The following is a 224,303-nucleotide window of genomic DNA, read 5'->3' as shown; positions in this document are numbered from 1 at the left end:
CTGATCATGAATCAGTGGAATTTTGTTGAATTTTTTCTTCAGTTATGGAGATCATAATGATCTTTTTCTCTATTAATATGGTAAATTGTACTGATTTTTTGAATGTTGAACCAACCTTGCATTTTTGGAATAAATCCACTTGGTCCTGATGTATTGTCCAGGTTTTTGTTTGTTTTTGTAGTGCTGGATTTGATTTGGTCACATTTTGTTAATGACTTTTGCATCTACATTAATGAGAAATACAGATCTGTATATTTATTTTCTTATCTTTGTCAGGTTTTGGTATCATGGTTATATTGGCCTTTTAAAACATGATAGTTAAGTGTTTTCTCTTTATTTTCTGAAGGAATTTGTGTAAAATTGGTATTGGTATCTTTAAATATTTGATGAATTCACCATTGAAACCATTTGGTCCTAGAGGTTTCTTATTGGAAGGTTTTTTGATAACGAATTCATTTTACTTAATAGGTATAGAGCTATTCAGATTTTCTATTTGTTCTCGTATCTGTTTTGGTAAATTCTGTATTTCAAGGACATTGTCCATTCCAGCTAAAATATCAAATTTATTGTCTGAGTCCTCAAAATGTTCCCTTATTAATCTTTTAATGCCTGTATGATCTGTAGTGACATTCTTTCCTTCATTGTAGTGATACCTTCCCCTAGTCTCTTTTTTTTTTCTGGATGGTAACATTAGGATTTTTTTTACTGAGATATCGTTGATTTACAATATTACATTAGTGTCAGGTGTACAATATAGTGATTCAGTATTTTTATACATTATACTCCATTTAAAGTTATTACAGGATAATGGCTATATTTTCCTGGGATGTACAATATATTCTTGTTACTTATTTATTTTGTAACATAGTAATTTGTGTCTCTTAATCCCATACCCCATCTCGCCCCTCCCCCCATTCCCGCTCTCCACTGGTAACCACTAGTTTCTTCTCTGTATCTGTGAGTCTGTTTCTGTTTTGTTATATACATTCGTTTTATTTTTTAGATTTCACTTAAAAGTGATAATGTTGAGTATTTGTCTTTCTCTATTTCACTAAGCATGATATTCTCTAGGTCCATCCATGTTTTTGCAAATGGTAGAATGCAGTTCTTTTGTTTTGGCTGAGTAATACCCGTGTGTGTGTGTGTGTGTGTGTGTGTGTGTGTGTGTGTGTGTGTGTGTGTGTATCACACCTTATTTATCCATTCATCTGTTGATGGACATTTAGGTTTTTTCCATATCTTGGCTATTGTAAATAATGCTGCTGTGAATATTGGAGTGCATGTATATTTTTGAATTAGCGTTTTCATTTTCTCTGAGTATATACCCAGCAGTGGATTTGCTGGATCATGAGGTAGTGCTACTTTTTGATTTTTAAGGAACCTACATATCGTTTTCCATAGTGGCTATACCAATTTAAAATCTCACCAACAGTATACTAGAGTTCCCTTTTCTGCACATCCTAACCAATGTTTGTTAGTTGTAAACTTTTTGATGATAGCCATTTTAGACAGGTGTGAGGTAATACCTCATTCTGTTTTTGATTTGCATTTCTCTGATGATTAGTGATATTGAGCATTTTTTTCATATGCCTTTTGGCCATCTGAATATCTTCTTTGGAAAAATGTCCATTCAGGTTTTCTGCCCATTTTTTAATTGGGTTCTTGGTTTTTTGATATTGAGTTTTATGAGATGTTTATAAATTTTGGACATTAACCATTTATCTGTCATATCATATGCAAATATTTTCTTTGCTTGTAGGTTGTCTTTTCATTTTGTCAATGGTTTCCTTTGCTGTGCAAAAGCTCTTAAGTTTAACTAGTTCCCATTTGTCTATTTTTGCTTTTTTTTCTTTTGCCTTAGGAGACTGATCCAAAAAAATATTACTACAATTTATGTCAAAGAGTTTTCCATCAGTGTTCTCTTCTAGGAGTTTTATTGTTTCAGGTCTTACATTTAGGCCTTTCAGCCATTTTGAGTTTTTTTTTTTTTTTTTTTTGCGGTAGCGGGCCTCTCACTGCTGCGGCCTCTCCCGTTGTGGAGCACAGGCTCCAGAGGCACAGGCTCAGCAGCCATGGCTCATGGGCCCAGCCGCTCCGCGGCATGTGGGATCCTCCTGGACCGGGGCACGAACCTGTGTCCCCTGCATCGGCAGGCAGACGCTCAACCACTGCGCCACCAGGGAAGCCCTTGAGTTTATTTTTGTATATGGTGTGAGGTAATGTTCTAATTACATTGTTTTACGTGTAGCTGTCCAGTTTTCCCAGCCCAACTTGTTGAAGAGACTATCTTTTCTCCATTGTATATTCTTGCCTCCTTTGTCTTAGATTAATTGACCATAGATGTGTGGGTTTATTTCTGAGCTCTCTGTGATGTTCCATTGGTCTATGTGTCTGTTTTTATGCCAGTACCATGCTGTTTTGATTACTGTAGCTTTGTAGTATAGTCTGAAGTCTGGAAGAGTTATACCTCCAGCTTTGTTCTTTTTTCTCAGGATTACATTGGCAATTTGGGGTCTTTTGTGGTTCCATATACATTTTAGGATTATTATTACTTTATTTATTTATTTATTTTGTTTTTTTGGCTGTGTTGGGTCTTCGCTGCATGCAGGCTTTCTCTGGTTGCGGCGAGCATGGGCTACTCTTCGTTGTGGTGCATGGGCTTCTCATTGCGGTGGCTTCTCTTGTGGAGCATGGGCTCTAGGTGCGTGGGCTTCAGTATTTGTGGTACGCGGGCTCAGTAGTTGTGGTGCACGGGCTTTAGAGTGCAGGTTCAGTAGTTGTGGTGCACAGGCTTAGTTGCTTCATGGCATGTGGGATCTTCTTGGACCAGGACCTGAACCTGTGCCCCCTGCATTGGCAGGCGAATTCTTAACCACTGTGCCACCAGGGAAGCCCCAAATTTTAGGATTATTTGTTCCAGTTGTGTGAAAAATGTCATGAGTGTTTTGATAGTGGTTGTATTAAATCTGTAGATTGCTTGGGTAGTATGGTCTTTTAAACAATATTAATTCTCCTAATCCAAGAACACAGGCTATCTTTCCATTTCTTTATGTCATTTTCAAATTCTTTCATCAATATATTATAGTTTTCAGAATACAGGTGTTTCATCTCTTAGGTGAAGTTTATTGCTAGGTATTTTATTCTTTTTGGTGTGATTGTAAATGGAATCACATTTATAATCACACCAAAAAGAATAAAATACCTAGAAATAAACTTCCCTGATTGTTTCCTTAATTTTTCTTTCTGATAGAATTATTTGTGTATACAAAAGCAACAGATTTCTATATGTTAATCTTGTGTCTGGCAAATTTACTGAATTAATTTATTAGTTCTAATAGTTTTTGGTGGAAACTTCAGGGTTTTCTATATATAGTATCATGTCATGTGCAAATAGTGACAGTTTTACTTCTTCCCTTCCAATTTGGATGCCTTTTTTCCTTTTTCTTGTCTAATTGCTTTTGTTAGAACTTCCAATATTATGTTAAATATATGTGGCAAGAGTGGGCATCCTTGTCTTGTTCCTGATTTTAAAGGGAAAGTTTTCAGTTTTTCACTGTTGAATATGATGTTAGCTATGGGTTTGTCATAGATGGCCTTTATTATGTTGAGATTTTTTCCCTCTATACCCACTTTGATGAGAGTTTTTATCATGAATGGATGTTGAGTTTTGTCAAATGCTTTTCTCTGTCTATTGTGATAATCGTGTGATTTTTTTCCCTTCCACTTGTTAACGTGGTGTATTACATTGATTGATTTGTGAATATTGAACTGTTCTTGCATCCCTGGGATAAATCCCACTTGATTATGGTTTGTAATCCTTTTTATATACTTTTGGATTCAGTTTGCTAATATATTGTTCAGGATTTTTGCATCTATATTCATAAAGGATATTGGCCTGTAATTTTCTTCTTTGTGGTATCTTTGGTGTTGGTATCAGGGTAATGGTAGCCTCATAGAATCAATTTGGGAGTGTTCCATCTCTTCAATATTTTGGAATAGTTTGAGAGGTATAGCTATTAGCTCTTCTTTATATGTTTGGTAAAATTCCCCTGTGAAGCTGTCTGGTCTTAGACTTTTGTTTGCTGGGATATTTTTATTACAAATTCCATTTTACTATTAGTGATCAGTGTGTTCAGATTGTCTATTTCTTCCTGACTCAGTCTTGGAAGTTTGTAAGTTTCTAGAAATTTGTCCATTTCTTCTAGGTTGTCAAATATGTTGGTGTATAACTTCGTAGTATTCTCTTATTTTTTTTTTTTTTTGGTGCGGTACGCGGGCCTCTCACAGTTGTGGCCTCTCCTGTTGCGGAACAACAGGCTCCGGACACGCAGACTCAGCGGCCATGGCTCACGGGCACAGCCACTCCGCGGCATGTGGGATCTTCCCGGACCGGGGCACGAACCCGTGTCCCCTGCATCGGCAGGCGGACTCTCAACCACTGCACAACCAGGGAAGCCCAGTATTCTCTTATTTTTAAAAATAAATTTCTTTATTTTTTTGGCTGCATCAAGTCCTAGTTGTGGCATGCAGGATCTTCACTGAGGCATGTGGGATCTTCTTTGTGGTGCGCAGCTTCTTCGTTGTGGCATGCAGGCTTCTCTCTAGTTGAGGTGCATGGGCTTTTCTCTAGTTGTGGCGTGAGGGTTTTTTTTTCTCTCTGGTCATGGCGCACAGGCTCCAGAACATGTGGAATTTTTCAGTCATAATTTCATTGTATACATTTTCACCCTTTTTCTCTCTCTTCTCTTTCTGGACCCCTCTATTGCAAATATTGGTACACTTATCCAGAAATCCTTTAAACTGGTTTCATTTTTTAAAATTTGTTTATCTTTTTGCCATTCTGATTGGGTGATTTCCATTATTTTTTCCAGATCACTATGAGTTCTGTAATACCTAGTCTGCTACTCATTCCTTATAGTGTGTTTTTCATTTCAGTTATTGTATAATTCAGTTCTGACTGGATCTTTTTTATATTTTCTAATTCCTCATCAATATTCTCACTGTGCTCATCTATTCTTTTCCCTAATTCAGTTATCATTCTTATTACTAATGCCTTGAATTCTTTATCTAGATAAAAAATTTATCTAGTAAATTGTTTGTGTTTCATTAGTTGTTTATTTCAGGGGTTTTCTCTTGCTCTTTCAATTGAGATAAATTCCTCTGTCTTCTCATTTTTCTTATGTTTCTCTGTCTCTGAAATTTGTGTAAGTTATACAACATGTGGGCTCTGTAGTTTGTGGCATGCCTCTCTCTCATTAAGGCATGCTAGCTCAGTAGTTGCAGCACATGGACTTAGTTGCCCCATGTCATGTGGGACCTTAGTTCCCCAACCAAGGCTCAAACCTGCATCCCCTGCATTGGAAGGCAGATTCTTTACCACTGGACTACCAGGGAAGTCCCTTCTCTTACGATTTTTTGTATCTCTGTGATACTGGTTGTTATTTCTTATTTTGATAACTCTTTCATTTCCTGTTTTGTTGATTTGGTCCCTCTCTCTTTTCTTCTTGATGAGACTGGCTAAAGGTTTATCAATTTTGTTTATCTTTTCAAAGAACCAGCTCTTGATTTCATCGATCTTTACTATTTTTTCTTTTTTTGGTTTTGGTCTGTATTTTATATATTTCTTCTCTGATCTTTATTGTTTCCTTCCTTCTGCACAGATCCTGACCTGATCACTTGTCTTCCCTTCCTGATTCTGCACGTATCTTTCTTTCAGCCTTGGTTGTCCAAGAGTCCTTCTGCAATCTCCACTTAGCTTTCAGGGAGAATTTTTCCACATGTAGATGTATTTTTGATGTGTTTGTGGGGGAAGGTGAGTTCTGCGTCCTCTTACTCCATCTTCTTGATTCAAGTCCCTTCCTCCCATTCTTGGCATAGATAATTTGTATTATCTCTTTTTAGAATAAGTGTTGCTAGGAGTTTATTCATTTTATTAATAATCTTTTTACGGAATGAAAATTTGATTTTATTATTTTATTGTTTCTAGGTTTTCTGTTTCATTGATTTCTGTTCTTATCAAAATATCCCTCTTACAACTTACTTTGGATTTACTTTGCTTTTCTTTTTATGTCTTCCCTAGGTGGGAAATTAGATAATTGATTTTAAACTTCTTTTCTAATATGAGTAAATAAAGTTGTACATTTCTCTCTAAGCACTGCTTTAGCTGCAGCCCATAAAATTCAAAGTTGTATTTTCTCAGTCGTTAAGTATTTTCTCATTTCCAGTGTGAGTTTTGCTTTGAACCAAAGGTTATTCATAAATGTATTGTTTAACCTCCAAATGTTTGGGGGATTTTTAAATAATTTTTTTTTTTTTTTGCTCCTGATTTCTAATTTAATTATTTCTGTGGCCAGAGAACGTATTCCATAAGATTTCAGTCTTTGGACATTTATTGAGAATTGTTTTATGGCCCAGGATATGGCCCATATTGGTAAATGTCATGTGTACATTTGAAAGCATATGTCCTACAGTGGTTGGTGTAGTGTTCTAATTAGTATTAGATCAAGGTGGTGGATAGTGTTTTTCAGATCTTTTATAATTTTACTGATTCCTTGTCTAATTGTTCTGTCATCTATTGAGAAGAAGCTGTTAAATCCCCAACTATAATTTTAGATTTGTCTCTTTCTTTAGTTATGTCAGCTTTGCTTCATGAATTTTGAAGCTCAGTTATTAGGAGCATAAATAATTAAGATTGTTCAGTTTTCTTGATGAATTGATCCTTTTATCATTATAAAATGTCCTTTTTAATCTCTAGTAATACTCCTTGCCTTGAAGCTTTCTTTGCCAGATATAATGAAAGAGCCACTCTAGTTTCCTTGTGTTAAATATTTTCCTGGCGTACTTCTTCTGTCTGTTTACTCTGATTATTTCTCTTTTTATATTTAAAGGACTTTTGCAAGTATCGTATAGTTGGGTTTTGCATTTTTTTAAAAAAAATCCATTTTGACAATCTGTGCCTTTTATTTGGAGTGCTTATTTAATCCACTTATATTTAATGCATGCTATAGCTGAGTTTAGGTGTGCTATTTTCTTTCTTTTTTTTAAACTTAAAAAAGTTAATTAATTTATTTTTGGCTGCATTGGGTCTTCACTTCTGCGTGTGGGCTTTCTCTAGTTGCGGCGAGTGGGGGCTACCCTTCGTTGCGGTGCACAGGCTTCTCACTGTGGTGGCTTCTCTTGTTGCAGAGCATGGGCTCTAGGTGTGTGGGCTTTAGTAGTTGTGGCTCACGGGCTCTAGAGTGCAGGCTCAGTAGTTGTGGCACACTGGCTTAGTTGCTCTGTGGCATGTGGGATCTTCCCAGATCAGGACTTGAACCCATGTCCTCTGTATTGGCAGGCGGATTCTTAACCACTGTGCCACCAGGGAAGTCCCTGCTGTTTGTTTTCTATTTGTCCCATCTGTGTTGTAGTCTTCTGTTTTTCCATTCTTTCCCTCATCTGGGTTAATTTTTCGTATTCCCAGTCAAGTAGGGATGCATGGAGAACTTGTCTTAACCCTTCCAGGGTCTCTCCCATTAAATTTCTGGTTGGTCTGCTGCTCATCCCAACTGAGACTACATCTTTGGGCTAACAAAGCTGTGGGTTTTCCCTGTTCACTTCTAAGTTCACTAAGTTTGGCATGTAAAGTCACAAGATTTCTCCCCCACTGCCTACCCTAAATCCATTCTTCCCAGTCTGGCAGCAAAGCTGCTGTGTTAGAAGACTACCATTCTTGTTGACTGAGGTAGGTGAGGGGTTGGGGGTGGGTGGGTACTAGACTTCTGTTGTTCTTACTTGAATCTTCAGCAAGTTTTCAATTTGTTGTCCATCTCTGGTAGATTACTGCTGGCCTAAAAATGGGTGTTTTGACAATTTTGTCCAGTTATATACTTTTCTAGTAAGGTGGATTACTGACCTCTTCTTTATGTCATAATTGGAAGCTGACTATAATTATGTTTCAATATAATGTCTTTAGCCTTTATTTATTATTTTTAAAAATAAATTTATTTGTTTATATTTTTATTTTTGGCTGCGTTGGGTCTTTGTTGCTGCACACAGGCTTTCTCTAGTTGCGGTGAACAGGGGCTACTCTTTGTTGTGGTGTGTGGGCTTCTCATTGTGGTGGCTTCTCTTGTTGAGGAGCACGGGCTCTAGGTGTGAGGGCTTCAGTAGTTGTGACACGTGGGCTCAGTAGTTGTGGCTCACAGGCTCTAGAGCACAGGCTCCGTAGTTGTGGCGCATGGGCTTAGTTGCTCCGTGGCATGTGGGATCTTCCTGGACCAGGGCTCAAACCCATGTCCCCTGCACTGGCAGGTGGCTTCTTAACCACTGTGCCAGCAGGGAAGTCCTTTAACCTTTATTTAAAATAAAAAACAGTGAGGAGAACATTTCTGCATCTTTTCTAAGTCCTCCATTGGAGGTTTCTTAAGTTGTTGAATGTTGTTTGTGCAGCGATAAATGGGATAAGTCCCTTTCAAGATACAGAAGGCCCTTACTCCCTTTATGACTTACTTGGTTCCTTGATAACATTCACCAGTTGAATCATAAAAAGTTAAATATTATTTACTATAAATTAACATTATAAATGAGAATTATGTTCTTAACTCATTTTATAATATAAAATACCAAGACATCATAAATGTTTTCCAAAACCACACAAATATTTGCTCCTACAAACGTTAGGTATGTAGAACTTCATTGAATAAATACTTATTGAGAGATTACCATGTGCCAGAGACTGTGCCAGGCACCAGAATATAAACAAATGAACTCAGGAGATGCAGCTCCTGCCCTCCCTTCAGACCTAAGAGGCCAACTGGTGAAAGAGGTGACTCCATAAGCATTTAGGATCAAGTGTGTTATGTGCCATGGCAGAGGAAGTTCAGGTGTTATGATTGTGCCCAGTATCAGTGTTTGCTCCCACATTTTTTCCTTTGGAATCCTTGAGGGTTTAGAAGTAAAATATCATTGAAACCTGTATTGAAGACATGTCTTCCATGGTAAATCTCTCTGAAAGGTAAATGCTTGGGGAGGGACAGTTTCCTTGGGAAAGTCTTCAATTCTAAAACTTGAACGCACATTAGATCACTTGGAAAAAATACCCTTGCCTTGCTCCTCTTCTAAAGATCTGTCTTGATTGGTCTAGACAGAGGCTGAAGAGCCACTTTTTTAAAGTACTCAGATGATTTTAACATGCAGCCATGGTTGAGAACCACCGTGGTCCCCGCTTCCAGTTTTCTTAACATTTGACACCTACAATAAAGATACCTCCTTCTTCAATGGTTGTTTAAGTTTTCTGGGAAATTCTTCTTCATGATACTTATGGCTTCCTTCTAACTTCTGTGATGTCTGGTAGCGAGGGACCCCTTATTATCAACACTTAGATTCTGCAGAACATGGGGCACTCATTCCTCTCACTTCTTCACTTATGACAGCATATCCATATTCTCTCTCTTACTCTTCTCCAGGTAAGATGGAGAAACTCATCTGATTGGTTAGAGATTGAAACCCACTGGGCTACTTTCCATGTATGCTTGCTGCATAAAAGTATTCCAAGTCTTCCTAGTAGATGCAACTCTCCTCCCAAGTGTGTACCATAATCTAGAATTGAGGAGGGGGGATGAGAGTCAGTAGTGGGAGCTCCCCCTGAACTAACATATACTCAGACTTTAACTTGTCTGGGAGCTCTGTGCTTCGGGAGTTTGGACTCTCCAACAATTTTGTGCCAGCAGTTTCTCATCCCAAAGCGAACCTTTAGTCACACTACAAACTTCTTCCTTGGATTTTACCTTGTGTGTTCTTAAGCATTTTGAAGAGAGGCAGTGCCTTTGTCAAGAAGCACAAGGATCCACTGTGACTAATTATGCATGCATGCAAAAAACTTTTCCCGCCTCAGAAATCAGTTTTTTGTGACTGTGCATTGCTACCGACTGTACTACTGTAGCAACCCCAACCCACTACATGGCCCCAGTTGTCATGATCACGTGGCTTTAAACACAAGTTTTGCTCATCACTCAGGATGTTTTCTTTTCAAGAGCAAAGACTTATTAAAGTTGGGGTGTTTCAACGCAAGTCATTATAAGCAGAGGGCTGCCAGTATCAGGAAAAAGTTTTCCTTTCTTGGTAAACTTCAATTAGCTAATGAGAATTTTGTAATACGTTATAGTGTTCTTTTTGCCTAAACACAAAGCTTAATTTTAGAAGACGATACAAGGATAAAGATTTTTTAGAAAATATTCTATTGTAAGTTTCATTATATGTTCTTTATTAGAAGCTGCTTTAAATCCTTTATTAAAGTAGGTATTGATTTTAACTTTAGTTCACTGCTTTATAGCAGGGGTGGGCAAACTATGGCCCATGGACCAAATCTGGCCTGCTACCAGTTTTTGTACCTGAAGTTTTTTTGGAACACAGCCACATTCATTCATTTATGTGTTATCCATTGCTGCTTTCACCCTAAAATGGCAGAGTTGAGTAGTTGCAACAGAGACCATCTTCCCTGCAAAGTCTAAAATGATTACTATCTGGCTCTTTACAGAAAAAGTCTCCTGTTCCCTGCTGTTCCCCTCCTCCCACCTTCTACCCCATCATCCCTAACCCATGTCTTCTCATTTTGTGTTCCCAATTTTCCATTTCACAAGTGAATAATATAACCTCTACCTAGTTAAGGTTAGCAATTTTAAAGGAACAAAATAAAATTCAATTGCCTCTTACTTGTGCAGTACTTTTCTGTCGATCAGTGATCCTCAAGGCAAACAAAACAAAAAAACAAAAACGTTGCCCCAATCCTAGTTTTCCTAGGATAAGGTAAAACCTTTCAAGTTTGTATGATCAGGTATTTTTTCAGCTCAGGAAATTTTTTTGTTATAACTTTGATTATTGTTTCTATTTTATTTGTTTTTGTTTCGTCTAAGAATTCCAACTGCTTGTAGGATTGGTCATCCAGGGCTAACCTCTGTCTGTTCTTATGATTCCCTGCTTCAGTTTTCTAAGAGGCCATTTGTTTTTGCCTCTTATTAAAAACACCAAGCAGTTTCTAAAGGTTGTTTCCTATAGTAATGTTGTTACCACGTCCAAGCTCACTCTGCCCGCCACACGACAGGCCAGTAAATCAGGAGACGAGCTGTTGAGGCAAGGAATAGTTACTTTATTCGGAAAGCAAAGCTGGCAGATGGAGAAGATGGCAGACTAAAGTCTCAAAATAACCATCTTATGGGGGTCTGGATGCCAGTTTCTTTTATAGAACAGAGAGGGGGAGGAGGTGAGGAAGTAAAGTAAAAAGGCCATTAGTTTTGCCTGGCTTGGCCAGCATCGGGGAGGGGATGTATTAATTTCTTCTTTTCTGCAGTCATTCACAGGTGGGCAGGGTCAGATTGTCTCCCAGTGAGCTGAACAAAGGCACTTTAGTTTAACATTCAGGCAGAGGGACCATTATGTATGATTATAACAAAAGTTACAAAAAGCAGAGGTTAAAGTCAAAGAAACAGATCCAGCATGGAGTCAGAATTGGCTCTTTCCTGTTACAGTTCCCCACTGTCAGTGTCCATTCCACAGTATTGTGGGAAAAGGGGTGACGACCATCCTAACTGCTTCATCAGATGGATCTTTCTGGGAGTGTCCACCGGCGGTGCCAGTGTTCCAAATGTTGAGATTTGTCTTCTTTTGTTCCTCTTTGGAAAGTGTCTGCTTTACACCTAGAGACTTAAAAAATATTCACAACCTAAAAGTTGAGAGTTATGTTTTATTCAGCGGGAAGTTTTTTAGGAGTTCAAACCCGGGAGGCAACATCTCAAGTTAAGGAATTTGCGCTTTTCTGTGTATGGGAAGATGCAAGAGTCTGGGCTCACTGAAATCATTCCTTTGATAGGCGCCACAGCTATCTGGGGACTGTATCCTGCTTTTTCACATCCTGAGTTTCCTTAGGGCTCACCATAGGGAGTGGCTGCAGTCTGATGGCTGCTACATGGCAGGTATTCTTTTCCTTCCTGAGTTCCCTCAGGGTTCACCAGCTCACATTGGAGGGCTGCAATCCCCGATGACTGATGTGGCAGGAAATATTCCATTTCTCAAATTCTCCCCTCTTGGTCAGGAATTTGACCAACGTTTTGGAGACATTTCATGATCAAATTTGTCCCACGGCGCTAGGAGGCTCATCCTAGATCAGGCAGAAATTCTTGATATGCCACTCCAGGTGCTAATTTTTGGATTAGGCCCTACTGATAATTAGATTCTCTGGATCCTCTCTCTAATTATGATCCAGGAGACATTTTCCCTTGTTGCTTCTTCCCATACCTTGAATCACACTATTACAATTATTTTATGTTATAAATGTGATCTATTTCCTCAAGATGTTAACCATCATCTATTTTGTTGGAGGCCTAGTTACACACTAGGTATTGTAATAGACAACAATCTTATAAAATAGACAGGATAAAAGTAATGCAGCTAGTAACACGGACAAAGTTATAGGGCAGCAGGGAGACACAAAGCACAAACAGTTTGGAAACAAAGAACAAATTAAAGCAATGATTAGCATAACTAGTTGTAATCCAGCTGCAGTAAAATATCAAGTCCACAGGAGAGCCAGCTGGAGAGGCCAAACTCTGGCAGGATCAAGTAGAGAGAAAAAGATCAATGTTTCATCTTTGTTCACAAAGACATACTTTATCAACTTGTCTTAGGTCATAGCATAAGAGAAAAGGTTTTTCTGGAAAACAAAGATTAAAGCTAGTATATTTCCCAAAGTCATAAACCATATTCATCAGTTCATTCAGTCCCATGTAATTAATTCCTGTTTATCTGGATGAAGTAATCAGGTTTCCCATTAGTTTTGTCATTTGTTACCCAGTCCAGTGGTATTATCTAAAGGCTATCAGAAACTTATATTTGTTAAAAAGTTTCTTTTTTATTAATCTCCTTGAAGATACGGCAGTTTTGCAAAGTATTACCTTAGCTGCCTATGAATGATGAAGGTCTTAAAAAGGCAAGGTTAAAGATCTGATTACAATTCTTCTTGACAAAGAAGTTTATCCAAGTTGTTGTGACATACAATATTTTAAGATAACAATTAAAATTATAACATTATACCAGGACATATCAAATTTCAGAAACTTTATATAATCTCTAGAATGTCTATATTAGTAACATTTACCATACAGTATAACCTAAGAAGATGTATTACTCATTTGAAAATACTTCCCGTGTAATTTAACATACCAAATGAACCTATCTTGCTTTGGGATGCTTCAGGAGCCCTTTGAAGAATCCCAAAGTTAGCTAGAGTCCAAAAGGACTTCATTAGAATTTGATTTAGGAAGTTTTGTCAAAAAACTAGAGAGTCTAGAACACTCAGATAGGATCACAGGTCACTGTGAAACAGTTGTTATTCATTAACCAAAGTAACAATAAAAGATTCTAAAGGTAAATACAGAACTGATCACTTAAAAGGTAAAGAAACTTAAGAATCTGTTATCAAAGGCAGTTCGACATTTTAAGAAAACTTGTCCTGTTAACAGAAAAGCCAGATTCAAGATTTGCACCAGCTTTTAAAAATTCATTTACTCAGTTAAGTTTAATCTCAGCCTGACCATGCATAAAACTCCTTTTACTCAAAACATATTTTGCTCTTTCCTCCTGTATAATGAAATGTTTTATTATTTTCAGTAGCTTTAATTACATATTTAAATTAGAATCCCAACTCTCAAAAAGCTTAATTTCTGGTGAAAACCAAGAGGCAAGTAATAGTTACCAAAATCTGGAGAAGCTATTTTAGATAATTTTCAGAATGTAATTATTCCTATAGAGTTTACCTAGAAGCTCTTATTTACATTTACTTTAAAATTTCATCATGTCAAGTTATTTTTCATGCTGACAAGTTTGCAACAGATATAACAAGGTTTTATTTAACTTCTATTAAACCTAGGTGCAGTAAAAGTATTATACTTGGGGCTTCTCTGGTGGCACAGTGGTTGAGAGTCCGCCTGCCGATGCAGGGGACACGGGTTCGTGCCCCGGTCCGGGAAGATCCCACATGCCGTGGAGCAGCTGGGCCCGTGAGCCATGGCCGCTGAGCCTGCGCGTCCCGAGCCTGTGCTCTGCAACGGGAGAGGCCACAACAGTGAGAGGCCCGCGTACCGCAAAAAATAAAAAATAAAAAAATAAAAAGTATTATACTTAATGTTGATGACTCTAAAGACATGTCTATATTAATTAGATCAACAAACTTAAACATTAATACCAGGTATTAATTTTTTTTTAAAGAAGATGTTGGGGGTAGGAGTTTATTAATTAATTAATTTATTTATTTTTGCTGTGTTGGGTCTTCATTTCTGTGCGAGGGCTTTCTCTAGTTGCGGCGAGCGGGGGCCACTCTTCATCGCCGTGCGCGGGCCTCTCACTATCGCGGCCTCTCTTGTTGCGGAGCACAGGCTCCAGACGTGCAGGCTCAGTAGTTGTGGCTCACGGGCCTAGTTGCTCCATGGCATTTGGTATCCTCCCAGACCAGGGCTCGAACCCGTGTTCCCTGCATTAGCACTCAACCACTGCGCCACCAGGGAAGCCCCCGAGGTATTAATTTAATACTAAATATTTCCCAGTTCAAGAGAACCTGAAACTCATTTAGCTTAATTTCTCTTGTATTTAGAATTGTTTAGTTTGTAAGCGCTTACTTTTCTTTAAGCCAATTAAATAGAGCTCATTTACAGATTAACCTCAGCAATGTTATCCAAAGACAAAGACATAAACACAAACAAACAGAGAGACCTCATAGTTCTCCTTTCAGAATTTCAGCCCTGAGTCAGGTACAGCAATGTAAAACCCATCAGTTTACAAAAGAGGTTGGATTAAAATTGGGTTTCTGGCAGATGGAACAAATCAAGCTCACTTGTCTAAATGGCTCAACCCTTTTTACTTATAGTTAGGGAGAACAAGTCAAGTTCTAAATTACTTTACCCTCTTTTCAAAATTTGCATTTCAAAAAGATGGCAGAGATGAGAGTTCTTGAGAAAACCAGATAGGACATTTGAATCTCAAAGATACAGGCAAGTTTCTCCTAGGATGACTTTGTTTCCTTCTCTGGGGTTTCCATGAGTGCCATTTGTAGGCTTAAAGAGTGCTCTGGTGGGGCCCTGATGTCAAGCTGTTCTGGTGAAAAAGTTACTTGAGCATTTAATTTACAAAGAAGACTTGTCCCAAAAAAGGGGGGTTGGATACTCTGGCATATATAAGAAGCTATGTTTCTGGGTGAGGTTCCCTAGTTGGCATTCTAAGAGTTTGTAAGAATGAATGGTTTTGTACTTCTTCAGAAATTCCTGTGACCGGGATAGACTGTGATGTTTTCTGTGCCACCTTGGTGTTTACCACATAATATGTGGCACCGTATCTATTAGAAAGTCAATCAACTTGTTTCTTACTGTCAGAGTTACCCAGGGCTCCTGTGGGGAAATTAGAATCAGATGCCTCAAGTCTAAAGGAGTCTCCTGGCCTCTTACAGGATATCAGTGCAAGGGAAATTGCCCTGCTGTGGAAGTGGCTCCCAGTCCAAATTGGGTGCCCTGTCGGGTCTTAGATGGTAATACTGAAGTACGTCCCTATGCTCCAGGGGTTAATATAGAAACTTCTATTCGATCCCCATGGGTAGGAGAAACAGGAGGTGGTGAAAGGAGTGAATATGTTGGTGGCATGGGGGGCAGTTGAAACAACTGCCAGTGCAGCCTGCTCGGCCAATGGGGGAGCTGGATAGGCCGGAGGGGCTTTAGATTTTGAAGTAACATGTCCCCACTCTCATTTTCTCCCTCTTCTTGTAGAACAGGTTTCCCCTTGGGTTTCCTTTCAGACCACTGCACCATAAGGTGGCAGCCCTCTGACTCCTTTTCCTCCTGATGCAATAGCATAAATGCTCCTACATATGGAATCTCATCTCTTTTCTTTGCCCTTTTGCAAAACACTTCTAATTGTGAGATCGTGTAATAATTGAGTGAGTCATTCAGGGGCCATTGCTCTTCTGAACTTAAATACATTGGGTCCACACCCTATTACAATAGTATATCATGTCTCTCTTAGTCATAGGTTCACATCTATGTTTTGCCCATTTATTTAATATACACCCCCAAAGGGCTCTTCTCCAGGATAGTTGGAGTTACTTCCCATTTTCATAAGTTTGATGACACCAAAACACAAAAGATGCAAACAAATTCCAACACAAAAAGCACAAATTCCAACACTGACGCACACAAAACCAAAACCAATGAACCCGTTCCCAAATCAGGTAGAGTCCAACAATTCCCTTCTCCAACAGGGTACCCCAACCAAACAAATTAGCTTGTCTTATAAAGGAAAAGCCCAAATTGAGGGGGGAATATGGTCCCGGTGTGCACACCTGAGCAACTTACCCTCCAGAATTGAGTCTGTCGACTCATAGAAGTTTTTCAGTTCCTTGCACCAACTGCCAAGTGCTGGGGTAGCTGGTGCCACTTCAGGGAGTTCTGAAGGGAAGATCCACAGGACAAATGGTCCTGGCAGCTGCTAGGGCCTTGCTCCAATATTCCCTGATGGGGGCTGGCTGGCCACAAGCAGCAAGGCTCCTGGCTGGCTAAGCCAAATTTGTTACCAAGTCCAAGCTCACTCTGCTCACTGCGCGACAGGCCAGTAAATCAGGAGATGAGGTGTTGAGACAAGGAATAGTGACTTTATTCTGAAAGCCAGCAGGCCAAGAAGATAACAGACTAAAGACTCAACATAACCATCTTATCCACGTCTGGATGCCAGTTTCTTTTATAGAACAGAGAGGGGGAGGAGGTGAGGAAGTAAAGTAAAAAGGCCATTTATCTTGCAAAATATCTCCTTGCTTGGCCGCATTGAGGAGGGGATGTGTTAATTTCTTCTTTTCTGCAGCCATTCACAGGTGGACAGGGTCAGAATGTCTCTCTGTGAGCTGAACAAAGGCACTGTAGTTTAACAGGCAGAGGAGCAGGGTTCCCTGTGGCAGGCCATTAAGCTTACAGTTATAGACAGTGACTCTAGTAACAAAAGCAATGAAAAGCAAAGGTTAAAGTAAAAGAAACAGATCCAACATGGAGTCAGAACTAGCTCTTCCCTATTACAGTAAGATATTTTCTAAGATATGCTTTTATTGTTTTCCGATAACATACATTTTCTTTTCTAAGTTCTTTACATGGGTCCCATGTTGATTTGTTGTGGATGCTTTTGTTTATTTATTGTTTTTCCTATTTACTGATCTTTAAATGAGGAGAGATCCATTCAGCCCTGACACTTGTCAACATGTAGGATGGGCAAATTCTTCTCCAGCAGCACCCTCTCCATGGGTATTGCATGAATATACTTCTCAGAGCTGAAGCTCAGTGGTGACCTGATGTGCCATTGTATGGATATACCAAGGTTTACTTTTCTATTCCTATGTAGATAGACATTTGGGGCCAGCATGAATAGTACTGCTACAGCATTCTTGTCATGCCTGTTGGTGTACATACTCATGCATTTCTTCTGGAGAATGAAATGTTGTGAGAATGAAATGCTGGGTCATGGGGATTGCATATTTTCAGTCTTAACAGATAATGCCAATGCACTATGAATAGCTAACCAAAACCACTTAAATATCCAGTAACATTTTTTATTTGATTCAACGAGCTGGCATATCTTCATAGTTAACAAAATGTTGAAATGAGACATGAGAAAATTTTCTCTTGAAGTAGAGCCTCTGGGAAACACCAGAGAGAATAAGGCTCCTTCATTTGATTATTATTACTGAAAATCATTTTAAATTATTGGGAGTTTAAAGAAAATAAATCTGTTTTCTCATGCATCACATATTGACAAGCCCATAAGAGCTGCACATCTTAGGAGAAGCACAGAGGACTGGAATGCTCTATGATGATTTGTATAGCTTCTTTTTAAAAAGATCATAGTCTGTAAAAAACAACACAAATATTTATGATTATGTCATCTTTTTAGAAACAATCATTATCAGATCAATACATCCAAAAGATTACTGTGATACAATTACACAGAGTCCTGGTTTTGAAGTCACACAGCCCCAGACATATCCCAGCTCTGCCGCTTACAGGCCCCATGATCCAAACGTTTCCTAACTCACCTCAGTTAGTCTCAGTTTCCAAATTCTACAACTTGAAAAAAGACTTTACATTAACTGGTATAACTTAAAAATTAATATGTATATATAGTAAAAAAAAAATTCAAACTACAAAAGGACAGAAACATGTGGAAAGTAAGCTTCTTTCCCCCCAGTCTGACCTACAGTCCTCAGTTTCAATGCCAACAACAACTACTTACCAAGTTCACATTGATCTTTCTAGGATTATTCTGTGTATATTGCAAGCATAATGCATGTATGTACATGTTCATATATCTACATAGGTATTTCTAACTTTTAACTACAGAATATGACACACAAAGGAAAGTACAAAAAAAATCATTGTACAGCTTAATGAATTAATGTGTACTACTCATCTGTGTAAATACCACCCAGAACAAAAAATCCCATAAGCTCTCACTTTGTTCCAATCACAACCCTCTTCTTACCCTCTAAAAGAAATCACTATTGTGATTTTTATTTGATTTTTACAGTAATCACTTCCTTGCTTTTCTTTATATCATTACCTAAGTGTACATTCCTCAACACACAGTTTAGTGCTGATTTTGAATTTTATATAAATAGACTCATACTGTAGATTTTTTTTTTTGGATTTGGCTTCTTTCAGGTCTTATTATATTTGTGAGATTCATACATGTGTTTGTCTTTAGTTCTTTTTCACTCTTTTTATCTGCTGTAGAGTAGGAATTAACAAACTTTTTCTGCAAAGGGCCTGACAGTAAATATTTTAGACTTTGTGGGCCAAAAGACAAAATCAAGCATATTATATAGGTACTAAAATAACAAGAAAGAAAACAAAATTTCACAAATTTTTATTGATGAAATTCAGAAGATAGTAATAATAATTGCCTACAGTTTTTTGTAATACAGGTCTCCTGAAAAAAAGAATGAAACTCTTATTTAGGGGATAACATTTTGCTTAATTGGGGTTCAGGTAGTTTAAAGTGATTGCAAATGTTCATCTGTTAATGGTGATGTGTAATGAGACTTCCCCCCATTGCAGTTTCGAAAATGTCTTTAAGACAAATATTATACGATATCACTTATATGTGGAATCTAAAAAATAGTACAGAACAGAAACAGACTCACAGACAGAAAACAAACTTACGGCTACCAAAGGGGAAAGGGGCAGGGAGGGAAAAATTAGGAATATATGATTAATAGATACACACTACCATATATAAAATAGATAAACAATAAGGATTTGCTGTATAGCACGGGGAATTATATTCAATATCTTGTAATAATGTATAATGGAAAAGAATTTTAAAACTGAATCACTTTGCTGTACACCTGAAACCAACAAAATATGTAAATCAACTATACTTCAATTAAAAAAAATGTCTTTCACAGATAGGTGCTGGCAATACTGATCTGAATCCATAAGCATGTGCTTTTAATTGTGCATATTTATTGCTTGGAAGGCATTTATAGAATTCCATTAGATTCTTCTCGATATTTGCCTTTTAGCACATCATTATAATGCAGATTAATCACTTCCATGAAGGTTAGATGGACATGCCTCCACTGCACAGTTAAATAACTTTGAAATATAGAAATTTCCTTTGCACTTGTTTCAAGGTCCAAAAAATGCTCCTGGAAGTATAGTTTAAGCTCAGAAAATACATTCACTGCAAACATGCATGGGAATGGACACCTTGTTTTTTTAGCTTTGGCAGCACAGGAAGTATATAAAGCAGCTTACTATTACTAGTGATTCAGACAATGTTAGTTGCCATTGAAATGACTTTATCATAATATAAATTCTACATACAGGTTCTGTTTTGCCTTGTAATTTTAGATTGGATTCATTATAAAAATATTACCAAGTCTGCAGCAAGAGCTAATTTCCAGAGTCATTCAGTGTTCCATGATGGTGGTTAAGGGTAGTTTTCTTAGAAAAATCTCAATCTTGTTCTAAGCTCAAAAAATCACACAAAAATGTTACCACTGCTAAGCCATCAAACATCACAGTGGTAGGGAAAGTCAGGATATTCTGCTATTTCTGACAAAAAAAAAAATTCATGGAACAATGAATTAACAATGGATAAATCCATGAGGCTGAGTGAGGATCACATTGACACAGCTGGCTAAAGAACACATGATCGATTCAAACATCTTTCTACTAGTAAAGGGGTTGTCTACCAGAAACCTAAAGCTGACATTCTAGGGAAATTTGGCCTTACGTCTGGGGCTCCTCCAGATTCCAGTCCATCATGCTTGCTCACACAGTTTAAAAGTCTTGCTGGTTTCTGTTTCCCTTAGTAAAGTCTTATAACCAGATTTGGCCATTGCCTCAAGGGAAGAAAATGGCCAGTGATCTTAGATCACTTAGGAAGGACTCTTTCCTCTCTACCATTTTAGTTCATCAAGTTCCCCTTTATTGCCAGAGCTCTTCACTGTCTCTGAAAGGTTACATTTACAATATATCCATAATTTTCTCTATTTCTTGAAGCTACCTACTGTATCTACTTAGAATCAGAAGACATGTCTATTTTGTTTTATTAATTCCTGTTACTTTTGTTTCCTTCCTTTTACTTTTTTTGCATCTAATTTGCCATTCTTTTTCTAAATTCTGGAAAAGGATACTTAGTCTTACTTACACCTTTTCTCTTCTAATAAATGCCTTTAAGCCTTTCCATCTAAGCACCACATCAGTCCCATTTTACATGTTGGATATATATGTAGCATTTTGGTCATTTTTCAGTTCAAAATATTTTCAAGTTTCTATTCTGGTATTTTCTTTGATGAACAGATTATTTACACCTGAATTTCCTAATTTCCAAACAAATTAGAATTATCTTGTCATTGATTTCTAGTTTCATTACATTTTTATCAGAGAACACACTTTGCCATGATTTCAACTTTGAAATAGTTGACACTTGCTTTATGACACAGTATATAGTCAGTTTTTGCAAATGTTCTCTGTGTGCTTGAAAATAATTTGCATCCTGGAGTTGCTGGGTATAATATTCTATAAATGTCTATTAGGTGAAGTTCCTTAACTATATGTCTCAAATCTTCTATTTTTTAGTTTTTTTCCTCTGCTTGCCATATCAGTTCCTGATAGAGATTAAAATTCCCAGCATTATTATGGATTTTTCTATTTCTCCTTGCAGCTCTCTTAACCTTTGCTTCATATAGGTTGAGGCTATGTTATTAGATATATTCAAATTGTGACTCATTATACCTTCCCAATGAATTAAACCTTTATCTTTATGAAGTGTCCCTCTTTTGCTCTAGTAAGTGCTTTCTGGCTTAAAGTCCTCTTTGTTTGTCATTAATACAGTTAACATCAGCTTTCCTGTGGATGGTGTTTTCATGGTATCTTTTACTTTCCTTTAACTTGTAACCATTCTGCATATTTAGATCTTACATATAAAAGGCATACAATTGAGTTATTTTTTAAATTCAGTCTGACAAATTCTCACTTGACTTTGAGCAGTTAGTCTATCTACATTTAATGTAATTAAATGATGAATCAATGATAAACACCTACCATTTTATTCAGTGCTTTCTATTGGTTCTGTTTCCTTTTTCTCTCCTGTCCTCCTTTTGTATTGAGTGTTTTTTATTTATTTCATTTTCTTTTATTAGTTTAGATGTCATACATCCTTTCACTATCCTTTAGGATTTACCCTAAAGGATACAAAATGTTTCCTGAGTTATCAACTGTAATGTTAGGTGATACTTTTATCCTCTTCCTAGACAATGCAAGTGCCTTGGAACAATTTAACCCATCTATGCCCTTTCTGACTTACATACTATTGTTGTTGTATAACTGTACTGCTGCTATTGTTGCTGTTTCTTCTAATTGTGTTATATGCCATCAATAAATATTTATCCACATGTTGATCCTTCATTTATCTCCAACTGGGATAATTTTCCTTCTGCTTGAAGAACACCCTTTAGTGATTTATTGTAGGGCAAATCTCCTAGTGAAAAATTTTCTGTTTCATTTATCTGAAAATGTCTTTTATTGTCATTCTCAAGGATATTTTTGAAAGGTATAGAATCCTGTTTTATTATACTATGTAAGCATATTGAATATATCATTCCAGTATTTTCTGGCTTTGTTTCTGGTAAGAAGTCAACTCTCAGCTTAATTATTGCTCTTACAAAGGTAATTCATCTTTTCTCTCTCAACAGTTTTAAGATTTTTCTTTTCTTTTGTTTTCAGTAGTCATATTAAAATGCATCTAGGTATAGATTTCTTTTTATTTTGTCTACTTGGGGTTAAGAAGCCTTCTTAAACATTGACCCTTTCATTGGTTTTAGAAAATTCATATTTCATATGATTTCCCAACACATTTCTTCTCTTAGAAGTCAGATTTCTTGAATCAATTGTCCATGCCTACTATCCTTTTGTCGCTTCCTAAGGATTAAGTTATACTACATCTATCCTTTTCTTCTGTAGTTTCCAATTCTTTGTCTCTGTGATTCTTTCTAGATAAATTATTCTGATCTTTTAATTTATGAATTTTCTCTTCAGCTGTATATATCCTGTTCTTAAATCTATTCATTGAGTTTCTCATGTTGACTTCTGTATTTTTAAATTCTAGAATTTCTATTTTCTTCAAATCTGCTATATCATTTTTATCATTTCTAGTTCTCTTAAAAATTTCCATATTGACTTTCATTTCTTTGAACATAGTAAGTGTCTTAGCTCAGGATGCCATAACAAAATACCTTAGACTGGGTAGCTTAAGTAACAGAAACATATTTTCTTTTTCTTTTTAAATGAGAACTCAGGATTTACTCTTTTTTATTTTTAAAGAGAAACTTTAAAAAATATATATTTATTACTTATTTACTTATTTTTGGCTGCATTGGGTCTTTGTTGCTGCGTGTGGGCTTTCTCTAGTTGTGGCGAGCGGGGGCTACTCTTCGTTGTGGTGCGCGGGCTTCTCATCGCGGTGGCTTCTCTTGTTGTGGAGCATGGGATCTAGGTGCGTGGGCTTCAGGAGTTGTGGCACGTGGGCTTAGTTGCTCCACTGTATGTGGGATCTTCCTGGACCAGGGCTTGAACCCGTGTCCCCTGCATTGGCAGGCAGATTCTTAACCACTGCGCCACCAGGGAAGCCCAGGATTTACTCTCTTAACCACTTTCATATATAACATATAGCAGTGTTCATTATATTTATCATGTTTATTACATCCCCAGTACTAATTTATCTTGTAACTGTAAGTTTATACCTTTTGATTGCCTTCATCCAGTCTCTACTTCTCCCCCCACACCTCTGGTAACCACAAATCGATCTCTTTTTCTGAGTTTGAAGTATAATTGACTTAACAAAACTATGTTAGTTCTTGTTACACAACATGATGATTCGATTTTTCTATACATTTCAAAATGATCCCCACGATAAGTCTAGTTATGATCTGTCACCATGCAAAAATATTACATAATTTTTGACTATATTCCCCAAATTGTACACTTCCTACCCAAGACTCATTTATTTTGCAACTGGCTATTTCTCTCTTTCATCCACCCCCTCCCCTCTGGAAACCACCTCTTCATTCTCTGTAGCTATGACTCTATATGGTTATGATTTTATTTTTTCTTTTGTTTTTAGATTTCACATATAAGTGAAATCATACAGTATTTGTCTCTCTCGGTCTGATTTATTTCACTTAGAATGATATCCTGTAGATCCATCCATGTTATCACAAATGGCAAGGTTTCATTCTTTTTTATGGCTGAGTAATATTCCACTGTGTATACATGTACCACATCTTCTTTACCCATTCATCTACTGATGGGAACTTAGGTTGCTTCCATATCTTGGCAACTGTATATAATGCTGCTATGAACATAGGGGTGCACATATCTTTTTTAAATAGTGTTTTCATTTTCTTTGGATAAATACCCAGGAGTGGAATTGCTGGATCACATGGTAGTTCTATTTTTAATTTTTTGAGGAATTTCCGTACTGTTTTCCATAGTAGCTGCACCAATTGACTTTCCCACCAACAGTGCACAAGGGTTCCCTTTTCTCCACAGCCTTGCCAACACTTGTTTTTTGTGGTCTTTTTGATAATAGTCATTCTGACAGGTGTGAGGTGATATCTCATTGTGGTTTTTTTTGGGTTTTTTTTGCGGTACGCGGGCCTCTCACTGTTGTGGCCTCTCCCATTGCGGAGCACAGCCTCCAGATGCACAGGCTCAGTGGCCGTGGCTCACAGGCCCAGCCACTCCGCGGCATGTGGGATCTTCCAGGACCGGGGCACGAACCCATATTCCCTGCATTGGCAGGTGGACTCTCAACCACTGCGCCACCAGGGAAGCCCTCATTGTGGTTTTGATTTGCATTTCTCTGATGATTATTGATGTTGAGGATCTTTTCATGTGCCTGTTGGCCATCTGTATGTCTTCTTTGGAAAAAGTCTACTTGGATTCTCTGCTTATTTTTTAAAATTGTTATTATTTATTTGGCTGCATTAGGTCTTAGTTGTGGCATGCGGGATCTTCATTGCAGCATGTGGGATCTTTTGTTGCAGTGCGCGGGCTTCTCTTTGGTTGTGGCATGCAGGCTCCAGAGCGCATGAGCTCAGGTGTTGCGGTGCACAGTCTCAGTAGTTGTGGCGCACGTGCTCTAAAGCATGCGGGCTCAGTAGTTGCGGCACGTGGGCTTAGTTGCCCTGTGGCATGTGGGATTTTAGTTCCCTGATAAGGGATCAAACCCGTGTCCCCTGCATTAGAAGGCGGAGTCTGAACCACTGGACCACCAGGGAAGTCCCCCTCTGCCTATTTTTTAATTGAGTTTTTTTGATGTTGAGTTATAGGGGTTCTTTGTATATTTTGGATATTAACCCCTTACTGTATATATCGTTTGCAAATGTTTTCTCCCATTCAGTTTGTGGCCTTTTCATTTTGTTGATAGTTTCCTTAACTCTGCAAAAGTTTTTTAGTTTGATATAGTCCTATTTGTTTATTTCTGTTTTGTTTCCCTTGCCTAAGGAGACATAGCAAGAAAAAATATACTACTATGGCCAATGTCCAAGAGCATCCTACCTGTGTTTTATTCTAGAAGTTTTATGGTTTCAGGTCTTATATTTAAGTCTTTAATTTACTTTGAATTTACTTTTGTGTATGGTGTGAGAAAGTAGTCCAGTCTGATTCTTTTCCATGTAGCTGTCTAGTTTCCCCAACACCATTTATTATAAAGGCTGCATATCCCCATTGTATATTCTTCCCTCCTTTGTCATAGATAACTGCCCATATAAGTGTGGGTTTATTACTGGGCTCTGTTCTGTTCCATTGATCAAGTTATCTATTTTTGTGCCAGTATCATACTATTTTGATTACTGTAGCTTTGTAGTATAGTTTGATATCAGGGCGTATCGTACCTCCAGCGTTGTTCTTCTTTCTCAAGATTGTTTTGGCTATTAGAAATTTATTTTCTCACAGTTCTGGAGGCTAGAAGTCCAAGATCAAGGTGCCATCATGGTTAGCTTCTGGGGAGGACTCTCTTCCAGGCTTGTAGATGGCTGCCTTCTTGCTATGTCCTCACATGGCAGGAAAAGAGAGAGAGAGCAAGCTCTCTGGTGTCTCTTCTTATAAGAGCACTATTCCCATCATGAGGGACCCACCCTCATGATATCATCTAATCCTAATTGTATCCCACAGTCCTCATTTCCAAATGCCATCATATTGGAGGTTAGGGCTTCAACATACGAATTTGGGGGGGGACACAGTTCAGAGCATTGCATTCCATCCTAGCCTCCCAAAATTCATGTCCTTCTCACATGCAGAATACATTCATTCCATGCCAACAGCCCCAAAGTCTTAAGTCATTCAAGCATCAACTCTAATGTCTGAAGTCCAAATTCTCATCTAAATCAGATGTGGGTGAGACTCAAGGTACGATTCGTCCTGAGGCAATATTCCTCTCCAGCGGTGAACCAGACACATTATGTACTTCTAAAATACAATGGTGGGACAGGCATAGGACAGATATTCCCATTCCAGAAGGGAGAAATCAGAAGGAAGAAAAGAGTAATGGGTCCCAAGCAAGTCCAAAGCCTAGCTAGACAAATTCTATTGGATCTTAAAGCTCAAGATTAATCCTCTTTGGCTCAGTGTCCTGCCTTCCAGGTCCACTGGGATGGCAGCATTACTCCAATGGCTCTGGGGATGGCCCCACCCCTCCAGCTTTGTTGTCCCCCATCCCCACAGCCTCAGTGGGGATCCTGTCGCTGCACCTCTGCCAGGGTAGGGTGCCATAGGTGGTCCCATCCTTAAGGTTCTGGGCAGAGGCCATCTGACCTGTTGAAACTGAGGAAGTGGTTGATAAGCCTTCAGGATTATTTTTCCCTCTTCTTAAAGAACTGTGCACATTTGAAGCATAATGGCTCTATCATGTCATCCTGTCAAATCCAAGAAGTATGATGCCTTCCTTCATCTTGTGTCCATTCCTTCATTTCAAACTGGCAGAGTTCCTACTCTTATAATTCCATAGACTCTTTATCAAATAGCTGTTCAGCCACACCCTTAGTGTTCTTTTTCAGAATGAATTTTCTCATCTTTTGAAATATGGATAGGCTGAGAATTTTCCAAATGTACAAGTTCTTGTTTGTTTTGCTTAACAATTCCTTCTTCAGTTCATCTCTCTCCTTTCAAACCTATAAAAGCAGTCATGAGGAACCAGGCTGCTCCTTCAACACTTTGCTTAGAAGTCTTCTCAGCTAAATATCCAATTTCATTGCTCAGAAGTTCTACATTCCACAGAACACTAGAACAAAGTTCAGCCAAGTTCTTTGCCACTTTATAATATGGATTGCCATTCCTCCAGTTTCCAATAACACATTCCACATTTCCATCTGAGACCTTGTCAGAATTGCCCTTAACACCCATATTCCCAGCATGCATCTCAAAACTCTTCCCACCTCTACACATTATCTAGTTCCAAAGTTGCTTCCACACATTCAGGTATTTGTTACAGCAGTGCTTCACTCTTGGTACCAAAATCTTAGATTGGGCTGCCATAACAAAATACCATAGACCTGATGGCTTAAACAACAAAAATGTATTTTCTCACAATTCTGGAGGCTAGAAGTACATAGCAGTAAGCATAGTTACTCTAAAACCTGTGTCTAAATAATTCCAATAGCTTAGATCCCTTTAGGTCTGTTTCTATTATCTGTACTTTCTGCTGCTTGTTCAAATTGTCATGTCTCTTCATATACCGGATATCCTTGTTGTGTTCTGGAACTTGTTCATGAAAAATTGTGAAAATAAATTGAGGTCTAGGATGATGCCCACTTTCTCCAAAGGGAATTTAAGTGTTGTCCCTGACAATTTTCTTGAGGCAACAGGAATCAAGGATCTTTTTAAATTTGTTTTATGGGACTGAGGGTTTCTTGGATCATTCAGATGACTAGAAGCTAAACTGTAGCCTATTTGAGGGGTGATTTACTTCCAGTGAACACTTTCTACTAGGGCATAACCTTATGGAGTCCCAGCCCAAATGGAGGAGGTTTACTAGGGACTCAACCTTGACTCCACAATTTTTGTCCCTCTAGTTTTGCAAAGCTTGTGAAAGTATTGCTCAGCTTTTCAGCCACATTTACTAGAATTTGCATATTCCCTAAGGAAAAAAATGGCTCCAAATGCCAGACTCAGCTCAATGGATTTTTCTACTCGTAGATTTTCCTCCAGAAATACCTCACTATTTTATTACCTCTGTTGTCTTTAAGCTGATTTAAAAATTTTGTTTTTAATCAGTAGTCCATGCCTACTGACCCTCTCACTAAATATTATTAAATAACCTCACATCTGTCCTTCCCTCTGAGAGAAGGAAGAGGAAGTGATATATACTAGGGGGGCAACTAAGCATCATGTTCCAACCATTTAATAAATATTGAAAAGATACTGTATTAATTTACTGGTTAACCTTCCTTGCTGAGTGTCTGTAGCTAGCCTGGAAACTAGGTTTTTTTTGAAACTATATTTTATAACCACAACATGCTTTACATAGTGAAAGTAAAATACATTTCATTAAAACCTAAGTATAGGGCTTCCCTGGTGGCGTGGTGGTTAAGAATCTGCCTGCCAATGCAGGGGACACGGGTTCAAGCCCTGGTCCAGGAAGATCCCACATGCCATGGAGCAACCAAGCCTGTGTGCCACAACTACTGAGCCTGCGCTCTGGAGCCCATGAGCCACAACTACTGAGCCCACGTGCCACAACTACTGAAGCCCTATAGTGAGAAGCCTGTGCACTGTAATGAAGAGTAGCCCCCATTTGCCACAACTAGAGAAAGCCCACACACAGCAACAAAGACCCAATGCAGCCAAAAATAAATAAATTAAATAAATTTTTAAAAACAAAAAACCTAAGTATAAAAGAAAGAATCATTTTAAAACTCTTATGGCTTGATTTCAGAGATCACCGTAGATGTCATAGAACAGGTGTTATATACTCAGAAGTAAATGCAGATGTATTCAAACTATGTAAGTTATTAATCTTATTTAATTTGCATGTAAGAAAAATGACTACCCCAACATTAAAGATGATTTATTTTTAATTTATATTGGAGTATAGTTGATTAACAATGTTGTGTTAGTTTCAGGTGTACAGCAAAGTGATTGAGTTATACATATACATGTATCTATTCGTTTTCAAATTATTTTCCCATTAACATTATTACAGAGTACTGAGCAGAGTTCCCTGTACTATACAGTAGATCCTTGTTGGCTGTCTATTTTAAATATAGGAGTGTGTTACATGTCAATCCCAAACTCCCCCACACCGTTCCCCATTGGTAACCATAAGTTCATTCTCTAACTCTGTGAGTCTCTGTTTTGTAAATAAGTTCATTTGTATCATCTTTTTAAAATTCCACATATAAGCGATGTCATATGATATTTGTCTATCTCTGACTGACTGACTTCACTTAGTATGATAATCTCCAGGTCCATCCATGTTGCTGTAAATGGCATTATTCCGTTTTTTATGGCTGAGTAGTATTCCCTTGTATATATGAACCATATTTTCTTTATGCATTCATCTGTCAATGGACATTTAGCTTGCTTCCATGTCTTGGCTATTGTAAACAGTGCTGCAATGAACATTGGGATGCATGTATCCTTTTGGAGCATGGTTTTCTGCAGATATATGCCCAGAAGTGGGATTGCTGGATCATATGGTAATTCTATTTTTAGTTTTTTAAGGAACCTCCATACTGTTTTCTATGTGGCTGCACCAGTTTACATTCCCACCAACAGTGTAGGAGGGTCCCCTTTTCTCCACACCCTCTCCAGCATTTATTTTTTGCAGATTTTTTGATGATGGCCTTTGTGATTGGTTTGAGGTGATATATCATTGTAGTTTTGATTTGCATTTCTCTAATTATTAGCATTGTTGAACATCTTTTCATGTGCCTCTTGGCCATCTGTATGTTTTCTTTGGAGAAATGTCTCCTAAGGTCTTCTGCCCATTTTTTGATTGGGTTGTTTGTTTTTTTGATATTGAGCTGCATGAGCTGTTTGTAAATTTTGGCAACTAATCCCTTGTTGGTCGTATCATTTGCAAATATTTTCCCCCAGTCTGTGGGTTGTATTTTCATTTTGTTTATGGTTTCTTTTGCTGTGCAAAAGCCTTTGAGTTTAATTAGGTCCCATTTGTTTACTTTTGTTTTTATTTCCATTACTCTGGAGATGGGTTGAAAAAGGTATTGCTGCGATTTATGTCAGAGTGTTATATGTTTTCCTCTAAGAGTTTTATAGTATCTGGTCTTACATTTAGGTCTTTAATCCATTTTGAGTTTATTTTTGTGTATGGTGTTAGGGAGTGTTCTAATTTCATTCTTTTACATGCAGTCCAGTTTTCCCAGCACCACTTATTGAAGAGGCTGTCTTTTCTCCATTGTAAACTCTTGCCTCCTTTATTGTTAATTGACCATAGGTACATTTATTTCTGGGCTTTCTATCCTGTTCCATTGATTTATAGTTCTGTTTTTGTGCCAGTACCATACTATCTTGATGACTGTAGCTTTGTAGTATAGTCTGAAGTTTGGGAACCTGATTCCTCCAGCTTCGTTTTTCTTTCTTAGGATTGCTTTGGCTATTTGGGGTCTTTTCTGTTAACATGCAAATTTTAAAATGTTTTATTCTAGTTCTGTGAAAAATGCCATTGGTAATTTGATAGGGGTTGTATTGAATCTGTAGATTGCCTTGGGTAGTATAGTCATTTTGACGATTATTGATTCTTCCAATCCAAGAACATGGTATAACTTTGCATCTGTTTGTGTCATCTTTGATTTGTTTCATCAGTATCTTATAATTTTCGGAGTACAGGTCTTTTGCCTCCATAGGTAGGTTTATTCCTAGGTATTTTACTCTTTTTGATGTGATGGTAAGTGGGATTATTTCTTTAATTTCTCTTTCTGATCTTTTGTTATTAATGTATAGAAATGCAACAGATTTCTGCATATTTATTTTGTATCCTGAAACTTTATCAAATTAACTGATGAGCTCTGGTAGTTTTCTGGTAGCATCTTTTTTTTAATATGTAAATTTATTTATTTATTTTTGGCTGTGTTGGGTCTTCATTGCTGTGCACAGGCTTTCTCTAGTTGCAGCGAGTGGGGGCTACTCTTCATTGCGGTGTGTGGGTTTCTCATCACGGTGGCTTTTCTTGTTGTGGAGCATGGGCTCTAGGCACGCGGGCTTTAGTAGTTGTGGCACGCGGGCTTAGTAGTTGTGGCTCGCGGGCTTAGTAGTTGTGGCTTGCGGGCTTAGTAGTTGTGGCTCGCGGGCTCTAGAGTGCATGCTCAGTAGTTGTGGCACATGGGCTTAGTTGCTCCGTGGCATGTGGGATCTTCCTGGACCAAGGTTCAAACCCGTGTCCCCTGCAGTGGCAGGAAGATTTTTAACCACTGCACCACCAGAGAAGTCCCTTCTGGTAGCATCTTAAAAAGAGCTTCTATGTATAGTATCATGTCGTCTGCAAAGAGTGAGTTTTTCTTCTCCAATTTGGATTCCTGTTATTTCTTTTTCTTCTCTGAATGCCATGGCTAGGACTTCCAAAACTATGTTGAATAAAAGTGGTGAGAGTGGACATCCTTGTTCCTCATCTTAGAGAAAATGCTTTCAGCTTTTCAATTCGTGAGTATGATGTTACCTGTAAATTTGTCTTACATGGCCTTTATTCTGTTGAGGTAGGTTCCTCAACTTTCTGGGGAGTTTTTATCATAAATGGGTGTTGAAGTTTGTCAAAAGCTTTTTCTGCATCTATTGAGATGATCATATGGTTTTTATTCTTCAATTTCTTAATATGGTGTATCACATTGATTTGCAAATATTAAAGAATCCTTGATCCCTGGATAAATACCACTTGATCATGGTGTATGATCCTTTTAATGTGTTGTTGGATTCTGTCTGCTAGTATTTTGTTGAGGAGTTTTGCATCTGTGTTCATCTGTGATATTGGCCTGTAAATTTATTTTCTTTCTTTCTTTTCTTTTTTTGCTTTCTCTTTCTCTCTCTCTTTCCTTTCTTTTCTTGCTTTCTTTTTTTTTTTTGGTGTTATCTTTGTTTGGTTTTGGTATTAGGTTGATGTTGGCCTCACAGAATGAGTTTGAGAGTCTTCCTCCCTCCGCTACATTTTGGAAGAGTTTGAGAAGGATAGGTGTTAGCTCTTCTCTAAATGAGAAGGATAGGTGTTAGTTCTCTAAATTGCTGATAGAATTCACCTGTGACCTGCCATCTAGTCCTGGACTTTGGTTTGTTGTAAGTTTTTAAATCGCAGTTTCAATTTCAGTACTTGTGATTGGCCTGTTCATATTTTCTCTTTCTTCTTGGTTCAGTCTTGAGAGATTGTATCTTTCTAAGAATTCATCCATTTCTACTAGGTTGTCCATTTATTGGCATATAGTTGCCTGTAGTAGTCGCTTATGTTCTTGTGTATTTCTGTGGTGTCCATTGTAACTTCTCCTTTTTCATTTCTAATTTTATTGATTTGAGCCTTCTCCCTCTTTTTCTTGATGAGTCTGGCTAAAGGCTTATCAATTTTGTTTATCTTTTCAAAGAACCAGCTTTTAGTTTCATTGATCTTTTCTATTGTTTTCTTCATTTCTATTTCATTTATTTCTGCTCTGATCTTTATGATTTCGCTCTTTCTACTAACTTTGGGTTTTGTTTGTTCTTCTTTCTCTAGTTGCTTTAGGTGTATGTTAGGTTGTTTATTTGAGATTTTTCTTGTTTCTTGAGGTATGATTGTATTGCTGTAAAATTCCCTCTTAGAATGCTTTTGCTGCATCCCATAAGTTTTTTTTAATGTATGTGCATACATGTGTGGGTACAGAAGATTCTCTGAGTCAGAGACAAGAACCACTTACTACTCACAGAAAACCTTGTGAGAAATCAGTTCTCACAACGGTGATTTGGTGAGGGCTAGATGGCACATGCATATGTTTTGGGGTACAGTATGGATAAGGAACTCCACAGGGGGAAAGACAGACATTATATAGGGCTGCTGGATTCCTGTTCATATGAGAGAGAGAGTGACAGAGAGAGAGACAGAGAGAGACAGAGAGAGAGAGAGAAACTTTGCTGTGGAGTACAAGAGAGTAAATTCCATTCCAGAGAGGGGGACTGATATTTTACTTTCCTGGGAGACATCCTCTATCTGTGCTGTAAAAAAAGCTACCCTCTCTGGATTGAAGTGTTTCATAAGTTTTCGATTGTCATGCTTTTGTTTTGTCTCTGGGTATTTTTTATTTCCTCTTTGATTTTTTCAGTGATCCATTGGTTGTTTAATTGCATACTCTTTAGACTCCATGTGTTTTTTATAGTTTATTTTCTTGTAGTTGATTTTTAATCCCATAGCGTTGTGGTCAGAAAAGATGCTTGATAATGATTTCAGTTTTCTTAAATTTACTGAGGCTCACTTTGTGGCCCAGCATGTGATCAATCCTGGAGAAGAATGTGCACTTGAGAAGAATGTGTATTCTGCTGCTTTTGAATGGCATGCTCTATAAATATCAATTAAGCCCACTTGGTCTAATGTGTCATATAAGGCCTGTGGTTCCTTATTTTCTTTCTGGATGATCTGTGCATTGATGAAAGTGGGGTATTAAAGTCCACCGCTATTATTATGTGGGGGATTTCTCCTTTAAGGCTGTTAGTATTTGCCTTATATATTGAGGTGCTCCTATGTTGGGTCCATACATATTTACAATTGTATCTTCTTCTTGGATTAATCCCTTGATCATTATGTAGTGGCCTTTGTCTCTTGTAAATAGTCTTTATTTTAGAGTCTATTTTGTTTGATATGAATATTGCTACTCCAGCTTTCTTTTGATTTCCATTTACATGGAATCCCTTTTTCCATTCCCTCACTTTCAGTCTGTATGTGTCCCTATATCTGAAATGGGTCTTTTGTAGACAGCATATATATGGGTCTTGTTTTTGTATCCATTCAGCCAGTCTGTGTTTTTTGGTTGTGGCATATACTCCATTTATTTTCAAGGTAAATATTGATATGTATTTTCTTATTGCCATTTTGTTAATTGTTTTGGATTTGTTTTTGTAGGTCTTTTTTATTCCCTTCCTCTTTTGTTCCCTTCTCTTGTGATTTGATGACTGACTTCAGTGTTGTGTTTGGATTTCTTTTCTTTTTTGTGTGTTCATCTATTGTAGATTTTTGGTTTGCCATTCCCATGAGGTTTTGATATAGCTGTCTATATATAAACAAAATTGTTTCGAGTTGCTGGTCTTTTAATTTCAAATGCATTTCCAATAGCCTGCATTTGTGCGCTCCTTTTCTCATGATTGCTGGTTTTGATATACTATTTGTGTGTAGATGATTTCCTACCTTTACCATATGTTTGCCTTTACCGGTGAGTTTTTCCATTCATAATTTTCTTGTTTCTAATTGTGGCCTTTTCTTTCCCACCTAGAAAATTTCATTCAGCATTTGTTGCAAAGCTGGTCTGGTGGTACTGAATTCTCTTATTCGCTTTTGCTTGAGCTTTTGATTTCTCCGTCGGATCTGAGAGCCTTGCTGGGTAGCTTATTCTTGGTTATTGGTTCTTCCTTTTCATCACTTTAAATATATCATGTGACTCCCCTCCGGCCTGCAGAGTTTCTGCTGAGAAATCAGCTGATAACCTTGTGAGAATTGCCTTGTATGTTGCTTTTAAGGTTTTTTTCTTTGTCTTTAATTTTGGTCAATTTCATCACTGTGTGTCTTGGTGTATCCCTTCTGGGGTTTATTCTGCCTGGGACTCTCTGCACTTCCTGGACTTGGGTGACTGTTTCCTTTCCCATGTTAGGGAAGTTCTCAGCTATTATCTCTTCAAATATTTTCTCAGGTCCTTTCTCCTTCTGGGACCCTTAGAAAGCAAGTGTTGGTATGTTTAATGTTGTCCCAGAGGTCTCTTATACTGTCCTCATTTCTTCTCATTCTTTTTTCTTTGTTCTGTTCCACAGCAGTGATTTCCACCATTCTGTCTTCCAGCTCACTTATCTGTTCTTCTGCCTCAGTTATTCCTTCTCATATATCTTTCATTTCAGTTATTGTATTGTTCATCTCTGTTTGTTCTTTAAAGCTTCTAGCTCTTTGTTAAACAAAGATCTTCTCAATCTGTGCCTCCATTCTTTTTCTGAGATCTTGGATCATCTTTACTATCATTACTCTGAATTGTTTGCCAGGTAGACTGCCTGTCTCCCCTTCACTTAGTTGTTCTTCTGGAGTTTTATCTTGTTCCTTCATCTGGGACACATTCCTCTACTGTCTCATTTTGTCTAACTTTCTGTAATTGCAGTTTCTGTTCCGCAGGCTGCAGGGTTGTAGTTCTTCTTGCTTCTGCTGCCTGCCCCCTGGTGGATGAGGCTAAGAGGCTTGTGTAGGCTTCCTGGTGGGAGGGACTGGTTTCTGCCCAGTGGTGGGTGGAGCTGGCTCTTGTCCCTCTGAGGGGCAGGGCCATGTCAAGGGGTATGTTTATCAGGCAGCTGCATGCTCAGGAAGACTTTAAGCAGCCTGTCTGTTGATGGGTGGGGCTGTGTTCCCACCCTGTTGGTTGTTTGGCCTGAGGTGTCCCAGCAGTGGAGCCTACAGGCTGTTGGGTGGGGCCAGGTCTTGGTGAGAAAACGGTGGCCTCCAGGAGGGCTCACGCCAATGAGTACTCCCCAGAACTATTGCCACCAGTGTTCTTGTCCTTGCAGTGAGCCACAGGTGCACGCCTCCACAGGAGACCCTCCAATACTAGCAGGTAAGACTACCCAGTCTCTTATGAGGTTACTGCTTTTCTCCCTGGTTCATGGTGCACACCCTCCAAGAGTGGAGTTTCCCCCAGTCCCGTGGAATTCCTGTGATCAAAACCTGATGGCCTTCAAAGCCAGATTCTCTGGGGGCTCCTCCTCCCATTGCCAGACCCTCAGGCTGGGGAGCCTGACATGGGGCTCAGAACCTTCATTCCTGTGGGTGAACTTCTGTGGTAAAATTGTTTTCCAGGTTGTGGGTCACCCACCTGGCATGTATGGGATTTGATTTTATCATGCTCCTCCTACCATCTCGTTGTGGCTTTTTCTTTGTCTTTGGATGTAGGGTATCTTTTTTGGTAAGTTCCAGCGTTTTTTTGTCAATTCTTGTTCAGCAGTTAGTTGTGACTTCAGTGTTTCCATAAGAAGAGGTGAGCTCATGTCCTTCTACTCTGCCATCTTGTCTCAGCTGTGTGTCTAGGCTCATTGTTATAATTTTTATTATTGCCTTAAGTTAGCCCTCATCATCTCCTGTCTTCCACCAGAAAGCTGGGTCTGTTTGTTTATATGTCCAGAGAATGCTGTGATGATATGCTGTCCAGATCACTGTTTCAGGACCAAGGCACTCAATTCTTCATCTGCTTGGAGAATTGGCTAGCAATGCCTTGCACCTGAGCTCTTCCCAGTGCATGCTCTCAGCTTCCTTCCCTCACTCTCCAACATCAACCATATAGAGAGAGACCCAAGGGACCTGACAGAGGAAATGGATTTCTAAGGCTGATTTTTAACAGTAATAGATAGATAGGCAAAAGGCTTTGATCCTTGAATTTATATTATATAGAATAGTATATAACATTATATGTAAATACATGGCTTATATCTTCAGTGATTTCAGAGGTTATTTCATTATTAATGAAAAACAAAGGATTTTCTGCTGTAATTTATAGCCATAGTTTGTTATTTAAGAATTATCAGTTTTCCCTCTACTCTCTTTCTTAACTGCCCCCTCATCTGAAACTTCCTTCCATGCGCCTCTCTGATACTTAATGTCCCAGTAGATTTCCCTGCAGAAGAAGGTCTCTTGGTCACATGTTCATGGGTAAACCTCAAGTGAAGCGAAATTATTTGTGTAAGATTATATAGTTAGAAGTAGAGCTACCAACACCCAAACCTTCTCAATGCCAGGTGCAAATTTCCCCCTAAAGCCTTAGTGCCTTCCCTAACCTGAGAGCACACCTTCAAGGCCAAAATAGCAGATGACGTGCCTCTACCATGGGGGTGTTAAGGGACAAGGTAGAGGCAAAAGGTTCACTCCGTTTCCCCTTCTCATGAGATTTTACTTTGAACTGACCCTCTAGCTCTGTTTTCCAGTAATGTGATAAGGTGGTACGTGTCAACTGTGTTACTAAGCAACACTACTTAAGGTAAAAACGACCCCTGATTGGAACTAGCATCTGACTTGGAGGAATTATAAATAAGTTATTAATACCTAACAGGAAACTAACTTTCAGGTTTCCTAAGTGTGCTGACTTTTGTAACTGGGCAAATCCATTGGGCGGGGGGGCGGCCCTGGAAACTATGCTGATGGAATTATTACAAGAGATACTGGTCCAGGAGCATGTAAACCAGGGCAGCTCCTGCACCCACCCAATGCACCTGGTCTCTTTTCCTTGCACCTGAGCTTTGTAACCTGGGGGCTAAAGGAAACAGCTATGTGGTCTTCTGTGTGGATTCAGTGAGAGCTCCCACAGGAAGAGAAACACCTGATGCTGCCCTGCTGGAAGCTGTGGGTCCTGTATTATATCTGTCTTTCTGAGTAGATTGATACTCAAATCATACCAAATATGGCCTGTTAGTCTTGTGAGTATGAATGTTCAGTTGCACCTAAGACCAGGCCCCTGGTTGATACTGCAGAGGGCATCAGGGCTAGAATTGGGCAGGCTGTGCCTCCCATGTTTATAGCTAGAACAGTGTGATGTGGAGTTAGACAACGTACCCCCTAAGAACAAGCTTTTTTTTTTTTTTAGTAACACTGACACATTTTGTAGCTTTATCTGTGATGGCATACAGTCATATGCTAAAAGAACCTATAAAAGTAACTTTGAGTCCTGTTTTCTGGTCACAAGAGTCCAGTTTCTGTCATATCAACTCTGTTCTCTAACAACTTTCAATAGCAGATTCCATAACCCAGATGAAATGCACTTTTTTTCTCCTGTATTCCCCCATTCAATCTGGGCTGCCACAATCAGACAGAAAGAAAGCATGAGGACACTTTTTTCTTGACTCTGTAGTGGAAAGCTTAGCAAACAGTAACTGCTTCAGGCCTGTCAAATAGATGCATGAAATGCACCAGTTTAAGTGGGAATGCTTCATTTTCCACATTATGATTGTTAGAGTACAGCGCAGAGCTGAATGAGGCTGCTTGTCCTCCTCTCTACTTCCAGATGAAAAATCAAACTCACCTTAGCTGTTTCGCTCATTTTCAGTTTCTCCCTCAAGTAGCTCAGTGTCTGATGCTTGCTGTTGCTCAACACAGTGCTTCTGGAGCATGTCTTCCGTGTGCCTGTGGATGACCTTATGGGCTGCGAGGATGTGCTTCTGCTGTGCGTTCCTCACTGTGCCAAAGGGACAGAAGACTTATTACTCTGGAAGTCGGAACATATCATTCCCAAAGATTCTCAAGAGAGTAGTGACAGAAATGATAACTTTGCAAACCACATATTCTCTTACTTAAGGCTGACTGGATTAAAGAAAAATTACCTGCTGTCTGCTTTGGAAGGATACATTCCAAGGGTAACTCAACCCAAATCTTATTATTGCTGCTCCCCCTGTTCCACTCTCTGCTCAGTCCGGTCATGCTCCTCCCCACCAGGTTTGCCTCCATTCTACTGCTTAGCAGCTTCCCTCACCTGGAATGCCTGCATTCTAAATCCTGCCCTTCTGCAAAGCCTAGCGCAAGTCCCAGCTCCTCCAGGAAGTCTCCTTTGACTGAGTCAGCCCACATTTACCGTGACCACACTTGAGTTTGTACAGACCTGTTCAGCACTGAAGTACTTCATGTGAGTTACATTTTGTTTACCTAGATTGTAAATGGCATAAAGGTAAAGACCTTGTTTCATACTTCTCTTTGAGCCTTAGTCCCTAATATGAAGTGTACTTGTTGAATGATGAGTTTCTGAGCTCACGGATTTAAAAGGTGGTCCTAGTTCCACATTCTAAGAATATTTATTACCAAGACTTAGTACATTAAGCATCCCGTTTGCCTTGGAAAGAGGTAATTGTGATGATGATGATGACAGCAGTTAGCATTTGTCCTTACTTTGTGCCAGGCTGTTTCAAGCAGTTGGCGTATACTTATTCATTTAAGCCACCCACAACCCTAAGAGAGTAGTATTAATATCCCCATTTTCAGATGTGGCAACTGAGACACAGAGAGATGATTTGCCTAGTCATACAGCTAGTAAAGCATAATAAGCAGTACTGTGGATTCTATGCTATTGAGGTGTCAGCTAGTTTATATAGGGTAAATCACATAGCAACTTACAACACTTCAGAGCAGTATGGTTGAAAGAATGGGGACTTTGGAGCCACACAGACCATGGTACAATCTGCATACTGTATAATGTCTCTAAGCACCAACTTCCTTAACTGAACTATGAGAACACATCTATAGATGTTGTAAGAAATTCAAATAAGGTATTTCTAAAAATGCTTAGTACATTGTCTGGAACTTAGTATGCATTTACACCTTGGTAGTTACTATTATTTTCATCTGAATAAAGATCTTCAAGGTCATTCCCCTCCATGAACTTTTAGAAAAATGAGAGTTGGTGGATTAGGAAGACTCTGAGCTCACCTCCTCTCACACCAAAATTACTATTTACAGAGAAACTACTGATGAGAAAGACCAAAACCTACCTGAAAAGACCTCTACAACTAAAGGTACAAAGAAAGAACCACAATAAGATGGGTAGGATGAGTGGGGTTGTGGTATAGTCAAGAGCCGTACCCCTGGTGGGCAACCTACAAACAGGAAAATAACTAGAATTGAAGAGGTTCTCCCCAAGGAGTGAGGGGTCTGAACCCCACATTGGGCTCCACAGCCCAGGGGTCCTGCACTGGAAAGATGAGTACCCACAATATTTGGCTTTGAAGGCTAGTGGGGCTTTCTTTCAGGAAACCCTGTGGGCTGTGGTATATAGAGACTCCACTCTTTTTTTTTTTTTTTTTTTGCAGTACGCAGGCCTCTCACTGTTGTGGCCTCTCCCATTGCAGAGCACAGGCTTCGGACACTCAGGCTCGGCGGCCATGGCTCATTGGCCCAGCCGCTCCATGGCATGTGGGATCTTCCTGGACCAGAGCACGAACCCATGTCCCCTGCATCGGCAGGCAGACTCTCAACCACTGCGCCACCAGAGAAGCCCAAGACTCCACTCTTAAAAGGTACACACAAAATCTTACACACTGTGGCACCCAGGGCAGAAGCAGTAATTTGAAAGGACCCTGGGTCAGACCCACCCACTGATCTTGGCGAGTTTCCTGGGGTGGTAGGAGGCAACTGGACCTCACCCTGGGGACACAGACAATCATGGTAACCATTTTGGGGAGCTTTTTCTACCACATGGACACAGGTGCTGGTGAGCACCATTTTGTAAATGGTGCTCTAGCTCATCAGCCTCAGGACCCAGTACTGCCCACACCCACCAGCCTGTAGGCACCAGTACTGGAATGCCTCAGGCCAAGCGACTAGCTGGTCAGGGACACAGCCCCACCCACCAGTGGGCAGGTTACCTTAAAACACCTTGAGCCCACAGCCACTCATGGACATGGCCCTGTCCACCAGAGCACACAAGCACTAGAACTGGGACCCCCAGGGCCTGCAGCAAGAGACCTTGGGACCTGGCTCAACCTATCAGTAGGCTAGACCTGCTGGGCCCCAGCCCCACCCACCAGCAGGCCAATACCAGCTCTGAGACACTTTGGGCCCCTCAGCCAGCCTCCGCAGAATCTGGACCCACTCACCAGACATGGAATGGATAAACAAGGTCCTACTGTAAAGCATAGAGAACTTATATTCAATATCCTGTGATAAACCATAATGGAAAAGAATATAAAAAGAGAATGTATATATATGTATAACTGAATCACTTTGCTGTACAGCAGAAATTAACACAACACTGTAAATCAACTATTCTTCAATAAAAAAATAAGACAGAACAGCAACAAAAAAAGGAACTCTAGAGAACGGATGAACAGAGTGAGAGGTTAGAAGGTTTTAACAAAGAGTTAGAAAATATAAAGAACCAAACAGATGAAAATATAATAACTGAAATGAAAAATACACTAGAAGGAATCAACAGTAGATTAAGTAATACAGAGGAATGGATCAGCAAGCTGTAAGACAGATTAGTGGAAATCATTCAAGCTGAATCGAAAAAAAGGATAGAAATGAGGACATTTTTTTAAGAAACCTCTGGGAAAACATCACACATACTAACATTTACATTACAGGGGTCCCAGAAGGAGAAGACAGAGAAAGGGACGGAGAACATATTTGAAGCCAAAACAGCTGCAAACTTCCCTAACCTGTGAAATGAAACAAATATGTAAGTCTAGGAAGCATGGAGAGTCCCAAACATGATCAACCCAAAGAGGACCACACCAAAACACTCTGTAATTAAAATGGCAAAAATCAAAGATAAAGGGATATTATTAAAAGTAGCAAGGGAAAAGCAACAAGTTATGTACTAGGGAACTCCCATAAGGCTATCAGATGACTTTTCAGCAGAAACTCTGCAGGCCAGAAAAGAGTGGCAAGATATAGCAGAAGTGATGAAAGGGAAACCCCACAACCAAGAATACTCTACTTGGCAAGTCTTTCATTCAGATTTGATGAAGAGATCAAAAGTTTTACAGACAGGCAAAAGCTAAAAGAGTTCAGTACCACCAAATCAGCTTTACAAGAAATGTTAAAGGGACTTCTCTAAGTGACAAAGAAAAGGCCACACTAGAAACATGAAAATTATGAAAAGAAAAAGCTCATTGGTAAAGGTAAGTATAAGGTAGTAAAGTTAAGGTAGTAAATCAACCACATACAAAGCTAGTAGGAAGGTTAAAAGACAAAAGTAGTAAAATCACCTATATCCACAATAAGCCATTAAGGGATACATAAAACTAGATATAAAATACAATGACATAAACAGTAATTGCAAAAAGGGAGGGGAGTAAAAATGCAGAGTTGTTAAAATGTGTTTGAAATTAAGAGATAAGCACTTAAAATAATCATATACCAATACAGATAGACCTATCTACATCTATGTATAAATCTAATGGTAACCATAAACCAAAAATCTATAATAGATACACACAAAAAAAGAGACAGGAAGCCAAACAACACTGAAAACAATCATCAAATCACAAGGGAAGAGAAGGAAAGAAGAAAGGAACAAAAAAGAGTTACAGAAAACAACCCCAAAGCAATTAAAAAATGGAAATACCTACTTGTCCATAATTACTTTAAATGTAAATGGAATAAATTCTCTAATCAAAAGACATAGTGACTGAATGTATACAAAAATAAAAGCCATATATATACTGCCTACAAGAGACTCAGTTGAGATCTAAAGACACAGACTGAGAGTGAGAGGATGGAAAAAGGTATTACATGCAAAAAGAAATCAACAAGAAGCAGGGGTGCAATACTTAGATAAAATAGACATTAAAACAAAGACTGTTTGTTAGGAGAGCCAAAGAAGGAGACATTACATAATAATCAAGGGAGTAATCCAAGAAGAAAATGTAACAGTTGTAAATATATATGCACCCAACATAGGAACACTTAAACATATATTAACAGACATAAAGGGCGAAAATCAACAGTAGCACATAATACTAGGAACTTTGTGTGTGTGTGTGTGTTAAAGAATTTACTAATTTATTTAACAACAAGATCTATAATATGGGTCCCTCTGTCACAGGCAGTGAAAACAGGCAGTCCCTACTGAGGAATGAAATTATTCAGAAATTTATCTGCAACGAAATACAGATTTTCTGTAAGAATAGTTTTCATCTAGAAATTTACATGTTTATAGAAAACCCACAGACATTTTAATCTTTGCTCTCTCTTTTGAGTCCATCCAGGTTTCCAATACAGTGCCCTACGTGTGAACCTTCAAGTTGCAAACTTTCAAAGATGCGAAAATGCCCCCTGTGCCAATTGTTGTACTCCTCTACTGTACTTTTTTTTTTTTTTTGCGGTATGCAGGCCTCTCACTGTTGTGGCCTCTCCTGTTGCGGAGCACAGGCTCCGGATGCACAGGCTCAGCGGCCATGGCTCACAGGCCCAGCAACTCCGCAGCACATGGGATCCTCCTGGACTGGGGCACGAACCCACATCCCCTGCATCAGCAGGCGGACTCTCAACCACTGTGCTACCAGGGAAGCCCTTCTACTGTACTTTTTGAAGTACTGTACTGTAAGATTAAAAATGTTTTCTATATTTTTTGGGTTTTTAATGTATTATTTGTGTGAAAAGCATTATAAACCTATTACAATACAGTACTATATAGCTGATTGTGTTAGTTGGGTAACTAGGATAACTTTGTTGGACTTAAGGAACAAATGGGACTTATGAATGTGCTCTCGGAAGGGAACTCGTTTGTATGTAGGAGACTTATTGTATTAGGGACTTTAACACCCCACTTACATCAATGGACAGGTCATCCACACAGAAAATTAATAAGGAAACAATGGCCTAAACTACACATTAGACCAGATGGACTTAATAGATGTTTATATAGAACATGCATTCCAAAAGCAACAGAATACACATTCTTTGCAAGTGCACATGGAACATTCTCCAGGATAAATTACATGCTAGGCCACAAAACAAGTCTCAGTAAATTTAAGAAAATTGAAATCTTAAGCATCTTTTCTGATCACAGCTCTATGAGACTAGAAACCAAGTACAAGAAAAAGCAGCAAAAAAACATATGGAGGCCAAACAATATGCCACTAAACAACCAATGGATCACTGAAGGGATCACTGAAGAAATCAAAGAAGAAATTTAAAAAAAATACATGGAGACAAATGAAATAAAAAATGCAGTGATCTGAAATCTCTGGGATGCAGCAAAAGCAGCTCTAAGAGGGCAGTTTATAGTGTGATACAAGACTACTTCAGGAAAGAAAAGTCTCAAAGAATCTAACCTTAAACCTAAAGCAACTAGAAAAAGAAGAACAAACAAAAGTTAGTTGAAAGAAAGAAATTATAAACATCCATGCAGTAATAAATAAAATAGAGCCTATTTCTAAAAAAGTAGAAAAGATTAATGAAACTAAGAGCTGTTTCTTTGAAAAGATAAAATTGATAAATCCTTTATTCAACTCATCAAGAAAAAAAGAGAAAGGGCCCAAGTAAATAACATCAGAAATGAAAAAGGGAAGCAACTATATGCCAATAAAATGGACAACCTGGAAGAAATGGACAGTTTCTTGGAAAGGGATAACCTTCCGAGACCGAACCAGGAAGAAATAGAAAATATAAACAGACCAATCACAAGTAATGAAATTGAAAATTAAGAAACAAAAGTCCAGGACCAGATGGCTTCACAGGTGAAGTCTATCAAATATTTAGAGAAGAGATAACACCTATCCTTCTCAAACTCTTCCAAAAATTGCAGAGGGAGAAACACTCCCAAGATTATTCTACAAGGCCACCATCACCCTGATACCAAAACCAGACAAAGATGTCACACACACACAAAAATTACAGACCAATGTCACTGATGAACAAAGATGCAAAAATTCTCAACAAAATACTAGGAAACAGAATCCAACAACACATTAAAAGGATCATACACAATGATCAAGTGGTATTTATCACAGGCAACAACACATTAAAAGGATCATACACAATGATCAAGTGGTATTTATCACAGGGAAACAAGGATTCTTCAATATTATGAAAATCAGTGTGATATACCATATTAACAAAGAATAAAAACCGTATGATCATCTCAATAGATGTAGAAAAAGCTTTTGACAAAATTCAACACCATTTATGATAAAAACTCTCCAGAAAATGGGCATAGAGGGAACCTATCTCAACATAATAAAGGCCATATATGACAGACCCACAGCAAACATTCTCAATGGTGAAAAACTGAAAGCATTTCCTCTAAAATCAGGAACAAGGATGTCCACTCTCACCACTATTATTCAATATAGTTTTGGAAGTCCTAGCCATGGCCATCAGAGAAAAAAAATAAAAGCAATACATATTGGAAAAGAAAAAGTAAAACTGTCACTGTTTGCAGATGACATGATAATATACCTAAAAAATCCTAAAGATGCCACCAGAAAACTGTTAGAGCTAATCAATGAATTTGGTAAAGTTACAGGATACAAAATTAATACACAGAAATCTCTTGCATTCCTATACACTAACAACGAATGATCAGAAAGAGAAATTAAGGAAACAATCGCATTTACCATTGCAACAAAAAAGAATAAAATACCTAGGAATAAACCTACCTAAGGAGGCAAAAGACCTGTACACAGAAAACTATCAAACACTGATGAAAAAAAATCAAAAAGATGACACAAACAGATGGAGAGATATACCATGTTCTTGGATTGGAAGAATCAATACTGTGAAAATGACTGTACTATCAAAAGCAATCTACAGATTCAATGCAATCTTTATCAAATTACCAATGGCAAATTACAATTTGTATGGAAACACAGACCCTGAATAGCCAAAGCAATCCTGAGAACGAAAAACAAAGCTGGAGGAATCAGGCTCCCCAACTTCAGACTATACTACAAAGCTACAGTAATCAAGACAATATGGTACTGGCACAAAAACAGAAATACAGGTCAGTGGAACAGGATAAAGCCCAGAGATAAACCCAGGCACTCATGGTCAATTAATCAATGACACAGGAGGCAAGGATATACAATGGAGAAAAGGCAGTCTCTTCAGTAAGTGGTGTTGTGAAAACTGGACAACTACATGTAAAAGAATGAAATTAGAACATTCTCTAACACCATACACAAGAATAAACTCAAAATGGATTAAAGACCTAGAATGTAAGAGCGAATACTATAAAACTCCTAGAGAAAAACAAGCAGAACACTCTTTGACATAAATCACAGCAATATCTTTTTGGATCCACATCCTAGATTAATGAAAATAAAAACAAACATTAAAAAATGGGACAATTAAACTCAAAAGCTTTTGCTTTTTGAGCAAAGGAAACCATAAAAAAAAAAGACAACCCACAGACTGGGAGAAAGTATTTGCAAACGAAGCAAGTGACAAGGGATTAATCTCCAAAATATACAAACAGCTCATGCAGCTCAATATTAAAAAAAACAACCCAATCAAAAAATGGGCAGAAGATCTAAATAGACATTTCTCCAAAGAAGACATATGGATGGCCAAAAGGTAGATGAAAATATGCTCAACATCACTAATTATTAGAGAAATGCAAATCAAACCACAATGAGAGCTTGGGGAAGACGGCGGAAGAGTAAGATGTGGAGATCACCTTCCTCCCCACAGATACATCAGAAATACATCTACACGTGGAACACCTCCTACAGAACACCTACTGAACGCTGGCAGAAGACCTCAGACCTCCCAAAAGGCAAGAAACTCCCCACGTACCTGGGTAGGGCAAAAGAAAAAAGAAAAAACAGAGACAAAAGAATAGGGACGGGACCTGCACCAGTGGGAGGGAGCTGTGAAAGCAGAAAGGTTTCCACACACTAGGAAGCCCCTTCGGGGTCGGAGACTGTGGGTGGCAGAGGGGGGAAGCTTTGGAGCCATGGAGGAGAGCGCAGCAACAGGGATGCGGGGGGCAAAGCGGAGAGATTCCCGCACAGAGGATCGGTGCCAACCAGCATTCACCAGCCCGAGAGGCTTGTCTGCTCACCCGCTGGGGCGGACGGGGGCTGGGAGCTGAGGGTCCAGATTTGGAGCTTAGATCTGAGGGAGAGGACTGGGGTTGGCTGTGTGAACACAGCCTGAAGGGGTTAGTGCACCACAGCTATTCAGGAGGGAGGTCGGGGAAAGGTCTGGACCTGCTGAAGAGGTAAGAGATTTTTTCTTCCCTCTTTGTTTCCTGGTGCGCGAGGAGAGGGATTAAGGGCGCTGCTTAAAGGAGCTCCAGAAACGGGCACGAGCTGCGGCGATTAGCTTGGACCTGAGACGGGCATGAGACGCGAAGGCTGCTGCTGCCACCACCAAGAAGCCTGTGTGCAAGCACAGGTCACTATCCACACCACGCCTCCCGGGAGCTTGTGCAGCCTGCCACTGCCAGGGTCCCGGGATCCAGGGACAACTTCCCCGGGAGAACGCACGGCACGCCTGAGCCTGGTGCAACGTCACGCTGGCCTCTGCCGCTGCAGGCTCGCCCCACCTCCGTACCCCTCCCTCCCCTGGGCCTGAGTGAGCCAGAGCCCCCGAATCAGTGGCTCCTTTAACCCCATCCTGTCTGAGCGAAGAACAGACGCTCTCCGGCGACCTACACGCAGAGGCAGGGCCAAATACAAATCTGAAACCCGGGAGCTGTGAGAACAAACAAGAGAAAGGAAAATCTTTCCCAGCAGCCTCAGCAGTGGATTAAATCCCCACAATCAACTTGATGTACCCTGCATCTGTGGAATACCTGAATAGACAATGAATCATCCCAAACTGAGGAGGTGGACTTTGAGAGCAAGATTTATTATTTTTTCCCCTTTTCCTCTTTTTGTGAGTGTGTATGTGTATGCTTCTGTGTGAGACTTTGTCTGTGTAGCTTTGCTTTCACCATTTGTCCTAGGGTTCTGTCCGTCCGTTTTTTTTGTTTTACTTTTTTTAAAAAATTTTTTTAATAATTATTTTTAATTTAATAACTATTTTATTTTACCTTCATTTTATTTTATTTTACTCTCTTTCTTTCCTTCTTTCTTTCTACGTTTTCTCCCTCTTACTCTGAGCCGTGTGGATTAAAGGCTCTTGACGCTGCAGCCAGGAGTCAGTGCTGTGCCTCTGAGGTGGGAGAGCCAACTTCAGGACACTGGTCCACAAGAGACCTCCCAGCTCCATGTAACATCAAATGGCAAAAATCTTCCAGAGATCTCCATCTCAATACCAACACCCAGCTTCACTCAACGACCAGCAAGCTACAGTGCTGAACATCCTATGCCAAACAACTAGCAAGACAGGAACACAACCCCACCCATAGGCAGAGAGGCTGCCTAAAATCATAATAAGGCCACAGACACCCTAAAACACACCACCAGACGTGGACCTGCCCACCAGAAAGACAAGATTCAGCCACATCCAACAGAACACAGGAACTAGTCCCCTCCACCAGGAAGCCTACACAACCCACTGAACCAACCTTAGCCACTGGGGACAGACACCAAAAACAACGGGAACTACGAACCTGCAGCCTGCAAAAAGGAGACCCCAAACACAGTAAGATAAGCAAAATGAGAAGACAGAAAAACACACAGCAGATGAAGGAGCAAGATAAAACCACACCAGACCTAACAAATGAAGAGGAAATAGGCAGTCTACCTGAAAAAGAATTCAGAATAACGATAGTAAAGATGATCCAAAATCTTGGAAATAGAATAGACAAAATGCAAGAAACATTTAACAAGGACCTAGAAGAACTAAAGAGGAAACAAGCAATGATGAACAACAAAATAAATGAAATTAAAAATACTCTAGAACGGATCAATAGCAGAATAACTGAGGCAGAAGAACGGATAAGTGACCTGGAAGATAAAATAGTGGAAATAAATACTGCAGAGCAGAATAAAGAAAAAGAATGAAAAGAGCTGAGGACAGTCTCAGAGACCTCTGGGACAACATTAAACGCACCAACATTCGAATTATAGGGGTCCCAGAAGAAGAAGAGAAAAAGAAAGGGACTGAGAAAATATTTGAAGAGTTATAGTTAAAAACTTCCCTAATATGGGAAAGGAAACAGTCAAGTCCAGGAAGCACAGAGAGTCCCTTACAGGATAAAACCAAGGAGAAACATGCCAAGACACATTAGTCAAACTGTCAAAATTAAATACAAAGAAAACATATTAAAAGCAGCAAGGGAAAAACAACAAATAACACACAAGGGAATCCCCATAGGTTAACAGCTGATCTTTCAGCAGAAACTCTGCAAGCCAGAGGGACTGGCAGGACATATTTAAAGTGATGAAGGAGAAAAACCTACAACCAAGATTACTCTAGCCAGCAAGATTCTCATTCAGATTTGATGAAAAAATTAAAACCTTTACAGACAAGCAAAAGCTGAGAGAGTTCAGCACTACCAAACCAGCTTTACAACAAGTGCTAAAGGAACTTCTCTAGGCAAGAAACACAAGAGAAGGAAAAGACATACAATAACAAACTGAAAACAACTTAGAAAATGGGAATAGGAACATACATATCGATAATTACCTTAAATGGAAATGGACTAAATGCTCCCACCAAAAGACACAGACTGGCTGAATGGATACAAAAACAACACACATATATATGCTGTCTACAAGAGACCCACTTCAGACCTAGGGACACAAACAGACTGAAAGTGAGGAGAAGGAAAAAGATATTCCATAGAAATAGAAACCAAAAGAAAGATGGAGTAGCAATTCTCATATCAGACAAAATAGACTTAAAATAAAGAATATTACGAGACAAAGAAGGACACTACGTAATGATCAAGGGATTAATCCAAGAAGAAGATACAACAGTTGTAAATATTTATGCACCCAACATAGGAGCACCTCAATACATAAGGCAAATACTAACAGCCATAAAAGGGGAAATCGACAGTAACACAACCACAGTAGGGGATTTTATCACCCCACTTTCACCAATGGACAGATCATCCAAGATGAAAATAAGGAAACACAAGCTTTAAATGATACATTAAGCAAGATGGACTTAATTGATATTTATAGGACATTCCATCCAAAAACAACAGAATACACATTTTTCTCAAATGCTCATGGAACATTCTCCAGGATAGATCGTATCTTGGGTCACAAATCAAGCCTTGGTAAATTTAAGAAAATTGAAATTGTATCAAGTATCTTTTCTGACCACAACGTTATGAGACTAGATATCAATTACAGGAAAAGATCTGTAAAAAATACAAACACATGGAAGCTAAACAATACACTACTTAATAACGAAGTGATCACTGAAGGAATCAAAGAGGAAATCAAAAAATACCTCGAAACAGATGACAAAGAAGACACTACAACCAAAAACCTGTGGGTTGCAGCAAAAGCAGTTCTAAGAGGGAAGTTTATAGCAATACAATCCTACCTTAAGAAACAGGAAACATCTCGAATAAACAACCTAATCTTGCACCTAAAGCAATTAGAGAAAGAAGAACAAAAAACCCCCAAAGTTAGCAGAAGGAAAGAAATCATAAAGATCAGATCAGAAATAAATGAAAAAGAAATGAAGCAAACAATGGCAAAGATCAATAAAACTAAAAGCTGGTTCTTTGAGACGATAAACAAAGTAGATAACCCATTAGCCAGACTCATCAAGAAAAAAAGGGAGAAGACTCAAATCAATAGAATTAGAAATGAAAAAAGAGAAGTAACAACTGACACTGCAGAAATACAAAAGATCATGAGAGATTACTACAAGCAATTCTATGTCAATAAAATGGACAACCTGAAAGAAACGGACAAATTCTTAGAAATGCACAACCTGCCAAGACTGAATCAGGAAGAAATAGAAAATATGAACAGACCAATCACAAGCACTGAAATTGAAACTGTGATTAAAAATCTTCCAACAAACAAAAGCCCAGGTCAGATGGCTTCACAGGCAAATTCTATCAAACATTTAGAGAAGAGCTAACACCTATGCTCCTCAAACTCTTCCAAAATATAGCTGAGGGAGGAACACTCCCAAACTCACTCTACAAGGCCACCATCACCCTGATACCAAAACCAGACAAGGATGTCAAAAAGCAAGAAAGTACAGGCCAATATCACTGATGAACATAGATGCAAAAGTCCTCAACAAAATACTAGCAAACAGAATACAACATCACATTAAAAGGATCATACACCATGATCAAGTGGGGTTTATTCCAGGAATGCAAGGATTCTTCAATATACGCAAATCAATAAACATGATATACCATATTAACAAATTGAAGGAGAAAAACCATATGATCATCTCAATAGATGCAGAGAAAGGTTTCGACAAAATTCAACACCCATTTATGATGAAAACCCTGCAGAAAGTAGGCATAGAGGGAACTTTCCTCAACATAATAAAGGCCATATATGACAAACCACAGCCAAAATCCTATTCAATGGTGAAAACCTGAAAGAATTTCCACTAAGATCAGGAACAAGACAAGGTTGCCCACTCTCACCACTCTTATTCAACATAGTTTTTGGAAGTTTTAGCCACAGCAATCAGAGAAGAAAAGGAAATAAAAGTAATCCAAATCGGAAAAGAAGTAAAGCTGTCACTGTTTGCAGATGACATGATACTATACATAGAAAATCCTAAAAATGCTACCAGAAAACTATGAGAGCTAATCAATGAATTTGGTAAAGTTGCAGGATACAAAATTAATGCACAGAAATCTCTGGCATTCCTATACATTAATGATGAAAAATCTGAAAGAGAAATTAAGAAAACACTCCCATTTACCACTGCAACAAAAAGAATAAAATATCTAGGAATAAATCTACCTAAGGAGACAAAAGACCTGTATGCAGAAAATTATAAGAACTGATGAAAGAAATTAAAGATGATACAAATCGATGGAGAGATATACCATGTTCTTGGATTGGAAGAATCAACATTGTGAAAGTGACTCTACAACCCAAAGCAATCTACAGATTCAATGCAATCCCTATCAAAGTACCACTGGCATTTTTCACAGAATTAGAACAAAAAATTTCACAATTTGTATGGAAACACAAAAGACCCCAAATAGCCAAAACAATCTTGAGAATGAAAAATGGAGCTGGAGGAATCTGTCTCCCTGACTGCAGACTATACTACAAAGTTACAGTAATCAGGACAGTATGGTACCGGCACAAAAACAGAAATATAGATCAATGGAACAGGATAGAAAGCCCAGAGATAAACCCACACATATATGGTCACCTTATCTTTGATAAAGGAGGCAGGAATGTACAGTGGATGAAGGACAGCCTCCTCAATAAGTGGTGCTGGGAAGACTGGACAGGTACATATAAAAGTATGAGATTAGAACACTCCCTAACACCATACACAAAAATAAGCTCAAAATGGATTAAAGACCTAAATGTAAGGCCAGAAACTATCAAACTCTTAGAGGAAAACAGGCAGAACACTCTATGACATAAATCACAGCAAGATCTTTTTTGAACCACCTCCTAGAGAAATGGAAAGAAAAACAAACAATTGGGGCCTAATGAAACTTAAAAGGTTTTGCACAGGAAAGGAAACCATAAATAAGACCAAAAGACAACCCTCAGAATGGCAGAAAATATTTGAAAATGAAGTAACTGACAAAGGATTCATCTCCAAAATTTTTAGGCAGCTCATGCAGCTCAATAACAAAATAACAAACAACTCAATCCAAAAATGGGCAGAAGACCTAAATAGACATTTCTCCAAAGAAGGTATACAGACTGCCAACAAACACATGAAAGAATGCTCAACATCATTAATCACTAGGGAAATGCAAATCAAAACTACAATGAGATATCATCTCACACCAGTCAGAATGGCCATCATCAAAAATCTATAAACAATAAATGCTGGAGAGGGTGTGGAGAAAAGGGAACACTCTTGCACTGCTGGTGGGAATGTGAGTTGGTACAGGCACTATGGAGAACAGTATGGAGGTTCCTTAAAAAAGTACAAATAGAACTACCATATGACCCAGCAATCCCACTACTGGGCATATACCCTGAGAAAACCATAATTCAAAAAGAGTCATGTACCAAAATGCTCATTGCAGCTCTATTTACGATAGCCTGAAGATGGAAACAACCTAAGTGTTCATCATCGGATGAACGGATAAAGAAGATGTGGCACATATATACAATGGAATATTACTCAGCCATATAAAGAAACGAAACTGAGCTATTTGTAATGAGGTGGATGGACCTAGAGTCTGTCATACAGAGTGAAGTAAGTCAGAAAGAGAAAGACAAATACCGTAAGACAATACCGCTAACACATATATATGGAATTTAAGGGGAAAAAATGTCATGAAGAACCTAGGGGTAAGACAGGAATAAAGACACAGACCTACTAGAGAATGGACCTGAGGATATGGGGAGGGGGAAGAGTTAGCTGTGACAAAGTGAGAGTGGCATGGACATATGTACACTACCAAACGTAAAATAGATAGCTAGTGGGAAGCAGCCACATAGCACAGGTAGATCAGCTCGGTGCTTTGTGACAACCTAGAGGGGTGGGATAGGGAGGGTGGGAGGGAGGGAGACACAAGAGGGAAGAGATATGGGAACATATGTATATGTATAACTGATTCACTTTGTTATAAAGCAGAAACTAACACACCATTGTAAAGCAATTATACTCCAATAAAGATGTAAAAAAAAAAAAATCTACAATGAGGTACCTCCTCACATCAGAATGGCTAGAATGACTGTCATCAAAAAGTCTACAAACAATAAATGCTGGAGAGGGTGTGGAGAAAAGGGAACCCTCCTACACTGTTGGTGGGAATTTAAATTGGTACAACCACTACGGAGAACAGTATGGAGGTTCCTTAAAAAACTAAAAATAGCACTACCATATGACCCAGCAATCCCACTCCTGGGCATATATCTGGAGACAACCACAATTTAAGAAGATACATGCACCCCAAGTTCATTGCAACACTATTTACAACAGTGAAGACACCGAAGCAACCTAAATGTGCATCAACAGAGGAATGGATAAAGAACATGTGGTACATATATACAATGGAATACTACTCAGCCATTAAAAATAATGCCATATTCAGAAACATGGCATTATCATACTAACTGAAGATTATCATACTAACTGAAGCCAGACAAAAGACAAACATCATATGATATCCCCTATATGTGGAATATAAAAAAAATGATACAAATGAACTTCTTTACAAAACAGAAACAGGCTCAAACTTCAAAAACAAAGTTACGGTTACCAAAGGGTAAAGATGGTGTGGGGGAGATAAATCAGGAGTTTGGGATTAACACACTACTATATATAAAATAGCTAACCAACAAGGACCTACTGTATAGCACGGGGAAATCTACTCAATATTCTGTAATAACCTATGTGGGGAAAGAATCTCAAAAAGAATGGGTATATGTATATGTATAACTAAGTCACCTTGGTGTACACCTGAAACTAACACAACATTGTAAATCAACTATATTCTAATATAAAATAAAAATTAAATTTAAAAAACAAACTGAAGGATAAAAGCCATATGATCATCACAATAGATGCAGAAAAAGCTTTTGACAAAATTCAACATCCATTTATGATAAAACGTCTCCTCCACAAAGTGGGTGTAGAGGGAACATACATCAACGTAATAAAGGCCATATATGAATTAAATGAAAAATGAATTAAACACCTAAATGTAAGAGCAGAAAGCATAAAACTCCTAGAAGAAAACACAGGCAGAACACACTGACATAAATTGTAGCGATATTTTTTGGCTCTGTCTCCTAAGGCAAAGGAAAGAAAAGCAAAAATAAATAAATGGGACCTAACTAAACTTAAAAGCTTTTGCACAGCAAAGGAAATCATTGACAAAATGAAAAGACAACCTACTGAATGGGAGAAATATTTGCAAATAATAAAACCAATAAAGGATTATTATCCAAAATATATAAATAGCTCATACAACTCAATATCAGAAAAACAAACCCAATTTAAAATGGGCAGACGACTTGAATAAACATTTTTTTTTTGGCCGTGGCATGCGAGATCTTAGTTCACCTACCAGGGATCAAACCCATACCCCCTGCAGTGGGAGTGCAGAGTCTTAATCACTGGACTGCCAGGGAAGTCCCTTGAATAAACATTTTTTTAAAAAGAAGACATACAGATGGCCAACAGGCACACGTAAAGATGCTCAACATTGCTAATCATCAGAGAAATGCAAATCAAACCCACAGTGAGATATCATCTCACACCTGTCAGAAGGGCTATCATCAAAGACCACAAATAACAAATGTTCGAGAGGGTGTGGAGAAAAGGGAACCCTCATGCAATGTCAGTGGGAATTTAAATTGATGCAACCACTTTGGAGAACAGTATGGAGGTTCCTCAAAAAAGTAAAAATAGAACTACCATATGATCCAGCAGTCCCACTCCTGGGTATGTATCTGAAGAAATGAAAATACTAATTGGAAAAGATACATGTACCCCAATGTTCATAGCAGCATTATTTACAATAGCCAAGAAATGGAAGCAACCTAAGTGTCCATTAATAGAGGAATGGATAAAAAGACATGGTGTGTGTACACACACACACACACACACAATGGAATACTACCTAGCCATAAAAAGAATGAAATTTTGCCATTTACAACAACATGGATCAACCTGGAAGGTATTATGCTTCGTGAAGTAAGTCAGACAAAGACAAATACTGTATGTTTTCACTACACGTGGAATCTAAAAAAATCAAACAAATGAATTTAACAAAACAGAAACAGATCTTCAAATATAGAGAACAAACTAGTGGTTACCAGTGAGGAAAGGGGAAGTTGGGAGGGGCAAGATAGGGGTAGGAGATTAAGAAGTACAAACTACCACATATAAAATAAATAAGCTACAAGGATATATTGTAGAGCACAGGGAATATAGCCAATATTTTATGATAACTTTAAATGGAGTATAATCTATAAAATTTTAAATCGCTGTGTTGTACACCTGAAACTAATATAATGTTATAAATCAACTAGACTTCAATAAAAAAATTTTTTTTAATTCATCCAAATAAAAATTAATAATGAGATATCTCAAACGGTCTGTATGTAATATTACTTAATTTGGGGTAAAGAGTATAACACATGGATGTCTTATTTGGAACGAGAAACAAAAGACCCTAGTGTGTACTCCCTGTCCAGGTGGCTTTCTTCGTTTGGGCTACATCCACACAAAGGGAAGTTAGGACTTGCCCAGCTTGCCCACAGACAAGTCCCACTGATTCCTTTACATCTCGTGCCCCCTCCAGCGGCTTCCCCTCAGAGCCAGGAGAAGCTGGGGAGGGGGGTCACAAACTAGTAACTATTAAACAGAGGATTTCCCCCCTCCTTCAGTTCCCTCAGGTGGAATTGATCTGAAGCAGGTTGGCCTCACCTTGGACAGAGGAGAAGGAGCAAGGAGTTGCATGTTTTCTTAAGGATCTAGAAAACATAAGATCCCTTTTATAATATAAGGTGATAGAAAAATATTATTTGATTCAATTTAACAAAATTAAATTTTGTTGGTAGAGGCACTATCATACACTGTTGATGGGAGTATGAATTAGAACAATCTTTCTGTGGGGGCAGTTTGGTGGTATCTATCAAAATATAAAACACACATACCTTATTTCCAGCACTGTACTGCTAGGAGTTTACTCTCAGAAGCATGACCAGGGTGTTCACTGCTATTTATAGGAAAACACACCGGGAACAAACTAGATGCTTATTGCTGGGGTGGGTACTGGTTTAAAAAAGTACAATCATGTAATGGGAAAACAAGATATTTCTTTGTTCTCGTCCAATGCATTAGAACTACCATTCCTTTCTCACTGGTTATGTGATCTTAAATATTAACGCTTCTCTTAAACCTGTCTAGAATTCCCCTGCAAACTCTAAAGCCTCCCAAGCTCTTATTTCACTTAAATATATTTTTTTAACATCTTTATTGGGGTATAATTGCTTTACAATGGTGTGTTAGTTTCTGCTTTATAACAAAGTGAATCAGTTATACATATACATATGTTCCCATATCTCTTCCCTCTTGCGTCTCCCTCCCTCCCTCCCTCCCTATCACTAAAATATTAATCTTCTGGTTGCATCCTTCCCTATGGGATCAGGACTGTCACCAATAGTCTGAAAGCTCCGGAAGAACACTTTTTAAAAACACATATTTTTTCTCCTTCTCTATCGACTAAAAGCATCGATCTTTAAAAACATGCCACTTTTGGCAAACGATAAGTGAGGATATTTATACTGAGATCAGTCCTGGCAGGAACAGGAGATATTGTGACTCACGCAGAGCTGCAGAGTCAAGTTAGGTCTGTCAGGCTTCTCAGCTTTTCAATACCTGCCTTGCACATGCCCTGCCTGCAAAAGGCTACTACAGTTGGAAAACCCTGTATATTCTCAACATTTGCTTTACATTGAAAAAAAAATCAAATTACAAAATACAAACTTATGGTTACCAAAGGGGAAAGAGGTGGGGGAGGGATAAATTAGGAGTATGGGATTAACATATACACAAGTATATGTTAAAACAAGTATATATAAAACAGATAAAGCAAGTATATATAAAACAGATAAACAACAATCCACTGTATAGCCTGGGGAACAAAATTCAGTATCTTGTAATAACCTACAGTGGAAAAGAATTAGAAGATATATATATAAACTGAATCACTTTGCTGTACACCTGAAACTAACATAATATTGTAAATCAACTATATTTCAATAAAAACCAAACCAAAACAACAACAACAACCAAAATACACCTCTTCTGGGAATTTGGGAACTGCCTCTTTTTTTTTTAATTGGAGTATAGTTGCTTTACAATGGTGTGTTAGTTTCTGCTGTAGACAAAATGAATCAGCTGTACGTATACATACATCCCCTCCCTCTTGAGCCTCCCCCCCCAACCAACCCTCCATCCCACCCCTCGGGAATTGCCTCTTCAAGAAGGTTTGGATTTTGACGCTCCATCAAACTTATTAGAACTGCACCTATCCATACTAGAGGTGATTATATTCTGCAGTCAGACAGCATCGAGGGAACCTGACCTCTGAAATAAGAAAATGCAGTGATTCTCCTTCAGAATTTTCCCCATACCTCTGCTCAGCTTTAAATCTCTGGAATATTGAAAATAGTTTCTACCTTTAAAAAGATCATCACGGGCTTCCCTGGTGGCGCAGTGGTTGAGAGTCCGCCTGCCGATGCAGGGGACACGGGTTCGTGCCCTAGTCTGGGAAGATCACACATGCCACGGAGCGGCTGGGCCTGTGAGCCATGGCCGCTGAGCCTGCGTGTCCAGAGCCTGTGCTCTGCAACGGGAGAGGCCACAACAGTGAGAGGCCCGTGTACCGCAAAAAAAAAAAAAAAAAAAAAGAATGAATAAATAAATAAATAAAATTTTAAAAAAAACAGATCATCCCGTGGAACATTTGCATTGGCTTACCTTTTTCTTTGACAAAGTCCTTTTGCAACTCTGGGATCAGGAAACTATAAACCAACTCGGCAACGATCTCCTCTGACTGAAGCTGAGTTCGACTAAAAAGTAAAAAACAAATTAAACGAGTATTTCCTTTGTTGCCTTACTTGAGCTGCCGATTTATACTTGGATCCTCCTTGTTTGTGTAAGGAACTCCACCGCTCAAATCCCACCACTGCCTTTTCCTTAAGTGATCTGAAGTAGCACATTCCTGGTGAGTTTGGTTAACTCCATGGAAAATCCAAATTTGTCCTTCACTTAGCCTGCCTACCAGGACGGGAGTGTTAGAGATACAACTTACAAATGGAAGCCAGAAACTCTGCGGTGATGTCCAAGTAAAATTGGACATACTTAATCACATTGCTTTCATGCTTTGTGATATTCTAAAAGTAAGAAATATGAAAGTGCTCCAGACTGCAGAGGATAACTGAAAATTCTATTCCCAATGCTCTTACCATACAAAGGTACAGGCCTGCTGGCTGCTGCTAAAACAATGCATACTGAAGCATGAGTTATATATTTGTTTCTCCTTGGTGGTAAAATCTTAAGCTCTTGAAAAATACATATGAGTAACAGCAAAAGGCTGTCCATCCCACCATCTGTCCCCTTGGTACACACCGGCTTTCCATTTCATAAGCAATGTCATTGATTTCCTCAGCCATCTTCTCTATTTCTGCCCTGGCTTGTTCTTCTGCAGTATTCTCTTCAGTGTTCAGTATTATATCCTCCAGATAGGAAGTTACAGTACTTTGGTGAACTTTAATTACCTGCAAAACCCCAAAATACTCCAGTTACTCAGAATAGGAATGCTACTACTGTAGCACAAGAAAAATGCATGAATATTGGTTGACTTTTTTAGCACATCTACTTCATTCATCAGTAGTTCCCTCATTCATTATTCTTTTTTTTTAAAACTACAGATAGTCTGTTTCTAATCCACCTATCTACCCACTCTGGCTCATTTTAGAATTATGGGGTGGGCGATACAACACTGCAGAAGGATCATGGGCTTGAGTCAATAACCCTGTTTTGGATCCTGGCTTTATTCTTACCAGCAGTGTAATTTGGTCAAGCTACCTAACTGTGGCAGAGACTAAGATGTATTACACAATGTCCTTTCTTTATTCCTCTTAAAGGATTCTTACAGGGAAAGACATAGCTTTTTTTTTTTTCTCTCTTTTCATTTCTCATTTCATGGGGACAAAATGCAGGAGCACCAGTCATCTTAAACTGCCATGAGGGTCATACCCAAGGGACAGAAAAGCAGGAAGCTAGAAGGATCCTGAGTCTCTGGTGAATTTTTTTAACTATCTTCTCAGCCGTGGGCTGCTGCTTTTTAAAGCTTTCTTGAAAGAATATAGACTATACATTTAGAAAAGTGCAGAGCACATAAATGTACAGTGCAATGAATGAGGGTCAAGCCACTGCTAGGATCCCAGAGGTCACTGTGAGTTCTACCTGACCACAGACCCTTCCCACTCTCATGAGTTTATGGTAAAGACTTCCTATTCTTTAGGGCTGTGCTCCCTAAGTATGCAACCATAAATAATACAGTTTAGTTTTACCTGTTTTACAGATGGATACCAAGGAAGTATCACAAGCATCAAGGGTGTCATACTTAGTTTTGTATGCATTCTGTCTCAACAGATTTTGAGCTTTGGCGGAAGGGCACTTTTTATTTAATGTGTGTGTATTTCTTTGTGTCTGAGATAATGCTTGGGACTCAGTAACAACTCAATACCTGCTTCTTGACTGGCACTGCAGCAGGACTCTGAATATGAAATGTTTACTGAATAGCTACCTGTAAAACACCAAGTCCATAACCTTGAATCCCTATGCCTTCCTTATGGGAGAGACCCAATGACCAGTTTAATACAGTTCAACCGAACAACCAACCAACCAACCAAAATATATTTTCTTAAAGTGTGTTATGTACAGAGGGCTATGCTGGTGCTGTGGAAGGCATGTGCCTGCTCCCATGGAGACCACAGACTTATTCAGGAAACAAGTCACACCTAGATGGAACGATTAGACAGTTGAGTCTTGTAATAGTTCAGAGGTGGAAAGTTTAATTTGGTTCACCTCTAGTAATACACGCACTTGTGTGTTTACATATATCTTTATAAATGTGTATGTTTCTGGACACATTTGTGCTTGTAGGTGCGTAAGTGAATAAGGAAACGTATGGGTGGCTATATGTGTGTACCTCCCATCTCTGCTAATATTGTGCATGTGGGCTTATGTTTGTGAGTGTATCTTAACTTATAGATGTGCAAAAGTGTGTATATGTTTAAAATATGAGTCTATGACTTTCTGTATCTATGTTTCTCAATATCTACATGTTTTTTTCTGGAAATTTACTCGTGTACATTTCTTGGTTTTGGTATATTTATGTGCAAGCATATTTATCTTTAAGAGGGTCATATGATGGGAGATAGGGAATTTAAATGATGCTGGGGTCCAGAGATGGATACATTTTTTATATAAATGTTCCTTAAATCAGGCTGGAAGGGTCATCTTAACCCTTTCTTGTCCCTCCTAGACATGCTGACATTTCCTGGGATCATTCCCACTTAAGAGATACCTTCCTAGAAGCCTCTCACCAGCTTCTTCCTTTCCATGTTTCTGAGTATAGTGGTTCCTCTGTCTCTTTCCTTTTATTCTCAACTCCCAACTGGTTCTTCCCATCCCAGCTGGTTTTTCCTTAGTGATATTAGGTAGAGGATAGTAAATTCTGGTTTGCTAAAAATTTCTACATTTCAGCAACTTTTTTTTTTTTTTTGCAGTACGCAGGCCTCTCACTGTTGGGGCCTCTCCCGTTGCGAAGCACAGGCTCCGGACGCACAGGCTCAGCAGCCATGGCTCACGGGCCTAGCCGCTCCGCGGCATGTGGGATCTTTCCCGACCGGGGCACGAACCCGTGTCCCCTGCATCGGCAGGCGGACTCTCAACCACTGGACCACCAGGGAAGCCCTCAGTAACTCTTTTTAAGGAAAAATGTGTTAGGATGGTAGGAAGCTAGAATATGAATTATTATTATAGGCTGTATGACACTATAGTTAAAAAGCTTTAACCCAAACTTTTTAAAGCTGTATAGAGGATGGGAAGTCTGTTTAATTTTAATCAATTTCTTATCTGAAAAAACACATACCAAATACTATTCAGGGGTCAATCCTAATTCCATGGGAATTGGGTAAATCCTTTGAATCCCAGATCAAATAAGAAGACCCCAACTTGACATAACATTTTTTTTTTTTTTTTTTTTTTACTTGAGGAGCTCAAAACTATCCACATATATTAATACAATTCAGACAGCCTCTTAGATAGGAATTTTTTTAAGTTCCAGGTTGGCTCTTTCTGCCTTTCCCATGTGGCCCGCATCTGCACAAGGGAAACTCACACAGCCTTTGCCTTAGCATATTCTGGGTGTGCTGGCCGCCCATGCAGCCTCTTCTGTGCCCACCTCCCCTCAGCCTGCCCAGCTTCCTCCTCTCCATTCCGGGGGTGAGATGCCTTAACTGAAAGAATACACATCAAGCTCTCCAAGAAAGGGGAAGTACTCGTCGCCACCTCTGGGTGTGATTTTTGGGGGAATTAGTCACAGCACAGCTCCCTTTAAAGAAATCTTCCTCACAAATCCCCTCCCATTTTAACACTTGAGCTTTTGTATACTTGATGAGGGTGAGAGTGCTTTGAGGTATTACTGGTTCCTCAGATTTCCTCTGAGTTTGCATCTTGGTCACTTTGGAATTTCACATCTATTGGGTCTTGGTCAGAATTCGAATTTACCAGCCTGGCATTCCTAATTCCCAAGATTGTATCTTTAGTCAAAATCTCTCTTCGAAACTCTATCTTGTATATCCATCTGCTGAAATGCCACCTCCACTAAGATGTCTCAAACTTAATATAAATCATTCATTCCACTCCTGCCCCTAAACCTATTACACCCTCAGCTTTCCCGCCTCAGTAAATAGAACCGTCACCTCCCCACTCACTGACACCGGAAACTGGACATCATACTTGACTTTACCCCATTTCTCACTCTGGCCTGAGTTACTTCATCAGTCTCCTTCCAGGTCTCCTTGTTTCCACCCTGTCCTCCCCTACAACCTGTTCACACAGCAAAGCAGAGTGACTTCTTCAAAATATGTCACCGGGCCCCATTTGTTTCCTTCATGAAACTTAACACATTTTCTGATCCTACACTTATTCGCATGTTATATAGGATTTAAGCACCAGGAGAGAAGGGGCCACACCTGGTTTTTCCCTCCAAAGTAGCCCCAGTGCCTTTGCACAGTGCTGGGCATACCATAGGAACTCAATACATTATTTGTTGAAGACAATGAAAAACAAAAAACGAAAGTCATTTCATATCATGAGTTTCCTGGCAACGTCCCCACTTGCCTCCTTAAATATCTGGTCCTCCTCCTGCCGGCGCCTCTCTTCCACCTGGCGCCGGCCACTCTCTTCGGCTTCACGCATCCTGCGCTGCCTCTCGGCCAACATGACCAGGGCGTGGACCCTCCTCTCCTCCTGCAGTCTCACCAGCTCTTTGGACAGGAAGTCAAACATGTCTGCCAGCACCCATCCTTCCAGTCCAGCCAAATGGTTTTCAATCAGTGACACCTTAAAAATAATAATGTAACTATGAGGATACAAATTCCACTAAGAATGGTGATTTATGAGGAGGGATGCTGGATTATCCTTGACAGTCACTTCACTTTCAGAATGCACTTAGTTTTTATTAGGAATATTATCTCCAGACTGGCCGCATCCCAAGGGTTTTACTAGGAAAACTTACGATACAAACTTAGACTTGAGAAAGTAGATTGCTCAGTCAGTCACTGACGGATGATCGTCTTCAAATTATAAAGGGGATTTAGCAAAACATTTGTTAGTGTCCACACAGAATTTTTTTTTCCTTTCAATTTTATCCAGAAGGTAAAGTGCTTGGGTCTCCCCAGACGTGAAGGGAAATGTCAAGGTTTTTATTAAAAGATAATGTTGGAGTTCAAAAAAATAGAATCACTTAAAAATTCACTCATGATACCTTATAATTTTTCAATGCTTTGTCCTTTAACACAAGTTTGGGGGATTTTAAGATCTTCGGTAACATGAAAGTAGAAAACCTTAGTACTGTTTATTCATTTAAATAATTTCAAAGTCAGTAAGAACTATCTTTGAAACAGAGCAGGAAACAAGCCTACATGTCTGTGTAATCACTGAGGTAAAATAAGGGCTAGGGGCCTAGAGTTCTTGGCCAGGAGTAAGCCACAGTATCTATTTATGGATCTCTCTGTGCTGGCTTTGGCACCGGGGGAACAAAAGTGTTTGAGAAGATTGTACTGTGCTCCTGCTCCTATCCTCAGGGATAAGGGGAAAAGGCTCTTCTCCCAGGCACTTGCTGCTCTCACACTGACGGTTCTCCCTCAATATGAGAGAAGGAGAAAATGAGAGGATCGGCATTGCTGTAGGTACCCGTGGGGTGCCCACTCCCCCAGATGCCTGCATCTTACTGGTGTATCCAGGAACAGCTGAAGGCAAGCAGGGTGAGTTTGTGGCTATGTGACAGTTCTTCCCATTAATTCCTCCCTTAGCTCTTAGCTGTCATGATGTCTATCAAGTATTTATCCACTAAATGAGGTAGACGGGTTGAAAATCCTGGATTGTCTTAGCTGTAGCTGCTAAAGTCTATAATCAGAAACCAGAAGGGGCCAAGGAGGGCATTTTTCCGTCCAGGTCCTGGGTATTCTGCTGCCAGGGCATTCTGCTCCCTATCTGAACAGCAGTGCAGCCCGTCTCCATCATTCCCAGGGCTCCAGGATGCCCAGATTTAGAGACTCCAGTGTCTGCATTCTCCTCTTCTTTCTCTGGTTCCTCTGCTGGGTCTCACAGTCTGTGGCTTTCTTCCTCCCTCCCTGCAAACCAGCTCCCATCACTCAGAGACCATCCCCAGTCCTGCTGTCATGTAAAAGGAATAAAGTGGTGCTCGTTTCCAGGCTGCTTAACGTTTGTGCCTAATTCACAGCACAAGAGTTACGTTTGTTACTAAAGGTAACAAACTTTACTGTTTGTTAACTTAACTGTTACTAAAGGTAACAGCTTCGCTGTAAGTTTACTTTCTTTTTGTTTGGCCGTACTGCGCGGCATGTGGGATCTTAGTTCCCCAACCAGGGATCGAACCCACGCCCCCCTGCATTGGAAGTGCGGAGTCTTAACCACTGCACCGCCAGGGAAGTCCCAAGTTTACTTTCTTGTAACAATAAACTCTGTGCAAATTGGTTCTTTTTCATTTTGACTCACAGATAAGTGGGACAGATAGTAAAAGTGTATCTACACTGTAGTCAACAATATTAAATACTATGTGTCTATAGACAAATGCCAGAAGAAAGTAGGAAACACATTTACAGTTGTCAGGTTAGAGCTGCAATTAGCAGCTATTGTCAGTCACACAGAGCTCAGATGACCCGGTGAAAGTCACAGAATACCATATTAACATATTTAATATGCAGTTTAAGGAGTATGAGCTATGTACAGCTCCAAAACTCATAAATGAGTGTGGATAGTTTTTAAAATCTCATTTCTCACTTTTTTCTTATTGCTTTAATTACTTATTCATTCTGCTAAGCTCCCGCTGAAATATATTAGAGTCACCAAATATTTAAGAAAGATAGGAAGAGAAAACCTTTCAAAATTGTGGGGGTTTTTTCTTTTCGTTTTGCAAATAAAAAACTAAGAGCAGACTCAATTCAGGGAGGGCACAGCCCACTCAAATTCTGGACTGCAGCACCATTGATGAAAAATGCTGGGCTTGTGGGGGGGTGTTTCTTTTTCATCACATCATTTATTGTTACTATAATGTTGCTTGTATAATAATAAAAACCAAGGGCGAAAATGGGACAAGAAAAGGAAAGGAAAGGAAAGAACCTTGTGCTCGTGCAGGTTCCTCTGTCGCTGCAAGGCCAGGGTCACCTGCTTCTCGGCTTTCTTCACCAGCCTGTCCTCTTCTTGCAGTGCGTGGCTGGTGCGCAGCTCCTGGATCAACTCCAGTCGCTTCTCTTTTCCTTCAAACATCTGTGTCAAGTCAGATCAGAGAGAGCCTTTCAAATCAGCATCCGTTGTGCCAGGCACGAGGCCTCGCAGACAGTGACTTGTGAGGCACTTGTCAACAGAGGGTTCTGTTCTGCCTTTCGGGGCCACACAGCAGGTGTGTGCCACAGAGCTAGCAGTCAGCCCTCTGCACCTTCAGCTGCTCAGGCAGAGAAGGAGCTTAGCTACAGGTTAGTTATCGACTCAGTTTCTTAAAATGCCTCTCAAAGACAAGGTGACAACTATAGGGTCATGTTAAGAAACTAGAGCCTTCTCCTCATTTCCTCTGCTCCTTCCCTAAGAAGCCTGGGGGTGGTATTTTTCATGGTCATATTTTCTTTTCCGAGAGATTTGCCCCTCATCTGGAATACAGGATCTGCTGTCTGAACTTAACTGCTGTGTTTCTCCCGGGGAAGTACTGGCAGGAGAATAGAGAATAATGCTGAACACAGGTTGCTCATCCAGCCTCCCTGAACTTACTCACCATAACTGAGTCTCTTAAGAGTTACAGCTGTCTGGGGAGAAAAACTGTTTCAGCTGAGGCTTTATATCAGTCCATTTTTAAACTGAAGCGTGAGCTTGCTCTAGTGCCACAAATAATCTGGCTAAAGCTTTTAGTCAGGAAGACCGGAGTTGAATTTGGCAGTTAACATAATCCCCCTCAGACTCATATTACTCGCCTGTAAAATGGGTAATTGATACAAAAAAAGAAAAAGAGCTGATATATGTAGAGCAAAGAATATATAATGTGAGTATATGGTAAGAGTTCAAAACTGTAGTTATTACTTAGCTATTTCATTTATTATTCAGGTATTGATAGCTATATACAAACGCAGATAATTGTATTACAACTTTGTGGAAAATTAGAGAATCTGCTTGTGATGTTTAGGGTCAAAATTCAGGTATGAAAATTGCTGGATTTATCAATTCCAAGGAAGACATTAGCTTCACACTGCCTTGGGTACACTACAGCAAACAGCAGGCGGTCCTTTCTTGCCTTGTTACTGTGCCACTCGGGCAAACTATGGCAACTCAAGAGCACAGTACCATAGGACAGCAGGGTGCAAGAGGCAATTCACCCCAAGGAACCAAGCACATATGCGTTCTGTAAATCTATTCTCAAAGGAGAAGAACAGGGCCAGTGGTTGTACCCTACACACCATGTTCTGAACGACTCTGCCCCGGAGTAACTTTTGAAGGTAGATCACAGCCATTTCTATATCTTCTTCTTCCTAAAAGAACAAAGGGAGAACCAAGCAGCTTGAGGACAGTAGCAGTCAGCATCAAATACTTTTTTGAAGACTTATATCAAGCAAAAGATTTATATCGAGCAAAAAGCTAGATGCCAGAAGGATTTAAAGAGAATAAAACATCATCCCTCTTTGAATATATAGAACTTTAAATGTTACTTACTGTATTGTTAAAATGCATTGTTATTTTTCATTATAAATAAGTTATCATTAATAAATTACATCAGAAGCAAAAAATTCACCCACTGTCATGGTATCCTTACAAATTAAGCCATTTTCATTTTTTCTATATTCCTTTCCAGCAAAATCTTTCTTGAAGAAGTATTGCTAATAAATCCCTTTTGCAATAGTATTTTCATGTTTGATCATGCGTAGACAAAGAATACAGCTGGTCTATATCAGAGTTGAAAATGAGGTGCTTTTCACAAGAATTTAGCTAAATTGGTAAAATAAGAATATAATGGATAAGATCAGCTATCTATAAAAATCACCTTAAATAAGTGTATGTCAAAAGCAGAAAGATCAGAGTCTGCAAATTTACTTAAAGCCCCTCTGAATGCAAAAGTAATCAACAGTGGAATCGATGGCATTAACACTCGTGAATGACAACGTGTTAACCACAGGCAGTGGTCGGCACAAAGTCTAGAAAAGGGGACACTGCCCAGAAGCACATCGTGTTCAGTCAGCGGGAGCATTCCAGTCCCTCCAGAGACATCAGAGCCATCGGAGGTGCTAGTGAGATCTCCCATCAACTCCCCTCCCTCTGACAAAGCACAACAACCTTCTGTACAATTTGGCTTCTTGTGAGAACTGCCCTGTATTGGGAGATAACAAGCTGACCTCCCAAGAGCAATATCCTGATATACCAGGCAGTTATATTTCTCTCCGTAAAGTAACAAATTTGCGTTGTGGCATCTCCAGCAGTTTCTTGCAGGTTTAGTCTGAGTCAGTCCTTTAAATCCAAACCAACTATGGAATGTTGACCAAACTGAGTCTGGGGCCCTACAAAGGTGAGGTACGGCCCTGGTCAGGGTGAACTCTCTGAGCCAGTCTTGATGTCACCTCTGGTATTGCATTCCTCTCTAATTCCAGCTGTCGTCAGCCACTTCCTCATGTGGGAAGACAGTTACAGTAAATGATCATAATTCGATCTTCTTTTTTTTTTATTTGATGTACATCAGAATTACCTTCTGATGCCAGTTTTTCTTGGGAAGATTTTCTTCTTTGTGTTTTTATTCTTGAAAAGGATTGACTTTAGATTTCATTTCATTTTGCTTGTTTTTGTGTGTGCATTTGAAACATAAGGATAAAGGCAACGTAAGTCAGATCTTGGGAAATGAACACTTACGTTAGGTTTGTTTTTAACCCAAACTATCTGAAGAATAAACAGCAATACTGAATTTAGCTTTTCACATAAAAGAACCTTCAAACTTACATTGGAATTCATCTCCAAAGTTGGAGTTGGAAGTCGAGGTTGAGGTATTGGCTTTCTTTGAAGAAAACGCAATGGTTTCTTTGCTTCGGGGCCCTTATTCTTCTTTTCCAACAGTGCCTGAAATAACACACCAGTGAGTGTCATTTCTTACCTTTGTATTTTTTTCCCACTACCAAATCTAGGCCACAGATCTGAATATCAGTCAGAAAGAATTTTCTCTATGGCCATGCTAGGACGGTTTGAGAAAGTCCAAACCAGGGTGCACCTATGATATTCCCATGCATAAGTTAACCACTGAACAAACATGAAACATATTCTAGGTGTATCCATTTTAATCAAAAGTTTTGGAGACTTTAAACATTTTTTTTTTTGAGTTTTTGAAAGGTTCTGTCATGTGTGTATGCAAGCAAAACCCCCAACTCCTACTGTTCCACATGAGCTAATTTGCTGTTTTAAATGACTGCCTGGGCAATAGAAAATTGTCCTGTGTAGTAAATGACTGAAATATTTAGTATGTTTTGTTGTTATGGGGGAACTAAGGGGCATTAAATGGCAATTATCTCAAAGTGAAGAGAGCTTTACTTTGGGCTTGAAATCCTACACATCAAGATTTTTGAATATGGTTCCTTGTGGAAGAGTGTATGTGTTTCTGTTTAAACATGCACTGTATTTTCTTACTTTTGATTATCAAAAATTCTGCCAAAATTATACATAAGATTTTGTTCATCAGTTCCATTTTCAGATATAGCGGGATACTTTTTAACTTAAAAGTATCAAAAATTCTGATCTCTGTGATTTTAAAATCACACTTTCATTACTTTCTCATCACATAATTTTTATATTATTTTTTCCATAAAAACACAAATAAATGATAAAACACTTAAATAAGTGATAAAGCACTAAGCCAAGACTTGAAATTAATAAAAATATGAAAATTATGAGTAAAATTTGGAACCACATCCAATTATTGTGGTTGTAACAGAGCATCCGAGTTTCCTGAAAATAAATCTGATGGCAAATATATATAATAGCTCTATGAAAATCCAAACTAATGAATCAACAGGAAGCAGCAGCAGTTTAAAAGTACAGTTTGCCCTTGAACAACATAGGTTTGAACTGCATGGATCCACTTATACATAGATTTTTTTTCAATAAATATATTAGAAAAATTTGGGGAGATTTTTGACAATTTTTAAAAACTTGCAGACAAACCACATAGCCCAGAAATATTGAAAAAGTTAGGTATGTCATGAATGCATAAAATATATGTAGATATTAGTCTATTTTATCATTTACTACCATAAAATACACAAAATCTATAAAAAGTTAAAATTTATCAAAACTTATGCACATAAACACTTACAGACCAAACATGGTGTTATTCAAAGTCAAAAGAAATGTAAACAAACGTAAAGATGCAGTGTTAAACCATAACTGCATAAAAGTAACTGTAGTAGATACTGTAATAATTTCATGACTACCTTTTATTGCTTCTGCTGTGCGCTCAAGTGTTGCTAGTATCCACTTAAAATGTAGGGTGACACTAATCATCTATGAGTTCATCTCTCCAGTAAATTGCATGTCATGGTAACAAGTGATCTCTAGCAGTTCTTGTATATTCTTCGTTGTGTTTAGTGCAATACTGTAAACACTGAGTAACACTATGGGAGCCATATGAAGTGCCACTAGTGACGGTGGGAGTGCTCCCAAGAAGCAGAGAAAAGTCGTGACATTACAAGAAAAAGTTGAATTGCTTGATATGCACCGTAAATTGAGGTTTGCAGCTGCAGTTGCCCACCATTTCAAGATAAATGAATCCAGCATAAGGACCATTGTGAAAAAAGACAAAGAAATTCATGAAGCCATCACTGTAGCTACACCAGCAGATGTGAAAACCTTGCAATCTTTGCAAAATACCTTTTTATCGCATGTTGAAAATGCAGCTTTCATGTGGGTGCAGGATGAAAGGCATACCTATAGACAGTAATATGATTCAAGAAAAAGTGAAGTCATTATAGGAGAACTTAAAGTAAAAGGATGGTGAAGGATCTAAAGCTGGAGAATTTAATGCCAGCAAAGGATGGTTTGATAGTTTTAGAAGGAGGTTTGGCTTAAAGCAAGATAACAGGAGAAGCAGCTTCTGCTGACCAAGAGGCAGAAGATACGTTCCCAGACACCACTAAGAAAATCATTGAGGAGAAAGGTTATCTGCCTGAACAGGTTTTTTTTTTTCTTTTTTGCAGTACGCGGGCCTCTCACTGTTGTGGCCTCTCCCGTTGCAGAGCACAGGCTCCGGACGCGCATGCTCAGCGGCCATGACTGACGGGCCCAGCCGCTCCGCGGCATGTGGGATCTTCCCGGACCGGGGCACGAACCCGTATCCCCTGCATCAGCAGGTGGACTCTCAACCACTGCGCCACCAGGGAAGCCCCTGAACAGGTTTTTAATGCAGATAAAAGTACTGTGTTCTGAAGACATGTGGAAGTGTTTCCAATGATCACCTGGGTGACTACAGTGGTTTTGGCTCCACTAGATACACCAGAAATACATCTACACGTGGAACAGCTCCTACAGAACACCTACTGAACGCTGGCAGAAGACCTCAGACCTCCCAAAAGGCAAGAAACTCCCCACGTACCTGGGTAGGGCAAAAGAAAAAAAGAAAAAACAGAGACAAAAGAATAGGGATGGGACCTGCACCAGTGGGAGGGAGCTGTGAAGGAAGAAAGGTTTCCACACACTAGGAAGCCCCTTCGGGGGCGGAGACTGCAGGTGGCAGAGTGGGGGAGCTTTGGAGCCAGGGAGGAGAGCACAGCAACAGGGGTATGGAGGGCAAAGCGGGGAGACTGCCGCACAGGGGATCAGTGCCGACCAGCACTCACCAGCCCAAGAGGCTTGTCTGCTCACCCGCCGGGGCGGGCGGGGCTGCGAGCTGAGGCTTGGGCTTTGATCTGAGCGCAGGGAGAGGACTGGGGTTGGCAGCGTGAACACAGCCTGAAGGGGTCAGTGCACCACGGCTACCCGGGAGGGAGTCCAGGGGAAAGTCTGGACCTGCCAAAGAGGCAAGAGACTTTTTCTTCCCTCTTTGTTTCCTGGTGCGCGAGGAGAGGGGATTAAGAGCCCTGCTTAAAGGAGCTCCAGAGACGGGCGCAAGCCGCGGCTAAAAGTGCGGACCCCAGAGACGGGCAAGAGACGCTGGGGCTGCTGCTGCCGCCACCAGGAAGCCTGTGTGCAAGCACAGGTCATTATCCACACCTCCCTTCCGGGGAGCCTGTGCAGCCCGCCACTGCCAGGTTCCCGGGATCCAGGGACAACTTCCCCGGGAGAGCGCATGGCGAGCCTCAGGCTGGTGCAATGTCACGCTGGCCTCTGCCGCTGCAGGCCCGCCCCACACTCCGTGGCCCTCCCTCCCCCCGGCCTGAGTGAGCCAGAACCCCCGAATCAGCGGCTCCTTTAACCCCATCCTGTCTGAGTGCAAAAACAGACGCCCTCGGCAACCTACACGCAGAGGTAGGGCCAAAGCCAAAGCTGAGCCCCTGGGAGCTGTGAGGACAAAGAAGAGAAAGGGAAATCTCTCCCAGCAGCCTCAGAAGCAGCAGATTAAAGCTCCACAATCAACTTGATGTACGCTGCATCTGTGGAATACCTGAATAGACAACAAATCATCCCAAATTGAGGAGGTGGACTTTGAGAGCAAGATTTGGGATTTTTTCCCCTTTTCCTCTTTTTCTGAGTGTGTATGTGTATGCTTCTGGGTGAGATTTTGTCTGTATAGCTTTGCTTCCACCATTTGTCATAGGGTTCTATCCGTCCGTCTTTTTTTTTTTCTTAATAGCTAATTTTAATAACTTTATTTTATTTTACTTTATCTTCTTTCTTTCTTTCTTTCCCTCCTTTAGACAACGAATCATCCCAAATTGAGGAGGTGGACTTTGAGAGCAAGATTTATGATTTTTTTCCCCTTTTACTCTTTTTGTGAGTGTGTATGTGTATGCTTCTGTATAAGATTTTGTCTGTATAGCTTTGCTTCCACCATTTGTCCTAAGGTTCTGTCCGTCCGTTTTTTTTTTTTTTTTAGTTTTTTTAAATTATTTTTTAATTTAATAACTTTATTTTACTTTATCTTCTTTCTTTTTTCCTTCCTTCTTCCCTCCTTCCTTCCTTCCTTCCTCCCACCGTCCCTCCCTCCCTCCCTCCCTCCTCTCTTTCCTTCTTTCCTTTTTCTTCCTTCCTTCCTTCCTTCCTTTCTTTCTTTCTTTCTTCCTACTTCTACTAATTCTTTCTCTCTACTTTTTCTCCCTTTTATTCCGAGCTGTGTGGATGAAAGGCTCTTGGTGCTGCAGCCAGGAGTCAGTGCTGTGCCTCTGAGGTGGGAGAGCCAACTTCAGGACACTGGTCAACAAGACACCTCCCAGCTCCAAATAATATCAAATGGCGAAAATCTCCCAGAGATCTCCATCTCAACGCCAGCACCCAGCTTCACTCAACGACCAGCAAGCTACAGTGCTGGACACCCTGTACCAAACAACTAGCAAAACAGGAACACAACCCCACCCATTAGCAGAGAGGCTGCCTAAAATCATAATAAGTCCACAGACACCCCAAAACACACCAACAGACGTGGACATGCCCACCAGAGAGACAAGATCCAGCCTCATCCACCAGAACACAGGCATTAGTCCCCTCCACCAGGAAGCCTACACAACCTACTGAACCAACCTTAGCCACTGGGGACAGACACCAAAAACAACGAGAACTACGAACCTGCAGCCTGCAAAAAGGAGACCCCAAACACAGTAAGATAAGCAAAATGAGAAGACAGAAGAACACACCGCAGATGAAGGAGCAAGATAAAAACCCACCAGACCTAACAAATGAAGAGGAAATAGGCAGTCTACCTGAAAAAGAATTCAGAATAACGATAGTAAAGATGATCCAAAATCTTGGAAACAGAATGGACAAAATGCAAGAAACATTTAACAAGGACCTAGAAGAACTAAAGATGAAACAAACAATGATGAACAACACAATAAATGAAATGAAAAATACTCTAGATGGGATCAATAGCAGAATAACTGAGGCAGAAAAACGGATAAGTGACCTGGAAGATAAAATAGTGGAAATAACTACTGCAGAGCAGAATAAAGAAAAAAGAATGAAAAGAACTGAGGACAGTCTCAGAGACCTCGGGAACAACATTAAACCCACCAACATTCGAATTATAGGAGTCCCAGAAGAAGAAGAGAAAAAAAAAAGGGACTGAGAAAATATTTGAAGAGATTATGGTTGAAAACTTCCCTAATATGGGAAAGGAAATAGTTAATCAAGTCCAGGAAGCACAGAGAGTCCCATACAGGATAAATCCAAGGAGAAATACGCCAAGACACATATTAATCAAACTATCAAAAATTAAATACAAAGAAAGCATATTAGAAGCAGCAAGGGAAAAACAACAAATAACACACAAGGGAATCCCATAAGGTTAACAGCTGATCTTTCAGCAGAAACTCTGCAAGCCAGAAGGGAGTGGCAGGACATATTTAAAGTGACAAAGGAGAAAAACTTGCAACCAAGATTACTCTACCCAGCAAGGATCTCATTCAGATTTGATGGAGAAATTAAAACCTTTACAGACAAGCAAAAGGTGAGAGAGTTCAGCACCACCAAATCAGCTTTACAACAAATGCTAAAGGAACTTCTCTAGGCAAGAAACACAAGAGAAGGAAAAGACCTACAATAAAGACCCCAAAACAACTTAGAAAATGGGAATAGGAACATACATATCGATAATTACCTTAAATGGAAATGGACTAAATGCTCCCACCAAAAGACACAGATTGGCTGAATGGATACAAAAATAAGACCCATATATATGCTGTCTACAAAAGACCCACTTCAGACCTAGAGACACATACAGACTAAAAGTATGGGGATGGAAAAAGATATTCCATGCAAATGGAAACCAAAAGAAAGCTGGAGTAGCAAATCTCATATCAGACAAAATAGACTTTAAAATAAAAACTATTAGAAGAGACAAAGAAGGACACTACGTAATGATCAAGGGATCGATCCAAGAAGAAGATATAACAACTGTAAATATTTATGCATCCAACACAGGAGCACTTCAATACATAAGGCAAATACTAACAGCCACAGAAGGGGAAGTCGACAGTAAGACATTCATAGTAGGGGACTTTAACACCCCACTTTCACTAATGGACAGATTATCCAAAATGAAAATAAATAAGGAAACACAAGCTTTAAATGATATATTAAACAAGATGGACTTAATTGATATTTATAGGACACTTCATCCAAAAACAACAGAATACACATTTTTCTCAAGTGCTCATGGAACATTCTCCAGCATAGATCATATCTTGGGTCACAAATCAAGCCTTGGTAAATTTAAGAAAATTGAAATTGTATCAAGTATCTTTTCCAACCACAACGCTAGGAGACTAGATATCAATTACAGGAAAAGATTTGTAAAAAATACAAACACATGGAGGCTAAACAATACACTACTTAATAATGAAGTGTTAATAACGAAGTGATCACTGAAGAAATCAAAGAGGAAATCAAAAAATACCTGGAAACAAATGACAATGGAGACACAATGACCCAAAACCTATGGGATGCAGCAAAAGCAGTTCTAAGAGGGAAGTTTATAGCAATACAAGCCAATCTTAAGAAACAGGAAACATGTCGAATAAGCAACCTAACCTTGCACCTAAAGCAATTAAAGAAAGAAGAATAAAAAAATCCCAAAGTTAGCAGAAGGAAAGAAATCATAAAAATCAGATCAGAAATAAATGAAAAAGAAATGAAGGAAACGATAGCAAAGATCAATAAAACTAAAAGCTGGTTCTTTGAGAAGATAAACAAAATATATAACCCATTAGCCAGACTCATCAAGAAAAAAAGGGAGAAGACTCAAATCAATAGAATTAGAAATGAAAAAGGAGAAGTAACAACTGACACTGCAGAAATACAAAAGATCATGAGAGATTACTACAAGCAACTCTATGCCAATAAAATGGACAACCTGGAAGAAATGGACAAATTCTTAGAAATGCACAACCTGCCAAGACTGAATCAGGAAGAAATAGAAAATATGAACAGACTAATCACAAGCACTGAAATTGAAACTGTGATTAAAAACCTTCCAACAAACAAAAGCCCAGGACCAGATGGCTTCACAGGCAAATTCTATCAAACATTTATAGAAGAGCTAACACCTACCCTTCTCAAACTCTTCCAAAATATAGCAGAGGGAGGAACACTCCCAAATTCATTCTACGAGGCCACCATCACCTTGATACCAAAACCAGACAAGGATGTCACAAAGAAAGAAAACTACAGGCCAATATCACTGATGAACATAGATGCAAAAATCCTCAACAAAATACTAGCAAACAGAATCCAACAGCACATTAAAAGGATCATACACCTTGATCAAGTGGAGTTTATTCCAGGAATGCAAGGATTCTTCAATATACGGATATCAATCAATGTGATACACCATATTAACAAATTGAAGGAGAAAAACCATATTGTCATCTCAATAGATGCAGAGAAAGCTTTTGACAAAATTCAACACCCAGTTATGATAAAAACCCTGCAGAAAGTAGGCATAGAAGGAAATTTCCTCAACTCATAAAGGCCACATATGACAAACCCACAGTCAACATCGTCCTCAATGGTGAAAAACTGAAAGCATTTACACTAAGATCAGGAACAAGACAAGTTTGCCCACTCTTACCACTCTTATTCAACATAATTTTGGAAGTTTTAGCCACAGCAGTCAGAGAAGAAAAGGAAATAAAAGGAATTCAAATTGGAAAAGAAGAAGTAAAGCTGTCACTGTTTGCAGACGACATGATACTATACATAGAGAATCCTAAAGATGCTACCAGAAAACTACTAGAGCTAATCAATGAATTTCGTAAAGTAGCAGGGTACAAAATTAATGCACAGAAATCTCTTGCATTCCTATACACTAATGATGAAAAATCTGAACGTGAAATCAAGAAAACACTCCCATTTACCATTTCAACAACAAGAATAAAATATCTAGGAATAAACCTACCTAAGGAGACAAAAGACCTGTATGCAGAAAATTATAAGACACTGATGAAAGAAATTAAAGATGATACAAATAGATGGAGAGATATACCATGTTCTTGGATTGGAAGAATCAACATTGTGAAAATGACTCTACTACCCAAAGCAATCTACAGATTCAATGCAATCCCTATCAAACTACCACTGGCATTTTTCACAGAACTAAAACAAAAAATTTCACAATTTGTATGGATACAGAAAAGACCCCGAATAGCCAAAGCAATCTTGAGAACGAAAAACGGAGCTGGAAGGATCAGGCTCCCTGACTTCAGACTATACTACAAAGCTACAGTAATCCAGACAGTATGGTACTGGCATAAAAACAGAAAGATAGATCAATGGAACAGGATAGAAAGCCCAGAGATAAACCCATGCACATATGGTCACCTTATCTTTGATAAAGGAGGCAGGAATGTACAGTGGAGAAAGGACAGCCTCTTCAATAAGTGGTGCTGGGAAAACTGGACAGGTACATGTAGAAATATGAGATTAGATCACTCCCTAACACCATACACAAAAATAAGCTCAAAATGGATTAAAGACCTAAATTTAAGGCCAGAAACTATGAAACTCTTAGAGGAAACCATAGGCAGAACACTCTATGACATAAATCACAGCAAGATCCTTTATGACCCACCTCCTAGAGAAATGGAAATAAAAACAAAAATAAACAAATGGGACCTAATGAAACTTCAAAGCCTTTGCACAGCAAGGGAAACCATAAACAAGACCAAAAGACAACCCTGAGAATGGGAGAAAATACTTGCCAATGAAGCAACTGACAAAGGATTCATCTCCAACATTTATAAGCAGCTCATGCAGCTCAATAACAGAAAAACAAACAACCCAATCCAAAAATGGGCAGAAGACCTAAATAGACATTTCTCCAAAGAAGATATACAGACTGCCAACAAACACATGAAAGAATGCTCAACACCATTAATCATTAGAGAAATGCAAATCAAAACTACAATGAGATATCATCTCACACCAGTCAGAATGGCCATCATCAAAAAATCTAGAAACAATAAATGCTCGAGAGGATGTGCAGAAAAGGGAACACTCTTGCACTGCTGGTGGGAATGTGAATTGGTACAGCCACTATGGAGAACAGTATAGGTTCCTTAAAAAACTACAAATAGAACTACCATATGACCCAGCAATCCCACTACTGGGCATATACCCTGAGAAAACCATAATTCAAAAAGAGTCATGTACCAAAATGTTCATTGCAGCTCTATTTACAATAGCCCGGAGATGGAAACAACCTAAGTGCCCATCATCGGATGAATGGATAAAGAAGATGTGGCACATATGTACAATGGAATATTACTCAGCCATAAAAAGAAACGAAATTGAGCTATTTGTAATGAAGTGGATAGACCTAGAGTCTGTCATACAGAGTGAAGTAAGTCAGAAAGAGAAAGACAAATACCGTATGCTAACACATATATATGGTATTTAAGAAAAAAAAAAGTGTCATGAAGAACCTAGGGGTAAGACAGGAATAAAGACACAGAGCTACTAGAGAATGGACTTGAGGATATGGGGAGGGGGAAGGGTGAGCTGTGACAAAGCGAGAGAGAGGCATGGACATATATACACTACCAAACGTAAGGTCGATAGCTAGTGGGATGCAGCTGCATAGCACAGGGAGATCAGCTCGGTGCTTTGTGACCGCCTGGAGGGGTGGGATAGGGAGGGTGGGAGGGAGGTAGACGCAAGGGGGAAGAGATATGGGAACGTGTATGTATGTATAGCTGATTCACTTTGTTGTGGGGCAGAAACTAACACACCATTGTAAAGCAATTATACCCCAATAAAGATGTTAAAAAAAAAAGCACTCTGTTCTGGAAAACAATGCCACAAAAGACATTTATTAGTAAGGAGGAGAAGAGAGCACCAGGATTCAAGGCAGGAAGGGACAGGCTTACTCCACTGTTCTGTGCAAATGCAGTTGGGTTCTTATCAGGACTGCCCTTATCCACAAAGCTGCTAACCCTCCAGCCTTGAAGGGAAAAGATAATCACCAGCTGCCAATGTTTTAGTTGTAAAAGAAGGCCTGGATGTAAAAGAGGCCCTTTTTCTGGATTGGTTCCATTAATGCGTTGTCTCTGAAGTCAGGAAGTTCCTTGCCGGAAAGGGAATGCCTTTTAAAGTTCTTTTGCTATTGGACAACATCCCTGGCCACCCAGAACCCCGTGAGTTCAACACCAAAGGTGTCAAAGTGATCTACTTGCCCCCAAACACAATGGCTGTAATTTAGCCTGTAGATCAGGGGGTGATAAGGACCTTTATGGCTCATTACACATGGTACTCTGTGGAAAGGATTGTCAATGCTATGGAAGAGAACCCTGATAGAACACCACAAAAGTCCGGAAGGATTACACCATTGAAGATGCCATCATTGTTACAGAAAAAATCTGTGACAGCCATTAAGCCCCAAACAATAAATTCCTGCTGGAGAACACTGTGTCTAGATGTTATGCATGACTTTACAGGATTTATGACAATGTCAATCAAGAAATCATGAAATAGATTCTGGGCATGACAGAAAAGGTGGTGGTGGGGGGTGAAGGGTTTCAAGACATGGATCTTGGAGAAATTCAAGAGCTAAAAGACAGCACACCAGAGGGATGAACAGAGGATGACTTGATGGAGGTGCATGCTCCCTAACCAGTGACACACAATGCGGATGAGGATGTCGAAGAAGCAGTGCCAGAATACAAGTGACATTAGAGGATCTGGGAGAACAATTTCAATTATTCAAGGCTGCTTTTGACTTCCTTTTATGAAACGGACCCTTCTATGATATGGGCACTGAAACTAAAGCAAATGATGGAAGAAGGATTGGTACCATACAGAAACATTTTTAGAGAAATGAAAAAGCAAAAAAAGTCAGACAGAAATTACAATGTATTTCTGTAAAGTGTGCCTGCCTCTCCTGCCTCCCCTTCCACCTCCTCTACCTCTTCCACCTCTGCCACCCCTGAGACAGCAAGACCAACCCCTCATCTTCCTCCTTCTCTTCAGTCTACTCAACGTGGAGACCACAAAGATGAAGACCATTATGGTGATCCACTTCCACCTAATGAATGGTAAATAATCATCATGCCATACAGTTAATAAACTACTTATCTGTTGTGTATGTGTGTGTCTTTGTGTAAAAATCTGATAACTATACAAGATGTTTTCATGTCATGATGATCATTATCGCCTAAGTATTCACTGTGTAGAACATTGTGTCCAAGACTTGTATTGAGTCAGTGAAGTAAGATCAAACAAGAGAGCTGTGTTACAGATTTCAACTGAAGAAACTGTTTCAAGAAGGAGAGAGTAACCAGTCAAGTACTGCAGAGAGAAGAGAATTAACCACTGTGTGGTAGTTAGCAATGTGGAGGGCACTGTTGACAATAGCAGATTCATTGGAGAGTCTTTGTTTTAAAGTCTGTTTTGTCTGGAGAAGATCAAGATGGTGGAGTAGGACACAGAACTCACCCCCCCACACACAAAGAGTACATCAAAAATACATCTACATGTAGAACAATTCTCATTAAAAACTAACTGGAGACTCACAGAAAGACTCTTGCACAACCAAGGCTGTAAGAAAGATCCACATGAAACTGGGTAAGTAGAGAAGAGAAATGATCAAGTCACAACCTCCCAGGGGATTCAGAAGAGGAGGGGGTTAAACACAGGCAGAGATCCTCCCTAGGGAGTGAGCAGTTTGAGTCACATATTGGGCACCACAGTCCTGGGGTCTGACACAGGGACGACAAATCCCCTTGGCTGGTTAGAGGGATAGCGGGAGTAACAGGAGGACTGTGGGAGCCTGTACTCTGCTTGTAAGGAGCATGTGCATGCTTGCTTGCTCACAAAGCAGGGCAAAGAGGGCAGACTGAAAATTGCATGGGTGGCTGGCTGATTTCCCATGAATGCCTCAGCGTGTGCACCAGCCTGAGCTAAGAGAATGCTCCAGCCCCGCTTAAAAGCTTGGCTGTGCGACACAGAAGTGGTTCAGACATAAAGCAGCATCTGAGCAGGGTGGGGACAGCCATTGCTGGTGCTTATACAGGCAGGGCATCAGGGACAGTCCAGATCTCTGGCCTCAGCTAGACTACCATGATGTGTGCCAAGGCCCGTGCTCCAATCCATGCCAAGGACTCTATACCAGCCCCTCTTGCTGCAGCATTGCTCTCATCTGGGGTGAGGGTGCCAGTGCTAGGAATGGGGAGAGTGCACACTTGGAAGGAATGGAGCCAGCCCAGACCTGACCCTCAGGGCTTCTGCTACATCAACGTGGTATAGGAAACCACCCTCAATAGGGCGGTGATGGTCACTGAGCAGAGGGGAAGCCCTGCGTTACAACAGGCTTTGGCCCTAGCGCCTCCATCTCCAGCCCCACCTTCTACCAAGGTGAGAGTTGCCAACATGCCCTGAGAAAACGTGACTTGTGTTCATGTCAAATCCATCTGTCCCACCAAAGCCACTGGGTACAGACAGACTGTATAGGGATGCTCCCCCATAAGATCAAGATCACTATAGGTAACTGTTTCATCTAATTTCATAGAGACAAACAAAAGCAAAATAAGAAGGCAGAGGAATTTGTCTCAATTGAAAGAGCAAGACAAAACTCCTGAAAAAAACAACCAATTAAACAGAAATAAACAATTTACCAGGTAAAGAATTCAAAGCATTAGTAATAAGTATGATTTCTGAATTAGGAAAAAAGGATAGATGAATACAGAGAGAATTTTAACAAGGAACTAGAAAATATCAAAAAGGACAGGCCAGAACACTGAAGAAGACAATAGCTGAAATGAAAACACATTAGAAAGAATGAATAGGAGATTGGTGATAAGGAAGAACGCATAAGTGATCTGGAAGATAGAATAATGGAAATCACCCAATCAGAACAAGAAAAGAAAAACAAAAAATGAGAACAGTTTAATGGATCTATGGAACAACATCAAGGATATCAACATTTACATTATAAGGGTCCCAGAAGGAGAAAAGAGAGAGAAGGGGCTCAAAATGTATTTGATGAAATTATGGCTGAAACTTTCCGAACTTGAAGAAAGAAACATATCCAGGTACTATACAGGAAGCACAGAGTGTCCCAAACAAGGTGAACCCAAACAGACCCACACCAAGACATATCATAATTAAAATAGCACAAGTTAAAGCATGGGGCTTCCCTGGTGGTGCAGTGGTTGAGTCCACCTGCAGATGCAGGGGATACAGGTTCATGCCCCGGTCTGGGAGGATCCTGCATGCCGCGGGACAACTGGGCCCGTGGGCCATGGCTGCTGGGCCTGCGCGCCCGGAGCCTGTGCTCCTCAACAGGAGAAGCCACAGCAGTGAGAGGCCCGCGTGCCGCAAAAAAAAAAAAAAAAAAAAAAAAAAAAAAAGATAAAGCATGAATTCTAAAAGCATCAAGAGAAAAATAAAGAGTCATATACAAGGGAACCACCATAAAGCTATCAGCTGATTTTTCTGCAGAAACTTTGCAGGCCAAAGGGAGGGCCATGATATATCCGAAGTGTTCAAAGGGAAAAATCTGTAACCTAGCAAGATTATCATTTAGAATTGAAGGAGAGACAAAGAACTCAGACAAGCAAAAACTAAATAAGAGTTCATCAGTACTAAACCTACACTAAAAGAAATGTTAAAGGGTCTTCTCTGAGTTTAAAAAAAAGCCTATGACAAGGAGTAAGAAACTATGGTAAAGGAAAAATCCCACTAGGAAAGGAAAATATATAGTAAAGGCTGAGGATCAACCACTTAAATAAACGAGTACAAAGGTAAAAGACAAGAACTGTAAAGGCAAATATAACTACACATGTAGTGAAGGTATAAACATGAAGACATAAAATAGGACATCAAAACACAAAATGTGGAGGAAGGAGCAAAAAAGGTAGATCTTTTACAATGTGTTTGAATTTAAATTACTACCAGTTTAAAAGAAGTAGATTTAGTTATAGATCAACATATATGAATCCCGTGGTAACCACAAATCAAAAACCTACAGTAGTTACACAAAAATGGAGAAGAAAGGAACATAAGCATACTACTAAAGAAAATCATCAAACTAAAAGAGAAGAAGCAAAAAGAAGAAATGAACAGAGAAAAACTACAAAAACAACCAGAAAACAAGTAATAATAATAAGTACAAACCTATCAATAATTACTTTAAATATCAGTGGACTAAATTGTCCAATCAAAAGACATGGGGTGGGTGACTGGATAAGAAAGACAAGACAAGAAAGCAGGGGTAAAGTGTTTTGTTTGGCTAATTGAAACTTTGGCTCTCATACACCAATGCCCAAGCTCTTGAGCCTAATATTCCTTCCTCAACCAGTAGCCTTGATAAAACTTACAAAACTCTATTTGAAGAGTTTATACTTTATTGCTCCTTTTCTCAAACCAGGGAGAGGGTCCTAAGGTAAAAGGAAATGTCTTATATCTGGATTGTGTGGAGCTGACTTAGGGATATGTATTTTTGAACTCATCCAACTCTATATGCAACTATGTGTATTTTCTTGTATGTAAATTATACCTCAGTCAGGCTGATTGAAAATATTCAGATAAATGTGTACACACACACACACACACACACACACACACACAGCATGGTATTAAAATATTACCCCTTAAAAAAAAAAAAGCAGGGGTAGCAATACTCATATCAGATAAAATAGACTTTAAAAAAGTCTATAACAAAAGATAAAGAAGAGCTTTATGTAATGATAAAGGGATCAATAAAGATGAGGATATTACACTCGTTAACATATATGCACCCATTACAGGAACACCTAAATATATAAATCAAATATTAACAGACATAAAGGGAGAAATTGATAATAATACAATAATAGTAGGGGACTTTAAATCTGACTTATATCAGTGGACAGATCATCCAGACAGAATATCAATTAGGCAACACTGGTCTTAAATGATACAATAAACTAGCTGGGCTTAATAGATATCTACAGGACAAAAACAGCAGAATATACTTTGTTTTCAAGTGCACATGGAACATTATCCAGGATGGATCACATGCTAGGCCACAAGTCTCAACAAATTTAAGAAAATAGAAATTGTGTCAAGCATTTTTTTTCTACCACAATTGTATGAAACTAAAAATCAGTTACAGAAAAAAAAGGGAAAAGCACAAACACGTGGAGACTAAACAACATGTTACTAAAAAAACCCAATAGGTCAGTGAAGATATCAAAGAGGAAATACCTCAAGACAAATGAAAATGGAAACACAACTTTCCAAAATTGGTGGAATGCAGCAAAAGCAGTCCTAAGAGGAAAGTTTATAGTGATACAGGCCTACCTCAAGAAACAAACAAAAAATCTCAAACAACCTAATGTTGCATTGAAAGTAATTAGAAAAAGAAGACTAAACAAAGCCCAAAGTCAGTAGAAAACACGAAATAATAAAGATGAGAGAGGACATAAATAAAAAAGACCAAATAAATAATAAAAAAGATCAATGAAACTAAGGGCTGGTTTTTGAAAAGATAAACACAGTTGACAAACCTTTAGCCAGGCTCCTCAAGAGGAAAAGAGAGAGGACCTAAATCAACAAAATGAGAAATGAAAGAGGAGAAATAACAACCGATATCACAGAGATACAAAAAATAAGGAAATACTATGAATAGTTATATGACAACAAATTGGACAATCTAGAAGAAATGGACAAACTTCTAGAAACATATAACCTTCTAAGACTGAATCAGGAAGAAATAGACAATCTGAACAGACAGATCACTATTAGTGACTTATATCTGTAAAAAAACAAAACAAAAAAAACCCTAAACAAAACACAACAAAAACAAACAAAAAACCCTCACAGCAAATGGAAATCCAGAACAAGACAGCTTCACGAGGGAATTCTACCAACCTAGCCTTAACTTTTCCAAAAAATGGAAGAGGATGGAGCACTCCCAAAATAATTCTATGAGGCCACAATTACCCTGATACCAAAACTAGATAAAGACACTGCAAAAAAAGAAAATAACAGGCCAATATCTTTCATGAATATATATACAAAAATCCTCAACAAAATATCTGCAAACCTAATCCAACAATATATAAAAAGGATCATACACCATGATCAAGTGGGATTTATTTGAGGGATGTGAAGATGGTTCGCATCAATCAATATGATACACCACATTAACAAAAGGAAAGGCAAAAATCATATAATCATCTCAACATAGGCAGAAAAAGCATTTGACAAAATTCAACATCCATTCATGATAAAAATTCTCATCCAAGTGGATATAGAGGGAACGTATCTCAACATAATAAAAACCACTTATGACAGAGCCACAGCTAACATCATACTCAATGCTGAAAAGCTGAAAGCTTTTCCTCCAAAATGAGGAATAAGACAAGAATGCCCACTCTTGCCACGTCTATTTAACATAGAGTTCGAAGTCCTCATCACAGTAATCAGACAACAAAAAACAAAAAGCCACATCCAAATTGGAAGGGAAGAAGTAGAGCTGTCACTATTTGCAAATGACATGATACTATATATAGAAAACCCTAAAATTTCCACAAAAGAAACTATTAGAACCAATAAATTAATTCAGAAAGTTACAGGATATGTGCTTTTCTATATACTAATAATGAACTATTATAAAGAGAAAGCAAGGAAACAATCCCATTTAAAGTCACATCAAAAATAATAAAATACCTAAGGAATAAACTTACCAAGGAGGTCAAAGACCTCTACTCTGAAACTATAAAACATTGATGAAGGAATTTGAAAATGATACAAAGAAATGGAAATATATCCTGTGTTCTTGATTTGGAAGAATTAATATTGTTAACATGTCCATACTACCCAAAGCAATCTACACATTTAATGCAATCCCTGTCAAAATATCCATGACATTTTCAACAGAACCAAAACAAATATCCCTAAAATTTATATGTACCACAAAAGACCCTGAATTACTAAAGCAATCTTAAGAAAAAAGTAAAAAGCTTGAGGTAACATGCTCCCTGGATTTGGACTATACTACAAAGCTACAGTAATCAAAACAGCATGGTACTGCCATAAAAACAGACACATAGATCAATTGAACAGAATAAAGAGCTCAGAAATAAACCCATGCACTTATTTTCAATTATTCTTTGTCAAAGGATGCAAGAATATACAGTGGAGATAAGACAGTCTCTTCAATAAGTGGTGCTGGGAATACTGGACAGCTACATGTAAAAGAATAATATTAGAAACTTTCCTCACACCGTATACAAAAATAAACTCAAATGGATTAAAGACCTCTATGTAAGAATGGAGACCATAAAACTCCTAGTAAAGAACATAGGCAGAAAACTCTTGGACATAAATTGTAGCAATATTTTTTATGGATCTGTCTCCTAAGGCAAAAGAAACAAAAGTAAAAATGAACAAATAGGACCTAATTAAACTTGAGCTTTTGCACAGCAAAGGAAACCATCAACAAAATGAAAACACAACCTACTGAATGGAATAAAATATATGCATATAATATGACTGATAAAGGGTTATTATCCACAGTGTACAAACAACTCATACAACTCAGTATCAGAAAAACAAACCCGATTAAAAAATTAAAAACCCGATTAAAATGACCCGATTAAAAAATGGGCAGAAGACTTGAATAGACATTTTTCCAAAGAATACATACAGATGGCCAATAGGCACATGAAAAGATGTTTAAGATAGATAATCATCAGAGAATGCAAATCAAAACCACAATGAGAGAGTGGCTGTCACACTCACACCTGTCAGAGTGGCTATCATCAAAAAGACCACAAATTATAAATGTTGGTGAGTATGTGGAGAAAGGGGAACCCTTGTATACTGTTGGTAGGAATGTAACTTGGTGCTGCTACTTTGGAAATCAGTATGGAAGTTCCTCAAAAAAAAAAAAAAAAAGAAAAAATGAAACTACCATGTGATCCAGAAATTCTACTCGTGGATATATATCCAAAGAAAACAAAAATACTAATTTGAAAAGATACGTGTATCTCCATGTTCAAAGGATCATTATTTACATTTGCTAAGACATGGAAGCAACCAAAGTGTCCATCAACAGAAAAATTCATAAAGGAGATGTGGTGTATATATACAATGGAATATTACTCAGCCATAAAAATGAATAAAGTTCTGCCATTTGCAACAACATGGATGGATCTAGAGAGTACTATGCTCAGTGAAGTAAGTCAGACTGAGAAAGACAAAGACTGATGTTATCACTTATATGTAGAATCTAAAAAATTAAACAAACAAGTGTATAAAACAAAACAGAAACAGATCCACAGATACTGACAACAAACTAGTGGTAACCAGTGGGGAGAGGGGAGCGGAGAGGGGCAAGATAGGGATAGGGGTGAGATTAAGAGATATAAACTACTGTGTATAAAATAGATAAGCAACAAGGATATATTGTATAGCACAGGGAAATATAGCCATTGTTTTGTAACAACTTTACAGTACAATCTATAAAAATCTTGAATCACTGTGTTGTACACTCGAAACTAATAAAATAATGTAAATCAACTGTACTTTAATAAGAAAAAAGATTGTATTGGAGTGAATAGTCTATCTTAACGTAGGCACAAGGTGAGTGATACTTAATATAAAATTAATAATGTGTTAGTTTTATTATTGGTTTATAACTTTGCTTTCAAAGAATTACATTACCATACCGAATGCCTCTCTCTCTCATAATTTGATATGCGTATCACCCTATTACCACAAGTAAGTGACTTTTTACAAAAGTGTAACAGTGTTTCCAAGTCTGTGTTATGAACATGACTGTAATACTATATGCTATTAAAATTTTATAATTCATTCATTAGTGTATGGGCTAGGCTATGTGAAGAAATTGTATTGATTACAGTAGGCTACCATTAAGCAATCATATTGCCACTTCTTTGTTATCAATGCATGAATCATTATTCCTGTAAGTAAAAATAAATTTTTTTACCTAAGTTTTTCATTTTTAATGTTGGTGTTAGTAGTACATATAACTTCTACTGTATTTTGTATCATATAATGCAATATTGACAATATTGATATAGGTAGGTACTGACTGACAGAGGATTCATCTTGTCAACAGATGACAAACTTACGGTATCAATAAATACAGTACATTACTGTAAATGTATTTCCTCTTCCTTATGATTTTCTTAATCTTTTCTCTTCTTCTTATTGTAAGAATATAGTATATACTACATGTACAAAATGCGTGTTGATTGACTGTTTCTGTTACCAGTAAGGGTTCTTGTCAACAACAGTCTATTGGTAGTTGGATTTAGGGGGAGTCAAAAGTTTTAAGCAGGAGTCAAGATGGCGCAGTAGGTGGACGCAAGGTTCGTGTCTCCTCACAAGTAGGGCATCTACTAGGCACTGGTGGGGGACCTTGGACACCTAAGGGGATGGGAGGAATCCCCGTGCGACCAGGTAGGATGTGGGAGGGGGAAGAAAAGTGGAGGTGGGATGGGACCGACCCCCTGAGGGGGAGCTGGGGGAGGGGAGAGATTTCCACATTTGGAGTGGCCCACTCATGGCATGGGGATTGGTGGGGATGGAGAGGGACCTTTGGAGGGTCAGGGGATCAGAAGGGAACATGGCCAGTGTCTCCCCCACCCCCTCAGACCCCAGAAAGCCTGCTGGGGTCCTGGGCCTGAGTCCCCCACCCCCAGGGCCCCTGCAGCTGACTGGGACCTGGGTTTGAGCCCTGCCCCCCCAAACCAAGGTATTTTCTGGCAGTGTGGGTCCTGGGTCTAAGGGCCCCACACACACACACTAAGGCCTCTCTGGCTCTTTTTTTTTTTTTTTTAACTTTTATCTTTTAATTTTTTTAATTTTATTTTTCATTTAATCTTTATTTTTTTGCTGTGCTGGTTCTGTTTTGCTTTGTTGTTGTGGTTTAATTTTAATTTTTCTAATTTTATTTTCTTTTTTATTCTTTGTTATTTTTCTATTCTTTTTTATTCGTTGCCCTTTTATTTTTTTGCCATGCCACATGGCTTGTGGGGTCTTGGTTCCCAGGCTGGGGTTGAGCCTGAGCTCCTGTGGAGGGAGTGCTAAGTCCAAACCACTGGACTAACAGAGAACCTCAGGCCCCAGAGACTATTAATAGGTGTGAGTTCTCCCAGAGGTCCTCATCTTGGCACTTAGACCTTAATAGGTGTGAGTTCTCCCAGAGGTCCTCATCTTGGCACTTAGACCTGTCTCCAACCAACTGCCTGCAAACCCCAGTGCTGGACGCCTCAGGCCAAACAGCCAGTAAGACAGGAACACAGCCCCACCCATTAAAAAAAATGAGATGACAAAAAAAATACATTAGAGATGAAGGAGGAAGGTAAAAACCTACAAGACCAAATAAATGAAGAGGAAATAGGCAACATACCTGAAAAAGAATTAAGAGTAATGACAGTAAAGATGATCCAGAATCTCAGAAGTAGAATGGAGGCATGGATCAAGAAAATACAAAAATGTTTAACAAGGATACAGAAGAACTAAAAAAAAAAACAGTGATGAACAACACAATAAATGAAATGAAAAATACACTAGAAGGAATCAATAACTGAGGCAGAAGACCAAATAAGTGAGCTGGAAGATAGAATGGTAGAAATAACTGCCAAGGAGCAGAAAAAAGAAAAAAGAATGAAAAGAAGGGAGGACACTCTCAGAGACCTCTGGGACAATATTAAATGCACAAACATTCAAATTATAGGTGTCCTAGAGGAAGAAGAGAAAGAGAAAGGGTCTGAGAAAATATTTGAAGAGATTATAGTCAAAAACTTCCCTAAAATGGGAAAGGAAATAGCCACACAAGTCCAAGAAGCACAGAGAGTTCCTTGCAGGATAAACCCAAGGAGAAACACGCCGAGACACATACTAATCAAACTAACAAAAATTGAATTCAAAGAAAAAATATTAAAAACAGCAAGAGAAAAGCAACAAATAACATACAAGGGAATCCCCAAAAGGTTAAGAGATGATCTTTCAGCAGAAACTCTGCAGGCCAGAAGGGAGTGGCAAGGATATATTTAAAGTGATGAAACAGTAAAACCTACAACCAAGATTACTGTACCCAGCAAGGATCTCATTTAGATTCGACGGAGAAATCAAAAGCTTTAAAGACAAGCAAAAGCTATGAGAATTCAGCACCACCAAACAGGCTTTACAACAAATGCTAAAGGAATTTCTCTAGGCAGGAAACACAAGAGAAGAAAAAGATCCACAAAAATAAACCCAAAACAATTAAGAAAATGGTAATAGGAACATAACATATCGATAATTACCTTGAATGTAAATGAATTAAATGTTCCAACCAAAAGACACAAACAGGCTCAATGGATACAAAAACAAAACCTGTTTGGGACTTCCTTGGTGGTCCAGTGGTTAAGACTCTGTGCTACCAATGCAGGGGGTGTGGGTTTGATCCCTGGTCAGGGAACTAGATCCTCCATGCTGTAGCTAAAGATCTTGCGTGCCACAGCTAAGACCCAGCACAGACAAATAAATAATAAAAGAAACAAACAAAAAACCAAGACCTGTTTATATGCTTTCTCCAAGAGACCCACTTCAGACCTAGGAACACATAAAGACCGAAACTAAGGGAATGGAAAAGATATTCTGTGCAAATGGAAATCAAAAGAAAGCTTGAGTAGCAATACTCATGTCAGATAAAATAGACTTTAAAATAAAGACTGTTACAAGAGACAAGAAGGGCACTACATAATGATCAAGGGATCAATCAAAGAACAAGATATAACTATTATATTTAGGCACCCAACATAGGAGCACCTCCTCAGTACATAAGGCAAATGCTAAAAACCATAAAAGGGGAAATCGACAGTAACATAATAATAGTGGGGGACGTTAACACCCCACTTACATCAATGGACAGATCATCCAGACACAAAATAAATAAGGAAACACAAGCTTTAAATGACACAAAAGACCAGACAGACTTAATTGATATTGATAGGACATTCCACCCGAAAGACACTTTCTTCTCAAGTGCACATGGAACATTCTCCAGGACAGATCACATCTTTGGTCACAAATCGAGCCTTGGTAAGGTTAACAAAACTGACATTGTATCAACCATCTTTTCTGACCACAACACTATGAGATTAGACATCAGTTCATGAAAAAAACTGTAAAAAACACAAACACCTGAAGGCTAAACAATACACTACTAACTACCCAAGAGATCACTGAAGAAATCAAAGAGGAAATCAAAAAATATCTAGAGACAAAAAAAAAAAAAAAAATAGAGACAAATAACAATGAAAACACTATGATCCAAAACCTATGCGATGCAGCAAAAGCAGTTCTAACAGGGAAGTTTATACCAATTCAATCTCACCTCAAGAAACAAGAAAAATCTCAAATAAACACTCTAACTGTACACCTAAAGCAACTAGACAAAGAACAAAAAAAAAACCCACCGAAGTTAGTATAAGGAAACAAATCATAAAGATCAGAGCAGAAATAAATGAAATCAAAACGAAGAAAACAATAGCAAAGATCAATAAAGCTAAAAGTTGGTTCTTTGAGAAGATAAACAAAATTGATAATCCCTTAGCCAGACTCACCAAGAAAAAAACGGAGAGGGTTAGGACCCACGCAGAAGGGGAGAGGCACCACATGGAAAAGAGGGTCTCTGGAGTGTGGAGTTCCTGAGTTTGGAGCTTCAAGATGGCAGAGGAGTAAGACATGGAGATCACCTTCCTCCTCAGAAATACATTAAAAATACATATACATGTGGAAAAGCTCATACAGAGCACCTACTGAATACTGGCAGAGGACCTCAGACTTCCCAAAAGCCAGGTGGCTGACAGAGTCTTGCTGCTCCAGCCGGTTGTCAGGCCTGAACCTCTGAGGTGGGAGAGCCAAGTTCAGGACATTGGTCCACCAGAGACCTACCGGCCCCCCGTAATAGCAAATGGCAAAAGCTCTCTCAGAGATCTCCATCTCAATGTTAAGACCCAGCTCCACTCAATGACCAGCAAGCTACAGTGCTGGACACCCTATGCCAAACAAATAGCAAGACAGGAACACAACCCCACCCAATAGCAGAGAGGCTGCCTAAAATCATAACAAGTTCACAGACACCCCAAAACAGACACCGGATGTGGCCCTGCCCACCAGAAAGACAAGACCCAGCCTCATCCACCAGAACACACACACCAGTTCCCTCCACCAGGAAGCCTCCACAACCCACTGAACCAACCTTACCCACTGGGGGCACACACCAAAAACAACAGGAACTACGAACCTGCAGCTTGCAGAAAGGAGACCCCAAACACAATAAGTTAAATAAGCAAAATGGGAAGACAGAGAAATACACAGCAGAAGGAGCAACGTAAAAACCCACCAGACAAATGAGGAAATAGGCAGTCTACCTGAAAAAGAATTCAGAGTAATGATAGTAAAGATGATCCAAAATCTTGGAAATAGAATGGAGAAAATACAAGAAACATTTAACAAGTACCTAGAAGAACTAAAGAGCAAACAAACAATGATAGACAACACAATAAATAAATTTAAAATTCTCTAGAAGGAATGAATAGCAGAATAACTGAGGCAGAAGAATGGATAAGTGACTTGGAAGATAAAATAGTGGAAGTAACTACTGCAGAGCAGCAGAAGAAATAATGCAAAGAATTGCGGACAGTCTCAGAGACCTCTGGGACAACATTAAACGCACCAACATTTTAATTATAGGGGTCCCAGAAGAAGAAGAGAAAAAGAAAGTGACTGACAAAATATTTGAAGAGATTATAGTTGAAAACTTCCCTAATATGGGAAAGGAAATAGTCAATCAAGTCCAGGAAGCACAGAGAGTCCCATACAGGATAAATCCAAGGAGAAACACGCCAAGACACATATTAATCACACTATCAAAAATTAAACACAAAGAAAAAATATTAAAAGCAGCAAGGGAAAAGCAACAAATAACATACAAGGGAATACCCATACAGTTAAGAGGTGATCTTTCAGCAGAAACTCTGCAAGTTAGAAGGGAGTGGCAGGACATATTTAAAGTGATGAAAGAGGAAAACTTACAACCAAGATTACTCTACCCAGCAAGGATCTCATTTAGATTCGACGGAGAAATTAAAACCTTTACAGACAAGTAAAAGCTAAGAGAATTCAGCACCACCAAACCAGCTTTACACCAAATCCTAAAGGAACTTCTCTAGGCAGTAAACACAAGACAAGGAAAAGACCCACAATAACCAACCCAAAACAATTAAGAAAATGGTAATAGGAACACACACATTGATAACTACATTAAATACAAATTGTTCTAATCTGCAACCAAAAGACACACACTGACTGAATGGAAACAAAAACAAGACCTGTATATATTCTGTCTACGAAAGACCCACTTCAGACCTAGGGACACATACAGACTGAAAGTGAGGGGATGGAAAAAGATATTCCATGCAAATGGAAATCAAACGAAAGCTGGAGTAGCAATTCTCATATCAGACAAAATAGACTTTAAAATAAAGACTATTAGAAGAGACAAAGAAGGACACTACATAATGATCAATCCAAGAAGAAGGTATAACAATTCTAAGTATTTATGCACTCAACATAGGAGCACCTCAATACTTAAGGCAAATGCTAACAGCCATAAAAGGGGAAATCAACAGTAACACAATCATAGTAGGGGACTTTAACACCCCACTTTCACCAATGGACAGATCATCCCAAATGAAAATAAACAAGGAAAAACAAGCTTTAAATGATATATTAAACAAGATGAACTTAATTGATATTTATAGGACATTCCATCCAAAAACACCAGAATACACTATCTTCTCCAGTGCTCATGAAACATTCTCCAGGATAGATAATATCTTTGATCACAAATCAAGGCTTGGTAAATGTAAGGAAATTGAAATAATATCAAGTATCTTTTCTGACCACAACGCTATGAGACTAGATATCAATTACAGGAAATAAATCTGTAAAAAATACAAACACATGGAGGCTAAACAATACACTACTGAATAACCAAGAGATCACTGAAGAAATCAGAGGAAATCAAAACCTACCTAGAAACAAATGACAGTGAAAACACGATGACCCAAAATCTATGGGGTGTAGCAAAAGCAGTTCTAAGAGGCAGGTTTATAGCAATACAATCCTACCTCAAGAAACAAGAAACATCTCAAATAAACAACCTAACCTTACACCTAAAGCAATTAGAGAAAGGAAAACAAAAAAACCCCAAAGTTAGCAGAAGGAAAGAAATCATAAAAATCAGATCAGAAATAAATGAAAAAGAAATGAATATGATAGCAAAGATCAATAAAACTAAAAGCTGGTTCTTTGAGAAGGTAAACAAAATTGATAAACCACTAGCCAGACTCATCAAGAAAAAAAGGGAGAACATTCAAATCAATAGAAATAGAAATGGAAAAGGAGAAGTAACAACTGACACTGCAGAAATACAAAGCATCATGAGAGATTACTACAAGCAACTGTATGGCAATAAAACGGACAACCTGGAAGAAATAGACAAATTCTTAGAAAAGCACAACTTTCCGAGACTGAACCAGGAAGAAATAGAAAATATAAACAGACCAATCACAAGCACTGAAATTGAAACTGTGATTTAAAATCTTCCAACAAACAAAACCCCAGGACCAGATGGCTTCACAGGCAAATTCTATCAAACATTTAGAGAAGAGCTAACACCTATCCTTCTCAATCTCTTCCAAAATATAGCAGAGGGAGGAACACTCCCAAACTCCTTCTATGAGGCCACCATCACCCTGATACCAAATCCAAACAAAGATGTCACAAAAAAAGAAAACTACAGACCAATATCACTGATGAACATAGATGCAAAAATACTAGCAAATGGAATCCAGCAGCACATTAAAAGGGATCATACACCATGATCAAGTGGGGTTTACCCCAGAATGCAAAGATTCTTCAATATATGCAAATTAATCAATGTGATAAACCATGTTAACATGTTGAAGAAGAAAAATCATATGATCACCTCAATAGATGCAGAAAAAGCTTTCGACAAAATTCAACACCCATTTATGATAAAAACTCTCCTGAAAGTAGGCAGAGAGGGAACTTACCTCAACATAATAAATGCCATATATGAAAAACCCACAGCCAAACTTATCACATAGGTGATTCATTTCGTTGTGCAGCAAAAACTAACACAACATTATAAACCAACTATACTCCAATTTTTAAAAAAAGTTTTAAACGGGTGTGGTCAGCAGGGTGGTCAGCATCCCCAAGCCCATACGTTTTTCAAGGGCCAACTATAATTGACAATTCTTAACTCTGACAGTTCTTAACTTGGGCATCTCTCGAGTGAAATGCCCTGAATAATACCACATGAAACCATTTTAAAACCAATCATTCATAATAGATTATGTTGGTAAGGATTTGGGAAAACAGGCACTTTCACACATTGCAGAAATTAGTACATCATTTATCTAAGAAAATTTGGCAATATCCGTTAAAATTATAAATGCACATATATTGTGGGTTAGCAATTCCATGTCTAGGAACTTTCTTCTAGGTATTATTATATGTACTAAATTATATGCAAACAAGGTTACCCACTGCAGCGTTGTTCCCTAAAAATTTGGGAACAATATATCCATCAAATGTGGACTGGTTAAATATATTATGGTACATTTATACAATGACATATCATGCAAAAATAGTATGAAATCTTTTTTGGTAATACTGATATGGAATGATCTGTAACATATATTAAGTTAAAAAAGCACAGGTAGAACAGTATGTATTATATACCAACATTTGTGTGAAAAAAGTTTTAAAAGAGACTTATATGCCTTTACACATATTTGTTTACATATATTTGTAAATATATACACATATCCATATATACATTTACACATACACATAATAAAAAGATTTAATTTACATCAACAGAGTAAAAAGACATCCCACAGAATGGGAGAAAATTTTTATAAATCATATATCTGATAAGGGTCTAGTTTCCAAAATATATAAAAAATTCTTACAACTCAACAATGAAAACATTAGGAGATGGAACCAAGAGGCGGAGTAGAAGGACGTGTTCTCACTCCCTCTTGCGAGAACACCAGAATCACAACTGCTGAACAATCATCGAGAGGAAGACACTGGAACTCACCAAAAAGATACCGCACATCCAAAGACAGAGAAGAAGCCACAATGAGATGGTAGGAGGGGCGCAATCACAATAAAATCAACTCCCATAACTGCTGGGTGGGTGACTCACAAACTGGAGAACACTTATACCACAGAAGTCCACCCACTGGAGTGAAGGTTCTGAGCCCCACGTCAGGCTTCCGAACCTAGGGGTCCAGCAACGGGAGGAGGAATTCCTAGAGAATCAGACTTTGAAGGCTAGCGGGATTTGATTGCAGGACTCTGACAGGACTGGGGGAAACAGAGACTCCACTCTTGGAGGGCACACACAAAGTAGTGTGCGCATCAGGACCAGGGGAAGGAGCAGTGACCCCAGGGGAAACTGAACCAGACCTACCTGCTACTGTTGGAGGGTCTCCTGCAGAGGTGGAGGGGTGGCTGTGGCTCACCGTGGGGACAAGGACACTGGCAGCAGAAGTTCTGGGAAGCCACCCAAGTCCAGGAAGTACTCCTTGGCGTGAGTCCTCCCAGAGTCAGCCATTAGCCCCACCAGAGAGCCCAGGTAGGCTCCAGTGTTGGGCTGCCTCAGGTCAAACAACCAACAGGGAGGGAACCCAGCCCCACCCATCAGCAGTCAAGCAGATTAAAGTTTTACTGAGCTCTGCCCACCAGAGCAACAGCCAGCTCTACCCACCACCAGTCCCTCCCATCAGGAAACTTGCACAAGCCTCTTAGATAGCCTCATCCACCAGAGGGCAGACAGCAGAAGCAAGAAGCACTACAATCCTGCAGCCTGTGGAACAAAAACCACCTTCACAGAAAGACAGACAAGATGAAAAGGCAGAGGGCTATGTACCAGATGAAGGAACAAGATAAAACCCCAGAAAAACAACTAAATGAAGTGGAGATAGGCAACCTTCCAGAAAAAGAATTCAGAATAATGACAGTGAAGATGATCCAGGACCACAGAAAGAGAATGGAGGCAAAGATTGAGAAGATGCAAGAAATGTTTAACAAAGACCTAGATGAATTAAACAACAAACGGACAGAGATGAACAATACAATAACTGAAATAAAAAACTATACTAGAAGGAATCAATAGCAGAAAAACTGAGGCAGAAGAACGGATAGTGACCTAGAAGACAGAATGGTGGAATTCACTGTTGTGGAACAGAATGAAGACAAAAGAATGAAAAGAAATGAAGACAGCCTAAGAGACCTCTGGGACAACACTAAAGGCAACAACATTCGCGTTGTAGGGGTCCCAGAAGGAGAAGAGAGAGAGAAAGGACCAGAGAAAATATTTGAAGAGATTATAGTCGAAAAGTTCCCTAACATGGGAAAGGAAACAGTCACCCAAGTCCAGGAAGTGCAGAGAGTTCCATACAGGAGAAACCCAAGGAGAAACATGCCGAGACACATAGTAATCAAATTGGCAAAAATTAAAGACAAAGAAAAATTATTGAAAGCAGCAAGGGAAAAATGACAAATAACATACAAGGGAACTCCCATAAGGTTAACAGCTGCTTTCTCAGCAGAAACCCTACAAGCCAGAAGGGAGTGGCATGATATACTTAAAGTGATGAAAGGGAAGAACTGATCTCCATCAGGAAGATGACGGAAGAGTAAGATGCGGAGATCACCTTCCTCCCCACAGATACATCAGAAATACATCTACACGTGGAACAACTCCTACAGAACACCTACTGAACGCTGGCAGAAGACCTCAGACCTCCCAAAAGGCAAGAAACTCCCCACGTACCTGGGTAGGGCAAAAGAAAAAAGAGACAAAAGAATAGGGACGGGACCTGGACCAGTGGGAGGGAGCTGTGGAGGAAAGGTTTCCACACACTAGGAAGCCCCTTCGGGGGCGAGACTGCAGGTGGCAGAGGGCGGAAGCTTCAGAGCCGCGGAGGAGAGCACAGCAACAGGGGTGTGGAGGGCAAAGCGGAGAGATTCCTGCACAGAGGATCGGTGCCGACTGGGACTCACTAGCTTGAGAGGCTTGTCTGCTCACCCACAGGGGTGGGCGGGGCTGGGAGCTGAGGCTCCGTCTTCAGTGCAGGGAGAGGACTGGCTGCGTGAAAACAGCCTGAAGGGGTTAGTGCACCACGGCTAGCCGGGAGGGAGTCCAGGGAAAAGTCTGGACCTGCTGAAGAGGCAAGGAACTTTTTCTTCCCTCTTTGTTTCCTGGTGCGTGAGGAGAGGGGATTAAGAGCGCTGCTTAAAGGAGCTCCAGAGACAGGCGCGAGCCGCGGCTAACACTGCGGACCTGAGATGGGCATGAGACGCTAAGGCTGCTGCTGCCACCACCACGAAGCCTGTGTGCGAGCACAGGTCATTATCCACACCTCCCTTCCGGGGAGCCTGTGCAGCCCGCCACTGCCAGGGTCCCGGGATCCAGGGACAACTTCACCAGGAGAATGCACAGTGTGCCTCAGGCTGGTGCAACGTCACGCCAGCCTCTGCCGCCGCAGGCTCGCCCGGCATTGGGCCCCTTGCTCCCCACAGCCTTAGTGAGCCAGAGCCTCCGAATCAGCGGCTCCTTTAACCCCGACCAGTCTGAGCGAAGAACAGACGCCCTCCGGCGACCTACATGCAGAGGCAGGGCCAAATCCAAAGCTGAGCCCCTGGGAGCTGTGCGAACAAAGAAGAGAAAGGGAAATCTCTCCCAGCAGCCTCAGGAGAAGCGGATTAAATCTCCACAATCAACTTGATGTACCCAGCATCTGTGGAATACCTGAATGGACAACGAATCATCCCAAATTGAGGAGGTGGACTTTGAGAGCAAGATTTATGATTTTTTCCCCTTTTCCTCTTTTTGTGAGTGTGTATGTGTATGCTTCTGTGTGAGACTGTCTGTATAGATTTGCTTTCACCATTTGTCCTAGGGTTCTATCTGTCCTTTTTTTAAAAATTTTTTGTTAATAGCTATTTTTTATTTTAATTATTTTATTTTATCTTACTTTATTTTCTTTTCCTTCATCCTCTTTCTTTCTTTCCTTCTACTTTTTCTCCCTTTCATTCTCAGCTATGTGGATGAAAGGCGCTTGGTGTTACAGCCAGGAGTCAGTGCAGTGCCTCTGAGGTGGGAGAGCCAACTTCAGGACACTGGTCCACAAGACACCTCCCAGCTCCACGTAATATCAAATGGCAAAAATCTCCCAGAGATCTCCATCTCACCACCAATACCCAGCTTCACTCAATGACCAGCAAGCTACAGTCCTGGACACCCGATGCCAAACAAATAGCAAGACAGGAACACAACCCCACACATTAGCAGAGAGGCTGCCTAAAATCATAATAAGTCCACAGACACCCCAAAACACACCACCAGATGTGGACCTGCCCACCAGAAAGACAAGATCCAGCCTCATCCACCAGAACACACACACCAGTTCCCTCCACCAGGAAGCCTCCACAGCCCACTGAACCAACCTTACCCACTGGGGGCACACACCAAAAACAACAGGAACAACGAACCTGCAGCTTGCAGAAAGGAGACCCCAAGCACAATAAGTTAAGCAAAATGGGAAGACAGAGAAATACACAGCAGAAGGAGCAACGTAAAAACCCACCAGACCTAACAAATGAGGAAATAGGCAGTCTACCTGAAAAAGAATTCAGAGTAATGATAGTAAAGATGATCCAAAATCTTGGAAATAGAATAGAGAAAATGCAAGAAACATTTAACAAGGACCTAGACAAACTAAACATGAAACAAGCAATCATGAACAACACAATAAATGAAATTAAAAATACTCTAGAAGGGATCAATAGCAGAATAACTGAGGGAGAAGAATGGAAAAGTGACCTGGAAGATAAAATAGTGGAAATAACTACTGCAGAGCAGAATAAAGAAAAAGGAACGAAAAGAACTGAGGACAGTCAGAGACCTCTGGGACAACATTAAACCCACCAACATTCAAATTATAGGGGTCCCAGAAGAAGAAGAGAAAAAGAAAGGAACTGAGAAAATACTTGAAGAGATGATAGTTGAAAACTTCCCTAATATGGGAAAGGAAATAGTTAATCAAGTCCAGGAAGCACAGAGAGTTCCATACAGGATAAATCCAAGGAGAAACATGCAAAGGCACATGTTAATCAAACTGTCAAAAATTAAATACAAAGAAAACATATGAAAAGTAGCAAGGGAAAAACAACAAATAACACACAAGGGAATCCCCATAAGGTTAAGAGGTGATCTTTCAGCAGAAACTCTGCAAACCAGAAGGGACTGGTAGGACATATTTAAAGTGATAAAGGAGAAAAACCGACAACCAAGATTACTCTACCCAGCAAGGATCTCACTCAGTTTTGATGGAGAAATTAAAACCTTTACAGAGAAGTAAAAGCTGAGAGTTCAGAACCACCAAACGATCTTTACAACAAATGCTAAAGGATCTTCTCTAGTCAAGAAACACAAGAGAAGGAAAAGACCTACAATAACAAACCCAAAACAAATAAGAATATGGGAATAGGAACATACGCATCGATAATTACCTTAAATGTAAATGGATTAAATGCTCCCACCAAAAGACACAGACTGGCTGAATGGATACAAAAACAAGACCCATATATATGCTGTCTACAAGAGACCCACTTCAGACCTAGAGAAACATACAGACTGATAGTGAGGGGATGGAAAAAGATATTCCATGCAACTGGAAATCAAAAGAAAGCTGGAGTAGCCACTCTCATATCAGACAAAATAAACTCTAAAATAAAGACTATTAGAAGAGACAAAGAAGGACACTACATAATGATCAAGGGATCAATCCAAGAAGAAGACATAACCATTGTAAATATTTATGAACCCAACATAGGAGCACCTCAATACATAAGGCAAATACTAACAGCCATAATAGGGGAAATCGACAGTAACACATTCATAGTAGAGGACTTTAACACTCCACTTTCACAAAGGACAAATCATCCAAAATGAAAATAAATAAGGAAACACAAGCTTTAAATGACACATTAAACAAGACGGACTTAATTGATATTTATAGGACATTCCATCCAAAAACAACAGAATACACATTTTTCTCAAGTGCTCATGGAGCATTCTACAGCATAGATCATATCTTGGGTCACAAATCAAGCCTTGATAAATTTAAGAAAATGGAAATTGTATCAAATATCTTTTCTGACCACAACGCTAGTAGACTAGATATCAATTACAGGAAAAGATCTGTAAAAATTACAAACACATGGAGGCTAAACAATACCCTACTTAATAACCAAGACATCACTGAAGAAATCAAAGAGGAAATCAAAAAATACCTGGAAACAAATGACAATGGAGACACAACGTCCCAAAACCTATGGGTTGCAGCAAAAGCAGTTCTAAGAGGGAAGTTTATAGCATTACAATCCTACCTTAAGAAACAGGAAAAATCTCAAATAAACAACCTAATCTTGCACCTAAAGCAATTAGAGAAAGAAGAACAAAAACACCCCAAAGTTAGCAGAAGGAAAGAAATCATAAAGATCAGATCAGAAATAAATGAAAAAGAAATGAAGGAAATGATAGCAAAGATCAATAAAACTAAACGTTGGTTCTTTGAGAAGATAAACGAAATTGATAAACCATTAGCCAGACTCATCAAGAAAAAAGGGGAGAAGACTCAAATCAATAGAATTAGAAATGAAAAAAGAGAAGTAACAACTGACACTGTAGAAATACAAAAGATCATGAGAGATTACTACAAGCAATTCTATGCCAATGAAATGGACAACCTGGAAGAAATGGACAAATTCTTAGGAAAGCACAACCTGCCAAGACTGAATCAGGAAGAAATAGAAAATATGAACAGACCAATCACAAGCACTGAAATTGAAACTCTGATTAAAAACCTTCCAACAAACAAAAGCCCAGGACCAGATGGCTTCACAGGCACATTCTATCAAACATTTAGAGAAGAGCTAACACCTACTCTTCTCAAACGCTTCCAAAATATAGCAGAGGGACGAACACTCCCAAACACATTCTACGACGCCACCATCACCCTGATACCAAAACCAGACAAGGATGTCACAAAGGAAGAAAACTACATGCCAATATCACTGATGAATACAGATGCAAAAATCCTCAACAAAATACTAGCAAACAGAATCCAACAGCACATTAAAAGGATCATACACCATGATCAAGTGGGGTTTATTCCAGGAATGCAAGGATTCTTCAATATACACAAATCAATCAATGTGATATGCCATATTAACAAATTGAAGGAGAAAAACCATATGGTCATCTCAATAGATGCAGAGAAAGCTTCTGACAAAATTCAACACACATTTATGATAAAAACCCTGCAGAAAGTAGGCATAGAGGGAACTTTCCTCAATATAATAAAGGCCATATATGACAAACCCACAGCCAACATCGTCCTCAATGGTGAAAAACTGCAAGCATTTCCCCTAAGATCAGGAACAAGACAAGGTTGCCCACTCTCACCACTCTTATTCAACATATAGTTTTGGAACTGTTAGTCAAAGCAATCAGAGAAGAGAAGGAAATAAAAGGAATCCAAGTTGGAAAAGAAAAAGTAAAGCTGTCAGTGTTTGCAGATTACATGATACTATACATAGAGAATCCTAAAAATGCTGCCAGAGAACTACTCGAGCTAATCAATGAATTTGGTAAAGTTGCAGGATACAAAATTAATGCACAGAAATCTCTGGCATTCCTATACACTAATGATGAAAAATCTGAAAATGAAATCAAGAAAACACTCCCATTTACCATTTCAACAACAAGAATAAAATATCTAGGAATAAACCTACCTAAGGAGACAAAAGACCTGTATGCAGAAAATTATAAGACACTGATGAAAGAAATTAAAGATGATACAAATAGATGGAGAGATATACCATGTTCTTGGATTGGAAGAATCAACATTGTGAAAATGACTCTACTACCCAAAGCAATCTACAGATTCAATGCAATCCCTATCAAACTACCACTGGCGTTTTTCACAGAAATAGAACCTAAAATTTCACAATTTGTATGGAAACAGAAAAGACCCCGAATAGCCAAAGTAACCTTGAGAACGAAAAACGGAGCTGGAGGGATCAGGCTCCCTGACTTCAGACTATACTACAAAGCTACAGTAATCAAGACAGTATGGTACTGGCACAAAAACAGAAATATAGATCAATGGAACAGGATAGCAAGCCCAGAGAAAACCCACGCACTTATGGTCACCTTATCTTTGATAAAGGAGGCAGGAATGTACAGTGGAGAAAGGACAGCCGCTTCAATAAGTGGTGCTGGGAAAACTGGGTGGCTACATGTAGAAGTATGAGATTAGAACATTCCCTAACACCATATACAAAAATAAGCTCAAAATGGATTAAAGACCTAAATGTAAGGCCAGAAACTGTCAAACTCTTAGAGGAAAACATAGGCAGAACACTCTATGACATAAATCACAGGAGATCCTTTCTGACCCACCTCCCAGAGAAATGGGGGAGGGGGAAGGGTAAGCTGTGACAAAGTGAGAGAGTGGCATGGACATATATGCACTACCAAACGTAAAATAGATAGCTAGTGGGAAGCAGCCGCATAGCAGAGGGAGATCAGCTCCGTGCTTTGTGACGACCTAGAGGGGTGTGATAAGGAGGGTGGGAGGGAGGGAGAGGCAGGAGGGAAGAGATATGGGAACATATGTATATGTATAACTGATTAACTTTGTTATAAAGCAGAAACTAACACACCATTATAAAGCAACTGTACTCCAATAAAGATGAAAAAGAAAAAAAGAAAGAAATGGAAGAACCTACAACCAAGATTACTCTACCCAGCAAGGATCTCATTCAGATTCAATGGAGAAATCAAAAGCTTTACAGACAAGCAAAAGCTTAAGAGAATTCAGCACCACCAAACCTGCTCTAGAACAAATGCTAAAGGAACTTCTCTAAGTGGGAAACACAAGAGGAGAAAAGGACCTACAAAAACAAACCCAAAACAATTAAGAAAATGATCATAGGAACATACATATCGATAATTACCTTAAACATGAATGGATTAAATGCTCCAACCAAAAGACACAGGCTTGCTGAATGGATACAAAAACAAGACCCTTATATATGTTGTCTACAAGAGACCCACTTCAGATCTAGGGACACATACAGACTGAAAGTGAGGGGATGGAAAAAGATATTCCATGCAAATGGAAATCAAAAGAAAGCTGGAGTAGCAATACTCGTATAAGATAAAATAGACTTTAAAATAAAGAATGTTACAAGAGATAAGGAGTGACACTATGTAATGATCAAGGGATCAATCCAAGAAGATGATATAACAATTATAAATATATATGCACCCAACATCAGAGCACCTCAATACATAAGGCAACTGTTAACAGCTATAAAAGAGGAACTCAACAGTAACACAATAATAGTGGGGGACTTTAACACCTCACTTACACCAATGGACAGATCATCTAAAGTGAAAATAAGGAAACAGAAGCTTTAAATGACACAACAGACCAGATCGATTTAATTGATATTTATAGGACATTCCATCCAAAAACAGCAGATTACTGTTTCTTCTCAAGTGTGCACGGAACATTCTCCAGGATAGATCACATCTTGGGTCACAGATCAAGCCTCAGTAAATTTCAGAAAATTGAAATCATATCAAGCATCTTTTCTGACGACAACGCTATGAGATTAGAAATGAATTACGGAAAAAAACGGAAAAAACACAAACACATGCAGGCTAAACAATACACTACTAAATAGTCAAGAGATCACTGAAGAAATCAAAGAGGAAATGAAAAATTACCTGGAGACAAATGACGATGAAAACATGACGATCCAAATCCTATGGGATGAAGCAAAAGCAGTTCTAAGAAGGAACTTTATAGCTATACATGCCTAACTCAAGAAACAAGAAAAATCTCAAATAAACAATCTAACCTTACAGCTAAAGGAACTAGAGAAAGAAGAACAAACAAAACCCAAAGTTAGCAGAAGGAAAGAAATCATAAAGATCAGAGCAGAAATGAATGAAATAGAAATAAAGAAAACAATAGCAAAGGTCAATAAAACTAAAAGCTGGTTCTTTGAGAAGATAAACAAAACTGATAAACCGTTGGCCAGACTCATGAAGAAAAAGAGGGAGAGGACTCAAATCAATAAAAATAGAAATGAAAAAGGAAAAGTTAAAACAGAGACTGCAGAAATACAAAGCATTCTAAGAGACTACTACAAGCAACTCTATGCCAATAAACTGGACAACCTGGAAGAAATGGAGAAATTCTTAGAAAGGTATAAACTTCCAAGACTGAACCAGGAAGAAATAGAAAATATGAACAGACCAATCACAAGTAATGAAATTGAAACTGTGATTAAGAGTCTTCCAACAAACAAAAGTCCAGGACCAGATGACTTCACAGGTGAATTCTATCAAACATTTAGAGAAGAGCTAACACCCATCCTTCTCAAACTCTTCCAAAAAATTGCAGAGGAAGGAACACTCCCAAACTCATTCTATGAGGCCACCATTAGCCTGATACCAAAAGCAGACAAAGATACTACAAAAGAAGAAAATTACAGACCAATATCACTGATGAATATAGATGCAAAACTCAATAAAATACTAGCAAACAGAATCCAGCAACACATTAAAAGGACCATACACCATGATCAAGTGGGATTTATCCCAGGGATGCAAGGATTCTTCAATATACGCACATCAATCAATGTGATAAACCATGTTAATGAATTGAAGAAGAAAAACCATATGATCATCTCAATAGATGCAGAAAAAGCTTTTGACAAAATTCAACACCTATTTATGATAAAAATTCTCCGGAAAACAGGCATAGAGGGAACGTACCTCAACATAATAAAGGCCATATATGACAAACCCACCCCCAACATTGTTCTCAATGGTGAAATGCTGAAACCATTTCCACTAGGATCAGGAACAAAACAAGGTTGTCCGTTCTCACCACTATTATTCAACATAGTTTTGGAAGTTTCAGCCACAGCAATCAGAGAAGAAAAAGAAATAAAAGGAATCCAAGTTGGAAAAGAAGAAGTAAAACTGTCACTGTTTGCAGATGACATGATACTATACATAGAGAATCCTAAAGATGCCACCAGAAAACTACTAGAGCTAATCAATGAATTTGGTAAAGTTGCAGGATACAAAATTAACACACAGAAATCTCCTGCATTCCTATATACTAATGATGAAAAATCTGAAAGAGAAATTAAGGAAACACTGCCATTGACCACTGCGACAAAAAGAACAAAATACCTAGGAATAAACCTACCTAGGGAGACAAAAGACCTGTATGCAGAAAAGTATAAGACACTGATGAAAGAAATTAAAGATGATACCAACAGATGGAGAGATATATCATGTTTTTGGACTGGAAGAATCAATATTGTCAAAATGACTATACTACCCCCAATAATCTATAGATTCAATGCAATCCTTACCAAATTACCTATGGCATTTTTTACAGAACTAGAACAAAAAATCTTAAAATTTGTATGTAGACACAAAAGACCCCGAATAGCCAAAGCAGTCTTGAGGGAAAAAAGCAGAGCTGGACGAATCAGACTCCCTGACTTCAGACTATACTACAATGCTACAGTAATCAAGACAGTATGGTACTGGCACAAAAACAGAAATATAGATCAATGGACCAAGATAGAAAGCCCAGAGATAAACCCACACACCTATGGTCAACTAATCTATGACAAAGGAGGCAAGGATATACAATGGAGAAAAGACAGTGTCTTCAATAAGTGGTGCTGGTAAAACTGGACGGCTACATGTAAAAGAATGAAATTAGAACACTCCCTAACACCATACTCAAAAATAAACTCAAAATGGATTAGAGACCTAAATGTAAGACTGGACACTATAAAACTCTTAGAGGAAAACATAGGAAGAACACACTTTGACATAAATCACAGCAAAATCTTTTTTGATCCACCTCCTAGAGTAATGGAAATAAAAACAAAAATAAAGAAATGGGACCTAATGAAACTTCAAAACTTTTGCACAGCAAAGGTAACCATAAACAAGATGAAAAGAAAACCCTCAGAATGGGAGAAAATATTTGCAAACGAATCAACGGACAAAGGATTAATCTCCAAAATATATAAACAGCTCATGCAGCTCAATATTAAAGAAACAAACAACCCAATACAAAAATGGGCAGAAGACCTAAATAGACATTTCTCCAAAGAAGACATACAGATGGCCAAGAACATTAAAAGCTGCTCAACATCACTAACTATTAGAGAAATGCAAATCAAAACTACAATGAAGTATCACCTCACACCAGTTAGAATGGGCATCATCAGAAAATCTACAAATAACAAAAGCTGGAGAGGGTGTGGAGAAAAGGGATCCCTCTTGCACTGTTTGTGGGAATGTAAATTGATACAGCCACTATGGAGAACAGTATGGACGTTCCTTAAAAAACTAAAAATAGAATTACCATATGACCCAGCCATCCCACTACTGTGCATACACCCAGAGAAAACCATAATTCAAAAAGACACATGCACCCCAATGTTCATTGCAGCACTGTTTACAATAGCCAGGTCATGGAGGCAACCTAAATACCCATCAACAGATGAATGGATAAAGAAGATGTGGTACATATATACAATGGAATATTACTCAGCCATAAAAAGGCATGAAATTGGGTCATTTGTAGAGACGTGGATGAATCTAGAGACTGTCATAATGAAGTAAGTCAGAAAGAGAAAAACAAATATCACATATTAACACATATATGTGGAACCTAGAAAAATGGTACAGATGAACTGGTTTGCAGGACAGAAATTGAGACACAGATGTAGAGAACAAAATATGGATACCAAGAGGGGAAAGTGGCCGGGGGGTTGGGGTGGTGGTGGGATGAATTGGGAGATTGGGTCTGACATGTACACTGATGTGTATAAAATTGATGACTAATAAGAACCTGCTGTATAAAAAAATATATAAAATTAAAAATTTTTAAAAACCAATACAAACATTAAAAATAATGTTTATGATAAACAATAAAAAGAAACTCAATTAAAAAATAAGCAGAGTATCTGAATAGACATTTCTCCAAAAAAGATATACAAATAACATGAAAAGGTGACAAAATTCATTAATTATTAGACAAATACAAATCAAATCCACAGTGATATATCCCCTCACACACTCTAGGATGGCTACAATAAGAAAGATGGAAAATAACAAGAGATGGAAAAGATGTGCAAAAATTGGAACACGCATACATTGCTGGTGGGAATGTAAAATAGTGCAGCCACTTTTAACAGTCTGGCAGTTCCTCAAAAAGTATAATATAGAGTTACCATGTGACGCAGAAATTACTCCTAGGTATAGACCCAAGAAAACTAAAAAACATGTACGTGAATGTGCATATCAGCATTATTTATACAAAAATAGACAAAAAGTAGAAACAACTCAAATTTCCATCAACTGATACGTAGATTAACAAAATGTGGTATATCCACACAATGGAATATTATGCAAGCATAAAAAGTAAGTAAATACTGAGACATGCTCCAACATGGATGAACTTTGAAGACATTATGCTACATGAAGGAAGCCAAACACAAAAGGCCATATGTTGTATCGTTGTATTTATATGAAATGTACAGAATAGGCAAATCCATAAAAAGAAAGGAAATTAGTGGTTGCCAGGTGGTACGGGGAAGAGGGTAATTGGTTGTGACTGCTAATGGGTATGGGGTTTCTTTTGAGGATGATGAGAATGTTCTGGAATTAGACAGTGTTGATGGTAGAACAATCTTATAAGTATGCTACACATAACTGAATTGTATACAAGGGTTAACTTTATGGTATGTGAATTATATGTCAAAGAAAGTAAATGATTCATACAGACTTTCTGAGACAAATAAAAACTGAAGGAGTTCATTTCCAGCAGACCTGCCCTGTAATAAATGGTAAAACAAGTTCTTCAGGCAGGAGCAAAATGATATACGTCAGAAACTTGGATCTATATAAGAAAGGAAGAGTGGAACAGATGGAATAAATAAAGGTAAAATGAAATATTTTTTCTTATTTTTAATTGATCTAAAGTATAACTGTTAAATCATAGTGATAGTAAAAATGTATTGATAGTAAATGATATGATAGTAAAAATGTATTGGGTGATTATAGCATATGGATCAATGAAATGAATGAGCAATGTCACAGGGACAGTAGGGAGGAATTGGGAATAATCTACTATAAGGTATCTGCATGACACGTGTAGTTATAGTATTATTTGAAGGTGGATTTAGATTATTTTATATGTAAAATCACATATACTATACTAGTTCACAAAGCAAGCCTCACTAAATTTCAAAGAATAGGTATCATACAGGCTAAGATCTCTGACGATAGAGCAATTGAGAAATTCATTAGAAAATTAGTTACAATTCCTGCATATTTGGAAATTTTAAACACATTGTTAAATACTCACAGGTCCAAAAATCACAATGGATGTTTTAAAAAATTAGATATTAATGATAATGCCAAACTATATGTCAAAACTAATGGGATGTACCAAAATCAGTGTTTTGAAGGAAATGGTTAGCTTTAAATATTATATAAAACTGATGAGTGCCTGAAAATTAATGAGCTACATGTCTATTTTAAGTTAGGAAAAGAACCACAAAACTAACCCAAAGAAAGGAGAAAGAAAGACAAAATAAATATGGGTGGGAATTAATGTAATTGAAAAAAATTTACATAATCAACAAAATCAAAAGTTCAAATGTTTGGAAAAAATACCAAGAAAATAAACAAGCCTCCAGTAAAATTGATTAAGGAAAAAGAGTTAAAGCACAAATAAATAATATTATGAATGAAAAGAGTGGGCATGATTATAGATAAACACTAAAAAGATTTTAAAGTATTGATAATACTATCAACAACCATATGCAAAAAAATCTGAAAAGTTAGGTGAAACGGAATTTGTAAAGAAAATATAATTTACCAAAATGCTGCAGAAAGTTCTGTAAGTTGTAAGGAAATTGAAGGAGTGCTTACAATTTTTCCCATGAAGAAAACATCCGTCTCAGATAATTTTATATGAATATCCTACCAAACTGAAGAAAAAGATCATCTCAAACTTATTTAAACTCTTTTCAAAGTAGAAAAGAAGGAATACCCCCCAATTCATTTCAGAAGACCTGTGTAACTCTGACACCGATGCCACATATAGTCAAACTGAGAAAGAAAAATAAGGCCATTTCACTCATGAATACAGAAAAAAAATTCTGAACAAAATATCAGTAAATCAAATCCAATAACGTATAAAAATAATACATCCTGACCAAGTTATGTTCCTAATAAGTATGTGAGGACAGTTTAATATCTGTAAAAAACTATAAATATTCCCTATTACAATAATAATTTTTTAAAGAAAAAATATATAATTATCTCAATAGATACAGACAAAACATTTGATAAAAATCAACATAAACACATGATTAAAAAGCTTCAGTGAATTAGGAATAAAAGGGAACTTCCATACTCTAATAAAGAATATCTACCAAAAATCTTACAGAAAGTGAGAAAATGATAAACATAGAATTCAGAATCGGTAAATGGAGATGGGGATAATGTGGGAAAGAACCACACAGATATAAGTAAATGATTATCAAGGTCCTAATTTTTATCTTGAGTGTGGGCTCCCATGGATCTTTATGCTATTACTAACTGAACAAACAAACATACATGGACCAGTGATGAGGGTATGTCTTAAATCAGTGAGTCTCAAAGTGTGGTTCCTGCAGCATCAGCATCCCCTAGAAACTTGCAAAAAAATGCAAGTAATCCAGCCCCACCCCTACTGAATCAGAAACTTTGGGGGTGAGGCCCAGCAACATGTGTTTTAACAAGCCCTCCAGGTGATTCTGATGCAGGCTAAAGATAGAGCACCACTGTCATATACTAAGGATTCAAATGTATCCAAGTGTGAACACCTATAGTCCAATTAACAAAAGAGAAAGCGAAGCTGACGGATGAAGCTATACAGCTGGCTCATGGGAGATGACCGTCAAACTTTCTCATTTAGTTGAGTTTAAACTAGATGAGTGGGATGCTGAACATGACTCCCTTTCTTCATGAAGCCCTGGTAACAAATCTAAAAGGGAGAAAATGAGGCCTATTACACTATTAAAATCAACAGTAATCCTGAACCCTAGAAACTTGTTACACCTCAGTGTTGTGTCACATTTTATTGTGTAGCTCCAAAGTCAGAACAACTTTTAGAAAGTAGCGTGACTTCTGCAAATGGGGAGAATAACCTCTAAGAGGTTTCCCTACAGTTTGAAATGAGGGGGAAAAGCACTGATCGGCACAGCACAGGTAACTGGTAGAAAAGTCTAGAGAGGAGAAAGAATGTAGGCTTGTGTGTTGAGAACTACTGGACATTGCTGCCCAAGACAAAGTACAATTTTTGGAGTGTAGTATATCTCTGTAAAAGTCACACTAGAAGCATCTTGTCTTCCAGATAAGAATTATACCTTATGAAACTCTGCCAACTCATGGTCCATCCTTGCAGCCCTCTTTAGAAAACCATCTTTGGTGGTAGTGACTTTTGGTTTTGGAGATCTGATTCGGGGTTGTGTCACAAAATCTGGGAGACATGACTCAAGTTCGACTAATCCTGTAGGAAAGAAGTACATGTTTAGTATCCGGTACTTAAATACATCATTTGAAAGCATGCTGTTAATTTTAGTAGCTGTTTGCCAAGTGGTTTCATTTAGAATTATTGATAAGGTGTACCTCATATAATTGAATTGTCCCTGAAATATAAAGGAAATTTCTATATAATTAACTTATATTCTTGATGACTTAGATTATAAAATAAGAAATGCATTCTAAAATGAAAACATTGCCCTACAAAAATGTAACATTCCACAATAATAGACAGAAAATTATTGATCATATGAAACATGGCACCACCATTCTAAAGTGGATGTACACCAGGTTATCATATTCAGCTCTGGAGATGGTCAGCCAGAGGTGCAAGTTCAATTGTGTGAGCATCAACTCATGATCTTGGCCATGTGATACTCCAACCTCTCAACTGAAATTTAAATAATTTTAAAAAGCCTCTCTTGGACTTTATAACAGGTATAACCCTCTCCACTAATTTATCCCCTACTTATCCATCCCCTTGCCCACTAGTTTTCTGGCATTTCTTCATAAAGAGCCGATTTTATTATATATTTCTTGTTTGCTTCACAAACCTGGTATAAAATTTTTTCTATTTCATTTTTGCAAAACTTTGATTTTACTGACATTAAACATGTTTAAATGTTTAGTAGTTTACTGACTTTACTCCTTAACAAATTGTTGCATAGTGTATCCATTTATTTATTTGGGTCTTAGAAGTTTTTATTGGTTTCTATGAACTCATATTATTAATAATACTAAACATGTAATTGCTATTTCTTGCAAATATTTTAATTTTTGATTAGCTTTTAATCTAAACTGCTATATTTTATATATTTATATTTCTAAGATAATCCTCTTATACTAGACTTGTAATTATGTGAATTGCTTACCTTCATAGGTGTTGAGATAGTGGTTTTTTACTACAAAGTCCTCTGAGTTGTTGTCTGTGAAACGACCAAGGCGAGATAGAGGTCCATAGACCTGTGATGCATAATCAGAATAATCCTTGATGATATTTCTTCTCTCCAACTTCCCTTCTATATTCTTTCCCTTTCCCAAAAGTTTTCTGATTGCTAAAATAAAACATACCTCCATGACTATCTCCAAAATATTGTTCTGAATGGTCCAAATGCAGACTAGTAAACCATAGTTTTATTCACAGGAAGGCTACTGAACTGAATGAATTTCATTATGATCACTCACTGCAGCCAGAACACTTAAAACATATATCTGACATCTGTGTGATCCAGATTGTCATGAGACAGGTGGCCGTGACAGAAGGTGAATCAGCTAGTGTTCTCAATTGCTACTCATCAAAAATCTTTTATAACTGCATTCTAAGCTCTGGGCCAGAAAGAGGTATTCAATGAAAGTTTGTCAAATGAATGAAAGAAACTCAAAGTAACTGAAAACTACATGTTTTCAGTAGAGACTGAGGGAATTATTCTCTCCTAAGAGAATAATTAAAAGGGAAGGAAGACTACAGGTTCTTCAAAAATTTCTGTCCATCTTGGCTAACACCAGAATAAATCAGAATATATCCAAGCTTATAGATTTCAGAATTTTTTGGCAGTCTCAGCTGTACACTGTAGGAGTTTACTCATCTAAGGAGTCAGGCTTACTACTTCCACCTGTTCCTTTTCTTTCAATCCCATCACAGACCCATCCCCTTTTGAAGGCTCTACATCATGCACTCTCAATGGGTGTAAAACAATATGAGATTTTGAAGTCACAATTGAAAGAGGTGGTTGCACTTGCCACTGCTGCCTTTTGGATGTTATTTATATTTGATCCTCAGTGCTTCTGTGTGTGACTTGGGATTTCATAATTACATTAAAATAGTTTACATTTTAATAGTTATTTATAAAAATTAGTCAACCCATCATTGGTTATATCTAGTACTGAAAAGAAAAAACTGTTGACCATATCTAAATGCATACCTAGCACCTAGTTAAGTAAAAAGTCATTTTCTCACACACACACAAAAATTCAGGGGCATATAACAGTGAGAACAGATAACAGGGACCTGACTTATCTGGGGGTGGGGGTCCTTGAAGGTCTCCCCTGAGGAAGTGACATTTGAGTTGTGCCTTAGCCTGGGTTCCCCCACAGGCAGAACCTGAGACAAAGGCATGCGTACAGGTAGTTTATTTGGGAAGGTGATCCCAGAGGGCAAGAGAGAGGGACAGGAGGAGTAAAAAAAAAAGAAAGTCAACCCATCACTAGTTATGTCAACTACTGAAAAGAAAAAATGTTGACAGTATCTAAATGCATAGGTGCAGCTAGTTAAGTTAAAAGTTATTTTCTCACATCAAGAAAAAGTTTAAAAGTTCACTAAAAATAATTTTTAAGGGATTAACTTAATTTTTTGTAATTGTTTCGCTAGGAAAAATATTTTGAATAATTTTTAATGTGATTACATTGCTATTATGTGTATAAACTGCTAATTTGCATATATAAGCGATGCATTACAATTTTTATAAGTAAATTAATTATATTAAAAGTCACTCAGCAAATATAGCAAATAAAGCTAAATGCTAATAAGTTAAATTTTCTTAATTTAAATTTTTTATTTAGTTATTCTTAATCCTCCACTGACTCCTCTTTTTATGTATAAAGTACAGATATATTTATAGTACATAAACAGATATACAGTATACCTGTGGTATTAAAATTTCATGGCAGGGGGATGAATTGGAAAAAAGATGTCTGAATGTCTTTTTTAGTGGAAACAATGAAAAAAAGTTGAGAAACAGGGCTCTCTATCCAGGGCCTCAGCCCATGAATATGGGGAGCCCAACACCTACACACACAAACACACACACACCCCATAATGTCAATAACTTGACTACCTGTTAGAACATAATTACTTGATTTTCTTAGTAAGGAATTTTCCTCCACCCTTCTACTTTTGAGAAATAACTCATCTCCTGTTCCTTATCTATTAACTAACAATAGGACCAAAAAAGAATTATATCACAGTTAAATCAGGTTTGGTCAAAGACCCAAAGCAGAGCCAACTTTTCCATTCTTTTCACGGTTCATACTGCACCATCACCTGATACGTGTGTGTGGTGAATCTGTGCCAACTTTGCCTCCTTCACCTCCTGCAGTTTAGACCACTGGGCATTCAAGCACGCCATGTTTACTTCATTTTGATTCTCATCACGCTTCTTCAGCAGCTCTTTTAGAACTTCCAGGCGAATCTCCTGCAGTCTTCAAGTAAATCACAAAACATAAAGAAGTCTACAATCTCTCAGATAGGGTGCTCTACTACAGAGAAAGGGAACACTTGCCATAAACAGAAGCTTCTCTTTGGGCTGGTATCATATTCATGTATCTTAAAAAGACCACTCTGGCAAAAGTGTGACAAATGAATTGGGGGTTTGGGGTGGCAACTCAATGGTGAGTCTCTGTATAAGAGGAATATGTATGGGTATAGTTCTGAAGGACAAAAAAGAGTTTGCTAGGTAGATGGGGTAAAAAAGGGTTCTCCAGGCAGATGGGCCTAAGTGAACAGCGAATGTTTGTGCATAGTTCCAGGTCGACTGGTATTGCTGGAGGGTTAAGTAATAGGAGGAGTGAGAGAAAATGAGGTTGTGGCATGCAGCCTTAAGTGGTGAATGTGAAAATGCCAGCAGCTGACACATATAGATAATTATTCTTCGCTTCCCTTCCCTTCACCTTCACCTTGTTCTCCCAGGACTACTTGCTTATGTGTACATATGACTTCAAAATTTGTACTTCAGACCAGGTATTTCTGAACTAGAACTTCTATCTACTTGAATCTCCAGCTATATCCCCTGACAACCTCAAAAAAACCTCACTCATTCTATTCCCCCAGAAATCTACCCCTTCTCTTAACCTTCTTCCCTCCTCTAATGATTCCTTCTCTAAAACACTTCTTACATCTGTTCCCTAGCACATGTCTTTGTCATCTCTCTCCTGACTTGGACTCTGGTTGTTAGTCTAGTCTTTCCCCCTTCCAATCTTTGTTCCACATAGTGGTCAAGATTTTCCTTTCTAAAATGGAGATTTGAATATTTTACTCTTACTTAAAAATTTACACAGTAATTTATTCAGTCATTCATTTGTCAAATATTTATGCCAGGCAGGGAATAAACAATGGTGAACAAGATAAAATACGTTGTCTCAAGAAGCACTGTTCTAGTGGAGTAGACATATAAACCAACATTTACAACACAGGGAGATACATACCAGGCCAAAAGAATGAAAAGACTCCGGTGGGAGAAGAAATGGCAGAGCGCCTCTTCTAGCACTATTCCCAGTTGATCAAAGGGAAGGAGGGGGATGGTGGGGAAGCCTTCCTTCAGGAGCCATTAACTCAGCACTTGAGGATAAACAAGGGTTGAGATTTGCCACATTGACAAGGGAGAAGTGCGGCCTCAGCAGAGAGAGCTGAATATTCTACTCAAAAGGACTAGAGACAGGGCTTCCCTGGTGGCGCAGTGGTTGAGAGTCCGCCTGCCAATGCAGGGGACACGGGTTCGTGCCCCGGTCTGGGAGGATCCCACATGCCGCGGAGCAGCTGGGCCTGTGGACCATGGCCACTGAGCCTGCGTGTCTGGAGCCTGTGCTCCGCGACGGGAGAGGCCACAGCAGTGAGAGGCCTGGGAACCGCAAAAAAAAAAAAAAAAAGGACTATAGACAGAGCAAACATGTTATACTGGTGGAGGTTCTCAAAGTGAATATACATGGGAGGGTAGGGAAACAGTGACAAGTAAATACAGGGAGGTAGGCGTTTTTAAAAATAAGCACACACCAACAGTCCCCTTTCTTTCTAGAGTTGGAAATCCTAGGTTCAATTCTCAACTTCATCACTTACCTCAGCCTCTTCAATCATAAAATGAACATAATAATAGTATCCATCCCCTAAGGTTGTTGTGAACGTTAAATGAGTGAATGTACACAGCATGCTAGAACAGTAGTTCTCAAACTTGAGCATACATCAGATAACCTGGAGGACTTGCTATGACACAAATTGCTGTGCCCCGTCCCCTGATTCAGTAGGTCTGGGATGGAACCTGAGAATTTGCATTTCTAACAAGTTCCCAGGTAAGTGCTGATGCTACTCATCTGTGGACCACACTCTGAGCACTACTGGCTTAGAACTTAGCTCAAGCATGAAATAAGCCCTCTGTAAGTGTTGAATGCTTTATGAATATCATCATTATCATCTCCATCACCATCATCATCAATATTATCATCTACCTGATAGCTCTTTACTCATCCTTCTACATACAGCTCAGAAGCTACCTCATCTCAGTAATTTTCCCAAATATCTACTAAATATCTGTTAGTTCTCAAACAGAACTAACTGTTCTCCTGCCTGGGTTCCCCTAGCTCTTTGTGTATAGAGCAGCACATCACCTGAAGATACTGCCTGTGAGTTATTGGTTTTAAGGTCTTTCACTCCATCCCCACCCACCTGCCCCCCTTCCACCCCGCACCCCCTGTTCCAATGGTCCATAAGGAGCTCTGTCAGGGTAAAGCAGTTTCCTGTTTCCAGTCCTGAGGAGGGACTCAAAATATATTTATTAAAATTAACCTCAGTTTAACCAAAGTACTCATGTTCTCAGGTGATATCTTCATTCTGGCCAGATACATTTTTAATATTCTTAATGTCCTTCTGACAAGAATATTCCTCTTCAAATTGCAGCAATAAATTTAAATTTCTGCAGACAGGATTGAGTATGTGACACCTACTCTGCCCCAAACACTATTTTCTATTAAATTGTAAGCTTTTAACCAAACATCACAGTCTGCATTCAGGGTTAATCAGAAGGTGTTGCAAAAAGATAAACATATTTTGAATTCAGAACCACACTGAATCCCTAAGTCTATTGGTCCCTAGCTTGCTTGCATGTAAGCACACTGTCAGGGGCTTGGTAGTACTTCTATGAGCAATGAAGTACCTCAGCACAGCCTGGAACAAATGGCACCCTCAAACTTCCTTTCCTTTCCTTCTTGCTAGGGAGCTGTAATTTTTTGGTCCTCATCATTTCTACATATTCCAGAGACAACCTCATTACTGAAAATACATCAGTTAAAATGACTGAAAATTCAATGAGAAATACCTTAGCATATTATTACTTATGTACTATGAGCTCATCTCTTAATTGAAAAGTTCCACTGTTTGTCTTTTAAACAGAAAAATGCCTCATTGGCTATAGCTAGAACCCAAGGTGTACTGACGGTGAATCCAGTACCAGGGGGAAAGAGATGGGGTCAGCCAAGAGGCTGTTTGATGGATAGGAAGAGGGCCAAAGTCTAGGGACCGTGGCACTGGGAATGAACAGAAAAGGACAGTTTGAAAGACATTTTGCAGAAATCAGTGGGATTCTAGGTAAGACTCTAAAGAGAAAAGGGAAGAGAAGAATCAGAGATGCCTTGAGGAATTGTTTAAATTTGGGTTCCACACTGAACTACACACACAAAGAAGGCATTATACATTTTTATATTATTGGAGAGAAAATTATAGAGCTATTGTTCCTGAAGCCCAATTTCCTAACTATACAGATTAAGGATTGCTTTTAAACCCATACATTTGGGTAAACTCTCTATATGTTAAAAGTATTAACATTAATCCCATCTGTGCAGAAGCAATTATCTGGGTGATTAAGAACCTACTTTTCGATCTCCTGCTCTCTGAAGGCCCACTCCTTCCTCTCCATGGCATTCATCATCCTCCTCCTCTTCTCAAACTGGGAGGTGTCACTCAGAGTGGGGAGAGTGGCTTCCCAAGCACGCTTCTCCCGGGCACGTTCTATCATCTCTACCTCAGCTTGTCCTGCCGGGAGACCTCGACCTGGAAGATGAAGCAGAACACTTTAGAAACACACAGACAAACTCATGTACCTACCAGTATTTAATTTACTCCCTTTCAGTTTCTGTCCTCTTTAAATTCAAGGGTTATGACAGGATGAAATGATATCAGGATACATCTCCAGATGTGCCTCAGGGTTTATTATCTGCCCTGTACTGTCTCTTGTTAACAATTCAGCCAGAAGACATTTTAGTTACATGTAAGATGCTAGAAAGTATTTGAAGATATTAGGTGATTATGAAATAATCACACCTTGGAATGTCCTCTATTGGAAAAATCCATATTTTAAAATACAAAGAAATATCAAAAGAACTGCAGAAAAGTCATAGTTAGTATGTGGTGAAACTCAGAATTTGCAAATGGCAATCTGAACCTTATGGTCTTATGTATTACACTATACTCCCTCTCTAATAAAAACAAACATGAACTATACAGACAAGCCCACAGCTAATATCACACTCAACAGTGAAAGGCTAAAAGCTTTTCCTCTAAGATCAGGAAAAAGAAAATGGTGCACTCTCTCACCACTCCTATTTACATAATACTGGAAGCCCTAGCCAGAGAAATCAAGCAAAAAAAAAAAAAAAAAAAAGAAAGAAAAAGGCATGCAAATCGGAAAGGAAGAAGTAAAATCATCTCCATTTGCAGATGACATGATCTTATGTAGAGAAAACTCTAAAGACTCTATCAAAAAACTGTTAGAACTAATAAATAAATAAAGTTGCAGGATACAAAATCAATACATGAAAATCAGTTGTATTTATACACACTAACAATATCTATAAAAGAAATAAAACTATTCCATTTACAATAGTATCAAAAACAATAAAATTCTTAGGAGTAAATTTAACCAAGGAGGTGAAAAATCTATACGGTGAAAACTATTAAAACATTGATGAAAAAAATTGAAGAAGACACAAGTAAAAAATATATATATATCCCATGTTCATGGATTGGAAGAACTAATATTTTTAAAATGCTCCTACTACGCAAAGCCATCCATAGATACATCCCTATCAAGATTCTAGTGGTGTTTTTCACAGAAATAGAAAAAACAATCCTAAAATTTATACGTAACCATAAAAGACCCATATAGCCAAAGCAATTTTAAGAAAGAACAAAATTGTAAGAAACACACTTCCTGATTTCAAACTATATTACAAAGCTACAGTAATCAGAACAGTATAGTACTGGCATAAAAACAGACACACAGAGCAATGGAACAGAATAAAGAGCCAGAAGTAAACCCATGCATGCGTAGTCAACTAATATTTGACAAGGGAGTCAAAAATAGTCAATAGGGAAAAGACAGTCTCTTCAATAAGTGGTGCTAGGAAAACTGGGTATTCACATGCAGAAGAATGAAACTGGATCCTTATCTTACATTTTTCACAAAAATAACTTGAAATGGATTAAAGACTTAAATGTAAAACGCTTAGAAGATAAGGGAAAAGCTCCTTGATATTAGTCTTGGCAATGATATTTTGGATATGACACCAAAAGCACAAGAAACAAAAACAAAAATAAACAAATTGGACTACATCAAACCAAAAATCTTCTACACAGCAAAAGAAACAATCAACAAAATGAAAAAGCAACCTATGAATTGGGCAAAAACATTTGCAAACCATATATCTGATAAGGGGTTATATTCTAAATATATTAGGAACAGATATTACTCAAAACAAAAAACAATGTGATTTTAAAATGGGCAAAAGACCGAATAGACATTTTCCCAAAAAAGATACAGAGATGGCTAACAGGTACATGAAAAGGTGTTCAACATCACTAATCATCAGGGAACTGCAAATCAAAACTACAGTGAGATATCACCTCATGCCTGTTAGAATGGCTATTATCAAATAGAAGAGAGAGGATGCTCTCCTCTTCCAAGATGGACTGCATTCTACCTATGGAATGTGTATCTATGCTTTCATTTTACTATGGTTTAATTCTTTCTTGTGAGAAGCCACGGACCCTCACTTGGTGGCCTGTCCCAGGAACTCACCCGAGACCTGGGACATGACCACCCTCTTCAAGCCCCATTTTCTTGTAACCTCTTTACAAAGGATATTAATAAATCTACTTCTTACCCAAAAAAAAAAAAAAAAAAATAACAAGTGCTGGCAAGGATGTGGAGAAAAGGAAACCCTTGTGCACTGTTGGGGGGAATTAAATTGGTACAGTCATTATGGCAAATAGTTCCATAAGAATTCCATAGAGGTTCCTCAAAAAATTAAAAATAGAACTATCATATGATCTAGCAATTTCCCTTCTGGGTATATAGCTGAAGGAAATGAAATCACTACATCAAAGAGGTATCTGCACCCCATGGTCATTGCAGCATTATTTACAATAGTCAAGACATGGAAACAGCTGAAGTGTCTATCGGCAGATTAATGGATAAATAAAGTGATATATATAAGGCGATATATATATATATATATATAGTGGTATATATATATTCATTCACAAAAAAAGAAGAGAATCCTGCCATTTGTGATAACATGGATGAAACTTGAGGGCATTATGCTAAGCAAAATAAGTCAGTCAGAAACAGATAAATACTGTATAATCTCATTATATCTGGAATCTAAAAAACTGAATTCATAGAAACAGAGAGTACACTGGTGGTTGCCAGGGGCAAAGTGGTGGGAGAAATGGGTGAAAGTGGTCAAAGGGTACAAACTTTCAGTTATAAGATGAATAAATTCTGGAGAGCTAATGTACAGCATGCTGACTACACTTAACAAAACTGTATTGTATACTTGAACGTTGCTAAGACTGAATCTTAAATGCTCTCACCACACACACCCACACACCCACACACCCACACACAGTAAATATGTGGGGTGATAGATGTGTTAACTACCCTTATTGTGGTAATCATTTTGCAATATATATGTGTACCAAATCATCATGTAGTACATCTTAAACTTACACAATGTTACATGTCAATTATGTCTAAATGAAGCTAGGAAAAAGAACTATACATAAAGAAAATATAGTATTATTTTTAATTTAATATTTACATATGTGGTATTTTACTATAAATATTCTGTTACTTGCTTTTTTTATTCAGCTTTGTTTTGGGAATCTGGCCACGCTGATATATAGAGATGTGATTTCATTCTTCCATTGTAGGACTCTACCACAATTTAAGCTATCTGCTCAAATTGACATTTAGATTGGTTCTAATTTTTTTGTGTGTGTGGTACGCGGGCCTCTTACTGTTGCGGCCTCTCCCGCTGCGGAGCACAGGCTCTGGACGCGCAGGCTCAGCGGCCATGGCTCACGGGCCCAGCTGCTCCGTGGCATGTGGGATCTTCCCGGACCAGGACATGAACCCATGTCCCCTGCATCAGCAGGCGGACTCTCAACCACTGCGCCACCAGGGAAGCCCTGGTTCTAATTTTTTGATTACACATAATAATGCTGCAACAAACATCTAATACTGGTCTCATTATGCCCATGTATGAATTTCTCTAGGAACCTTAGAAGGATCTAGAGCCTAGCAACTAATCACAAAATACAATCATTTAAAATATTTCTGAATATTGCCAAATTTGCCTCCACAAAGCATATTTTTTCTCAAGCTTTCTGAGATTCTCCTGACCCTCTTCCACAGTCCATGCTACCTAGTCTCAGCTGCTTTTCACAGTCCTTACAAGTATTTAGTGGTTCAAAGACTCATATATATGTGAGTTTCACTGAGAATGGAATTTGTTCTTGGGAGTTGTTCTGTTAGAGTTGTGCTTGTTGCTTTTATATAATTTCTGGGAAGAGAAAAGATGCTGATTTACATACATGGTTACACTGCGAGTAGAGATTTGGATTAGAATTGCTTGAAGATATAAAATACTTGTGAGAGAAATAATACCTATTCAAGCATGAGTCTTCCCATTTATAAACACGATGTTCCTTTTTTTTTTGTCAAATCTTTGTGTATGTGCTTAAGGAACAATTTATATTTTTCTCCATAAATGCCTTATGCATGTTTTATTAGGTGCTTTCCTGGGACTTTGTTATTTGTTGCTATTAAAAATATGATTTCCCAATAATATTTCTTTCTTTCTTTCTTTCTTTTTGCGGTACACGGGCCTCTCACTGTTGTGGCCTCTCCCGTTGCGGAGCACAGGCTTTGGATGCGCAGGCTCAGCGGCCATGGCTCATGGGCCCAGCCGCTCCATGGCAGGTGGGATCCTCCTGGACCGGGGCACGAACCCGTGTCCCCTGCATCGGCAGGCAGACTCTCAACCACTGCACCACCAGGGAAGCCCTCAATAATATTTCTAATTACATATTGCTCATACATACAAAAATTACTGATATTTGTATGTTGGTTTCATAATAGGATACCTTATTAAACTGAGGTTCTTAGTTCTGATAACTTATTTCATTTGATTTTTCTATATGAGTACATTGTCTGCAAATACAGTTTTGCTTTTTCTTTCTAATCCTCATACCTAATTCTTCTTCTCTTATCTTACTACACTGACTCAATTATTTCTCTATCAGGATGCTATTACTGTCATATTGGGCAAACAATTAATTGTTGGATGAAACTGCCCCATGCAGGGCAGGATGTTTAGTATCCATGCCAGCCTACCTCCCCCAAACCCAACCCATTTGTCTCATCATTAATACATATAAAAATGCCACCCAGGTTTCCAAATGTCCCTAGGGGTGGTGGGTCATAGCCCAGTTTAATAAGCTGTGGGCTAGGATCTTCTCTGCATTGCTAAATAATAGTGGTGATAAAGGAATCACTTTTTTTTTCTTTATTTTAAGGGTAAAGCTTCTCAAGTCTCACCTTTAGTATATGTTTATCGAAGATAACCTTTATTAAGTTACCAAAATTCCCTTCTGATCTCAGCTTACTTAGAGTTTATAACATGAATGCATGTTGAATGTTATCAAACAGTACTTTTCCTGCACCTATAAAAGCATTTTTCTGACATTTTCTGTTAAAATGGTAAAATGCATTGGTTAGTTTTCTGATATTGTACTAAACTTGAATTTGTACAATTAACCCATTTGGTTATGATAAGTCATCTTTTTAAAGTACTACAAGAGGGCTTCCCTGGTGGCAAAGTGGTTAAGAATCCGCCTGCCAATGCAGGGGACACAGGTTCGAGCCCTGGTCCAGGAATATCCCACATGCCGTGGAGCAACTAAGCCTGTGTGCCACAACTACTGAGCCTGCACTCTAGAGCCCACAAGCCACAACTACTGAGCCCACGTGCCACAACTACTGAAGCCTGTGCACCTAGAGCCCGTGCTCCACCACAAGAGAAGCCACAACAATGAGAAGCCCGCACACGGCAACAAACTGTAGTCCCCGCTCACTGCAACTAGAGAAAGCCCGCGCACAGCAACGAAGACCCAACACAGCCATAAATAAATAAATAAATAAATAAATAAATAAATAATAAAGCGTACAATTCAATGGTGTTTATAAATAAATAAATAAATAAATACTACAAGATTTGATTGCTGAACCTAGGGTTTCTGCTCCAGCAACTTGGGAGATGACCCTGCCCCAATAGGGCAGTGATGGCCACTGAGCAGAGAGGAAGGCCTGCCTCACACCTGGCTATGGCCCTACCCCCTCAATCTCCAACCCTACCTCCTACCAAGTTGATAGCTGGCAGCACACCCTGAGTAAACAAATGACTTCTGTTCACGTCAAATCTAGCTCTCCCACCAAAAGCACTGGGCACATGCAGACTATATAGGGACACTTGTACATAAGCCCACCCATTAAAGATTGCTGTAGGTAACTGTTTCACCTAAATTCACAGAGACAGAGAAAGTTAAGCAAAAGGAAAAGAGACAGGAATGCATCTCAGTTGAAAGAGCAAGAAAAAAACCCTGGTAAAAATAATGAAACAGAAATAATTTATAAGATAAAAAATTCAAAGCATTAGTAATAAGAATGCGAGCTGAATTAGGGAAAGAATAGATAAGCAGAGTGAGAATTTTAACAAGGAACTAGAAAATATAAAAAAGAACCAGTCAGAACTGAAGAATACAATAACTGACATCAAAAACACCCTAGAAGGGGTACTTCCCTGGTGGCTCAGTGCTTAAGAATCTGCCTGCCAATGCAGGGGACATGGGTTTGAGCCCTGGTCTGGGAAGATCCCACATGCCATGGAGCAACTAAGCCTGTGCGCCACAACTACTGAGCCTGCGCTCTAGAGCCCACAAGCCACAACTACTGAGCCCACGTCCCACAACTACTGAAGCCTGTGTGCCTAGAGCCTGTGCTCCACAACGAGAAGCCACTGCAATGAGAAGACTGTGCACCACAACTAAGAGTAGCCCCCACTCACCACAACTAGAGAAAGCCCGCATGCAGCAACAAAGACCTAACACAGCCAAAAATAAATAAATAAAAATTAATTAATTAATTAATTAATTTAAAAGATGATGAATAAAAGCTTGTCTTAAAAAAAAACATACACTAGAAGGAATGAATAGCAACTAAATGATAAAGAAGAATGCATACGTGATCTGGAAGATGGAATAATGGAAATCACCCAATCAATGCAGTAAAAAGAAAAACAAACTTTAAAAAATGAGAATAGTTTAAGAGATCTCTGGGATAACATCAAGTGTACCAACATTCCCATTATAGGGGTTTCAGAAGGAGAAGAGAGAGAAAGGTTGTGAAATGTATTTGAAGAAATTATGACTGAAAACTTCTGGAACCTGAAGAAGGAAGCAAATATCCAAGTACAGGAAGCAAAGAAAGTTCCAAACAAGATGAACCAAAACAGACCCACATCAAGATAAATCATAATGAAATTGGTAAAAATTAAAGAGAGAATTCTGAAGGCAGCAAGAAAAAAACAAAGAGTCATTTACAAAGGAATACCCATAAGGCTATCAGCCGATGTCTCTGCAGAGACTCTGCAGGCCAGAGAGAGTGACATGATATATTCAAAGTGCTAAAAGAGAAAAATCTGCAACCTAGGATACTCTATCCAGCAGGATTATCATTTAGAATTGAAGGGGAGATAAAGAACTTCTCAGACAAGCAAAAAACTAATAGAGCTCATCAATACTAAACCTACCCTAAAAGAAATGTTAAAGGGTCTTCTGTAAGTGGAAAGAAAAGGCTATAATAAAAGGTAAGAATCTATGTGGAGGAGGGGAGTAAAAAGGTAGATATTTTGAATGGGTGTGAACTTAAATTACTACCATTTAAAACAAGTAGATGTAGTTATAGGTCATAATATAGGAATTCCACGGTAACCACAAATCAAAAACCTACAACAGATACACAAAAATGGAGAGGAAAGGAACATAAGCATACTAGTAAAGAAAATCATCAAACCACAAAGGAAGAAAAAGAAACTAAAAGAAGAAGAAAAGAACAGGAAAGACCTACAAAAACAACCAGAAAACAAGTAACAAAATGGCAATAAGTACATAACTATCAACAATTAATTTAAGAAAAAAAAATGTCATGAAGAACCTAGGGGTAAGACAGGAATAAAGACACAGACCTACTAGAGAATGGACTTGAGGATATGAGGAGGCGGAAGGGTAAGCTGTGACAAAGCGAGAGAGAGGCATGGACATATATACACTACCAAACTTCCTGCTATGCGGGAAGCAGCCGCATAGCACAGGGAGATCAGCTCGGTGCTTTGTGACCACCTGGAGGGGTGGGATAGGGAGGGTGGGAGGGAGGGAGATGCAAGAGGGAAGAGATATGGGAACATATGTATATGTATAACTGATTCACTTTGTTATAAAGCAGAAACTAACACACCATTGTAAAGCAATTATACTCCAATAAAGATGTAAAAAAAAAAATGTCAATGAACTAAATGCTCCAATCAAAAGACATAGGGTGGCTGAATGGATAAAAACGCAAGACCCATCTCTAGGCTGCTTACAAAAGATGCACTTCAGAACTAAAGACACACAGAGACAAAGTGAGAGGATGGAAAAAGATATTTCATGAAACAGAAATGACAAGAAAACAAGGGTAGCAATACTCATATCAGACAAAATATACTTTAAAACAAAGGCTATAAAGAAAGACAAAGAAGGGCATTATATAATGAAAAAGAGATCAATAGAAGAGAGGATATTATACTCGTTAACATATATGCACCCAGTACTGGAGCACCTAAATATATAAATCAAATATTAACAGACAAAAGGGAGAAATTGACAGTAATATAACAATAGTAGAGGACTTTAACACCCTACTTATATCTGTGGACAGATCATCCAGATAGAAAATCAATAAGGCATTAGTGGTCTTAAATGATACAATAGACCATACGTTGGTCTTAATAGATATCTACAGGACATCTATCCAAAAACAGCAGAATACACATTCTTTTCAAGTGCATATGGAATATTCTCCAGGATCACATACTAGGCCATAAAACAAGTCTCAACAAATCTAAGACAACAGAAATCATATCAAGCATTTTTTCTGACCACAACAGTATGAAACTAAAAATCAATTATGGCAAGAAAAATGGGAAAAGCACACACATGTAGAGATTAAACAACATGCTACTAAAAACCAGAGAATCGATGAAGAAATCAAAGAGAAAATCAGAAAATATCTTGACAAATGAAAATGGAAACACAACCTTCCAAAAATTTATGGGATGCAGCAAAAGCAGTTCTAGAAGGGAATTTTGTAGCAATACAGGCCTTCCTCAAGAAACAAGAAAAATCTCAAATAAACAACCTAACCTACCACCTAAAGGAATTAGAAAAAGAAGAGTGAAGCCCAAAGTCAGCAGAAGGAAGGAAATAATAAAAATCAGAGAGGAAATAAATAGAGCAAAAAAAATTAGAAAAGATCAATGAAACCAAGAACTGGTTCTTTGAAAAGATAAACAAAATTGATAAAACTTTAGCCAGGCTAACAAGAAAAGAGAGAGGACCCAGGTAAACAAAATAAGAATCAAAAGAGGAGAAGTAACAACCAATAACACAGAGATTTACAAACTCATAACAAAGTATTACTAACAGTTATAAGCCAACTAATTGGACAACCTAGAAGAAATGGAGAAATTTCTAGAAACATACAAATTTCCAAGACTGAATGAGGAAGAAAAAGATCATCTCAACAGACAGATCACTAGTAGTGAAATTGAATTTGTAATTTAAAAAACTCCTAACAAACAAAAATCCGTGACCAGTCATCTTCACAGGGGAATTTTACCAAACATATAAAGAAGAGCTAATAATATCCTTCTCTAATCCAAACACTTGAAGAGAATGAAACACTCATTCTATGTGGCTACCACTGCCCTGATATCAAAACCAGACAAAGACACTGCAAAAAAAGATTATAGGCTGGGCTTCCATGGTGGCTCAGTAGTTGAGAGTCCGCCTGCCGAAGCAGGGGACACGGGTTCGTGCTCCGGTCTGGGAAGACCCCACATGCCGCGGAGCGGCTAGGCCCGTGAGCCATGGCCACTGAGCCTGCATGTCTGGAGGCTGTGCTCCGCAACGGGAGAGGCCGCAACAGTGAGAGGCCCGCGTACCACAAAAAAAAAAAAAAAAAAGATTACAGGCCAATATCTTTGATGAATATAGATACAAAAATCCTCAACAAAATATTAGCAAACTGAATCCAACAATATATAAAAAGGATCATACACCATGATCAAGTGACATTTATTTGAGGGATGCAAGGATGGCTCAATATTTGCAAATCAATCAATGCGATACACCACAGTAACAAAAGGAAGGAGAAGAATCACACAATCATTTCAATAGATACAGAAAAAGCATTTGACAAAATTCAAAATCCAGTCATGATAAAAACTATCATCAACATTGGTATAGAGAGAACATATCTCAGTGTAATAAAGGCCATTTATGACAAACTCACAGCTAACATCATACTAAAAGGTGAAAAGCTTTCAGTCTTTACTCTAAAATAAGAAAAAGACAAGGATGCCCACTCTCACCACTTCTATTTAATGTAGTATTGGAAGTTCTAGTCACAGCAATCAGACAAGAAAAAAAAGGTATCCAAATTAGAAGGGAAGAAGTAAAACTATCACTCTTTGTGTATGACATGATACTATATATAGAAAACCCAAAGTTGTGACATGATACTATATATAGAAAACCCAAAGTCTAATACCCAAAAAGGTATTAGAACTAAAAATGAATTCAGCAAAGTTGCAGGATACAAGATTAATATACAGAAATATTTTACTTTTCTATATACTAACAATGAACTACTAGAAAGAGGAAGCAAAACAGAAAAAAATCCCATTTAAAATCCCATCAAAAACAGTAAAATACTAAGAATAAACTTAACCAAGGAGGTGAGAGACCTATACTCTAAAAACTATAAAACACTGATGAAGGAATTTAGAAATGATACCAAGAAATGGAAAAATATCCTGTGTTTTGGATTGGAAGAATTAATATTGTTAAAATGTCCATACCACCCAAAGCAATCTACAGATTTAATTCAATCCCTAAGAAAATATCCATGACATTTCAACAGAACTAGAGTAATCCTAAAATCCATATGAAACCACAAAAGACTCCAAATTGCTAAAGTAATTTGAGAAAAAAGAACAAAGCTGGATGTATCATGCTCCCTGACTTCAGACTATACTACAAAGCTACAGTAATGAAAACAGCATGGTACTGGCACAAAAACAGATATAGAGATCAATGGAACAGAATAGAGAACTCAGAAACTCATACTCCTATGATCAATTAATCTATGACAAAGGAGGCAAGAATATACAATGGAGAAAATACAGTCTCTTCAATAAATGGTACTGGGAAAATGGGACAGATACATGTAAAAGAATGAAATTAGAACATTCACTCACAACATATACAAAATAAACTCAAATGGACTAAAGACCTAAGTATAAGACCTGAAACCATAAAATTCCTAGAAGAAAACATAGGCAGAACACTCTGACATAAATCATAGCCATATTCTTCTGGATCTGTCTCCTAAGGCAAAGGAAACAAAAGCAAAAATAAACAAATGAGACCTAATTAAACTCAAAAGCTTTTGCACAGCAAATCATTGACAAAATGAAAAGACAACCTACTGAAAGGGAGAAAATATTTGCAAGTGATGTAACTGACAAGTGGTTAATATCAAAATATATAAACAGCTCATACAACTCAACTAAAAAACCAAACAACCCAATTAAAAAATGGACAAAAGAGCTGAAGAGACATTTTTCCAAATAAGACATACAGATGGCCAACAGGCACATGAAAAGATGCTCAACATCACTAATCATCAGAGAAATGTAAACCACAATCAGATGTCACCTCACACCTGTCAGAATGGCTATCACCGAAAAGTCTACAAGTAACAAACATTGGGAAGGATGTAGAGAAATGGGAACCCTTGTACACTGCTGGTAGAAATTAAAATTGATGCAGCCACTATGGAAAACAGGAGGTCCCTCAAAAAACTAAAAATAGAACTACCATATGATGCAGCAATTCCACTCCTGGGTATATATCCCCCCCCCACAAAAAAAAAGACCCCAAAACACTAACTTGAAAAGATACATGCACCCCAATGTTCATAGCAGCATTACTTACAGTAGCCAAGAAATGGAAGCAACCCAAGAATCCATCAACAGGTGAATGGATTAAGAAGATGTGGTGTATATATACAATGGAATTTACTCAGCCATAAAAAAGAAATAAATTTCTGCCATTTGCAACAACGTAGATGGACCTAGAGCATATTATCCTCAGTGAAATAAGCCAGACAGAGAAAGACATAGTGTATGTTATCACTTACATGTGGAATCTAAAAAATAAAACAAAGGAGCGTATATAACAAAACAGAAACAACCTCACAGATATAGAAAACAAACTAGTGGATACCAATGAGGAGAGGGAAGGGGTGGGAGGGTGAGACAGGAGTACGGGATTAAGAGATACAAACTACTATGTATAAAATAGATAAGCAATGATGATATATTATACAGCACATGGACATACAGCCATTATTTTGTAATAACTTTAAATGGAGTATAATCTATTAAAAAATCACTATGCTGTATACCTGAAACTAATATAATCTTAGTTTTTAAATGTAGGGCAATAGTGATGCATAGTGTTCTCTTATAGTCCCTAAATCGTTTAGTCTATAGTATGTCCCTCTTCCAATTCTAATACTCTTTATTTGCAACTTCTGTCTTTGGTCTTGATGTTTCCCACAAGAAGTTTCAGTATATTATTAATCTTTATCCAAAAAATTTATGATCGTAATGACCAATTCTTTTGCCTTTTTAAGGTTTCTTATTGGTTTCTGATTTAAAATTTATTATTTACTTAACTTGTGAAGATTAAATAAGTTAAAAACATAAAGCACTTTGAACAGTTCTTGGCACATAGCACTCGATTTTTTTCTTAGTGCTTTCAGTGTCAACCTTTTACTGTGTCATTATTTGTCACTTATTTTTATGCAAACATTCTACTAATGTATAATATATACACAGAAAGGTACACAAAGGAACATCTCAAATAACCAGCACTCAGATCAAGGAACAGAATTTACCAGAACCCTAGATTGCCCATCATACTCCCTCCCAGTCTCTACTTGCCTCAAGGATAGCCACCAGCCTGATTCCTAATATATTAATTTAGTTCTGATAGGTTTTGAGCTTTATATAAATGAAATCAAAATGTAGGTATTCTTTAGTGTCTTCCTTCTTTTGCTCAGCAATATCTATGTGAGATTCACCCATGTGGTTATGTGTAGCTGTACTTTCATTCTCGTTACTATATAGTATTTCACTGTATGAACATAACTACAGGTTATTCATCCATTCTATGGTTGATGGACATCTGGGTTGTTTTCAGTTCAGTGTTACTATGAATAGTGCTGCTATGAACATTCTTGCACTTGTCTCTTGGTGAAAGTCATATATGCATTTCTTACAGTAGAGCTAAGTACTCACTTTTCTTGGGTATAGAGTGAGGGATGACGTTCCTGGGTTGTAGGTATTGTGTCAGCTTTAGAAGATACTATCAGTTTCCAAAGAATGGTTGCAATATATACATGCAGTATATGAAATTCTCTTTGCTTCAAATCCTTATCATCACTTAGTAATATCAATCTTTTTAACATTAGCTATTCTGGTATATCTGTAGTATCAAACTGAGATTTTAATTTGCATTTCCCTGATGACTAATCAGGTTGAACACTGTTTCATATGTCGATTGGCCATTTGAAAACCCGTTTTATCAAGTGACGGCTCACATCATTTGCTAACTTTTCTATTGGGTCGTCTTTTTCTTGTTGATTTGTAGGATTTCTTTATGTGTTCTAGATATGAGTCTTCTGTCATATGTAGGTATTGCAAATATCTTCTCCCAATATGTGGCTTGCCTTTTCACTATCTTAATGTATTTTGGTGAACAGAGGTTCTTAATTTTGATGTGATCTAATTTCTTAATTTTCCCTTTATGGTTAGCAATTTTGTTCTATTTAATAAAATGTGTGCCTACCCAAGATCTTGAAAATATTCTCTTATGTTTCCTTCTAAATTTTTGTTTCACCTTTCACATTTAGACATCTGGGATTGGTTCAGTTTATGGTGTGAACTAGGAATCGAGTCACTGTTTTCAAGATGACTATCTAATTGATTCAGCACTATTTATTGAAAATATCTTTTTTTTCTAGTGTACTGTAGTATCATCTTTGTCTTAAGTCAGATGATATCTACTTGTGGGTTAATTTCTGGACTCCCTATTCTGTAACAATGATCTACTTGTGTACCTTTGAGAATATACCACACTGTGTAATTACTGCAGCTTTAAAGTAAGTCTTTGTATCTCATAGTGTATACTGTTCTGTTTCTTCACATTTTTCTTGGCTACTTTTGACCCTTCCACATTTCCATATTAATTTTAGAATCAGGTTATCAATTTACACACACACACACACACACACACACACACACACACACACACACAAACACACACGTTGGTTCTTTTGTTTGTTTGTTTGTTTTTCCCAGTACTGCCTGGAGGTAGAAATCAGAATCAAAGTTCACTTTTGCACATGGATATCTAATTGTTTCATCAACATTTATTGAAAAGACCTCCTTTTTCCCACTGAATATAGTGGCATCTTTCTCATAAATCAAATGACTATAAATGTGGAGTGAGAAATCTGCCAGTTCAAAGGAGCCCAGAACCATAATTATTTCCTTGAAATGCTACAGCCAAGTTATTTCCACATTTTCTTAATGCATAATCAGATCTATAGCAGGTGTCGCCATGGCTTACCACATGCAAAGTCTTTTATGTGAAATACATTAATCACCTTGTTCAAATCACCTAAATCCTAACTTTTGATAGCTTAATCTGAAAGAAGAGCATTAAAAAATCTTCCACTGTGAATAGGAATTTGTCCATTTCTCCTTGTGATTCAATCAGTTTTGCTTTATATTTTGAGTCTATGCAGAGTAAATTCAAATTCATAACAGATATAACTTCTGGTGGGTTTTTCCTTTTATAACTATTTCATGTTCTTCATTATCCCTTTTACTGTTTTCTGATTAACTTTGGTCTAATATTAACATTGTTACACCAGCTTTCTTTGGGTCAGCTTTCAGTATATTTTCCACTCCTTTATTTTCAAAGTTATAATGCTATTTTATAAATAGCAAGCTGTTTTTGCTGGGTTTTAATGAATTCAATCCCAGAATTTTTTAATAGGCAAGTTTAAGTCACTTTTATTATATATTTTGATTATTAAAATATTTGAACATTTTCCCTACACTTTACTATGCATTTTCTATTTATCGTGTTTTTTCTTTGCGTTTTCCCCCATTTCTACTGTTATTTCCTCCTTTTCCCCTTTACCAATTGTGAAATGATATATTTCTTCTCTTTTTTCCAGAGGTTACACATAAATTTTTTAACCTAGAAATTTCCACTCATAGTTTTCTAATAAAGTCTAAAGCTAATTAATATTGCTCTCTCTCCAAAAGAAAATAGAATTTTTGCATGCTTTATTCTTATTTCTTCTTAACTCCAGTACTCAGTGTGGTTCTTAAACCAGCAGTAGCAGCAGCATCTGAGAGCTTGGTAGAAATGCAAATTCTCCACCCTTTCTCAGACCTAGTAAATCAGAGTCTCTGGGATGGGGCCAGGAATCAGTGTTTTAACAAGCTCACCAGATGATTCTTATTCATGCAAAAGTCTGAAAAGGACTGATCTAGAGCAGAGGTCATCAAACTTTCTCTGTGAAAGGCCAGTGAGTAAATATATGAGGCTTTGTGGACCGCACAGTCTCTTTCAGTTACTCAATTCTGCATGGCAGTGCAAAAGCAGGCAAGGACACTACGTAACAAATAAGTTTGGCTGCATTCCAATAAAACCTTTTTAGGGTCACTGGAATTTTAATTTCATATTATTTTCACAAGTCACAAAATAGTACAAATAATTTTCACATGTCGCATAATAGGTTTTTTTCATCCATTTTTAAATGTAAAAATCCTTAACTTGCAGGCCATATAAAAAAAGGCAATAGGCCAAACTGGCCTATGGACCATAGTTTGCTAACCCTGATCTAGAGTTTTAGTACTTGCTTCATTCTTTTTTTTTTTTAAGTATCATTTTTAAAAACTCAACACTTTAAATTTTTAATTACATATTTTTCTCTTTTTTTGCTCATCATATTCTTAAACACTGCTTCTTCCTTTTGGGCTTATTTTTCCTCTTGTTGAAGTATGTCCTTTTGTTCTTCCTTTTCAGATTAATAGCTAACATGTATAGAAAGCTTATTTACATACTAAGCGCTGGTCTAAGCACATTACATAAATGAATTTAAATTAATCTTTACAATATCCTATGAGATAGGCCTATGAAATGTCCTATCCTGTGAAAGTGTCCTTATTTCACCTTCACTGAATAACAGGTTGGCTGGTATAAGAATTCTAGATTTGAAATTATTTTCCCACAGCACTTTAAAGATAATACTACAAAATGCCCACCTGGACTACTCCTGCTCTTAGAGGGCCTCGAATTCCATGCATAAATTGTCCCAAGCCCACTTCCAAAACCTACATGGGCCTCTTCCCAGGATTCAGACTCCTGAGGGCAGACTATATGCTGCTGTTTGTTCACCCTTAAGCCCAAGGCATAGCCAAGTGGCAGCTGTTTGCAAGGATGTGTAAACAGAAAATAGAGAAGCAAGGTGGGGCAATCATATACATGCATGACAGGCCCCTTGGGATGTTGAACAGAGCCAGAGAAAAGGGCAGGCCACTAGGCAGCCTCTCCCATTGCTGCCACATTCCAGCATGCAATCCCAAAGAGTCTAAGAATTTTAAATGTACATTTGTCCTTTCAACTTTTTAGAAAGATTTATTTGTGAAAAATATAGAACATATTTTATCTAACAGATAGTGGCTTGATTTATAATTTTTAAACATCTATGCATATATCAATAGTATATGGGCCTCTATTTGAACCTCTGCCCAGGGCCTCACCAATGAGGAGGTTGGCCTAACTCATAGAGGGTTTTATTGATACTTCAACCCCAGAGCTGCCAGTGGCAGGGCTCCAGATTAGGCCTTTTACCAAGTGAAGCATTCTGAGCCCCTGCCCAGATTTCTTGTTTTAGATGTCCTGGTTCTGGGCCTCCTGCAGCTCAACGCTAAGCCCTTGTCACACCAAGAGGTAAAGCCCAAGGCCCCAGATAGGAGCACTTGGCTTAGACTGGCAGGCACTGGGCTTCAATCCTATCTGTGGGCAGGAGAAAAGTTTCTGTCTCCTTTAGTTTAAGCAGGTAACTCAGATCTGCTCCCCACCATTCAGAGTCCCTGCTTACCATTACAGGTTCCCAGCTATTTCTTTCTTTTAGGAAGAAGTCTCCACTTCTAGACTATGGAAATTTTCTTCCTTGCTTTTAAGTGTGGTTATTAATCTTTATAATATGTCTTTTATGTGCTCAGGGCAGAGGGAAAGATTTCAGCATACTTTTAACCTGTCATCTAGGCCTGAAATTAGAGCCTCTGGTTTAAAGTGTGGGTGTCAAGAATGCTTAATCTGGATTCATAAAGTGGGCCAGGAAACAAGAATCAAAACTAGAACTCAGATATGAACATCTTCTTTGCCTGTGACGCAGAATTGATCACAGCAATTAATTACATTGGGGAAACAAAAGTAATCGCATTTTAATAAAAATCATTACAGTGTACCAACTATCTCCATGACCTTAGAGGAGTCAGCCTCTCTTGTTCTCAGTTTCCCAGCTACAATCAAGTGAGTTCAATGAGCTAATGCCTAATAGTTTCTAAAGGTTCCTTCTCTTATTAATTTTTATAGTTTCACATAATAAGGGCCTAGACTGGAGTGAATTTCTATACTCTGAGAGTGAATTTCTGAGCCTGGAAGATATTAGCATGTCAGAGATCAAAAGAAATCATCCAAATCATCAAATAAAGTATATAAGAGAGCCTTGATAAATTGCAAGATATTTTAGCAAAGAAAGATAATATTATTACATATGTTGGAATAGGCATTCAGTATTATACACTCAAGAAAGGTTTATGTGTAAAGAAGGAGTAATGAATGCCTCAGTGAAAAAGAACTGATTCACTGGGAGAAACAGTGAGAAGAGGGAGGGGAGTCGTCAGTAAAGTAACCACAAAATTAAGCCGAAATATAACTTCAGCTTCAGGGGAAAAGAACAATAAGCCTCCTTACAGTGAAAAGGGCATAAATACCTTTGAACAAATTTATCAGAAAATGTATGAGTCTATGAAGTAGCTCTACTGAGCAAGACGCTTTAAATAGCAATACTTTAAACCACAGTTGCCTCTATGTGTGTCATTTCCAAGAACTCAATAGCATGTGTGGTTATCAGGACCGTCATCTGCAAATATTCAAAAGAATTACCAACTCACCCCAAGTGAGAGTAGCCAGGGTCAGCAGTTCAGGGATGGAATTCTGACATACTATGTATTCTGGAGAATACGGGTCTGTTTGAACTTCGGCATCGCGATAATCAGTCTGAGTGCCCACAGTATACTTTGAAGGAATGGGGAGGCACTTAGTGGAAGGAGGAGGAAAAGTATATGGCTCTGCCCTAAAAGAGGAAATCATTTTAAAAATTAAAACCTGATACAATCACTTTATACTTATCAATAGGTTTTGAAACATGTGATAAAGAGTTAAACAGTCTTTCTATATAAAATGCCCTTGTGAATCAATAAGACAGTTAAACAGCCACAGAGAAATGGGTAAAGGACAGTCCAGAAAACAAAAAGTAAAACTTCTAACAATCATATGAAAAGATAATGAACATAACTAGTAATCTCAGAAAAGTAAATTAAAACAGCAAGATGCTATTTTATTATATAACACAAGCAATGATTTAAAAGTGTGAAAGTACCTAGCATCGATGAAGTTGTGAAGAAACAGACATTCTCATAAACTGTTGATGGAAATACAAATAGGTGCAACCTAACTAACAGGTAACTTATCAATATATATCAAACCCTTAAAATACCCTTTTGCCCCAGCAATTGTACTCCTAGGAATTTATTGTAGGAAATAATTCAATGAGTGTGCAAAGATATATGCAGACATGTTTATAAAGTCTCATAAGAGTAAAAAACTTTTTTTAATGGCCAATTTTATTTTTAAAACATGGTTATACCTGGAGTCATTAGGCATCAACGTTGGACCCATTATTTTCACCCTTGTTTTTTTCATTCTGTCTATTTTTAAATACAAAAAAAACTTTTTTAATTCACTTAAACATATGCTCACCCTTACACATAATTTCTTAAACAATAAGTATGACAGCACATATGGTTTAATGTTTTAGTGCAGTGTTTTCTTGTGCTTTTGAGTTTGCATCCCTCAATCCCTTTTTCTTCCTTATCCACTTGTAGCAGTACCTTCTCTATATACCCAATATCTAGGGTATGTATCTCAGTTGTATCCTTGAATTATATCTTCCATATTTTTTGGCACACTTATTTTCTACACTGACACAAGTATACACAAATATAGTGTTATTTTATCATTTGACTAACATGAAATCATACTATAAATATGTTTTTGCGTCTTGCTTTTTTGACTAAACAACACTCCATGGAAACCCTTCCCAATCTACTCATGTGACACTTTAAAAAAAAAAATTACAAACTTAATCACCATCAGTAGAAAAATTGTTTTTTAAACAATGGCACATCCATAATGGAATTTATCCAGCTATTAAAAGTTACAATGTAATCTACATTTATGAATGAACAAAAATGTCTATGATCCAAAGTAAAGTGGAAAAAAGAACACTATAAAGCAGTATGTACATTAGGAATACATTTTTATGTTTTTAAATACTGTGTTATTAGGCACATAAAAATGCCTAGATGGATACACAATAATAAAAGCAAATTATTTCTGGATAGTAAGGTTATAGAGAGAATTTTTTTCATGTTTATAGTCTTCCGAATTTTCTAACTTTTTTTTTAACCTGTATATATACTACTTATAAAATAAGAAAAAAATATATAACCATTTCCATTTAAAATATATCATTTTGAAGAACTGGTTAAATTACACAAACAATAAATAATGGAAAAAAAGAGAGAGATTTCCATTATGAAAAAGTCAAAGGCAAGGGGAGGTGCTTATACATGAGCACAGCATGTAAAGCTTAACTCAAAGAAAAATGCATTTCAAGCCAATTAGAAATAAGTGTCTATTTGGCACTTCGACCTGTGATGGAACAGTACTTTAAATTGTTTTTAATGTTGAATTCTAACAGGCATTGAAATCATTTTTCAGCAGTTGCTATTAATTTCTAACACATGTAGACAATATAAGTACGTACATATAGTTTCTTAAGTTTTCAGCAGAAAGTATGCTACTGTAAAAATTCTACTTGAGGAAATAACTTCAAATTAGCTTTATCATCACAGATCATGTGAATATTATAACACCGTAAGCTTGAATCAAGAGAATAAATTATTGTTTTCTAAATTAAATAATTTCACATTTGACCCATCTGATCAAATGTTCTAGGATTATGGTAAAGCCTGAGGAATCCCTCTGACTAAGCTTTCTGCTGACTTGGGACCCTTCTAGGTGGGTCTGAGGATAGGATGCAAAGGAGGAATGCTACTTTGACAAAAGTCCTATGCAACTTAATAGTACAGTTTCTTTCCCAACCAACTTGTTATTTTTCTCCAACCTATTCTTTTTCTCTCCATTTCAGTTGGTTTTAGAGGACAGCAAAATGTGAATAAGAAAGAGTAAAAATCTCTTTCCCACCTCTGCCCAACCTCGATCGGGACCCAATGCCAGAAAGACTCCATATCTGCTTCCTACTTGGCTTGAGCCCTGCCTTGTCCTGGATCCCATCCTCAGCCTTACTTAGTCTGGCTTTGGTATCTTTACAGCAGCCACTGCTGCTCTATTCCCTCCATCCAGGCCCCTCCTCCTCTACTACAGGCCACTACCAGGAACATGTACTGTCTGCCAAACCTACAGTCTTCTAGATTTTCCCTTCCAGCCCCAACTGAACTGCACACAAAGAGGAGCTTCACAAAGCTAGCAAATCTTGTTTTGTTATTATGAACTCTATTGAATGTCTGCATTTTTTAAAGGCAATTTTTTAGAGCAATCTTAGGTTCATAGCAAAATTGAGAAGGAGGTACAGAAACTTCCCATATACCCCCTGCCCCACACATGCACAGCCCAACACATTATCAACATGACTCACCAGAGTGGTAGCTTTGTTACAATTGATGAACCTCCATTGACACTTCACAGTCTCCCAAAGTCCACAGTTTACATTAAGGTTCACTCTTGGTGTTGTACATTATATGGATATAGACAAATCCTTATATGTCTATGTATACATGTATAATAACGTGTATCCATCATTATAGTAACATACAGAGTATTTCCCCTACCCTTAAAATCCTCTGTGCTCCTATTCATCCTCTCCCCATTCCCCCCAACCCCCTGGCAACCAATGATCTTTTTATAATCCCCATAGTTTTGCCTTTTCCAGAATGTCATATAGCTGGAATCATACAGTATGTAACCTTTTCAGATTGGCTTCCTTCTCTTAACTATATGCATTTAAGATTCTTCCATGTCTTTTCATGACTTGATAAGCTCATTTCTTTTTAGTGCTGAATAATATTATATTGTCTCAATGTACCATAGTTTATTTATCCATTCACCTACTGAAGGACATCTTGGTTACTTCCAAGTTTTGGCAATTATGAATAAAACTGCTATAAACATCTGTGAGCAGGTTCTTCTGTAGAGATAAGTTTTCAACCTCTTTGGGTAAATACCAAGGAAGAGGATTGCCAAATCATACGGTAAGAGTATGTTTAGTCTTGTAAGAAACTGCTAGACTGTCTTCTGAAGTGGCTATAGCATTCTGAATTCCCACCAAAAATGAAAGGTCCTGCTGCTCCACATTTGGTGGTGTTAGTTTTCCAGATTTTGTCCATTCTAACAGGTGTATAGCGGAATTTCATTTTAATTTGCATTTCCCTGATGACATCATGTGGAGCATCTTTTCATATCCTTATTTGCCATCTGTATATCTTCTTTGGTGAGGTATTTGTTAAGGTCTTTGACCTTTTTTAAAATCAGGTTTTTTGTTTTCTTACTGTTGAGTTTCAGACTTCTTTGATTATTTTGGATAACAGTCCTTTATCAGATATGTCTTTTGCAAATATTTCCTCCTAGTCTGTGACTTGTCTTCTCATTCTACTGACATTGTCTTCTGTAGAGCAGAAGTTTTAAATTTCAATGAAGTCCAGATTTTCCATTATTTCTTTAATGGATCATGACTTTCTAAAAAGTCATCACCATACCCAAGGTCATCTAGGTTTTTTTCCTATGTAATCTTTTAAGAGTTTTATGTTTTTGCATTCTACATTTAAGTCTGTGATCATTTTGAGTTAATTTTGTGAAGGGTGTAAGGCTTATGCCTAAATTCATTTTTTTGCATGTAGATGTCCAGTTGTTCCAGCATCATTTGTTTAAAAAGACTCCATTGTATTGTCTGTTCTTTTTGTCAAAGATTAGTTGATTATATTTATGTGGGTCTATTTCTGGGCTCTCTATTCTATTTCATTCATCTATTTGTCTATTCTTTACATAATACCACACTTTCATGATTATAAAAGTTTTACAGTAGGTCTTGAAGTCAGGCCGTGTCAGTCCTCCAACTTTGTTCTTCTCCTTCAATATTGTGCTGCTTATTCTGAGTTTTTTGCCTCTTCATATAAGCTTTAGAATCACTTTGTCAATATCCACAAAATAACTTGCAGGGATTTTGATTGAGATTACATGGACTCTGTAAATCAAATTGGGAAGAACTGACATATTGACACTATTGAGTCTTCCTATCCATGAACATGGAATATTTCTTCATTTATTTAGTTGTTCTTTGATTTCTTTCATCAAAGTTTTACAGTTTTCCTCAAATAGATCTTGTGTATATTTTATTAAATTTATATTTAAGTATTTCATTTGTTGATGCTAATGTAAATGGCACTGTGTTTTATATTTCAAATTCCCCTTGCTCTATATAGGTATACAGGAAAGCAGCTGACTTTTGTATACTAACCTTATATCCTACAACCTTGCTATATATAATCACTTATTAGTTCCAGGAGAGGTTTTCTTTTTTTTTCAGTAATTTCTTTTAGATTTTCTACATAGATGAATATGTCTCCTGCTAAAAGACAGTTTTATTTCTTCCTTTCCAAATTGTATACCTTTTTTTTTTTTTTTTTTTTTTTTTTGCGGTATGCAGGCCTCTCACCGTTGTGGCCACTCCCGTTGCGGAGCACAGGCTCCAGACGTGCAGGCTCAGCAGCTATGGCTCATGGGCCCAGCCGCTCAACGGCATGTGGGATCTTCCCGGACCAGGGCACGAACCTGCGTCCCCTGCAACTGCAGGCGGACTCTCAACCACTGCGCCACCAGGGAAGCCAAACTGTATACCTTTTATTTCTTCTTCTTGTCTTACTGAATTAGCTAGGACTTCCAGTATGATATTGAAAGGGAGTGATGAGAGGCGACATCCTTGCCTTTTTCCTGATCTTAGTGGAAAAGCTTTGAGTTTCTCACCATTAAGTGTGATGTAAGGACATTCATCAGATATGAAAAAGGATCCCCTTTTCAGAAATGAAAAAGGATCACTGCAGATCCCATGACATTTGGGACATTCCTTTCTAATCCAAGTTAACTGAGAGTTTTAATCATGAATGAGTATTGGATATTGTCAAATACTTTTTCTGGCCTCTAGTAATATGATCATGTGATTTTTCTTTTCAGCCTGTTGATGTGATGCATATTAACTGATTTTCAAATGCAGAATCAGCCTTGCATACCTGGGATAAATCCCACTTCGTTGTGGTGTATAACTCTTTTCATACATTGTTGGATTTGATTTGCTAATATTTTGTTGAGGATTTTCATGCCTACATTCATGATAGATGTTGGTTTGTAGCTTTCTTTTAATGTCTTTGCCTGGTTTTGGTATTAGAGTAATGCTGGCCTCAAAGAATGAGTTAGCTTCTATTATCTGAAAGAGACTGCAGAGAATGGTATAACTTCTTCCTTAAATGTTTGGTAGAATTCACCAGCAGACCCATCTGGGCCTGGTGCTTTATGTTTTAGAAAGTTATTAATTACTGATTCAAAAATTTGTTAATAATAATATAGGCCTTTTCAGATTTTCTGTTTCTTCTTGTGTGAGTTCTGACATATTGCCTTTCAAGTAACTAGTCCTTTTCATCTAGAATATCCAATTTGTAGGCATAGAGTTATTCACAATATTCCTTAATTATCTTTTTAATGCCATGGGATCTGCAGTGATCCTTTTTCATTTCTGAAAAGGGGATCCTTTTTCATATCTGATATTAATAATTTGTGTCCTCTCTTTTTTTCTTAGTTAGCCTCACTTGAGGCTTATCAGTTTTAGTGATCTTTTCAAGGAACTTTGTGGTTTCACTTATTTTCTCTATCAATTTCCTTGATCAATTCTGTTGATTTATGGGACTTCCCTGGTGGCACAGTAGTTGAGAATCCACCTCCCAATGCAGGGGATGTAGGTCCGATCCCTGGTCAGGGAACTAGATTCCACATGCATGCCACAACTAAGAGTTCGCATGCCATAACTAAGGACCCTGCAAGAAGCAACTAAGGAGCACACATGCCGCAACTAAAGGAGCCATGAGCCGCAACTAAGGAGCCCACAAGCTGCAACTAAGACCCGGTACAACCAAAATAAATAAATAAAAATTTTTAAGAAAGTACATGGCGCATACTCTCCATACACTTGAAAAAAAATTCCATTGATTTATGCTCTAATTCTTATTACTGCTTTTCTTCTGCTTGCTTTGGATATATAATTTGCTCTTCTTTTTCTAGTTTCTCAAGGTAGAAGCTTAGATGATTGATTTAGATCTTTCTTCTTTTGTAATACATGCATTCAATGCTATAAATTTCCCACTAAGCACTGCTTCCATTGCATTGCACAAATTTTTATAATTTATATTGTCATTTTCATTTAGTTTAAAATATTTTAAAATTTCCCATGATATATCTTTTTTGATCCATATGTTATTTAGAAATATATTGTTTGATATCCATATATTTGGGGATTTTCAGTTCTCTCTCTGTTCTTAATTTCCAGTTTAATATCACTATGGTCTGAGAGCAGACATTGTATTATTTCTATGCTTTTACATTTATTAAAGTGTGTTTTATGGCCCAGAATGTGGCTATCTTGGTGAATGTTTCATGTGAACTTGAGAAGAATGTGTATTCTGCTGTTGTTGAATAAGTAGTCTATAGATACCAATTATATACAACTGATTAATGGTATTGTTAAGTTCAACTTGGGCCTTACTGAATTTCTATCTGCTAAATGTATCCATTTCCAACAGGAGGTGATAGTGGATTCATCTACTTCTCCTTGTAATTCTATTACTTTTTGCCACATGTAGTTTCACACTGTCATCAGGCACATATACATTAAGGATTATTATGTCTTCTTGGAGAACTGACCTCTGTATCATTATGTAATGCCTCTCTTTATCCCTGATAATTTTCCTTGCTTTGAAGTCTGCTCTGTCTGAAATTATTATAGCTACTGTTGCTTTCTTTCAGTGTTAGCATGCTATAGTTTTCTCTATCCATTTACTTTTGTTCTTTTTTTTTACATTTTTTAATTGAAGCGTAGTTGATGTGTAATATTATATGTTACAGGTGTACTATACAGTATTTCACAAATTTTAAAGGTTATACTCCATTTATAGTTATTATAAAATATTGGCTATATTCCGTGTTATACAATATATACTTGTAGCTTATTTTATACATAATGGTTTATACCTCTTAATCTCTTATTCCTATATTGCCCCTCCCCCTTTCCTTCTCCCCACTGGTAACCACTAGCTTGGTCTCTATATCTGTGAGTCTGTTTCTTTTTTCTTATATTGACTAGTTTGTTGTATTTTTTAGATTCCACACATAAGTGATATAATACAGTATTTCTCTTTCTCTGTCTGACTAACTTCACTTAGGATAATACCCTCCAAGTCCATGCATGTTGTTGCAAGTGGTAATTTTCATTCTTTTTTATGGCTGAGTAGTATTCCATTGTGTGTGTGTGTGTGTGTGTGTGTGTGTGTGTGTGTGTGTGTGTGTGTGTATATACACCACATTTTCTTTATCCATTCATCTGTTGATGGATGCTTGAATTGCTTCCATATTTTGGCAATTGTAAGCAATGCTGCTATGAACATTGGGGTGCATGTATCTTTTCAAAATAGTGATTTTGTTTTTTTCGGATATATATCCAGGAATGGAATTGCTGGGTCATAAGGTGGTTCTATTTTTAGTTTTCTGAGAAACCTCCCTACTGTTTTCCACAGTGGCTGCACCAATTTACATTCCCACTAACAGCGTAGGAGGGTTCCCTTTTCTCCACCTTGCTAACGTTTGTTATTTGTGTTCTTTTTGATGATAGCCATTCTGACAGGTATGAGATAATATCTCATCGTGGTTTTGATGTGCATTTTCCTGATGATTAGCAATGTTGAACATCTTTTCACGTTCATGTTGACCATCTGCATGTCCTCTTTGGAGAAATAGACATTCAGGTCTTTTGCACATTTTTAATTGGGTTGCTTGGGGTTTTTTGATGTTGAGTTGTATGGGCTGTTTATATATTTTGGATATTAACCCCTTATCGGTCATATCATTTGCAAATATTTTCTCCCATTCAGTAGGCTATCTTTTCATTTTGTTGATGGTTTTCCTTGCTGTGCAAAAGCTTTTAAGTTTAATTAGGTCCCATTTGTTTATTTTTGCTTTTATTTCCTTTGCTTTAAGAGACTGCTCCAAAAAAATATTGCTACAATTTATGTCAAAGAGTGTTCTTCCTATGTTTTCTTCTAGGAGTTTTATGGCTTCAGGTCTTATATTTAGGTCTATGAGTTTATTTTCGTATATGGTGTTGGAGAATGTTCTGATTTCATTCTTTTACATGTAGCTGTCCAGTATTCCCAGCACCACTTATTGAAGAGGCTGTCTTTTCTACATTGTATATTCTTGCCTCCTTTGTCATAGATTAACTGACCATAAACACATGAGTTTTTTTCTGGGCTCTCTATTCTGTTCTAATCTATCCATTTACTTTTAATCTATATGTGTCTTTATACTTAAAGTAGGTTTTTTATTGACAACATATAATTGGTTCTTGTTTTTTGATCCACTTTAACAATATCTGTCTTTTAATTGGTTCATTTAGATCCCTGATGGCCAAAGTGATTATTGATAGTTGGATTAATATCTACCATATCTATCTGTTGCACTTGTTCTTTGTTCCTATTTTATCTTCCACCCTTTTTCTGTTTTTGTAGTTTTAACCACGTTTTATATGATTCCATTTTCACTTCTTTATTAGCATATCAGTTATACTTCCCTTTCTTTTTACTTTTTTAGTGATTGTCCCAGAGTTTACAATATACATTTACAACTAATCCAAGTCCACTTTTAAATAACACTATATCACTTCTCAAGCAGTGTAACTACCTTATAATAACAAAATAATCCTCATTCCTCCCTTTCATCTTTTATTATTGCTGTCATTCATTTCACTTATATATAAGCAAATACATGATATATTCATGAGCATACATAATCAAATACATTGTTGCTCTTATTATTAATTTTTTTTCCAAATAGGCTCCTTTAATAATTAGTCAAAGAGGAAAAACAAACTGCCCACCATTTGTCTTCCATTGTCTTCCTTTTTTTTTTTTAATTGGAGTATAATTGCTTTACAATGTTGTGTTAGTTTCTGCTGTACAACAAAGTGAATCAGCTATGTGTATACATATATCCCCTCCCTCTTGGACCTCCCTCCTGGACCTCCCTCCCACCTCCCCCCATGCCGCCCATCTAGGTCATCACAGAGCACTGAGCTGAGCTCCCTGTACTATACTGCAGGTTCCCACTAGCTATCTGTTTTACATATGGCAGTGTATTTATGTCAAACCTAATCTCCCAATTCATCCTACCCTCCCCTTCCCCCCTGTGTCCACACATCCATTTTCTACATCTGTGTCTCTATTTCTGCCCTGGTGGTCTTATTATTTTGAATAAACTGTTAAAAAATAAAAGTTTTTATTTCACCTTCATTTATTCTGTCTTTGATGCCCTTGTTTTCTTTATGTAGATCCAAGTTTCTGACCTATATTATTTCCCTTCTCTCTAAAGAACTTCTAACATTTCTTGCAACAAATGGCAAGATTCCCTCAATTTTTGTTTGTCTGAGAAGGTCTTTATTTTGCTTTCATTTCTGAAGGATAATTTTGCAGGATACAGAATTCTAGGTTGATTTTTTTTCTCTCAACACTTTAAATTTTTACTTCTCTCTCTTCTTGCTTGCATGGTTTCTGAGAAGTCAGATGTAATTCTTATTTTTGCTCCTCTATAGGTGAGGTAATTTTGTACTCTGGCTTCTGTCAGAATTTATTCCTTATCTCTGATTTTCTTTAGTTTGAATATAATATGCCTTGGTGTAGCTTTTTTGACATTTATCCTGCTTGATGTTCTGAGCTTCCTGACTCTGTAGTTTGATATCTGACATTAATTTGGAGAAATTTTCAGTCATTATTGTTTCAAATATTTCTTCTGTTCCTTTCTTTCTTCTCCTTTTGGTACTCCCATTATACGTATGCTATACCTTTGTATTTGTCCACAGGTTTTGGATATTCTGTTTTTTTCAGTATTTGTTCTCTCTGCTTTTCAATTTTAGAAGTTTGTATGGATATCCTCTAGATCACAAATTCTTTCCTCAGCTATGTCCAGTCTATTAACAAGCCTATCAAAGGAATTCTTCATTTCTGTTTCAGTGTTTTTGATCTCTAGCATTTTATTTTTTTAGTTCTTTCTTAGAATTTCCATCTCTTTGCCTATTTGATCTTGCTTGAAGTCTACTTCACTCATCAGAGCCCTTAGCATGTTCATCACAGTTGTTTTAAATTCCTTTTCTGATAATTCCAACATCCCTGCCATGTCTGGTTCTGATGCTTATGCTGTCTATTCAAATTGTGGTTTTGCCTTTCAGTGTGCCTTGTAATTTTTTTCTTACAGCTACACATGATGTACTGAGTAAGAAAAACTGTAAATAGGTCTTTAGTAATTTGGTGGTAAGGTGTGGGGGGAGAGGAAAGCATTCTATTTTCATATATTAGGTCTTTCTTTCAGTGAGCCTATGCATCTGGACTATAAGCTTCATAAGTGTTTTTCAGTTTTTCTTCCCCCTTAGGTGGGGCAGGATGGCAAAAGGGGACTGAAGTTGGGTATTTCCTTCCCCTCTCAGTTAGGCTCTGATAATACCCCAGCAGGTTAGGCTCTGGTTCACTAGTTTCTCCTGACAGCTGGCCTTGTTAAGAACAGAGTGCTCTAGCATATTTCAAAGTGGTTCCTTTTTCCCTCCTCCTGCCAGAAGCATGGGGGGATTTTTCTCCAATATTTACTGTGAGAACCTGGTTGAGTTCCTGGAGGTAAATCACAAAATTGTGGGAGCCCCCATGACTGGGTCCTCCTGGAGTTTTTCATTCTCAGAGTTTTCCACACTGAATCTCCAGCAACTTGTCAATTATAGTTCAGGTTTTCCTACCTAGGAATGGTTCTCAGGGCAGTTTCTACTCATGAATCTCTGTTCTGGGTAGCTATTATTCCCTGTATTTGCCTGTTTTTAAAATCTTCAGTTAATAGCAACTTCCAAGCACCTTATATGTGGAACTGGAAACCACTATTGAACATTTTAAAAATATTACTTTTTATCCTCTTCACCAAGATGCTCACATAGAGTCCAAAGTAAAGGCTCCAACAGCTAGCCATGGAAAGGGTGTGGCTGGAGAAGGCCAGCTGTCCCCAGACAAGTCCATACTTGCTAACATAAGTCAGAATTATCCTCACCACTCAGAAACTCAACGCTGTCAGAATTCCAGAGTTGACTTCACAGACGGTTACTGATTCATTCTTTAAAACTTCTGAGAGAGAAAGAAACTTTCTAGAATGTCAACTGTCATGCTTTAGCTCTCAAAGGAAATCTTTATCCCTTACGTCACAATTAGGAAGGAGTGGAGGGGCCCAGTGTTCATCACTGTAGACCTGAGAACTCCCCACAATCAACTGAACAATTTTTAGACCTAATGTGATTATGACCTCCAAAGCAGGAGATCCAGTGAGCCTGCTTTTAAAGAATTACCAAAGGTATCTATAGGGAGATACCTGTCTTATAGCTTCTCTTTTGCTCATACAAAGCATTTCATAGAAAACAAGTCTGCAGTTGTCCCCAGGTAAAGTGACAATACACAAAGTTGCTCTGTCTAGAAGGACAGCAGAGGATCTTTCCTCCATCCATGTAAGAGCCAAAGGTATCCATATACAGTCTTAAAAAATTAGAGGGGAACTGGGATCATAATTGGCATTTATGTCATAGAGTGTTCTGCCTATGTTCTCCTCTAAGAGTTTGATAGTTTCTTAGAGGAAAACATAGGCAGAACACTCTATGACATAAATCATAGTAAGATCCTTTTTGACCCGCCTCCTAGAGAAATAGAAATAAAAACAAAAATAAACAAATGGGACCTAATGAAACTTCAAAGCTTTTGCACAGCAAAGGAAACCATAAACAAGACCAAAAGACAACCCTCAGAATGGGAGAAAATATTTGCAAATGAAGCAACCGACAAAGGATTAATCTCCAAAATTTACAAGCAGCTCATGCAGCTCAATAACAAAAAAACAAACAACCCAATCCAAAAATAGGCAGAAGACCTAAATAGACATTTCTCCAAAGAAGATATACAGACTGCCAACAAACACATGAAAGAATGCTCAACATCATTAATCATTAGAGAAATGCAAATCAAAACTACAATGAGATATCATCTCACACCAGTCAGAATGGCCATCATCAAAAAATCTAGAAACAATAAATGCTGGAGAGGGTGTGGAGAAAAGGGAACACTCTTACACTGCTGGTGGGAATGTGAATTGGTTCAGCCACTATGGAGAACAGTATGGAGGTTCCTTAAAAAACTACAAATAGAACTACCATATGACCCAGCAATCCCACTACTGGGCATATACCCTGAGAAAACCAAAATTCAAAGAGTCATGTACCAAAATGTTCATTGCAGCTCTATTTACAATAGCCCGGAGATGGACACAACCTAAGTGCCCATCATTGGATGAATGGATAAAGAAGATGTGACACATATATACAATGGAATATTACTCAGCCATAAAAAGAAACGAAATTGAGCTATTTGTAATGAGGTGGACAGACCTAGAGTCTGTCATACAGAGTGAAGTAAGTCAGAAAGAGAAAGACAAATACCGTATGCTAACACATATATATGGAATTTAAGAAAAAAAAATGTCATGAAGAACCTAGGGGTAAGACAGGAATAAAGACACAGACCTACTGGAGAACGGACTTGAGGATATGGGGAGGGGGAAGGGTGAGCTGTGACAGGGCAAGAGAGAGGCATGGACATATATACACTAACAAATGTAAGGTAGATAGCTAGTGGGAAGCAGCCGCATGGCACAGGGATATCGGCTCGGTGCTTTGTGACCGCCTGGAGGGGTGGGATAGGGAGGGTGGGAGGGAGGGAGATGCAAGAGGGAAGAGATATGGGAACATATGTATATGTATAACTGATTCACTTTGTTATAAAGCAGAAACTAACACACCACTGTAAAGCAATTATACCCCAATAAAGATGTTAAAAAAATAATAATTGGCACTTATATTGAGGATTACAGACCTTTGATAACATATATCCTATTCATAAGATGCTATATCATTAAGAGTAACCATATCCTTTAAATGCATGTTTGAAAGTCAAGCCTTATCTAACTTTCTATTCAGAAATCTGAGACCTTAAAAAAGGTTTCTTTTCCGTTTCATTTCAAGAATACCTTGGATTTTTTCTCCTATAGAAATTTTAAGTTATATTGACATGGGAAAGTGTATAGCAAAAATTAGATGAGCATATGTATGTATCTATTCAAAACAAAAGTTATAAGCAGGGCTTCCCTGGTGGCGCAGTGGTTGAGAGTCTGCCTGCCGATGCAGGGGACACGGGTTCGTGCCCCGGTCCGGGAAGATCCCACATGCCGCGGAGCGGCTGGGCCCGTGAGCCATGGCCGCTGAGCCTGCGCGTCTGAAGCCTGTGCTCCACAACGGGAGAGGCCACAACAGTGAGAGGCCCGCATACCGCAAAAAAAAAAAAAAAAAAAAAAAAAAAAGTTATAAGCAAAAAACAACTACCCTCAGGCTTTCCTGGTGGCACAGTGGTTGAGAGTCCGCCTGCCGATGCAGGGGACACGGGTTCGTGCCCCGGTCCGGGCAGATCCCACATGCCGCGGAGCGGCTGGGCCCGTGAGCCATGGCCACTGGGCCTGCGCGTCCGGAGCCTGTGCTCCGTAACGGGAGAGGCCACAACAGCGAGAGGCCTGCGTACCGAAAAAAAAAAAAAAAAAAACCTACCCTCAATATGTCTGATGCTCTTGGTTATTTTCTATTCTATTTTGTTTTTTAAAATGCTGCTCATGACCCACTAGAAGACCTTCTAATGGTTAGTGATCCGTAGTTTAAAAAATTGATTTAGTCAACTATCCTCTGGAAACAAATATGGAAGCAAATAATAAATAAAATAAACTGGAAAAAAAGTTTTAAAATAATGGTTACTTACCTGGTTGATGCAAAAACAACATTGAATGGCAACTGTTGATAAAATGGAAGGAAAGGCCTGGGGGAGAAAGGAAAACACAAATGTGTGGTACTTTTGCATTGTGTGCTCTCTGAGCTTTCTTCCATTGTTAATATTTGTCCCTTGAAATCAGTGAGTTTGAATACTTCATATATCAGTAATTCTCAAACTTTGGCATACACAAAAATCACTGGCGAGTGGGAAGATTCTTGTTTAAAATTCAAATTCTCAGGTCTAGCCCAGGAGATTCAGTAGATACAAGGTAGAGCCAGTGAATCTGCATTTTTAATAAACATCCCAGTGTGTTCTCTGAAGATGGGAAACAAGCCATACTCTGAGAAACTGCCCTATACTTGGGCTTCAGCTGGTCATTAGTCCCCAGCAACTTCTCAAGTTCCCTGAGATATTCTGAAATTCCCAATGATTTACTTTAAAAAGTTTCCCCCCAAAAGTCTAGGAATTGAGTATAGTATGTTAAGAATTTAACATTTCTCTGAAAAAATCAGCATAATGTGGACTACAAGTTTACTTTTCTCAAATGAGCTTATGTAGATATAACATCAAGACTATTTTGCTAACTCAGATAGGACCTATAGGGAAATCCTCATCTTATTTTAATCTGATCTGAGTGTATGATTATCACATGAGTATTACTCACAAATGAAACAAAGTGAATCTTTTGACCATGTTGGTTTTGGCAACATTCACACAAAGAGAGCAAATTTCACCTATCTGCCCTCTTTTAACACTTTCCCCTGCACTATGGCTGTCATGGTGTCTTTGCTCTATCTCACTTCATTTGATAACTTCATTTTGTTCTCAAATATACATTCTCATTTGCAATTAGGACCTCTAATGCCAGGCAGACTTAGTTGGAACCCCAACTCTACCACTTGCTAATTTATGTGACCTTGAGCAATTTACTTCTCCTCTCTTGGTCTCAGCTTCCTTACTGGTAAAATGGGGATAATATATCTTATCCTATATTTCTGTTCTGAAAATTGATATTATATGTAAAGCACTTATAAAGTGATGCCTGGCACACTGCATGCACTTAAAAATAAGAGCTGCTATCATTATTACGAAGTGGTCTCTAACAATACTAGGGCTCATATTCACAGTAACTATTTTCTACCTTTCAAAATATTTATAGCGATTCTTTCCAGTAACATCAGGATCTTCATAAACTTCTTTAGGCATCGGAAAAGAAGTGTCAGTTCTAAAGCGAAGCAGGAAAACATTATTCAAGTCTAACATATAATTTCCAATTCATATTTATATGTCTATAAAGTAGAGGATACACAGGGTAGCTCAGACTGAGAGCAAAGTCTTCTATAACATGCATCTTACTGTTCTACATCTCAGACTAGAATAGTTACTTTCCCTGAGCCAGGAAACCAGGAGCCAACAAGTGGAACTGAAAGCTAATAAATGAGTAGACTTATGAAATCTCACATACGAAACTACTCACTTTTAGTTAATAGCACATGAGAATTACAAAATTTTAAAAAATGAAGTTTTATGTCTAGGCTGTAAGGGAGCATTTTAAAAGAAATTTACTAGGTATGAATTTGTAAATATTCCTTAAAAGAATAAGCAATTCAAGAGATCTGTCTCTGAAGGTGTCTTGGCTGCAAGTGTCCAAAAAGCATATTTGGATACTAGCAGAAAAATACACTTGCAATTTCTAAGATGAATCAAAGAAACAACAAACGCGTTCACTTCTATTTTTGGTGGTAAGTTATCACTTAATATACATATGCACTCCAACCTTTGGAGAACATCTACTAACCAATAAACCTATAACCATTGCTCCTGAATCAGGCTTATTTTGGTCAAAGGGCTTAAGAATGTGAATTTCAGCTCAACTGGTCTAGGTATAACATCACAACTGTACATTTTTTTTTAAGATTTTTTTTTTTGATGTGGACCATTTTTAAAGTCTTTATTGAATTTGTTACAATATTGCTTCTGTTTTATGTTTTGGTTTTTTTAGCCACGAAGCATGTGGGATCTTAGTTCCCAGACCAGGGATTGAACCTGCACCCCCTGCATTGGAAGGCGAAGTCTTAACCACTGGACCACCAGGGAAGTCCCTGTATATTTTAAAATAATACAGAATGAATAAATAAAATTTTTAAGAAGAAAAATGCATTCATTAAAAACATGAGTAGCAGCTGAAGCTACCTGACACTTACACAGCAAGTTTCCGGAGGGCTTCTTTGTGTCTCTCCTCATGTCCCTTCCAGTCCCGACTGATGAATGATGGAACAGGATCTGCCTTGCTCCAATATACAGAATATCTTGGATAATGAAACAGGCTACTGAACATGGTTCTATACCTGGGAACCCTTCTCTAATGTTAGGACAGGAAGGCAGGGGGAAAAAGGACAAAATTATATCATCAGATTTTCTGAAGTATTTTACTACTGCAAACTTTTTAAAGGCACAAAACAGTGTATATGACATTTGCTATTGGTATATGCATAGACTATCTCTAGAAGGGTACTCAAGAAACTGATGCTAATGGATGATTATGTGAAGAGGGCTAAGGGTAGCATTTATTTTATACCATATAAGCTTTTGTACTATTTGAACTCTTTCAACACAGGCATATATTACTTTTCTCATTGAAATAACTTAGGTTATAGTGGGTTCTTTATTCACCATTAGTTAGTTAATCCTCACACTGGGCCACAAGTATTAAGATACTTTGTCCCCTGGTAATCGTGGCAAAGTAATTTCTGCAGAATACAAAATCCAGTGGAGATTTGGTGATTAGTCAATCTGATCAGCGCAGTTAGCCAAACTAGATGGTTCAGGTCCATTAGGCTACCTTAGTGGATGAGTAAGACCTACCAGTCTGCTTTGAATCAGGGTGGCCTGAATATTTGCCTGGTTGTGTTCTTTCTCACTTGACATGATAAACAATGGATCTGTGAAATAAACAATAAGGTAGTGTAAGGAATAGAACATATCTACTCCTAGGCAGAGAATAATAGTAAAGAAATATAATTTCTTAATTGGAAAACAAATTAGAAAACTTAGATATTGCCTAGCTCTGCAGCAGCTCATAGCCTTATTACTCTACCACCAGTGAGGGTCTATGAGATGCATTTATTTTCTGTGTATTCCAAAGTCAGTTAATAGAATCAGAATGCAAAAAGAAGGCTGAACATGTTTTCAAGCACCATAGCCTAAATAGGCTCTCTTCTCTCCTATGAACAAACCACCTTCTGGGTCTGGATAGTCCTGGAAATACTGCAAGAAGAAAGACCATGTATATACACACAACACCCATTTCCGAGGGAAAGAAACAATAACTTTGGGCACTATCTCCTATATTCAGTTCACAGGAGAGATACAAACTCTTAACAGTGTATCACCCATAACTGGTAGACAGGCTAAGAAAATGTCATTCTCTAATCAGAGATAAAGACGATCAGCTATTTTTAGAATTCACCTCTTAAGATGGGACTAAGTTATTTCTCCCAGTTCAAAAAAGATTGCCCTGCTGCTATAAGTATGGGTTTGTTAGATATATCTCTAAAGTGACAAAGAATATTCATGACTGATTATACTACCCCTTAAAATCAAACAATTTGACATTAAGTTCACAAGCAATCTTCAGATACAGACTTGATTTATCAAGTAGACATCTCTTGAGAAACAAATACCCTGACCAACTAGTCTAGACATCTTGGTAACATATATTTCTCCACAGAAATTATTAAATTGGTATTGTGATTTAGAAATAAATCTCTTTTGAATTTAGATGATGTAAGTCAATTTCCAGAACCTAATGACTCCTCAGTTACCCAGTTGCAGACGAACAGCACAACTGCAACCACTGACCCAGTGATTTCTTTTAAATCATTTAAAATAAGAGTATGTAGAAATTTCACTTTGTCCTATACTATTTCCAGTATATCAGAGATGTTGAAGCTATAGTCGTTCTTCTGTTTAAACAGGTGCATTCATTCTGTCTTCAAATTCAGTAGCCTATAATTTGAGGCCATAAAATGCGGTCTCTTCATTCCTAATCAGCCCAGTTTCCATCACTTCTCAACTCGATATCACTGGGTCAGTGGTTGCAATTGTGCTGGTCAACTGAAATTAATTTAACCCATATTTCTCCTAAGTCTGAATAATAAATAATAAACCATTCTCCTCTTATTTCCATAAGGAATGTGAAGACATGATATCTACAGGAACATTTTTACATCTATAAAAGATAATGACACAATACTCTATGATTTGTGACTACACATTCTACAACATAGCCTAAAACAGTGCTCAAATGGCAGTGGAGAGGCCTCTGAGATGCCCAAGTAACAGCAGTCACCAGGTCATTACTTGCTTACTCCTAGACAGTTATTAAGTGCTTTATGTGCAAATATTCCGTTTAATCCTCAAAAAACCCAATGAGGTCGGCACTAGGCCTCCATTTTATAGAAAAGGAAACCAAGGCTTCAAGAAGTCAGCAACTGAGGGGATCAAAATGGTGGAGTAGGAGGACACGGAGCTCATCTCCCCCCATAAACACATCAATAATATATCTACATGTGGGACAGTTCTCAATGAAAACTAACTGGAAACTGGCAGAAGAACTGCTATACAACCAAAGCTGCAATAAAGATCTCCATGTAACTGGGTATGATGGGAAAAAAAGGTACCAGATCAGGACCTGCATCCCTGGGAGGGATCTGAAAGGAGGAAAAGGTCCACATGGGTGGACCTTCACTCTGGGGAGTGAGCAGATCAAGCCGCAGTTTGGGCATCCAATTCCTGGGATTCCTGCACAGAGGAGTAAAGCCCCCTTGCCTGCTGGGAAATTCACTGAGACCGACAGAAAGACTGAAGAAGTCTAGACTCTACTCGATAGGACTGCACGTGTGCTGGCTTGCTAACAATCAGGGATGAGACAGCCTTGCACTGGTGGCTGCAACCTCACTGCACTTCCCAATCCAAATGGGCGGATGCCCTAGCCCCACTCAGTCCACATCACAGCTTGGCATGAGATCTGGGCAGAGACCTGGCCTAGCTATGCAGCGACAGACCAGAGGGCCTGGGAGGTTATCGGGGTTGGGGGGCCCTGCAGAGCCCATTATAAGTGCACGCACAGGGGCAGTGGGTCTAGCTGGGCAGAAATTGTCAGCGTGTGTACCTGGTGGCACCACAAGAGTGTGAAGGGGCTAAGTACTGAATCTCGGGCAGACAGGCCCTGGGCAGGGGTATGCAGCAGTTCATTTCCCAGCAAGAGAGCCCAGGCTCTGCCCACTCCACACCACAGCTTAGCACTACGTCTGGGGAATAACGGTCCTGGGAAAAGACTGCCACAGAGGCAGCCCAGATCACAGGCAGCAAAGCAGCCAGCTCAACTCCTGCAACCACAACCTGACCGCCAGCCCCAGCCTAGCCAATGCCCCAGCCCCACCCACTCCACACCACAGCCCTGCACTAGATCTGGGATGAACACCACAGAGAAAGGGACGTGAACTTAGACTGCTTCTGAGTGGAACCACGGAGGCCCACACAGGTGGCGTACAGATCTTCTGTGACCACACGGGCCTCATTTGCTTCAGGATTTACCTCCCTTGGCGCAGGGTGCACACTCAAGGGCTATGGAGCTTGATCGAACCCAATCCTCAGGCCATCTATTCCAACAACTGGGGAGCAGGCCCCACCCCCAAAAGTATGGTGACAGCCACGGAGCAGAGAGGAAGCCCTGCCTCACATCCAGCACAGGCTCTAGATATGACAACACCAAGCACACCCCCTACCAAGGGGGTAGCGACCAGCACACCCTGAGGAAAAGTGTGGCTGGCATCCATACCAAAACCAGCCCTTGCACCAAAAATACTGGAGACATACCGTCTTTGCAGGGTCAATCCCACATAAAAACACCCCTTCAAGACCACAGTAGATAGCTGTTTCTCCTAAATTCATAGACAGAGAAAGTTAAGTAAAATTAAAAAGCATAGGAACTATTTCCAATCAACAGAACAAGAGAAATCCCCTGAAAGAACAAATAATGAAACAGACCTCACCAGTCTACTAGACCTTGAGTTCAAAAAGAAGGTAATAAAAATGCTAAAGGAATTAAGAAAGATTATCAATAGAAATGCAGATTGCTGTAACAAGGAACTAGAAACTATAAAGATGAACCAATCAAAATTAGACAATTCAATTGCTGAGATAAAAACCAATCTAGAAGCAATGAATAGCAGACTAAATGACACAGAAGAATGAGTAGGTGATCTGGAAGATAGAATAATGGAAATTACTCAATCAGAACAGCAGACAGAAAGACAAATGAAAAAAATAAAGGCAACATACGAGATCTATGGGATAATATGAAGTATGCCAACCTACACATAATAGGGGTTCTAGAAGGAGAAGAGAGAGAGAGAGAAGGGGATCAAGAATGTATTTGAAGAAATTATGGCTGAAAAGTTCCCAAACATAAATAAGGAAATAGATATCCAGGTACAGGAAGCAAAGAGGGTCCCAAACAAGATGAACACAAACAGACCCACACCAAGACATACCATAATTAAAACAGCAAAAGTTAAAGATAAACAGAGAATTCTAAAGGCAGCAAAAAAACAAAGAGTTAGTTACAAAGAAAACCTCATAAGGCTATCAGCTGATTTCTCTACAGAAACTTTGCAGGCCAGAAGGGAGGGCCATGGTATATTCAAAGTCCTGAAAGGGAAAAAACTGCAACCCAGGATACTCTACCCAGCAAGATTATCATTTAGAATAGAAGGAGAGGTTTAAAAATATCTCAGGGGCTTCCCTGGTGGCGCAGTGGTTGAGAGTCCACCTGCCAATGCAGGGGACATGGGTTTGAGCCCTGGTCCAGGAAGATCCCACATGCCATGGGGCAACTAAGCCCATGCGCCACAACTACTGAGCCTGCGCTCTACAGCCCGCAAGCCACAACTACCGAGCCCACGTGCCACAACTACTGAAGCCCGTGAGCCTAGAGCCCGTGCTCCACAACAAGAGAAGTCACCACAGTGAGAAACCCAAGCACTGCAATGAAGAGTAGCCCCCACTCGCCTCAACTAGAGAAAGCCTGCACGCAGCAATGAAAATAAAAATAAATAAATAAATAAAAAGAATAAAATAAATAAATTAAAAAACAAAAGATGCTAGCAAACTGATTCCAACAATACATTAAAAGGATCATACACCATGATCAAGTAGGATTTATCCCAGAGATGGCAGGATTTTTCAATATCCGCAAATCAATCAGTGTGATACACCCTTAACAAACTGAAGAATAAAAACCATATGAACATCTCAGTAGGTACAGAAAAAGCTTTTGATAAAATTCAACATCCATTTATGATAAAAACTCTTCAGGAAGTGGACACAGAGGGAACCAACCTCAACATAATAAAGGCCATATATGACAAACCCACAGCTAATATCATACTCAGTGATGAAAAGCAGAAAGTATTTCCTCTAAGATCAGGAAGAAGACAAGGATGCCCACTGTCACCACTTTTATTGAACAGAGTTTTGGAAGTCCTAGACACAGTAATCAGAGAAGAAAAATAAATAAAAGGAATCCAAATTAAAAAGAATAAGTAAAACTGTCATTGTTTGCACATGACATGATGCTATACATAGAAAATCCTAAAGACGCTATCAGAAAACTACTAGAGCTCATCAGTGAATTTGGTAAAGTTGCTAGATACAAAATTAATGTACAGAAAACTGTTGCATTTCTATACACTAACAAAGCAATATCAGAAAGAGAAATTAAGGAAACAATCCTGTTTACATTATATCAAAAAGAATAAAACACCTAGAAATAAACCTACCTAAGGAGGCAAAAGACCTCTACTCTGAAAACTATAAGACACTGATGAAAGAAACTGAAGATGACACAAACAGATGGAAAGAATGAAACAGATGGAAACAGATGGAAAAACCATGTTCTTGAATTGGAAGACTCCATATTGTTAAAATGACCATACTACCCAAGGCAATCTACAGATTCAATGCAATCCCTATGAAATTACCAATGGCATTTTCACAGAACTAGAAAAAAAAAAAATTTTAATTTGGATGGAAACACAAAAGGCCCCGAATAGCCAAAACAATCTTGAGAAAGAAGAACAGAGCTGGAGGAATCACACTCTCTGACTTCACACTATACTACAAAGCTACAATAATCAAAACAGTACGGTACTGGCACAAAAACAGACATACAGATCAATGGAACAGAATAGAGAGCCCAGAAATAAACCCATACACCTACAGGCAATTAATCTATGACAAAGGAGGCAAGAATATACAATGGAGAAGAGACAATCTCTTCAATAAGTAGTGCTGGGAAAACTGGACAGCTACATGTAAAAGAATGAAATTAGAACATTCTCTAACACCATATACAAAAATAAACTCAAGATGGATTAAAGACCTAAGTGTAAGACCAGATACTATAAAACTCCTAGAGGAAAACATAGGCAGAAGACTCTGACATAAATCATAGCAATAATTTTTTTGGATCCATCTCCTAGAGTAATGGAAACAAAACCAAAAATAAACAAATGGGACCTAATTAAACTTAAAAGCTTTTGCATAGCAAAGGAAACCATAAACAAAACAAAAAGACAACCTACAAAGTGGGAAGAAATATTTGCAAATGATGCTACCACCAAGGGATTAATTTCCAAAATACACCAACAGCTCATATACTTTAATACCAAAAAAACAAACAGCCCAATAAAAAGTGACCAGAATACCTAAAAAGATATTTCTCCAAGAAGGCATATAGATGCCCAACAGGCACATGAAAAGATGTTCAATATCGCTAATTATTAGAGAAATGCAAATCAAAACTACAATGAGGTATCACCTCACATCAGAATGGCCATCATTAACAAGTCTACAAATAATAAATACTGGAGAGAGTGTGGAGAAAAAGGAACCCTCCTACACTGTTGGTGGGAATGTAAATTGGTGCAGCCACTATGGAGAACAGCATGGAGGTTCTTTAAAAACCTAAAAATAGAGTTGCCATATGATCCTTAAATCCCACTCCTGGGCATTTATCTGGAGAAAACTCTAATTTGAAGATACATGCACCCCAAAGTTCATAGCAGCACTATTTACAATAGCCAAGACCTGGAAGCAACCTAAATGAACATCAACAGATGAATGGATAAAGAAGATGTTGTGTGTGTATGTATGTATGTGTATATATATATATACCCCACGTACATATATGTATATACAATAGACTATTACTCAGCCATAAAAAAGAATGAAATAATGACATTTGCAGCAACATCGACAGGGCTTCCCTGGTGGCGCAGTGGTTGAGAGTCCTCCTGCCGATGCAGGGGACATGGGTTTGTGCCCTGGTCTGGGAAGATCCCACATGCTGCGGAGTGGCTGGGCCCGTGAGCCATGGCCGCTGAGCCTGCGCGTCCGGAGCCTGTGCTCCGCAACGGGAGAGGCCACAACAGTGAGAGGCCCGTGTACCGCAAAAAAAAAAGATACAAATGAACTTATTTACAAAACAGAAACAAACTCACAGACGTAGAAAACAAACTTATTGGTTACCAAAGGGGATAATGAGGGGGGAGAGATAAATTAGGAGTTTGGGATTAACATATACGCACTACTATATGTAACACAGATAAACAAAAAAGACCTACTGTATTGCACAGGAAACTATATCCAATATCTTATAATAACCTATAAAAGAAAAGAATCTGAAAAAGTATGTATGTATGTGTATATATATATATGTATCTGAATCACTTTGTTGTACATCTGAAACTAACACAACATTGTAAATTAATTCTACTTAAATTTTTTAAATGGTTAAAAATTTTAATTAAAAAAATTTTTTTAAGAAAAGATGAAAAGAATATTTTACTAAATACGAGAAGAAAGAGCAAAAAAGAATTGAAAGTTTTCCCTCTGGGAGGTAATAATCAAAAGGGCAGGAGAGTGTGGGGAAGAGAAGTGCTGTTTTGTTTGGTTCTGGTTTTGGTATGTTTGGATCAGCCACTTCATTTACATGATTTCATAAACTTATAATTTGCAGATGTCTGGAGCTCTTGCCAGCTTGTTTCCTACCAACTAACCAGAGCAACAATTTCTGTTTTGGCTCAACCAAGTTGCAGTCCAAGCAGCAGGCACAGCCCAGTGTCTCTTTACCTCATGTCTGCACCAAGTGTCCCTCACCTTCCCCTTAGTTTTTCTCTGTGACCTGGAGACGTGAAAATCCATGGGAAATGCATATCACCTTCACATGTCTCTTACTGAGGATACATAAAGCAAAGTTTTAACCAAAGAGAAACAGAAGCCAGCAGGTAAATTCTCCTTCCACTCCAGGGCTGGATTATCGATAGGCAAAGTAACACATACTGCTTCTCAGAAAAATGGTTTTACTTTTACTTGATACAAACTTTGTGGTAATCACCTTGGTAACACATGGTTTTATTTTTCTCTGACATTCCCTGTCTCAGTCACATTTCCCTATCTCTGGTTTCTTTTGGATTGTACTTCTTAATAAAGCAGTATCCTATGAACGTTTACCTCAAGGTCTGCTTTTGGAAAAGCCCACAGGAAAACAGCTGACATCGGGGGAAAAAAAAATAGAAAAAGAAGAACAAACAAAACCCAAAGTCATAAGAAGGAAGGAAATAATAAAGATCAGCGAGGAAATAAGATAGAGATAAAATAATCATAGAAAAGATCAATAAAACCAAGTGCTGTTTTTTTGTTTTTGTTTTTTAAAGAGGAACAAAATTGACAAACCTCTAGCCAGGCTCACCAAGAAGAAAAGAGAGAGGACCCAAATAAATAAAATAAGAAATGAAAGAGGCGAAATAACAACTGACACCACATAAATACAAAAACTCATAAGACAATACTGTGAACAGTTATATGCCAACAAATTGGACAACCTAGAAGAAATGAACAAGTTTCTAGCAACATACAGCCTGCCAAAACTGAGCCAAGAAGAAACAGATAATTCGAACAGACCAATCATTGAGGTGAAATAGAATCTGTAATTAGAAAAAAAAAAAAAACTCCCTCCACATTGTAAATTAACTCTACTTAAAAAACAAAACGAAACAAAACTCCCTCCAAAGAAAAGTCCAGGTCAGGATGACTTCACTCGGGAATTTACCAAACTTACAAAGAAGAATTTATACCTATCCTACTCAAACTATTCCAAAAAATTAAGAGGAGGGAACACTCCCAAAGTCATTCTGTGAAGCTACCATCACCCTGATAGCAAAACCAGACAAAGCCACTACCAAAAAAGAAAATTACAGGCCAATATCTTTGATGAATATAGATACAAAAATCCTCAACAAAATATTAGCAAACCAAATCCAACAATACATAAAAAGGATCATACACCACGATCAAGTTGGATTCATTCCAGGGTAGCAAGGATGGTTCAACGTACACAAATCAACCAATGTGATACACCACATTAACAGAAGGAAAGACAAAAACCATATGACCATCTCAATACACACAGAAAAAGCATTTGACCAAATTCAACATCCATTCATGATAAAAACTCTCACCAAAGTGGGTATAGAGGGAACATAACTGAACATAATAAACCACAAACCCACAGCCAACATAAAAGTCAATGGTGAAAAGCTGAAAGCCTTCTAGCTAAATTCAGGAACAAGAAAAGGATGTCCACTCTCACCACCTCTATTCAACATAGTATTGGAAGCCCTAGCCATAGCAATGAGACAAGAAAAAGAAATAAAAAAGTATCCAAATTGGAAGGGAAGAAGTAAAACTGTCACTATTTGCAGATGGCATGCGACTCTATATAGAAGAAACTAAAGTATCCATACAAAAACTATTAGAATAAATGAATTCAGCAAGGTAGCAGGATACAAGATTAATATACAGAAATTTGTTGCATTTTTTATACTAACAATTAAATATCAGAAAGTTTAAAAAAAATCCCATTTAAAATTGCATCAATATAAAAATATCTAGGAATAAACCTAACCAAGAAGTAAAAGACCTGTATGCTGGAAACTATAAAACATTGATAAAGGAAACTGAAGATGATTCAAAGAAATGGAAAGATATCCCATGCTCTTGGAGTCGAACAATCAGTATTGTTAAAATGGCCATACTACCCAAAGCAATCTACAGATTTAATACAATCCCTATCAAAATACCCATAACATTTTCCACACAACTAGAACAAATAATCCTAAAATTTATATGGAAGCACAAAAGACCCAGAATTGTCAAAGCAATCCTGAGGAAAAAGAACAAAACTGGAGACATAACCCTTCCAGACCTCAAACTATTCTACAAAGCTATAGTAATCAAAACAGCATGGTATTGGCACAAAAACAGACATATAGATCAACAGAACAGAGAGCCCAGCAATAAACCCATGTACCTATGGTCAATTAATCTATAACAAAGGAGGCAAGAATATACAATGGAGGAAAGACAGTCTCTTCAACAAGTGGTACTGGGAAAGGTGGACAGCTAGCTACATGTAAATTAATGCAATTAGAACACTCCCTCAAACCATTTACAAAAATAAACTCAAAATGATTTAAAGACCTAAATATAGGACATGAAACCATAAAACTCCTAGAACAGAACATAGGAAAAACATCCTCTGACATAAATTGTAGCAATATTTTCTTAGATCAGTCTCCCAAGGCAAAAGAAATAAAAGCAAAAATAAACAAATGGCACTAATCCAACTTAAAAAGATTTTGCACAGTAAAGCAAACCATCAACAAACTGAAAAAACCTACGGAATGGGAGAAAATATTTGCAAACAATGTGACCAACAAAGGGTTAATAACCAAAATATACAAACAGCTCACACAACTCAATATCAAAAACACACAGGGACTTCCCTGGTGGTGCAGTGGTTAAGAATCCACCTGCCAATGCAGGGGACACGGGTTTGATCCCTGGTCCAGGGAAGATCCCACATGCCGCGGAGCAACTAAGCCCGTGTGCCACAACTACTGAGCCTGCACTCTAGAGCCCACGAGCCACAACTACAAAGCCCATGTGCCACAGCCACTGAAGCCCACATGCCCTAAAGCCTGCGTGCCACAACTACTGAGCCCACGTGCTGCAACTACTGAAGCCCGCACACTCTAGGGCCCATGTGCCACAACTACTGAGCCCACATTCTGCAACTACTGAAGCCCGCATGCAAAGAGCCCATGTTCCGCAACAAGAGAAGCCAACGCAACGAGAAGCCTGCGCACCGCAACAAAGAGTAGCCCCTGCTCGCTGCAAAGAGAGAAAGCCCGCACGCAGCAACAAAGACCCAACGTGGCAATAAATAAATAGATAGATAGATAAATACCCAATCAAAAAATGGGCAGAAGACCTAAATAGACATTTTCCAAAGAAGACATACAGATGGCCAAGAAGCATATGAGAAATTGCTCAACATGACTAATTATTAAAGAAATGCAAATCAAAACCACCATGAGGTATCACCACACAGTGGTCAAAATGGCTATCATGAAAAAGTCTATAAATAATAAATTCCTAAGAGGGTGTGGAAAAGAGGGAACCCTCCTACACTGTTGGTGGGAATGTATAAATTGGTGCAGCCACTATGGAAAACAGTATGGAGGTTCCTTAAAAAAAACTAGAGCTAACATATGATCCACTAATCCCACTCCTGGGTATATATCTGTAAAAAATGAAAACTCTAATTTGAAAAGATACCTGTACCCCAATGTTCATAGCAGCAGTATTTACAATAGCCAAAATATGGAAGCAACCCAGTGCCCATTAGCAGATGACTGGCTTAAGAAGATGTGGTATATATATATATATATATATACACACACACATACGTATATATATACACACATACATATATATATATACACACACACACACACACAATGGACTATTACTCATCCATAGAAAAAGAATGAAAGATTGCCATTTGCAGCAACATGTATGAACCTAGAGAATATTATACTTGGCAAAGTAAGTCAGACAAAGACAAATATTACACAATATCACTTATATGGGGAATCTGAAAAATAATACAAATGAATCTACATACAAAACAGACTCACAGACATAGAGAATAGACTTATGGTTACCTAAGGGGAAAGGGAGGTGGGAGGGATAAATTAGGAGTATAGGATTAACAGATACAAACTACTACACATAAAATAGAAAAGCAACAAGGATTTACTGTAAATTAAATATAATAACCCACAATGGAAAATAAGCTGAACTATATATATAAATAACTGAATTACTTTGCTGTATACCTGAAACTAACACAGTATTGTAAATCAACCATACTTCAAAAAAATTTATTAAAAAATAAAGAAGTTGGCAACTTATTGATTGGCAGTTGATTCGAACACCAATCCTTTCAGCTCCCAGGCCTAATGTTATCAAAAGCCCATGAATTTAATGGGGGAAATTTTTCCATGGAAATCATGAAAGAGCCCCTCAGCCAATTTACCCATATTGTAAAAATAATTCTAAGAAGCACAGGAAGTTGTCACAACCAAGTAATGGTGACGATGAGGAAGTGTTTCAAACCCCAAAATATGATGATTACTTTTTGGGAAAACTATAATAAATTGCAGATTCTGGGGGGAAAGAAAGGAGGAAAGAGCTCTTGATAAACCCAGGAAGTATTATAAAATATTTTTGGAAGCTGGGAAAAATATATCATATTTAAAAGACTTTAATTAGCAGGGCATTAGTGTAGCTACTAATCCATCAACAAATGTAGATTCAGGGAAGTGACAAAGTATTGTGGGCACTTCGAGTGAGGCACCTGAGAGATACAAAGGATTAAAGTCAAGTTAAATGCAAAATGGTATATAAATGAGGTAAGATTTATAAAAGAATGGTGTTAACTGTAAAGTACCATACAAATGTAAGCAATCATTACACATTCCCAACACCAGGAAATGGCTACCCTAAAGATTCTCATCCAAAGGAGACCCTGGGATTCCCAGAGGAGATACCACGTGGTTAAAAGTAGGGTGACAGGGCAAAACTGGAAAAAATCATGCTTTACTGATTATAATTATTGTAGTAGTAAATTCAATTCAATAATTCAAATAATTCACAATAAATTACATAGCACCTAACATATGTACCAGCACTGGAATAAGTGCTTAGAAGGCTACAAAAATGTATAGAACAAGAACTTAAAGAACTCAGGGAACTTATGGTCCAGTAGAAGAGACAGAACGTAAATGAACAATCAGGTCATTAAAATAAACTGGGGCTTTTACTGGCCCAAAGGCCCTAGTGGACCTAGTTTATAAGCAACACTTTGATGGATAAGAATAAGCTTAAATAAAAAGAGAAACCTGGGGCTTCTCTGGTGGCGCAGTGGTTGGGGGTCCGCCTGCCGATGCAGGGGACACAGGTTCGTGCCCCGGTCCGGGGGTATCCCGCATGCCGCGGAGCGGCTGGGCCCGTGAGCCGTGGCCGCTGAGCCTGCGCGTCCAGAGCCTGTGCTCCTCAACGGGAGAGGCCACAACAGTGGGAGGCCCGCGTACCGCAAAAACAAAAGAGAAACCTGAAAACAAAGATGAGATAAACTGGCCCTTCTTTACCTAGAATGCCAAATTTGGAGTTGCCCAGGGAATGGGAGCAGGAAGGTCATTCTCTTTGGGCATTTTACGCAGTTTGCATGCGGGAGTGTTGAGTGAATCTCCAAGTCAGAACGCCAGGAACAGGATTCAGGACGATTGCTTAAGGCTGTGCAAATTATCAGAACAAGAGGGTGGAGAAGAGTCAGGTGTTCCCGCTCAGTGCTCTGAGATGCAGAGCGCACCTGTGGTCTCCGAGACACCTCCCCCAGCCCCGCGAAAGCGCCACCACCTCGGGGGCTTGGAGCTGCCCCCACCCAACAGAAGAGGACCGCGGGCAAAGGATCCGTCCTGAGGCTCGTCTTTTGTCCGCCGCGCCCCCGGCCAGGTCCCACCGTCTCAAAGCCCACCTGGCCCAGGAGTCGGCAACTCAGGAGGGAGGTCTGGAGCCGCTCTTACCGTATAGGAAATCATATGTTCGATTGGCAGAGACTTTGCCCCAGGGCCCCGACCTCCCTCTGCACCGGGTTTGAGACACCGGCGGCTTGCCCTGGGGCTCTTCGATGGTCACTACGTGACTCATGGTGCCGGCTCTTCCCTGCGGCCAGCCAGGACCGACTAGGGAGACCGAGATGCGGTGTACAAGGTAGCTATGGTAACCCCCGCGAGGAGCGAGGGCTGAGCGAGCACACACAGCTAATCCAGAAGAGAGGGGCGGGACTCGCGTGTGAGAGGAGGAGCCGAGTGACGACAAGGAAGGGGCGGGGCGAGGAGCGGGAGAGGCGGGGCTGAGCGAAGATACGGGGCGGGGCTCGTGAAGGGAGGGGCGGGGCTGGCTGGGGGAGGAGGAGCCGAGTGATGACAAGGGAGGGGTGGGGCGAGGCGCAGGAGCGGAAGGTCCGGAAAGTGCGCAGAGGAGAGGAGCGTGAGGGGTGGAGGAAGAAGGGGGAAGAAAGGAGGAAAGATGGGCAGGCCTGGGGAGGGGAGGAGGGAAGGGAGAGGGACGGCCTCGCTTTCCACTTCACTCCGGTGACCAAGCCACGAGCATTTAGCCGCCCACCAGGGTCAAGGCCAGGGGGCCGCAGGCGGGGGAAAAGGCTGCTGCTTAAATCCTGCAGCCATCGGCCAGTTACACTCCGTTAACCTCTTTCGGAAATGCCTGTGAAATCTCAGCATCTTCTAGAATAGTTGGGGGCTTTCATTTCGGACATTCCCTCTCCGCGGGGCTTGTTCGAGCTGAGGAATCCAAGCTCCTGAACGTCAGCCTTTGGCACACTGAGCTCTGGCCGTGGGTTATCAGCGTTTGGGGTGGGCTGGGTAACTCTTGATTCGCATTCTGCTACCCTTTTCTGAGCCCTGCGCATTAAATCAGCTGAAGGTGATGTGGTGTAGTAGGCACTGGCTCTGCTTTTTAAAAACTATTATGGAAAATTTTTTAACATAGGCAAAAGTGAATCCACTTTTAGTAATGAACCCTCACTAGCCATCACCAAGATTCAACAATTATCAACATTTTGCCAATCTAGTTTCATCTATCGCCTACCTCGCCTTTTCGCTTTTACCCTTAAATTAATCTGCAGCTCCAACTGATAAGGATTTTTAATTTAATCGCCATTGTCAACATCTAACAAAATTAATAATTCCTATGTATCTAATATTCAGTATGTATTCACATGTCGTTGGTTGAGTCCAAGATGTCATTCAATAGTTGTTTTTTTCTGATCAAAAGATCCAAAAAAAAAGTCTTCACATTGCATTTTGGTATCTCTTAAGTCTTTTATGCTAGAACAGTGAATTTCTGATACCTTCAATAGTTTTCTTTATTACCTGGAATTCCTCTGTAAAAAGAACTTTCCCTCACCAACTCATTGGTTATCCTGAAATACAGGGATCGTAGAGAAAAGTCTGCATGAATGCTGGATTCTTTCACTTTAGTTATCAAATTTCACAGAAATGAGTTGGTGCCCTAGCAACCTCAAATGTTAACCAATAAGATTTTCTTTGATTAGTACCATTATGAATGCATGCATTTTAACATATCAGATTCTTTTAATCCATTATGATCATTATACTTTATGATGCTCAAATTATCCCATTTGGCTAGTGTTGCACGTTAGAGTTAGCGTCTTTGTCTTTTTGATATAATCCACAGACACTTCAATGAGCCTCCTGGCCTGCTATCCCTCTTTCCACACATACTCCTGGTTTTATTTTCTCTACTCCTGAACTTCTTGGGTTTTTTGCAAACCAGCCAGATATTTTGCCACTCAAACTGATTCCTTTGCCTAAAATGCCTTTTTCCTGTTTATGCCCCTCAACTAATTTCGGTATTCTTAAAGACTCAGTGCTACTTTTGCCACCTTTATGTAGTCTCCCAAATCACCCAAATAGACCAAGGCTTCTTTCTTTCTTCCAGTGCTGTAGGAGCACCAATGGCATTGACCACCTTGTATTGGTAATTGTTAGCAACATTGCTCTCCACACCTGTGAGTTCATTGAGGGCACAGGCCTTTACATGTCACTTTGTATCTCTGAAGTACCTGGTATCTGAAAGCTTAACAAAATGATTCTTAAGTGAATAAATCCATCCATTTATAATATAAATTTACTGTCTACTATGAAATAGGTATTGAAGATCTAAGATAATTTGTACAGCTCACTGTATGATGGAGAAAACACTCAAAAACATGTAAAATACAATGTTATAATGGCATGATAATATTTTTCTGTCTTCGGGTATAGCTACATCTCCCACTTTCTGTTCCTTCTTCCCAGAATGCTCTTCACCCCTACCTGCATCTTATCCCTGCTGACTCCTCATCGTCTGAAGTCTCAGCTAGAATGTCGCCTCCTTAGAAAGACTTTTCCTCACTCTATCAGATAAATTATCTGAAGTAGCCAACAGCCAGCCCCCTTGATAAGCATAATGGAAGACACTAACCAATAGAATATGTCAAATGTAGTGGTTTATATATGACGTTGATTGTTTTACATAGACTGTAGTTAACTCCATTTTGCTGGAGTTGCTCACTCTCTCCCTTGCTGGCTTTAAGGAAGCAAGTGGCCATGTTTGGAAACCCCAAGCGGCAAGGAACTACAGGTAGCCTCTCGGAGATGAGGGTGGCCTCTGACCACAGCAAGTGAAAAACCAAATCCTTCAGTCCTACAACTTCAAGAAACTGAATTCTGCCAACAACCTAAATGAGATTGAAAGCATGTTTTTCCCCAGTAGAACCTCAGATGAGACCACAGTCTCAGCCAAAATCCTGATTGCGTCTTGAGACCCTAATCAGAGGAGCCACTTAAGCCATTCCCAGATGCCTAAGTACAGAAGTGCGATAATAACAAATAAATGTGTATTACCACTAGGTTTGTGGAAATGCTGTTGCGCAGCAAGAAATGACTAATATGCAATCTTTATGAAATGAAGTTGGAGAGGGGTGCTAGTCAATAATACAGGTTCGTTAAAATCAAAGTTACCCTTTGCAGGTTTGGGAGACAGTTCTCCATGGGTCTCTCATGTGTCTGCTTGTCTTGTAAGGGGGTAGCTGTCTGCCCTTTCCTTTGTGTAGGAAACAACCTTGGACAATAGAAATAATGTCTATCTCTGGAGCAAGGGGAACGTTTGCTTACAGCCTTAGAAGTCGGAGATCCTGTCTCCTTTTGAGCAAAGGGCAATATTTCTTACTGCCCATTATTAAAGGTTTGGGTTTCCTAAGCTTTCTTTTCTGTGTTGAAATATCTGTGATGTCACCTGGCCTTCTTCACATCACCCTGTGGGAACTGGGGCTCAGGGAAGTGCTGCAAAACTTCTGATACTTGGTTGCTTCTGCTATAAGTAATAAACGATCCTTCATCTCTGACTCAGCAGTTTGCTGGCTTCTACCAGCATTCATGGAACTGTGGCAGGCAAACAGGGTAAATCTCAGACACTTCAGGGTTCTTGAAAAGCTATAGAGAATTTATGTACAGCACATATTTATCTGCGGCAATTGGAAAGCATATATTTTGCAGCGGCAGAAATGTAAATACTACACAGAGTTTCTGCTGAACCTACTAACTAGACAAGTGAGAATTCAAGCCTTGTAATTCTTCTCTCTCAGCATATGGTGGCACTCCTTCTCTACCAACTTCAACTATCCACCCTTACTTGATAAAGTCTCCATACCTGGGGTTAGCTAGGCGTGATAAATGGCTAAGAATACCTTTATCGTGGAAAGATTTTAGAAAGTATTTCCTTAGTTGTTTCTTGTTACATCACCAGGCCTGTCATCCCATCCACAGAATGCCTGCTTGGTACCACCTGTAGCTATGGTACTATGGTATGTGTCCCCATAGTACCATACAATAACAGATTCACTATACTATGAAAAAGTCCATTACAGTCACCACTGCAACTCTTGCTGCCTACAAATTTAGCAATTATAGCAACAGCAAAGAGTGCCAGAGGCTTAAAAGTAAAGTATTGCTGGTTAAAATTGGAATTGGAAGTGAGAACTTGATACAAACTAACCTCCGAGTTGCCTCCGTAAACAGCAGGTTGAATCCAATCTTTCATTATTGAGTCTCCACATGCTACCTACTCTAAATTTAATCTCTAATTACAGGTCTCTCAAACTGCTGTGTTTTTCTTGGGGGAAATGAGTTATTGAGATTTTTTCCTGGGGTAGAATGGAAAACATTAAATTACAATATTTTATACTCCTCCTTTTTCTTTAACTAAGGCCATCCCATAAGTCTAAAGGCATTTAGGCTGGGTAAGAAAAGTAAAGCGTGATGTTAATGTAAAGATCAATAATTGATCTGAACACTTACTTATTCATAAATTAAAAGGCAGAAGAAAAAATAACCCGTGTGTGTGGGCTAGCTGTACCATTCTGAAACAAGAGGAGAGTTAAGTAGCTGGATATAAATGACTATTTCACTTTGGAAAGGAGTATCCTTTGGTCTTTTATTCAAGGGCAGGAGAATATTACGTCCCAAAGAAGTGCTTGTTGAAAAGAGTTTAAGACCCACAGTGCTCAGGGAGGAAAACAAGGGCTTGTTTATATCTTGAACACAGCAAGTTAAAGGAAGTGTGGGTGGGACAAGGCCTGCCAATACTAGCTTACCCTGAGAAAGTCACAGAGTGTGCTCACTGCAAGTATCCTGTCTTCACTGAAGCAGGGAAGGACAACGGGCAAGAAAAATCTTTTCTCAGTTGCAGAAAGGCTGTTTCAGTTTTTGGGTCTATAATCTGTGTCTACAGTTTATCAATACTCTTAACTCCATAAACTCTCTTGGATATTTCTCATTTCTTCCTTGTTCATTTCGTAGACACAGAAGTTCAGTTGCCCAATTAAATACAGAACAATGATTAATTTTAAAATAATATTCACCTTTCATTTAGACAAATTAAGTGAGATAGTAGATAGACCATAGACCTTAGAGGGAGAAGATGTGGAGACTCAGGACTGTCACTTACAAGTTATGTGACCTTGAACAAATCATGTCCATCTATGAACCTCAATATTCTCAGCTATAAATGTAGATAACACATTCAACTGTTATTGAACCCAAGTTCACGTGTCAGATGCACAGTGAGGCCAAACAAACTGAAACATTGGAGTTTGGAGCAGAGAAATGTTTATTACAAGGGCCAAGCAAAGAGAATGAGCAGCTCATGCTCAAAAGACCTGAACTCCCCCATGGGTTTCAGGGAAGAGTTTTTAAAGGCAAATTTGCGGGGAGAGCCACAGGGTGTGTGACTGACTCTCTTCAGATTGGTTGGTGGTGAGGTAACAGGGTGGTGTTCCAAGAATCTTAATCATCAGCCTTCTGGTTCCAACCAGTCTGGGGTCCCCTGTGCTTGTGCTCAGGCTGAAGTTACCATCCTCCACCTGGGTGGGGGCCTTAGTTCCTGTAATGGGACTCAGATCTGTATCAGGTTGTTATGTATATCCTTTTAGGAGGAACTAGGAGTCTTGTGCCCCTATTGTTCTAATCACTAACTATCTGAATCTGTACTTTGGGACTCAGGGAAAGTCTAGGAAGCTGAAGCCTTTTTCCTATAAACAAGAAACAAGGGATCTAGAAAGGCTTTTGTACCTGGGCGGGCCCCAAAGGGTCCCTGCTTGTTTTCACAACTACTGTGAAGATTAAATAATGGTTCACAAACTCAACAGTCCTACATATATGGAAGGTATTGTAGTTGAAGATTATGTTGTCATTTCAACTGATTATTCATTCTAAGTGAGCACATTCTAAAAAATCTGGGTTCTCTGTGAAGAATTATCAGTGCCAGGGACTTCCCTGGTGGTCCAGTGGGTAAGACTCCACGCTCCCAACATTGGGGGCCCAGGGTTCGATCCCTGGTTGGGGAACTAGATCCCGCATGCATGCCGCAACGAAGATCCCACACGCTGCAGCTAAGACGCAGCACAGCCAAAATAAATAAATAAATAAATATTTTTTAAAGTGATGAAAAAAAGAATTATTAGTGCCAGTATGAGTTACTGGATAGTACTAAAAGGGAAAATCAGTCCAAAACATTTTAATTTTGTATTTGTTTGTTGTTAATTTGTTTGTTGTTAATTTTGTATTTGTTTGAAAAAAGTGCTTCTAGATTCTTGGCAGCAACAGGGCAAAATAAAGCTTTGGGGGAATAATTTGAGTAAAAAGCAGTTATGCTGTGTCTCATGTGCTAACTACTGTTGGGGGCCCAAAATGAGTATGACAAGATGACCACACATCTTCTAGAAAGTCACAATACCTCTTTATGACAAAATGATTGTTTTTACTTAGAAGCAAGGAAGTGGCTTAACCCTTAGAATAAAATTTTCCACACCACCTCAACGTGTAGTCTCTTTGTTCCACACCACCTAAAAGTGTAGTGAAAGAGGACATTAAAATAATTAATTTCCATTTCTACGCCATAAAGCAGTGTTTTCAAAACTGCATAGAGCAGGATGCAACCAGCATAGTTGTCCTTGGTCTTCAGGTGCAGGACTTAATTGTCCTCTGTGCATGACACATGATCATCATTGGTCCCTGCAAGGGTACTTTAGTTGCATTTATCTTTATTCTCTGCCCCCACTTGCCTCTCCTTATAGGCAACCATTCTGTTTAAATAAGCAAATCATTTCACACATGTGTTCATACACGTATTTTTGTTTTTGCACACCTTCTTTAAATATATGCAAATAGTACTGGACTATGTATCTATTCTCTTTCTGACTTTTTTCCACTACCCATGCTATTTTTAAAATGTGTGCCTTTTACTATGTGGGTACGTTGTCAATTTCTTCTAGTTCGGACCCTGTACTCCACATTTCCCTATCTACCTCCCCAGTGATGAATGCCCAGATTGCCTCCAGTTCCCTGCTACATAAATATGCTGTGACAATGATCCCCATAACATGTTCCCTTAAGGACTTGCTGGGAAGTTCTTTGGAATATAGATCCAGGAATAGAACTGCTGAGTCATAGGATATGCACCTATTCTTAAATTAACTGGATACTGCCTAACTGCCTTCCAAAATGGCAGGACCAGTCTCCATTCCCAAGGATTCCTGCATACTCATCAGTACTTGGCATTATCCAAGTACTAATCTAATTTCAGTCTAATGGGTGTAAAGTGATACCTCATTGTTGTTTTATTTTCCATTTTTATGATTAGTACTCTTGGAACAGCCCTTTTTGTGAGTGCTGACCTTGGATTTTCTCTTCTACATATTCTACATATTCTCCTGTGTTAAATAGGCAGAGAAACAAACAAAAAAATTTGCTTGAGTATTTTTGCTTCTATATATTGTCTGTTCATATCTCTTCTCCATTTTTCTATTGAGGTTGCTGTTCTCTTATTGTTACTAAGTTCCATAAGTATTCTAGACATTAATCCCATGTTGGATTTAGATATTTCAAATATCTTTTACCGGTTCGTCATCTATTTGTTAACTTTGTCTACAGTGTCTGTTAAAAGACACTGAGGCATATTAAAATTTTTAAGAGTTTAATTGAGGAAAAATTGATTCCAATCAGGAAGCGCCAAACCAGAAGTGGTTAGGAAAGCTTCACCAACAGGAGCTCTGGGAGAGGCTTTTATAGAAAAAAGGTGGAAGAAAAGTAAGGAAATTGTTGACTGGCTACAGCTTAAAGCCTAGTTAGCTGCTTGTGATTGGTTGCCTTTAGCATTTTGATTTTTTAACCTTGAGGCATTTATAGGCTTAAATTTTGGTTTGCTTATGTAGGTCGCCATGGCATTAGCGCCACATCAGTCTAATGGCCTCCTTATTTTGTTACAGATCCCCAACAGGTCGGTGACCCCTCAGTCCTTTGCCTGGAGTTGCAAACGCCAATCAAATGAATCGGGTTTGGCATAGCAGAGCAGAAACTTTATTCATTGATCAAGGAATGGTGGAGAGCTTGTGCTCTAAATATACCTTCTCCCCCGGGGGAGAGGAGTAAAGGAATTTTAAGTGGTTAGGAGGCAGGGACATAATCAAGCCTCTAGGAAATGGGAGGAGATTTTCAGGGGCAACTGGGGCACGTGCAGTCTTCCACACTTCTTTGCACACTGCATGGATTGTGCCTAGCAAAGTGCAAGTTTCCCCCCTGGGTGGAGATTTTAGCATAGTAATGAAGCAAAGGTAACTTTTGGACACTGCCAGGTTTCACCTGCACAGAAACATTTCTGTGGTGAAGTCAGAGCCGGTTCAGGTTGGTTGACCACTGCACGTTCCTGGAAGCACAGCTGTAAAACATCTTTGACAAATACCAGGTGCTTTGAAATAAGCAAAGAGATAAATCAAGGTAAGGATCCTTTAGCTCTTACGGGCAGGTATGGGTAACAGTTTAAATAATTTAGCATGTCCTTTGTAAATCCTCAAACCTTTATTTTCATGTAATTAACTTCATCAGTTTTTTTACTTACAATTTGTTCTTTTGAAATGTCGTCTAACCGGTTGTTCCGCACCCTTTGGTATAAAGATAATCTCCTCTAGTATCTTCTATTAATTTCTTAGTTTGTCCTTTCACATCTAGATGTGGAATTTAATTTTTTCCAGTTTATTTTCTTTTCCCCATTGATTTGTTGAACTGTGTTTATAGTATACTACATTTCCAAGCGATATCGATGTTGCCAGTTCAAGAAGCACTCTGAGTAGCAAGATAAGTGAACAGCTGGTTGAAAGAATAGTGGTTAAGGGTGACTTCAGGAGAATGTAAGGGCAGGATGTTGTATTATTAAACATATCAATGCAGAATGAAGTAAAATTCATGCTAATTAGTAGTTTTTAGATGACGAAATGGGGATGGTCTTAGTATCTTCGAAAATACACACATAGAAGTTACTCCTACGTGGCACCAGTTCACAGACACACCTCAGGATTCCCTGAGCTAAATCTCTGAAATACAGAAACAAACCTCGGTTAGGTGATACTGAAAGTTTTATTACCCAAAATATCTATCCCTAGGCAGCTGTTTTACGAACGCCCAGAAGTCCTGCTTTAAAAAATAAGTTCATTCTTTCTCCAACAATTCTCTGCAGAAAAAAAACGCAATGGTTATGGGCATTATATTGCAAATAACGTAGGCACCAGTTTACTTATCTACTTAGGTAGATAGGTGTTAACTGAATTTGAGAAATGACGAGGAAAAAGCATTTTTCTAACTGGTATATTTGCCTTGTGACTGGACAATTCATACTGAAATCAAATCAGTTGGAGAGGGAGCTATGAATACCAACTAGCTGAGGATTTAAAGCGTGTGGGGTGAGGTATGAGTAGCAGAGGAATTTTTTTTTTTCTTCAAAACTTGTGAATTGGATTGTTCAAACTGAAGGGGGGTGGAGAGGACAATAAAAAGGCAGAGAATGTTGAGCGTAAAATACTGGGAACTAATCTGATATTCAAGAGGAACTGGCTTTCGCTAGTGGTTTCTCTTGTTTGGCTTGGACAAGTCATTTCACCTTCTCAGGCTTCGGTTTTCGACATTCGTGGTGGGTGTAGGGTTGAGATATCTCTGAGTAGCCTTACTACTTTCATCCTTTGTGGGTCCTCCCCAAGTCGATTTACAAACTCAGCACTTTCATCTCGCCTCTCTGCGCCTGCGCCGAAGAGGCGCTCTCGCGTTAATGGCTTTATTTTGCCTCTTCTGCGCACGCGCCTTTTTTTCCCTTTTAATCCCTTCTCCTTCCCCTCACCCCCAATTGTCAGAGGGAGGTAGGACTTCCTGTTCTTTTCACAGCGACTGCCGGAAGTGATTGCGGGCTAATCGGCGGCGTTTGCGGAGGCTGAAGAGTTTAGGGCGTCTGTACTAGTTGCTGCTTTTGGCGCGAAAAATGCCGGGTCTGGCGGCCGCAAGCCCTGCCCCATCTGAGTCGCAGGAGAAGAAGCCTCTGAAGCCCTGTTGCGCCTGCCCGGAGACCAAGAAGGCGCGCGATGCGTGGTCAGTGCGCAGTCAGGGAGGGGGCGGCCGGCAGGCTTCGCGCGCTGCGTTCGGGCGCCTCTGCGCCGCGTGGAGCTGGTCGTGGCCCTCGCTTTGTCGTGCGGCGCTCTTGAGGGTTGTAGAGCCCTGTAGGGTTCGCAGTCAGCTGTCTGCAGACTGATCCTATAGCTCAGGCTGGGGAAACATGAGGGGATTGGAGAGAGATCGGATTGACCTGGGCTCGCTTCGTCCGTTCATTCTTTACTGCAAAGGGTTTCTCAGCATCTGTTATAGGTCAAGCACTGCCTTAGGTCCGAAGACGTAGAAACGGGTAAAGATGCTGCTTGATTTAAAGGAGCTTAAAGTTAATGGAGCATTAAAGTTAATGATTGCTGTACCAGGTTTGGCAGTATCAAAGAGTAAGTTTTCTGGTAATTTCTCCCAAAATTTAGACATAGTAGGACACAGGACAGGGTACGTTTCTTAACAGTAGGGAAGATCCCCTTAACCCCACCCCTTTTAGATGATTTAAAAATCAACCAGGCTATGACATAGATGACATTATAGTGTTGAGAATAGTACATCTACAGTACCATTAACCCGCAAAAGGTTTTGTTTGTTCTTATTGTATACAGCTATTGTATACAGCAAGGGCCCCCAACCGGGCTGCACAACGAGGCATGAGCTACGGGCCATGAGCTACAGGCCATGAGCTGCGAGTGAAGCTTCATCTGCCGCTCCCCAGCTCCCCATTGCTCTCATTACAGCCTGAATCATTCCCCTATCACTCACATTACAGCTTGAACTAACACCTATCTCCCCCCGCCCCAACCCTGTGGAAAAACTGTCTTCCACAAAACTGGTCCCTGGTGCCAAAAATGTTGGGGACCGCTGGTATACAGCCTCTATTGTGGAACAAATCTCAGAAGAAATCTTCAGATAACGTGAATGTACACCTCTCCCTCCAGCCCCTTTTTGTCCTCACATAGAAAGTAAAGAGATCATAAGTGGCATAGAGGGGGAATAAAGTTGTAGTAGCTCAGTGCTTTTTATTAATACTCAGTACTTTGCAAATAATACTGTGAAGGGAGAATTGAAAGACTACTATGATCGGTAACAATACTTACACACTTTAAGTACTTATTGAACTTTCAGATATTATTTTATCATGATTAAGAGTCTGGGATCCAGTGTCAGGGTTTGAATTCTGGTCCACCAAACCAGCTTTGTGACCTTGAGCAAATTTTTTAACATATCTGCCTCATATCTGTAAAATGGGCCTAATAAAAGTATCTGCCTCCAGGATTACTGTGCTATAAGCCACATCAAGTGCCTAGCACAGTATTTACAGCATTCAGTAAACGATCAGGGAGGGCTAGCTATTAGTTTCACAAGGAGCTTGCTATCCCAAGCAGACAGCCCTTAAAGTTATTGAAGGATATGTAGGATTTAGAAGGAAGGAGAACCTACCTTTCTTTAAATTACTTCTGCATCAGTTATCTCTGACCACTATGGCTTCTCCCAAAATATCTAGAGTCAGGAGTCAATTTTTTTTTGTAGTTGAATTTGGCTTAACTTGATTCTGTGCTAAAATTACATTTTCAGGCCCTTAGAAATAAAGCTGTGTGGTCCTAGTCTTTCCTTTGTGAATTTTATAAGTAAAAAGTTCCTTGATCATCATGAGTGGGGCTCATCAGGCTGCTCTTGGCAGCCAAATGTTTTTTGCTCTTTGTGTTGGGTGTCTTGTGGTTAGAAGTAGATTTACTTAGGTGTATTTGAATGTAGAGCAGAATCAAAATTTAATTCCTCTGCGATAGGCAAAAAATTAAGCTCTTCTTTCTGTCCATTTAACATTAACTTTTTATTCAGTTTATTTCATTATAGAGCGGTATTATTCCTTGGATATTGTCTAGAGGCAATATTTAATATGCATAATTATTTCTTCTAATCAGATTCCTCCGTGCCCCCCCCCCAAAACTAGTTATCTGTGGGACATTTTCATGGGCAAGGAGGTATCACAGGAGCCAATAAAACAAAGCCATTTGGTATAATAGCATTTTTTAAAACTCCAGTTGTATTCAGTGAGATCCGTGTTTGGCCTCACTCCCCATCACTGTCTTGCATGCTTTTTTACCACTAATGTGCTTAGTGCCTACTTTGTTAGATAACAAGTACATTTTGTTTTATAGCATCATTGAGAAAGGAGAAGAGAACTGTGGACCCCTAATTGAGGCCCACAAGGAATGCATGAGAGCCCTGGGATTTAAGATATGAAATGGTGAGCATGCTACTCTCTTATTGGGAAGGTAATACATAGGCTGACTGCTTCAAATTTGTGTATTGCTTTACAGATTTAGTGATCATTGGGCAGCATTCTGTCTGAAAGGTAGTTCACCTGGTTAACCTAACATGCCTAAGTATCACTGGAAAGATAACGTCTCAGTTTCTAGTGTACGGAATAAATGATGCTAATAAATTAAGAGGGGTGGGACTTCCCTGGCTGTCTGGTGGTTAAGATTCCACGCTTCCACTGCAGGGGACCTGGATTTGATCTCTGGTTGGTAGGGATCCTGCATGATGCATGGTGCAGACGAAAAAAAAAAAAAATTAGAGGTGTTTGGTGGATTTGGGAAGGGGAGAATTAAGCTTTCAAGAAAGGGCTTGGCAAAGCCTTTAGAGTTATGTTAGAGACAGAGGAATCACGACTTAGGAAGTTCAAAATATTCAGTTGTCTGACTTAAAAGGGAAATGTTCTCTACTTTTTGTTTCTAATCTTGTGAGTTTTTAGGAAGTGTTTTTAAATACGGAGTAGGCAGCACATGGAAGCATTGCTTTCTGCAAAACAGAAATGGAATTGTTGCAGTTTCTTTTGTACCATGCTTTATTCTAATAAAACTAAAACCTCAGACCATTGTTTGAAGAACTTTGAATTCAAATTTTAATGCTGAAAGGGACCTTAAGTGATGTGTATACAATACCACAAATAAATTATCTCCTTTTGTTTGGAACCTCTTCATTCAGATAGCAACTTGACTTATTCCCTCATTTCAGATCTCTTTTCAGATGTTTTCTCCCTCACTTCAGATCTCTTTTCAGATCTGTTTTCAAGCCTCCTAATTGGAGAGGCTTTCCCTCAACATTCCATCTAAAATAGCATCCGTTCCCCATCTATCCCCACTCTATCCTGGCACTGTCCAGTAGAACTTTCTGTGATAATGAAACGTTCTGTGCCTGCACTCTACAATATGGTAGCCACTAGCCATATGTGGCTGTGGAGCCCTTGAAATGTGGCTAGTAAAGCTGAGGAACTAAATTTTTTGTATGTTTGTTTTTTTATTTTAATAGCCACATATGGCTAGTGGCTAGGCTACACCATTGCCTGCATATTTTGTATTTATTTATCATCCGAATTGCTTTACTTCAATTAGAATGTAAGTTCTGAGACAGAAGGTTTCTGTTTACTCACTGGCATACCTCCAGGACCAGTAACAGTGCCTGGCACATAGTAGGTGCTCAATAGAGGAGTGTTAAATCAATAAATGAGGAAACTAAGGCCTATAGATATGAAGTGACTTCTTTTTTTTTTTTTTTTTTGCGGTACGTGGGCCTCTCACTGTTGTGGCCTCTCCCGTTGCGGAGCACAGGCTCTGGACGCGCAGGCTCAGTGGCCATGGCTCACGGGCCCAGCCGCTCCGCGGCATGTGGGACCTTCCCGGACCGGGGCACGAACCCGTGTCCCCTGCATCGTCAGGCAGACTCTCAACCACTGCGCCACCAGGGAAGCTCTGAAGTGACTTCTTATAGGCAGGGTCAGAACTGGAACCTCTGTCTCCAGAGGCTCCCTCTGCTTGGTGCTATTACTCCCCTGTAAGATCCACACCACACCACCACTTATAATAATAGCTGAGAGATAATGCGAAAGCTACATACCAATGTAGGAGTAATAGAGAGCCTGGCTTCTTTCCCTTTCACCTCTTTCCTGCCTCTTTGGAATTTTACATGTGGCCAGTCTTCCTCACTGAGCTGTGAAAAAGGAGGGATAAGGAACCTGTCCCCAGCTGATAAGAAGTATCACTGTGTAGTGGAAAACAGTCTAGGCTGGAAGTCCTGAGGCTTAAACTTTGCTTCTCCTGTTCTCTAGCTTAGCATGTGTTTCACTTTAGCTACATCTATATTCATCAAGACATTAATCCTGTCTGGATTTCACTTTTTTTCATTTATAAAAAGAGAACCATAATATATTTTGTGATTTTACACATGGTATGATATCTGTGTATACAAGATATACTTAAGTGCTTTTAAGATTAGATGGTTATTTAAAGAAATCCCATGGTGAATCATTTTGTAAAATAAGTAAATATGGTTGTGGGGAGCAGTTCTTAAAAAGTTTAACTATTGAGGGGCTTCCTTGGTGGCGCAGTGGTTGAGAATCTGCCTGCCAATGCAGGGGACACGGGTTCGAGCCCTGGTCTTGGAGGATCCCACATGCCGCAGAGCAACTGGGCCTGTGAGCCACAATTACTGAGCCTGCGCGTCTGGAGGCTGTGCTCTGCAACAAGAGAGGCCGCAACAGTGAGAGGCCCGCGCACCGCGATGAAGAGTGACCCCCACTTGCCACAACTAGAGAAAGCCTGGGCACAGAAACAAAGGCCAACACAGCCATAAATAAATAAATAAATTAAAAAAAAAAAGTTTAACTATTGATTATTTCAAAGACATGAAATCTCAACATTTGTACATGACTTCCTTGTTCCTAATCTAACTTTCTTCCTAGTCAGTTTTGTTAGCTGTTGCTTAGGGTTAAGCCTGCCTTGACAAAAAGGGTGATTTTTAAAAATGCTAATATTTAGGAGCATCAGAAGTCTCTTGGATTTCATGTGGACCTCACAGGTGATACAATTATCGCTATAACTAGCATATATTCACGAGGACCAGAAGATACCATGGTTTTCTATGTTATTGGGACAGAGAGTAAGAGTGATTCCTGTGTACTTCATTTGTGTATAAAAGAAAATGCAAGAGCTTTGGACTTAGAAGACCTGATGTTTAACTGATTGTACGATCTTGGGCAAGTCCTTAACTTTCTGAACCTTAGTTTTCTCATGTGTAAAGGAGAGAGAACAGTACATGACCAAACTACTTCATTAGAGTCATTATGATGATTAAATGATATATGTGTGAATAGGCTTTGTAAACTGTCAAAGAGAAACCAGAACAGAAGCCATATCTTGGGAGTCATGGATAGCAGACATTCTACTGAGGTCTGTTTAATATATGTCCTTATTATTTTTGAATCCTGGTTACAAAAAGAAGAATCTGAATCCACATGGGGCCTTTCCAAGAATTGAAAATAATCATTTTTAAATTTTCAGCATAATACTACTTTTGGAGGAAGAACATGTGTTTGGATCTACATTGGTCCCAGGTGTCCTATTTCCCTGGCCCCCATGGGGAAATGGAAGGACAGTGAAGTCAAAAAAAGACTTTCTCAAGTTAAGAGTGGATAGGTGGTGGCATTCAAACTAGAATCTAGGTCTTTTTTACTCTCCAAATCTCAAGCACTTTATACTTCACTCCTTGCACTTAATGAGATTTTATTCCAACATATTCATTTTTAGGATTACACATAGTCTTGAACTTCAATCCTAAAACTTTATTTTGAATGCTAATTACAAAGACCTGTTGTTGAAATGCATAGGTGTATATAACTCAGAAACCAGGTCAGTGACTGTAGGGTAAAATCCAGTGCTACTGTCTGCACTGTTATAAGATAAACTTAACTAAATTGGTATCTCTTAGACTATTAGACCACATTTTTTCCGAGGATAGCTTCAAAGGAAAAATATTTTGCAATCTTAGATCTTCCCAGTAATGATCATGAAACTTCCTTAATTCAAAAACCTTTGTAGATTTTAATGTTATTTTCTAAATAAGATAGATCTTAATTGTACCTTGAATCCAGTAAATTGGACTTAGTATGAAAGCAAGTGTACCTTTATAATCACCCGAGGAATGTTGTCCAAAATTCACAAGCCTGAGCCCTGAACTGTACCTGTTGACTCAGAAGCTCCTAGAGAATTTTCAAGTGTCCCCCTCTTTAAGAACCACTGGCTTAAGCTGAAGATGTAGTAGGGATGGTATAAATAAATATAAATTGTCTAAAGATTTAATAGCAGCAAAGGCAGAGACTTGAAAATTACTCGTAAGGAATAACAGGGTGTGATGGTGGTGATTCTAGTCACTTCTATCTTTTGACTGCTTCTTTTACTGAAAGAGAAACTAGAGGAACCTAAAACCTGCTTAGAAATGTAAAGAGGAAATGGCAGCTGGTATCTTTCTGCCTTTAGGAGCCAGGAGGAACCTAGAGAATCCAGCTCGGGGGCTAAAATCATTGAAAGAAATTAAAGGACCGGCACTGAGTGGTGGTGATACTCAGTATTTATTAAGCTTAACAGAACTTAATAGTTCACACACACAAAACGCACACAGAGACAACTGATGATGTATGAAAATACGATCCTGAGAGTCAAGAAAAAGGGTCATTTCTGCTATTTGAACATTTATTCATTCAATAGATATCTATTGTTTAAAACTCTAGAAAATGCCAAGATGAGAAGACACAGGGTCTTTTCTGTCAAGGACTTTGTACCCAGAGGCTTTCAGTGGGTAGCCCCTCCTGATGTATAGTAGCCGGTAACAAAAGCGGTAGCAATGCTATATAGACTGCTATCTCTTGAAATGTTGAGTGGCTTCATTTTTGCTTATCTTTAAGTGTATTCTTCCTTTGAGCCTTAGAAAAGAGAGAGTTTATATATTTATATTGTTGTTAAGGCTTATCTTCTTTTCTAAACCAAATGCAGGGAATAGCTAGGTGAGGGAAGCGCTTGAATTAGACTTGAAGAGTTGGCTAGCCCAAATTACTCAGTTACCTTTATAGCATTGTTCCTGTCTTCTGGGATGGGGGATGGGGGTGGGGGTGGCGTGGCTGCCAGCTGTCTGGAGAGAAGCCTGGTACACCAGCAACCCCATCCTCTGCTGCTCTCCCTTTTTGATCTTTCCAAATTCATTTCAGAAGTGTTACCCTTACTTTGCCCTTGGGATTGAGTAACTTTCCACAGGAGATGCTTGTGTACAGAGCTGACCTTCTGCCTTCCACTTCATGGATCTTTGCCAAACACTTGAGTTAGAACGGAGGAGGCTACAGGTCTCTTCTCTTTAGTATCTGCAAAAGTAAACTCCCTTAGTCTTTTGTGGAAGATGTTTTTGAGAAAATAAATAAATGTATAGTTTTTACTTCAACAAAGCCTTTAAAGGTTAAACCTTGTAATGGATTGAACAGTTTCCATGATGTTTTTATTTAAACAGAACTAGAAGTTTAAAATGTGGATCTTTTATTTCATGACTGGTTTAGAATAATTGTGGCAGTTAGTTAATAGTCCTCAGCTGAGGCATTCATTTCTAGCATCTTAATTCCCTGACTCCATAGGTCTGACATGATGTTTGAAACCTGACTTTCTAAAATACATCTTTTTCTGCAGGTGGTCTGCTCTGGGAATTAATAATTCCTGAAAAATGAAGAAGATTTAATAACTTTGGGAGCTCTTTGATGAACATTGATAAATTTAAAAGTATTTATAACTTATTAAAAAAAAAAGAGAATATCCCCGGTCAAAAGTCTTCAGGTGTGTTTCTTTTTGTGTTCCTCACATGGCGTTTATGTATTTATTTTTCTTAAAGAATACCTGTGGCCATAATTCAAAAAGAGTTATGTACCACAATGTTCATTGCAGTTCTATTTACAATAGCCAGGACATGGAAGCAGCCTAAGTATTTATTTTTCTTAAAGAATACCTGTGGCCATAATTCAAAAAGAGTTATGTACCACAATGTTCATTGCAGTTCTATTTACAATAGCCAGGACATGGAAGCAGCCTAAGTGTCCACTGACAGATGAATGGATAAAGAAGATGTGGCACATATATACAATGGAATATTACTCAGCCATAAAAAGAAACTAAATTGAGTTATTTGTAGTGAGGTGGATGGACCTAGAGACTGTCATACAGAATGAAGTAAGTCAGAAAGAGAAAAATAAATACCGTATGCTAACATATATGGAATCTTAAAAAAAAAAAAAGTTTATGAAGAACCTAGGGACAGGACGGGAATAAAGATGCAGATGTAGAGAATGGACTTGGGGACACGGAGAGGGGAAAGGGTAAGCTGGGACAAAGTGAGAGAGTGGCGTGGACTTATATATACTACCAAAATAGATAGCTAGTGGGAAGCAGCCGCATAGCACAGGGAGATCAGCTTGGTGCTTTGTGACCACCTAGAGGGGTGGGATAGGGTGGGAGGGAGACGCAAGAGCGAGGAGATATGGGGATATATGTATATGTATAGCTGATTCACTTTGTTATAAAGCAGAAACTAACACACCATGGTAAAGCAGTTATACTCCAATAAAGACATTAAAAAAAAGAATACCTGTGGGTTCCTCATCTGTGGATTCAACCAACCTTAGATCAAAAATATTGGGGGGTGGGGGTGGGTGAATTCCAGTAAAACTTGAGTTTGCTGCTTTTTCAACTATTTACATAGTGTTTACAGCTGTTTACACTGTATTTACAAGTATTTGCATAACATTTACATTTTATGTATTGTAAGTGATCAGATGATTTAAAGTATATAGGAGGATATGCTTAAGTTATATAGAAAAACAACACCATTTTATCAATATATAAGGGACTTGAGCAAATGCAGATTTCAGTATCCACAGGGGTCCTGGAACCAATCGCCCAGGATCCTGAGGGATGACTGTGGTATAAACAAATCTTGTAATACAAGCCCTGTGGTCCTATTAGCTGCTTGTGAGCTAATGAGACAATTGGTCATATTCTGTCCAAGTAAATGGAGTTTTAGATCTCAACAATAAAAGACACTGAGAAGCATAAATAAGTGAATATGTAGGGTTCATGTATCACGATTGGAAAATTGCCTCTTACAAAAGAGCTGAACTAAAATGTTCCCTAAGATTCCTTCCTAGTTAATTAAGAGCATGGCTTCAAAGTGACAGACTTACGTTCAACAGCTGGCTATGTGACCTCAAGCAAGTCAACTGTTTGTGTCTGTTTTTCTCATCTGAAAGAAAACAGAGCAGCAATACCTAAGTTACAAGATTGTGCTTACACATTGAAATGGTGTACATAAAGCATTTGGCACGGTAACATTCAGTGTTACTAACATTCTCTAATTCTTTGTATTCATATTTTTCACTTTAATATTCGTTTGGATGTAGAGTTTTTATTTTATTGATAGTAAGCACTTTATAGTTTTCAGAGCATTCTTTTAGGGTGAAGAATAGAATCTTGGACTCCTAAGGCAGATGATGTGAACCAACTTCCCACCCAATACAGATCCTTGGCAGATGGCTATCCAGATTCTGCTTGAATATGTCCTGGGACTACAAAAGGAAAAAAAAAATCCCTAACCGTATCATCTCCCAATGTTAATTTTTGCTGTTCCAAACTTTTCTTATACATTTTTCTAAAACAAAAAATTAGATCATTTTTCTATACTACATATTTTTAATGCAATCACAATATTAATTACCTTCTCCCCTTAATATATTTTACCACCTGTGAGTTCAGTTCTACAATATGAGTTGTAGTAGCTATGTATAAATCTACTGTATGGCTTACCAATTCCCTATCTACATACATTCAACAATCAAATGTTTTATAGAATGCCTGCTGTGTGTCAGATACCCTTCTAGGAATTGGGTCTCAGAATTGAACAGGATACATAACAGATACCTAAATTATTTCTGATTTTAAAATACATTGTTTTGCTGGCTGGTTTTATGGAAACATGTAAGGAAGAAAGAAAGAAGTCACCTGAAATCCCACCAGTCTACAATAGGGCCACTTTTTGGTGACCTTCTTGCCATTTATCTCTTTCTGCATGTATGTTCACTTTTTATTTTTATTTTTTTGCTACTCCATTATAATACTGCGATGGAAGTTTTCATAGGAAAGTCTTTACAAGTATCTTTACTAATCATTTAACTAAGGATGGGCCAGAGTTTTCAAAGCTTTGAATGAGTACTGCCTGACTGATCTCTAGAAAGGGGGTGCCCATACCTTAGTACCTGTGGGTGCCTGTTTCCCTAAGCTCTTAGCAAGGTTAATTTTTTTCAGCCTTTGCCAGTTTGATACGCTCACCTGATTTGTAAAGAATTAACACACCCTTCTTGACATCTGCCATAGTTAAAAGTACATCTCACAAGACCCTCTGCCTACCCTTCCCTAGTGCTTAAGCCTTCCCAGAAATCATGTGCAGCATTTTGATACTATCAGTAATAGATGTCACCACAATAATTTGAAAAATGAAGAACTTATCTTCCAAATAGGTGATCACCACATTCTGACCACCACATACCTCTTTGCTAAGCCCCTGCTATTCACAATACATTCACACTATCCTCTATAATTAGTTCCCTTCGTCTAACGTGAAACATTTGCCTTGAAGGTTGATAAGAACAGGACCATGTCCCTAAGCAAGGTCTCCATTAGGTTAACTATACCTTCTGCAGGTCTGATGTGAGGGTGATGGAGAAACTATAATCCCCATTTTACAGGTGAGTACAGGCACTCAGGTTAAGGAAGTTGCTCTGGTTAAATATCTGGTGACCTGGGATGTGAGTCTTGGTCATTAGAGTTCAAGCCCAAAAGCCCAATGTTCTTTCCTGTACCAGGTGTCTAATATAAACATCATATGTTCATAGTTGTAAATTCATTTATTCACTCAGTACATATTTAGTGAAGGCTTATTGTGTGCAAAGAACTGCCCTAAGTGTTGAGTATTTATGTGTGAATCAGACATAGCCCCTGTCCTCAAGAATAGAGGCTGCTTGACTCAACATTTACTGAGGACATACTAAATGCCAACTGTGTGCTAAGTAGTGAACAAAGATTAGTAAGACATGGCCTGCTCTCAAAGAGCTTATATTCTGGTGGATATATGTATATAAGCTAAAAAATATAAAGTTGAATATTCAGTGCTATGATAAATATTTGCCTTAAAAGAGTGCATGTGTGACTATACCCAGTGTTTCTTTCTTTAGCTATTATAAACTGCTAGATGGTAGTTCTGTGTTAATTATGGTGCTTTTGACAGCTAAGTAATACAAAATCCTCATCAAGGGAAACATAACTGGCAGTCCAGGGTTAGGGCAAGCTCTAGATGCAGTGATATCAAGGCTCAGTGGTGCCATCCAAGACTCAAGTTATTTTCATCTCAGAGCTCTCTCCTAGGACTAATGAAGCTAATAATGTACTTTCTTGTTCAAGTGCAGCAGAGGAAAGAGAAATCATTCCTAAGGCATGAAGTGCCCACACCCATCCCCCCTTTTTTTGGTCTGATTGAACCAAATTAGGTTATGTGTATTTTTATGGACCAATAATAATTGTCAACAGAATGCCCTTTGCTGACTGGCTTAAACAGGATTTCCTCCTTGGATCCATGTGTAGGTGAGATATCAGAACAAAACTGGAATTCTGTTACAAGGAGGAAGTGGTAAATGGTAAATGGGTATTGAGTAGACAACCAACTTTGCACTAAATCATCGTGTTCACTTAACAACCAAGTCATCCTGAATGGTCAAATTGAGTTTAGAGGAGCAATTCCTATCAGTTTACTCAGACTTTTGAGAGAAAATTATTGGTAGCACATAACAAGTCATATGACGTTCAGTTTTCATAGAATAAAACAATCAGCAGATGTTCGGAGAACTGTTGGTTGAAGAGTAGTCCTTACGGAGATCCTTAGGGAGATGGGAATCTGAATGCCTTCAGCTGTGAGTACCAGAATACCCAACTACAGAGACTTAAGCAATAAATGTAATTTATCTCCTGTCATAAAGTCTGAAGGTTGAAAGTTTCAGATTTGAGACAATGGCTCAGTGATACTTTGAAGAACCAAGGCTTGTTCTATTTTTCTCCTCTTTAACCTTCTCATCCTTAGGCCTATCCTATCTCATGGGTACAGTGGCTTCAAATATTACATCATCATACAGCTGTATTCAAGCCAGGATGAAAGGTAGTAGGCTTCCTTACTGTCTCTATCAGGGAGTATACTTTTCCCCAGATACTCCCACACACGTGTCCTCTTATGTCTCATTGGTCACATGTCCACTCTTAAACTAGTTGCCATTGTGGGGAATGGGATATCGTGCTTAGATTTGACCAGTCTTTTTTTTTTTTCACTTGGAAGTCTTTTTGATACCAGTTCTTATTGTTTTTTTAAAAAATATTTATTTATTTATTTGGTTGTACCGGGTCTTAGTTGCAGCAGGTGGGCTTCTTAGTTGTGGCATGGGAACTCTTAGTTGCAGCATGCACGTGGGATCTATTTCGCTGACCAGGAATCAAATGCGGGCCCCCCGCATTGGGAGCTCAGCGTCTTATCCATTGCGCCACCAGGGAAGTCCCTTGACCGGTCTTATTTCAGGCCCTGGCAACTGGGAGAGAAGCCCACCCTCCTTTACAGATGGCCCAAGCAAAATCAGAGTTCCATAAACTGGGGGAAAAAGGGGAAATGGATAAGGAACCAGTAGTGTCTGCCCAATATCAACTCAGCAGTATGTGTCCAATGCCTAGAATCATGCCTGTGTTCGATTTTAATAACTATATTAGGAAAGCATTAAAAGCATCAAGCCCAATGTTTCTCAAACTACCTGTGGTGAAACTACATGTAGTTTCTCAAACTACAAGTAGTAAACTACTACTACTTTAATTTTTTCCAATTCACAGATTAATACGTTTCCTGTCAAACTGTATAAAGATGTCTTAAGTTCTCTCAAGTTTCTGTCCATATCTCATCATGGACCAGTAACAGCTCTCGGACCAGCCATGGTCTGTGACCACTCTTGGAGAGATGGTGTACCCGGCTGACTTCATAATCTGGCCCTGGCCTGCCTCTCCTGCCTCGTGTCCTGCTGCTCCCTTTGATTCACTGATAACAAACTGTTCTCTGTTACCAGAATATGCCATGTATTTTCGTTTTACTTCTGGACTTGACTTCACATTCTGTTCTCCCTTCCTGGAATGCCCTCCCCTAGCTGGGGAACACCTACTTGGCTTTTTAAACCAGCTTAAATGTCATCCTCCCTTGTGATGTTTTTCCTGTATTCTTTGCTCCCCTATCAGTGCTTCCTTTGAACCCCTTCCTATCTCATGGTTGTGATAGCTTCAAGCATTATATCATCACACAACTGTATTCAAGCCAGGATGAAAGGTAGCAGGCCTCCTTACTGTCTCCACCAGGGAGTATACTTCTTCCAGAAGCTCCCTGACACGTCCTCTTATGTCTCATTGGTCACATGCCCAATAAATGTATTTTTTGGGTTGTAGTCCTTTCTGGGTCAGTCTCCCTCACTCATTGTCTTCCTCATCTTCTATCCCCAGTTCCTGGCACACATACTTTGTCCTAAGTAAATGTTTATTCAATAGAATTGACTCAACAAATGATGTGACTTCTGTGTCTTTCCTTTTATTCTCCCCAAATATTTTCTACCGTGCTTCTGCCTGCATATTTGTGGCTTTCCTTATAAGAACATACCATTTTGACACACAATTTTTCTTCCTTCTTCTATCAAACCTGGTTTTAAAAACAAAGATACAGCTTTTCACTGTATTCCTGTCATAGGTCCCACCCCACAGGCATCACTGTCACTGTCACTACAGGCAGCATGTGGTGTTTATGCCACCCCAGCGGCATACACAAATCCCTAGTAGCAATGAATGAGCCTGCATGTGGACACGTATTGACTCCCCAAAGTACCTGGCAAGGTGGTACAGCACAGAGAACCTACAATTTAGAGTCACAATGACCTAGGCTTTAGCCCCTATTCACATACTATCTCTGTCACCTTGGGGATGTTCCTTAACCTCTCTGAGCTTGTTTCTTCCATTAAAAACAAAGTATCATAGGGAGACATGAGGAAACAATAACTGCTTGACAAATGTTAGTACCTTCTGCTCAGATGAGCACATTTGTGGATTGACAAAAAAGGCAGGCTGAGAGCCAGCAGTCAGCTGGTCCGCCTGGCTCTTTAAGGGATCAGAACCAGCCCATTGGTCAGGCTTGCTGAGAAAGATGACCTGTTTTGAAATTCTATCTTGGGCAGAGCCTTGGTTGTTTCTCTGTTCCTGTGCTTCTCATTTCCTTGCTCACAGCTGGCAGAGACAGCCACTCTGACAGCTCAGGGGGTGCATGACTAAGGTGGAGGGATGAGCAGCTGCTGCTTGCTAAAGGGGGTGGCTTGGCCAGGAGGCAGGCAGGTGACCGAAAAGCAGCATATGGAAATTCTCAAACTCCACTGCTGAAATGACATCAAGGACCCAAATTGTTGCTGTGGGAAAGGCTGGGGGCGAGGGCAGCGGGGTGGGGCATGGGGCCTTCTCCAGGAGCTCTCTAGCTCTTTTCCTTTGCCACTGATTTTCCCCCTCAACGTTAGAAAAAAGGGAATAAGATGCACATTTGTTGGTTAGGTGATTGTAATTAAAGAAGAAAAAACCCAGCTTCTTTCAACACGCCGTACATTTTCACACCTCCATGCCTATGCTTCTTCTGCTGTTCTCACCACTAGAAATCCTCTTCTCCCTCTACCTGGCTAATTCAACCTCTGCACCCCAAATTCCTTGTTAGCACCTGTGTCTTCCTTCTTCAATGCCACCTTCCTTCCAGGCTGCCACGTCTCCTAAACTCAACTCAGTTACTATGCTTCCCACACTGAACTGAGGTGGTTTTTTGAGGTATCTCTCCCTTGATAGAGTGAAAGCTCTTGGGAATCTTTGATTCTCTAAGTGCTTGGCTCATAGCAGGCACTCAATGTGTGTTGAGTTGAAAAGTTCTACTCCTCTGCATATTTGACAATTCCTAATCTCTCGCTAATTTTACTTAGGTTACTAGCAGTATAATAAAGGTCCCTATGGATCGAGCACTTGAATAGCTCTGGAAGGTTACTGGGTGCCTCCACCCCCTGTCCCCGCCCCCATACCTCAGGGGCTGTAGGAGTAATGGTAGTAAGGAAACAAAATCAAGGAGTCATGTGGAAGCCAGAGGGACATTTCTTAGTTTAGTGTTTGCATATTCCCAGATTTGAAATTGATGACCCAAGGTAGACCCCAGGTTCATCCAGAAGTTCCTGAATGTCCTCAGACTTTCTGGGGAGAGTGGAGTTAGGAGTCATGGATCTCGTCCTATATTTCCACTAACTGTGCAAACTACTTGGGACACAGCAATAAGATAGATGAGATCAAATCTTGCCTCTGGGACTTCCCTGGTGGCGCAGTGGTTAAGAATCCGCCTGCCAATACAGACGACACGGGTTCGAGCCCTGGTCTGGGAAGATCCCACATGCCGCGGAGCAACTAAGCCCGTGCACCACAACCACTGAAGCCCGCGCGCCTAGAGCCCGTGAGCCACAACTACTGAGCCTGCGCTCTAGAGCCCACGTGCCACAATTACTGAAGCCCGCGTGCCTAGAAGCCCGTGCTCCGCAACCAGAGAAGCCACTGCAATGAGAGCCCACGCACTGCAACAAAGAGTAGTCCCAGCTCACCGCAACTAGAGAAAGCCCGCACGCAGCAACAAAGACCCAATGCAGCCAAAATTAAATAAATAAGTAAATTTATAAAAAAAAAATCCTGCCTCTGTCACTTACTACCTGTGGGAACTTGTTATCTCTCTAAACCTCAGTTTCTTTCAGATGTAGAAGGAGGATAATATTTATTTGGAGTGGTTGTGTGATGATTAAATCATGTGTATGTAAAATACCTAATCTACGTCTGCCATTATGTAGGTGTTCAATAGGTGATGGTTATTATAATTTGCCAGTATTGGGGTGGGTGGGGTGATGGTCTGAGCAATGTATTACCATTGTATTAACTATTACTAGATCCAGATACACACAGGAGAAAGTCAGAATTCAAAAAGCTGCTTTGCATAGCTAATTTTGTTTAATGGTCGTCAAATAAATGCCTATTTCAAATAAAGTCATATTTCCAACGTGACTTCATAAAGGCTTTCAAGGGGTTTTCCACTTCTCACTGTTAGGATTTTTTCTGATAATAGTCCCATACTTTCCGACCTTGAAGTGTCCTCCTACCTCAGGAGAGCCCCCAGCCCTCCCAGAGCGGGCTCTGGACAGTGTCCTGCCTGAGGTGTGACAGTAAATTCTGTGCACACTTTCCCTTTGTCCACCCCCTCACTCACACTCACACACACACACACTTGCCTCTTTTGCCCCAGGTCTTATCTTGTCCTCTGGGGAGGTATGTTAAGTGCTCTTTCAGCCTGCCTGTGTGCCTGGCCTGTTTTTTCTCACTGCCAGTACCACTTGGATTCCAATTCCAAACATGGTATCCGTCTGGGGTCACCCTTTCTTCCGGTGCCAAGAGAGATGCATTCCAAATGGTGCACAAATGTGCCTCCCGTGCTGGACTCTCCTCATTCTGTTTGGGGACAACACAAAGCAGGATGTGGCTTCTTTTTTATCCCTCACTGCTGAAGTTTTCAGCCCCATAGTCCTATCTTTTCCTCAGGACAATTTAGGTTTCCTGCCAAGAGCCAAATGTGAAGACTGTCCTAAGAAACTTGGAGCCGTGGACGCTCGTCAGAGCTCTGCGGGGAGGGCCAGAGCCTTGCTGAGGGAAAGAGAAAGAAAGGTTTTCAGTTCTCCATGAAGTGTATTATGTTCTGCCATTCATTCCCCAAGCTAATGCAAGCATTCCTCCCAGGAAAGGTGGAGCTGGTGGGGAGAAGCCAATGGTGAGATGACATCTGAGAGGACAGGCTAACCCATTTCCTGAATTTCCCACGTGGGGACAGTCTTAGAGCCCGACAGGCTTTGAGGCCCGAAGATGAGCAGCAACGGTAGCGCAGTGGGCCAGCTCCTCTGGAGCAGGCCGCTGTGCGTCGGCTGGAGGCGGGACCAGGAAGGGGCTGTCTACCACCTGGCCACCTGCCTCCTGCTCCTGGGCTTCATGGGGGGCAGCGGGGTGTATGGGTGCTTCTACCTCTTTGGCTTCCTGGGCACGGGCTACCTGTGCTGTGTGCTGTGGGGCTGGTTCGACGCCTGCGGCCTAGACATCGTCCTCTGGAGCGTGCTGCTGGCGACTGCCTGCGTGCTCCAGCTGGCACACCTGGTGTACCGCCTGCGCGAGGACACCCTCCCCGAGGAGTTCGAGCTCCTCTACAAGACGCTGTGCCTGCCCCTGCAGGTACCCCTGCCAGCGTACAAGGAGATCGTTCGCTGCTGCGAGGAGCAAGTCTTGACTCTGGCCACGGAGCAGACCTACGCCGTGGAGGGTGAGACGCCCATCGACCGCTTGTCCCTGCTGCTTTCTGGCCGGTAAGCCGCTGGGTCAATGCCCAGCATTTCTTCCCCACACCCACGCTTCTCATTTCCCAGTGCCTCCCTTTCCATTTCATGTCCCTTCCACTGAGGAAGGATGTGGCAAGTCAAACCAACCAAAATAGATTTTTCTAAGCATGCGCTTTGCTTCCCCTTTCTTAGCATTTTCCATGAGGAAACTAGCTCATGAGGCACCTTGGTTGGCAGGAAGGATTGTATGTGCACTTGTGCTGGGAGGTGTGGGGTGAGTGTTTCTTGAGCCTGGGTGTGAAATGACCACACCACACACACACGCCAGCATGTCATGTCTAAACTGCAGCAATATCTCTGTAAGCTTTGGAAAACTGGACATTTCAGTAAGATTAATTCATTCCTTCCATATGCATTCAACATTTGCTAAGTGCCAAGTATGTACAAGAAACAGTGCCAAAACAGAGGGGGTTTCCTGTAACCCCTGTTCCCTCCGGGGCATCAAAGATCTTGGGGAATATCCCATGCAGATTCTATGGTAAAGCCATTCTTTTTTGCGGTACGCAGGCCTCTCACTGTTGTGGCCTCTCCCGTTGCGGAGCACAGGCTCCGGATGCGCAGGCTCAGCAGCCATGGCTCATAGGCCTAGCCGCTTCACGGCATGTGGGGTCCGTGGGATCCTCCCAGACCGGGGCACGAACCCGTGTCCCCTGCATCGGCAGGCAGACTCTCAACCACTGCGCCACCAGGGAAGCCCTGGTAAAGCCATTCTGTATATACCCAGGTATGGAGCAGGAATACCTCTTGTCCACTTTTCCACTTCCAATTGTTCTATTGAGATTCTTACAGACGAAGAAGTAAAGTGCTATAAACCTGCGGGCCAGACAGTGAGGGAGGAGTAGTGATGCCCACGTGTGTCTCTTTGAGTATATGGTGGAGACAACTGGTTGACACCTTTTAAGGAGGCTGACAGTCAGACCTTAGCAGAAATGGGCTTTGTCAGGATTACTGTATGCCTGGTCAGGCTGCATGCGAGCATTGGCCATTGACTGATCTCTTCTGAACAAATATACCATGGAGCTCTGTGCTGCACAGTTGGTAGGAAATTGTGAATTCTTTGAAATAGTGCCCTAGTGGGACTTGTATGTGGAGCTAAGCATCTGACAGTAAGCATCTTAACCTGGTATGTACTTGGGCTGGCTCTGTGGAAAGCAAGTAGAGTATTTCAAAAGTTTTGTCCTTAATTTCCTCTTTCCTGCTTTCTTGAGACAAGGAGAATGTGGTAGAAAGATAAGAAAGTAATCAGAAGGGTCTGATTCCAAAAAAATAAGAAAGAAACCAGATAAGACCACCAGCCATAGTGGGGAAAAAAAGGAGTTTGACATTGATGATGATGGTACTACAACAACTACTGCTACTAGTAATAATATGCATTTATGTATTAATGTATAGAATCAAAGTGTGATGTATACATGTTTTTATTTTGTTTGGAGTCTGAGGTCCTGGGTTGAATGAGCTATGAGGTTTTGTGATGTTTCATTTCATTTATGGGTGAACTGAAGTGTAAATAAACCATACATCAGGATTATTGTATGGTTCAGGTATCTTTTATATAATGGATTTACCATGAACTTGTAGAAGACCACATCCCTGTGAAGAGGAGAGGGAGTCTTGCCCTCTCAGTGTGGCTTTTCCTATTATACTTAGCATCCAAAACCTGAGTCAAAAATTAGACAATTTTGATATTTTTCTTGCCTTACAAGGTTTGGAGTAAGAGTTTTGTTTTGATATCTTTCAACGTTATCCTGTCTCAACTTTGCTAAGTTGGAGCTGGGGAAAGGGGCTTCTAGTCTATATGACCAGCCTCCAGCTTTAAAGGAGAATCATTGTACCTTTGGCTGGTGAGGTACCAAACACCTCAAAGCAGCAGAGAAGAACTCCATGCCAGGAAATGGAGGCTTCTTGTGGAGACCTCCCCAGTTCACGTGCAGACTCTCATCTGGAGCGCTTTGCTGAAATCTCAGACATCCTTTTCGTTTTATTTTCATAAGGCAATCAATCCCTTTCAAGACTCAGAAAGGCAAAGTGACTTCCTCAAAGTTCATCACCCTGTTAAGCTGTGCTTACTGTTGGAGATTTTCTCTCGTATACAATCCCAAGCATGAACTCCTGAAGAGGCAACTAACTGTCTAAGCTCTTCTTGGAGGATGAAATTACCTGATGTCCAGGAGATCAAGAAGGAAGAGGAGACTCAAACTACAAAGGATACAATATACAATGTGAATGGTTTCAGGGAGTCATGCAGGCTCATTAGATGTTACTCACACTGTAAAATCTTGTCCCTCCTCAGTGGCTTGCTTGGGTGTCCAGATTCCTTGCCTGGGGAGAGGACAGGAGGATCTGATGTGTGTGGCAGCAGCCTCATTTCTTTCCTGTTGTCTTTCTTCCTTTGTTAGAGAAGCTTTTCTTTGAGGTTTTGGTCCCATTTATGGTGACACAGTGAGTTCATTTGTTTGATTGTTCCTTCCTTCTTCCTTTCCTTTCTCTCTTCCTTCTTCCCTCCCCCTTTCCAAAAATATTTATGAAGAGGGCTAGGGACTAGGAATCTTGTGTTAAAAAATGAAAAATAGGGCTTCCCTGGTGGCGCAGTGGTTGAGAGTCTGCCTGCCAATGCAGGGGACACGGGTTCATGCCCCAGTCCTGGAAGATCCCACATGCCACGGAGCGGCTGGGCCCGGGAGCCATGGCCACTGAGCCTGCGCGTCTGGAGCCTGTGCTCCGCAACGGGAGAGGCCACGACAGTGAGAGGCCCGCATACCGCAAAAAAAAAAAAAAGAAAAGAAAAATATTTTCCTTGTACTCAGGAAGCTTACAGTGTATGAAGAGAGGTACTAGTTCATGTTTGACATAGTGGTGAATAACAGACATAGTATTTCCAAGGAGAAAGGCAAAGTGCAATGAGAGCATTTAAGCAGTGGACGTCTAACTTTCCTGGGGCAGCCAGACAAGACTTCCTGGAGAAAGGAATGTTTAAGCTGAGGCCTGAGGAGAAGGTGGGGATTGGGAGGAGAGGCAGCTGGAGGGGACAGAATATGTGAAGACTGTGAGGTAGGAGAACGCGGCACATCATCTTTCCTTGTATCCTTTCATTACTCAGGGAAGTTCTGATGGCCATCTACACATATTGATAGGTCTTGTAGGAGCAGGTGCATTTCTGCCATCAGAGAGTGTAGGTTGACACCACATCTTGGGCTTGGTTTGAGACCTACGTCCCCTTCTGTCTTCCATCTTTAGGTTGTCAGATAATACGCAATAATTTATTAATTGATGGTGGTCTTTGGTAATTTGCACACATACATATATATCTAGGCATTCACTAGGGGCAAGGTGTGGAGTGCTAATATCCCCTTGGCCAAAACGTAATCACATTGCTCTACCTCATGGCAAGGGGGGTAGGGAAATGTAGTTTAGCCGGGCAGCCATGAACCCAGCTAAAATTCCAAATATGGAGGAAGGGAAAAAGCAGATATTGGAAAACAATTCCACACTGGATTTCTCAGATCTCCATCCCCATTCTGATCTGCTTCTCAATATCCTATTCATTCTTCAAAACTCAGCTCAAATATCATCTTTGAGAAGTCTGCCACTTGGAGAGAACTGAGATCTCTCCATCGTCTAGTCTCCTGTCCCACAGTAGCACACGCTGACTTACAGCCAGTTATTTATGTACCTGTGGCTTCCACTAAATTGTGACATCTTTAAAGGCAAGGATCAGATCATCTCCATATTCCCAGATTTCCAGGAACACAGAAGGTGCTCCACACATAACTGTGTAGCCAATAAAGCTCCAGAAAAAGTGGAAACAGTAGCTCCTTTCAAATGGACAGGATGTACCTTAGAGATCTTTTTGATCTGCCCCCTCTGCCTGATAGAGGAACCTTCTTTCCCAGTATAACTCACTTTAGAGGAGAGGTTGAGGCTGAGACTCTGAGTTTTCGGGGAAAAGAGGAAAAAGTCCATACTGGACCCTAATAATTTTCCACTTTTTAACATGTAACTTAGACTTCGGAGAGGATTCGGGTAGCCACTTCCCTTTTCCCACAGTCTCTTCTCTCCCTTTGCCAGGGTTCGTGTGAGCCAGGACGGGCAGTTTCTGCACTACGTCTTTCCTTACCAGTTCATGGACTCTCCCGAGTGGGAATCGTTGCATCCCTCTACGGAGGGGGTCTTCCAGGTAATAGGGAGCCCCATGGCAGCACCGCCCCAGACCATCCCACTGTAACCCAGCAATATCCCTGCCTCCATCTTTCCCCTCTTACATCTGTCATTTGAACCACTGCCAATATGATGCTCGGGGTGGGAGCACTCTCCTCCTGTGGGAAAAGTGCCTGGCAGAGGAAGGGTGGGGTAGGGAGGTGCAGACCCCTGAAAGGGGGGCTATGTCACTCCTATGCCTAAAACTCTTCCAGAAGACCCCAGTGACCACAAGATAAAAGCCCACACTCCTTAGGGAGTAACTTAAGACCTTTAGTGACATCCAGCCACATCTCCAGCCCCTTCCTTCCTCACAGTTCCTGCTCATACCAGCCCTACCGAACTACTAGTTCTTCCCTAAACACACCACATTGTTTTGCAATGGCCATGCCTTGGCTCCTACTGTCGCTTCTATCTGAAATGCACTTTCCTCATCCAGAGGAGGCTATGGCATCTCACTTCCTCTGAGGCCTGCCCAGGCTGACCTCACCAGCTTCCCCCCCACCCCGCCCCCCACACACACCGCCTACATGCCTCTTCTATTCCTTTTACCATGCTGACTGCGCACATGTCTCTAATGATTTGGTTTCCCTTCTGTCTTTCGCATAGTAAACTCCCTGAGGTAGAAATCTGGGCTCTCCTCTCCATCTTCAGGCTCCAAAGGGCAATACCTTGTGCACAGTAGTAGGTGTTCAGTAAAGGTTCGCTGAACTGGCTCGGCAGTGGGCAGTTGGTGTCTCAGAGGGCTCCAGAGGACATCATATACACACTCCAAGTTCAGGGCCTGGGTGCTAGAGCCCTCCTCTCTTCTCTGCCAGTCCTTCAGATTTCAGTTACCTTCTTTGTAGTTCTCACTTACTGAATGGCTAGCACGTGGCAGGCACTACCTATTTTATTGCCTTATTGATTCTCACAACTGTCCTCTGGGTGGAATGTTGTTATTAACATGTTTAACAGATGAGGGAACTAAGGCTTAGAAACCTCAAGTAATTTGCCCAAGGTCTTCATCTAGAAAGTGGCAAAGCCAAGTGGCCTGACACCACTATTTCTATTCTTTTTTAAAATGGGAGGTTTACCAGGAGAGTGGAGTTTACCCATACCCACCATTATAGGTACTCCTCTGTCCAGATAGTTTGCCAGTACTGGGTTCCCTGTGTCTCCTACCAGTTCTATCAGGGAGCCCCTCAGGCGAGCATTTGAGCCAACCCCAGAATAGATACATGCCAGGCAGTGCCACCTGGCTGGGCCTGCTTCCGCCCCACCCTGACTCTTGGCTCTGTGAGGACAGAGCCTGAGAAGCAATCCTGATCCCACTGCCTAGACCACCAGCCACAGATCCCCTCTGAACGTGCTTCATCCACCACACACTCACGTCCTCTCCAAGCCGCCCAGCAGTCTCCTTTGAGAACCCTCCCAGGACCATAAGAACCCTCAGGAGGCCTGAGTCAGGTCCTGAGCCAGCCAGGCCAGGCTCTGTTTCTGACACTGAAACTGAGAAACAGGTGGTGGATAAGCCGGGCGTCCTCCCCTAAGTTATGCTTGAAAGGAAGGGCTGTGACCCCAGATGGCCTCTCAGTCATCTGAGAGGGATGTAGGGACTGTTATATTTCTCCCATTTGTATTTTTAGCATGCATCCCCATTGGGAGCAATGAGATCCACATATTTGCTCTTGGCTCTGTGAAGTCCCATTTCCTCTTTGCAAATGTCAAGTGTTGTCTCGGGTTGTAGTTCATCTTGTCCTTGCCTTTGCAATTGCATAGTCTTTGTTGACTAATAGGGAATCCACAGTGACTGAATCATAATTCTTACTGAGTTTACCACAAGGGAATCAACATTCCATCACACCTCTCAAGAATTCAATTAAGAATTTATTGACTGTTAAGCACTGTGACCCTTTCATTAGTCACCAAGAACATAGCATGGGAGGGATCACACAAAAATCAGCATTATTTCTCCCACTTGCATCATGTTTTACTGGACCCAAGGTCTCTTTACGTACGTCAGCTTATTTAATCCATTCAACCAGCTTCGAAGGTGAGGATTAAAGAAAGAGCTGGTCAAAACTTTATTACAGACATGTGCATGTGTATGTGGGAATCAGTCAAACCACTGGTTTCCTGAAGACCTTTAGGAAGGATTTTACATAGGACATGAGAAAATGACATCAGGTTGTCTTGCAACATACAAGATTGGTAGTCTTCACCTGATTTCATTCATTCACTTCAGTAGTATTTATTGAGCAGTTATTGTAACCTGGGCACTATCTTTGTTTTTTCTTTTTGGCCATGCCATGTGGCATGTGGGATCTTAGTTCCCCAACCAGGGATTGAACCTGTGCCCCCTGCAGTGGACGCGCAGAGTCCTAACCACTGGACCGCCAGGGAATTCTCATCTGGGCACTATTAAAGGTGCTCGGAATATATCAGTCAACAGAACAGATGAAGGTCCCTGCCTTCATGCAGTTTACATTCTAGTAGGGGAGACAAAAAATAAGCCATCGACATAATGAATAAGTAAATTATGTAATATGTTAAAAGATAGTAACTTCTAGTAAAAAAAAAAATAGAGTAGTGTAATTAAGGGAGAGATATAGTTGACCCTTGAACAACACAGGAGGTAGTGGTGCCAACCCTTCACGCAGTAGAAAATCCACATATAATTTATAGTCCAACCGCCAAATATATGTTCCCCCATATCTGGGGTTCCACATCCTCAGATTCAACCAACTGGCCGATTGTGTAGTACTTTAGTATTTACTATTAAAAAAAAAAATCCCCATTTAAATTGACACACACAGTTCAAACCCGTGTTGCTCAAGGGTCAACTGTAGTTGCAATTTTAAATGGGGTGTTCATGGAAGTCTTTGTTGAATGGGTGACATTTGAGCAAAGACCTGAAGTGATTGGTAGTGTGAGCTCTGAGAATATCAGGGGGAACAGCATATTAGACAGAGGGAAGAGCCAGTACAAAAGCTGGGTGGTGGGAAGGACTAGCATGTTTGAGGTTCAGAAAGGAGGCCAATGTGTCTGGAACAGAGAGAGGGAGGGGAGAGAATAGTAGGAGAAGAAGTCAGAGAGGTGATATGGAGCCATATTGTCTAGGGCCAGAGCATATATTTTCTAGATAGAGCCAAAAGGATTTCCTAACGCATTGGATGTAGTGCACGAGAGAAAGAGGATTAAGAAAACCTCTAAGACTTTTGACCTGAGCAACTGGAAGGATGGAGCTGCTATCAACTGAGATAAGGAAGCCTACGATAGTATCGTCTTTGTGAGAAGAGAGGAAGTCCAGTTTGGGGAGTGCTAGATTCGTGTCATCTATGGACATTTAAATTGGAGACACTGCATAGGCAGTTGCATAATTGAGTCTGAAATTAAGGAACAAGGTCTGAACTTCAGACATAAGTCTGGAAGTCGTAGCACACAGATGATATTTAAAGCCATTGGATCAGACAAGATCACCAAGTGAGTGCGTGTAGACAGAAAGGGGGTTCAAGAATCCATTAACTCTGGGAAACTCTAGTGTTTAGAATTTGGAGGGGAAAAGAGGAAGCAGCAAAGGAAGCTGAAAGGGACCAATCAGGAGATTATACCAGGAGAGTATGGCATCCTGGGAACCAAGTAAGGAGTATCAAAGAGGAGAGACTGAATGCTATGAAAACTGATTGTCAGACGCAGCAATGTAGAGGTCATTGGTGACCTTGCCAGGAACAGTTTGTGGACCACTGGGGCAAAGCCTTGCTGGCTGAAGAGGGAGTGCAAGAGGAATTGGTAACAGCAAATATAGACAACTTTTTCATGGAGCTTTGCTGAAAAGGAGAGCAAATCAATGGAGTGTTAGATAGCGAAGGAAGTGAAGTGAAGAAAAAGGATTTTAATTTTAAAATTTTGATTTATTTTAAGATGGAAGAAGTAACAGCATGTTCACAAGAATGCCCACGGTCTTTGTGTTCAGCTTTGAGGACGCTGTTTGCGTCCAGATTAGCTCTTAAGCACACCCACTTCATGTGCAGCACACTTATTTCTTGTTTGGGAATTGTTACTAAATACATCGAAAGTACAGATTATGGCAGATGTGACAATTACTTGCTGAACCAAATTAGTAATGGATGGATTGTGAGTAATAATTCTTTCCCATGAGGCAACAAACCCGGAGAGATTAAGCAATTCATCTGATGTCACACAGCTAGTAAAGCGGTAAAGCCAGAACTTGAAACTTGTTTCTGGTCTTGATGAGTTAATTTAGAGCCCTGACTTCAGTGCTGATGATTGAGGGGAGGGGAGGGGGAGTTCTGGAGACAAAGAAATAAAAGGATTATATATGATCTCTAACAAAGAATGTTTGGAAAGCCAACCCTACCTTTAATGAGACGACCCACATAAAGGATTTAACACAATGCCAACATGTGGTTGCCTCTCAGTAAATGTCAGCTGCTGTCCTCCCTCATTTCCACTGTCTCGATTCACAAATCTTCATCTTGAGCTCTGCCAACCTGCTCACGTTTAAAGTATTATGGCCAGAGTATAAAGAATCGTGTGATTCCGCACCCTTTTCCTTTACTATCCTAAGCATGTTTTCATTTGAAACCTACCTTTACCATCATTGTTTTAACAAGGTTTATCAAGCACCTACTCTGTGCTGGGCACACGTTATTGACCCTGCAAGTGTAACTTAGCTTTGTATCACGGGCACATAGCTAGTGCCCAGAAATTTCTAGATGTCTAAATAAATGGAGAGTGGGGTGTCCTTCTACTTTGTGCTCTTAAGAGTTCCTCTTGGGACTTCCCTGGAGGTCCAGTGGTTAAGACTCTGTGCTTCCAATGCAAGGCGCACGGGTTTGATCCCTGGTCGGGGAACTAAGATCCCGCATGCCGCAAGGTGGTGGCCCCCCCAACCCCAAAAAAAGAGTTCCTCTTCCTCTGTGCCCTTTTTCTGACTTCAGTCATCAGATCCATTTGGTTACTTGTAGGGCCCAAGTCAAGGGCAGCTCATGGGCCTGAATCCCAAGCCAGCATTCTGTCCAATGGATGCAGCCTGGCTCTTCTCTCACTGAAATTCTTTCCAACTCTTTTTTGTGTCCCCACTCCAATATATTATTTCTTTTTATCCTTAAAAAAAACCTGTCGTCAGCATCCTGAACTTTCTTCTGAGCACTAGGAGGCCCTTTTTCTCTCCTGTAATTACAGCAGGCTCAGAACCTTCTGTAGCCATTAGTGAGATCAGCCATGGGACACAGAGTAGGAGAGCTAGGAGACCGGAGGTGGACACTGAGGCTCTAGGAGGTGAAGGCCCAGCAAGTGAAGGGCTGATCTCAGGGTTCCTGACAAGAGCACCCTCCACACACACACAACCACCCCCCACCCCTGTTGTGTCAGTGCACGCAGTAAACGTCGGTCATAGGAACTCTTCCAGGCAAGGCCATGGAGAGCTACTTCCACAGCTTCTTCAGAAAAGTGCAGCAGTTTGCCAAGTAAACGCTATATTTCTCTGTGCTAAGCATGGACACATTTTCTAGTTTCAACCTTTACTCTCTGCTCCTGACCCCTCTCAGGTCACTCTGACAGCCGAGACTGAATGTAGCTACATTTCCTGGCCCCGGAAAAGTCTCCACCTCCTTCTGGCCAAAGAGCGATACATCTCTCGCCTCTTCTCAGCCCTGCTGGGCTATGACATCTCGGAGAAGCTCTACGCTCTCAATGACAAGCTCTTTGCCAAGTTCAGGCTGCGCTTCGACATCCGTCTCCCCAGCCTCTACCATGTCCTAGGTCCTGCTGCCCCAGATGCAGGACCAGAGTCTCAGAAGGATGACAAGGATGTCCGTGAGCCTGCCGCATCCCCCTCTCCTCAGGCCCTGCCCACATCTGTCCAGCAAACACCCCCTAGCTCCCCACCTCCAGCGTCTACCAACCCTCCTGCACCTCCTCCCTGGGTCAGGATGTCCAGGCCTGACAGCAGCGTCCTGGGTGAGGACTCTACCAGTCTGGTGCTGGAGGATTTTGAGGAGGTGTCAGGATCAGAATCGTTCATGGATTATCAGAGTGATGGGGAGTACATGAGGTGAGGGGAGAACTAACATGGGCACAGCTGCCGGGCTCAGGATCCTGTGTAAGTACTCAGAAGGCAGCTGTCACTTTCTTGCCAACAGCTGGCCTTAACTGGGTTTGTAAGGGCAAAAAATCGTTTCATGGAGCCTGTCCTCCCGAGGATTCCCAGAAAGTGGCATTAACCCAACCCTGCAGATAGCAACTCACTCCTGGTGCACGCAAAGCATGAGAGGTTTTTTTTAATTTTTTCTTTTAACTCATCCCTTATTAAGTGTGATTGCATTTTTGAAAGTGGGCTGGCTTGGTCAACATTTTGAGCAAGCAGATAGGTTGCTAATTTGTTTTGCAAGGTTGTGCTAATAACTGAGGCCACAGCTAAGACTAAAGGGGATTTTATTTGTGGCATGCATTTTAAAGGATTTTTTAAAAAGCTGACATGGTTCTAATTTCTAATGGTTCTTCTTGGCATACAGTCAGCTCTGGAACGCAGTCATTATTTAGCCTGGATTGGACAGGTACCTCTGCTAACATCGAGTATTTCCAAGAGGCTTGTGATTAGAGGCTAATGGCTCTGGGAGGAAAATGTCCCCACCTTGCTCTCCTCTGGGCCAGTGGAAAGTGTGTTATTTGCTCAGGCACAGGACTGGACACTGCTGTGACTGAATATTACTATGATAGGGTGACTTTCCCAGAAAACCACACCTGCGGGAGGTAGAGTGGGCGTAATCTGGGTGGGACTAACGTGCAGGATTTCCCTCACACCTTAGGAGAGTGTACAAGAAAGTGTGTGCTGAGCAGTAACTGTTCCCCCTGGCTGCTCTCACAATACTGTGTGACTTATCCCTCTAGGACTCCAGCCAACCATGGTGCAGGCCTGGCTTTTCCTGAGGAAAATCCCACTGTTCCCAATTTGGAACGCATTTCCAAGGTGGGGGAGGGTTAGCTAAGAGATTAATCATTCTTTAGGAAACACTGACTATTTTCCCAAGAAACTAGTTCAGTGAGGAAGGCATTTAGGGTACTTGAGGTAAGTAAGTGAATGTTTGTATATTTTGAAAAGCAAGTCATATAAATGATGAAAGAGGCAGAGAGGCAAATGATAAAAGGTTAGCTATTTGGTTTCATAGGTGTGGAATTGATAATCTATGGAAGCAGAGTCCTTACAACCAGCGTCTAGCACCCGAGATCACTTTCTTGACCTCCTCCATTTGTGTTGTCCTCTCCTGTTGCCTCCTTCCCACTGTGCCCTACTCGCCCACCCCCACCAGTGCATATGGATTCTGTCCTGTGGGTCCCTCTCTTTGTCCAACACACCTACCCACCTGCACACACTCTGAACTCACAGCAGCTCCCTGTGTCCTCATGTCCTTCCTGGCTTTCTTCTCTTTTCCCGGCTCTATTTGTTCTCCTCATTCTCCCTTCCTTCTGACTTCTGCTCAGTCCTTGGTTCCCTCAGTTTGCTGCTCTTAAGAAGAAAAAGGCCTGTTTCTTCTTCTCAGTTAATTTCCCCTCTCCATATTTGTCCTCCACGTCTTCCCCATTTTACTGTTGCTGTATTTATCTCTCTGTTGCCTTCTTCCCATTTGCCCCACTTCCTATTTTGCTCTGTCTCTTCTTCTTCCTAAGCTGCCCTGTATCCCCAACTTAGTTTTAAATCCTGACTCTTCCAAGATCAGTACCTCTCCCTCTGCCTATAAAGAAAACCATTCAAGTGAAGGTGTGAAAATTCCCACCTTTGATGGCTACACATCTTACGCATGAGTTATCCCAAACGTTAAGAGGCAGGCGGGGTTGTAAACAAGAAAGAGACCCACACTGGGAGCCCGAAGTCCTGGCTGCTATGTCTGGCTCTGCTACTGATTGAAAACCACACAACCTCACTGAACCTTGCTTTCTTCATGTGAGTGTGTTGGCCCAGCTGGCCCCCAAAGGCCCTCCTGGGTTTATGTGAGAAGGCAAAGGATGTGCTGTTCAGAGGAGGAAAGAGAAGCAGCCAGTCAACAGTATAATGGACACGAGCCCCAGGACATCAGCGTGTCTTCCAGCAAGAACTCGCTGCTGTATTTCACTATGATTTCTCTTGTGACTTGGGACTGTCCTCTGCCCTGCTGGGTGGTAGGTCCTGCTTGACTAGGAGTTCTCTCCATTCTGTACCTGTGAAGAGTCTATCACCTACCACGTGATGACAGTGCAGGGCGGTCACGACTCCATCTCCCAGGTCCTCCACCCTTAATACTATTGCATAAAAGGCCTCTTTCCAAATTCAGCCTTTTCTGAGGCTCAAGATGAGAAAACTGCTAACATAACTCACTTTCTAAAGTACTAGTATTTGTAGTATAAAGAGAGTAGGTTTTTAAATGTTCTTTGGCTTAAGTAATAGAAAGAGAAAAACACATTGTTTACTTCCACAGAGTTTTCAGAACTTGAAAATGTGATCAAATCGGCCAAATTTTAGACAGCTTTCAATTTAGTCTGTGATAATGGGATAATTTAACCCAGAGACCTTTTCCTCGAATTGTGTTTTAGGGTGTTTGGTTTGACTAATTTGCCATCAAACTCCTTTTAGTGTTATTACTGTAATGAATAAGCATAGTCCCTCGTGATTGGTAGCAATTTACTCTTGTTTCCTTTCTAAAGCAGGGCACAATTCACCATCTAGTCCCTGGCTCTTCAATGACCAAAATTGTAAGCTCATTGCTATTCATCCCCGCCCAGCACTTACATAAGAGGCATGAAGCTGACTGGATTCTGCATTGTCAGGACACAGCTTCATCACACTGATGCCAGCGCTTGTCCCCCACACCAAGCCAATTTAAGACCAACTAAAAATAGTCAGAGGTTCTACTGGAGCTTATTTTTGAAGAGAGCACATTTTTCAGTTTGGTGGTACCCAGAATTATCCACAATTGGGTGCTACTTTTTCTAATATGCAAAGCAGTGCTGTTGGATAATGTATTCATGCAGGGTCTTACAGTTAGACCTCAAATTAACCCTGCCTTCACTAGACTCTTCCCAGTTAATTCTATGAACACACTCCACAATGCTCCATTTGATGTCTTACTTAAGGAGATGCTCAATGAATGCATCTCTGAAGTGGTCAGTTAAGTCAGATAATGAGTCCATTATCACAAATTAACTGAAAGCTGTCTGAAATTTGGGCAATTTTGCTTATGTTTTCAAGTTGTTCTGAAGACTTTGTGGTTTGAAAGTAAATACTATATATTGTTTCCTTTCTATTATTTAAATAAACAAACAAATGAGAAACAGATTACAACATGGAGGCTAATTGTGGTCAAGGAAAGAGGCCAGGACCAGGACATAGTACCAAGGCCACAGAACCAATTCAACAAACATTCACTGAGTATCCACTGTGTATTTCAGGCACTGTGCCAGGTAATCACATTATGAGTAATCATGAGTAACAGTTGGAAGAATGTAAGATGCTTAATCTGCAAGAGGTGGACAAGAGTAATACCTTCGAATTTTGAAAAGAAGAGGAATTACAATTTCCCTTAATTTGGTGAAGTTCTTGAAGACAGAAATGAATTAAGGGCTGAAAGCTATAAGGAGAGGATTTTAGCTCAGTATTAATAATGGATTTGCCTCAAGGAGCAGTGAGTTACTCGTCACTGGAAGAATTCAAATAGGGATCAGAAGAAATCTTCTCAGAGGTTTTTTTAAGGTGATTCAAGCTCTGAGAGAAGGATGCCTTAGGTTATTGCTATTAAGGTGCCTTCTAACTCCGTGATGCTATGATTCTGTGATTCTAAGATGCGACTCTAGTCCTGCCAGTTAACCACCTTCAAGAGAAGTTCCTCATCTGCGAAACAGGGCTAGTAGTCTCATAGATAATTAATACCTACTGATAAGTAGATAGGTAGCCTCTGTCTACCTTACCAGGTTGCTGTGAGGAGTAATTGAGATAAAGTACACAAAGGCAATTTGTAAGCTATAAAGCACTAGTTTAATGTATAAGGCATTTTAAAATTCTGTTCTGTATAGATTTATTTAACAAACTCCTCCCCACGCTGCCCCTGCTTCTCTCTTCCACTCCCTACCCCTTCTCCTCTGAGATACATGATTTCCCATCTTAGTTCCTCCAGTCTGGTATTCCAAGGAAGGTAGCAGCTGAAAGGATCCCCTGACAACAAAAGGAACAGCAAAAGGGTGGTGATCCAAAGAAAGCACACACTAGCTCCTTGGCCCCTGAATAACCAAGCTATAGCCAGACCTTCACCTGTTTTACTTGCTCAGGAGAGACTGATCACCGTCACACTATATTCAGGCTCTTTCCCTTGGAAGTGGCCATAAGGTGCTTAGTTAGCTGTCAGTGTTGTTAAATAGCATGTTTCTCCCAGAACCACTAGAAAGCCTCCTGGGGCAGAAGACTTGCCCTTGAAGGTGGCATGGCAGGAGCTGCCTGGGGCCTCAGGGTCTGGGTCTCTAGATGGTAGCTCTACTCGACCTGCCAAGGCTCCGTGTTCAGGCAGGTAAGTTAGAGGCAGCAGTTCCCTCCCTGCCCTCGGGATCCCAGCAGCCTACAACCAGGGCCCACCCCCAGGTTATTCTTCTACTTCTGTTTTACAGGCCTCATTTACCTATCCCTCTCTTTGTAAAAATAAAAGACAGGGTTTTATAAAACTCACCAATTTTCTATGCAGATTTTTGAGAACTCATTCCGTAATGTTAGGTAGGATTCTTCATAGGAAGCGTACAGATTCTTCATAGGAAGCAACTGAAGTTGATCTCTTGGTCTCTTCTCCTATAAAATGAGAGGACTGGACTATATAACTTCAAAGCTGACTCACCCTAATATTCTAGAAGGAAATGATTCAAAGATACATCTGCCCCTATTATGTTAGGCATTGGGTACAGTTAAAATATTGGGAACTAGTAGAGGAAAAAAAGACGTGAAAAGAACCCTGTGAAGTTATGCGAGCTATCTGGAGCCACAGTGCTGAAATCCTTCCTCTGTCTTTCCACAGCTTCTAGAACTCCTCTCCAGAGCTACTCTCAAGTTATGTCCAGGGGACGGGCCCCCTTGGCTCCAACTCTGACTCCTGAACTGTAAGGATCAATGGACCATCCTTTTCTCTGGCCACATTAATCCTCACAGGAAGGTGACTCGTGTGCACACCCCTCTTCTCACCCACTGGAAGGCTCTCAGGCAAGGTCGGAGCAGACACAGAAGATGCTAAAGTGCTGCAGCCACACCAAGGCCCCCGAGTGACTTTTAGAACTTTGCCTTCACCAGGCTTCCTTCCCAGAGAAGGCACCCCAAAGTGCAAAAGCACAGATTCTATCCTTTACTAACTGCAGAATCTCAGGCAAGTCACATGGCCTCTCTGAGTGTCTGTAAAGTGGGGATTATAAAACCCAGTTCACAGGGTTGTGAGGATTCAATGAGTTGATTCAGGTAAAGCACCTAGGACATGGCGTGGCACCTAGTAAGCACTCAATAAATCACTCATTTCCTTTCCTTATGTTGTTTCTTTCAGCGTTCTGAAAATATCAATGAAGTCAGCTATCCAAGAAGTTTTCACTGTTTTTGTCTTGTTTTATTTAAAGTTTTTTTCATTAAGGTTCAACATAGGGAAGTAGAAATTTTAGAACCTAGTTTGCCATTAAGCTTTTAAGTTCAACTTACAAATCTTTCCCTCTATTTATGACCCTAATATTAAACAGTAGTTTTTAGAGGGATTTTTACAAATCTATTTAATTAATAAGAGCTTAGTTGCTCTGTGGCATGTGGGATCTTCCCTGACTAGGGCTCGAACCTGTGCCCCCTGCATTGGCCACTGGATTCTTAACCACTGCACCACCAGGGAAGCCCTGATTTATAGAGTTTAAGAATAGTTTAGGGGCTTCCCTGGTGGTGCAGTGGTTGAGGGTCCGCCTGCTGTTGCGGGGGACACGGGTTCGTGCCCCGGTCCAGGAGGATCCCGCATGCCGCGGAGTGGCTGGGCCCGTGAGCCATGGCCGCTAAGCCTGCGCGTCTGGAGCCTGTGCTCCGCCGCAGGAGGGGCCATGACAGTGAGGCCCGCGTACCGCAAAAAAAAAAGAAAAAAAATAGTTTAGGAGGTAGTAGCATATTGAGTAAGAGCTTGGGCTCTAGGACAAGTCAGTTCTTTTATTCAGATTCAAATGATTTTTCTGCACTAATTGAGTTTATTTTTCTGCTTTATTCTGTTAATGAACTACATTAATAGATATGTGAATGTTAAAACAAACTTGTATCCCTGGAACAATTCCAGTCTTATTATGATGTATTTTCCTCTTTATGTATTTATGAACTTGGTTTGTAAATATTTTGTTTAGTAGTTTTGAATCTATGTACCTTGTCATATCATTGTCAGGTTTTAATATCAAGGTTATGCTGACTTTGTGAAAGGAGCTGGGAAGTTTCTCTCTCTCTCTTTCCCCCTGTCCTATGAAAGAGATCTTTAAACCAAAAAAGTTTTATAACTCTTCATTCTCATTCCACTCAGTTGCCCAGGCCCAAAACCTTAGAGTCTTTCCATCAGTCTTGTTAGTTCTATCTTCAAAATATATCCCCAATTCAACTCAGCATGTCCATTGCCACCACTAATTTCAAGCCACCATTATTTCATAGCTAGATTAACTTTAATAGATTTATAACTGGCTCCTTATTTCTCCTGTCCCTCCTCCCCATAATCTATTCTACACAAAGTTGTCATTTCAAAATGTGTATGATGTCTTCACTCTCTTGCTCAAAATTTCAAATGACTTCTTATTCCACTTAGAATAAAATCCAAATTTCTTACCATGTGATAATAGTCAGAATCAGCTTTTATGACTTAATGGCACACAGATTTATTGCTCTTAAAGTCTACTGAGAATCTGCTGTGACTCATCAGGGCAACTGTCTTCATGTTGCAACTCAATGAATGATTCAACCTACTTTGACCTTCTGGCTTTTTTACCTTAAGAAAGAGACAGCTTGACATTCACAGAAGTGACACGAATCCCTTCTACTAGTCACATGGACCTACTTAATAATCAGCTCTGTGTTCTGTTGATTACAGGGACTGGGCAATGTGGGAGAGTAAACGGAATGCTGATGAATGCTACTCTTTTAGCTACTTAGGACCAACAAGACCCCACCTGCCTGTCTCTCCAGCCATACATCATTCTGCTCTTATTCTCACTCATCATGTTTCAGCCACACTAGACTTTTGGGTGCTCCTCATACACACCCAGCTCCTATCTATATCAGGGCTTTTGCAGTTTTTCTTTCTCTCTGCAGTGCTTTTCAATCATACCTTCTCCGGCTGACTTCTTCTGGTCACTCAGTTTTCAGCTCAATGTCACCAACCCAGCTAAGACACCCACCTCACCTCACCATCACCATCTGGCCTCTTGTCCTCTTGCCCTGTCTTCAGAGCCCTATGTTCTCTTTCCTCACCTTTTAGGATTCCGATTACGTGCTTTGTAGAACTTTGCAGTGTGTTCTATATTGCTCTTCTGTTCTTTTCTCATTTTTTTCCCTAAAGTTATACTATGTATTTATTTTCTTTCTTGTTGGAATTCTGTCTCTTCCATGTACATTTCACAATAGAAGCCCTTTGTCAGTCTTGACAAATCCAACAGCTCTCTTGTCAATCCTTGAGGGCTGTTGTAGGGAGTGAATGAAGCAATAAACAACAAAAAAGCTCCTTGTACATTGTAAACTGAGACTCAAAAATGTTACCTGGGGTGCGGGGCCACCCCCCAAGCTGGAGGACTGCCCAGGCAGGGCTGTTGTTACACACATGTGGTATATAACAGAGGTTCCTCAGGATGTGAAACGCTTTTAATGTGTGTGTGTTTGTTTTCAAAAGGATCAGACCTTATCGCTTTTACGTGGAATCTAAAAATATGGTACAAATGAACTTATTTACAAAATAGAAATAGAGTCACAGATATAGAAAACAAACTTATGGTTACCAGAGGGGAAATAGTGGGGAGGGACAGATTGGTAGTTTGGGATTGACATGTATATACTACAATATTTAAAACAGTTAAGCAACAAGGACCTACTGTATAGCACAGGGAACTCACTCAACATTCTGTAATGGCCTATAAGGGAAAAGAATCTAAAAAAGAGTGGATATATGTATATGTATAATAACTGATTCACTTTGCTGTACAGCAGAAACTAACACAAAATTTTAAATCAACTATACACCGATAAAAATTTTTAAAAAATAAAAATTATGGATTGAAATCCTAAAAAAAGAAATAAAGTATGAACTTGAGAAGTCATTTAGCCCATTATCCTTCCTCCCAGGCAGGATAGCATTTAAGCTAACTTTGGAAAGTGATATGTATTCCTTTCTTTAAAAAATAAAACTATCAGCAAGGACTGCCACAAAAATAAATAAATAAATAAATACATGACAAATAAATAAACAAACAAATAAATGACATTATATGGATTTGTGAACCTCTTACAAAATCCCATACTAGAGGGATCTTTGGGTTACAACTTCATGTATTCTGGAATAAAGCTTGACATATAGTCAGATTTGCTCTAAGGAGAGGACAATAAATATTCTTTTATCTCATGAAGACTTACTAAATATCCACTGCTGTCAAACACTATTCTGGACACCACATGCTTTGCTGGGTGAATCAATCATGGTCTCTGCCCTGAAGGAGCTCCAGATCTAGAAAAGAAGATACATGAGTTATAGGCACTCTCCCACATCTCCACCAAGGCCTTATTAAGTCAAGCTCCCTGGGCCTGACTCCTCTGAAGGTTAACAGGCTTCTTGTGGCTCATAACCACTTTAAGGTGAAGCTGGATCCCTGATACATATACAAATAAGCACTACTCCAGTCCATTGTGGAAAGACTTACATGAGTAGTTGAAACCACTACAAGAGCTACAGAAGTTCAGCAGGTGTCACTTCCCATTTCTGGGATCAGGAGGTGTTCGTGAAGAAGCTGACTTTGAGCTGTGCCTTAAAATACAGAGAAAGGTAGGCAAAGCAGAAAAAAATCCAGGTAAAAGATGCACGTGAGCCTGTGGGCTGGAGGTACAAGTAAGGCATGCTTGCAGAAGAGAAGCAACAGCTCTCAGTGCCAGCTGTGGAATCTGAGCTCCAGTGACAACGCAGTGGGACGTGAGCCGGGAAATGGTGCTCTCAAAGCAGCACGGAGGGAGACTGTGTTCAGTGCACACCACAGCACCTGGCAGAGCATAGCTGTTTCCCAAATATTCAAGTTCTGAGGGACTTGAGTAGACAGAACAAAGCCAGGAGAATAATCAAGGCTGTTGAAATGGTCAGTGGGTTGTGAGATACTGTTATCGAATGCAAGTCCGTGTGCCCGACACACAGTGAGGACAAACAATACCAAAATGTCGTAGTTTGGAGCAGAGAAAAGTTTATTGCAGGTCCATGCAAGGAGATGGGTGACTCATGCCTTAAAAACCCAGAACTCCACGAAGGCTTTCAGCAAAGCCCTTTTACAGGAAAGGTGAGGGAGGGGCGTGGTTAGTTGTTGCAAACTTCTTGGTGTCAGATCCTTTGTCCTTGAGGTTAGGTCACGGTCAGGTCACGATGTTCCTGTAAACCTCCACCAAAACAAATGTTATTCTCTGTTCTGACGAGAAAGCGCAAGGTCCCAAGGCTCAACCTTCACCCTCCGAGGTCCAGGTCCTGGCTAAGAGGACGGGGTCCTTGCGGGGGCCGGCTACCCTGCCCGGGAGCATTCATCCAGCACCAGGCTGGGTCCTCCCACCAGTGCCCAGGCCCGGCCGAAGAGGCAGATCTCAGCTGGTGGCACCCTCAGGGCCAGGTCCCCAGACCCTGCCCAGCCATCACTGAGGACGCCGGGCGCCCAGGACCCAGCCGGCCCTCACGCTTTTCATTTACACTGGAGAGAATCATTTGTGTAGGATCATTTGTGATGAGTACATGTTGTGGCGAATACCAATCAGGCGAATTCACAGCTCACCGTCGCCCTTCTTTGAGAACAGCCCACCACAGAGACGGACCTGAAGAAACGACGGGTGACGTCCTTGCAGCCTAACCCTGACCTCTGGCCGCCTCCTAGGGGTAGACAACCGGTCTCAGCGTATCAATTTTTGACACTTGAACGGAAAGACTGAAGCTGGTTGAAGCTGTTACCTTAATGGCAGTGTCCATATACTCCAGTTGCTGAGGCCTCCATGGACTGCGACCCATGGAGACTGTCACCGCTATCAGGTCGCAGAGCTGGGTCCTGGGCCCGGCCAGTGGTCGGCCGTGGCGAGGGCTCCGGAGCTCTGCGGGACACAGCCCTCAGCCTGTCCCCGGGCTCCCCAGCTCACCCACCGGCCCCTAGGCCAAGGGCCCTGGAGGGCCCCAGGGAGAAGGCCGGGATCCGCCTCTCACCGCACTCTCTGCTGGGAGAGCCGGGCGAGGCTGACGGCTGGCGGAACCTGACCTCTAACTACTGCGCTAATGTCTCGCGATAACAGTCTCAGGCTAAGAGCCGCGCACCTGCCCCGCCCCTACCAGAGGCCAGAGCGTGTGATGGCGAAGGGAAGAGAGAGGCAGGCGCCTGTGCGGGACCCTAGGAGAACTGCCTGGGCGGGGAGTAGAGTCCACCTTAGAGGCTCTGTGCCTTCTTCCCTGTATGTTCTGGACACCCTGGTTTCCTGTAGACGCCTCCGCAAACCCTGATGACTGAAGAAGTGTGAGCAATGCCCTCAGCAGTTTCACTTCTAATCGTCATTGAATTTATACACTGACTCCTACTCAGAAATTCCCTGGAGGTCATGGGATTTTATTTCACTTTTGGTTCACTTATCTGACGTGAGGCTTCCCAGGAGTCCTCCTCTGCACAGCACATGATTGCAATTGCCAACTGCTCAATGGCCTGGAATTGCCCTCTGCCCCTCCCACCACCCTGAACCCTATTCGTCCCTCAAGACTAGTGCCAACGTCCCCTCCCTTCCTACACTCTCGCCATTTCCCTCCAGCTCTGTCAGTATCACCAGTCCCCACAGGACCCTAGATCCTCTGGGGCTACCTTGCCCAGCCCTCCTCTCCCCCTAGACTCCCTCTGGAGGCACCAGAGGGCTGGGTGGACTCTGACTTGTGGCCGTGGTCCCGGCAGCTCACACGGGGCTACAGGTCTGGCGTTTAGGTGGTAACTGTTAGAGCTTTGCTAAACTCAGCTGCTACCCATTTCAACTTGGGTCAGATTAACACGTGGGATTTTAGAGACGTCTAGTTCTGCTTTGCAGTTTTCTTTGGCTTCTGTCCACTATTCAAGCCAGAACTCTTTGACTCATGTGTGACTGAGGAAGGAGGTCCTTTCTGTCTGGTGTCTCCAGGCTCAGGCCTGGTGCCCCCCATCTCCTGCCCCTGGACAGCTTGGCCTTCATGCCTGCTCCCCCATGAAGTGTCTGAGAGGAAAACACAGGCTTTCATCTTCTCCTTTCTCCGATTTGGTTTCTTCTCTTTTCCCTGTTTCTTGCAGTTGTTACTGAGGACAAATCCTTGTGCCCGACGCACAGTGAGCCCAAACAATACCAAAACATCAGGAGTTTGGAACAGAGTTTTATGGCAAGGCCCTGCGAGGAAACACGTGGCTCATGCGTTAAATACCCCGAACTCTCTGAAAGCTTTCAGCAAAGCCCTTTTATAGGAAAGGTGAGGGAGGGGCGTGGTTAGTTGTTGCAAACTTCTTGGTGTCAGATCCTTTGTCCTTGAGGTCAGGTCACGATGTTCCTGTAAACCTCCACCAAAACAAATGTTATTCTCTGTTCTGACGAGAAAGGGCAAGGTCCCAAGGCTCAACCTTCACCCTCCGAGGTCCAGGTCCTGGCTAAGAGGACGGGGTCCCTGCGGGGGCCAGCTACCCTGCCTGGCAGCATTCATCCAGCACCCAGGCTGGGTCCTCCCACCAGTGCCCAGGCCCGGCCGAAGAGGCAGATCTCAGCTGATGGCGCCCTCAAGGCCAGGTCCCCAGACCCTGCCCAGCCATCACTGAGGACGCCGGGCGCCCAGGACCCAACCCGTCCTCAGGCTCCTCAGGCTGCCCAAACAGCGGTAGGAGGCCAGGCCCCACAGACTGCAACCCATGCAGTCTGCGGCTGTCATTAGGTCACAGAGGCGGGGATGGGGGAGAGGTTCACCGCCACGTTGAGGCCTGGGCCGGGCCAGCGGATGGCCGTGGCGAGGGCTCTGGAGCCCTGCAGGACACAGCCCCCAGCCTGTTCCCCGGGCCCCTCAGCTCACCTGCCCAAGGCCGGGTGAGCTGGAGGGCCCCGGGGAGAAGGCCGAATCCGCCTCTTACCTCACTCTCCTTTGGAGGACCACCACTCGGCCGACGGTTGGCCGAGCGGGGCCACTAACGGTGGCTCATTGACAGTTGCTCGTTGCGGGAGGGGCCCACTGCGGCGCCAAGCAGTGGTCGAGCGGGACTTGCAACTGCCGCTCTAACCGTCTGGCGTTAGTGGTCTCCCGGTAACCGTTGCCTGGTAACGGGTTGCATGGTAACAGAGTGCTGCAACATCCGCGTGCTAAGGGCTGCGCCCTGCCCCACTCTGTCACAGAGCCCGATTCCTCATTATCCACGGCTTCCCTTCTGTTTCTGTCCATTTCCCCCTTCCAATAACTCCTAAATGATTTTAACATCTGTTTTCTTTGTCACAAACAAAAGCATATTTTTAAAAAACTCTCACGTTTATACTGTGTTGCTTTAACCTAGTAAGCCCCACTTTAATGCAACTAAATATATATATATTTGAGAAGGCCTTCATTTTGTGGGTGTGTGGGCATGTGATTCCACCTTCCAGCCTGGGATCCTCGGGCCAAGCTAAAGAAGCACCTCTGGCGGGTTCGCAGACATCAGAGCTGCCAAGGGATGGTTTAGCCCTGGAGACCCTGAGATCCAGAGAAGAGTCATGGAAACCCTACCCCTTTTCCCTACGTGGTCAGAGTTCATCATCCCCCTCCCTGCTTCCACTATGTCTGATGCACACTTCTTTGTTTGAAACGATCCCATTGAAATTATTTATTTAGAGCAGTGATTCTCAATCCTGGCTGCATATTAAAATAAACTGGGAAGTTTTTTAAAAAATACCAATGCCATACATAAAACAAGACAGCCACAAGAGTTGATAGTTGTTGAAGCTGGATAATGGGTACATGGAGAGTCATTATGCTATATTTCTAATTTTGTATGTGTTTGAAATGTCCCACAATAAAAAGTTTAAAACTAAATATATATTATATAAATATATAAAATAATATAAAACTGGGCCTATAGCAAACCAGTTAAAATTGAATTTCTGGGGCCCCTAGGCTTAGAATCTGTAGTTGTAGAAGCTTCCCAGGGATTCTGAGGGTTGAGAGGGGGACATGGGGACGTGAAGAGGATTGAAGCGATTACAGTAGCTGCCTCTGGACTGTGAGCTTTTTTTTTTTTTTTTTGGACTGTGAGCTTTTGATGAAATGTCAGATGACTGCCCCTGAAGTATTACTCCTGATTTGGATAAATGATCAAACATTCCAAGAATGGTGACTAAAGACAACTCATTTATCACACTGTCTAGCTGAAGTATTTTAAAGTAAATTATAAGACCACCAACATTGGCACATGATGGCTTACTTATGTGTGAGCTTCTGAAGAGAACAGTCCTTTCTGTCTTCTTTGTATTTTCATTCTCAGCATGTAGCACATGGCCACTTTGTCATTGCCAGTAAATGTTTGTTAAATTAAGTTTTCTTTAAAAAGGAGATGGGGGTGACACAAGTAGACATTGGGTTAGGATGCCCTATCAACATAATGTTAAGAATACGAAGCTCTGGAGCTGGACTGCCTGGGTTCGAATTTCAGCTCTGCCACTTAGCCTTGTGTCATTCACAGTCCAGTAACTTAACTGCTCTGCACCTCAGCTTGTTCATATGTAAAATGGCAATAAAAAAGAACCTATCTCATATGATTGTTGTAAGAGTTCTCTGTCTCTCTCTGTCTCTGTCTCTGTCTCTGTCTCTGTCTCTCTCTCTCTCTCTCTCTCTCTCTCTCTATATATATATATATATATATGTATATACTTAAAACCATGCCTGACACATAGTAAGCATTCAGTATGTTGCATTGTTAAGAAGACTGCCCTCAGAACGGTGCCTGGTACACTGTACATCACTGGCTTATAGTAAAGGTTTGCTGAATGAATGAATGAACATTCTGCTTTTGTGATTACTTGCCTCCAGTTTTACCCATTTCATTGTATTCTCCAGATAAGGAATATAGCAGAGGGTAACTTCTGAATGGAAGGTTAGGTTGAGAGTCAAAGGGAGTGATCTTGAGGTTGGAGTGGATTCAGTTTCAAGCCCAAACCAGGAGGGCTGAGTGAACACTGGGAGTTTTAAAGTTGAGAGTCCTGGTGACTGCAAGAAAGAAGGGGCATTTTTAGTTGAGTCAGTCTGACCCCAGTGCCATGAAGAGCGGTGCCCACAAATTGGGCTGACCTTCCCAGGATCTAAACCTAGATTTCTTTCCACCTCTCCACCCTCCAGCTCTGTCTAAAATAAGAATCTGTACTGGCTTAGGCCTGGATTGATGTTAGAGATCCAGAGCTTCAAGGCAGCAGCAGGAATTTACTTCCAGATAAACACTGTCCTTTGTTTATCTTCAAAACGTTATTAAAGCTCACATTTATGTGTAATGAAGGTCATTTAGAGTTATTAAAAGCCAATAGAAGTGCAGCCCAGGTTTGGAAGTGCAATATAAATGGGAGAGGGGTTATGTTTTCCTCTACTGGCTGACAACCTTGGGCAATTCCCCTAATCTTTCTGGGCCTTGGTTTCCTCCTCTGACACTCTGTGGCTTGATGACTAATATAAAAGGTTATTTAAAGAACACAATAATAATAATTATAGTGGATCAACCCAGCAGGGGCTAAGGGTTTCTTCTGGTAAAGAGTAAGAAAGAAATAAAGGAAAAAAGATAAGGATTTAGCCACAACGAAAGTTCCTGAATTCTAGGTTAAGAAGTTAATGAAGCCCGTAAGCTAAGGACATCAGTGAAAATTTTGGAGCAGGAGAATGATAAGTTTAAAGAGTTTATAGAAGGAATTATCTGCACAGGTAAATAGAATGGACTAGAGGAGAATGAAGCTGGAGGAAAAGAGACTAGTTCGAGGGTGGTACCAGATCCAGGGTCTTACCACATGTCTGAGGGAATAGGCAGGAAGGGACACATACCAGGCAAATTTTGAAGAAAGTGACAGTGTCTGAGTGTAAGTCAAGTATTAGGAGGAAGGAGGGAAATGAGCTTTTTTTTCTTTTTTTGAGCACTGTGATGTTCTGAGTCAAAGGTGACTCAGGCTTCAAGCCTGGTTGGCAGATGATGGTGGAGGCTATTACAGTAAGGAGAGGAGGAACAACTTTAGGGGAGATGTTGATTTGATTTTGCATGGATTGAGTTTGGGCTGCTGTCAAGACACTGAATGGGCACATAAATCAAACAGTATGGTTTCATAAATGAGAGGGTGAATACTGAGGATCAGGGAGGATTTCAGGGCTTTCAAAGGGGCATGGAAGGACTCAGGCATGGCAATAGTCCTATCACCTCAAAGCTCTCCTCTAAGGGGAAGGAGCCACCTCTGCTGGGGAAGAGGCAGGGCTATGATGGTCACCCCTGGGCCTGGGTGCGCTCAAGAGTGAGGTCAGAGGTGTGTTTAAGGCTGGGGAATGCAGTATGTCACTTTCAGAATGTCACTTAGGACCACTCAACAAGGAGATCAAGGACTGGATAAGAATGCAACAATTTGGGAAGATTTATGTTTCAATATAATTTCCTTTACATGTACAACCAGAGCTTCCTCCTGTAGAGATATTAAAGGTTAAAGTATAACAACGGCAGGTGAAATTTTACAAGTTGCATAAATGAAGGCCATTCCTGAAACTTACGAAAAGACCTTTAGAGTTAAGCCACTCTTCTCTGTGCCTGATCTTCTCTGGTTGCCTTTGTCTACATAATTAGAGTCTTGTCTTTAATTCAATTCAAGGAGCTTTTATTGCATGCTTACAACGTGGAAGACACAGAGAATGAGAAAATATAGTCCTTGCCTTTAAGGACCTTACAATCCCATCATAGAAACCTGACCAACATGGAATAAGCTATAAACCGCCATTGCGAGGCTGCACGGGTACCAACTGCAATGACGTGTGGGTGGCAGGCTTCCCGGGGGAGGTAGAACTGGAAGTGGACCCAGTATGACTGGCAGAATCTGAATGGAGGTAGTGGGGGCAGCAGGTGCAAAGGCTTGGAGATGGCATTGTCCACAGTATTTGTTAGGGGATCCTGGCTTAAGCACATTGAAGGAAATGGCAGGTAACTTTAGTTAGATTGAGTGGGGACAGACTGAGGAGATCTCTCTTTAGATATGTTGGTTAAGACATCTAAATACAAGAAACCAACCTGAGCAAGTTTACTTGTCTAACTATAATGTGGCGGTTAGAGCCCAGATGATGGAGTCAGATGGCTTGGTGTGAATCCTGATTTCACTCATTGCTAGTTGTCTAACCATGGGGAAGTTGTTTAATTTTCCTGTCCCTCAGTTTTCTTGTATGTAAAATGAAGTAATGCACAGAATTGTTGGGAAGATTACATAAGATAATTTCTATAAAGAGATTAGAATGCTACCTGGTACATACTAAATGCTCAGGAAGTTTTAGCTTTTCACTTTCTCTTACATAGCATTCTGTATTGACTGAACATTTTTGAATTAGTTGAATTTTATAATCATTAAAAAAAGGCTTTATTTTAAAAAGTTCATCATAGTTCACCCATAGGGAGTTTCACTGCTCTGAAGACTACTCTGTCTGAATGAATGTCATTTCAAAGAGGTAGTAAAATTTCAGGCCCCTATACTTCTGTAGGAGAGCCCATCATTCCAATTTCACAGATGCGTAACTGGTGGGCCAACTTGGAAAGTGTTGAACAGCACATAGTAACTCCACAGGAGAAATTTGGTGATTTGGGCTACTTATCTTAGGGAGGCAATTCTTTGAATAAGTAATTGCAAGGAAACTATTTCTTTCAACCACTGTCAGAGTGTATGTGAATTCGTATGACATTTTTGGAAAGTAATCCAGCACTGCTAACCTTTTGATATATCTGTTGACCTAGCTATTCTCACCAAAGAAATCTATCATATAGAAATGAAGCCACCAGTATGAGAATAGATGTACAAAAGTACTTATTGCAGCATCATTTGTAGTTGAAGAAAACTAGGAACAACCTTAATATTCATCACCAAGAAAACGGTTGGCTAAATTATGACATGCCTATGCTGTGGAATGTATACATCCAGGGAATAAATTAAGTCTATGTATAGCCCAGGAGGAGTATTCATGATATATTGTGAATAACAAAGGAAAATTGCAGAATGCTGTGTGTGCTATGATTTCATTTTTGTTTAGAAAAAAACAAAACAAAAAACAACAACAATCATGTGTGTATATATTTGTATTGATGTGGAGAGATGTGTAGGACATACACCTAGCTATTAACATTTATTACCTCGGGGCCACGGAAACTATGTGTCTACAGTCTGACTTGTTAAAATGCACATGTATTGCTTTTGTAATTAAAATATATATATATATATATATAGTAAGGTGGGGTGGATTTTGGAGGGAAATTAACATGAAGACCAAGATTGAAATCACTCAACTGCTTTAAATCAATCCTGGTACTCAGACCCTGAATTATAATGTTGTTTTAGGAAGACCTTGTGGGGTAACTGGGGTCTTTATTCAGTCATCACTAGATAATCCCAAAGAGAAGACGTAGAAGACGGTGGATGAATATATTTGCTCCAGTAATCAGAAAGCAGAGACCCTTAAAATCAGAGATCAGGAAGTTTGATGTTGATTCCCAGCAAAGTCCAGGAACAAATCACTAAAAAGTTTGCTTGCATGTATTTAGGAAATAAAGTAGCAATTATTAGGAGCCTGCATTTCTGGGAATTAAGTCATGCTAAAGTTAAATTAATCATATTTTAATCAGGGGATTGTTGTAAATATAAACAATTGGAATTTTTCTCATAATATGTAAGTAGCCAAGATAAACATGAGTTAGAAATATACGTGAAGGTTCAGAGTATTGACTAATCTTAAAGATGCTTCTAGAGGTAGGTGTCTACCCTTGACCTTCTCCTTTCAAGTTATTAGCTATAGTTATGAAAAAGGAGTCTACAAAAAATGTCATATATCTGCATATAGATATAGATATAAATGACATAAAGCTTGGAGGGAGAGCTAAGTATTCTTAAGGATAAGATTAGGATGTGAAAAATTCCCGACAGGTTGGAGAAACTACAATAATAATATGTAAAGGAACTGGGTTACATGAAAAGTTCATTCAGGTTCAAAAAGTCAACTCTACAAGAAAGCAAGCAAGCTGGATCAATAAGAATACAGACCTTTAAAAGCTGAAGTATTGTGGGTAACCCTAAAGCGACTCTTGGGTGAAGCAATGGAGGATTACAACAAAGAACAAATGAACGTGTGCCTCTGGTGTACACTGGGGGAGAAGGCCTGGTATATGGAGCCCAGTCCTGGGACTGCAGTACAAACTGAACAAACTCAGAGCAGAGTGACCAGAGAGAGGAAGCCTCTGGAATTCATGTGTGCAGTGCCATGTAAGGGCAGGGGTTGACTCTTGAATTACTTGCGTGGTAGTCTCTGTTCAAGAAACTTCTCAGCAGGGGTTGGGAGTGACAAGGGTGTGGAGGGAAAACCCATGCTCTGCCTTTGCCCTGCCATCAAGCAAGTTCTGTTACCGCTCCCTTTTTCCTAACCCCACACACGTTCCACCTACGTAAAGCCAGGTTTTCTAGAGTGTGGGCGAGACGGTTTAAGGTAGCACATAGACCCAGCATTAAATAACATCAAATCTCGGTGAAATTGCTAGTCCGGCTCTAAATTTCTTTCAGTCCACTGATTACATATATAGAAGAAAGTCTCTGTTTGGTGTTGATAAGTTTTTGACATCTCCCTTATACTTGTTAATCTTTTGTTTTTAATAAGGAAAAAACAGGCCTGGGGCATAGAGCTTGCAGCAAGCCACGGTATGTAGCTGGAATTTTAAACATTGTTATGCTCTCATTGTATTTATTTTTAGGATTAATTTATGATAAGGAACACTGGTTTTCCATTTAAGGTAATGATCTGAAGTTTCTGATGGGGAGCAACATAAAATGTGAGGGAGTCTAACAGTGACTTAAAGTAAGAGAACAGGAAGTACAGCCTCATACAGCCCAGGGTAGGTCTGTCTCTAGGGAGGTTCTTGCTGGGAACCTGGGTGGAGTAAAGGGAGTGATAAAACAAAAGAGGGGGACTTCCCTGGTGGCACAGTAGTTGAGAGTCCGCCTGCTGATGCAGGGGACACGGGTTCGTGCCCCGGTCCGGGAAGATCCCACATGCCGCGGAGTGGCTGGGCCCGTGAGCCATGGGCGCTGAGCCTGCGCATCCGGAGCCTGTGCTCCGCAACGGGAGAGGCCACGGCAGTGAGAGGCCCGCGTACCGCCCCCCCCCCCCAAAAAAAAGAGGGGTTTGGGTTTTGGAAAAAAAGAAAGAACTCCAATCCTGCATATTGAAGAAGTTTCTCCAAACATGTTGTTCTCCTACTGACTGGGATGGACGGTGCAGAAAACAAAGTGTGTCTGTGAGCCTTCACAATGCATCACCTGTCCTTCGGACAAAGGCTCCCTCTCTCTCCTGGTGACCTAGGTGACTTGGACCAGATGGAGCAGTTGCAGCCTGTTGCTGGCATCATTCACCCAGACTTTACTGTGGAGAGTGAATCGGCAAGTCAGCAGTTTCCTTTCAAAGCCCGTTTACTTAGGTTTTTAAAAAAAAGTCTCAAGCATTGTATGTATCCCCATGTGCATAGCAGCATTATTCACGATAGCCAAAAGGTGGAAGCAATCCAAGTGTCCACTGATGGATGAATCAATAAGCAAAATGTGGTTTATACACACAATGGAACATTATTCATCTTTAAAAAGGAAGGGAATTCTGACACATGCTGCAACATGGATGAACCTTGAAAACATTATGTTAAGTAAAACAAGCCAGATACGAAAGTAAATACTGTATGGTTGTATCAGGTGCTCTAGAAGAGTAGAATTCATAGAGACAGAAATTAGGATGGTGGTCACCAGGGGCTGGGGGGAGGGGCAGTGGGAGTTATTGTTTAATGGGGACAGAGTTTCAGTTCGGGATGATGAAAAAGTTCTGGAGACGGATAGTGGTAATGGCTGCACAACAATGTGAATGTAGTGAATACTACTGAATTATACACTTAAAAATGGTTAAAATGGTTTTTAAGAGTTAAACAAAATCATTAAGTATAGAGGAATCCAGGAATACCTAGCTATGGAGAAAGCAGTGAAGGTATGTGTCATGTCTCTCTGTCTGTTCCCACGGCCATCGCAGCCATTCTCACCCTTTTCTGCCCTGCTCTATACCCCAGGGCCACATCAACATGCCTCTTGTCTTCTGGCTTCTAGTTGCAATCACTCAGTGGGAGCACCAGCAGAATGGGGGGGGAAAAGAAGAGTGAGGGTGGAGAATCTTTTCCCCTGGTTCTCTCCCTGCAGGATTGCTGCCCGATGACTGTTCCTTGACCAAAGGTCCCGCAGACCTCTCTGTCTCCAGACCCTGGTGCTCCTTCCTCTGGCCTCTTCAGACATAAGACAGTAGTAGCTCCCACTGGCCCCAGTCCCAGGGAACTGCACTGTCCCTTGTGGTTTCCTCACTTCCTATGAACACCTTTATAAATAGTTCTTTTATTAAATTCTCAAATTACACAATTTGGGCACACCATCTGTTTCTTGTTGGACTGTGGCTTGATACAAGGTTATTTATAAAGATCAAAGTTTGGGAAACACTGACCCAAAGAAAATCCACCTGTATTC

The 224,303-nt window shown here is 39.7% G+C and overlaps 3 protein-coding genes across 4 annotated transcripts; 2 read left to right on the top strand and 1 right to left on the bottom strand.

Annotated features, from left to right (window-relative positions):
* Window positions 1-17,691: 17,691 nt before the first annotated feature.
* Window positions 17,692-165,871, bottom strand: CFAP91 (cilia and flagella associated protein 91). Its single transcript, XM_082839854.1, has 18 exons — window positions 165,736-165,871; window positions 152,543-152,619; window positions 151,882-152,039; window positions 150,819-150,902; window positions 149,666-149,722; window positions 135,293-135,474; window positions 117,176-117,353; window positions 113,583-113,740; window positions 111,415-111,597; window positions 110,368-110,510; window positions 67,528-67,644; window positions 66,003-66,074; window positions 64,681-64,827; window positions 62,158-62,379; window positions 58,372-58,520; window positions 57,721-57,812; window positions 37,778-37,930; window positions 17,692-17,901 (listed from the first exon to the last, which is right to left on the bottom strand). The coding sequence occupies exons 1-17, from the start codon at window positions 165,857-165,859 to the stop codon at window positions 37,779-37,781; spliced, it is 2,295 nt and encodes a 764-aa protein (XP_082695980.1). The 5' UTR covers window positions 165,860-165,871; the 3' UTR covers window positions 17,692-17,901; window position 37,778.
* A 9,640-nt stretch (window positions 165,872-175,511) lies between these two features.
* Window positions 175,512-183,498, top strand: COX17 (cytochrome c oxidase copper chaperone COX17). Its single transcript, XM_082839518.1, has 3 exons — window positions 175,512-175,701; window positions 177,870-177,958; window positions 183,219-183,498. The coding sequence occupies exons 1-2, from the start codon at window positions 175,595-175,597 to the stop codon at window positions 177,952-177,954; spliced, it is 192 nt and encodes a 63-aa protein (XP_082695644.1). The 5' UTR covers window positions 175,512-175,594; the 3' UTR covers window positions 177,955-177,958; window positions 183,219-183,498.
* A 9,107-nt stretch (window positions 183,499-192,605) lies between these two features.
* On the top strand, window positions 192,606-208,439 carry POPDC2 (popeye domain cAMP effector 2; the record flags this gene model as incomplete). Of its 2 annotated transcripts, XM_082839473.1 has the most annotated exons (4): window positions 192,606-193,096; window positions 197,195-197,303; window positions 202,876-203,287; window positions 208,354-208,439. In XM_082839473.1, the coding sequence occupies 4 exons, from the start codon at window positions 192,606-192,608 to the stop codon at window positions 208,437-208,439; spliced, it is 1,098 nt and encodes a 365-aa protein (XP_082695599.1). The 2 variants fall into 2 exon arrangements, with proteins under 2 accessions (XP_082695599.1, XP_082695598.1); XM_082839472.1 differs by lacking the exon at window positions 208,354-208,439 and having other exon boundaries at window positions 202,876-203,875.
* Window positions 208,440-224,303: the final 15,864 nt, after the last annotated feature.

The sequence above is a fragment of the Leucopleurus acutus genome, assembly GCF_964270905.1.
Source record: "Leucopleurus acutus genome assembly, chromosome: 5".
Lineage (NCBI taxonomy): Eukaryota > Metazoa > Chordata > Mammalia > Artiodactyla > Delphinidae > Leucopleurus > Leucopleurus acutus.
The sequence above is the reverse complement of the archived record's forward strand: the minus strand, read 5'-3'. Positions and strand labels throughout refer to the sequence as shown.

What these genes read in the sequence shown, in the direction of transcription:
- CFAP91 (XM_082839854.1), bottom strand. Translation starts at nt 165,859, where the DNA reads ATGAGTCACGTAGTGACCATCGAAGAGCCCCAGGGCAAGCCGCCGGTG. An exon ending in GCCCTCCGGAAACTTGCTGT is followed by an intron (nt 150,903 to 151,881) that starts GTAAGTGTCAGG and finishes GCTTCGCTTTAG; the next exon opens with AACTGACACTTCTTTTCCGA. An exon ending in GCTTATGAAATGGAAAGCCG is followed by an intron (nt 57,813 to 58,371) that starts GTGTGTACCAAG and finishes TTTACTTTTTAG; the next exon opens with TCGAACTCAGCTTCAGTCAG.
- COX17 (XM_082839518.1), top strand. Translation starts at nt 175,595, where the DNA reads ATGCCGGGTCTGGCGGCCGCAAGCCCTGCCCCATCTGAGTCGCAGGAG. An exon ending in AAGAAGGCGCGCGATGCGTG is followed by an intron (nt 175,702 to 177,869) that starts GTCAGTGCGCAG and finishes TTTGTTTTATAG; the next exon opens with CATCATTGAGAAAGGAGAAG.